The sequence below is a fragment of the Myxine glutinosa genome, chromosome 12 (genome assembly GCF_964187855.1).
Source record: "Myxine glutinosa chromosome 12, kmMyxGlut1.1, whole genome shotgun sequence".
NCBI classification, from domain to species: domain Eukaryota; kingdom Metazoa; phylum Chordata; class Myxini; order Myxiniformes; family Myxinidae; genus Myxine; species Myxine glutinosa.
In genome coordinates this window covers 16606714-16895071 of record NC_136272.1, presented here as the reverse complement: position 1 = coordinate 16895071, position 288358 = coordinate 16606714, and the positions used below count along the sequence as shown (strand labels likewise).

Below are 288358 nucleotides of genomic sequence, written 5' to 3'. Positions count from 1 at the left end.
TGTTAGAGCAGCAAAGGGAGGACCAACTCCATATTAATGGCAATGATTTTGGAATAAGATGTTTGATGTTCAGGTGTCCACATACTTTTGATCATGTAATGTATGTACCGTCCTCTCAGGTGGACCTTAAACTGGGCGTCTTGGCTGCCGGTATTAGTTGGTGGACGTTAAAGATTATATGGTGTTCTTCGTTAACGCTGTTTAGTGGCACCACGAACAAATTACAATTTCCTGTGTTAACCTATAGGGGGCGTAGCATCAGCTGTACGACCACGCCCCCAGCTTATGATGCTATTCACAGCCATGAACGCTACAACTCTCTTTCTGTTAAAAGCTTGAGTTTTTCAAGCCTCACCCAGAATATCACTCATAACTGACAAAGTTGGAGCATCACTTATAACGGAAGGGCGTCACGGTGTCCGGGCTGGTTCTCTGGATTTTCTGTGATCGGTTGTTGTACAGCAATGGGTATCCATTTCCAGCAAGCTCTATACTATGATGTGCATTCTTGGATCCGAAAAAAACTACCCATCCCCAAGGATGGGAAAGGTTTTGAGTTACTCTGTTAATAAAAATTATTTCATGGACTTTAAAAAGGTTAATTTTGTTGAACTCTTGGTTTCACTCAGAGCCAAAGCTCTGAGCTACTTTTTCCACCCATCATGAAATGACAGTGCAACATCGGGCGGCAGAGGTTGAATTTCTCTAAAAAGAGGGCAAAATATAGCTATTTTAAAATGTTTGTTACTCCATGAATACCTGTATTGCTCTTGGAATCTATGTTAATCCAGATGTTCAAGTTGATTTTAAAACTTACTGCAAGGCCCAAAAAAGTGACTGACTATATTGCATCAAGAAAAGTGAATTGAAAATGCAAAATAACCATTCAGCAGCTCTTCAAACACTGCTCAAGAAGTGACCGCCATAAACGGGAGACAGACGAACGCACGGACAGGTATCACGGTTCGCAGTATATTGAAGACTAGTGGGGGCACCTGTGGGAAGCCCATGGACATGGACGTGTGTGACATTTACATCTTCATTTAGATGCTGCACATTCAGTTTTACAAAATGGTAACTGACAATTTATCAGATCCACACATGATGTAATCTACACAATATGTTTACTTCTGATAACATGTGAATGCATGTGCGTGCACATGGGAAATACAGTTTGCAATGTGTCATAACACCTAAAGTAAAATGAGACTTCAAGAGCTCAAAACCTCTCTGTCCCCGCCCCCATCGCGCACACTGCACAGGGGAGAGGATCACTCTCAGGGGAGTGGGTCAAACACAGGGGAGTGGGTCACACACAGGGGAGTGGGACACACACAGGGGAGTGGATCACACACAGGGGAGTGGATCACACACAGGGGAGTGGATCACACACAGGGGAGTGGGTCACTCACAGGGGAGTGGATCACACACAGGGGAGTGGGTCACAAACAGGGGAGTGGGTCACACACAGGGGAGTGGGTCACTCACAGGGGAGTGGGTCACACACAGGAAAGTGGGTCACACACAGGGAAGTGGGTCACACACAGGGGAGTGGATCACACACAGGGGAGTGGGTCACACACAGGGGAGTGGGTCACACACAGGGGAGTGGGTCACACACAGGGGAGTGGGTCACTCACAGGGGAGTGGGTCACACACAGGGAAGTGAGTCACACACAGGGAAGTGGGTCACACACAGGGGAGTGGGTCACACACAGGGGAGTGGATCACACACAGGAGAGTGGTATTTGAAATGAGGGCAAATATAATGGGAAAGCAATTACATCCAAATCAGAATCCATCACAAATGTCAAATCATCATTTAAACTTTTCGTTGAATATATGCTGCTGAATGTGCCATTCCTCACGTTTCTGAGTTAAGTATGATGACCTCCAGGAAGAAAAAGAAGCCTTACCACCAACTTCGACTGCTTCCTGAATTGTTTTATTATTTGTGTTCAAATGTCTGGTGATTGTTTTGTATTTATTTATGCGACTGTGTACTTGTATATAACTGTCATTAATCAAAAAGGCTTAGGCACTATAGAGCTGTTTTTTAAAAAATCCCAAAACACTAAAACAATGTTTTCAAAATAATTTTTTCCCCCTAAAACACCCCCAGGCAATCACTGATGAAACTCTGAAAGTTTGACGAAGATCCGTTCAGCCATCTCTGAGAAAAACGGTGACACACACACAGCCCAACGGCTCTCTTATATAGGAGATTACGGGAAGGGTTGTTAATAAGGAACAATCACCGTTCAGCAAAGAAAAAATTTGGATGTAAGAATGACTGAAGCGACTGATTGTAAGAGATAGTTATAGCTAATTATTTCCGGAATTACATGTGGAAGAGCTTAAAAGCTTTCTGAATTATGTACATGCGATGAGAATCTGTCCCAAAATGTTTTGAGGCCTGGTAGATTTCCATTCCATCTCCTGAAGCCTACCCACGAATGGGGGTGGCAGGCAACAACATCTTACATGCACACACATATACATGTATGTGATGATGTATATATCAACGCATGATGAGGCCAGTCAATAAGTAACCTTAAAATGCCGATATAAATTCGAGAATGTAAAGTGTGTAGTTGTAGACGACATGTGTTATATCTATGGGTAAGAGTGTCATGTTTTGCCTGTGTTAGATCTGGCAACATTGAGCGTATGACGTCAGTAGAGCAGTTCCAAGATGGCGGCTCCTTTAGAAGCATGCACCAGGGAGGAGCAACGTTCTGTCACCCGTTTCTTGGGAAGTGAGGGTCTGAATCCCAGTGAAATCCATTGCAGAATGAAGATGCAATATGGTGACAAATGTTTATCGCTGCAGCAGGTGTACGACTGGGACAGGAAGTTTAAAAGTGGAGTGTCCAGTGTGACAGACGCTGCTCGCTCGGGCCGGCCTCACACAGCCGACACACCAGAAATGGCTGCGGGAGTTGAGCGGGTGCTAAGGGAAAACCGTCGCATTACGCTGAATGAAATGGTCTCCGGATTGAACATTAGCCATGGTTCAGCATACCATATCATTCACAACGTGCGCAAAGTGTCTGCAAGGTGGGTGCCTAGACAACTCACACCCGACCAGAAAGAACGGCGAGTGGATGCATGTGAAGAACTTCTGTGACGTTACGAAACAGAAGGCGACACTTTAGTGACTGGGGATGAAAGCTGTGTCCACTACTTTCAGCCAGAAATGAAGAGGGCAAGCAAAGAGTGGCGCCATTCAACTTCACCAAAGCCCAAAAAATTCCGCACACAGCCGTCCACTGGAAAAGTGATGCTGACACTCTTCTGGGATAGCCGAGGCCCACTTGTAGAGCATTACATGCCCAGAGGGACCACAGTCACCATTGCATAATACTGCGACCTCCTTAAAAATCATCTGAAACCAGCAATCAGATCAAAACGTCAACAATCAAGGACCTGCATTTTGAGTGTCTTACTCTTCCACCCTACTCGCCAGGCCTCGCCCCTTCAGATTACCACATTTTTAGGCCACTTAAAGAGATGCTTGGTGGAACCACTTTCCGATCTGACAGAGGCCATTTGTTTTATACCTCTCCCTCCTGTCAATTATAACTGTCATTCAAAAATACTGCTTGTTTTTTTCTGTCCACTTTCTTTCAGAGCTATCATTCCAAATAAATGACCAGACCTACTCGCACATGCCTGGAAATCGCACATGCACACTACATCGCCTGGAAAGCCGTCATAACTGACATTCCAAAAAAGTGCTTGTTTTTTTTCGGGCCGCTTTCTTTCAGAGCTGTCAGTTATAACTATCATTTAAAAAACAGTTTGTTTTTTTCGGTCCACTTTCTTTCATAGCTGTACATTATAACTGCCATTCAAAAAAAACTGTTTTTTTTTCGGTCCACTTTCTTTCATAGCTGTCAGTTATAACTGTCATTCAAAAATACTGCTTGTTTTTTTCTCTCCACTTTCTTTCATAACTGTCATTGAAAAAAACTGCTTGTTTTTTTTCGGTCCATTTTCTTTCATAGCTGTCAGTTATAACTATCATTTTAAAAAACTGCCTGTTTTTTTTCAGTCCACTTTCTTTAAGAGCTGTCATTCCAAAAAAATGACCAGACATACTCGCCAACCGTCATAACTGTCATTCAAAAAAACTGCTTGTTTTTTTTTCGGTCCACTTTCTTTAAGAGCTGTCATTCCAAAAAAATGACCAGACCTACTCGCCAACCATCATAACTGTCATTCCAAAAAACTGCTTGTTTTTTTTCGGTCCACTTTCTTTCATGTCTGTCAGTTATAACTGTCATTCAAAAAACATCTTGGTTTTTTTCGGTCCACTTTCTTTCATGTCTGTCAGTTATAACTGTCATTCAAAAAAACTGCTTGTTTTTTTCTGTCCGCTTTCTTTCATACCACAGGTATGGTAATGACAATGATAGGCATACCACAGATAGTCTGTCTGGACGACGCTTTGAGACATGAAATACAAAGAAGTTCTCTGATATTGAGCCATCGCTTCTCTTTAACGGTTGTTTTGCGTTTCTTTAAAAACTTCTGAGCATTTTTTGAGGGCTCGAGTATTCCAAAACGCGCTCCTTTCGGATTTTTCATCCTGTAGACATATGTCTCTCCCTTTTGAAATGATGCATTCATTCTTCTTGGATCCTCACGTAGAACATTTGAGACAAATTACACCAACTTCCTCTTATCAATTTGGTTTCCTTTGCTTTCATCTTCAGGCTTTGATCTGGGTCTATCTGGGTTCAATGACACCGTAGGATCTTCAGCATCTCTCAGCAACTCATTTCCTCCCCCATCCTTTCCATGTGGCCGAACCATCTCAACCTACCCCTACACATAACCTCACTAAGTCTCTCTGTACCTAACCTATCTCTCAAATCCACATTTGGTTTCCTCTCCTTCAGGATCACATTGCACATCCATCTCACAATTCTCATTTCGTTTCGTTCACACCGCCATTCGTCCTCCTTTTTGATCGCCCCTGCCATACAGCATCAGTTTTCCCATCAGAAGCTGCATAAAGTTTTCCCTTTAGTTGGAAAGAGATCCCCCTCGGCACCACTATTTATTGAAACAGGGTCGGCCCAAAAAGCCAAGCAGTAAGAGTTGGGCTGGATCTCGGAGAGGCTACTCGAGAAGCTGACCATAAAGGGTACTACTTTCCAAGGGTGATCATGCTCTCATTACTCAAGCCTGCCCCAGTCATTCCTCTCCATTTGGAACACCAAATTATATGCAGGAGACAATTTACCCACTTATCCCTGTCCCTTATCCACACCCTCTTAACTCAATAACTAACCCCATTCTTACCATTAACTTAATCTAACTTAGCATTCACATCCATTTTATATTTATTTAACATCTCCATCGCATTGAGGGCACTGACCCACAATGACCTACTCTTTTCATGGAGCTCACCCTTTACAAGGGATATACATGAGGTGGGGGCTGAAAGATACCATAGGATCTTCAATGTCTGTGACGTAAATCTAGATGTGACCGCCAGCTTTACGTGGCCATACAATAGATGTGCAGCACCGTTTGTAGACACTGCACCAGAATGAGAGGGGGTTGTTGTTGTTTTTTTGGCGGATATGACTCCACAGGAGAAGGAAATTTCAAAGGCGAGCCACTTCCCGATGTGTCTGCTACCAACTGAGCGATCCTGCTGTCTCTAGATAATCCTCCTCTCTTCTAACGGCAGCACTGCCATCCTTCCTCAACTATGCTCCAAACTAAGCGAGCAAAACCGGAAAGCCTGACTTAAAGGCCTAACGTTTAGCAGAAGATCTTTATTAGCTACAAGCAAGTGCAGGCACAAAGGATAGCTGGCTTCGTGTGACATGACAGAAACCCCTGTTTTATTTGTACCCTACCCGGATGGGACTATAGGTTTGTTCTCTGTCTGTCTGTCCGTTTATTTTGCACATTTTTTTTTTTTTTGTTGTATACAAGAACGAGGCTCGTGTAGGAGCTAACATCATTCACAAAAAACAACAACGAACAGACACAAAACATACAAAAAAGGGAGCGGGAGACAAGATGGGGAGAGAGAGGGAAGCACACAAGTACAACAGCAGAGAACAGGGAACATCGGGAGATCTGTGGGAGGGAGAGGGCTTGGGGGGAGGGGGCATGGGAAAGGGGCGGAGGGGAAAGCATAAAACACATGGACACTGCTGGAACTTCCAGGGAAAAAAAGTCGGTATTTCAAAAAAACCAAAAGGATCTGGGGTGAATTACCGGGGGTAGAAAAGATCAAGGTTTTGGATGTGGGAAGATAAGAGATGGTGGTGAACAGCTGTTTTAAAGACCTGGAGGAAGGAGTGGGATTGAAGGGAGTGTGGGAGTTTGTTCCAGAGGCGGGAGAAAAGAGGAATGAAAGAGTGAAGGTGAGCAGAGAGCCGAGATTTCGGCAGTTTAACCATCAGAGGGTTGCTGGCAGATCTTGTGCGACCTGTAGGAATATTTGGGGGACAGAGCACAGACAGAGCTGGGGGGGCAAGGCCGGATAGGAGTCTGAAGAATTTTTATAGCCGAATTGTTTCTATACCCTTCAACATATTCAACTGAAACTTGGTAAATTGCTTCATTATGATAAGTTGCATTACAAGTTTGAGTTTTGGAGCGTTTTGGCAATTTTCCATCCAGTTATGCCATTTTTGAACTTGGAAAATATGCATATTATACTTGGGTCAGTTGCCCTGCCTCCATCCCACTTCTTTACACTCATTGGCTGGACAGTTGCCCTGCCTCCATCCCACTTCTTTACACTCATTGGCTGGACAGCTGGCATGACTCCACCCCACTGCTTTACACTCATTGGCTGGACAGCTGGCCTGACTCCACCCCACTTATTTACACTCATTGGCTGGACAGCTGGCCTGACTCCACCCCACTTCTTTACACTCATTGGCTGGACAGCTGGCCTGACTCCACCCCACTTCTTTACACGCATTGGCTGGACAGCTGGCCTGACTCCACCCCAATGCTTTACACCTGGCTGGACAGCTGCCCGACTCCACCCCAGATGAAGCAGCAGCAGATGGGCAGGCTGTAGGCCTGGGTGTTAGTCCATCGCCCTGTGACATTGGAATTATCTCAGGTATATAAGCATAATATATTATATATGTTCAAAAGCCATACGTATATGTTTTTGCTTCATTTATGTACATCAGGTTTTGTTATTATGTTATCAAATCAGCCTGTGTCATGCCTCAGGCCTAGGTGTTAGTCCATGGCCCAGTGCAACTGCAATGATCCCAGGGCCAGGTGTATAACAACGATACATGCACATAAGCTGTATGCATGTTTTTCTTCATGTGTGTACATTGGGTTATTTTTATTACTTTCAGCACTGAACAGGGCATTATTCACCACCCAAATAAAGGGATGTGTTTACTGGTGCGAAATTTCCCAGACTTTTCCCCCTTACCCTTGAACACATTGAACTGAAACTTGATAGGGGACATGTATTGGAAAGCAATTCTCCTTCTTGTTTATTTTATTCCCTCTCCCTGCCTCCCTCTGCCATCTCTTGGCTCTGCCCTTCCTATATTTGTGTATGACGCACACGGTCTGCCAGTAACCATCTTGTTAAACTCCCAAAACATTGGTCACGAGCGAATATTGATTTCCCCGGGAAAGGGATTCCTGTTATAGAGTCGTTATCGCTGTGACAGATAAGCCTGCGTGACGGGTTTTGTGGTTCCGAAGTGAATCGTTGTTGGAGAGCAGGTATGCCTCCATTACAGGCCCGTCCGCCATTTCACCTCGCTCCAGCCATTTCACCATGCCCCAGCCGTTAGCCTGGTCCGCGTGTGTGTCTTGGATTTCGATTGGGAATTCGCGGTTTTCCGCTTGGGAGCCACTGCTCGTTCATATCAGCGTCCTTGTCTGGTGAACTGAAGGTGTGAATTCCCAGTCGCCTTTTGGGTGAACTTTTGCCTGACCGACGTCGGCCCGACACCCACCCAGCGGCTCTTCGGCAGCGTCGACTGGCAGCCGTCCGGGGTTCTGGTCTCGATACGACCTTTTTCTTGTGATCACCGGAGCGTGGATCGACTTTGGCTTGGTGCCGGGACAGTGACTTTGGGGGTGTTACATTTCGCTCACGTGGAGCACGGTGAGTTATCGAGTTAAGAAACTGGTGGTACCATCATAGGAATTATATGGTATTTTGTTGTGCAATTGAAGTATATTGTACTTGTGCTGTTATTATTGTGCGATACTAATACAATACTTGGTTTTTGGGAACAACTGATTGGTGTGGTTTCACCATTGGTCATTGGCACACATAATAGCACATCGTTCTGCCGTGACTCCTTTCGGGGCTCAGAGGTACACCGCGACCGGGGTTTGGGGAGGAGCACGCAACAATATGTGCAGCGTCTGTCTTGTCTCGTCTTGTCAATGAACTACTCCCTCAAACTTTTGTGAAGTCGAACCAAACTTCTGATGTGCATCTATCTCTCCCGTGTGTACGTCATAAGGGTATGTTTTATGTTTTTAGGAAAAATTTAAAATAAAATGTTTTTTCAACTTAAATTGTTTATAAAATGTAATATCAGTGTATCACGTATATTACAAATACATTTGTAATAACCCCCCCCCCCCCTTCCGTATGTATGTGCTGAGGGGTTCTTTTTTTATATTTTTTTTCAACCTAAATCTTCAACCTAAATTGCCTATTAAAATGTAATATCACAAACACGACAAATAAATTTGTGGAAAATAATTGCTTGTATTGTAGCGGTTACCGCTGGATGCACACAATCGCCTTGCACCGGCCAGAACACGGCCAGACGCGCCTCTCCCGGGCATGCCCGGACTCACTGTTCCCGGGCACGCCCGAACTTCCCGGGCACGCCCGGTCTCGTCTTTCCCGGGCATGCCCGCTCTCGCCTTTCCAGGGCTCGCCCAGAGCGTCCGGGCATGCCCGCTATCGCCTTTCCAGGGCTCGCCCAGAGCGTCCGGGCATGCCCGCTATCGCCTTTCCAGGGCTCGCCCAGAGCGTCCGGGCACGCCCAGCCTCGACTTGCCAGGCCGCAGCCAAACACGCCCAGGCAGGTCCAGACTCGCCTTTCCAAGGCTCGCCCTTGATACCCGGGCATGCCCGGTATAGCTTTTGCCGGGCAAACTTCCCGACATAAATGTGTATATATATTGCTGCCCGATAAACGGGCTTTTCAGAGTACCCGAGTGTGATACATTTATTAAACCTACTCGGACGAATTTCCATCTTTGGTCGCGTCAATTCTTTCAACTCGCGTTGGAGCTCAGCTCCTTCATTGGTGACCTACCGACATGGACACGGCAGTGAGTCTTAAACTGCCTACCTTCTAGGAGGCTCACGCGGCTGTTTGGTTCGCCCAGGCGGACTCCCAGTTCGCCCTGCGAGGCATCACCGCGGACGACACCCGCTTCCACCATGTTGTGGCGGCGCTCGGTTCCGCCACCGCGGCCCGCGCCTTGAGCCTCCTCGAGCACCCGCCGGCTGCTGACAAATACGACGCGCTGAAGACACTCCTCCTCGATGCTTTCGCCCTCTCACCGGCAGCACGCGCACGGCGCCTGCTTGACCTGCCCGAGCTCGGCGACACGTGCCCGTCCGAGCGCATGGACTATATGCTCTCGTTGCTCGGTGAGCACTCTCCGGATTTTCTGTTCCGCGAGCTGTTCCTTCGCCAGCTGCCTCACCCGGTACGCCTCGCCCTGGCTGGCACGTTGATCACGGATTCCCGCGCCCTCGCCAGGGAAGCCGATAAGATCTCCTCGGTGGGCCAGCACATCGGCGCTGTTACCTGGAGCCCGCCGCCATCCGAGGCGACGCCCACGACGCCCGAGCGCCCTGCGCGGTTGGAGGCCGAACTGCCGGTGCAACTGGCGGCCGCCACGCCGCACCGCCCGCTTCCGACACGACGGCCGGGGCCTCCACCTGACCGGGCGTTGTGTTATTACCATGCCAGGTTCGGACACAAGGCTCGGACGTGCCGGCCCCCGTGCACTTTCGGCAGGTCGGGAAAAGGCCGGGCCGGCATTCATTCCCAGCCATGAGCGCCGGCCACTCGGGCAACTTGCTGTTTATTCGGGACAAAGTGTCTGGGCGGCATTTCCTGTGCGACACCGGCGCCCAACTGAGCGTCATACCCGCCTCCGAGCAGGACAGGCGGGACGCAGTTTGCGGCCCCTCTTTGGTCGCTGCTAATGGCTCGGCCATACGCACTTTCGGCCCACGCGTCGTCACCCTCTGCTTCGGCAGCCAGCGCTTTCAATGGACTTTTGTTACCGCCAGCGTCCCCGTGGCTTTGCTGGGCGCCGACTTCCTCTGCGCGCACGGGCTGCTGGTCGACGTCAAACGACGTCGCCTTGTCCACGCCGAGACCTTCAGCTCCCTGGCGTGCACAATGAGCAGCTCCGCGCCGACCAAACTGGCGTGCGCCCTCCCGGCAACGAACGAGTTCGCTCGCCTGCTCGTGGAATTCCCGGCCCTCACACGGCCGACGTTTTCGGCCGTCGCGGTGCGGCACGGTATCGAGCACGACATACCCACTACGGGCCCGCCGGTCTACGCCAGGGCCCGCCGCCTCGACCCGGCCAAGCTCGCCATGGCGAAAGCCGAATTCGACGAGTTGGAGCACCTCGGCATCGTGCGGCGCTCCGATAGCGCGTGGGCCTCGCCACTGCACATCGTGCCAAAGCCGGGGGGTGGATGGCGCCCGTGTGGCGACTACCGCCGTCTCAATGACGCTACCACCCCCGACAGGTACCCGATCCCGCATATTCAGGACTTTTCCACCCGTTTGGCGGGACGGGTCATCTTTTCGAAAATTGACCTGATACGGGGCTACCACCAGGTACCTGTCCGGGCGGCCGACGTCCCGAAGATGGCCGTCATCACGCCGTTCGGCCTGTTCGAATTTTTGCGGATGCCGTTTGGCCTCAAGAACGCGGCCCAGGCGTTCCAGCGCTTGATGGACGGCATGCTGCGCGACCTGCCGTTTCTTTTCGTCTATCTGGACGACATCCTCGTCGCCAGCACGTCCCGCGCCGAGCACCTCCTCCACCTCCGAACACTGTTCGGTCGCCTCAGCGAGCACGGCTTAATTGTCAACCCAGTCAAATGCCACTTCGGCGCGACGACCGTTGACTTTTTGGGCCACCGCATCACCAAGACCAGGGCCGTGCCGCTGCCGACCAAGGTCGAGGCCATCACCACGTTTCCGCGTCCCCGTTCCATCAAGGCCCTCCAAGAGTTCCTCGGCATGGTGAATTTTTATCACCGATTCGTGCCCCGCGCTGCTCAGCTCATGCGGCCCCTTTACGAGGCCCTCCGGGGCAAGCCGGCCAACCATGACATTGTTTGGTCCGCGGCCATGGACGCGGCCTTCGCCAGCACCAAACGGGCCCTCGCCGATGCATCGCTGCTGGCTCACCCGGTGCTCAACGCGCCCATCGCCCTCACTACGGACGCCTCCAATTACGCGGTGGGCACCGTCCATGAGCAATGGGTGGACGGGGTTTGGCAGCCACTCGCGTTTTTCAGCCGGCAACTCCGGCCGAACGAGTTAAACTACAGCACGTTTGACCGCGAGCTGCTCGGGCTATTCCTGGCCGTTCGCCATTTCCGACACCTCCTGGAGGGCTGCCCGTTCACGGCTTTCGTCGACCACAAGCCGTTGGTCTACGCAATGGCTAAGGTCACGGAGCCGTGGTCGGCCCGCCAGCAGCGCCACCTCTCCGCCGTGTCGGAGTTCACCACGGACATCCAGCATGTCGCCGGCAAAGACAACGCCGTGGCCGACTGCCTTTCGCGGGCCAGCCCGAACGCGGTCCACCTCGGGGTGGACTTCGCGCTCATGGCGGCCGACCAGACCACCGACGCCTCGGTGCAGGCACTCCGTGCGGCGGACACGGGCCTCCGCCTGGCCGACATCCCCTTCGCGGGCACCGTCCTGCTCTGCGACGTCTCCCAGGGCCAGCCTCGCCCCATCGTGCCCGTTTCCTGGCAGCGCCGCATCTTCGCCTCCATCCACGGCCTTTCTCACCCGGGCCGGAAAGCTTCTCAGAAGCTGGTGTCGGCGCGTTTCGTCTGGCACGGCCTTCGACGAAACATCCGCGACTGGGCCAACGCCTGCACGGCCTGCCAGCGGGCCAAGGTCCACCGCCACACCCAGGCCCCGCTGGCACCTTTCGCCGTGCCTGAACGGCGTTTCGACCACATCCACGTGGACCTGGTGGGTCCCCTGCCCCCCTCGCGGGGGTTCACCCACCTGCTCACCATGGTGGACAGGACCACCAGGTGGCCGGAGGCCGTGCCCCTCACCTCCACCACCACCGCCGACGTGGCGCAGGCGTTCATCGCCACCTGGGTCGCGCGCTTCGGCGCACCAGCGGACATCTCGTCCGACCGCGGCCCACAGTTCACGTCTGAGCTTTGGGGCACGGTCGCCCGTTCGTTGGGGGTCACGCTGCACCGCACCACGGCCTACCACCCCCAAGCCAATGGGTTGTGCGAGCGGTTTCACCGCTCCATGAAGGCCGCACTCATGGCCGGCCTTCAGGACGATGGTTGGGCCGACCGGCTGCCGTGGGTCCTTTTGGGCCTTCGCACGGCCCCCAAGGAAGACCTCCAGGCGTCCGCCGCCGAGCTCTTCTACGGCCAGCCGCTCCGCGTCCCGGGCGAATTCGTGCCCGACGCTACCAGTCCCTGGTCCGCCGCTCGCCAGCGCTCGGACCTCCAGGAGGCCGCCCGACGATTTGCCCCCGTGCCGATGTCCTGCCACAGTGGCCCCCAGTCCTACGTCCCCCCGGCGCTTCGCACAGCGGAGTACGTCTTTGTGCGTCATGACGCGCACCGGGGGCCACTCCGGCCGCCGTACGACGGGCCCTTCCGGGTCCTGCGATGGGGCAACAAGTCTTTCATCGTCGACTTCGGCGGCCGGCCGGACCGGATTTCTGTGGACCGCCTCAAACCGGCGCACATGGACGTCGACCGACCACCACGGTTGGCCCTTCCTCCGCGGCGAGGCCGCCCCCCGTCCACAGTTCCCCCCGCTCGACCACCCACCACCACGTCGGACCCCTCCCCACGACCCTCCAGGGGTCGCTTCGGCCGGGTCATCCGGACCCCCCTTAAATTGACCCTGCCGGTGCAGGTCGATTCTGGAGGGGCGTGTGTAGCGGTTACCGCTGGATGCACACAATCGCCTTGCACCGGCCAGAACACGGCCAGACGCGCCTCTCCCGGGCATGCCCGGACTCACTGTTCCCGGGCACGCCCGAACCTCCCGGGCACGCCCGGTCTCGTCTTTCCCGGGCATGCCCGCTCTCGCCTTTCGAGGGCTCGCCCAGAGCGTCCGGGCATGCCCGCTATCGCCTTTCCAGGGCTCACCCAGAGCATCCGGGCATGCCCGCTATCGCCTTTCCAGGGCTCGCCCAGAGCGTCCGGGCATGCCCGCTCTCGCCTTTCCAGTGCTCGTCCAGAGCGCCCGGGCACGCCCAGCCTCGACTTGCCAGGCCGCAGCCAAACACGCCCGGGCAGGTCCAGACTCGCCTTTCCAAGGCTCGCCCTTGATACCCGGGCATGCCCGGTATAGCTTTTGCCGGGCAAACTTCCCGACATAAATGTGTATATATATTGCTGCCCGATAAACGGGCTTTTCAGAGTACCCGAGTGTGATACATTTATTAAACCTACTCGGACGAATTTCCATCTTTGGTCGCGTCAATTCTTTCAACTCGCGTTGGAGCTCAGCTCCTTCAGTATTATGATTGGTGTAAATCATGACAACACAGCAACTCAGGCACAGTCATTATCCTCAGGTAAAACAAGCCCGTTCCACAGTAACGACGCTTTTTGAGCAAAGCTAGTATATATATTTATTTGTCCATCTGTGTTTCTTGTCCACGTGTACTCGTGCAGTTCGTCTCAGGCTCCCAATGTCCCATTGTGATCCAGCATAGCCGATGTGTCTGTTTCTCATTTCCATAAGTGTGTTGCCCTCTCCCCTCCACCTCCACAACTCTTATCACAGTTTAAGTTCTACCTTGAACCAAAGGTGTAAGAATGAAAAAGGTAGAGTCCTGTGTTGATAAGCAGACATGTTAGCCATTCCAGTTTGCACTCTTCTCGTACCATACAGATACAGTGTAGTAATAACACAAGCGCAGCAGGAAATGACAAAGGGTGGAGGAAAACCTTTTGATCTTTAGCGGAAGCTGTCACATCCCCAAGTCTGCTATGCCAGGTAACTGATTTTTGCGACTCAGGTTATAATCGTCTCTCTCCCTCTTTTTTTTTCTCTCTCAAGAATGTGTTGCAAAATATGAAGATACGTTTGGTTCTCTCGTCGTGTTTCAGTATTTTTTTTTTACGAAGTCTGGTGTTGCCTTACCGGTTAACGTGGCTGGCCTAAGATCTCGGGGTCCTGAGTTGTAGCCCCTGCTGTGCTGTTAGATAACACCAGGTGGGTTGACTCCTCAGACTGTCATCCTTGCGAGGTCAGAAAAATGAGTACCAGCTTACTGTGAACAGGGGGGCACTGCATCAGCAGCACGGATGTACTCCCAGCATTACAATATTCCTTCATTGATGGAGAATTTCATTTGGTGGAGAATTTTCCCTTTTAAATGTTGGAGAACGGACTTCTTTTATCAAAGGTATTCGATCTGACTGAAACTTCCGTCTGGTTCATTCCAAATATAGGGGCTTCTAGCATGGCACATTAAGTCGGCTATCCTCTGTGCCACCAGATTCATTGGCATAACAGTTATAGAGTTGGCATCCGTTCCGAGTCTGGGCGGTCGGTGTTCCAAACCCCGTCTGAGTCATAGAAAGACTTAAAACAAAAACGAGAGAGTTCATAGAACACTGTACCCCACACCATCTTGAGAACAAGAGCATGGCATGGTCTGCGAGTAGCACATTTGATTGGTCATCGGGCCGTGAAATGCCCAAAAAAGTCCAAGTACTGCTAAACGGAAAGGTTTTGGCAGTTCTACAATGCTCAAGTATATAAATCAAAAAAAAATTTTTTTTTTTTTTTTAAATACAAGATCGAGGCTCGTGTAAGAGTTAACATTAATGCCAAAAAAACAAACGGATACATAAGACAAAATAAATGGAGCGGGAGACAAGATGGGGAGAGGGGGGGAAGCACAAATGTACAACATTTGAGAGCAGGGACATCGGGAGATCTGTGGGAGGGAGAGGGCTTGGGGGAAGGAGGCGTGGGAAGGGGGGAGGGGGTGGTCGGAGAGGTAAAAAAACAAAAACACATGGACACTGCTAGGACTTCCAGGAAAGAAGTCGGTATTTCAGAAAAGTGGATCTGGGGTGAATTAATGGGGGTAGAAAAGATGAAGGTTTTGGATGGGGAAAGATAAGAGATCGTGTTGAACAGCTGTTTTGAAGACCTGAAGGGAGGAGTGGGATTGAAGAGAGTGAGGGACTTTGTTCCAGAGGCGGGAGAAACGAGGAATGAAAGAGTGAAGACGATTTTAAATAATATATAAATTTTAAATATAATTTAAATAAAATAAAGATTTAAAAGTTTGTAGAAAAATTTTTTGGGGGGAAGTTTACCGCCATTGATGCAGCGTCTTTTACACCACCTTATTTAACATGTTACATTAGCTGTTCATGCCTGTTGTTTGTGTCCTTTATGACATCCTAAACAACAGTAAGTTTCCTGTTTGGAATGATTTTCTATTTTGTTTGACTTCCAGACAGACAGAAATTATCTCATACCTGTACACATGCCCGGTCAGGACGAATTCAGAGCCAAAGCACTGCTAAACTACAGGTTCGTTTTCCGATTCATGTTCCGATTCGTGTTTAAAATTAACATTCAATTGAAATTAAATTGTTCTTCAATCATAAACTGACCTTTGTAGACAGACAGACAGACAGACAGACAGACAGACAAAAGTGAACCCATTGCTTAACCATGCTTTTTGCTTTGCGTACCTGGGGTAAAAATGCTACGTGCTGCCTGGCACTAAACATTTAAAGGAGTATATAGTGTTGTAGTCATCAGACTTGTCCTAGTTGCCAGGTCTGAGTACAACAAACCGTGTCAAAGGAGTCGCACCAGCCAACTGATTTCGGCATTCCGAGTCGGGATTACAGGCCTGTTTGCCACGTCACCATGCTCCAGTGGAACGCCTGAGGCAATCAGGCGACGCAGTATTAGGTGCCGTACACAAGATTGCCCTAATTAGCGATCCAAGTGGAGATCGCCAGATGTAGACATGGTCTTGTACTGGGTGCTAATCATCCGAACCCAATCTGTCCTTTAATGGACGTTTATTACTCATAACTGGCGATCAGAGACCACGCGGATTTGTAATATGTTTTAAACCCCTAAAAGCGCAGGAATACAAAAATAAACATTACATTCTGGATAATAATAAAACCCTGTGCCCCCAAGTAAACAAATAATCGGCAGAGTCTTTTAATTACATAGTCACTTAATGGGTTGCGATCACACCACAGGAGAAAAGACCAGAATAAATTGACAAGACTGAAAATACTATAGGCTGTGCCCTTTGAGACACAGCTTTGTCCCTCATGGTGATACGGCCTTGTGGGAAACAGTTCATGGTATAAGCACGGAGTTGTCACGAGGCAGAGATGGGCGCATGTTGCGGTGGGGATGTGTTGGGAAGCTTCAGTCCGTGCGTGCCTTATCACGGTGAAAACCCCTGAATTTCCCATGCAGGCTTCTCAGCTAGGTCTCCGTGCATCTCACCCAGCACAGATCACACCCAGCCTTTATAGACTCTGCCCCCACCCACAACTGTGACATCACAAGCAGCACACCGCTTGGCTAACATTGGCTGGTATCCTAGCCCGTGGGCGGGACAGCCCTCCCCGATGTTTCACCCCCTTTATATGGTTTGCTTTCTCCATCATTGCAGCATATTCCCACCTTCCCTAGTGCTAATGGCCTGTAGGGCTACTATAAGGAACATAAAGGATATATTACAAAGGGATAAAACATTAAAAAGGTGTGAAGGGGTATTGGTTTTAGACACACATGCGGGAAGGGAAGATGACAGCTTCGTATACATATAATGACGAATATCCCTATATCACAATTAAATAACCTCACCCTTATTCTAATACATGCACTATGGGAAATAACTATCACTATATTATGCAAAGTTATCCTCTAGAAGGCAATCCCACAATATATTGTTGTGATCACACAGTCAGTCGTCCCAGTTGCCTCGTTCGAATCATTTACATTGGTGTTTCCATTTTTTTTTTGTCCACTACATGTATATAGTTTATATGAAATGGTATTTAGTTTTAGTTTAGTTTTTGAACTCTAACTTTGTCATAAAGAGAAATATTTTTAAGGCCCATTCAATAGCTTTGTACTTATACAGCCACCCTTTTGTGACATGCAAAAGAGGCTTGATTTTGACCCCATTTGCCTACATACACACATACACACCTTTCACCCACCCCCCTTCCCCGTTCCCCCTTATTCCTATTATTGACAAGACTGGGGTATGAATGAATGAATGATCGTTTTAAGGCCATTTTCCCCGCTGGAGCGGGGGTTAGCCTTGCGGTCCCCATGAGCTCATGGTTCCCTGTTTTGAGGCAATGTTTTTATGGCCGGATGCCCTTCCTGACGCCAACCCTTAGTCGCCTCTTACGATGTGCAGGGATACAGTGTACCTATTCTAAACCGTTGACAAAAAAACCACTACCCCTTATCATTAATAGACCAATCTGTTTTCCGTTCTCTTCCGACTCCTCCAAAACTCACTGAACGTATTCTGCCTCTTCAACCCTAACCCCCTCCCCCATCCCCATCCTCTCCCGTTTTCTTTGTTTTCTTAAATCACATCCTGGAGTTGCTGAGGATCTTCAGAGAGCAGAGAGAGCAGAGGGAGTTAACCTGGAGGAGAAGCCAATGTGAAAGCAACAGGCTTTGTACTTAATTAAACCTCTGTGGGAAATGCCAATAATGCTGAGAGCTTTAGATTCCCCAAATTCCAGGAGAGACGGATGGGATGCTGGGGCACCAGCCCATAGGGAAGAGCAGTTGTTCGGCTTTTTCAAGGAATGTCTGGAAATGATGGAGGATGCCCAGTCTGTCACTGATTTTGGAGGCCAGCTTTGCGATATGGTCAGCCCAAGAGAGGTCATGGCCGATGGCGAGGCCCAGATGTTGAAAAGACTAAACCACTTCACGTAGCTGACAATGATATTCGACAGGTGGGTTCATTTGACGATCCTTCCCGAGCAACAGAGTGAGATTTTTCCAGGATTAAAAAACATGTTCCATTTACCAGACGAACATCTAATCAATTCCAGATCAGCAGAGAGTGAGAGATGCAGCTGCCGTCTGCCTGGCAGTGGGATGGGGGTACTCAATGGAAAGATATACAATCATCTGCAAAAATATGGAAAATTTGGGGAAACAATCAAAGTTTGGATGGAGATCGGAGAAAAGAAGGAAAGGGAAGTGATATAGAGCATCCGGTGGGAAGGAGGTGGTGAGGGAGGGGGGTTGTTGTTCAAAAATTTGTGTACGTAGTTAATAGATGGCCGCATTTCTTTGGCATATATGTTGATATATGATGTTGTGATCAGCAAGTAAGTCCCTTTGCTCGTTTCATGTGTGGAGGCTTTGTTCGCTCGCTCCAAAGTATTATTTTTTCACAAAGTGGATACAGGCCAGCTGGGAGGTTCATGAAGACAAATGCATACTCATACCTTGGCCGATGACGCACAGTGCAGCCTTTTATTTGGAAGTTACAAAAAAAAAAAATTTCATCGATTGTTGCATGAAACAGGAACAGAATACGAACTTTTCAACGGAATTGAATTTGACTGTATATGATGTTGTGAAAACCTGGAGTGGGCGCCACACTTTATGGATAAACCTATTTTGCACTTCGGAATCAAATAACAAGCTTACCTGTCCATCCTTTGATACTGATACATCGCTGTATGGGAGTGGAAACCGATTACCTGGTTGTGCCAAAAATAAATAGCAGTTTGAAGGTTTATTTCATGTTACAAACCTAGAAGATTCATAGGAGCTTATTACTGACAGGTATCTTCATCTTTTTTTTTTACATCACTCCAAGGTTCATGGAAGAACAGGGTGTTCCAAAAAGACATGGACAACTCAGGAGGATACAGTGACCTCAACAATTTACATGATGGAAGGATTTGCCTTCCTACACATTGAACATCTGCAACCCGATATCATTTTTCAACAGGACGACGCTCCCCCTCATTGGGCCTTAGTCGTTCGAGCCGTCCTTGATGAACATTTTCCAGATTGCTGGATTGGCCGAGACGGACCAACTGCCTGGGCCCCACGATCACCAGACAAGATTCTTCTTCTCTCAACAGTTGCTTCAACTATATAAAGGATTGATTCGTCCTTGTGTAGAGTGCTGCTCTCTCATCTGGGGAGGTTCTAGCTCCACACACTTGAATGAATGAATGAATGATCGTTTTAAGGCCATTTCCCCGCTAGAGCAGGGGTTAGCCTTGCGGGCCCCATGACAATCATGGTTCCCTGTTTGAGGCAATGTTGTTATGGCCGGATGCCCTTCCTGACGTCAACCCTTGGTCGCCTCTTACGATGCGCAGGGATACGGTGTACCTATTCTAAATCGGGGTACACACCGTGATCATTCATCCCAGCAAGCTGGTACTCAATTTGCTGACCTCGGAAGGATTACAGGCTGAGTCAACCCCCCTGGCGTTAATTCAGCGATCGACCGGGATTCGAACCCAGGATCCTCGGATCCCAAGCCGGCACCCTAACCGCTAAGCCAACACCAGGCTGGCTCCACATATTTACTGGACAGAATTGAATCCAAAGCAATCCGACTTATCAACTCTCCCAATCTTATCTCAAAACTCGACCCACTCGAATTACTCCGCAAAGTTGGCCCTCTTTCTCTCTTTTTTTTTTCTACAGATATTACTTCGGTTTCTGCTCCCAAGAACTTGCTGTCTGTATACCTCCGCCATTAGAGAGACCACGGAATACTCAACAAGCCACTACATCTCGTGATTATTGTGTGGCCATTGACAACTCAAGGGTGGGCCGTTATGATGTTTGTTTCTTCCCCACCGCTGCCAAACTCTGGAACTCTTCGCCTTCTCATGTCTTTCCAAACACTTATGATCTTCCCCTTTTCCAAAAGCAGATTTTTTTTACTTCCTCAAAAACTCGTCGACTATTTTCTCTTTCTTCACTTTTCTATCAATGCAGGCAGCTCTTTTATTGAAGGCCTCGCCTCGGTGAGGACTAGATATTCCGTGACTGGAGCCTTCCATGAAAGATAAGCCCCCCTTGATTTTTTTTCTGTGGGGGTTTTTCAAAGATGTTGTCTACAACACTAAGATGGTAAAACTGTAGGATCTTCGTTCTCGGATCACAGCTGTATGCGCAATGGTGGACGCAAACATGCTGAGCCGAACATGGCAAGAACTCGTGTACGGCCTTGATGTCCTGTGTGCGGCAAACAGAGCTCACATTGAAGTGTATCGATGGTGTGCACACAACGTTATGAGCTTCTGTATCATATAAACCAAAAGGTATCGTTGCATCATTTGTGGTTGTAACTATATAAACAACCAAAGTTGTCGGAGGCTTTTAGAAACACCCTGTACAGTATTACTCACAGACAGGACAAAGACCTAGTAGATATCAATGCACTTTACTATTAAATACGAGAGAATTAGCAAATGATGGATAAGCACATCTGTTATATTGGATTTAGACCTGGATTTTCCTAAATCATGAGTCAAAGGTTCAGATTTGGTCAACATTTACATTGCACCATCCATTGTCCCTTCTATCCTGACAAGCTTGCCACTCCCGGCTGATGAAAGGCAGCTCCATAACATGATGCTGCCACCACCATGCTTGACAGTAGGGATTGTGCTGATTGCGTGATGTGCAGCGTTTTGTTTGTACCAGACCTAATGCTTTGAATTTAAACCAAAAACGTCAATTTTTGTCGCATCTGCCCACAAAACTTTTCTCCTCATGCCGGCAGCATCATTAAAATGCTTTTTCACAAACTTCATACAAGCTTTTAGATGCATCTTTTTCAGTAATGGTTTTTTCTTGCCACCTGTCTATAGAGGCCAGCTTTGTGAAGTGAACGGTATATTGTTGACTGATGAACACTGAACCCCATCTCAGACATAGGGCCTTTCACACTTTCAAAGCCATCGTTGGATTTACAATGACATCCCGACACAGATTCCTGCTTGCACGGCTGCTGAGTTTGTATGGACAACCTGGTCTGGATAGAGTCTGGGTGGTATGATACCTCTTCTGCTTCTTAATGATGGACATCACCATACTCAAAGGGATAATGAGTGATGTTGAAATTTTCTTATAACCCTCTCCTGAATGGAGCTTCTCCACCACTTTATGTCTGACTTCTTTGGAGAGCTCCTTCGTCTTCATGTTTGCCTTGTTGGTTGACAAAGTGAGTTGCACCTTAAAGCTCCTTCGATAACTGGGGGAGATGAATTTTTAAAATTAAACCACTGATTACATGCAGGTGAAACCTATCACACTTATTTTGTAACCTTTCAAATAAATAATTTGCTCCTGAAGTGATTTGGGGTTCATTGGAAAAGGGTTTCAATACTTATGCAACTGAGAATCATCTGATATTCTCTGTTAATTATAACTTATTCACAGTTTTCTGGCATTTTTCACTTTATCAGTTTGGAGTAGTTTGTGAAGACTCGATGTGTTAAGTTTGATTTGAAAGCATCATGAAATAAATTCAGGTGGCATCAAAATGTGAAAACATTGGAGGGGGATGAATACTTTTGTAGGCCACTGTATCACTGAAGTCGAGCAGTCTTTGAATGCCTATGGAAAAGTCTTTTTAAAAGAATATATATATACTAGACGACCCATGACCCGTTGGGTCAATGTTATTATATATAATTAAGGGGTTACCATGGTTACAGTGGGGGTCAAAGGTCAACCTATGGCGAAGATATATAATTTTCTCACACTTTCTAATAGAGAGGCAAAATGCCATATAAAACTAAATTTACTGGTTCTAATTGCTTTTATTTATCAATCCTCACATAGAAGAGCAGTTTTTAGTAATGAGCAGTGAGGAGAAGACCCCTCAGCCAATGATGCCACCCCGCAGCCAATGATGTGACCCCTCAGCCAATGATGCTACCCCTCAGCCAATGATGTGACCCCTCAGCCAATGATGCTACACCTCAGCCAATGATGTCGCCCCTCAGCCAATGATGTCGCCCCTCAGCCAATGATGCTGCCCCTCAGCCAATGATGTCGCCCCTCAGCCAATGATGTCACCCCTCGGCCAATGATGTCGCCCCTCGGCCAATGATGTCGCCCCTCGGCCAATGATGTCGCCCCTCGGCCAATGATGTCGCCCCTCGGCCAATGATGCCACCCCGCATCCAATGATGCCGCCCCTCAGCCAATGATGTCGCCCCTCAGCCAATGATGTCGACCCTCAGCCAATGATGACACCCCTCAGCCAATGCCCCTCAGTCAGCTCGCCTCGGCCTTGATTGGTCGCAAGGGCTACCGATCCCGCCCCTCTTGATGACGCGTTGGCAAAGCCACGCCTTGTTCCTCGCGCTTGGCTGACTCCTCCCCCCCCGATGATTAGGTGAAGACACGCCTTTCTTCTCCGTTGGTTACCTCGTGCGTAATGGAGTCAAATGCAGCAAACAGTGGATGAAATGCAGCAAAGTGGCTAAAGAGTCAATTGCAGCAAACCTGGCAAACCTGGCACTTGGAAGCTGCCATGGGGTGTCGGAGGGGCCTACTCTTATTTAATTCGGTGCAATGAAGAGTTCGGTGCAAGCTTTATTACCCCTCAGCCAATGATGCTACCCCTCAGCCAATGATGATGATGATGCTACCCCTAGACGACCCATGACCCGTTGGGTCAATGTCAGTTTGAATAGATATGAGAATAGAACTAAAGCGAACGCTGGACATCATCAGGGAGATTATTTGGGCCAGCAAGCCATAAGGCTCACCTCTCCAGCGTTCTAAATCACTTACCTGTGACACGTGATTTCGGCCCTTATCTCCGATCACGTTGACGGAAATCACCACAGCATATCGTCAAGATCCCTCCAAAAGGCTCGTCTTTGTCACATACATCACGCAACGTGCGATCCACAGCCTCGAAACTCTCTCTCCTGATCATAGGACACTCATCCCACACGATGAGTTTTGTACTTCGAAAGAGGTCTGCGATAGTGGAATTTTTATCGATGTTGCATACGCCATCTTCCCTCGGTGTCAGAGGGATTTGGAACCTTGAGTGCGCTGTTCTTCCACCAGGCATGAGGGTAGCAGCTATGCCAGATGAGGCCACCGCAGGGGGCAACTTCTCCACTCGCTCTCACTTTAGAGAGAATCAGGTTAATAAGAAACGTCTTCCCTGTGCCTCCAGGCGCGTCAATGAAAATCATTGATGACTGATTCGTGCGGATGTTGCTATTCGCGTCCATAGACGTGAGGTGTGATTCGTTGTCCGCGTCCGTAGCGCCGTCGGAGGGTTGATACGACATTCTTCCTGCAAATAGTATTGTGTTTGTGCTATCGTTTTGCCGATCATAAAATGACAAATAAATTACATTGTGAAAATTAAAGATTTCAAATAAACCTATTTAAAGTGTATGCGCATATAAATAATTTTAAAAATCGAAGAAATATCTCTCGGTAATTTCCTGAAACATATTTTACTTCCGGGTAATAATGTTGAATGAAATGATGAAGATATATACTGTATGCCTGTTATTTTAGGCGGTGTATTTTCGTATATCAACGTGGCGCGATTTTTAAAATATATCTCTGCAATTTCCCGTGTGTGCGTGAATGTTCTCAATTATTTCTTTTACCGAGTCTAAAACCATCGATAAAAATGAAATCAGATGGCGACTTAGATTGAAGATAAAGGCGTGAAACAGACTCAATGGCCTTGAAGATACAAGCCTTTCAGAATTCATTTCGTTCTATAAACGGAAACTTCCATCGGATTTTGTTCCCGTTTTTTTTCAACCGAGTCTAAAACTATGTTAGCGACTGTGAAAAATGAAATGATATATCGAATTTGATTTGAAATAAAACTGAGAGAGAGAGCAAGACACCATGGGCCTACAAAACAGGCCTCAAAGCTATGCGAGTTAATAAAATGGTGGATATTACTACTCTCTCAAAAGGGTAAGCCACGCCCCCGGACCGATCGAATGTTACATACAAACACGCAAGATTTCAATTTTATAATTATATAGATAGATATAGATAGATATATATATAGATAGATATATATACACACACACACACACACGTGTATATATTTTTGCTAAACATACGTATAATGATTCTGATGCTACAGAACGCCAGTGCTGCTGAAGCAGTTTCTTGTCTATGATGAAACAGAAAGCCAAATACTGCATTGGAGTCATCAGGAGGAACCTGGATAGGATTTGGGTTTCAGCTGCTACTCCTCTACCCTCCAACCCATCCAAGCACAGCCAAGTGAGCCTTCCAGTGAAAAATATTCTGCAAGAATTCACTTCTCCGAAGTCAGGTAGATAAAGAATGAGTGAAATAAAGAAGAATCACGAATTAAAATGAATAAAGAGAAATATTAAAAAGTTAAAACTTTTTTAATTTAATTAAAAAGTTCTAGCTCTAGCTCCTTCCCTTAACTCTTAGCCCTATCTCCTAGCCCGAACTCCAACCCCCAACTTCCAGCTCTTAGCCCTAGAAAGATGTTGGGAAGAACCCAGATAGATATATTTCAGCATTACCTCCTCAGCAAAAACGCAGCAACAGTTACAAGCTACCAGCGGTCCATCAGCGGGGAAGCAGAATCCACACAGCATCAAGACATAGTACAATTATAATGAAACAGAAAACCAAATACTGCATTGGAGTCCTCAGAAGGAACCAAAAAACAAGTAAATGAAAAAACATGTTTTAGGGCTACACACTTTTATTTATTTTTAAAAAGAGTTTTAAACCTATTTTTTTTAATTAAAAAAAAAATTTAAATTAAATTTTGATAGACGGAAATGTACCAGAAAAGAGGACCGTGGGCCAAATTAGAGCTCTCTGGGCTGTATGGAACCTAGCAAACGAACGGCTCAAATATTTGAAACGGGACAAACAAACAAAGTTCAGATGAAGTTAAATAAAAGTTTGTAAAAATTGGAAGAATGCGACTGACTGTGTCACCAATATGCCTCCACATAGTCCCACAATGGGTAGATTCCCTCGTTCACTGTCATAAAAATAAACAAGTTTGATTTAAATCCCTTCAGCTGTTTTCAAGTATCACATTTTCACCAGCCATGACAGGTTTCACATCGATTTGTGCAGTGGTTTCAAAGAAGGGATTTTAAAAATATATTTGCTTTCTATCTAATATGGCTGCCATACCACATGGCATATGACCTTTAAAAATGTACATTCTGCATATGTATGGGTAGGGGATCACGTTTGTGAAGTTTCGTGTTGATCGGATAGGTTAGTTTTTCTATCCAAGATGGCTGCCAAACCATGTGACCTATGACATCATCATTTTCAAACTATATGCAGCAATGGTGCTAGATGATATGTGGAAAGATTCGCATCGATAGGGTAAGCAGTTTCAGAGATAGAATTATTTAATATTTTCCTTCAATCCAATATGGCTGCCACACCATGTGACCAATGATGTTTTCTTGATAATCTTTTAATCGCCATGCTTAGTCAATGACGCATGTAATGTTTCGAGTCAATCAATTTGGTGGTTTGGGAGAAGATGCTTTTTGAGGTTATAGGTTAAATCCAATATGGCTGCCAAACCATGTGACCTATGATGTCATATATTTAATATTTCAATACAAATTGGTCATAGAATATGTGCATGCAATTTCTGATTTTTTGGACTAGAGAAATACCCGTGCTATGCACGGGTGGGAGGCCAGAGGCAAACAGGCAATGCAGATACGGTGAATGCTAAAGTATGAAATCAATAAATTCCACATTCCTTTAGCACCTTCAGTCACACATCAGACATGGACAGCAAGTTCGTGAAGGACTTCCATGAAAAACGTACCTGTTCGCAAACAAACGGGTACGTTCATGTAGAGAAACGTCGATCGTGGGTCCGTGGCGAATCTGCATATGGTGATACACTATGATCGTGATGATCGTGATCGTGAATCGTGATCGATAATCGTGTTCACAATCGCGATGTCGTATGTACTCCCGATACGTGTACCAAATTCCCGATACGTATAACTGTACCAAATCAACAGTTAAAAGGATTTTGAGCCGATACATGTTACGGCCTTGGCAAGATCGATGGAGACAGCGATCTGTTAGATCTGATCCTCCTTCATGCCACATCCGATCAATGCAGCTGTGCAGCGATCGGTGCAGTCGTTTGTGCGGCACACGGTGCAGCGATCGGTGCAAACGTGGACTCCCACACTGCCACATCTTGCTGATACTTGCTCCCGCATGACGTTATTTTAAATCGTTTAAATCGTTTTAATCGTTCTAAATCGTTTAAAAGAAAAAAAGGCTTCAATTTCCGATGTTTAGCCTTTTCATTTGGGCCTCCCAATTAAAGCCCCGCCCATAGGTCGGGTACCGTTGCTCGACATAAGAAGACGTCACAATGAACGTCATGCGAATGCAAATGTTATGCGGAGTCCAAACCTGAGAATGCTGGAGACTAAAGCTGAAATTGGGAAAACTAAATAGCCTATTTTACTCCTGGGGATCCCAGGATTACCCACCGAAAATATATTTGCGATCGGTTCAGCAGTTTTTACGGTACCTTCGAACGGACAGACAGACGGACATTTGGTGAATTATAGTAAGATAAGGAATTATATTAAAACATTTTTGACTGGTATACCACTTCACCTATGATGTCATCATTATCGTGCTTTTGTGCCCTATTGGGAGTACTTAAATGTGCCAAGTTTAAAATTTTTCCATTCAGCGGTTTCTGAGAAATAATTTTTTAATTATTTGCGTTTAGTCCAAGATGGCTGCCATACCACGTGACATAAGACGTCACAATTATCATAAAAACATCCTGCATGGGTGTGACTTCTACCCTGAAAGTTTTGTCTCAATTGGACATGTGATTGCTGAGAAAAACGAGGTTTAGCCCGTAAGGACGGACGGAGACGGACAACCCGAAAACATAATGCCTCCAGCCACTTTCAGGTGCGGAGGCATAAAAAGGTAAAGGGCAAAGATGGAGTGATCAGGAGGAACCTGGATAGGATTCGGGGTTTCAGCCGCTACTGAAAAATGGGTCAAAGACAGATGATTTACACTGGGTGGTTTGCCATTGCCTTCCCAGCAGTATTTCCGACAGGAATTAGTCATTTGCTCATGATGTTTGCGATCGCTCGCCGACTCTTCACAAAGGATCATCCACTGTGTGCATAAACGGTTCACAAATCAAAAAGGAAGTTGAAAATATACCGGTAAAGGTAATTTGGCCTACGTCACCTGTGTCCCATTACCAGCTCAGCACTTCGTTTAACCTAGGTCAGGCCCCTTGAAAACAAACAGTGGCCAGAAAATAAATGCAGATAAACAAGTGCAAATAACCAAAGACAAACACACATGAATCACAACTCAGAAGATCGATAACAGCCTGGGTCCTGATCTGAGCTATCGCATGAGAATCTCGTGACTATGTTTTCTAATGGAACTGAGGATAACTAGTGGAAAACAGAACAGGACTGTTAACGTGAGGATAAATAGGAGAAAGCAGGATTATCAATCAGGAGTTGTACAAACTGTGACTAATGAGACAGTGTGGATTTAAAAGGCAAACACTTCCACGTAGTCTTGGAGCATAATCGAAGAACTCCTGATCACCAAAAGTCTTCATCTTTGTGGGGGAGAACAACCTGGAAATTCCCAATGCTGGACCATATATAGCTTCCTTTATGGGTTAGGTGTAATATGATCAGATACGTGGGCAGTACCCAATGTATGTATGGCTTCAAATGTCATTAACTGAGATTGAAATCGATAGGTTGATGTACAGGAAGTCAGTGATGTGGTTTCAGGATTGGAGGGAAGTGATGGAATTTCAGAACCTGAACCATCCAGCCTGGCTATACTTGCTGTTTTATACATGAGTTGCAAAGATTTGAGAGAAGAAGCAGGAAAACCTGCCAGCAGGAAATGGCAATAGTCCCAATGTGATGCCATGGGAGCGTGAACCAAAGATCCAGTAGAGCTTCTGATTCAGGCATGAGCGCTTTCGGCCAACATTGTGCAAATGTCGGGGGGAAATGACTGCTACTACCACCATCCCAATTTTTCCCACTTTATTCTGGGGTCGGAGAAAGATTTGAGGCTAAAATATTTCACGAACCGCCTGTATAGACCTGACGTTCGATTGAAGGTGAGAGAAATTTGTTCATGGTGGCGCAACAACTCACCTACTCTTCATGAAAGACAACATGGGATGTTTACCCTCCACCAGCTAATGCTAGCAGATGGCATACCCAGCTTAACATCCATCTGGTACCGACACGACTATAAACCAGCAGGCTGATGTTTCACAGGCAAGGCATTGCAGCGATGAGTGTGCCATACCTTAGATGGACGTTCAGCTGGGATAAAATTCTGCCAGCATTGATTCCTGGTGAATGTTAAAGACCCAATGGTGTCTTTCGCTAAAGATCAGATGAGGTATCGCCAGGACCATGAACAAATTTCAAGTTCCTTCCCTAACCCTAACCATAACCCTAACCCTAACCCTAACCCTAACCCTAACCCTAACCCTAACCCTAACCCTAACTAGTACCCATCAAATATTCAGATCTTGCCTGGCCTTGGCCAGGGTTAAACTGCAAGGTGCTTTGCCATTGCCTTCCCAGCAGTAATTAGGACAGGAATTTGGAATTTACTCATGGTGCCGTCGAAATTTGCAACTTCAAGTTCCAATATATATACATATTCACGGTCGTTATCTTGGATAACTCAGAATAGCCGACGGTTACATAAGAAGACAACGGACGCGTCTACACAACACTCACCTTTGATCAGATCTTTGCACCCAGTGTCGGTTTACCGTACCTGTAAGATGATTGAAGCAGATGGGGAACATCGCGGGAAGCAGCGCAACAGATGACAATTGGCTGAGCAAACCAACGTTACGCGTCACACCGCCACTTGGGCTAATTACTCTCAGGAGCACTATATCTGACCAAACCCGAACAGGATAAGCCAATACACATTTCTTTATAGCACATGGGGTTTAATCAGCAAGCAAGGAGAGAAATGGTGGGAAAACGCAAACAATTGTAATTCAAACAAGCAATGGTGGGAAAACACAGCAATGGAAATTCAAACACTCATCCTAAAATGTGGACGCAATTTGGTGTCTGTCTGTCTGTCTGTATGATGATTTTTGACCGGGATACAATCCGATACATTCTGTCATTACTTATCCAATGTCAATCAAAGCTGACAGGGAGACTAAGGGTCACAGGATGGAGGTTGCGGTGATTTAATAACAAATGTAACAATAACACTAATTATAATAGCATAAAGATGTTATTACAAAACAATATCAACACTAATAATATTCCGTCTACCCAAGGGGTTTTCCCTCCTTGAACAAACGCTGTGACAACGTGTATAAACAGCTCATCGTGCCGTTTTGATGGGAGCACCCCCTACCAGAAGTAAAAATATTATAAACCATAAACACGTTTAATTACCCGTTTAAACAGTCGCTACTACTGTTTAACACTAAACTGAAAGGGAAAAAACCCGGGGTGTGTTCAGTTACAAAGCAGCTAGCTAACGCTTGCCAAGCCTGGCGTTCCTTATCAACGGTTTTGAATGGAGTGCTTGCTCGAATGCTTAAACCACTTGGCGAGCTCTCTACGATAAACTTGGTGAATGAACACACCGCCGATGTTCTTGAGGGAATGACATTTCCTGACGCTCCCGTAGGGAATGGGTGTACTAGTATGCACTAATTTACAGGCACGTATACATTTCCCCTTCTCCCCTACACATCATTCACACCATTAGATGCCAAATTCTCCACTTGGAGAGGATGGAAGGAAGAGCACAAAGTATAGATTCAAGGAAATCGATGCAATGCAAGTGCAAATGTTATTAATGTTGACCAAAAACAATGTCATTCCCAGTTCAATGCTTTGGGGGTCACCAGTAGATTATGTCAAGGGGGAAGGATACTGCTATCCAAAGCAGCATGCTATACCAGTGTAAGTGGAGAAAAATTGTCACTGAATTGGCAGGATAGTCTGGAGTTACGCACACTCGCCTCCGATCTGTTTGGCTGGGTTCAAATCCCAACCCAGCTGGTGTTTCACAGGATGATGCATACAAAATGATAATTGACCTGTCAGCCATAGAGAGAGAGAGGGAGAGAGAGGAGAGAGGAGAGAGAGGGAGGGAGATAGAGAGAGGAGGGAGATAGAGAGAGGAGGGAGATAGAGAGAGGAGGGAGATAGAGAGAGGAGGGAGATAGAGAGAGGAGGGAGATAGAGAGGAGAGAGAAAGATAGAGAAAGATAGAGCGAGAGAGGAGATGGGGTGAGGGAGAGGAGAGAGAGGAGAGAGAAAGTTAGAGCGAGAGAGGAGAGGGAGAGAGAATAAGAAAATGCCATTGGCAGACAAATTAGAGAGCAGCATTAGTTTCCAGACAGTATTGGAATCTTTGGCGATAACACGTGAAACTGCCTTTGATGGGCCTCCATGCATTGCTGAAAAAGCATAAGGATGTTTGGGAGAAAAGAGAGAGGTCCTAGCGATGCATGCCAGCCTGATGCTGGATTGCCAAAGCTCAGTACTGTAATCCAATGTTAGCGTGCCTTGGAAAGCGGCTGTAATCTGTACGTCTTGTGAACTATTTAAATGAAACCAACATTCCCTGGATGTCATCCTGATATTTGCCAGTCGTATATGGATTTTCAGCTGGGTGCATGGCTTTGGTGTATACAGTACAGCATAATGAACATGCTGATATGCTTGTGCCTTAAATGTATAAATAGGATGCAGCCTGGAAGGAGAAAGTAATAAAAGGAAGGAATAAATAAATAACGAACGAAATCACTATTTTCAGCAGTTGCTTGGTTCAACATCCAAACATGAAATTGCTGACCAGTTGCAAAATGGAGTCTTTCTGTGTTTCACTTTGCCATGCTGAGAAAAACGATGCCTGCGTTTAAGCTATTGATCATTTCAGGTAATTAAAGTTTAGCCGTAATGGATAGCTTATCTAAAATGTCATATAGAATCAGGAACGGTACACCCACAACATGCATGTGCTTACAAGGAGACATTCAAAATGTTCTTGGAACGAGATGTTTTCAATTGTACAAGACGCCGCAACCTTTGGTTGTTACCTCGGTCAACGAAGGTGCAGTGAGTTCAATAAATGTTAAAGGTTTGCCCCCCCCATAGATAGTCACACAAGCAACATGTAGCCTCATTTGTAGTATAGTTATTTCTTAGTATGTGTGAGAATAAGCCATTTCCTGTATTTCCTATTTCTGGAGGTTATGTTCTCACCCCTGTCTGTTTGTCTGTTTGTTTATCTGTGGACAGGATATCTCAAAAAGATGTGGACAGATTCAGACGAAACTTGGTGGACTGCTTGGGTGTGTGACCAGACCGAATCAATTCGATTTTGGTAAAGATCCAAATCCAGATGTAGATACGAGAATTATTTATTTTTTAAAGTGATTCTTCACCATTGAGAGATAGGGCCAAAAACTATATACAGCAGTATATCACAAAAAAGTTGTGGATGACTTATGACAAAACTTAGTGCATGAGTTGGGGAGGTGACAAGAACACGCTGATTAGATTTTGGTTCAAGTCTGGAACCAAATCTGACCTACCAATGAAATCTGACCTATCAAATTTCCCCTCTGTCACACTCCTCCCTCCAGGTCTTTAAAACAGCTGTTCACCACCATCTCTTATCTTCCCCCATCCAAAACCTTGATCTTTTCTACCCCTGTTAATTCACCCCAGATCCACTTTTCTGAAATACCAACTTCTTTCCTGCAAGTCCGAGCAGTGTCCATGTGTTTTTTACCTGTCCCACCCCCCCCTCCCCCCACCCCTCCCCACGCCTCCTTCCCCCAAGCCCTCTCCCTCCCACAGATCTCCCGATGTCTCTGCTCTAAAATGTTGTACTTGTGTGCTTCCCCCTCTCTCCCCATCTTGTCTCTCACTCCCTTTATTTCGTCTTATGTGTCCGTTTGTTTTTTTTGTCATTAATGTGAGCTCTTACACGAGCCTCGATCTTGTATATAACAACAACAAAAAAAAAAAAAAAAACGTAAACTGTTCAGTCTGGCGCAGGTATGCTCTCTACCGAGTACCATTATGGTTTGCTTTTGCTCCATTTATCCTGCAAACTGTCTTCGCCAAAAAAAATGGAAGTTGTCAGATTGCTCCTTCAGCCATGTCTTGGTGGCTTTCCATCAGTTGCTCGTTGTCATCACATTGTTGGCTACAAAGATTGGGTTGGCAAGCGAGGTTGTATCAAAGGTCGATGACCAGGTGTACGTTGGACTTCAAACGTCAAAACATCTAATAGCCACTGGGGACCAGGAATGGCCGGCATTCGTCCTTGATCGCCTTTTCCAATTCTTGCACAAGTATGGTGAAATATTTCCTTGTAATTGTAGTTTCATGACGTACATTGTCAATCATCAGGATTCCCCAGTTATTTCAGGAAATGGAGGCCTTGATATTTCCGGCTGAGGGTTTGGTGCTAAGTTAATTGGGTGCCAGTGATCACCTGTGCATCCATTGCATGGAATCCAATTTGGTTTAACCCTTGGATGCAGTGATTGGGCCTCGGAGGCCCACAAGGTTTTTTTTGTTGCAAAAACTATGCTGTACAATTTTTTTTATTTTTAGAATGAGCCTCATTTTCACCGACTCATGTTGTTACACAAAATTGAGTGACATAAATAAATAAAATTTCATTCAGGCTCGTGGGAAAATCTTCATTCTTCACTTATAACCCGAAAATCCGACACGAATGCAGGCCTGGGGCCTTCGAGGCCCTGCATAAATGTTGTTGTACTACTATGTTATATCATTATTTTCTTGATATGAGCCTCATTATATGCTCTTATAACTTGGTTACAAATAATTCAGTGACAAAAATATGAAAAGTAAAAAACGTTACACGAATACATTCATGGGGCCTCCGAGGCCCAATGGCTGCATCGGTGTAGGATTTTTGACAGTTGTGGACATATACACTCTAAATAAAAGGATTAGTGAATCATATTTTTTGAGCAAATACTCCTCCATGAGCCTCAACCTTTTAGAGAAAAAAAAGTTGAAAAACCAAGAACAAAAAAAAATCTTTGCAAAAAAAAGAAAAAAGATTCATTACTTGTATGGGATTCTTCCAACTAATGGGATCAATAATTCACATATTTTGAGCAAACACACATCCATGAGCATCGACTTGGATTGATAAAGGATATGAAAGAAAAAGATTCTATTAAAAATAAAATAAAAATAAAAATAACATTGCATGAATACATCCGTTGGGCCTCCGAGGCCCAATAGCTGCGTTTATGTAGGATTTTTTACACCTGCATCTATGAGTTAAGGATCCCAGTGATTAAGCCACGGTTCATCATCATTTACCTGGTGAGTGATGGCGTTGCCTGGATCTCCGTTGCACAGTTCCAGAAGCTTTACGACAACATTCCAGCCGTTGCTATCGATCGTGAGTGCCAAACTCTTATTATTAGTAATCCATGTAGCTGAGATCTTCGATATGCCCAAGTGATGGTGAAAATGCTGTCTTGAGAAATTCCAAATTCTCTGGTCAAATCTGCTGCCCAACCTTACCTTGGGGTTCATCTAAAAAAAACATCCACTTCCGGACCTTAAAATGACCTACCTAACTGACGACTGTTGAACACGAGGGCGCACCTTTGAACAATGCTGCAGTATTGATGCAATAAAACAGTGAGGGTCCTGACATTATACCGCCATGTCTATAAGGAATTACCCTTGAAGGAAAACGACTTGGAATATCTGCAGCAACCATCCCAGAGGCCTTACTTGAATATACAATTGGACTACCCACGGGGGTTTCAGAATGCTTCCCGAGGGTCGAAGTCTTCAGATTAGAATCCAACACCAACATCCTATGAGAAATCGAATGACGCTTCATATTTTTAATTATTTACTGTTGGCAATGCACTGAGGAGGAAGGAATGCCAGATTTTGACAGAAGTGTTTCTGGGGAAATTCCCATTGGCATAGCAAGAGGAAGAGCTCTGAACTATATTCATCAATCGGACATCGCGGAGCCTATAGAATGTCGGGTTCTCATGGAAATTGCATTGATAAATTTAAGTTTCATTCGGATTTTGCTCACCTCCACAAAAGAATCACCGTCTCGTGAAAGCAAGTGTTGAACCGATTTATCAAGTCAAATTGGTGTGCCAGCACAGGCAGTGTGGCAACAGGAACAGGTTAACACCCCAGTGTATCCTGTTTCCATTCTGAACGCACTGTGTGAAATGAGTTACATGAGGAAGGCTGGCAAAATGACTAAAAAGGACGCAGGTGATGATGCCACGTACCATGATGCCCGGAAGTTAGACATCACCCCAAAGTCAAGACCTGTTTTTGTCTGGTGAATGGTGTGTGATTAGGTATCTATACCTGGCTTCCTGAGCTTTTAGTTTGCCAAAGGTTGCGTGTGCCAAGGAGCAAAATTACTCCGTAGCAGAGTCAGAACACGGATTGCGATAGCCATGCCGTAGTGCTGCTCAATCAAGCCAAAGCTTTGGTATGTTTCACGATGCAAGCAGAGTGCTGGATTCAAGATACATTTGTTGGATTTGCATTTGAAGCTTTTTAGTAAAAAAAAAAAAAAAAAAATTAAATTAATGCTAGATTTTTTTATTTAAATGCCCAGAAACTAAATATTGTACGTACAATATATATACATATATATTATATATGGGGAGAGGCCTTCTCGGACTCTTCCCGACCTCCGAGCTGAGGCCACCAACCATGGATAGCTCTGCGGTCCGGCGGGTTGAGAGGCAACTGCGAACACCGACTAACGCAAGCAAACCGAGCAGGATCCTCGCTCCTTAACTACCACGCTACCTTAACCATGATTTCAAGCCGTGTTGGCTTATCGGTTAAGCTGTGCCGTTGAATTAACACCAGGCGGGTTGACTGAGCCTATCATCCTTCCAAGGTCTGCAAAATGAGTACCAGCTTACTGGTAGCAGGGGGCATTACATCAGCAGCACCCCCCTGGAAGTGATGCAGCATACCAACCATGATCCCACCGGTGGTTTGGTGGCACCAATTGGGGAACGGCACCCTCAACGTTCGCCCATTTATTTAATACGTACGTATGGCTGAGGGAACCGCGGGTGAACGTTGGCTAATGGTATGAGCTTGTCTCATCTATCTATTTGTACACACTACATCGAGCTAATGTAGGAAATGAGACACTCAAGCAGGTTTTCAGGAATTTACGAATGCTTCCCGAAAAGCACGTACCTACAGCAAACATAAGAATCAATCGACACCAAAGGCAATCAAAGCAATCAGATACAAAAGGACCAGTCATCATATTCAATAGCACTTATATAAACCCTTTACCCAGTCTTAATTTAGTCGATACACAGGACTGGCGCATCATCAGAAGCATTCTGGGAAAATATAGAGGAATAAGAGAGGAGAGCAGCAGAGCGAGGTATGGTGACGACCTCTGACTCACCCCGGTGCGCACAGGTGGGTGAATGCCAATCCAAAGTGGGGGGTGGGGAGGGGGGGGAGGAAAAGTCAAGGCATTGAAGGAATGGAGTGTGTGGATGCCCAATTTAATCGAGGTCCAAAATACGTCAAATCGAGGTTGTACATTCTATCGAGGTTCAATCATTGAACTTACTACACTGTTAAGGTTTCTCGGTGAAGTAAATCGATGGAAAGGCAATTATACGTTGACAGAATTGACTGGATCATTTGTGGTTTTTTTTTTTTTTTTACTTCTAGTATACGTATGTGCAAACCAACGACTGAGTATATACGCGACATCATAGGTGAAGTGGTATACCAGCCGAAAATGTTTTAATCGTCCTTCTCCCGAACTTATCATCTTCTCTCAAACAACCGAATCGATTGACTCGAAACTTTACATGCGTTATTGACGAGGCATGACGATTAAAAGATGATCATGAAAACATCATTGGTCACATGGTGTGGCAGCTATATTGGATTGAAGGAAAATATTAAATAATTATATCCCTGAAACCGCTTACCCTATCCATGCGAAATTTTACAAATATCATCAAACACCACTGTTGCATATAAATTGAAAATGATGATGTTGTAGGTCACGCGGTTTGGCAGCCATCTTGGATATAAAAACGAACCGTATCCGATCAACACGAAACTTCACAAACGTGATCCCCGACCCATACATATGCATAGTGTACATTTTTAAAAGTCATATGCCATGTGGTATGGCAGCCATATTAGCTTGAAAGCCGATATTTTAAAAAAATTCTTAGCTGAAACTGCTTCACCGATCGATGTGAAACCTGTCATGGTTGGTGAAAATGTGAAACTTGAAAACAACTGAAGGGATTTAAATCAAACATGTTTATTTTTAGGACAGTGAATGATGGCATCTACCCGTTGTGGGACTATGCGGAGGCATATTCGTGACACAGTCACATTGTTGTCGTTTTTTTTTTTAACTTCCAGTATATGTGCAAACCAACGACTCTGAGTATATACACCACATGTGCAACAAAAATGAATATAGCTCGAGATTGCACAAATAATAATAAGTTTAAACCTCTTCATGCACCGTCTGGACCCAATAGCTCTTAAATGAGGTATCATTCAGCCTTGTACGTGTTGTCGTTACTACGTTCACCCCGATCAGACACAATCAGGCAACTTGCATATATATGTAGAGTAGAAGAGAGAGAAGATATATTTGGATCTTATGTACACATATGCAAGAATTGATCAGTAAGTCCGTAGCTTTTCATTGAGTACAAAATAAAATATGGGTGATTGATCTGTTAAAGAGATTAAGTTGTTGCAAAATAACTATATTGAAAAGGAACAAGACCCTAGACTCGTAGACGTATGCCCAAGCATGATGACGTGCACACTCACTTTGAGCTGTCCATCCTGAGTTTGAATATAGACCCAGCTATAAATTGTCACGTTGTTGTCTCACACACAGGTTCGATGCATCAATATTGGTGCCGTCCATCAGATGAACGATAAGCAGGAGGAACCATCTGCCAGAAATGGTCGTTGTGGAGGTTATCGATCCCAAGGTGTCTTTCGCAAAGTGTAAGCGAGTTATCGCCGTAGAAAAGTACATTTACAATGATCTCTGCCTTGATTGACTGATGGGAAGGCAATGCCAGTACAATGTTTACCCACAGATTGCTTCAGCAGCACCGACACTCCATCTAGAGAATGGTACATTTGATCGATTGGATTTGACGCTCACGGAAGAACATATAACCCCTCTTAGGCATAAAAACTAATGCTATGTATACAAAAACATCACAAGAACAAACTTACACTTATAAATGCCTTCTCTTACTCACACTTATAAACTCACACTTATAAAACTCATACTTATAAATGCCCTGTCTTACTCACACTTATAAACTCACACTTTTAAAACTCACACTTATAAACTCACACTTTTAAAACTCACACTTATAAATGCCTTGTCTTACTCACACTTATAAACTCACACTTATAAACTCACACTTATAAACTCACACTTATAAACTCACACTTATAAAACTCACACTTATAAATGCCTTGTCTTACTCACACTTATAAACTCACACTTTTAAAACTCACACTTATAAATGCCTTGTCTTACTCACACTTATAAACTCACACTTTTAAAACTCACACTTATAAACTCACACTTTTAAAACTCACACTTATAAACTCACACTTTTAAAACTCACACTTATAAATGCCTTGTCTTACTCACACTTATAAACTCACACTTTTAAAACTCACACTTATAAATGCCCTGTCTTACTCACACTTATAAACTCACACTTTTAAAACTCACACTTATAAATGCCTTGTCTTACTCACACTTATAAACTCACACTTTTAAAACTCATGCTTATAAATTCCTTGTCTTACTCACACTTATAAACTCACACTTTTAAAACTCACGCTTATAAATTCCTTGACTTATAAATGTCAATGCTTATAATAAATGCCTTCCCATGCCTCCTCCCCCCAAGCCCTCTCCCTACCACAGATCTCCCGATGTCCCTGCTCTCCATCTTTTCTCCCGCTCCCTTTATCATATGTTTTATGCTTTATGTGTCAGTTTGTCTTTTTGTGATCAATGTTAGAATATTGTTAGCTCTTACACGAGCCTCGATCTTGTATACAATATATATATATATATATATATGGAGGAAAAGTAGCAGGAGAATGTATGCAATGCAAGGTTGTGTTTAAACTTCAAAAAACATAGGTATGTAGCTGTGATAGAAAGATAGGTATAAAACAAATCATATATTGCCTCGACCAACATTATCTTGAAGGACTCCATAAATCAAGACTGTCTGCCCACATTCCCACTTTGTCACAATTTTATTCCTTCAGCTGGAATCTTCTTTCTATCATCTGCACAACTCAACTCGTCATCCCCTTATTACCTCTTCTGTTCTCTCAAGCTCTATGTGTCTATATCACTCCCACATCTTGTTCTTGTCTTCCTACCGTCAGTCGGTACGCCTGCAGTGAGCTGGATGTATGTGACATGCTCAGGGAGATGCAATCGTGCACCTCTGGGAAAGGTGTCCCAAATGATGGTCCCCAATGTCCCACTCAATGCAAAGCGAACGCAAGAACAGCCAAACGGATTATCCCTTGCTATCGGAATTTTATGTGGACAACTTTGTACTATAGATGGACACAGAAAAATGCATGGAGCAATGCACATGTTACAATCTCAGTAAGAAACGAGAACGGCACTCAGTAGAGAACATACCTCCGCCTTTTGGCCACATCACTCAATGGTGAAGAATCACTTTAAAAATTCTACTAGCCGGATCCGGATCCGGATGTTCACCAAAATGGAATCGATTAGTCCTTGTCACACGCACAACATGTCCAACAAGTTTCGTCCAAATCCATTCATAACTTTTTGAGATATCCTGCTATGTATCGTTTTTGGTCCGATCTCCCAATGGTGAGAAATCACTTAAAATATTATACTATCCGGATCCGAATCCGAATCTTCACCAAAATCTAATCATTTCGTCCTTGTCGCATACACTACATCTCTGCCAAATTTCGTCCGAATCCGTCCACAACGTTTTGAGATATACTGTTCACAAACAAACGGACAGACAAACAGACAAACAGACAGGGGTTTCTTGCTTTCAACACTTTTTTTTTTTGTTTGTTTTTTTTGTATACTGAGTCGAGGCTCGTGAAAGAGCTAACATTTACTTCACAAACAAATCAACCAGACAAACAAAATATATAAAAAGAGGGAGCGGAAAAACAAGATGGGGAGAGAAGGGGAAGCACACAAACACAACATTTGAGAGCAGGGAGATGTGTGGGAGAGAGAGGGCTTGGGGGGAGGAGACGTGGGAAGAGGGGTGGGGGGGGGGGGGTGGAGGGAGAAGTATAAAACACAAGGACACCAAGGACTTCCAGGACAGAAGTTGGTGGAGGGAGGAATGAAACCCAAATCAAAAGTCAAATACAAAATCATAAACTTAGGGAAGTTGTATGTATATCCATTACTTCAGAATCACGCAAGTTGTTTGTCAATCCTATAAACCACAATAGCATCCATAACATTTCAATGTCTTGTATTTATTTATGTATTTTTATACGAACGAAGGCTCACCCGTAGTGGAGCTGCCACACACATACGTCAAACACATGGGCATACAGAGGGATACAAGAGACGAAATAGGACTGTCAGAGGAGAAAAACCCAGCCACTGAGCTTGAAGGAAGTTCCGTCACTTCCTGGGGGACTCTGGGTACCAGCGACGCCACAACAATGGCGCCGCCTTTCTCACCACACTCAGCGGAGCATTTCCTGAGGAGGAATTTTATCCTCCCCATGGATGCCAACCTATGGGTATTGTCCGTGCTCTATCTTTTCAAAATGCTGAGCATCACGTAAGGAAGCAGAACGAACCGTTTTTAAAGTCTTTGGTATGACTTGGCCGGGGTTTGAAACGCCGACCTCTCAGCCTCGACGTAGCAGACAATCCAACAATTACACTTCAATCGCAAATTTAGGGAATAGTTTTGCACTGAGGTTTCCAAACACAAACCACAAAAGACATGGACAACACAAAAAGGAGATGCACCTTTGGAGTTTCGATATTTTCCGTAGCTATTATAGTCCCAACATGCAGGTTTTAGTTATGGTCTGAATGCTGGATAATGAGAGAGGGAATAGGAAAAGTTTGGCTCATGGTCTCTCTGGCATGATGGGTTCCAGGTAATAGCAGGCACAGGTGGGTCCCCGGGAGCACGGGTCTGCAGTTGTCTGCATGGCGGTAGGTCCTCAAAAAGAAAGCTCCTCTCAATATCAGCCTCAACATCATCTCAGCTTTCTCATGCCCTTAACATGACATGGCTGCCGTGAGTCTCTTCCAGACTGGGCTTCTCCTGGTATTTCTGTCCCACTGCTCCTGGTCTTATTTTTGGGAATTGATCCCTTAAGTTAACTTCCCCAGTGCTAGTCAAGCCGTGGTCCAGTATGGGGTCCTTCACTGGTGTTTTTTTTTCTTTTTTGTCCTCATTCTCCAGTGTTAACAAGCTTGTTCTTACACTAACACACACACACACACACACACACACACACACACACACACACACACACACACAGACACACACACACACACACACACACACACACACACACATATACAGTCACGTGAAAAAGTAAGTACACCCCATGTAAAGTTTTCACTTTTTCAACATATTCCAACATACAGCTATTTGATCTTCATTTCAACAATATTGATAGATAAAGGTGATACAATATAACAAATATCATGAAACATTTACATTTTGTAGTCCATTGTATAATTTAAATAAACATAAATGCAAATTTCGCATGTGGAAAAAGTAAGTACACCCCTACATTTATCACTACTTCAAATACCTAAAATTAGAATCAGGTGCACCAGCTCAGGTGCAAATGATTAGAACATCGTCAGAGAAGATCTTGGAGGAACCTGTCTTATTTAAACCTCAGACATTTAGTTTGGTTTGCTCTTTGTTGTTGAAGTGTGTGGCGTCACCATGCCGAGATCAAAAGAGCTCTCTGAGGCCTTCAGAAAGAAGGTTATAGATGCCGACGAGTCTGGGAATGGATTTAAAAAGATCTTCAAACAATTTGAAATCACTCATTCAACTGTTCGGAAGATCATCTACAAGTGGAGAAGACTCCAAACAACTGCCAACTTGTTCAGGCCAGGCTGCCCCAGCAAGTTCAGCCCGAGAGCAGACCTCAAGATGCTGAAAGAAGTCTCTAAGAACCCCAGAATATCATCACGGGACCTACAGGTAACTCTTGCCACTGTTGATGTCAAAGTGCACGAGTCTACCATTAGAAAGAGGCTGCACAAATTTGATCTACATGGGAGGTGTGCCAGGAGGAAACCTTTGCTGTCCAGAAAGAACATCAGGGCAAGACTAATGTTTGCCAATGAACACCGAGGCAAAGACCAGCACTTCTGGAACAATGTGCTCTGGACAGGTGAGTCAAATGTAGAGCTATTTGGCCAAAGTACCAGAAGACATGTTTGGCGAAAACCAAAGACAGCATTTGACCACAAGAACCTGATACCAACTGTAAAGCATGGTGGTGGAAATATTATGGTTTGGGGCAGCTTTGCTGCATCAGGGCCTGGGCAGCTCACCATCATAGAATCCACTATGAAATCTTCATTGTACCAGAGGGTGCTTCAGGATAATGTGAGGCCATCTGTCGGAAAGTTGAAGCTCAACCGAAGGTGGACCTTGCAACATGACAATGACCCTAAACATACCAGCAAATCCACCAAGGAATGGCTGAAAAGAAAGAAATGGAGGGTTCTGGAATGGCCAAGTCAAAGCCCGGATCTAAATCCCATCGAGATGTTGTAGGGGGATTTGAAACGAGCTGTGCATGCAAGAAACCCCTGAAACATCGCACAGCTGAAAGAATTCTGCATGGAGGAGTGGGCAAAAATTTCTCCCAGTCGATGTCAGTGACTGGTAGACAGTTATAAGAAACGCCTACTTGAGGTTGTTTTTGCCAAAGGGGGCAATACCACCTATTCGAGCCAAGGGTGTACTTACAGTCACGTGAAAAAGTAAGTACACCCCATGTAAAGTTTTGACTTTTTCAACATATTTCAACATACAGCTATTTGATCTTCATCTATCTATAATTCCAGTAATCTCTGTGTGTATGTGTGTGTGTCTGTGTGTGTGTGTGTGTGTGTGTGTGTGTGTGTGTGTGTGTGTGTTTGTCTGTGACCGCTGTTTCTCGACAACCACGGGTCCGATATACTTGAAACTTGCCAGGTATATTGCTGGGGACCCGAGGATGTGCCTTTTCAAGGTTTGAAATTAATCGGACAAGTGGTTCCCAAGGTATGGTCACCGTACTCGCAAGCCGTTCGCTTTGGCTTTGCGAATGGACCAAACCATTTCATGTAAATAGAGGGGGGGTGGGGGGTTCTACCGTACTCGCAAGCAGTTCGCTTTGGCTTTGCGAATGGACCAAACCATTTCATGTAAATAGAGGGGGGGGGGTTCTGTGGTCGTTACTGCCACGTGGTTTCAAAGTTTTTTTTTGTTGTTGTTGTTTGCACGCATGTTTTTTTGCACCCACGTACGGGCACGCCCTAGTTTCAACATAGTCTGGAGGCATATCCCCAAAAGTGGCCTAGAAAAGGTGGTAGGGGTACACTCATGTTACAAGCTGGCAACAATGTTTTTCTGAAAGCCCAGACCTCTAGGAACCCAAAAAGTCTTGTTGCCAGCTTGGGAAATGGTTTGGACCAGATTTGTGGCCATTTTTCAAAATGGCCGCCTACATTTTTGGTGTTTTCTAATATTTGAGCTCTAGAACTTATATCTGGCTGTCTTAAAGGTCTCTAGGGTTATGACCTTATAACATATAGTCATACAACAATCCTCACCCAAATTGGGGTGCATGGCATATCTATAAGTGGTTTTATTGAAGCAAAAAGGCAAAAATATGCCTGAAAAACGCCTTCATTTTGATTTTTCCAAATCACTAAATTGCATACTGTGAAGTTGTTCTTTGGTCAATTTCTTTCAAAATAGTTTTAAAATTTGCCCAGATCCCTCCTCTTCATTAGCAAATCTTCAGGAATATACCCAAGTTCTCAGAAAATATGTTTTATGCATGATCAGCTACCCCTACCCCCTAAATCACAAAACGTGCCAATTTTCAATATTTCCAGATTCCAACCAATATCATTGTTGTATGACTTTTTCTCATCATGATAGGTCCAAATTAACTTACTCTATGTGATTAGGTGTTAATAAAAATTGAATTTCACACTTTAGTGAAAATCCAAGATGGCTGCCAAATGGCCATAGAATATTTGGTGGCGCGAGACCATAAGACTGCAATTTCATTCAGAGGCACTTCTAAAATGTTCCATTTATACTAAATATATGAGGCACTACTATTCTATAGGTCACATGTATGTGAAAGAGTCTTGATGAGTTGAAGATGTATTATTTTAGAGGGGGACTTTATGTAAAATTTATGTTTTATAACATTTGAATTTCAGGAAAGTAGTGTGGATTTGGAAGTGCTTTGTTTGCGGAGTATATTAGTTCCAACATAGCTGACAAACAAGGCACTTACATAAATGAAGACATAGAAGATTGTAAAATATAAGCTATATTATTTAATGTAAAACAAAAATAAACATACATAACTTGTATACATAATGCAAACATTATTATGTTACACTGATCCAAACAATACAAACGTCAATGCAATGCTTGCACCTTTAAACTAAACAAATATTTGGCACTGAATTAACAAAGTCATACCCAACAAGCTAATCTGGCTATTCATACATAAGTGACAGAATGTGGGATACAGTCATATCATAGACTAGTAATACATTGGTGGAACAGAGCTGAAGCAAGACTAGTTACATTACGTCAAATACAGCCAGCATAGTAACAATATGACATTATGGAATATACTCAAGTTTCCATGCATGTCGTCTAATCACTATCGGAGTCATTGAGGGGGTTCCTGCATAAGTCTGCACATTTGCATGCCAATGTGCACCGCAATCCATTTTTCCTACAGTTGCACCTGCCAGTTAGACATGGACGGGCCTTTGAGGTACATGCACACGTCGCAATTTTGACACATTCTGCTGTGAGCCCTTCCTTGGTCATGAGACGGGGCATCAGCTGGTTGTCCTCAAGGTACCAGCCGGATGTTGTTGGATTGGGGATTCCTGGATTTGGCACATTGGCATTTCGCCACACAAGGGCTTGATGATGTGCCCTTAAAATGTTTGCCCTAGTGCAGCAGTCATCCTTTGGCAGTTTTGAATCACTGTCCAGATGGTGTCAAACTCATGTGCAGGCTCATTGATTATCGGCATAGGCCCTACTGTAGTCTTTGCTGGATTCACATCAGACACACGCTGGTTAAATGCTGTCCAGCCTGGAACATGCTGGTCCTCGGTGTGAGACTGACGTGCAAGGAGCCATGACACATCTATGGCCATAGCCTCAGAGATAACCTGGGCATCCGATTCCATATACCAATCAGCTTTCACAGCTACTGGAAATGTTGCTTCGGGTTTCTGGGTGCCCATGCCTGAAGGTTGAATCTCATTGAAATGCTCTGGCACAGTTACAGATCTGCTACTGCTTGACTTGACATCAGGTGCAATGGTCTTTTCGCCAGGTATGCTTCTTCGAAAGGCAGCAGACTGTGAGGCATGAAAGGAGCCTTGACCGTCAAGGGTCTCCTCTATGATGTCAATGTTATCATTAGCATATCTGATGTATCCTTGGTAGGTAGCTTGTGCAAAATTCAGGGGTATTATTGTGTTGTTTTGCTCAACATATCTGGCCAAGACAGAGTTTGCAAGGGCAGTGTCAGCTCTTCTTACAGTTTCATAACTAACACCATGTCCTGCAGCATGCATTAGTTGCACCAAGTCCTTGGACCTTGTTGCTTGGTGAACAGTGAGAGCTAGCCCTAGTTGCTTTGGTGTCTGCTTTCTGCCACCAGATGCCAAACATACTATGTCCTGTGCTATGCTCAAAATCCTTTTGCTTTCTCCATCATCATCACCTTCGGAGGTCCCTTCAGAATCTTCAAATATGCTGTCACAATCACACAGCAGGCGTAGGAAAATGTAAAGGCTTTCAGGAACCACCTTCTGTGCACTTTCAGTATTGATGTCTCCAATATCTGAGTGTCCTGGCATTGTCTTGATGTCATTTCTCATTTTGACTGCCACTCTGTAAAGCCAACTCAAGAGTTCCTTGTCCTTTGTTTCGGCTGAGAAAGATAGAATGTGCTGGGAGGTTTCATCAGAATCTTGTATCTCACTTTGTTCTAGCTCATCTGCCATCTCTGCTAAGTTCTGAACAACAATACCTGTTTGAATTAGTGGGAAGACTAGAAGTGAATCCTGTTGATTCATGGACTGTACAAAATCTGCCCTATCTCCTAATACCCTTTTGACTTTGTTCTTGAATGCTTTGTAACTCTGTCGGTCACATTGCTCCACACAGACACTGAAGTCTCTTCTCATCATGTAACAGTATTGGTGCCAGATGGTTTTCATGGTATAGATGTCTCCTCCAGACAGCCCAGCATCCACCTCCTCGATCATTTTGTTGAAACAAACATCTGGTGGATATTCTGGGCCTTCTTCTACCACAGTTGACTCAGACTTCCTCCTGAAGGTTACATAACAAGGAAGGTGGTACTTCCCTTCAGCAGCTATTAGGTCACTTATTCCTGCCAACCGGCATCTCATAATCTTGTTCTTTTGAGCATCATTTAGTATTCTGTCTGAGGTCTCTAAAGTGGCTACATTCCTCAATTGCTTTCCTGCCTTATCCTCCTGACAGAAAATACATTTGTCCCAGGACACTGAAGCAACTGATGCTCTAGAAGAGGGGCGAATGCATGTAGATGGTTGGTCACACGAGTCCTTTGCTTCCTTTTCATGCCGATTTTTCAGTCTCTCAATATGGTTGGCATGTGTAAACTTTGAATAACAGCCCCTGTGCCATACTATGTGTTCTTTTTCATCATCAAGGTCAATACTCTGTATTCTGTCAAGTGTTGAGATGTACTCATGGTCATGGTATTTCTGTCTCGTAATCACACAGTCTTTAAAGCGTTCGAGACCAACATCTGTGGGCTTGGTTGTCTTTTCATTTTTTCTGTTGCCTTGGCAAATGAAGCATGTGCTCCAGTCGATGTCCAGTGCAACTGATTCTCTCTTCCGTCTCCCGCCTATCACAGCTACAGGTTCCATCTTCATTCATATCTGGAAAGAGACAAAGACTATGTCTACCACAACACTGAAAGCTATTTACAGCACATGCAACAAGCAATATGTTATAGTACATTGTTAACACAACAATTATGTTAAAATGATGATTCGGGCAGGACCTGAGGAAGGATACAAAGGAAAGCATCATTATTGCAATATATTATGTCTCAAAAATGTGTTGGTATCAAATGGTAGACTGCATTACCTTAACTTAACGTCATAATGTGAAATATTATATTTTATTGGCCATTTGGCAGCCATCTTGGATTTTCACTAAAGTGTGAAATTCAATTTTTATTAACACCTAATCACATAGAGTAAGTTAATTTGGACCTATCATGATGAGAAAAAGTCATACAACAATGATATTGGTTGGAATCTGGAAATATTGAAAATTGGCACGTTTTGTGATTTAGGGGGTAGGGGTAGCTGATCATGCATAAAACATATTTTCTGAGAACTTGGGTATATTCCTGAAGATTTGCTAATGAAGAGGAGGGATCTGGGCAAATTTTAAAACTATTTTGAAAGAAATTGACCAAAGAACAACTTCACAGTATGCAATTTAGTGATTTGGAAAAATCAAAATGAAGGCGTTTTTCAGGCATATTTTTGCCTTTTTGCTTCAATAAAACCACTTATAGATATGCCATGCACCCCAATTTGGGTGAGGATTGTTGTATGACTATATGTTATAAGGTCATAACCCTAGAGACCTTTAAGACAGCCAGATATAAGTTCTAGAGCTCAAATAGTAGAAAACACCAAAAATGTAGGCGGCCATTTTGAAAAATGGCCACAAATCTGGTCCAAACCATTTCCCAAGCTGGCAACAAGACTTTTTGGGTTCCTAGAGGTCTGGGCTTTCAGAAAAACATTGTTGCCAGCTTGTAACATGAGTGTACCCCTACTGTCACATTTCCTGGAAGTGCCTCCAGACTATATTGATAGATAAAGGTGATATAATATAACAAATATCATGAAACATTTACATTTTGTAGTCCATTGTATAATTTACATAAACATAAATGCAAATTTAGCATGTGGAAAAAGTAAGTACACCCTTGGCTCTAATAGGTGGTAATGCCCATATATATATGTTGTAAAGTGTAGCCTAATGACTGCATAGAGGATGATCATGATGATGATGATGAATAATGAAGAAAAGATGTAGGTTACATGCAACACATCATCCTTCAATTCAGCCAGTAATCTTGCTTGGATTACTAAATGAGTTTCATGAGCCTGCTGCTCTTGCTGTGATTGCGACCGTTGGCGCAATTTCATTGTGAGCTCCACGTAAATAAATTACTGACCGTCTGTGTAATTTGGCAAGTACTGCCCAGGCGGGACAGGCCTTCGAACAGTTTGTGTCGCAAATCTTTTTATACCAACAACCGAGTCAACTGGGCATAAACATGGCATCGTGCATGACCTGCAGGTGCATGGCATGAGCAACACCACCTTTGTGGGATTTTGATGCACCTTTGCGTTTATGCAAATACATGATGACGTTATATAATGTCATTTCATGGTTGTTGTTTTTTGACAATTTTTTCAGTTGATCAATTTCTGCACACCAATGCAATGCAAAACTAGAACGGCACTCTTTGACGTCACGACGTCGACTGATATGTCTCCGCCCACATTATTACATCATTACAATACTTGTACCAAATTGATGAATCGCTCTGCCTGTGAATCACCCTAACATCACCGAATCGTCCTTTCCATGAATCGCCCTAACATTGATGAATCGCCCTGCCTGTGAATCTCCCTAACATTGATGAATTGCCCTAACATTGATGAATCGCTCTGCCTGCGAATCACCCTAACATTGATGAATCGCCCTGCCTGTGAATCACCCTAACATTGATGAATCGCCCTGCCTGTGAATCACCCTAACATTGATGAATCGCCCTGCCTGTGAATCGCCCTAACATTGATGAATCACCCTGCCTGCGAATCACCCTAACATCGATGAATCGCCCTAACATTGATGAATCACCCTGCCTGTGAATCTCCCTAACATTGATGAATCACCCTAACATTGATGAATCACCCTAACATTGATGAATCACCCTGCCTGTGAATCACCCTAACATTGATGAATTTCCCTAACATTGATGAATTGCCCTAACATTGATGAATCACCCTAACATTGATGAATCACTCTGCCTGTGAATCACCCTAACATTGATGAATCGCCCTAACATTGATGAATCACCCTAACATTTATGAATCACCCTAACATTGATGAATCGCCATAACATTGATGAATCGCCCTAACATTGATGAATCGCCCTAACATTGATGAATCGCCCTAACATTGATGAATCGCCCTGCCTGTGAAACACCGGGATGACTGACAATTTATCAGGATTCGAACCCACGATAGACAGCTCAGAGGCGAATTTTTGTACATCTATTGTCTAGGCAATCCTGCCAGTCCGAGTATGCAATACCGAGTGCAAAATTACCCACTGCTGAACATTTTTTGTCATTTGCGCAACTATTGCACATCTATAGCTTCCAATGACATGTCCAAGTGACCCATGAAGCATGAGCTCCATTTCCATACACATTAATATTTTCTGGTGTGGTTGTGGTTGTGGTGTGGTGTGGTTCCTAAGAACACAAGGGTAGTACAGCATGCCCACGAGATTTCTAGAATGTCCCTTATTTTCTATCGTTTGGCATTTTCCACAATGAGGAATGTCCCTTCTTTTCTATACTTTGCCACATGGCAACCATATAAAGGGGACTTTTCTATGCCCCTGACATTTTCCACAAGAATAAACACATACCTCCTGATGCTTGACATCACGTGACTGAATTGTACCTATGTTATAACAAGATCCACCCCCTTCCCCCCTTGTAATACAAGGAACTTCAATGCAGGAGGAACACAATCCCCGGCTCATAAAGCTTTCAAAAAACAAAATTTGAATATTATCTTTCACATAGCTACAAACGAGTAACAAACTCCCCCACTCCCTTCAATCCCACTCCTCCCTCCAGGTCTTTAAAACAGCTGTTCACCACCATCTCTTAAGCCCCAGTCATACCGGATTTGAGTGGCCACGAATCGCCCCGATCTGGCGATTCCCCGCACCAACACGACTTTTCGGCAAGATCGGGTTTAAATTTTCCCACAGTCATACCAAAACACCCCTGCCACGACTCCCGTACGATCGCGCCGTGACCGCCGCGCTGACAAAGCCCGATCCGCCAAGTGCGCGGCAAGATCTCCACAAGTCCTAGCCCGTGCCCACACGTCTTCGCCCCGATCTGCCCCGATCCGCCCCGATCCCACTACAACCGCACTACGACGGCACTACGACCTCACTACGACCGCAGTACGCACGCGTACGTGCCCACCCGTCCGAGCCCGACTGCGCGGCGGCCGTCTAAGAACGGCCAAGAATCGCGCCGACCTAACTACGATCTTAAAATTCAGACGACGCTAATTCACGTTATTTTTGTATGTCGTTTATATAAATCATCAACTCCAAGCCTTCCAATGATGCCGCCAGCCAGGAAGAGGGGGAGGGGATCCAGGAAGACGTGCACAATCACGCGGCCGCCGTGACCAGCTTGGATGTGATCGATGTGACCAGCTTGGAATCAGGAGATGAAATGATTTCGCCGCCGGGGATCGCCTATATATACCCGGTCTTGTGACAGGTCGTACTGGCGCCTACTGGTGCTTACTGCATGCTTACGGCAGTCTTGGTGGAGTCTTGTTAATTCGTGAGAGATCGGCAATGATCGTGAGTCGTCGTACTGCTGCGCGAACGTGGTCGGGACGGATCGGGGCAATTCTTGGAAGATCGTGATGGCAGTCGTACGGCGTCCATGTGAGGACGTACGGCGGTCGTATCAGTGCTTGCTGGATGCGGAGCGAATCGTGGCAGCCAAGTTTCCCGACCGCCGCAAGACACTCCACGACCATTTTCCCGATGCCCACACGTGCCCGTACGACACCCTCCAGACAGCAGCAAGAGTTTGAAAAACGCCACGAATCGCCACGATAATTTTGAACAGTTCAAAATTGTCCGGGCGGCTTCCCGTCTCGACCCGAACTGCCAAGTACACCCCCGATCATCCAGGAATCGCCAAGACCCCAATACGATCTGGCCAAGAATGTCGCCCCGATCTTAGGTCGTGGCGATTCGTGGCCTGAAAATGGCCGGTATGACTGGGGCGTTATCTTCCCCCATCCAAAACCTTGATCTTTTCTACCCCCGCGAATTCACCCCAGATACACTTTTTCGAAATTCCAACTTCTTTCCTGGAAGTCCTTGCAGTATCCATATGTTTTATACCTCTCCCACCTCCCCCCAAGTCCTCTCCCTCCCACAGATCTCTCGATGTCCCTGCTCTCAAACGTTGTGTTTGTGTCCTTCCCCCTCTCTCCCATCTTGTCTACCGCTCCCCTTATTTTGTGTTTTATGTGTCGGTTTGTGTCAGTTTGACTTTTTGTGTGATTAATGTTAGCTCTTTCACGAGCCTCGATCTTGTATACCAAACGTCCAGGTGCTATATAGAGCGATAAAAAAAAAATACAATTTTGTTTTCTAGATATGAAAAATTATTTTTACCTAAAACACTCATCGACACTCACTGATGAATCTGAAAGTTTAACGAAGATCTGTTTGGTTATCTCTGAGAAAAATGGCGACAGACCATTTTATTGTACGTAGTATATAGATTTCACAACCTACCGCGCACAACACTGCGCTGTCTCTCCTGCATCACAGATCATTACGCGTGACGTCACACGCACTTGGTGTGAGATTCAAACCATTTCGATAGCCTGTGGTCCATGTCACTCATTTGGATGGTCAAAGCAAACCGAAACGTCGTGTGTGAGTAGACAGGACGGCCAGCATGAGGGACGCCGACCTGGTGTGTGTGTTCGTGAGTTACAAAGCAGCTTGCCGAGCTAGCCGTTCCTTATCAACGGTTTCGAATGAGGTGCTTAAACCACTAGACGAGGCAGATGAGGAAAGAGCGAAAAGACAAGAAGGACGACGATAATGCAATAGCGAAAATGAGACAGCACAGAGATTACGAAGAAGAGGAGGTTAGCGGAAGAGGGTGTGGCTAGTGACTGGGGCCGGGTAGCGGTGTGAGGCCGGGCGGTGCCGCCACTTTGCGGGTACGGAGTACGGACTACGGAGGACTGTGGTGAGACGTTGTTGAGCTTGGTAAAGAGTGAGACGGCCGATACGATCTGTGCTGTGGTCGGTCCATGGTGCAGGATAGCAAGGACTAAGGTCTAAGGAGGACGAGAGCTTCAGATATTTGGGTGAGCGCCTCTTCTCTGTCTGCTCTTCCGACTTCTTTCTCATCTGTCCCTCACGAAGCTTTAGCTTCTTCATCTTCACACCAAACGCTTCCTCTTTGTTGATGTAATTCTTTCTAAAAATTCCTCCATAATTGCGCCTCCTGCTCCCCGACTTTTTTTGTCTGATCGAGACCAGACGCCCTCCCCCCCTATTTCCTTTTGCAACTACCTCCCCCCTATATTTTCCCTCCGCCCGACGGCCCCCCTACTTTACTCCGCCCCATATTTTCCTCTGCCCCCATTTTTTCATCTGTCTCCCGCCCCCCATTTCACCTCCCCCCCTGTTTTTCCCTGCACATCCCCCCACACCGTTTGTCGCGGCACCCCCACCCTCGGTTGGCATCGGCACCCACCCCCGTTTTTCTCTTCACCCCCCCCCCGTTTTTCTCTGCATAACCTCCCCCCCCGTTTTTCTCTGCATACCCTCCCCCCCGTTTTTCCCTGCACATCCCCCCACACCGTTTGTCGTGGCACCCCCCCTCGTTTGTCTTGGCACCCCCACCGTTTTTCTCTGCACCCTCCCGTTTTTCTCCACCCCCCTTTCACCTTCCCCCCGCCGTTTTTCGCTGCACCCCCCCTGTCTTTCTCCACCCCACTTTCACCTTTGCCCCTCCCCCGTTTTTCTCTGCACACATCCCCCCCCTACTGTTTGTCTTGGCACCTCCTGTTTTTCTCTGCACCCCCCGTTTTTCTCGGCACCCCCCCTTTTTCTCTGCACCCTCTTGTATTTCCCCCTCTCCCATTTTTGGTTTGACACCCTTTTTTTTGTTTCCACCCCCCCTCCCCATATTTTTGCTTCCACCTGTCCCCATAACTGCCACCGCCTGTCCCCCATATCTGCCCCCACCTGTCCCCCATATCTGCCCCCGCCTGTCCCCCATATCTGCCTCCGCCTGTCCCCCATCTTTGGCTCCGCGTGTCCCCCATCTTTGCCTCCGCCTGTCCCCCATCTTTGCCTCTGCCTGTCCCCCATCTTTGCCTCCGCCTGTCCCCCATCTTTGCCTCCGCCTGTCCCCCATCTTTGCCTCCGCCTGTCCCCCATCTTTGCCTCCGCCTGTCCCCCATCTTTGCCTCCGCCTGTCCCCCATCTTTGCCTCCGCCTGTCCCCCATCCTTGCCTCCGCCTGTCCCCATCTTTGCTTCCGCCTGTCCCCATCTTTGCTTCCGCCTGTCCCCCATCTTTGCCTCCGCCTGTCCCCCGGCTTTCCACTCGACCTGCCCCCCGGTTTTTCCCTTCACCTGCCCCGTTTTTTCCACCTTCACGTGCTCCGTTTTTTCCCACTCCATATGTCCCGTTTTTTCTTCTCCACCGCACCCATTTATCCTCGAACCTTCTCTCCTCACATTTTTCCCACCATCATCTCCCAGGCGTTTTTTTTTCGAATTTGCGTCCTCATCTAAAATCAAAAAATGGTGAAACTACCACCCCGAGCGGTATCAAATATTTATGGTGTATAACCAGGCAAGATAACTTGACACTTGTGTTAACACATTTGCAAAACCCGAGGTGTATCTGCAATGAAGTGGGTGTGGCAGTGGGTATGTTACTTTTTTGTCTGTCCCCACCTATTTTTTTCCCAGTCGTGATATTTTATATAAATCATCTAAACCTTGATGTAAAAAAAACAAAAAACTTTTGTCATGAATGTTTTTGGGATTGATAGTGTATGGGCATCCAATTGTTTTGAGGATGTGTACTTCCCTTGAGTAACCCTAACCCCAACTTTTCCCCCTGCCAATCTCCCATGCCACTACCCACTCTGGATCTGTACCTCCTCCTTGAGTAACCCTAATCCCAACTCCCCCGACCCCCTCTTCCATGACACGACCGTCGCTGGATGTGTACTTCCCCCAATGAGTAACCCTAACCCCAAATCCTCCTCCCCCGCTCCCACACCACTACCCACTCTGGATGTGTACTTCCCCCAATGAGTAACCCTAACCCCAAATCCTCCTCCCCCTCTCCCACACCACTACCCACTCTAGATGTGTACTTCCCCCAATGAGTAACCCTAACCCCAAATCCCCCTTCCCCTCTCCCATACCATTACCCACTCTGGATGTGTACTTCCCCCAATGAGTAACCCTAACCCCAAATCCTCCTCCCCCGCTCCCACACCACTACCCACTCTGGATGTGTACTTCCCCCAATGAGTAACCCTAACCCCAAATCCTCCTCCCCCTCTCCCATACCATTACCCACTCTGGATGTGTACTTCCCCCAATGAGTAACCCTAACCCCAAATCCTCCTCCCCCTCTCCCACACCACTACCCACTCTGGATGTGTACTTCCCCCAATGAGTAACCCTAACCCCAAATCCTCCTCCCCCTTCTCCCATACCATTACCCACTCTGGATGTGTACTTCCCCCAATGAGTAACCCTAACCCCAAATCCTCCTCCCCCTCTCCCACACCACTACCCACTCTGGATGTGTACTTCCCCCAATGAGTAACCCTAACCCCAAATCCTCCTCCCCCTCTCCCACACCACTACCCACTCTGGATGTGTACTTCCCCCAATGAGTAACCCTAACCCCAAATCCTCCTCCCCCTCTCCCACACCACTACCCACTCTGGATGTGTACTTCCCCCAATGAGTAACCCTAACCCCAAATCCTCCTCCCCCTCTCCCACACCACTACCCACTCTGGATGTGTACTTCCCCCAATGAGTAACCCTAACCCCAAATCCTCCTCCCCCTCTCCCATACCATTACCCACTCTGGATGTGTACTTCCCCCAATGAGTAACCCTAACCCCAAATCCTCCTCCCCCTCTCCCACACCACTACCCACTCTGGATGTGTACTTCCCCCAATGAGTAACCCTAACCCCAAATCCCCCTCCCCCTCTCCCTCTCCCACACCATTACCCACTCTGGATGTGTACTTCCCCCAATGAGTAACCCTAACCCCAAATCCCCCTCCCCCTCTCCCATACCATTACCCACTCTGGATGTGTACTTCCCCCAATGAGTAACCCTAACCCCAAATCCCCCTCCCCCACACCACTACCCACACTGTTCCTTTTTCCTAAAGCTGATCCACCCCAATAACTGGTCATTACGAAGGTCCCTTGTGAATTAAAGAAGGACGTTTGATTATATTACCGTAGTGCTTTTCCCATCCCATCCCAATAAGGCAAAACAATGAATGGCCGTCATTGTCCCAGTTGTCGTATTGACCAATTGTTTTGTCCCAATCCATTCCTTTGTTTAATTGTAAGCCCAGCTGGCCGGAGGGAATGTAAGGAGCAGGGAGGTGTTTGGTGGAGAGGACGTTGCGTGGTGCGGCATGAAAGGAGGGCAATGACTTCGTCAATAATGTAGGACTAGGCCTTGGACCCTGCATTATTTACAATAACTATTACCGTTGTATATTCAATCAAATTGTCGGGGCGTTGACGTTCTTTCTGAGTGCGATGCTCGAACGCAGTGCAGACGATGCGCGATGGGTGCAAACGCTGATGTTATAGTCCGCCGCAGGTAATATTGTTGGTTCGGATGTTGCCAAAGTGACCGGATCTGCACGACCATTTGATGGGTGAGCGATCGTCGAAGGCCGGAAGAGACCTCGGCCCGCAGGTTGCATCGTCGCCGAGGCACGGCCTGCCATAAGCAATGGCAGACAATATCTGATGGATATTGTCTGCCTCATATCTTGAGGCTATCGGGACAATTTTGTACAAATGGGTTCGCCCGTGTGTTTCGATCAAGCGATTGTGGAATGCTGATTTAGACACTCTCCCTAATTAAGTATAAACCATTCCGCAGGTATTGCAGGCTTAAAGGTATGCACACTCACCTTTGATGTCGATCATGGGTTCAAAATCTCGACCCAGGTATAAACTGTCGTCCTGGTGTTTTTTTTGCGAGTGCCGTCCCTCGGATGGACGCCGAGCTGGAGGACCCGTCTGCCAACACCGGTCTCGGTGATCTTCACATACCCCATGGCGTCTCTCGTGAGGAGTGGGCAAGTTCTCGCCGGCACTCTGAACCGATTAGGAATTCCTGCCACGTTCGGTCGAACGTCGGTTTTAACGAGCCGGTTCGTGAAAGGCTTGGTCCAAAACGGGTCATCGGCCGACCCCACAAGAGGGTGGGATTAATTGGAGTCATTAGCAGTCGTAATTGAAAACTTTAATTACATAGTTAAGTAGTTATCCCTTACTCGGCGTGCGCCCTGGAAATGTGACGCATTTGCGAAACGCCAATCGACCATCTTGGTGGGCGTGGCAGTGTGGTTGTGGCATTTCAAACAAAAATATCCCCTTGGACTACAACACGTGTACACGCGTAGTGAGGACCAAGGACCTTGTGAAACGTGCAAAAGTTCAAACGACTCTGGGTTACCGTGTGGTCGTGAAGAAGAACCTGAAGTGTGGTGACGTCGACAGTCAAAGGTTGCAACTGTTCGCAGGTGAAACAATTTATTACCTTCAGTGTGTGGAAGTTGAACTAGATTTAGAACATCAAGACTTGCAACAACAAATACGTAGATTACGTTTACGGAGTAGGGAGTAAATTTAAACATTTTCCCTCTCTTGTGACACTTTAAACGAGAACGACACCTGGTAGGCGGAGCGCGTACCTCTGCCAGGCTGAACAGTTTACGTTTTGTGTTCACTGATGGGTCGGATCCGGATTTGCACCTGAACCGAAATCTAATCGGCTTGTTCTTGTTTCCCAACCGACTCGTCCACCAAGTTTTTTGTGATATCCTGCTCCCAGACAGACAAACACACAAAGGTGAAAAAACAACCTCCACCCACCTTACCTGCCGGAGGTAATAAGCTAACATTTTGGAAGAAATTGAAGTCGGATTAATTTCCTTTTCCTTAATAAGTTTCATTTGAACTTCAATAAAAATCGATGTGCGATGCAAAACACGATATACAGAACGTCGGTGCCGCCGAACTGGTCTCGTCCGCAATATCCAGGTACACTGGGTCGTTTGCCTTTGCCTTCCGGGTAGTGAGTCAGGGTAGGAAGTTGTGATTCGTTCAAGGTGCCAGCGATAACTCACCTACTGGTCGTGAAAGAGGCCATGATGTCTTTGACGTCCACTAAATAATGCCGCCATCCGAGACACCCAGCTTAACGTCCGTCCGATAGACGGCACACACGTTCGTGGATAGCCCTGCTTGAGGAAGACCAAGATGGCGGCTTGTACCTGGGTCAAGGTTCAAACTCAAGATCGACAGGTCGGAGGTGAGTGTGCGTACCTGGAGCTTGTGCTGTCAGCTCATGTGAACTTCTGATGGGGGAAAAAAACTAGAGGAGAACAAAAAACCATCCAGTAATTTATACAAACACGCCCGAGTTTATTTAGTCTTCGCAAACAAAAACAAAGTTGCTTTAAAAACTTTTTATTGACCTTTGAAAAACTGGTGCTCTAATTATAGTCCAAACTCGAAGGTATTCCTCAGCTTTGGAGAAACCCTTTTCCCATCGGTGTGTACGTCTTCGTCACATGCAAGTGGCCAGAAGCGGATCTCGTTCGTAATCGCTTTGTTCTTCAAAAACCTTTTGCTCTCCCCCACCCCCCAAGTTGTTCTCATGAGGAAGTCCCTGACCGGAAGTGCATGACCAGAAGATTTCCGCAATCTTGATTTTCAGCATGTATTAAAGCAGGAAGCACATAATTATCAGTAATGATCGCCAACATGACAGAGCGAATCTCTCAAATGACTAATCTAAATTTATACTACTTTGCTTTGTGTCAACAAAAATCCAGGACAAGTTTTGAGGACCCTCTTGTTTTGATCGTCTTATTTGCCCTTCATATCTGAAGAAGACCCCTTTTTTTTTTTTTTGGTATACATAATCGAGGCTCGTGAAAGAGCGAACATTTATCACACAAACAAATCAAACAGACAAACAAACAAAGTGTATAAAAAGGGGAGCGGAAGACAAGATGGGGAGAGAAGGGGAAGCACATAAACACAACATTTGTGAGGGACATCGGGAATGTGTGGGAGGGAGAGGGCTTGGGGGGAGGAGGCGTGGGAAGGGGGGGGGTGGGGGGGGGTGGGAGAAGTATAAACACAAGGACACCAAGGACTTCCAGGAAAGAAGTTGGTATTTCAAAAAAGTGGATTTGGGGTGAAATTAGCGGGGGTAGAAAAGATCAAGGTTTTGGATGGGGGAGATAAGCGATGGTGGTGAACAGCTGTTTTAAAGACCTGGAGGGAGGACTGGGATTGGAGAGAGTGAGGGAGTTTGTTCCAGAGGCGGGAGGAAAGAGGAATGAAGGAGTGAAGGTGAGCAGAGAGTCTTGATTTTGGCAGTTTAACCATAAGAGGGTTGCAGGCAGATCTTGTGCGACCTGTAGGAATATTTGCATGAAAACTGAAAAAAACCTGGGCAATTTGTGCTGAAACTGTTGCTTTGGTTGTACGACTTATGCGCTATGTTTGACAGCTTTTTGTCTGCATTCCAGGCAGGCCTTGTTTTGGTCATGGATTCTGACTGATGCCTGTTCGTGCTTCGAGCAAAGTGTGATGCCACCTGGGCACCAAATCGACCAAAAGAGCACAAGATGTACGGGAGCTCCCGTTCCGTCGGTGGAGAGCGCGCCTCGGACTTTGGAGCCGGCCGATCGCCTCGGTTGCCCCGGTCGCCTCGCCTTGGCCACCGGCGCACGAACAGCAGTGGAGGGGGGAAAACGATGTCCATGGAAAATATCCAGTCTCTGAACGCGGCTTATACGGCGTGTGGGCCCTTGTACTTGGAAGAGCAGGAAAGCGCCAGTCCAAACCCGGGTAAGACTCGACGGCGCTCGCCTTTGGAATGCTGGCGGATTAGGATCTCCAGTCGGAGGGAGTGTTGACAGCTCTGCAAACCCTCTTGGCTTGCTTCCCATTCAGAGTAATTTCGAGAATTAAATTATCATTTGGGAGCATGATCCAAGGGATTATTTATTTTAATTATTTATTTTTTTCCCCGATAAAATGTTCGTGCCAAAAATGTACCAAAACCGTTTCTCCTTTGCACCGCAAATCATCACTTCAAGGTGATCCTGAGTTAGAGGTCCGTTTGGAGATGGCCTGCAGCTCGTGCGCATCGAAGACTACAGCTTTAGTGCGACAGATGTGTAAAGTCTTGTTTTTTGTTTCGAAGTGAAGCTGCCATCTTCCATTGGCCTGCACGAGGTAACCCACGTGCTTGGAAGGCCCTGTTGTTGCGGTAAATACCCTCGTAAAAAGGCCTTTTTTATGGCCTTGGGGTTTGTATGGCGGCTTTTGTTCAAAAACCTTATAATACATGTTCCCTTCCAAGCAACTTTAATGCAGAAGGAGACCACTAGGCCTGCCAAAGCCTGCATTCTGATTACGAAGCTATGGTTGTTTTGTCCGTGCTTTATCCTTTTAAATACTGAGAGTTTTACCCAAGGAAGCAGCACGTACCATATTTGTCAAGCCTTTGGTATGACTCAGCCAGGGTTCAAACAGTCGACCTCCCAGAATCACAGCGGACGCTCCGACCATTACGCCACCATGGCCGGTTAATCTGCCTCGTGAGTTATCTGCCTCTGAAATGCCGACTTTGCTTTTGATGCTTCTCTCGGTGCAGAAGCAGCTTTGGTGTGACCCGAGGTGCCGATCCATAAGAATTTGTGTTGTTGTTGTTAGGAATTTGTGTAAGGGGTTGTGGGTTTTCAAAGAAGTAACGGCATAGTCGGACAGATGTGTGCTGTCCTTTTTTTTGCTGCTGCACCACAAAAGCGTTGCCACCTTTCACCACTGCAGCAGCGAAGCTGCGCTCGCCAGAAGTGGGGACTCGAAAGGCTTTAAACGGGCACGATGTTTATTCCTGCACACTTCCGTCTTTCCCATGCCTGAACTGTGCCACGTTTGTGTCGAGTTGGCAAGCTCCGCGAATCTCCACTGGGAAAATCTTGAGAAGTACAAGGCTTTGCACACTTTGTATATGGAAAGTTTGCGACGTCATGAGAGGTTTTGTAATAATAATTTTGATGTCGAGCTTCGAATCGTCTTGCATGCTCAACTACACACAGACACACACGACACATGTCACACGGACACATATTTGTCCTGATGGATATTGTCTGCCATTGCTTGATTCTGGTAATCGGTGAATGTTTAAAAGGACATTGTTTAATGAATGTTGACGAAAATAATTGCATGTGAAAAACTTACTCGGTTTGTCGGTGAGTGCCACTGTTTCCTCCTTCTTACTGAAGGCATTTTTATACTCATGGAAACGACAGGAAATGGGGAAGAGAAGACTAGTACAAAGACAGCTCTACTAGTACTAGTGTATCGCATCCACAAGAGAGGCAGAAGGGTAGCAAGTCTGGAAAAATCAGTGGTTTGTGTCTGACCCTGGCCAAGTCGTAGCAAAGACTTTAAAAACGGTACGTGCTGCTTCCTTGTTTAACGCTTAGCATTAAGAGGATAGAGCAGGGATAAACCCCATGGACATCCCATGGTGGGGGAGAGATTTATTCTTGCCCTACTGACTGCAGAGAGAACTAGATGGTATTCATAGAATACTTACCCTGTGCAGTCAACTTGTTGTGAGCCAACTCTTCTGTTTTTGAACATTGTTTTTCTTTGATCCAATATGGCTGCCAGACCACGTGAGTGATGACATCATAAATTTATGTTCTCTAATATAATTGTTTCATAGATCACGCTCAATACATTTCAAACCGATCAGACTAAGCGTTGTCCCTGTCGAATTATGACGTCATAATTATGGCACCAATGACGTCATCGTTAACAACATCTATTCCCCATATGGACTTCTTTACAATGAGCCATGGTTCAATTTTTTCCAAGCAGTGGTTTTGGAGATGTAGAGATGCAACATTTTTCGGCTTTTCCAAGATAGCACCTGTAACACATGACCTATGACGTCATGATTATCATTAATATTCTAAAGGAGGAGCCACTCCTATGGTGAAAATTTCGTTTCCATCAGACGAACAGTTGTTGAAAAAAAATTCATAATGATCGGATGGATAAGTTGTATTTGTCTAATTATGACGTCATAACGAAGGCACCGATGACATCATCGTTAACATATCTTATTCCCCAAGGGGAGTGCTTGACAATGAGCCATGTTTCACATTTTTTCCATGGAGCGGTTTCGGAGATATAGAGGTGCAGCGTTTTTCGATTTTTTTTTCCAAAATGGCGTCTGTACCACGTGACCTGTGACGTTATAATTATCATTAAAAAAAAGGAGGAGCTGCACATATTCTGAAAATTTTGTGTCCATCAGTCTAACAGTTGCAGAGGAATTTTTGTTTTATTCATACTGATCACATCAAGCGTTGTACTTGTCGAATTATGACGCCATAATTAAGGCACTGATGACATCACCATTAACATATCTTATTCCCCACGGTGAGTACTTGACAATGAGCCATGTTTCAATTTTGTCCATTGAGTGGTTTGAGAGATGGAGGTGTAACGTTTTTCCAAGATGGCGTCCGTACCACGTGACCTATGACGTCATAATTGTGAATAAAAAAATTCTCCAGGTTGTGTCAATCGGAGCAACGGTTGCCGAGAAGAAGAATTTTTAAAATGCAGTCACGTACGGCACACGACACACGTAGGCACCTGAATGCTTAACCCTGCTTTTCGCTTCGCGAGCGCAGGGTAACTAGAACGGCACTCGGTAGAGCGCATACCTCTGCCAGGCTGAACAGTTTGTGTTTCGTATCCCATTGATAGGCCGGATCTGGATTCGGACCTGAATCAAAATCTAATCGGCTTGTTCTTGTCACCTAACCAACTCGTCCACCAAGTTTAGTCATAACTCATCCACAACTTATTAAAATATCGTGTTATCTATCGCTTTCGCCCGATCCCTCAATTGTGAAGAATCACTTAAAATTAAATAACTCTCGTATCCAAATCCATATTCAGATCTTCACCAAAATTGAATCGATTCTTCCTGGTCATACACACAACCTGTCCACCATGTTTCGGCCAAATCCATCCACAACTTTTTGAGATATCCTGCTATATATCGGGTTTGTCCCCATCTTCCAATGGTGAAGAAGCACTTAAAAATTTTTGCTAGCCGGATCCGAATCTGGATCGTCACAAAAATCTAATCATTTTGTCCATGTCAATCAATGCACTACCTCGCTGCCAATTTTCGTCCAAATCGGTCTACAACTTTGAGATATCTTGTTCACACACAGACAAACAAACAAGAAATATGTTGTGCATAGCATGATACTTGCGAAATCCCTAAAAAAGGTTGTTGGCCTATTAGTCAGGTTGACTATGTTTTTTCGTTCAAAATCATGGTAGATTAGCAAACCGATACATTTTTGGAAACGTTATTACATGGAAAATCTGAAAATCAATGTTTACATTTGCCAATTCCGACCAATTCGATTCGACCAATTCGACCAATCGACCAATTCCCTTCGACCAATTCGACCATTCGACCAATCGCTTCGATCGACCAATTCGATCGATTCGATTCGATTCGATTCATCGAATTCGATTCGATCGACCATTCGACCAATTCGATTTGCCAATCAATTTGACCGACCTTTGCTTGTGTGGAACGGACTGTGAAAACGATGCGGACTATATTGTCGGATACGACACACAGGACAGTGATGACGAACTCTAAATGGCATATTCTGTAATCGTGTATGTTTGATGCCATTGACTGCCTGTGTATATTTTGTCATTGACTGCCTGTGTAGATGTGAAGTTATACTGACTGCGTGTGTATATATGATTTTGCTGACTGCCTGTGTATGTTTGGTGATATGAATTATTGTGACACATTTTGATGTTATTAACTGCCTGTACAAAATGATAACATGTATTTGATTATGCAACTTATCGCGAATATAAAGACTATTTTGCTATTCAAAACCTTTGATTCGTGTCTTACCATTCCCCATAGCACTAATTTGATACTTTCATTGGATTCCTTGTCCCTGAAAATATAGGTTTAGTATATTTTTAAAAGTTTTTAGGGTAATTAGAGGCAGAAATAGAACAAAATATGTATTTTACAGTGGCCATTTTGAAAATCCAAAATGGCCGCCATACAGGTATCTCTCCAAATGTAAACATTGATTTTTAGTTTCCTTATGCTATAACCTTTCCAAAAATGTATAGGTTTGCTAATCTACCATGATTTTGAACGAAATATAATTTATTGACATAGTGAACCTGACTATATGATGACCTCAAAAATAATTGGTGGTTGAATTCAGTGACCTGGTATGCAAATCCTCTTAAAATTTCAAATCAATCAGATGAAAATTGAGGATTTTAGAAATGTGGCCTATGTTTACCTTTGGCCTATCGTGACCTCAAAAATAGTTGGTGGTTGAATTCAGTGACCTGGTATGCAAATCCTCTTAAAATTTCAAATCAATCAGATGAAAATTGAGGATTTTAGAAATGTGGCCTATGTTTACCTTTGGCCTATCGTGACCTCAAAAATAGTTGGTGGTTGAATTCAGTGACCCGGTATGCAAATCCTCTTAAAATTTCAAGTCAATCAGATGAAAATTGAGGATTTTAGAAATGTGGCCTATGTTGACCTTTGGCCTATCGTGACCTCAAAAATAGTTGATGGTTGAATTCAGTGACCTGGTATGCAAATCCTCTTAAAATTTCAAGTCGATCGAATGAAAATTGAGGATTTTAGAAATGTGACAAAGTTAGTGACCTTTGGCCTATATTGACCTTTTGACCCCCAAAACAATAGGCTTCTTGCTTATGACCAACTCTACCGTTTGGTGAAGTTTTGTGAACATCGGTTGAAAATTGTGACCTATATGTGACAGACAGACAGAGAATAACGCACAAGACCAACCACTATCCTTGAAAAATCTTCTATTTTCGCAAGTAACAAACAAACAAACAGACAGGAAATGCCTTTAGAGGCCATTTTTCCCCACAGAGCGGGGGTTGGCCTTTTTGGGGCACCTTGGTCCCCTTTTTTTTGTAGCAATATTTTATGGCTGGATGCCCTTCCTGCCGCCAACCCTGTTAGTCGCCTTTTGCGACACATAGGGAATTACCAGTGAACTGTTACTCAATTTGCCGACCTCGGAAGGATGACAAACTGAGTCACCTCCCCCCCCCCCCCCCCCCCCCGGTGTTAATTCAGCAATCGACTGGGATTCGAACCCAGGATCCTGGGATCCCAAGCCGGCACCCTAACCGCTAAGCCAACACCAGGCAGACAGGGGGGGTGAACATAACCTCCATCTACCTTCGGTGGCGGAGTTAATAATGACAGAGTGCTCCAGGAAGTTACGTCACTTCCTCCACCCCAAGGGCATGCGTGCATATGTATTATGTGTTTGTCCATGCAAGTTGCTGTTGTGGACTGTTGACTGAGAGTAGGGGTCACGGGGAAGGGGGGGGGGGGGGGGTTAATGTTTGATGGACGTCACATTGAAAGAGTTTGCCTTGGTGTGTATCAGGACTTGCAAATTAAATATATTTCGATGAAAATGTGGAAAATAATGGAATAGCGCCCCAAGTCGTTATGTGTGCCTGATGTGATGTGGCATGATGTTTTGTATTTCTGGTGCCATTGAGATTAAATTATTGTGGAATACTGTGGAATAATATTATAATAATAATTTTTATATTTCTTGTTTGTTAGAAAATGGTTGTGCGAGTACGTATTATTATTATTTAATAATTATAATTGCAATACGATTTCCCTTACAAGGAATGTAGGAGGAGGCCATTAGGCCCATCAACCCTGTGCTATGGTTGCCAACCTACAGCTGTTTACCTGTGCCCTGTCCTTTTTAAGTGCCGAGCATAAAACGAGGAAGTGGCACGCACTGTTATGAAGTTTTTGCTATGACTCGGCCAGAGTTGGGTTTGAACCGTAGACCTCCCAGACTCAGAGTGGATGCTCTAATCATTACGCCACCGAGTCTGGTTGATTAAACTTTATTGTTTAATACAACTTAGTGTGTCACCAATTTGTTAAACATTTGTTGCATAAACTTTCTTGGCTCCTAAAGTAATGTTTCTATTTTATTTATCTTTGGGTGGCGTTCTCAAGAGTTTGCCTCTGACTGCTGAAACGTTGGCTTCTGTTGACCCGGTGTTTAAATGTCTAACAGGAAAGTTGTTTCCCACCACGCGTGTAGCGCAAAACGGTGTTGATGAATTGGACCACTCGGCCTGCATGTTTGGCTGTCTGCAGAATACAGATCTCGGCCATTGATCGAGGAACAACTCGATTCCGATTGAATTTTATATTTTGAAAACTGAAGAACATGAATCGGAACACGAACTCGCACTTCATTAGTACTTTGGCCCTGAATTTGTCAAATTGTATACAATCGTGTCCCGATCGTGCACCCAAACAGAGGAGTAAGTTAATTTTTTTTACTGTCTGCCCTTGTAAAAGTCAAACAAAATTTAAAAAAATCATTCCAAACAGGAAACCTGCTGATTTTAAGGATGTCATAACGGACACAAACAGGCACGAAGAGTTTTTTTTAAAATTTTTGTGTCTGTGGAAGAGAGGTTGGGGGAATACACAATACAAAACAAATGGACACTACTTGGATTTTCAGGAAAGAAGTCGGAATTTGAAAAAGGTGGATTTGGGGTGCATTAACGGGGGTAGAAAAGATCAAGGTTTTGGATGGGGGAAGATAAGAGATGATGAACAGCTGTTTTAATGACCTGGAGGGAGGAGTGGGATTGAAGAGAGCGAGGGAGTTTGTTCCAGTGGTGGGAAAAAGAGGAATGAAGGAGTGAAGGTGAGCAGAGAGTCTGGATTGATGGAGTTTCACCAGAAGGTTGCTGGCGGATCTTGTGCATCCTGAATAAATATTTGGGGGACAGAGCATAGACAGAGCTGGGGGAGCTAGGTTGGAGAGGAGTCTGTAGAAGACAGAAAGACCACCAACCTGCCTGCGGTAAGAGTAAATTCATTGGCTCATTTAACGTCTTAAATGAGGTGGTGTAAAAAACCACCTTTAGAGGCCATTTTTCCCCGCAAGCGGGGGTTGGCCTTTTTCGGGAACTGTGGTTGTTGTTGTTTTTCGGTCCCCTTTTTGAAGCAATGTTTTACGGCCGGATGCCCTTCCTGACGCCAACCCTTTTTGCCGCCTTTTAACGACAAGCAGGGAATTACCAGTGAATTGGTACTCAATTTGCCGACCTCGGAAGGATGACAGGCTGAGTCAACCCCCCTGGCGTTAATTCAGCGATTGACCGGGATTCGAACCCAGGATCCTAGGATCCTAAGCCGGCACCCTAGCCGCTAGCCCAACACCAGGGACTTAAATGAGGTGGTGTAATCGACGGTAAACTTCTGAATCAATGGTGGTGAACTCTTGAGGAAAAACGTTTTTTTTTATTTTTTTTAAAAATTCCTACAGCCGATAAAAGCTTTATTTTATTTAAATTGAATTATATATTTAACATTATAGAACACAAATCACCTTTTTGGCACTTCCAAAAACCTCCAGTTTATCAGTACGAGGACAAAATGTTACACCATCTCGACCAATCAAATTCTCTGCTAACGCTCTCAGCATTGGGGAATATCGAGATTCAGACAAAATGGTGGCTCGTCGGAAATCGAGATCGTGCTGAAACGCAAAGCACGAGTTTAGAAGGTCCGCCTCATGTCCTTTTTCGCAAGACTGCACGGGGGAAGGTGTTCCATGAACTCTCTGGTTTGTTTATACTCTTCTTCTTTTCCTTTTATACTGTAGATGTTTAAGGAAGAAATTGGAGCGACAGATATGGACCCCGAGGTTTGAAGAGCATTCTCCTGACTTCCATTGGCAGCCTTTCTGCACTCTTTATATAATAAATCAACATGTTTCTGTCAACCGTGGATTCCATGCCGCAGGGAAGAGGGAACAGCCGTTAGCCACTACCAAGCCCTAATCGTGCATGATTTATGACTTTCACGTTGTTTAAGTAGCTTCTTTTGGCCTGTATGGCTCGTGCCATGCTCGGTGATTGGGGCCTGCGCCTGCTATTACGGCACTGATAAATACTCTCTGGGTGTTGTTGTATTTGTCAATTTAAGGCTCTTTGTGAATATTGTTTGTGTTTAATTTGAGTTTTGCTTCGTGAATTTTCAAATATTCACCAATAAAATAGGAAAGTATGTCAGCCATTTTGGCAAAACTTTCCTTGTATCTAGTTAGCCTCACCCATTCCCAAAAACCGAGATGGTTCAAGGTGTGTGTACACGCATGCATACAGATCTATTTTCATGTAAATTGTCCATTCTCATTGTTGCCTCCAACCACCAAACGTGGACGAAGGTTATATTTTCACCCCTGTTTGTCTGTCTGTCTGTCTGTCTGTCTGTCTGTGTGTGTCTATGAGTAGGATATCTCAACGCTATGGATGGAATGGACTGAAACTTGGTGGACAAATTGGGTGTATGACATGGATGAATCGATTTGATTTTGGTGATCTGTATACGAGATAGCAAAGGAAGATTGTGAAGATTGATGTGTGATTGTGATTGTGATTTAGATTGTGATTTAGAGCCTGTGATTGATGCTGTGAAGAGGAACAGGTTGAGATGGTTTGGTCATGTGTTGAGGAAGGATGAAAGTGACTGGTTGAGAAGAGTGATGGAAATGAATGTAGAAGGAAGTAGAGGACGGGGAAGACCGAGAAAGACTTGGCTAAAGATGGTGGAAGAAGAAATGCGGGCAAGGGGGTTAACAAGGAGAGATGCAGAAAATAGGGCAAAATGGAGAAGATTGTCATGGGGACCGCAAGGCTAACCCCCGCTCTAGTAGGGAAAATAGCCTTTAAAATGCATGTTGTTGTTGTTGATCTGTATACGAGATTTAAATATTTTTTAAAGTCTTATTTGTTCGTATGCAGCACAAGGCTGTGGGGTAGCATCATTGGCTGAGGACGTGGCTGTACCACTGAAGAATACCCTTTATTGCTTAGGGCAGGAATTTGTAATTTGTTCATGTTTCTGGCAATAGCTTGCCTTCTCTTTGTGAAGGACACCATGGGTTGTTTAACATCCACCAATGAATGCTGGCAGACTGGATGCCCAGTTTAACGGCCATCCGAGGGACGGCACACTTAGAGGCGAGTGTGCATACCTTTCGGCCATCCTGTCAGTCTTGATTACCTCCGCCACCGAAGGTGGATGGAGGTTATGTTTTCACCCCTGTCTGTCTGTTTGTCTGTCTGTCTGTTTGTTTGTCTGTTTGTTTGTGAACAAGATATCTCAAAAAGTCGTGGACCGATTTGGACGAAACTTGGACAGGTTTGGTGTGTGACAAGGACGAATCGATTTGATTTTGGTGAAGATGTGAATATGGATTCGGATGTCAGAATTATTTAATTTTGTAAGTGCTTTTTCACACCTTTGAGAGGTCGGGCAAAAAGCGATATATAACTTGGTTAAATAAGTTGTGGATGGGTTATGACAAAACTTGGTGTATGAGCTGGTTAGGTGACACGAATAAAGCCGATTAGATTTTCGTTCAGGTCCGAATCCAGATTCTGCCTATTAGTGGGATTGAAACCATAAACTGCTCAGCCAGGTGGAGGTATGCGCTCTACCGAGTGCCGTTCTAGTGTTGAAATGGATTCTCCACCATTGAGAGATGGGGCCAAAAACAATAGATAGCATGATATCCCAAAACATGATGGCCAAATTCAGGGTAAACTTAGCAGATGATTTGTGTAGGTGACAAGATCAAGCCGATTACATTTTGGTTAGGGTCCTGATGCAGGTCCGGCTTATTGGTGGGATACAAATCGTAAACTATTCAGCCTGGCGGAGGTATGCGCTCTACCGAGTGCCCTTCAAGTTTGAAGCTGAGCTGTGTTCTTCATTTCAAGTGGTTCTTCTGCATGGATTTGTGACATGCATTGCACTTGTTCTGATCGCCTCCCAACTTATTTTCACTTTTCCTGCTCCTCAGTGATGACGGCACTATTGTATTTGAAGGAAGATGAAATTGTGTTGGTAAAAGTTTTTTTTTAGTTTTTTTTTTAAGGTAGCATTGTGGTGGATACCCTGCTCAAATCACGACTACAGTGTAAAATGCTTTTCGTTACTGACGCTGTGCACAAATCCTGTGTCTTGGCCAATGAGTCCATAATAGTAGGTCCAAGTCATATTGATGGATGGACAGTCTTTCCACATTTTTTCACAGGTGTCATGACTCCTGTTGAAAGAAACACAATCTTGATAACCATTGATGCTTAATTGCACACTCGCTCTCTCTCTCTCCCTCCCACCCCCAGCTCCGGGTCATCCAAAGTCCACAATGACGCTGGGCCGTCCCATGATGGGCTGTGTGCCCGTGACCACTCGTCGTACACCGTACAGCTTGCGTAGCTCGGCCACAGGGAGCAGTCCGAACATCACCTCCATCGGGCTCCCTGGGGGTGACGCCATTGCCTTTGGAGAGATGGATGCCGTATTTTCACCTGTGTGCGGCTTGCAGGTAGGGGCAAGCTGAAGTCCCCTCCCTTTTATTTTCATTTGCGTTCGTAGGTGGGACTATTCGTCCGTAGGTGGGAATCATCTGCGAAGTGGGTGGGGATAAAGGTTTCAATTCTTAAATTTGTCAAGGCCTGCTGTGTCAAATTTCAACACCTTGGTCATACCTTTACAGTAGCCTAGTTATGTTATTATTGGAAAACCTTTGAAGTCATTGGAGTTGTTAAGTAAAGGTTTTAAATATATATAATACAAAGGAAACGTATCCTGGAAACTGTGAAGCATGGCTGCCAACTATGAATTCGCTGATTTTGTTTAGAATCTTATCCTGCCGATCAATGCAATAACTTATCCAGACGTACACGGTACGAAACACCACGCACTGTTTGTGTGTGTTCATGAATACAATTGGTAACTAGAACGGCACTCAGTAGAAGAGCATACATACCTCGTCCTGGTTGGCCATATCGCTTAATGGTGGAGAATCACTTAAAAAATTATACGAGCTGGATCCGGATCCAGATCTTCACCAAAATTGAATCGCTTCTTCCTTGTCACGCACACATCCTGTCCAAAAAGCTTCGTCCAAATCCATCCATAACTTTTTGAGATATCCTGCTATGTATCGTTTTTGGCCCTATCTCCCAATTGTGAGGAATCACTTAAAAAAATTAAATAATTCTCATATCCGAATCCATATTCAGATCTTCACCAAAATCAAATCGAATCGTCCTTGTCACATCCAACCGGTCCACCAAGTTTCGTCCAAATCCGTCCACAACTTTTTGAGATATCCTGCTATGTATAGTTTTTGTCCCGATCTCCCAATGGTGAAGAATCACTTTAAAAATTCAAATAGCCGGAACCGAATCCGGATCTTCACCAAAATCGAATCATTTCATCCTTGTCACATACGCTACATCTCGGCCCAAATTTCATCCGAATCCGTCCACAACTTTTTGAGATACTTTGTTTACAAATGGACAGACAGACAGGGTTGAAAACATAACCTAAGGATTTGAGATGCTCTGCCCTTTAGTCCAATAATTTATGAACCGAATGCCAATTTGAATATTTTAATGATTTATGAAATCACGGTAGGATATGTTTAAAATATTGAGGTTTTTCCAATTTGAATCAAATTGCTTTTGGAAGGCAAGCATTGATGTTTTATGATGGCTGACAGTTTGTTGGTAAATTGTTGAGCCTTCAGGGTGGCAGTAAATAGAGAAATGGAGCTTTGTTCTAAATCTGTGTGAAGTCAAATTTGCGAGAATAAAGGCCGTTTGTTTCGTTTGCGAGAATAAAGACGTCTCTGGAGATGGCCCTGATCTCATGTCTGACATTGAGGGCCTCCATCCATTGTTCGGAGAGTGGAAGCAGCATGTCCAATGTAGAGTGACCCGGTCTGAATCCAAATTGGTGATCATTGGACATCACATTGGCGAAATCTGGGTCAGAAAGTTCACCGATTGCTTGAGGCCCATGGAGTCACAGAAGTCCTTTGCTGCAATGCCATGGCTGGTTGAAAGAGGTGTCAACACCCAACCAATTGGTATGGTAACAGTTGACATCACCACATAATGAGTAAGAGAGTTGGTATGGGTGGTTATTAGATGGCCCATGTTGGCAGAGAGGGAACTGGGGAAGCGGAGAAGGAGTGAGGAAAGGGGGTGAGGTGGGGGTGCCAGTGGAGGGGAGGTGAAGGGTCGGTGGGAGATAGTCCCCACAACTTGCAATAAGAAGCCATTTTGTTTCCATCGAGCGTGGCATATACCGTACCTGTTTCCATTGTGTGTGAAGCGTAATGTCTGTTTTCTAATCACACTGTCTTTCTCTGCACCTAAAAGGGAGATTATATTACCGAATTATTTGTTTTCGTTCTTCCAACGCATCCGAGATCAATCCTGTCTGATAAAACTACAATCGGACAGGATTGGTTTATAACCGTGAAACATATCACAGAAACTGTGCAAACGAAGAGTAATACGCTGGTAAAGGTTTACACTGATAAATGGCTAATTGGAGGTGCACAGGGCGAGTGAGTCGAAGAAACACATCGGCAGTGACACAATACAGACATTTGATGGAAGTGGAAAAATAAATGGAGGCACACCATTCAAGCAAGGTGCGCACACCATCAGGAGACGAGAGAATTAGAAAAGATAGCAATCGTGAATGAAAAAATAAAAAGAGCTTGAGAAGATTGATTGATTGAGTGCTTGAGTGCTCTGCTTGAAGGCAGGTCGTTGGCTGCTTGCCGAGTGTGATGCTAGGTGGTTTGCCATTGCCTTCCAGCAGTTAGTCGGGGCAGGAATTTGTAATATGTTCAGGATGCCGGTGATAACTCGCCGACTCTTAGCGAAGGACACCGTGGGATCTTCAACATCCACCAACTAATGATAGCAGACGGGACACCTCGCTAAACGTATCCGAGGGACGGCACACATTGATGAATCGTCCTGCCTGCGAAACACCTGCGTGATAGTACCTGTGTCTTTCTTTCCTTTCCTAGTGCAGTGCGGCTTGCACAGCGACATGTCTGTTATTCCGGCCCAGTGTGCATGTGATTAGCACTGTGGCTCTTGCACTTTATCAAACTTTCCCTGAATCCAAGATGACGATTAGATGATTTATTTTAGTTCATGATTCTGTTAATGCAACATAATCTGTGTCCAACAAGTAAATTTAGAGGTAGCGAGAGGAAAAAAAAAAAAAAAAAATGGTGGGCAGAGAAATGCAACGAGTAAATAAGGTGGAGAGATGAAAGTCAAAAGTGATGAAAATACAGATAGAAAAAGATACAGTGAACACGAGGAACTAGTGAAGGAAATAAATAATTATAAGGAGAAAAATAATAACAATGAGATGGAGCGAAAGCTGCATTTCAATTGGATTTGGCGATAAAGAAAACGTCTTTCTCCCATGCTGATGCTTTTGTCATATTTTGCCACAAAAACACCAGGTAGTTGTGTAATTTTCATTATTTTCTCACAGAATGGAACCGACCGATGAATGGAAACAAAATGGCATAGATGCCCACATGACCAGAATTTTCCGGACACACCATGTCGGGACTCTCTATATACAGGGACTCCAGACTGCCAGCGGAAGGGAAGGCGTGGAGATGGGCGGGGTCGGTGGGACACCAGTGGATAGATGGGCGTGGTTGGCGGCATGCTGAGGGAGGGATGGGTGTGGTCAGTGGTACACTGGGGGCAGGACGGGGAGAGGAGGGAATAGGAGAGGGGCGGGACACTGTGGGAGAGGTGAGAGGAGGCCGGGTCGTATGGGATGAGGCGGCCGGGTCGTATGGGATGAGGCGGCCGGGTCGTATGGGATGAGGCGGCCGGGTCATGTGGGATGAGGCGGCCGGGTCGTATGGGATGAGGTGGCCGGGTCGCATGGGATGAGGAGGCCCGGGACGTATGAGATGAGGCCGGGACATATGGGGAGAGGAGAGGGGGCCAGGACTTGTGGGGAGAGGAGAGGAGGCCGGGACTTGTGGGGAGAGGAGAGGGGGCCGGGACTTGTGGGGAGAGGAAAGGGGCCCGGGACTTGTGAGGAGAGGAGGCCGGGACTTGTGGGGAGAGGAGAGGGGGCCGGGGCATATGGGGAGAGGGGAGGAGAGGAGAGGGGGCCCGTGCAGGAGAGGAGAGGAGAGGGGGCCGGGGCGTATGGGGAGAGGAGAGGAGGCCGAGGCATATGGGGAGAGGAGAGGGGCCAAGGCGTATGGGGAGAGGAGGCCGGGACGTGTGAGGAGAAGATTGAGGGCCAGGACGTATGGTGAGAGAAGAGAAGAGAAGAGAAGAGGAGGCGAGGCCGGGACGTATGGGTAGAGTAGAGTAGAGTAGAGTAGAGTGACAGGAGAGGAGAGGTGAGGGGACTGGGATGCAGGGGGAGGGGAGGGGAGAGGAGAGTTGGCCTGGCTGGGACACGGGGCAGGGGAAGAGAGGAGAGAGGGAGGAGAGCAGAGAGGAGCGGGATGCAGGGGGAGGGGAGGAAAGTTTGCCTGGCCAGGACACGGGAGAGGGGAAGAGAGAGGACAAAGATGGGAGATGGTAGAGGAGAGGGGGCAGAGAAAAGGAAAGGAAAGGGAGGAGGAGGGAGGGGAGAGAGGATGGTGGTGGTGGGGTGGCGGTAAAGGAGAGGGATCTTGATCTAGTTTTAGTCGGCTGCTTTATTATATATTTTTAGGTAAATATATGTATTCCCATTAGAAATGTCTTTCTTCATTTGATTGAGATTCTGAATTCCTGACCTTGTTGTAATGTTATTTATTCGATGTTTCAGGTTGTAAGATTATTTTGCTATTTCTGTTGTGGTATCACTTAAATACAGCAGTATCATTAGTTTGCAGATGTCCTGTTAAAAATATGTATTTGATTGTGAGGGTTATGTTGATGCAGTCATTATCATACAGTGTCAATATCGTAGCTGCATTGTACGAACGTTATCATTATCGTACAGCCGTTGTCATATCGTACCTTATATGCAGTTGATGCAACCGTCTCTTCTTGTTGGACACTGTGTGCGTCACGCAGCTGGGTGCATCTCACGATGCCGGACTCGACGTACACGTTCAGCTTCAGGAAATGCATCGTGTCAACGAGCTTCTCCGGCGTGAGCTCGAGATGAAGGACAGCAAGCTGAGCTCGTCCATGGGCAGCATTAAGAGCTTTTGGAGTCCTGAGCTCAAGAAGGAGAGGTCTCTGCGGAAGGAAGAAGTTGCACGCAATGCAGTCACAAAGCAGCAGACGCAGGTGTTGCAAGAGGAAAACCAGGTTTGCAATGATTTCTGAAGATTGTTTGGGGGGGTGGGGGGGGGGGTGGATGAAGAAGGGTATAAAATGTACGAAAATGGTAAATGCGACACCCCATGATTGATGAGAAAGTGGGCACGAGATGTGTGACACACCTGAGCTGCAAGCACAAATCCGCACGGGCCTTGGCTCGTATCGGCAGGAATTCAGAAAATGCGGACACGCAGTCACGTCACTAGCACATGTAAATGATCCAATATCACAGAACACATTTTCTGCTTCGTATTCTTAAAACTCCAGTAAATTATGACATAAAAAATAGCAGTGGTAATGAATCTACTTCTCTATTTCCATCATTAGGCACAGGAAGGTGCATTCTTTTGAACTTCTAGGCCTCACCATCAGTCATGACCTCTCTTGGGCTGACAATAATCGCAAAGCTGCCCTCCAAAGCCAAAACTGGGCATCCTCCATCATTCATATCTAACCTTGAAAATTTTGAGCAAATCACAGGTGTAAGGCCTTCATCTATAGCTTAATTGAGAATCGTTCTCCATGATGGACTGTAGCCCAGCATCACTTGTTTATACTGGATTACGTGCAATCTAAAGCTTGCAACGTCATTGGCATTTACAACAATGAGGCCAAATATTACAATACCTGTTCCTCTTACATCACCAACATGGCGGTGCCCTCTGTTTTTATTTATTTATCTTTACTGCCTCTCCTCCGAACTAGCTCCCTCTGCTCTCTGTCCTTCAACCCTACTCAGCTCCTGCAGGAGGTACATATTCTTCCACTAATACCCCCCCCCCCCCCCCCCTCCTGCTTAAACTTCCAAAATCCAGACTTGCTGCACGCCTTCAAAGGTGGATGGAGGTTATGTTTTCACCCTTGTCTGTCTGTTTGTCTGTCCGCTTGTGAACAAGATATCTCAAAAAGTTGAGGACGGATTTGGATGAAACTTGGTGGAGAGGTTTGGTGTGTGACAAGGACGAATCGATTCAATTTTGGTGAAGATCCAAATCCGGATCCGGCTAGTAGAATTTTTTAAGTGATTCTTCACCATTGGGAGATATGGCCAAACACGGTACAAAGCAGGATATCTCAAAAAAGTTGTGGACTGATGATTTCGATTAAATTTGATTCTGTATTGTGATTTTTCTGGTCTACTCTGGGATACAAAACGTAAACTGTTCACCTGGTGGAGGTATGCTCTCCACTGAGTGCAGTTATATTTTGTTCCTTTTTTTTTTGTCTGTTTTTGTGGAGCTGACTTCCTGAGGCCATATAATCCCACTCTTCTCTCCAGGACTTCAAGCAGGTAGTCCACCACCCTCTTGCGTCACCCCTAAAATTATATGGAAGAGATTATGGAGCTGGTTACCTCCGCCACCAAAGGTGGATGGAGGTTATGTTTTCACCCCTGTCCAGTAGTCTGTCTACCTGTCCAGTGGAGGTTATGTCTGTCTGTTTGTCTGCCGCTTGTGAACAAAATATCTCAAAACGTTGTGGATGGATTCAGACGAAATTTGGAAGAGATGTAGCATATGTGACAAGGACGAAATGATTAGATTTTGGTGAAGATCCGGTTTCGGATCCGGTTACTAGAATTTTTAAAGTGATTCTTCACCATTGGGAGATAGGGCCAAGAAGCAGGATATCTCAAAAAGTTGTGGATGGATTTGGAAGAATCTTAGTGGTGAAGTTGGGTGTTTGACAAGGACGATTCGATTGGATTTTGGTGAAGATCTGAAAATGGATTCGGATATGAGAATTTTTTTTTCTTTTTTAAGTGATTCTTCACCATTGAGTAATATGGCCAACCAGGCGGAGGTACGCTCTCTACTGAGTGCCGTTCTAGTTTTAACTGAGTTCAGTTGTTATTCTAACAAGCATGGTCATTCAATACATGCGTGGAAAGTCAGAGATGTCTAAAAAGTCCCCATGATAACCTCGAATTACTGCACAGGCTTATGAATCATGGAATCCCCAAAATGTAAAGGAAACCGCATCTGCTCATGTAAAAAGATGGAATTTATTATGATACATGGAATTGCCATGCTGTTAGAAATACCTGGAACAAAAGCACATGCCTGAATAAGGGGAATGTTATGGCTGTACGTTATACATCCAAGGCAAACATTGCAGCTATGAGTATCCTGGGCTCGGTTGGCGGAATTCCCCGAAGGCATGGCTGTAAAGAATCCTCAGATGAAACATCAATCGGCATCTACGGCGCATCTATAGAAGCGAAATCGATGGCCAAAAGAGGAACGAAGCGCCACCTCAAAGTACAACGTAGCACGTGGCAAGTCGGGCGTGCTGATCGGAGCAAAGGCGGGTGAATAATTGCAGACTGTACAGCTGGGACTAAGTCAACACATTCAAGGAAGGTTTTTGGCACACCGTGGGGAATCCCTCTAAAAGGAATGCTCAACACGCCAATTGCAAATGGTATAGCTGCGACTCCAGTGCGAGGCAACCAGCGACGAGGAAAGTTGATCAAACTAATGAAATCTGTCACCTGACACTCCATTGGCATGCTTGTCATCACCGTTTCTATCAATTTGGTTTGTTTGGATCCCATTTTTTCCCTTTATTTATATATTTATTCTATAAATCAATCAAGCAAAATGAACAGAACCCCATAATAGCTGTTCGATAAACTTTAAAATCAATTTTTGTCAGTTTTCCGATTTTTCAGTATTCAAATTTTCTCATCGGGCATCATTTCTAATCCTATTGAATCGGCTCTGCTTTCGGATAGTTCTGAAATTCCAATAAACTAATACGTGCTTTGGAATTTTTTCTTCCCCACCTCTTGTATTGTAAACGATGCCATGATTCAGCTTTTTAACCGTTTGTACAACTCTGAGCAAAACATGCATCTGTTTGGATTTTGTTTTCGGTTTGCGTTTAAATCCACCCGCATCTACATGATGTATCTCTATATGAAGGCGAAAAAGTATGTGTGACATTTGTATGTTTCGTCTACTCCTCTGAGAAGATTTGACCTAGGAAGCTGAAATTTTCAGGGATTAATGAGGGCACTTTGAAGTTGTGCACGTGCAAGTTTTGTTTGATTCCATCAAGTTTTGAAAAAATAAATAATTTTTGCCCATCTTGGTATTTTCGACCTTGGGGTGGAGGGGCTTTGTTTGCAGTTAGTTATCCGAGCTGCATAATAACGATGTATTATATATGCACATAAGCAGAATACATGTTTTCCCTCGTACATAACCAGGGTGTTGTAAGAAATCAAGATATACAACATTGTCCCAATAGTAGGTTTAATTGTCCCCCGTCGCACCGCGGAGCGAAAGGGGGACTATGGTTTTCCCGTCCGTCCGTGCGTGTGTGCGTGCGTGCGGGCGTGCGTGCATGCGTAAGTGAAGGACCGCATTCGAATTTGGTGTGTGGGTGCAACCCACGTCAAAATCCAAGATGGCCGCCGCCATGTATGTCTGATGCCATGTATGTCTGAACCTTGTGAGCTGAATATCTTGAAAAATAAGCGGAGTACCAACTTCTAATCTGGTGTGTGGGTGTGCCTAGGCACAAGGAAGAACGCTGTTTAAAATTGGGTCGCCACGTCAAAATCCAAGATGGCCACCGCCATGTATGTCTGAACCTTGTGAGAAGAATATCTTGAAAAATAAGCGAAGTACCAACTTCTAATTTGGTGTGTGGGTGTACCTCGGCATAAGGGAGAACGCTATTGAAAATTGGGTCGCCACGTCAAAATCCAAGATGGCCGCCACCATATATATGTCTGAACCTTGTGAGCGAAATATCTTGAAAAATAAGCGAAGTACCAACTTCTAATCTGGTGTGTGGTTGTATCTAGGCACAAGGAAGAACGCTATTGAAAATTGGGTCGCCACGTCAAAATCCAAGATGGCCGCCGCCATGTATGTCTGAGCCTTGTGAGATGAATATCTTGAAAAATAAGCGAAGTACCAACTTCTAATTTGGTGTGTGGGTGTATCTCGGCATAAGGAAGAACGCTATTGACAATTGGGTCGCCACGTCAAAATCCAAGATGGCCGCCACCATATATATGTCTGAACCTTGTGAGCGAAATATCTGGAAAAATAAGCGAAGTACCAACTTATAATCTGGTGTGTGGGTGTATCTACGCATAAGGGAGAACGCTATTGAAAATTGGGTCGCCACGTCAAAATCTAAGATGGCCGCCTTGCGTCTTCCACTTTGTCAACTCGCATCACTTCACTGACGGGGGACCTAGGCGTAACGCTTGTTCAGTTTCGATCTCTGCCAACACCTGTAACAAATCATCAAGCATTGTATCAGTATTTCATAATCATGTGAGTAGCAATCAATTAGCAATTAGTGCAAGCAATCCTGGATCACCTAGATATACGCACCATTCGAGTATACACTATCACACAGAATAAATGCCACAGGAATGTCTCGGAGCGATGTTCGTCCGAGTTCTTATTGAAGCCTCTCAGTGGTTGGAGACAGCATAACACCTGGGTTCAACTTAGACACAATTTCATTACATTCTCCCCGCCGTTAAAACTACACTTCCGCTAAGGCAGAAATCAAGCTAGCAGCACATAGTAGCAGAGTAATATCAGTGAGCAGCAGTTGCCAGTCCATGTCAGTCAGACCCAACCATAGCGGTCGGGGCAGTGAATCTCTCTCCCGGCGCGGGTCCGGTAACTACCGGGTACTACATCCCCAAGACCAGAGTCCCCCGCGTCAGAGTAGCCGCCTAAGTCGGGTGACGGCGGTGGCTCCACAGGGCTAGCCGGATCGGGTGCATGTAGCGGTGAGGAAGCCGGCAGATACTCCATGGGCTGGTCAACGGGCGGATCAACGGAATCGTAAGCTGGTTCGTCAACTTTCCCGAATGGAGCCAGGTGGTGTACTGAGACCGTCGACTCCCGTCCATTGGGCAACAACACACAAGCATGCTCGGGGTTAGCTTGGAGAACCTGCACGTTATCCACCAGCGGGTCATATTTACTCATGCGAACTGCCTGTTTGAGAAAAGCCGGTCCCGGCTCAGCAAGCCAACCCGGTAAAGGTCGGGCACTACCCAAATACCTCGGGTAACGAAACATCCGTTCATGGGGAGTTTGATTGGTAGCAGTACACAATAAAGTCCTGATCGAGTTTAATGCCCCGGGTAGTGACCAAGCCCATTTGTCTAGTCCTCGGCCGCGGGACTTAAGACTCAGAGTAACGGCCCTCCATATAATGCCATTAAAGCGTTCGACCTGTCCATTCGCCTGTGGCCTATACGGAGTAGTATAGCTAGAAGCGACATTATGCTGGAGCAAGAAGTTCCTCACATCCTGGGACAAGAACACCGCTCCTCGATCGGTATGCACATAGGCCGGATTCCCAAACATAGAAAACAAGTTCTGCAGGCACCGGATAACCGTAGCCGCCGACATATCTCCGCACGGGAAAGCAAAAGGGAATCTAGAGAACTCATCCACGATCGTGAGTAGATAACGAGAATTACTCGAAGCCGGTGACGCCGGCAGTGGTCCTTTGAAATCCATCGCCAATCTCTCCCACGGCCTAGTGGCTTGGACTAGCGTGCCCATAGGAGGGTTGTATAAGTGAGGTTTGAGTTCAGCGCATACGGAACAAGTGCGACAGAGCTGACGAATATCCTCAACGGAATAGGGCAAGTTACGACTGCGCACGTAATGAGCGAAACGCGTCACGCCGGGATGGCACAAGGTGTCATGAAGAACGCGCAGGTCCTCAAAAGAGGTGAGGCTCACACACATTGCCGGCCGCGATAAAGCATCGGCAACAAGGTTATCTCGCCCTGGGCGATAATGGATTGTGTAGCAGAAATCAGCGAGCTCGATCCGCCAGCGAGTGATTTTCTCATTCTTAATGCGTTGAGCATGCTGCGTGTTGTACATACAGTCACGTGAAAAGGTAAGTACACCCCATGTAAAGTTTTGACTTTATCAACATGTTTCAAAATACAGCTATTTGATCTTCATTTCAACAATAACGATAGAGAAAGGTGATATAATATAACAAATATCATGAAACATTTACATTTTGTAGTCCATTGTGTAATTTAAATAAACATAAATGCAAATTTCGCATGTGGAAAAAGTAAGTACACCCTTGGCTCTAATAGGTGGTATTGCCCCCTTTGGCAGAAACAACCTCAAGTAGGCGTTTGTTATAACTGTCTACCAGTCTCTGACATCGACTGGGAGAAATTTTTGCCCACTCCTCCATGCAGAATTCTTTCAGCTGTGCGATGTTTGAGGGGTTTCTTGCATGCACAGCTCGTTTCAAATCCCCCCACAACATCTCGATGGGATTTAGATCCGGGCTTTGACTTGGCCATTCCAGAACCCTCCATTTCTTTCTTTTCAGCCATTCCTTGGTGGATTTACTGGTATGTTTAGGGTCATTGTCATGTGCAAGGTCCACCTTCGGTTGAGCTTCAACTTTCCGACAGATGGCCTCACATTATCCTCAAGTACCCTCTGGTACAATGAAGAATTCATAGTGGAATCTATGATGGTGAGCTGCCCAGGCCCTGATGCAGTAAAGCTGCCCCAAACCATAATATTTCCACCACCATCCTTTATAGTTGGTATCAGGTTCTTGTGGTCAAATGCTGTCTTTGGTTTTCACCAAACATGTCTTCTGATACTGTGGCCAAATAGCTCTCCCTTTGACTCATCTGTCCAGAGCACATTGTTCCAGAAGTGCTGGTCTTTGCCTCGGTGTTCATTGGCAAACTTTAGTCTTGCCCTGATGTTCTTTCTGGACAGCAAAGGTTTCCTCCTGGCACACCTCCCAAGGAGATCAAATTTGTGCAGCCTCTTTCTAATGGTAGACTCGTGCACTTTGACATCAACAGTGGCAAGAGCTACCTGTAGGTCCCGTGATGACATTCTGGGGTTCTTCGAGACTTCTTTCAGCATCTTGTGGTCTGCTCTCGGGCTGAACCTGATGGGGCAGCCTGGCCTGAACAAGTTGGCAGTTGTTTGGAAATCTTCTCCACTTGTAGATGATCTTCCGGACAGTTAAATGATTGATTTCAAAATGTTTGGAGACCTTTTTAAATCCCTTCCCAGACTCGTAGGCATCTATAACCTTCTTTCTGAAGGCCTCAGAGAGCTCTTTTGATGTAGGCATGGTGATGCCGCACACTTCAACAACAAAGAGCAAACCAAACTAAATGTCTGAGGTTTAAATCAGACAGGTTCCTTCAAGATCTTCTCCAACGATGTTCTAATCATTTGCACCTGAGCTGGTGCACCTGATTCTAATTTTACGTATTTGAAGTAGTGATAAATCTAGGGGTGTACTTACTTTTTCCACATGCGAAATTTGCATTTATGTTTATTTAAATTATACAATGGACTACAAAATGTAAATGTTTCATGATATTTGTTATATTATATCACCTTTATCTGTCAATATTGTTGAAATGAAGATCAAATGGCTGTATGTTGAAATATGTTGAAAAAGTCAAAACTTTACACTGGGGTGTACTTACTTTTTCACGTGACTGTAAATGCAACGCTCTGTTGATCTGTGATAATTTGGAAATATCGTCCAAGCAAATAGGGACGCCAACGCCTGATGGACTCGACGATGGCATACGCCTCCTTTTCGACTGACGAATGCCGCCGTTCCGCGGAGGAGAGAGTCCTTGAAAAGAAGGCCACAGGGCGCCCCCCCCCTGAGAGAGTGTCGCAGCTTTCGCATGATCCGACGCATCGCTTTCCAAAACAAAGGATTTATTTTCATCATTCGTCGATACAGCGGCGCCAGCGATGTCGGCGCCAGCTTAAGGCCATGAAAAGCGGCCTTGGCAGCGAGACTCATGGGGAACATATAGCAATCCACAAGTGGGCGGAGCTTCACGGAAAAATTTTGAACCCACTTAGAATAATGAGCAAACAGGCCGAGAGCACGCTTCAATGAAGCACGATCGCGGGGCGGGGCCATGTCGAGCAAGGGTCGCAGACGCGCCTTATCCGGAGCAACAGAGCCGTGGGTCACGGTGTACCCCAGGAGATCTATCGTGCGAGCAGAGTCGCAACATTTAGCCTCATTCATAGTCGAGCGATACCTGTGCGCGACCTCGAGGAAGCGCTTCAGATTAGCATCATGATGTTCTTTGTCATACCCGCAAACCGTGAGATTATCCAGATAAACAAAGACATCGGTTAAGTTCTCCTTAGCGATGAGGTCGTCCATAGCCCTTTGAAAACATGAAACCCCATTCGTGACCCCGAAAGGTAACCGGGTGAACTGGTACAACCTCTGGCCTGATTCGAATGCAGTATAGATGCGATCCGCCGCGGAGATGGGGATCTGATGATACGCACTACGGAGATCGAGAGTGCTATAGACCGAGTACTGTGCCACCTGTCGTACCAGGGAGTCCATTCCTGGGAGTGGGTAGGCATCCAATTGGGTAAACCGATTAATCGTCTGCGAATAGTCGATTACCATGCGTTTGCGATGTGATTCGGTCCGTACCACCAGAACGTGGGCCCGCCAAGGCGACCGACTAGGTTCTATGATACCTTCCTTTAGTAGCTGCGCAGTCTCTTCCGCAATGAATTGCGTGTCAGCTCGTGAGTAGCGTCGCGATTTAACCGCAACAGGTGTACAGTCTGTGGTCATATTGGGAAACAGCGACAGTGGCTAAATTTCCATCCCTGCAAGAGCACACACAGCAAGAGTATCAGTACCACCAAATTCCATTTCCAAGCGCCCATGTCACTGGAGAAAATCATGTCCTAACAAAACTTCTGCACATAATGCTGGTAAGACCATTAAATGCACATCCGGAAACATTCGACCCTTAATGACAAGCTTCAGACGACATTCCCCTTTTGTGCTAAGCTATAGCCCCTGAGAAGCCATGAAGATTCTGCGTCTTGTCCCAATAATCGGCCATCCATGTCTCTGTACAAGTCGAAAATCAACATAATTATCAGTGGATCCCGTGTCAATTAAAGCATTTGCAAAAATTCCTTCAATCATGCGTGGGATAATCGCACGTGACAGGCCAGGTGGCCCTGTAGATGTCGAATCGTCAAGAGGAGGCGCTAGAGCCTCGCGTGTGGATCCGACGCCAGCTAATGTCTTTCGTGCCATTGAATTTGCTTGTAGGCCAGTCGTGCCACCTCCAGAGGGCGCTCATGCCACGCGCGAAGATCCCAGCTTTCATGCAGTCAAAGTAACTTGTAGGTCGATCGTGCCGCCTCCGGAGGGCGCTCGTGCCATGCGCGGAGTTTCGAAGCCAGCGTTCACCAATCGGGTGGCCGATCCCGGAAGTTGGCTGGGCGTTAAAAGAATTCCTGTCAAGGATGGTCGTGCCGCGTACTGAAGTGATTGAGCGAATTGTTTAGTCGGCGCGGTGAGTCTCATCAAGGTCGAGCTCTCAGCTCGGGGCCCACGGAGAGGGGCGATCCCACTCAAGGTCGGGCGAGGCACGCCGTGCGCCGTTCGTACCGCGGGCGCGGAGATAAGCACATTCAACGTCGAGCAAGCTCGCCGGCCTCGCGAAGCTCGACAAACTTATAATTAACTTATAATCTGGTGTGTGGGTGTATCTACGCATAAGGGAGAACGCTATTGAAAATTGGGTCGCCACGTCAAAATCCAAGATGGCCGCCTTGCATCTTCCACTTTGTCAACTCGCATCACTTCACTGACGGGGGACCTAGGCGTAATGCTTGTTCAGTTTCGATCTCTGGCAACACCTGTAACAAATCATCAAGCATTGTATCAGTATTTCATAATCATGTGAGTAGCAATCAATTAGCAATTAGTGCAAGCAAGCCTGGATCATCTAGATATACGCACCATTCGAGTATACACTATCACACAGAATAAATGCCACAGGAATGTCTCGGAGCGTTGTTCGTCCGAGTTCTTATAGAAGCCTCTCAGTGGTTGGAGACAGAATAACATCTGGGTTCAACTTAGACACAATTTTATTACACAGGGTTATTATTTTCTTCGGGAGCGATCCAGGCAGCAGTCTGTTGTCGTCTATACACGACCGGTCAAAAGTTTTAGAACACCTCAATTTTTCCAGTTTTTTTATTTTATTTACACAGTTTAATGTCTCAATGTACTCTGAAATTAAGCATAGAACAAACAAAACAATTGGAGATAAAAAAATAAATCATAGAATCATTTTGTTTAACAAAGTTTAATTTTAATTTTTGACTCAGCAAAGACGCCATCTTTTGCAGATATAACCGCTGAACACACTCGTGGCATTCTTTCTACAATGGAAATCAAATATTGTTCGGGAAGTTCTTCCCAACACTGTTGCAGAAGTTCCCACAAATGTGTTGCACTTGTAGGTTGCTTTGCTTTCACCCTTCTGTCCAGTTCATCCCAAACCAGCTCGATGGGGTTTAAGTCTGGAGACTGTGCTGGCCATTCCATGATTTGAAGCCTACCAGCTTGTTCTTTTCCTCGAAGGTAGTTTTGACATTGCCTGGAGGTGTGTTTAGGGTCATTATCTTGCTGTAGGATGAACCCCTGACCAACTAGGCATATACCAGAGGGTATTAGCCTGGAGGTGTGTTTTGGGCCAGTATCTTGCTGTAGGATGAACCCCTGACCAACTAGGTGTATACCAGAGGGTATTGCATGGCCCCGCAAAATGCTGTGGTAGCCCTTTTGGTTCAGGGTTCGAGTCACTCTGTGCAAGTCGCCGACTCTTTGGATCCAGCAAAAGAGCCCCAGACCATCACACTTCCTCCTCCATGTTTGACAGTTGGTGTCGCACACTGAGGAACCATCCTTTCGCCTACTCAATGGCATACAAAAACCCTGCGTTTATGAACCAAAGATTTCAAATTTTGATTCATCGGTCCATAAGACCTTCCAGTCTTCAGTAGTCCCCTGGCAGTGCTTCATGGCCCAGGCAAGCCTCTTTTTCTTATTTTACCATCTTGGCAATGGATTTATTACTGCCACTCGACTTGTCAAACCTGCAGCTCGAAGTCTTCTCTTCACAGTTGAAACTGAGACTTACTTACTTCGACCAGTGTTAAGCTGTGCTTGAAGCTGTTGTCCTGTGAGCCGCCTATCACGCAAGCTGTTGACTCTCAGAAACTTGTCTTCTGATTCTGTTGTGGCTTTGGGTCTGCCAGACCTCTTCCTCTCAGAGTTTCCTCCAGTTTCCAATGTACTACTTCCTGCAGTGCAATATTGTCCAAATAATGCTTCAGAGGGTGTAATAACAGTCTGTTCCAATACTGCTTTTATACAGACAGGGGGTTGTAATCAGTAGAGGTTGGGACACCTGTAGGAATTGTTTGCATCAACTTTCAAGGCTTAATTTACTTACATTGCTGCAGAACAGCTGTAAGTTGTTCACCCATTACTTGTTCCCTGAAGAAGGCCTTTTTTTTTTTACAATATAAGTGTGCAATTTACATTATTTTCCCGTTTTTGCTGACCTAAACTTTTTTTAGCCGCGTCGCAAGACGCTGGTCATAGAGTGCCCTCTGCTGTTGTTGTTGTTCTTCTTCTTGTTCTTCTTGTTCTTGCAGAGAAGACAAAACCTCAAAGCTCCACCCATTCTGGGAACCATAGCTCCACCCATTGTGGGAGAGGCTTCATATAAACAAATATCCACCATTTTATTAACTCGCATAGCTTTGAGGCCTGTTTTGTAGGCCCGTGGTGTCTTCCTGTCTCACACAGTTTTATTTTAACTTCGAGCAGTTTACTGCTTACCTTTGTACCATTTCAGGTTATTCACTGGACTTGAATTGCTGAAATTTCAATAAAAACTGGAAAAATTGAGGTGTTCTAAAACTTTTGACCGGTAGTGTACATCACTCAATAAAAGGATGTCAGAAGAAGAACGTGTTAAATGCTTGGAGCTATATTGCTCGTAGGGCAGGTACTCTGACTCTGCTATGGTATTACTTATCATAAACAACACAGACTCCTTGGCCACTCCCGTAGGGGTGCTTCTCATATGTATAATGAAATGTGTAAATTTATACCCTGTTACCCCTTCCATTTTCTGAGCCATTTCGCTTGTCTTTTATCCTTCCATTTCTTACTTCTTTTCATGATGCGTCATCCCAAAAATCTATAGCATTTGTCCTTTCAATATTTAATTATTTTTTTTACTTCTTCCTTTTGGTCATTACCAGTTTTTCAGGACTAATACTCATGCGTGGGCACATTTGTACTCCAATTCTTGGTGATTTGTCGTACAATTCTGACATTTAATTAGCTGATAAAAATGCATTAATTGGCTTGTAAGTATCACGAGATATTTTATGGCAATTGTTTGATTCAATTGATTCCTGCCCATGTTTAAATTGTCACTGACTGAGTCGTCAATGATAGTGTAACGCGTGGTGATCGTGGGCCTTTAAATCTTATTTGGCCTCTTTAAATAATAAAATGAAACAGACTACGCGTGCACATATACGTCGTCATTTCTACGTCGTCCCCCATTTCCTGCACGTTGACTTGCCTTACACTGATACACATTCGCTGATATTATTTGGGCGAGATGCCATTTTAATAGTTTCCAGCATTCTTGATTTGTCGCTTTCAGAAGGTGGATATAAAAGCTCATGGAAGAGCTTAAATTGAGAATGTTGGAATAACATTGCAAGAGTATAAGGGAACAAATTGATATACAGGGGTTTAGTGTCAGCTTGCTGATAGACGGTTAAGTTATGAGTGTTAAGTTCAGGTGTGATGTGGGTGATAGGTCAATCCAGTTCACGCCCACTGCTTGTAATTAGGAAGGCCTAAAAGTAACTAGAACTGCCACTTTATAACTGCTGGCAGTGATGACCGGTTTCATCCGCCTTACTGCTTTCATACAACCCCGCTTTCATCGGACACGCTTGGATACAACCCCGCTTTCACATTATTATTTTTTCTCACACACACACACACACACACACACACACACACACACACACACACACACACACACACACACACACACACACACACACACACACACACACACACACACACACACACACACACACACACACACACGGGTTCTCCATATAAAATGCGATAGTGTCATATTTTCATCAAAAATAGTCGGAACTTTGCCAAATCTGTTTTGGTCGAGTGTGAATATACCCGAGTGACTGCCAAATCAAAATTTAATTTGAGGTTGAAATGACCCCGTGAGGTCGCTCTGTACACAGCCTGCACGTCGTGTACAGTGTGATAATTAATTAATTCCCCACTCTCGATGACCTGAGAAGTGTTGTGTTTCTTCTTCACACAACAACTTCTAGCGTCCAGACCGTACATCCAATAATCTTGAAATATTGCACACTTGTTCCACTTCATGACTTCTGCTTTATTATAAAGTTTCACGTCGATCAATGAAGCGGTTCAAGAGATATAATTATTTTAATATTTTCGTTCAATTATAATCGCTGCCATTCCATGTGAGCTATCGCAAAGTCCAAAAGGGCATTTAGGCAGACTGATATGGTGAAGATGTCGGTGAAGTTTCCACTCGATAGGATCAAAAATGAGGGAGGAGCTAGGGTTTAAAGGTTTATGCTTCAAAACGTCACAGCTTCTAAACCATGTGTCTTATGACGTCATGTTCGCTTAATGTTTTGTTCGTCATGGGTATGCGATTATGCATGCCAAGTTTGGGCTCGGTCTGTTCAGCCGTTGCAGAGAAAAAGGGTTTTTGTTTTTCACAAAAAACAATATGGCGGCCGAACCATGTGACGTATGACGGCCAAAGATTTTGCATTCTGAGGTTTTTTTAACGAAGGTTATGTAAAAAAAATTATCATATTCGTGGGAGCAAGGGATCTATTTGTCAAATTCTAACCTCGTAATGTTAGCACTTTTAATATCCTAAATAAACGTGCTTTTTGGTCCCATTGCGGAGTTCTTTAGAATGAGCCATGACTCAATTTTTTCCATCGAGCTGTTTCGGAGATATAGAGGGGCAAATTTGAAGGCGTTTTCCAAGATGGCGCCCATACCACATGACCTATGACGTCATAATTAGCGGTAAAAAAAATTGTACGTGCCCAGCTGATCACTTGATGAAATTTTTTTGTTAATCGGACCAACGGTTGCTGAGAACATTAATTTTAAAGTTTCCAGAGGTGAAAAATAGGGTGTAAGAATAAGAAAAATATAAACTCTTGGAAAAACAAAAGGTATTCCTCTACAATGTAATTGTAGAGGAAACCTAATTAGCCTCACCTATTCCCGAAGGGATTGGAAATGTATTTTAATCGGTCTGTGTGTAAGTGTGCGAGTATCTGAGTCCACATGCAGATCTACTTTGAATATACACCATTCGTTCTCAGATCTAATGTAATCTACATACCACATGAGGATCTGACAGGTAAAACTGGATGAGTGAACCAGCACTGATTCTCAGATCTAATGTAATCTATATACCACATGAGGGTCTGACAGGTAAAACTGAATGAGTGAACTAGCACTGATTCTCAGATCTAATGTAATCTATATACCACATGAGGGTCTGACAGGTAAAACTGAATGAGTGAACCAGCAATGATTCTCAGATCTAATGTAATCTATATACCACATGAGGGTCTGACAGGTAAAACTGAATGAGTGAACCAGCAATGATTCTCAGATCTAATGTAATCTATATACCACATGAGGGTCTGACAGGTAAAACTGAATGAGTGAACCAGCAATGATTCTCAGATCTAATGTAATCTATATACCACATGAGGGTCTGACAGGTAAAACTGAATGAGTGAACCAGCAATGATTCTCAGATCTAATGTAATCTATATACCACATGAGGGTCTGACAGGTAAAACTGAATGAGTGAACTAGCACTGATTCTCAGATCTAATGTAATCTATATACCACATGAGGGTCTGACAGGTAAAACTGAATGAGTGAACCAGCAATGATTCTCAGATCTAATGTAATCTATATACCACATGAGGGTCTGACAGGTAAAATTGAATGAGTGAACGAGCGCCGGTTCTCAGATCTAAATCTATATATTAAAGTAGCCGGATTTCTCCGTCCATCCCTATGCATCCAACACTCAACCCATCCCTTCGCTGACGGCAGTTGAACACCATAACCCATATACCTCATGCCAGATGCTGGGCGTCGGGATGAGAGATTTAGTAAGGTGGCGATGCGGTAAGCCATCGTTAATTCTAGGATGTCATTATGGAGTTACGTCTAGAGCTAGGTTAAGCCTTTACGGAGGTTTATGACTCCATGAGAATTGCATTTTGTAACTTGGGGAGAGGGAAAGGGGGAGGTTTAGTGTTAAGCCTCACCTTGTGCAGTCCGAGTGAGGTATGATGGTTGGTCATCATGGTGGTCATGGTGGTTGCGAGTTGATCTGCTTACACGAAAAGGTTGTAAAATATATTGTGCTGTAAATTCAGTGGTGATGCATTAGAATCAAAGCGTATGGTAAATAATACATGGAAACTTTTCCAATTAGCATCATGTGAGACATCACTCGATGCACGACGCCCCCTGCCATTCCCTGATGCATCGTAGCGTACATCGTGCTCGAGGACTGCTTTCCTGTGCAGTGTGTGTGCAATACTTCCTGCACAGTTTGCACTATTCTGTATTCTAAGTGGGCTGACTCTGCTGTCACCAGTTGCCCAGATTGGCTGACGGAATCTTCTTTGTATGCATACCTCCTTTGACGTGGGTGCCCTTTGTACCCGTTAAGATCATTCTGCACCAAAACCATAAATACAGCAAGGAGCCTCCACCCGGAACTTGCAGCTTTTGAGGCCGGTCGTTGCACCGATCTGAAATGGCAGCACACCCAAATTCCCAAAGTGTTTTGCCCCTGCACAAATCACCATTTGCTCGCTCGGAACGGGCTCTGCATGTAATATTGTAATAATGAGCCGATGCTTTGCAGCACGTGTTTAATTCCTCATCTCTTGGGTGTCAAAAGCAATTTGTATGTTTTGTGGCTTTTGAAAGACTGGGTTCTTATGGGACTGCAAAAACCTGTGTGCCATGAAGCATAGACTTACTTATTTTGAAAAAATATTCCGAAGTATATTTGGGTCGTTTCGGCTCACTTTCCTGCCCTCCTTTCATCTCCCTCGTGGCTGCAGTGGTTGCCCATCTCCTTTGGAATCCTTGGCTTACAACGTGGTATCCTCGGGATTGGAAAGGTTTCCTTTATACTGTAAATGCCACTTTGTTGCTGTTCAATCATAAGTTGCATAGAAGTGACTGAACACTATAATGCCGCACCTGTCATAATTCGGACACCGCATGCGTGCAGAAAATGAGTCTGCAGAAGTCAACTATGCCGGGTAGGGTTGAAGGAAGAAGAGGAAGCGGTAGACCTTGCATGTGTTTGATTGGGAGGGGGAGCTAAACGCTGCAACCAAGCTGTCTCTGCCAGAGTTTCAGAACGCTGTGCAGTATTTTTTTTTTTTTTGTGTGTACAACATTGAGGCTCGTGTAAGAGCTCAAAGTTGTTAGGGTTAGGGATAGGGATGTTTCGAGAAATTTGGAGAAAGAGGGATGTTTGGAGAAATCTGATCATGAATGTCAACAGAAGTCGGATACGACTTGATGGAACTTGATAACTGGTTATAACAAGAGAGTTTCCAGAACACGATACCCTGCGCAGTGTTCAGGTTTATACCGTACTTCAATTTTAACAAAACGATGATTTTAAAAATCGTTAAAAAATTCTGGAAGTTTAGCACTATTGGACCGGTCTTGTACACCACCCTTATACACCACCCTTGGACACCACCCTTGGACACCACCCTTGTACACCACCCTTGTACACCACCCTTGTACACCACCCTTGTACACCACCCTTGTACACCACCCTTGTGCACCACCCTTGTGCACCACCCTTGTGCACCACCCTTGTGCACCACCCTTGTACACCACCCTTGTACACCACCCTTGTACACCACCCTTGTACACCACCCTTGTACACCACCCTTGTACACCACCCTTGCACACCACCCTTGCACACCACCCTTGCACACCACCCTTGCACACCACCCTTGCACACCACCCTTGCACACCACCCTTGCACACCACCCTTGCACACCACCCTTGCACAGCACCCTTGCACACCACCCTTGCACACCACCCTTGCACAGCACCCTTGCACAGCACCCTTGCACAACACCCTTGCACACCACCCTTGCACAGCACCCTTGCACAGCACCCTTGCACAGCACCCTTGCACAACACCCTTGCACAACACCCTTGCACAACACCCTTGCACAACATCCTTGCACATCACCCTTGCACATCACCCTTGCACATCACCCTTGCACAACACCCTTGCACAACACCCTTGCACAACACCCTTGCACAACACCCTTGCACAACACCCTTGCACAACACCCTTGCACAACACCCTTGCACAACACCCTTGCACAACACCCTTGCACAACACCCTTGCACAACACCCTTGCACAACACCCTTGCACAACACCCTTGCACAACACCCTTGCACAACACCCTTGCACAACACCCTTGCACAACACCCTTGCACATCACCCTTGCACATCACCCTTGCACATCACCCTTGCACATCACCCTTGCACATCACCCTTGCACATCACCCTTGCACATCACCCTTGCACATCACCCTTGCACAACACCCTTGCACAACACCCTTGCACAACACCCTTGCACAACACCCTTGCACAACACCCTTGCACAACACCCTTGCACAACACCCTTGCACAACACCCTTGCACAACACCCTTGCACAACACCCTTGCACAACACCCTTGCACAACACCCTGGCACAACACCCTTGCACAACACCCTTGCACAACACCCTTGCACAACACCCTTGCACAACACCCTTGCACAACACCCTTATACAGCACCCTATTAACATGTCCAAGTTCTGCTAAGCTAAACAGAAGGGGACGATCGAAGGATCCAAGACGGCTCGGATCCATTAGTCTGTGGTGGACACAATAAGCAAGCATAGAATGCCTCAAGGATGTTGGGTTTCCTCAGTTTTTTTCAGTTTAGTGTTAACCAACAGTAGCAACTATTTTTAAAGGTAATCATACATTGTGTAGAATTGACTGCATACTGTAGTTTATGGTTTTAATAATTTTTACTTCTGGTAGATGTGCCCCACAGAATACCATGATAAGCTATTTATATGTACCTTAACGGAAAGCCCCTTGGGAAGGGGGACAAATGAAGGAGCAACAACTTCCGTCGTGTGACATTTAGTTTCCCTGGCAAGTTTGGTTGATATTGGATAATTAACGACCAAATGTATCGCAAATTGATTATTTTAGTATGACGTACATCGACGTCTACGTACATACTTTGTGAATGGACATGTGTGCAAAGTCAAATGGATAATACGGTAGGAGGCCACATGCCTCACAGACCTGGCTTACCCTTCCTGGACTTTGCAGTTGGGCCCGTGGAAGTGCCCAAGGAGTCCTCGAGAACTTCCTGGGTGGACCACGACATGACGCATGAGTTATCTTCTTATTACCTTAAATCAAAGTAACACTACACTTTTTTTCACACAATGTAATGTTAAAGCTGCTCCCTGTTTGTTGTAACCTTGAAATTTATTAATTAATTTATTTCCAATCAATCATTTGGGTAGTTGACATTATGCTATCCTTTCTCTGTGCTGATAATTTTATAAGCCAGGTGTTGGCTTCACGGTTAAGGTGGCTGGCTTAAGGTCTTCTTGGCTTGAGCTTGAGCCCCTGTCGTGCTGAAGAAAGGACACCAGGTCGTTTGATGGTCATCCATCCGCGGTCGGCAAAGTAAGTACCGGTTTATTGGTAACGGGCGCAGCCGCATCAGTGACGCAGCCGTGCTTCTCGGAAAATGATGCAACCAGAAGCCACAGGCTACATACAAAACAACATTATCGATTTTGTTATTTCGAGCTCATCTTCTATGCTATGGATTTCTCCTACAACTACCTCGTGTAATGCTAACTCGATGCAACGCTACATTGTTTGACGTAGCAGAGCTAATGTGTTGTGGTTTTTACTGTGAATTAACAATTGGTTGTGAAGCCAAGTTGTAACTCGATGTCGTCTGATGCACAATTATTTTGCTGAAAATGAACATTTGTAATCTCTCTTCCCATGTTACCCTTTTGGATCTCGAGGGCGGGCCACATGATTTGATGGTAATCAGGTTAACAGCTGTTCTGTCTTGTTACCTTACCCTTACAAAAACGTGGAAAGGGATCAGACTGGCACCAGGGTTAACATTACCCATCGTGGTTTGGATTTTGTATGAAAAGAGTTCGCCTTTGAATCGATACCATAAAACTAGCAATAGATTTATATATTTTTCTCTATTAAATGTCCTTGTGATGTAAGAAAGCACGAGCACTGGAGCCAGTTTGGTTGCTAATGTCCTTAATGCCATATACACGCCTCAGCGCTCCCACGCAGTAATTAATATTTGCTCAGGGCACCAGTACACGTTGGCCTTCTTTACTTTTTGTTTGTTTCAATACCTCAATGCAGATGAACATTTAGGAGAGGATAGAATGAACATTCAAAGCAACCAAGTGATTTATTGGCATGTTGTCCCCTTTGGCATTCAAAATGTGTCCTCTTCTGTGTTATGGGCCAATGGGTCCTGGTATGACTGTGTTTAAGCATATACAGTGCCTTAAGAAAGTATTGACACCCCTTGACTTTTTAAAGCATTTTGTCGTGTTACAGCCTGAATTTAAAATGGATCGACTATAGCTTTGAGTCTTTTTGGGTATGTACTGTATGTCTGCATCAGCTTTGCACATCTGGATTTGGGGAGTTTCTCCCATTCTTCCTTGCTAATTTGCTCGAGCTCTGTCAAGTTGTATGGGGAGCATCGGTGAACAGCAATCTTCAAGTCTTTCCACAGATTCTCAGTGGGATTCCAGTCTTGCTTTGCCTGTATGCTTGGAGTCATTGTTCTATTGGAAGGTAAATCTTCGCCGCAGTCTAAGGTATTTTGCACTCCGAAGCAGGTTCTCAAGGATTTGCCTGTATTTGGCAACATTCATTGTTCCCTCTATCCATACAAGTGTCTGAGTCCCTGGTGCTGAAAAGCATCCCCATAGCATGATTCTGCCACCACCATGCTTCATGGTCGGGATGGTGTTAGATGGGTGATGAGCTGTGCTCGGTTTCCACTTTTCATTCAGGCCACAGAGTTCAATTTTCGTCTCATCTGGCAACATAACCTTTTGCCTCATGCTCTGATCCTTGATGAGTCCTCGTGCTCTGAACACGTGCTTTTTTTTGCAAACTCCAGGCGTGCTGTCATGTGCTTTTTTCGAAGGAGTGGCTTCCATCTGGCCACTCTCCCATGAAGCCTAGATTTGTGAAGGACACAAATCTGTTGTCCTTCCAGCAGGTTCTCCCATCTCGGCCATGGACCACTGTAGTTCTATGAGAGTGGTCATTGGGTTCTTGGTCACCTCCCTGACCAAGGATCTTCTTGCCCGGTTGCTCAGTTTGGTAAGATGGCCAGCTCTAGGTAGAGTCTGGGTAGTTCCGTATTCTTTCCATTTCCTAATGATGGAACTCACTGTGCTCTTGGGAACTTTCAGCACTCCAGAATTTGTTTTATACCCTTCCCCAGATCTATGCCTCCTCACAATTTTATCTCGGAGTTCTAGAGACAGTTCCTTGGACTTCATGGTAGAGTTTCTGCTCTGGCATGCACTGTCAACTCTGGGACCTTCTATAGAAAGGTGTATTTATTTCTTAATCATTTCACAGGTGGACTTAAATGAAGTTGTCGAGACATCTCAAGGATGATCAAAATAAATTGGATGCACCTAAGCTCAATTTGGAGCATCACAGCAAATGGGTTGAATGAATACTTATTGACTTGAGCCATTTCAGCTTTTCATTTTTGATTAATTTGTAATGATATTTCTAAAAAATCCTCTGACATTATGGGGTATTTATTATGTGTAGTAGATCAGTGACAAAAGAAAATCTCATTTTAATCCATTTTAAATTCAAGCTGTAACACCACAAAATGAGAAAAAACTCAAGGGGTGTGAATACTTTCTGAGGCACTGTAAATTGGTACTATATTCTTATTCTCAGAACCGTTTAGCAATCTTTGATTGGAAATTTAGCATTTTCGGAGGGGAAACCCAAAACGACAATCGGTGCAACACGGTCTGCAGCACAGGTCACTTGTATACGGAAGACGAAACGCTTTTTGCATCATATAGAACAGAAGCCGAATCATGTATCCATTAATACTCCACACATCTGAAGTATAATTAAATCGATTGTGTGGGGTTTTTATTTTTTTCCTAACCACTCAGACAGCCTTACAAAGTTTTGAAAAATACATTAAGTTCTTCCTTTTTAAAATGTATCACAATTGCTCTTTGTTACTCCCGCCAGGGAGTAATGCATTCGATCGTGTCCGTCCGTGTGTGTTCGTGTGTTTGTGAACAAGATATCTGGAAAAGTTCTCAACGGATTTGGATGAAAGTTCGTGGGATGATTGCCCTTGGGATAAGGAAGAATTGATTAGTTTTTGGTGAAGCTCAGGATATTATTCCGGATGCAGGAATTTTTTGAAGGATGTTTTACCATTGGAAGATAGGGCTCAGCAGCGGCCACCCACGGCGGGAGTATGCGCTCCACTGAGTGGCGATCCAGATCTTTCTTTTTTCTACTGTTTGGTGTATGTGAAAGAAATGCTGATGCTATGTCGGTGGAATAGCCTCCTGGAATGCCATTCCTCTCCGTTTCTACTCTATTACGTGATTTCAAATAGCTAAGTGTCCTCATTTTTTTTTTTTTTTTTTTTTACATTCTACAAAAAACTTCTTAATTCCACAATTTGAATTTGAGCCCTGAAGAGTCATCGGTGCTCCATTAGCCTCATGTTGCCGATCAACGCATGGCGTCTTTTATGGGATTATTAAATTGAGTGTTCCTTCTGTTTGCATTCACCGGTGGATTTTAAGGATCCCTTGGTTCTTTTAAATATCATCATTTTTAATCGGTACTGTGGGGGGAAAAAAGCGTACAAGCTTGTCATAAATTACCATAAAGGGTTGGGTAGAGGCAGTGGGGAGCGAGGTACAATCGTGTTCTGCATCAGAGGTTTAGCCTCGCCATACTGATGGTTTAATTATGTCTGCCCTTCTGCAGGGATGGGAGACGTATTGTTTTTACCCAGTGTGCAAAGCGAAAGGCATGGTTAAGCATTTGGTTCACTTTTTCTGTCTGTCTACAAACACCAGTTTATGATCCAGGAACAGGTTAATTTAAATGTAATGTTATATTTTGCACACGAATCAGAACATTATTCTGAAAATGAACCTGTAGTTTAGCACTGCTTTAGCTCTGAATTAGTCACAATCGCACATGCGCACATTGTGAATTTTTTTTTGTCTGTCGGCTTGTCTGGCAGTCAAATATGTATATGAATGATCGTTTTAAGGCCATTTTTCCCGCTAAAGCGGGGGTTAGCCTTGCGGGCCCCATGACAATCATGGTTCCCTGTTTGAGGCAATGTTTTTATGGCCGGATGCCCTTCCTGACGCCAACCCTTGGTCACGCTTTTACGATGCGCAGGGATACGGTGTACCTAATTCTGAATCCGGGTACACACAGTGATCATTCATCCCAGCAAGCTGGTACTCAATTTGCCGACCTCGGAAGGATGACGGGCTGAGTCAACCCCCCTGGCGTTAATTCAGCGATCGACCGGGATTCGAACCCAGGATCCTAGGATCCCAAGCCGGCACCCTAACCGCTAAGCCAACAGTCAAAGACAATTGAAAATCATTCCGAACAGAATAACTTGGTTTTTAAAGACGTCATAAAGGACACAAACAGCATGCACTGAGAACTAACGCAATGTTCGATAAGGCGGTGTAAAAGATGCTGCGTCAACGGTGGTAAACTTCTGAAAAAATAAATAAATTATACAACCTTTAAAATCTTTATTTTATTTCGTTTTAATTATATGCTTGAAAACTGTAGTACACAAATCATGTTATTGGCACTTTCAAAACCCTTCCGTTTAGCAGTACTTGGACAAAATATTACAGCATTTGACATTTGGACCAGTCAAATTTGTTGCTCGTCGACCTCAAGATTGCAATGGGATAAGGTATTCTATGAACTCTCTAGTTTTTCCTTGTTTTCTTTCTTTCCAACAAATTACAATTTCACAGCATTTCTTCATTTATGAGCCAATGATTTCCATTTGGACCCAATTTTATTTATTTGGGGGTAAGAGGGGATCAACACTATATATCACACATTTTGCATTGCCCTTCCCTTTTGTTTGAGTCGATGAGAGATTAAGGTTGGTACAGAGGTGGTTTGAAACGGTTTTTACGTATTTTGAAGATCCCTCGGTCCCTTTTGGAAATGCCCTCTTCATGCATAGAGAAATCTTGGATTGGAGTGCTTCTCAGGATTTTAGAGGTAAAAGGTCAAACTTGGTCACAAACATTATGTTTTTTGGCATCGTAAGTCTTTTTATGCCTCTGCCCATTTATGCTAAGGTGGCTGGAGGCATTATGTTTTCGGGTTGTCTGTCCCTCCGTCCTTACGGGCTAAACCTCGTTTTCTCAGCAACCACATGTCCGATTGAGACGAAACTTTCAGCGTAGGAGTGACACCTATGCAGAATGTTTTTATGATTGTGACGTCATACGTCATAGGTCCCGTGGTATGACAGCCATCTTGGATTAAACGCAAATAATTTAAGAATTATTTCTCGGAAACCGCTGAATGGAAAAATTTGAAACTAGGCACATTGTCAAGTACTCCAAATGGGGAACAAAGCATGATAATGATATCATAGGTGAAGTGGTATACCAGCCAAAAATGTTTTAATCGAATTCCTTATCCTAAAAATCTGAAATTGCATGCACATCATATATGACACATTTGTACTGAAATATTAAATTTATGACATCACAGGTCACATGGTTTGGCTTTAACCTAAAACCTTAAAAAAACATCTTCTCCCAAATCCACCAAACCAAACCTCCCAAACTTGTAGGGAAAATGGCCTTAAAATGCCTGTTGTTGTTGTACAGCCAGTGTCAAGTTATTACCCTGAGCTCGTGAAGTTGTTGTTTGTTGTATTTGTTGCAATTCCCATGCGAGTTTTGATATTTGATATTTGATATGATATTTGATATTTGATACGAGACGTATTTATGGAAAAAGTCCATGTATAAGCTTCTAGGTGCATTTTGGGGTAAAAGTTGTAAAGTTAAAGTAAAACTGCTGCATGTATATACATGATATATAAATGCTTGTTCAAAAAATTGTCCAAAAATGGCAATTTGGCGGCCACTTTGTTTATGCTAATTATAAGGTCAAAAACTCAAAATTCGGCTTGGGAACCGGGTTAATCGAATTCAGCATACCCTAATTATGTTAAAAAGTGAGGTTCCCAACTTTTACCCAAAAATGCACCTAACATTCACATTTCTCAGAAATCCGTCTGGTCTACCTATCATTGAGCTACAAAATATAAATTGTTCAGCCTGGCAGAGATTTGCGCTCTACTAAGTACCGTTCTAGTTAAATGATGGTATCATATGCTTCACTGCAACTCTTTAGAGGCTTCATGATGTCCTAATGACTTGATGACCATTTAACCAGACTACATAGTGTAAAGGTTAGAGTGCTGGTGTCAAAGTTAGAGCGTCGGCTCGAGTCTGGGGGGTCGGCGATTCAAATGCTGGCCGGATCTTACCAAAGACTTTAAAAATCCCTCACTCTCTTCAATCCCACTCCACCCTCCAGGTCTTTAAAACAGCTGTTCACCACCATCTCTTATCCTCCCTCATCCAAAACCTTGATCTTTTCTACCCCCGCTAATTTCGGTCCCCATGTGATTTATACCTCTGCCCCCCCCCCCCCCCTGCCTTTCCCACGCATCCTCCCCCCAAGCCCTCTCCCTCACACACTTCTCGCCTGCTCTCAAATGTTGTGGTTGTGTGCTTCCCCTTCTCTCCCCATCTTGTCTTCCGCTCCCTCTTTTTGTATATTTTGTTTGTCTGGTTGTTTTGTTTGTGAAATAAATGTTAGCTCTTTCACGAGCCTCGATTCAGTATACAAAAAAAAAGAAGAAAAAAATGCTGATGATTTCGTTTTTAATTCTGAGAATGAAGAAGAAGAAGTAAAAGATGTTTCAAAAATGGAAAAGTGCAATAAAAGCGAGAGGCTTATGCATCAATATTAATATATGAAGGCTTTTTGTGAGTGGCCTAGAAGGTGAAAGGAAAGAAAGTAGATAATGGCCTTAAAGGAGTTGGACAGAATTCAATTCAACGTCGGCAGTGGTGGTGGTGTTGTTGTTGTTGTTGTTGTTGTTGTTGTTTAGCCTCGGACAAAAAAAAAAGAAGCCTGTGGCATAGAGACAGCCGATCAATCTCCCAGCAGCGACCCAGATATCCCCCACGTCCAGGACGGTGTACCCCTGCCTTCATAAAGTCAGGGCCACAACAGAGTTAGTGAGTGTGAGAGTTGGAGTGGAAAGAGAGTGGCAGATATACTGATCGGCTCTCTGACCTTGACCGGGTTGTCCTGATGAATCCGGGGAGCAGGGAAGATTTGGACCCGACTTGCATTGGAGGGGTGGGGAGTGGGGGGGGAGGGGAGGGGGTTTAAGGTAGAACCACCACAAAGAGGCATCCCCAATAGTTGTTGGTATTGATGTCTCAAGAGGTGCAGTGGTGTCATGAGGAATTTGGTAACAGCTGAGATTTTCGTATGTAAAATATATGATGATCAATAATTTAAAGAAAAAGATGAAAAATGAAGAGAAACCCTCCAGAGCTCAGAATTCAATTTAGAAAAGGTCAAAAGTTTGTTACCTCGCAGACATGCTCGGGGCATCAGGAGGAGCCGAATTAGCGAATTAGATCAACAAGAGTCGGCCTTAAATGGAGACAAGTCGGTGCTATTATGAGGCACGTAAACATTTCATTATCCATATAAGTTAGTGAGTTCATAAAGCGTGTATCAGAGTAGTATTGATGTGGGCAAGTGAAACGTGGGCAATGCGGATCGAAGATGTAAAAAAAATGGGAAAAAAAGATGGAATTATCTGATGGATCAGCGCATCGTCTGGAAGAAGAAATCCAGAACAAATGAAGAAAGCAATGGTTATACAAGTGAAGAAGAAGTTGGGAAGGGAACACTTGCTTGGTGTGGTCATGTCCAACGAAGGTTGGAAGATGAAGCCGTGGATAAAGTAACAAAGCTCGTGGTGGAAGGAATAAAGCCGAGAGGACTTCCTAAACATATATGGATCAAAACGGTCAAAAGAGATGGAATTATTGGGTTTTCACGGACCTAACGCTATGGATGGGATCTGTATGGCGGAGAAATGCCATCATTAGACCATCACCCTCAAAGAAAGTACCATGATCATGATCACAAAACTGGTTGTTGTTGTCGTCGGAGTCGTTTGGTGGGATTTGCACGTCATCTTTTGGCTTGTATTGTAATCTTTGATGATCTCCATCAATGTAATCTTGTCGGAGTCACCCGAACCTCCGTTTTTGTTTTGTCACAATTCCAAATGCCTTGATAGGGTGGAACAGATGATGGATGTGGCAACTGGTGCTTCAGGCCTTGCTCGGCATCGAAACTTTTATCTTTATCTCGATTTTTACTTTTCCCTGACATCCTGATCGTCGGTCCAACGTTGACAATTACCGGCGCTTCTTGTTGAAGTACAAACAATGGAGCGTCGAGTTCTGCCACACCGCAGCATTCACGCACCCCGTGGCCCACAGAGGGCAGCAGCCGAGCGATGCCATTGTGCACGCTCCCTTGCTGACGGATCAGACTGTGGCCTTGAAAAGGCCTAGCTTGAGCACGATGGTTCCTTTCATTACGCGGGTGTAAAGCACCGTTGATACACCGGCTTGATGCGCAAAACCCCTCCTGTTGACTTTTGGCTTTCAAGATCATTTCGAAGATGCCTTCTGTCGTTGGTTGCGCCGGAAGGTTCGACTCACGGAGCTGCCTGAACACATTGTTTTAATTTTGCTGCACTTTGAGATGATTCACAAAGAGCATCGAAGAAACACACAAATGCCATTTTTGAAAACCTTACTGCCATAAAATTGCTGATATATATATATATATATAGAATGATCGTTTTTAAGGCCATTTTCCCCGCTACAGCGGGATTTGGCCTTGCGGGCCCCATGACAATCATGGTTCCCTGTTTGAGGCAATGTTTTTATGGCCGGATGCCCTTCCTGACGCCAACCCTTGGTCGCCTCTTACGATGCGCAGGGATACGGTGTACCTATTCTAAAATCGGGGTGCACACCATGATCATTCATCCCAGCAAGCTGGTACTCAATTTGCCGACCTCGGAAGGATGACAGGCTGAGTCAACCCCACTGGCGTTAATTCAGCGATCGACCGGGATTCGAACCCAGGATCCTAGGATCCCAAGCCAGCACCCTAAATGCTAAGCCAACACCAGGCTACTTTGTTGACATGAGCAAGGCTCATAGAAGAGTGAGGCTCATGTAACTGACAATGAGAGAAACGACAAGGGAATGAACAAACAGGAAAATATCAAGGGGACAACGGGAGGAAACACTGAAATTAGCAAGTCTTCTTCTTCTTCGTTGGTATGCAGCACCAAGCTGCGGGGTAACATCATTGGCTGAGGGCGAGGCTGCCTGATGCAGTGCTCTCTAAGTCAGGGCAGGAATTTGTAACTTGTTCATTGTGCCGGTGATAGCTCGCCTACTCTTTGTGAAGGACACAGCGGGATCTTTAAATTACACAAACTAATGCCGGCAGACAGGACACCCAGTTTCACGTCCATCCTCGGGACGGCGCAGGACAGGCATTGGTGAACCACCAGCCTTTGAAACACCGGGATGACGGTTTATAGCCGGGTCAGGATTCGAGCCCAGGCTGCACAGCTTCGGGGAGAGTGTGTGTTCCTCTCCGCCATCTTGTCAGCCCATTAAACTCGGAAATAAGATGTTTGGGTTCGAAAAGGTTAATGGGGGTAACCTTTTCTAACCTGTCATGAGGCCAAAAATGATATATACAGTGCAGCATGATTGAAAAAGTTATGGATGGATTATGACTTAACTAGGTGGAGGAGCTGGTTAGGTGCCAAGAACAAGCCGATTCGATTTTGGTTCAGGTCCGAATCCAGATCCAGCCGATCACTGGGATACAAAACGAACTGTTCAGCCTGGCGGAGGTGTGCGCTCCACCGAGTGCTGTTCTAGTTTTTTTCTGTTCTTACTCCTTAATTTTTTTGGAAAGCATACAAAATACAGTTTCCCTCTCTCCCTCCCGGTATGCCCCCCCCCTCCCCCCCAAAGAAATTCCCAGAAAATGTAGCCGAAGTGTTGATAAAGTGCCAATAATTCCAGGCGGACCCCTCAGCAGACCCCATGCCGTATTGGTTTCACTCTGTGCTCGCATGTCCCATTCCCCCTCTCCCGCTCACCACCTCCTTCCCTCACAATTTTCAACGGTGATCGACGTCCGAGCAAGATCACACATCTTCTTTTTTTTTTTTCTTCTTTTTTTGTATACTGAATCGAGGCTCGTGAAAGAGCTAACATTAACTTCACAAACAAATCAACCAGACAAACAAAATATATAAAAAGAGGGAGCGGAAAACAAGATGGGGAGAGAAGGGGAAGCACACAAACACAACATTTGAGAGCAGGGAGATGTGTGGAAGGGAGAGGGCTTGGGGGGAGGAGGCGTGGGAAGGGGGGGGGGGGTGGGAGAAGTAGAAAACACAAGGACACCAAGGACTTCCAGGACAGAAGTTGGTATTTCAAAAAAGTGGAATTGGGGTGAAATTAGTGGGGGTAGAAAAGATCAAGGTTTTGGATGGGGGAGGATAAGAGATGGTGGTGAACACCTGTTTTAAAGACCTGGAGGGTGGAGTGGGATTGAAGAGAGTGAGGGAGTTTGTTCCAGAGGCGGGAGAAAAGAGGAATGAAGGAGTGAAGGTGAGCAGAGAGTCTTGATTTTGGCAGTTTAACCATAAGAGGGTTGCAGGCAGATCTTGTGCGACCTGTAGGAATATTTGTGGGACAGAGCACAGAGAGGGCTGGGGGGGCAAGGCCAGAGAGGAGTCGGTAGAAGACGGAAAGACCACCAACCTGCCTGCGGTGAGTGAGTGAGAGGCCCTTGGAGTTAGCTTCATCGCGGGAGATTCCAATTATTCTGATTTGATTCCGGCATTATGAGCCTGGGGACAAGGAAAGGAGGAAACCTAAATGCAATCATCGCAAGGAAAGTGAAAGTGATGTGCTTGATGGTGATAACGTTTCTGACTGGTGTCCCTGCGTCCCCGAACCAGCACCTGCAGCTCACCATCCAGGCGATGCAGGAAGAACTGCGGACCCAGCGCGACCTCGATGAGCTTCTGCAGGGACACGAGGGGCTTTTGGGAAGCACTGCTGGCCTTGCTGACGAGTGCTTTGCCTCAGCAGAAGAGGATAACAATGCCGAACGGAGTCCGGAGGCCTTCCGGCGGCTTCGTGCTCAGCACGAGCGCCAGGCCAAGGAGCTGTTTCTGCTGCGGCGGTAAGTCGCCTCAGCAAGAACGTTCGACGTGCATTGCTTCAGGCGTTTTTCCCCATTCATGCTTGCGTGCTGTTAATCAAATTGTTTCGAGTTGCGATGTAATGCTCCTCATGTCTCTGTCGATGATGTAGGACGCTGGAAGAGATGGAGCTGCGTATCGACGTGCAGAAACAGACTCTCTGTGCACGGGACGAGTCCATCCGGAAGCTGATGGAGATGCTTCAGGGGAAGGGTATGCGTTTGGTGCATTCTGGCTCCGAGGATGAAAGGTTGACCGAAGCCGAAGCCCAGTTGGCCCAGCTACAGTCGGTGTTGGATGGGCGTGAGCGAGAGAACCTGCAGCTCAGAGAGGTACTCCATTGAACACTTACTGATCGATTACCGATTCTCTTTTGTTCCCTCCACCATAAATTGATCACAATTGTGGTATTTTTTTTTTATCGACGTTTTTTCAGCAAATAATGTGTCAGGTTCAGCTTTGGCTTTTGTTTCATTCCCTATTCTCATCAAATCAGTTTGTCGTGAAGATCCCAGTGGGTTTTTATCTCGCCAGGCCCATTCAGCAGAATTAAAAACGAAATGGACCCCACCCTGACCTCGACCCCATCCTGACCTCGACCCCACCCTGACCTCGACCCCATCCTGACCTCGACCCCACCCTGACCTCGACCCCACCCTGACCTCGACCCCACCCTGACCTCGACCCCACCCTGACCTCGACCCCACCCTGACCTCGACCCCACCCTGACCTCGACCCCACCCTGACCTCGACCCCACCCTGACCTCGACCCCACCCTGACCTCGACCCCACCCTGACCTCGACCCCACCCTGACCTCGACCCCACCCTGACCTCGACCCCACCCTGACCTCGACCCCATCCTGACCTCGACCCCACCCTGACCTCGACCCCACCCTGACCTCGACCCCACCCTGACCTCGACCCCACCCTGACCTCGACCCCATTTTAAGTGGTCCAAAATAATGTGAAGTTGGTCTCGTTTTTATTTCATTGTTCTCAGGTATCGTCACAACTTCCGTTTTCTATCTCAGCGTGGTCCTAACAAATGAATTGATTGTGATGTAAAACCTTTCTTTTCACAACGAACCCGTCGTCATGTTCACATTAACTTTTGCTGCTGCTCTCCAAAAGTCTGAGAAGAACACTGCATTTTCTGCTTCTAAAGTATAAACAGTATTGCTGCTTAACAAGTGATGCAGCCAGGTATTCATGCTGTGTGTATTCAGCCAGGTATTCATGCTGTGTGTATTCAGCCAGGTATTCATGCTACGTGTATTCAGCCAGGTATTCATGTTGTGTGTATTCAGCCAGGTATTCATGCTGCGTGTATTCAGCCAGGTATTCATGCTGTGTGTATTCAGCCAGGTATTCATGCTGTGTGTATTCAGCCAGGTATTCATGCTGTGTGTATTCAGCCAAGTATTCATGCTGTGTGTATTCAGCCAGGTATTCATGCTGTGTGTATTCAGCCAGGTATTCATGCTGTGTGTATTTAGCCAGTATTTGTGCTGCATGTATTCAGCCAGGTATTCATGCTGTGTGTATTCAGCCAGGTATTCATGCTGTGTATTTAGCCAGTATTTGTGCTGCATGTATTCAGCCAGGTATTCATGCTGTGTGTATTCAGCCAGGTATTCATGCTGTGTGTATTTAGCCAGTATTTGTGCTGCATGTATTCAGCCAGGTATTCATGCTGTGTGTATTCAGCCAGGTATTCATGCTGTGTGTATTCAGCCAGGTATTCATGCTGTGTGTATTCAGCCAGGTATTCATGCTGTGTATTTAGCCAGTATTTGTGCTGCATGTATTCAGCCAGGTATTCATGCTGTGTGTATTTAGTCAGGTATTCATGCTGTGTGTATTCAGCCAGGTATTCATGCTTTGTATTTAGCCAGTATTTGTGCTGCATGTATTCAGCCAGGTATTCATGCTCTGTGTATTCAGCCAGGTATTCATGCTGTGTATTTAGCCAGTATTTGTGCTGCATGTATTCAGCCAGGTATTCATGCTGTGTGTATTCAGCCAGGTATTCATGCTGTGTGTATTTAGCCAGTATTTGTGCTGCATGTATTCAGCCAGGTGTTCATGCTACATGTATTCAGCCAGGTATTCATGCTGCGTGTATTCAGCCAGGTATTCATGCTGTGTGTATTCAGCCAGGTATTCATGTTGTGTGTATTTAGCCAGTATTTTTGCTGCATGTATTCAGCCAGGTGTTCATGCTGTGTGTATTCAGCCAGGTATTCATGCTGCGTGCATTTAGCCAGTATTTTTGCTGCATGTATTCAGCCAGGTATTCCTGCTGCATGTATTCAGCCAGGTATTCATACTGTGTGTATTCAGCCAGGTATTCATGCTGTGTGTATTCAGCCAGGTATTCATGCTGTGTATTTAGCCAGTATTTGTGCTGCATGTATTCAGCCAGGTATTCATGCTCTGTTTATTCAGCCAGGTATTCATACTGTGTGTATTTAGCCAGTATTTGTGCTGCATGTATTCAGCCAGGTATTCATGCTGTGTGTATTCAGCCAGGTATTCATGCTGTGTGTATTTAGCCAGTATTTGTGCTGCATGTATTCAGCCAGGTATTCATGCTGTGTGTATTCAGCCAAGTATTCATGCTGTGTATTTAGCCAGTATTTGTGCTGCATGTATTCAGCCAGGTATTCATGCTCTGTGAATTCAGCCAGGTATTCATGCTGTGTGTATTTAGCCAGTATTTGTGCTGCATGTATTCAGCCAGGTATTCATGCTGTGTGTATTCAGCCAGGTATTCATGCTGTGTATTTAGCCAGTATTTGTGCTGCATGTATTCAGCCAGTTATTCATGCTCTGTGTATTCAGCCAGGTATTCATGCTGTGTGTATTTAGCCAGTATTTGTGCTGCATGTATTCAGCCAGGTATTCATGCTGTGTGTATTCAGCCAGGTATTCATGCTGTGTATTTAGCCAGTATTTGTGCTGCATGTATTCAGCCAGGTATTTATGCTGTGTGTATTCAGCCAGGTATTCATGCTGTGTGTATTCAGCCAGGTATTCATGCTGTGTGAATTCAGCCAGGTATTCATGCTGTGTGTATTCAGCCAGGTATTCACTATTCATGCTGTGTGTATTTAGCCAGTATTTGTGCTGCATGTATTCAGCCAGGTATTCATGCTGTGTGTATTCAGCCAGGTATTCATGCTGTGTGTATTTAGCCAGTATTTGTGCTGCATGTATTCAGCCAGGTATTCATGCTGTGTGTATTCAGCCAGGTATTCATGCTGTGTATTTAGCCAGTATTTGTGCTGCATGTATTCAGCCGGGTATTCATGCTCTGTGTATTCAGCCAGGTATTCATGCTGTGTGTATTTAGCCAGTATTTGTGCTGCATGTATTCAGCCAGGTATTCATGCTGTGTGTATTCAGCCAGGTATTCATGCTGTGTATTTAGCCAGTATTTGTGCTGCATGTATTCAGCCAGGTATTCATGCTCTGTGTATTCAGCCAGGTATTCATGCTGTGTGTATTTAGCCAGTATTTGTGCTGCATGTATTCAGCCAGGTATTCATGCTGTGTGTATTCAGCCAGGTATTCATGCTGTGTATTTAGCCAGTATTTGTGCTGCATGTATTCAGCCAGGTATTCATGCTGTGTGTATTCAGCCAGGTATTCATGCTTTGTATTTAGCCAGTATTTGTGCTGCATGTATTCAGCCAGGTATTCATGCTCTGTGTATTCAGCCAGGTATTCATGCTGTGTATTTAGCCAGTATTTGTGCTGCATGTATTCAGCCAGGTATTCATGCTGTGTGTATTCAGCCAGGTATTCATGCTGTGTGTATTTAGCCAGTATTTGTGCTGCATGTATTCAGCCAGGTGTGCATGCTACATGTATTCAGCCAGGTATTCATGCTGCGTGTATTCAGCCAGGTATTCATGCTGTGTGTATTCAGCCAGGTATTCATGTTGTGTGTATTTAGCCAGTATTTTTGCTGCATGTATTCAGCCAGGTGTTCATGCTGTGTGTATTCAGCCAGGTATTCATGCTGCGTGCATTTAGCCAGTATTTTTGCTGCATGTATTCAGCCAGGTATTCCTGCTGCATGTATTCAGCCAGGTATTCATACTGTGTGTATTCAGCCAGGTATTCATGCTGTGTGTATTCAGCCAGGTATTCATGCTGTGTATTTAGCCAGTATTTGTGCTGCATGTATTCAGCCAGGTATTCATGCTCTGTTTATTCAGCCAGGTATTCATACTGTGTGTATGTAGCCAGTATTTGTGCTGCATGTATTCAGCCAGGTATTCATGCTGTGTGTATTCAGCCAGGTATTCATGCTGTGTGTATTTAGCCAGTATTTGTGCTGCATGTATTCAGCCAGGTATTCATGCTGTGTGTATTCAGCCAGGTATTCATGCTGTGTATTTAGCCAGTATTTGTGCTGCATGTATTCAGCCGGGTATTCATGCTCTGTGTATTCAGCCAGGTATTCATGCTGTGTGTATTTAGCCAGTATTTGTGCTGCATGTATTCAGCCAGGTATTCATGCTGTGTGTATTCAGCCAGGTATTCATGCTGTGTATTTAGCCAGTATTTGTGCTGCATGTATTCAGCCAGGTATTCATGCTCTGTGTATTCAGCCAGGTATTCATGCTGTGTGTATTTAGCCAGTATTTGTGCTGCATGTATTCAGCCAGGTATTCATGCTGTGTGTATTCAGCCAGGTATTCATGCTGTGTATTTAGCCAGTATTTGTGCTGCATGTATTCAGCCAGGTATTCATGCTGTGTGTATTCAGCCAGGTATTCATGCTGTGTGTATTCAGCCAGGTATTCATGCTGTGTGTATTCAGCCAGGTATTCATGCTGTGTGTATTCAGCCAGGTATTCACTATTCATGCTGTGTGTATTTAGCCAGTATTTGTGCTGCATGTATTCAGCCAGGTATTCATGCTGTGTGTATTCAGCCAGGTATTCATGCTGTGTGTATTTAGCCAGTATTTGTGCTGCATGTATTCAGCCAGGTATTCATGCTGCATGTATTCAGCCAGGTATTCATGCTGTGTGTATTCAGCCAGGTATTCATGCTGTGTATTTAGCCAGTATTTTTGCTGCATGTATTCAGCCAGATATTCATGCTGTGTGTATTCAGCCAGGTATTCATGCTGCGTGTATTCAGCCAGGTATTCATGCTGTGTGTATTTAGCCAGGTATTCTTGCTGTGTGTATTCAGCCAAGTATTCATGCTGTGTGTATTTAGCCAGGTATTCATGCTGTGTGTATTCAGCCAGGTATTCATGCTGTGTGTATTTAGCCAGGTATTCATGCTGTGTGTATTCAGCCAGGTATTCATGCTGTGTGTATTCAGCCAGGTATTCATGCTGTGTGTATTCAGCCAGGTATTCATGCTGTGTGTATTTAGCCAGTATTTGTGCTGCATGTATTCAGCCAGGTATTCATGCTGTGTGTATTCAGCCAGGTATTCATGTTGTGTGTATTTAGCCAGTATTTTTGCTGCATGTATTCAGCCAGGTGTTCATGCTGTGTGTATTCAGCCAGGTATTCATGCTGCGTGCATTTAGCCAGTATTTTTGATGCATGTATTCAGCCAGGTATTCCTGCTGCATGTATTCAGCCAGGTATTCATGCTGTGTGTATTCAGCCAGGTATTCATGCTGTGCGTATTCAGCCAGGTATTCATGCTGTGTATCTAGCCAGCATTTGTGCTGCATGTATTCAGCCAGGTATTCATGCTCTGTGTATTCAGCCAGGTATTCATGCTGTGTGTATTTAGCCAGTATTTGTGCTGCATGTATTCAGCCAGGTATTCATGCTGTGTGTATTCAGCCACGTATTCATGCTGTGTATTTAGCCAGTATTTGTGCTGCATGTATTCAGCCAGGTATTCATGCTGTGTGTATTCAGCCAGGTATTCATGCTGTGTGTATTCAGCCAGGTATTCATGCTGTGTGTATTCAGCCAGGTATTCATGCTGTGTATTTAGCCAGTATTTGTGCTGCATGTATTCAGCCAGGTATTCATGCTGTGTGTATTTAGCCAGGTATTCATGCTGTGTGTATTCAGCCAGGTATTCATGCTGTGTATTTAGCCAGTATTTGTGCTGCATGTATTCAGCCAGGTATTCATGCTGTGTGTATTCAGCCAGGTATTCATGCTCTGTGTATTTAGCCAGTATTTGTGCTGCATGTATTCAGCCAGGTATTCATGCTGCATGTATTCAGCCAGGTATTCATGCTGCATGTATTCAGCCAGGTATTCATGCTGTGTGTATTCAGCCAGGTATTCATGATGTGTGTATTTAGCCAGTATTTTTGCTGCATGTATTCAGCCAGGTGTTCATGCTGTGTGTATTCAGCCAGGTATTCATGCTGCGTGCATTTAGCCAGTATTTTTGCTGCATGTATTCAGCCAGGTATTCCTGCTGCATGTATTCAGCCAGGTATTCATACTGTGTGTATTCAGCCAGGTATTCATGCTGTGTGTATTCAGCCAGGTATTCATGCTGTGTATTTAGCCAGTATTTGTGCTGCATGTATTCAGCCAGGTATTCATGCTCTGTTTATTCAGCCAGGTATTCATACTGTGTGTATTTAGCCAGTATTTGTGCTGCATGTATTCAGCCAGGTATTCATGCTGTGTGTATTCAGCCAGGTATTCATGCTGTGTGTAATTAGCCAGTATTTGTGCTGCATGTATTCAGCCAGGTATTCATGCTGTGTGTATTCAGCCAGGTATTCATGCTGTGTATTTAGCCAGTATTTGTGCTGCATGTATTCAGCCAGGTATTCATGCTCTGTGTATTCAGCCAGGTATTCATGCTGTGTGTAATTAGCCAGTATTTGTGCTGCATGTATTCAGCCAGGTATTCATGCTCTGTGTATTCAGCCAGGTATTCATGCTGTGTGTATTTAGCCAGTATTTGTGCTGCATGTATTCAGCCAGTATTTGTGCTGCATGTATTCAGCCAGGTATTCATGCTGTGTGTATTCAGCCAGGTATTCATGCTGTGTATTTAGCCAGTATTTGTGCTGCATGTATTCAGCCAGGTATTCATGCTCTGTGTATTCAGCCAGGTATTCATGCTGTGTATTCAGCCAGGTATTCATGCTGTGTGTATTCAGCCAGGTATTCATGCTGTGTGTATTCAGCCAGGTATTCACTATTCATGCTGTGTGTATTTAGCCAGTATTTGTGCTGCATGTATTCAGCCAGGTATTCATGCTGTGTGTATTCAGCCAGGTATTCATGCTGTGTGTATTTAGCCAGTATTTGTGCTGCATGTATTCAGCCAGGTATTCATGCTGCATGTATTCAGCCAGGTATTCATGCTGTGTGTATTCAGCCAGGTATTCATGCTGTGTATTCAGCCAGGTATTCATGCTGTGTGTATTCAGCCAGGTATTCATGCTGTGTGTATTCATCCAGGTATTCACTATTCATGCTGTGTGTATTTAGCCAGTATTTGTGCTGCATGTATTCAGCCATGTATTCATGCTGTGTGTATTCAGCCAGGTATTCATGCTGTGTGTATTTAGCCAGTATTTGTGCTGCATGTATTCAGCCAGGTATTCATGCTGCATGTATTCAGCCAGGTATTCATGCTGTGTGTATTCAGCCAGGTATTCATGCTGTGTGTATTCAGCCAGGTATTCATGCTGTGTGCAATTAGCCAGTATTTGTGGTGCATGTATTCAGCCAGTATTCCTGCTGCATGTATTCAGCCAGATATTCATGCTTGGTGTATTCAGCCAGGTATTCATGCTGTGTGTATTTAGCCAGTATTTGTGCTGCATGTATTCAGCCAGTATTTGTGCTGCATGTATTCAGCCAGGTATTCATGCTGTGTGTATTCAGCCAGGTATTCATGCTGTGTATTTAGCCAGTATTTGTGCTGCATGTATTCAGCCAGGTATTCATGCTCTGTGTATTCAGCCAGATATTCATGCTGTGTGTATTCAGCCAGGTATTCATGCTGTGTGTATTTAGCCAGTATTTGTGCTGCATGTATTCAGCCAGGTATTCATGCTGCATGTATTCAGCCAGGTATTCATGCTGTGTGTATTCAGCCAGGTATTCATGCTGTGTGTATTCAGCCAGGTATTCATGCTGTGTGTATTTAGCCAGTATTTGTGCTGCATGTATTCAGCCAGGTATTCATGCTGCATGTATTCAGCCAGGTATTCATGCTGTGTGTATTCAGCCAGGTATTCATGCTGTGTGTATTCAGCCAGGTATTCATGCTGTGTGCAATTAGCCAGTATCTGTGGTGCATGTATTCAGCCAGTATTCCTGCTGCATGTATTCAGCCAGATATTCATGCTTGGTGTATTCAGCCAGGTATTCATGCTGTGTGTAATTAGCCAGTATTTGTGGTGCATGTATTCAGCCAGATATTCATGCTTGGTGTATTCAGCCAGGTATTCATGCTTTGTGTATTCAGCCAGGTATTCATGCTGTGTGCATTTAGCCAGGTATTATGTGACAATGTTTTTTGTTTGTTGGCCCCGAGTCCATGCCCTCGGGGTGTCGCCTTGCAGTCACGAGGGTCAAACAGAAACAGAAAATGGTTTTTAACTCTAAATTTGATATTGGGTCATTCCTGGTTTAACTTTTTTCTGTTTTTCAACTTTACTTCGGGTGGGAAGTGTGGGGATTTGTACACCATCGATTTCGCTCTAGTTTTGTTGTTGTTGTTGTTATTGTTGTTGTTTTATTGTCATTGGAAATTAGAAGAGGTGGTGTTCATATTGCTGGCTCTCGCAATGTTTAAGTGTTATAATAATGACAGTTGTAAATTGTGTTTTTTTAAGTTGGCTTGGCAATAATGAAAAAGAACAGTTGCTATTATAGCAAGGTGTGCTATTTTTGCTTCCACCTATGCTGACTCGATATTCACAGTCGTATAAATAGCTTTCTTTTGTGCAACCATAATATCAATGCATTTGGTGAGCGTCTTTCGTATTCGACTGCTTCAAGCAACCACTTTTTAGTAGCAAATTGTATGGAAGTGTGGGGATGTTGCTTTGGTGTCCTGTGATGTTCCAAATGGGAAACGTCGTCGTCTTGTTGGACGAATTGACGAGAGGTTATTCGTGGTCCGTGAGCTCCGCGTAGCTTTTCTATGCATTGAAAGTTTGGTTTTATTACCGCAGCTATTGTTTCCGGCGTCCCACCACGACCCTCCTCCACCTTCCCAGCCATGCGGTCTGCGACTATCCACGAGTTCGCCTTCGCCTCGGCCCCATAGTTGCAAGGCTAGGTCGCAAGGCTTAAACCATGAGCTTGGGCTGCAACAGTTGCCAAGCAACAGGCGTGTGGGGTGTTGTCTAGCTGGTGGGCAGAATGGGTAAACGAGGTAGGAGCCAGGCTTGCTCACACACCAGAAGCTTCTGTTCCTATTGGTTCTAAGGACTGTATGCTGGATGTTTTTAATGTCGCAATTTATCGCGAGCATTTGGATAACCAGGTGCTGGAGCGTATGTGTTGGTGGAGACGTGAGCCAGGTGTGGTGATGCAGCAGCATTTGTGTATACGCCATTTGTTGCCACAGGAGATCCAGCGAAGAGCTGAGGCTACATCAGATACTGCAAAGAGCAAGGCCTTGCAGACGGTTGTTGAAATGAAGGTGAGCCACCATCCGAAGACCCGGTTGCTTGTGCAACACTTGCTTTGAACCGGCACTCTGCTGTCTCACATACATGATTGTTGTTGCTGTCAGGAACTTTCTCATTGTTTTTATGTCTCCGCAGCCAAGGTCCGGAGGAATTATGTTTTCGGGTTGTCCGTCTGTCCGTCCGATATAGTTTTTTTTTTGTTAACAAAGGGATTTCGAAGAAGTATGGAATATATTACAAATATGAACTGACTAGGTTTTGGGTTCAAAAGTACAAAGGTCTATGGTCATGTGACCTTTAATTGAAAATCGTTGTTACCATAACTTGTGAACCCACTGAAGATACTTTAACCAAACTTGGCCCAAGTATGGAATGTCATACAAAGATGAACTGATTAATTTTAGGTTCAACAGGCCAAAAGTCAAGTGCCCTTTTAAAAATCATTTTGCAGATCATAGCTCGAGTTGCAAACACCTGATGATGTCTCTCTTCCACGTATCCCTTTTCTCTTTCTTGTGACCTTTAATATAGATCAAACCTAGCAGTGGGTTGACCTCTAATGCAGGTGGATGCATGTGTCCATCGATGCATTCGCGTTAAATTATATTTTATAGTTGTTTGAAAAAATCGTTGATTATATTGTTACAAGCTGGAAGGTGTGAAAACATTTTGCTACCTCGGAGACATGCTGAATGGAGAAGGTGGATCAGACTCGGCAACGGTTGCTAGAGTGAGATGTGCATGGAAGAAGTTTCGGGAACTGAGTGGCGTGCTGACGAGGAGGGGAGTGTCGTTGAAGCTGAAGGGAATTTATGGGAGCGAGACATGGGTCATGAATGTAGAGCAGCAACGAAGGTTGGAAAGGGTGGAAATGTGAATGGTTCGGTGGATGTGCGGAGTATCGTTGAGAGAGAGAGGAAGACAAATGATGAATTGCGAAACATGATGGGAATAGAGCCTGTGGTTGATGCTGTGAAGAGGAACAGGTTGAGATGGTTTGGTCATGTGTTGAGGAAGGATGAAAGTGACTGGTTGAGAAGAGTGATGGAAATGAATGTAGAAGGAAGTAGAGGACGGGGAAGACCGAGAAAGACTTGGCTAAAGATGGTGGAAGAAGAAATGCGGGCAAGGGGGTTAACAAGGGGAGATGCAGAAAATAGGGCAAGATGGAGAAGATTGTCATGGGGACCGCAAGGCTAACCCCTGCTCTAGCAGGGAAAATGGCCTTAAAATGCATGTTGTTGTTGTGTTGTGTTTGAAAAAATATTTTTGACATTTCCTTTTGGTTTTCAATTTATCAGCTGTACTTTTCTGAAAGCTGCATTTGCTGCAACTTATTAAAAAAATTATTGCAATTTATCAGGTGCAGTCAAAGGTGTCATTGGTGCTACTTGATGACCGCAAAAAGCCAATTAATCAAATTCTCACACTGAAATTTTCAAAACGTGGATGGGTAAGCTGTTCCGATGTGTCTTTCCCTGACTGATGCACTTGTGACGTTTTTTGTCTGCAGGATACCAAAATCACCTGTTTGGAGCAAAACTTGCGAGAACTCGAGGATGAGATCCAGATGCTCAAAACGAATGGGGCGCTTAGTGTTGAAGAGAGAGAAGAGGAGATGAAGCAGATGGAGGTTTACAAGAGCCATTCGAAGTTTATGAAGACCAAGGCAGGTGGAATGGTCATCGTTTGTCGTGCCTGTTGTTACCCGTTACCGGAAGGTGGATGGAGGTTGTTTTTTCACCCCATCTTCGTTTCTCTGTCTCTAAACAGGATATCTCAAAAAGTAATGGATGGATTCAGACCAAACTTGGTGGACAGGTTGGGTGCGTGACGAGGACAAATTAGTTTGATTTCCGTGAAACTACGGATCTGGATCCAGATATATTGTTTTAATTATCAAGTGATTCTTCACCATTGAGTGATAGGGCCATAAACTATATCTATAGCACGATATCTCAAAGGTTGTGGATGGATTATAACAAAACTCGGTGGATTAGTTTGATAGGTGAAAAAAAAACAAGCTGATTAGATTTTGGTTGAGGCCCGGATGCAGATTCGGCCTATCGGTGGGATATAATATATATAATAACCACCTTTAGAGGCCATTCGGCCACGGTGGGATACAAAACGTAAACCGTTCAACCTGGCAAAGGTATGCATTCTACCAAGTGCAGTTGTAGTTGTTGTTTTATTTCTGTCAGGGATTTTTTTTTTGCATATCTTTATCCTCCCTGACATATTTGAAGTTCATGAATTGAGTGTGGATTTGAAGTGTTTGTCAAGAATTGGTTTCCCATTGCTGCCGCCGCATGTATGTGCATGCACGTGCTGTGACATCATGGTCATGACATCAGACCTGCTGTAAGCAGTACTGTTAAAGATTTTAGTTTTGTAAGTGTCTCAAAATATATATAGTCTCAGGATAATTGCCATGGCACGAGAACATTGTTAGTATTAAAATACCCAGGTGGCTCACTGATGGCCTTCAGGGAAGGGGGAAATGCACCTGGTCTGACCCACAGGTGATGTTGCCCCACACTATGCGATAACCTTTCAATTAACTCTTAAATTATATTTTCGTTTAAAGTCGACATTTTGTCTACAATGCATTGTGGTGTTAAGGTGTAGCTTTTTGTTACTTGCAAAATCGAAATTTTTAAAAGTATATTGTTTGGTTGCGGTGGGATGATGAAGTTGGAAAGAAGATTGACGAGAAGAGGAAGAAGTTCAAGGAGTGGCAGAAGGCGAAAGGTACGGGGGCAGAAAAGGCAGAGCATGAAAGTTATAAGGCAGCCAGGAAGGCTGCAAAGAAAGAGGTAGCAAAGGCACAGGAGGCATGTAGGAAAATGTTCGGAGAACGCTTGGATTCGGAAGAGGGTCAGAAAGCGGTATTCAGGATTGCAAAGCAGATAGCGAAAGAGAGGTGTGATGTGATGGGGGTGAGTTGCTTGAACGATCAAGTGGGACAAATCGTTGTGGACCCAGATGGAATTAAAGGAAGATGGAAGAGATATATGGAAATACTGTTGAATGCAGAGAATGAATGGGATGGCAACATAGAGAGTAACCCAGTTTTAGGACCGGCAGAGAAGATAACTGAGAAGGAAGTTGAGGAAGCGATAAAAGCAATGAAGAGTAGAAAAGCGGGAGGGCCGACGGGAGTTGTGGGAGATATGTTGAAGGCAGCGGGAAATTGGGGTGTGAAGAGAATGACAGAGATCTGCAATCTGGTGGTGAAAGAAGGCCGCATTCCAGTGGATTGGCACCTGAGTACCCTCGTCCCTCTATACAAGGGGAAAGGTGACCCTCTGGACTGTGGCTCGTATCGAGCGATAAAGTTATTGGAGCATGGAATGAAGGTATTGGAAAGGGTGTTGGAGAGGAGGATAAGGAAGAAAGTGAAGATTGACAAAATGCAGTTTGGATTTATGCCAGGAAGACGAACGACAGACGCGCTTTTTATTGTGAGGCAGTTGCAGGAGAAGTATATGGAGAAGAGGAAGAAGTTGTTTCTTGGGTTTGTTGATCTGGAGAAAGCATTCGATAGGGTTCCACGTGAAGTAGTGACATGGGCATTGAGGAAGTTAGGAGTGGAGGAATGGTTGATCAGAGTAGTGATGGCAATGTACAAAAGAGCGCGCACAGCTGTAAGGACGAAGGACGGGAACAGTGGTGAGTTTGAGGTGAAGGTGGGAGTGCATCAGGGTCGGTACTAAGTCCACTACTATTTGTAGCTGTGATGGAGGTCCTGGCTCAGAACCTAAAGGAGGGTTTACCGTGGGAGTTGTTGTATGCAGATGATCTGGTGTTGATTGCAGAAAGTATGCATGGACTGAAGGAGAAGATGAACAAGTGGAAGGAATGTATGGAGACAAAAGGTCTGAAGGTGAATATCGGAAAAACGAAGGTGATGGCAAGTGGTAAAGCATGTGGTGAGGTGGAAAGAACTGGGAAGTGGCCGTGTGCTGTGTGCATGAAGGGTGTCGGAGTGAACTCCATTCAATGTACAATGTGCGCTGAGTGGGTTCATCAAAAATGTAGTGGTTTGAGAGGGTCATTAACCAGTGTGGCAACTACATTCAAGTGTAAGGTGTGCACAGAGGGAGCTGCAGATGGAGGAAATGTTGAGTTGGATCTTGGAGATGGCGTGAAGCTAGAAGGTGTGAAAACATTTTGTTACCTTGGAGACATGCTGAATGGAGAAGGTGGATCAGACTCAGCAACGGTTGCTCGAGTGAGATGTGCATGGAAGAAGTTTCGGGAACTGAGTGGCGTGCTGACGAGGGGGGGAGTGTCATTGAAGCTGAAGGGAAAGGTGTATGCTGCATGTGTGAGAAGTGTTATGATTTATGGGAGTGAGACATGGGTAATGAACGTAGAGCAGCAACGAAGCCTGGAAAGGGTGGAAATGCGAATGGTTCGGTGGATGTGTGGAGTATCGTTGAGAGAGAGGAAGACAAATGATGAATTGCGAAAGATGATGGGAATAGAGCCTGTGATGGATGCTGTGAAGAGAAACAGGTTGAGATGGTTTGGTCATGTGTTGAGGAAGGATGAAGGTGACTGGTTGAAAAGAGTGATGGAAATGAATGTAGAAGGAAGTAGAGGACGGGGAAGACCGAGAAAGACTTGGCCAAACATGGTCGAAGAAGAAATGCGGGCAAGGGGGTTAACAAGGAGAGATGCAGAAAATAGGGCAAAATGGAGAAGATTGTCATGGGGACCGCAAGGCTAACCCCCGCTCTTGCAGGGAAAATGGCCTTAAAATGCCTGTTGTTGTTGTTGTTGTTGTTGTTGTTGTTGTTGTTGTTGTTTGGTTGCGTTTGTTATTGTCTGTTTGTCTGTCTGTTTGTCACTCGCCTACAGGTCACAATTCTAAACCGATCGTCATGAAACTTCCCCAAGTTGTGGAAGTCGTCACAATTATTGAGAAGCTTATTGATTTTGGGGTCAGAGGTCATCTGCAGGACAAATTTCTAAAATCGCCATTTTTCATACAATTGATTTGATAATTATAATAATAATAATAATTCATTTATTTTGTATAGCGCTTTTCATGAAGCCCAAAGGCGCTTTGACAGAGTGCAAAACATAATGCATAACAAAACATGAAAACAACAATTGCAAAAAGACAAGAATCAATAGGGAAATATTTAAAGCAAAAGGAGGGAGAAGGAGAAGTGATAGTCAGGTGTTAAGTGCTGTGGGTTGAATGTTGAATGCAGTGCTGAACAGGTGGGTCTTGAGTGATGTTTTGAATGTGGTGAGTGAGGAGGAGTCTCTGATGGTGTGAGGTAGTGAGTTCCAGAGGGTGGGAGCAGCGATGGAGAAGGCCCTGTCCCCCCAGGATCTGAATTTGGTCCGGATGGGGGGGGGGGGGGTCAGGAGGTTGGTACCAGCAGAGCGGAGGTTTTGGGTGGGAGTGTGTCTGGAGAGGAGGTCAGCCAGGTAGGATGGGGCCAGGTTATGGAGGGCTTTGTAGGTCAAGAGGAGGATTTTGTACTGGATTCTCTGGGAGATGGGGAGCCAGTGAAGCTTGTAAAGGACGGGGGTGATGTGGTCACGGGTCCGGGAATGGGTGAGTAGACGGGCAGCGGAGTTCTGAATGTATTGGAGTTTATTGGTGATTGTTGAGGGTGAACCATAGAGGAGGCTATTGCAGTAGTCCAGACGGGAGGTGATGAAGGCGTGGAGGAGGGTTTCTGCAGCCGTGGAGGAGAGGGATGAGCGGAGACGGGCGATGTTTTTCAGGTGAAAGAAGGCTGTCTTTGTGATCTGTTTAGTGTATTTGTCGAAGGAGAGGGTTTGGTCAAAGATGACGCCAAGATTCCGGATGTGAGGGGAGGTGGATACTGGGATACCGTCGATGTTGAGGGCAAAGTTATGGGTGGATTTTGTGAGCGTTTTTGGGCCAATGATGATTATTTCAGATTTATCACAGCTAAGTTTGAGGAAGTTGATTTGAAGCCAGGATTTTATTTCAGAGATGCAGTTTGTCAAGATAGAGTGGGTGTCGGTGGAGACGGACTTGGTGGAGATGAAAAGCTGGATGTCATCGGCGAAGCAGTGGAATTGGAGACCATGACGGCGGATTAAGTGACCGAGGGGGGACAGGTAGAGGATGAAGAGGAGGGGGCCAAGAACTGAACCTTGGGGGACACCTTGGGCCTTGGGGGAGGGGAGCAGTGGGGGATTTGCAGTTATTGATGGAGATGAACTGGCGTCTGTCAGAGAGGTATGATTTAATCCAAGAGAGGGCAGTGCCGGTAACGTTAAAGGTGGATTCAAGTCGGGTGAGGACGATGGTGTGATCGATGGTGTCAAAGGCAGCGCTGAGGTCGAGGAGGACGAGAATGTTGAGGTTGCCAGCGTCAGAGGAGAGGAGAGGAGAAGGTCGTTGGTGATTTTGAGGAGAGCAGTTTCAGTACTGTGGTTGGAGCGGAATCCGGATTGGAATGTTTCATACAGGTTATTGGCAGAGAGGTGATGTTTGAGTTGAGCGGCTACAGCGCGTTCCAAAACTTTTGACAGAAAGGGTAGGTTGGAGATGGGTCTGAAGTTATTTAGGGTGTCAGGGTTTAGACCAGGTTTTTTTAGAATGGGGGTAACAGCAGCAATTTTGAGGGATGGTGGGATGATGCCTGTAGACAGGGAGGAGTTTATTGTTGCAATGATAAGTGGAGAGAGAGCAGGGAGGGAGGCCTTGACACAGCTGGAGGGGATGGGGTCAAGAGTGCAGGTGGCAGTTTTCATTCCTATGAGGAGTTCAGAGAGGTCAGTAGGGGAGACCGGGGAGAATTGAGACAGGGGAAGGCAGGATAAGGGGGGGCAGGTGGTTGGAGGGGGAGCGGGTGCGGCGGTGGTCAAGCTGTTGTAGATGTTGTCAATTTTGCGTTGGAAGAAAGAAAGGAAGGAGATGCAGTTGTCTACTGTGAATGACTGGGTGGTGGTGTCCAGGGGGCGGAGGAGTTTGTTTATTGTCGAGAAGAGTGCTTTTGGGTTTCCGGAGCCAGAGTGGATAATTTGAGAGTAGTAGGCGGAGCGGGCGTGGGAGAGGGCATCTTTGTAGTGTTGTAGGTGGTCCTTGTAGGCTTGGGAGTGAACTGTGAGACCTGTTTTATTGCGGAGTCTTTCAAGTTGGCGAGCACGAGTTTTCATCAGGCGGAGTTCAGGGGTAAACCAGGGAGCAGAATGGGTGAAAGAAACTGTTTTGGTTTTTACAGGCGCAAGCTGGTCAAGGCAGGAGGAGAGAGTGTGGTTGTAGTCGTCAGTGAGGTCGGAAGGGGTGTGGAGGTCAATGAAGGGAGAAGTGGACATTTTTTCAGAGAGGGTGGATGAGAATGAGGTAGGTGAAAGAGCGTTTAGCTTACGGAAGTTGGTAGTGCGATAATGTCTTGGTGTTGGGGTGGGGATGTTGATGGTCATAGTGATGGCTAAGTGGTCAGAGAGGGAGGTCGGAGCCAGAGAGATGGTGCAAAATTAATCCAGTGGACCAGACAAGGTCCAAAATGTGACCACGGATATGCGTAGGAAAGTTGACATGTTGAGTGAGGTTAAAGCAAGTGAGTAAATCAGTGAAGTCAGTGGTTATTGTGGAGTCGGTGGAGTCCATGTGGATATTGAAATCACCAAGGAGGAGGATTGAGGGGGAGAGGGAACATAGCTGGGTCAGAAAGTAGGAGAAGTCAGACAGGAATAATGGGTGTGGTTTGGGAGGGCGGTAGACGACAGCCATGACTGACTGCGTGCGACCAGAGAGTTTAAAAGCCAGGTGTTCAAAGGATGAGGATGAGGCGATGGGGATGAGGCTGGTCCTGATGTCTTGACGGTGGATAACGGCAATTCTACCACCTCGGCCCTCCGAGCGTGGTTTATTGACGTAGGAATATCCATTGGGTGTGGTGAGGTTGAGCGTGTAGTAGTCCAGTGGTTGTTGCCAGGTTTCGGTGAGACAGAGAAAGTCCAGTTTGTTATCCAGGATGTAGTCGTTGAGGATGAGGCATTTGTTGTTGAGGGACCGGGTGTTGAACAGGGTGAGCTTGATGTTGTTTTGAACAGCGGGGATGAATTCAGGTGATTTAGCCAGGGTTCGCAGGCAGGAGGTGCGATTTTGTGCGTTGCCGTGATTAGGTGCGCTGGGACGATGAGTGGGAGTGCGCTGAGCCGACCAGAGGACGGGGATGGAGTGACCTGATTGTACATATACAAACTTACGACCGGAGCCACGGTGAATGTACCTGGGTCGTCGGAGTCCATTTGATTTGATGGCAGAGATGCATGATGGGGTGGAGCAGGTATTGAGCAGAAGGAGCCTTGCGGCGGTGTACCGCAGAGCCATGCCAGGCAGGAGCGGAGAGGCGAGCACGAGGCCAAGGTTGAGGAGGTGAAACAATGGTCCCAACCCACGGGAGCAGGCCCAAGGAAACGAAGGAGACGAAGGAGACGAAGGAGCCAGGTAGGTGAAGCCAGGAGCAGAGTCGGGACCAAGCAGAGGGCAGACAGGAGCAAAGAGACGATCACGAGGCCAAGGTTGATCACGGCAAAGCGGGAAATGCAGCGGCAATCAACCGCCGCCGCTACAAATCAAGATCACGGCGGGAAAACCGCCGCCACACCGCTGCGAAGGACACAACCCACGAGAGCGTGCCCGAGGAAACAGCGAGCAGGCGAAGGAGCCGGGTAGGCGAAGCAGGGAGCAGAGCCGGGACTATGCGGAGGGCAGACTCAATGGCCAAAAAATCTGCACGACCACCAAAAAAGCAAGCCACAGACAGTGGCCCAGTCGAAGAAGCGGCGAGCATGTGACGCCTGCGTCCTCTTCAGACCGGGTCTTCTTCAGACCTTCAGATAATTGAACAGCTTTTGCATATTGAGTCACTAAATTGGGAAACCAACTATTTTTGAGGTCAAAAGGTCAAAGGTTAACTCTAGGTCAAACTTCTAAAATCATCAATTTTCATCTTTAAAATCATCAATTTTTCATCAGATTGACTTGAAAATAAAGCAGCATTTACATAGCGCATCACTGAATTGGGAAACCAACCAACTCTAGGTCAAACTCTAAAATCATCAATTTTCATCTGAAAAATCGTCACTTTTCATCGTTTGGACCTGAGCTTTGATCAAGATTGTCAATTTTAATTTTGATGAAATGGATAATTTGATGGGGGGAGAGGTGGATTTTGCAAGTATCCTGCTCTGCATGACGTCGTCTTGTTTATTTATGTATTTCTAAAAATGATGTCATCTTGCGAAATGGTTTATCATTCAAAGAACCTACAAGTTTGTTTTTATACAACTCCGCAGCCAAAGGCCACAGTCATTACGTTTTCAGGTTGTCCATCCTTTCGTGTGCCCGTAATCGGTTTCCATGTTACCACAATAACTTGAGAGGCACTGAAAATATTTCAGTCAAACTTGACCCAGGTATGGACTGCAACACAAAGATGAACTGATGAGATTGTAGGATCAGCAACCTCAAAGGTCAATGTTCATGTGACCTTTAATGGAATTATGACACACTGAAGGGATTTCAAGCAAAGTTGGTGCATGTATTAGCTTTAATAGAAAGATGAACTGATTACATTTTTGGGTCATGTGCCACATGAGAGTCATTTTGCAGATCATAACTTGAGTTAGAAACATCTGATGTTCTCTCTTCTGCTTATCTCTCCTTTCTCCCTCGTGCTTTATATCGTGTGACCTTTAATCGAGATCAAACGTAACAGTGGGTTGACATCTAATGCGAGCCGAGGCATATCCATCCACTCGTTTGCGTCAAGTTATATTTCCTCGTTAATTCTGCTCACCCATTCCCTTTCGCCCACTCTGAGCCTCTTGCTTCTTCGTAAAACGTGTCCTTTTATATCTCCGAGTTGATGAGCAAGGTGGAAGCACAGAGCAGAGTTAATTTTTACGACTTTTCGAATCGCCACTGTGGCCCCAATATAAATCATTTACCCTGACCTCCTGAACTCCTATCAATTTTGCATTCCTGCACCGAGTGTTGCCATTATCCCTTTCCTTTCAAATGCAGCACATGGCTGCTGGCTGCATAATTTGCCGGAGGTGTGGCTGTGCTGCTGATACCGTGCCCCCTGTAGTTTAGAGTAAGAATTTGAAATTTGTTCATGGTGCTGGCAATAGCTCGCCTACTCTTTGCGAAGGACACCGTGGGATCTTTAACATCAGCAAACTAATGCCGCTGGACGGTACACCCGTAGTTTAACATCCATCCGCGCAACAGCAAACATTGTTGAATTGCTCTGCCTGCAAAATACCAGGATGGCAGTTTATAGCTGGGTCAACATTCGTACCCAGGGCTACACCGTTTATTCGGGCGTGCACATCCCTAAGCATCTCTCCTGCCCATTGCCATTATCATTTTGGAGCACAGTTATTTAATTTTAGTGCAATCCACTGCAAGATTAGGATAAGAGGATTTCTGTTATTTGGATTTGCGTGTGGGGTGCAGGGGGAAGTTTTTTTAATCATTATTTAACATGCAACCTGTGGCTGCTGGTTGCATCATTACTTCGTGGCTCTGCCAGTGATGCAATGCCCCCCTGTTTCCGCTAAGCCGGTACTCTTTTTGCTGACCTCGGAAGGATCACAGGCTGAGTCACCTCACCTGGTGTTACTTTAATGGCACGACCGGGGCTCAAACTCAAAACCCCAAGATCTTAAAGCAGGCACCTCAACAGCCAAGCCGGCACCAGTATAGAGTCAAATTACTTCAATATACACATCAAGATAGAAAGGATTAAGGTTTGAACAATCTTTTGGGGGGATGGGGGGAGGAGGTTGGTGGGTGGGTGGGGGGTGGGTAGGAGGAGGATGTGGGTAAGAGGAGGATGTGCTTTTGTGCTCCATGTGGCAGAATATCACGATGCAATATCTCACCTTTCAGATGGTGTGTAAAAACCGCCCGTGAAATTATTTTGCACAAATGGATTTGGAGAGTTGTGTGGAATCCCTTGAGAAGATGTTTTCTTGCACTTTGCCCCCTCTGCACGTGCTTACGCTGCTCAAAGTGTTCCGCCTTTCGGGAGGCTTTGTGCCAAAATCGAGTCCAGCAGTCAATTTTGCATCAACGTGCTGTCTTTGCACAAAGATAATACAATTTTGTATCGCCCTTGAGGAATACAATTTTGTATCGCCCTTGAGGAATACAATTTTGTATCGCCCTTGAGGAATACAATTTTGCAATTAGTTGCATGGATGTGGAGTTTTCCATTCTGTTGAATATGAATCGGATTTACCTGCTGAATTCATTGCCTTTTGTACGTCACCTCGATTTGCACGAATCTGACATTTTTCAAAGTCTTCACTCTTGCAATTTTTCTCTGCTATCGTTATTGTTACCTCCGCCAGCAAACGGGGGCGGAGGTTGTGTGTGTGTGTGTGTGTGTGTGTGTGTGTGTGTGTGTGTGTGTGTGTGTGTGTGTGTGTGTGTGTGTGTGTGTGTGTGTGTGTGTGTGTGTAAAATGTTGTGTGTGTAAAATGTTGTGTGTGTAAAATGTTGTGTGTGTAAAATGTTGTGTGTGTAAAATGTTGTGTGTGTGTGTAAAATGTTGTGTGTGTGTGTGTGTAAAATGTTGTGTGTGTGTGTGTGTGTAAAATGTTGTGTGTGTGTGTGTGTGTGTAAAATGTTGTGTGTGTGTGTGTGTGTGTGTAAAATGTTGTGTGTGTGTGTGTGTGTAAAATGTTGTGTGTGTGTGTGTGTGTGTAAAATGTTGTGTGTGTGTGTGTGTGTGTGTGTGTAAAATGTTGTGTGTGTGTGTGTGTGTAAAATGTTGTGTGTGTGTGTGTGTGTGTGTGTAAAATGTTGTGTGTGTGTGTGTGTAAAATGTTGTGTGTGTGTGTGTGTAAAATGTTGTGTGTGTGTGTGTGTGTGTAAAATGTTGTGTGTGTGTGTGTGTGTAAAATGTTGTGTGTGTGTGTGTGTGTGTGTGTGTGTGTGTGTGTGTGTGTGTGTGTGTGTGTGTGTGTGTGTGTGTGTGTGTGTGTGTGTAAAATGTTGTGTGTGTGTGTAAAATGTTGTGTGTGTGTGTGTGTGTGTGTGTAAAATGTTGTGTGTGTGTGTGTGTGTAAAATGTTGTGTGTGTGTGTGTGTAAAATGTTGTGTGTGTGTGTGTGTGTGTGTGTGTGTGTGGGGGGGGGGGGGGGGGTTGTGTTGTGTGTAAAATGTTGTGTGTGTGTGTAAAATGTTGTGTGTGTGTAAAATGTTGTGTGTGTGTGTAAAATGTTGTGTGTGTGTGTGTAAAATGTTGTGTGTGTGTGTGTGTAAAATGTTGTGTGTGTGTGTGTAAAGTGTGTGTGTGTGTGTGTGTGTAAAATGTTGTGTGTGTGTGTGTGTAAAATGTTGTGTGTGTGTGTGTGTGTGTAAAATGTTGTGTATGTGTAAAATGTTGTGTATGTGTAAAATGTTGTGTATGTGTAAAATGTTGTGTATGTATGTGTAAAATGTTGTGTATGTGTAAAATGTTGTGTATGTGTAAAATGTTGTGTATGTATAAAATGTTGTGTATGTGTAAAATGTTGTGTATGTGTAAAATGTTGTGTTTGTGTAAAATTGTTGTGTATGTGTAAAATGTTGTGTATGTGTAAAATGTTGTGTATGTGTAAAATTGTTGTGTATGTGTAAAATGTTGTGTATGTGTAAAATGTTGTGTATGTGTAAAATGTTGTGTATGTGTAAAATGTTGTGTATGTGTAAAATGTTGTGTATGTGTAAAATGTTGTGTGTGTGTGTGTGTAAAATGTTGTGTATGTGTAAAATGTTGTGTATGTGTAAAATGTTGTGTATGTGTAAAATGTTGTGTATGTGTAAAATGTTGTGTATGTGTAAAATTGTTGTGTATGTGTAAAATGTTGTGTATGTGTAAAATGTTGTGTATGTGTAAAATTGTTGTGTATGTGTAAAATGTTGTGTATGTGTAAAATGTTGTGTATGTGTAAAATGTTGTGTATGTGTAAAATTGTTGTGTATGTGTAAAATGTTGTGTATGTGTAAAATGTTGTGTATGTGTAAAATGTTGTGTATGTGTAAAATGTTGTGTATGTGTAAAATGTTGTGTATGTGTAAAATGTTGTGTGTGTGTGTGTGTAAAATGTTGTGTATGTGTAAAATGTTGTGTATGTGTAAAATGTTGTGTATGTGTAAAATGTTGTGTATGTGTAAAATGTTGTGTATGTGTAAAATGTTGTGTATGTGTAAAATGTTGTGTATGTGTAAAATTGTTGTGTATGTGTAAAATGTTGTGTAAAATGTTGTGTAAAATGTCGACGGATTCAGAGGAAATCTGGTAGACAGGTTAGGTGTGTGGCAAGGATGAATTGTTTCAATTTTGGTCATCTGGATCCGAATCTTGATACTATACTATTTTATGTGATTCCTCACCATTGAGAGATAGGGCCAAAAATGATACTTAGCTTGATATCTCAAATTTTGGATAAGGTCTGGATGCCAATCCAACCCATCAGCGGGATTCAAAACATAAACCAATTTAGCCTGACTGGGGGTATGCGCTCCACCGTTCTAGTTTTGAAATTGTAATCCAAAAAAACAGGATCAAGTTGTTTATTTCCAGCTTGTTCACAATGTCTGCCAGGCCTTGCAGGCATATTGTGCTTGAATTTTCTCATTCTCTATTTGGAATGCGAACAGAACGTTTTCTTGCCCTTCAACAAATCGTGCAAAGCAGTCTCATAAGCCCATCCTGAAAGCGCTGGAGAAAACCATTTTTGATAAAATATTTAATGGTTTCCCAATACGAGGTCACCTTAATTTTATTTTATTTTCACCTTGTTGACACTATTGACTTTGACGATGATGGAAGACTCCTTCTGGGAATTTTGTGGATCTGGTTGGCCATTGGTGGTCGTCCTTTTTTGTGTTTAGCCAATGACTGTTCTGCTTGCTTTCCCCTTATCATTCCCCCCCCATACTTTATTCTCCATGTCCTCTGGCCTTCCCATCATGACTTTTCTGTGTCCTCACTGTAGGTGGACCAAGTAAGGCAGGAGCTCTCACGCAAAGAGTCAGAACTTCTGGCTCTGCAGACAAAGCTTGACACACTGACGAATCAGAATTCGGATTGCAAACAGCACATTGAGGTTCTGAAGGAATCGCTCACGGCAAAGGAGCAGCGCGCAATTATCCTGCAGACCGAGGTGCAGCATTTGTGTCCCACTGCCTTTGTTTCTGGGCTCTTGTTAAGTAAAATGGATGATGTGCAACCTGTGGGGTTCAACACCACTGGCAGGCAGAGAAGGGAAGCAGAGATGCTTCCGTTGGTGGTGTTGGACCTGTTAGATAAAGGTACGGTGTTCTGCGTTGTTGGCAGGTTGATGCACTGCGGCAAAGGCTCGAGGAGAAGGAAGCTTTGCTGAACAAGAAGAGCAAGCAGCTGCAAGAACTGGCTGAAGAGAAAGGCACTTTGGGTAGTGAGATCGGTGACCTCAAGGACATGCTTGATGTCAAAGAGCGCAAAATTAACATACTACAGAAGAAGGTTGTTGCAAGATTCTTTCATCATTTTAACCTTTTTAAACCTTTTCTTTGTTCTCTTAAGCATTATGCTCTGTATGCACTTGGTGTCGTACCATAAGTACCTCGTTAAAACTTTTCCTTTGTATTGTTTGACATGAGTGAGTTGTATTTTTTTTATGTACGACTTTTGAATGTAACTTCTCAGCTGATCTGCTGATTTTCTGGCAGATTGAAAACCTTCAAGAGCAGGTGAAGGATAAGGAGAAACAGGTGGGCAGCCTAAAAGACCGCATCAAGTCCCTGCAAGCCGACTCGAGTAACACTGACACCGCTCTGGCCACTCTTGAAGAAGCCTTGACTGAAAAGGTTTGGTTCCATTTGCTTTATCTCACTGCACTTCCTCGACCTGCTTTTGACCTGACTCGGCTTGCATGCCCCCACCCCTCCCTCCCCTCCAGCTTTTTCACCAAAACCACTTGTTTGGTTCTAATGGGATAGCTCAGACTTGGCATATACCCATCTTTGAGCTGCATATTCTACGGTATAAACAACTGTGGTGCTTCGCAGGAAGGGTGTTGCATCAATAGGCTCGTTTGTACCACGTATTTGAGGGCACTTGAGACAAAAATTGTAACATGGCTCATTGTAAAGAACTCTGCATGGGGAATAAGTGTTGTTAACCATGACATCATCGGTAAGTCCATCATGACGTCATAATTTGTTCGACAAGTACAATGCTTAATCAGATCAGCTTGAAATTTCTTGAGCGTGACCGATGCACCAATTATATTGGAGCATGCAAATGTATGATGTCATAGGTCACATTGTTCAGCAACCATATTGGATTGAACATAAAAACCTTCAAAACCCTCCTCCTTTGAAACGGCTGAACAGATCGAAGTGAAACTTTACAGGCATGATTGCCTATCCAAGACGAACAATGGAGTCCGGGGCATGATGTCATAGGTCATGTGGTTTGGCAACTTTGATTTTTGGAAGACTTAACCTTTAAAAATCAACTCCTCCAGAATGGTTGGACAGATCAAGTGGAAACCTCACACACATGCTCCCCAATCCTTGGGGATACCAGGGTGTTTTCAAATAAATCGGAGGTCACATGGTCTGGCAGCCATATTGGATTGAACGAAAACCAATCAATGGCTTGATCTTGGATCATCAATTTGGATTCAGACCAGGTCATTCTACGCTGGACATGCTGTTTCTGCTGTCTCAACAATGGATGGAGGTCCTCAATGCCAAATAGGAAATCAGAGCTGTTTCCCTTGACATATCACATGCCTTCAATACGGTCTGCCAACCCGCCCTGCTCGCCAAACTCTCCTCTTAAGGCATCCATTGAAACCTCCATGCATGGCGTGCGGACTTCCTATCTGGTCATAGTCAACGTGTGGCCCCGAATGGTTTTCTCTCATCTCCCCTTCCTGTTCAGGCTGGAGTTCCCCAAGGCAGTATTCTGGGCCCTGTGCTTTTTCTTGTCTTCATCAATGATCTCTCCGACTCTCTGGAAAATCCTCTCTATCTCTTTGCTGATGACTCCACTCTCTGCCGCTCCATACCTCATCCCTCAGATCGACAGCCTGCAGCCTCCTCACTCTCTGCAGACCTGGACAATATCACAAACTGGTCAAACAAAGGAACATGTCTTTCAATCCTGACAAATCTCACACTCTCACTTTGTCTGTCCGAAAAGACCGACTGGACAACCCTCCCATCTACTTTCTGAACAATCCTTTTGAAGTTCTGTCACTCAAGCTTTTGGGTCTCACTATCTGCCATGATTTTTGCTGGGAAAACCAAATTTCCAAGCTGGCATCCAAAGCCAGTCGCCGACTGGGCATCCTCCATCATGCGAAGTCCTTCTGGGTACTTCTGAGCTCCTCACCACATACAAAGCTTTCATTCACAGCTCGATGGAATACTGCTCTCCCCTCTGGGCTGGTGCTCCTGCCTCACACCTAGCTCGGCTTCACGTGGTTGAAAGCAAAGTATTCAGAATCATTGGAATCTCCCGCGATGAAGCTGATTCTGAGGGCATTTCTCTCTCTCTCTCACCGCAGGTAGGTAGGTGGTCTTTTTGTCTTCTACCGACTCCTCTCCGGCCTTGCTCCCTGTTCTGCTCTGTTTGTGTCTGTCCCCCAAATATTCCTGCAGGATGCACAAGATCTGCCAGCAACCATCTTTTAGTGAAACTGCCAAAATCAAGACTCTCTGCTCACCTTCACTCTTCCATTCCTCTTTTCTCCCGCCTCTGGAACAAAATCGCACACTCTCTTCAATCCCTCTCCTCCCTCCAGGTCTTTGAAACAGCTGTTCACCACCATCTCTTGTTCACCACCATCCCCCATCCAAAACCTTTATCTTTTCTACCCCCGTTGAAACACCCCCAATCCGTCTTTCAATCCCCAACTTCTTTCCTGAAATTCCTTGTAGTGAAAGTCCTGGTAGTGTTAATTTGCCCTCTCCAGCCCTCCCCCTTCCACAGATCTACCGACGTCCTTGTTCTCTACTGTTGTTGTGCTTGTGTGCTTCCCTAACCCTCCCCCTCTTGTCTCCCGCTCCCTTCATTGTATGTTTTATGTGGCTGTGCATGTTTTCATGTTCAATGTGTTAGCTCTTACACGAGCTTCGATTCTGTATACCAAAAAAAAAAAAGTAACCTTAAAAAAATTTTTTTTCGCTTCAACCGCTCAATCCATTGATGTGAAACTTTTACATTTTCTACTAGTCCTCAAAGGGAATACTTGTTTATCATTTAAACCTGATCGTTCGCATGGCCTGGCAGCCAGAATTTTTTATTCTGTGAATAAGAAACTACAAATTTATCTTCTCCAGCCGTGTGACTTTTCAGTATATTTAATAATTACATACTGTTTGAACTCGGTGGCATCCTGTCTATTAATTACGTTGTATATTAATTACGTACTATCGGGATGTACCTTTCGACCCTTTGGACTGCGGAGACCCCTTGCGCCTTTGAAGACCCAAAACAGTGTGTGGCAGTTCCAGAGAAGTCCCAAAGCCTTCTTGCTCTCCTTGTCGTCCTTATCTCTCTCCTTCTGTTCTAAAACTGTCATTGCCTCTTTGCTCCTCTTGTTCTTCTTGTTGTTGTTGTTGTTGTGACTTTGGAGGAAACTTGACAGCAAATGTAACTCTTTCCAAGCACAATTAAATGAATATACTGCTCTGTAACAATATACAGTCGTGGCCAAAAATATTGGCACCTTTGCACTTTTTTCAAATAATGCACCATTTCTTCCAGAAAATTGTTTAAATTTAAAAATTATTTTGGTGTCCATATGTGTATTTCTTTGGTTTGCAGTGGAACAAAACAAAAAAGGCTGAAAAAATTACTAAATCTTACTTATTCCACATGGAAATCCTAAAATGGCCCTGACAATATTATTGGCACCTTTTAGAAGTTGTTAGAAATAATTAGATTTCAAGCAGGTGATTCTCCTTTACTTTGGAATCGAACTCACCTGTGGTGAGTTGCAGGTGCCTGCAATATATAAATATCACTCATTCAACCCGTTTGAGTGGAGAAAAGGAGTCCTTCTGCTGTTTTGTGTCTCTGTGTGTACCTCAATGAGCATGGAGAAAAGAAAGAAAACCAGAGAATTGTCTGAGGAGGTCAGACACAAGATTGTAGCCAAGCTTGGACAATCCCAAGGCTACAATTCCATCTCCAGAGACCTTGATGTTTTGGGCCGCGTGCGCCTTTGTGCCGTTTTGGGCGGCGTGTCTGTGCCTGTCCTATGAACGAGATTCTGGTTTCGATTCGACATCGTTCTGTTGATCACTGGAGGGGACCAACTCTGAGCTCGAAGACGGGAATATAGAGACACGGGAAGGTTATTTTCCACTCACGTGGAGCACAGTGAGTTACCTCATGCATGTTAACGGATGGTATCATCATAGGAGCTATTGATTGTACTCTGGATTCCTATTATTGTTGTTCTGTTATTTTTGTGTGATTTTTAATACAATATTTGTTTGTATAATTGGTGTTTGTATTATTTGCAATTGGTGTGGTTTCACCATTGATTTTTGACCCAGGATAACATATTTTTCTGCTGTGGCTCCTCTACGGGTTCGGAGGTATACCAAGACCAGGAGATCGTAGAGGAACCCGTAACACAGGCATGGACAATCTCAAGGCTACAAGTCCATCCCCAGAGACCTTGATGTTCCTGTGTCCACCGTACGCAATGTTATCAGGAAGTTTAAGGCCCATGGCACTGTAGCTAACCTCCCTGGACATGGCTGCGAGAGAAAAGTTGATCGAAGATTGCAGCAAAGGATTGTTCAAATGGTGGACATCATCTCTATGTTTACAGAAAACAAAATGAAGCCTTCAAAGAAAAGAACACCTTCCCTACAGTCAAACATTGAGGAGGTCCAGTGATGTTTTGGGGTTGCTGTGCTGCCTCTGGCACTGGGTGCCTTGAATGTGTGCATGTCATCATTAAATCAGGAGATTACCAAGGCATTTTGGAGCGCAATGTTCAACCTAGTGTCAAAAAGCTGAGTCTCTGTCGAAGGTCATGGGTCTTTCAGCAGCACAATGACCCCAAACACACTTCAAAAAGCACCCTGGAATGGTTCAAGACACCCAGGAATAGACTTCTGAAGTGGCTAGCAATGAGTCAAGATCTAAATCCCATTGAACACCTGAGGGGAGATCTGAAAACAGCAGTTGGGAGAAGGCACCCTTCACTTCTGGGAGAACTGGAGCACTTTGCACAAGAAGAGTGGGCCAAACTGCCAGTAGAGAGGTGTAGGAAGCTCATTCATGGCTCTAGGAAGCACTTGGCTGCAGTTATTTTGTCCAAAGGCTGTGCTACCAAATATTAATTCTAGGGTGTCAATAATTTGGCCAATGCCATTTCTTTTTATTTTCTGATTTAAAAGGATATATTAAGTTCTGAATCAAGAACAAATGTTCTGTAATATTGACAGTGAAATAAAGAATTGTGGAGAGCAAATACTTTTGTCAATTTCAACTTATTTTTCGAGAAAATTGTGTTATTTTTTAAAATTGTAAGTGTGCCAATATTTTTGTCCACGACTGTATATAGATTATATGATTGTCCTGTCTCAGCATCCTTTGCTCGTGTCATGTTAGGGGGTTGTTAAGGTTTGTTATGTCAAAGGCCTTTGAGTAAATGAAGGGAGTAAAGCAACAATATTGTTATGTCGGTGGGGTAGAGGAATATATAGAGTCAGATAAATCTGAATAGGTAACATGCTTCGTCTGCCGCGATAAGGAATCTGCCCTGCAATAAGTTCTGTGTGTTTAGTCTGGTTTGTCGGTTAAGGAGTATGCCTGTGAACATACCAGGATGTTCGTGTGCTAGGTAGTTATAGGGATTAAATATAACAGCCCTTGTGTGTCACACCTGGTAATCAAACCTTTGCCCCTTATGGCAACGCACACCTGTAAACACTTAGATAGGCCCTTTAGCGCACACAGTAATTAAATTCCCTTCCCTTACAACGACTTTGGAAGAAGACAGGCAGAAAGTCAGATCGGGGCACCGCCGCATGGGCCGCAGCCGGCTACACCTCCAGCTGGCCTGGAACGGCCTCGTGGCAAGGCCGGGGGCCACGCGCGGGAGGACGGTTGGCTGGGCAGGGAGGGGGTCGAGCAGTACCTGTGCGGGAAGCACTCGACCTATCAGAGGGCGCGCCGAGACCGACGTCACAGGCCAGGCCATAAAAGGGCACGCTGCATGACATTTTGAGCAGCTCTCTTGGGTTTTCATAGCGTGCAGTCGCAATTGCTCTCCTTTGGCCCTCACTCCCCTTTTGCCGTTCTTCTTCGCTGGTCTATTGGCGCTGTACGACATCTGTTGGTCCCTGCGCTTCTCTTCATCGGGCTGACGGTTCGCTCGTGGTGCTTGGAGCGGTGCTCGTTGCTTCTGGAGCTTAGAGTGGTGTACGGGATCTCATGTGCGAACGGAGAGGGCGTTGGCTCGGGGCCTAGTGAAGCGTGCGAGGCGGACGGAGGATTTCTCCGCACCGGAGTTTGGAGCACCATTGGACGATACACTGCAAGACGACGGACAGATAAGACCGCACCCTACATTCACAATTACACTACGGTTTCTTTTCCTTCATTCATCCCTGTGTCCTGTTGTTGAGTCTGGTGTGTGGGATCCCAATTTAGGAATTAGATTTATCGTCGTGTTTCCCTGTCCCGATCCTTATTACAATAAACCCTTTTATTGTTTCTCATTCCCTTCCACTCTGGTGTCCGTTTGAGTTCGTTCCCCTTCCACAGTTACGTGCTCCCGCTTCTTCCTCTTCCCTTCTTCTCTTCCCGCGTTTGATAGCACAATCTGTATTGATCGTCGCCTCCGTTAAAGCCGTTCTGGTCTTCTGCGGTCCCTGGTATTAACCGGAAGGGTCCGCGTGACAATATCATCTTTATATCCTTCCCTATACATTTTCTTTCTAGCAATGGTAAATTGAGAAAAATGAATGATATCAAGTTGTTGCGATGAAATGCTCCTCCACGCTCTTCATTTGCCATTTATAGGAGCACATCATCGAGCGGCTGAAGGAGCAGAGGGACAGGGATGACCGTGATCGGCAGGAAGAGGGAGACACCTACAAAAAGGAGAACAAAGAACTGAAGGAAAAGATCAAAGTGCTGCAGAATGAATTGACTGACAAGGAGGTATGGAGCTTACTCTGTTATTTATTGTTGTGGATCTGCCGCCGGCCTTCTCCCCTTACCAAGGGGGGATTAGTCCCCTTGTCTTTGACTGACCTGGCGCGACCCGGGACCTATTGCGTCCCTTCCGGACAGCGCTAAATAGGGTTGCAGGACCAAATTCGCTGTTACCTAAGTACTAGCGCTGCCCTGCAAGCGAGGAAATAAGCCCCGCACGAACCACGTGTGATGATGATATGCCGAGCGGTTTGCGTACACGTGATTCGTGCTATTATTAATTACTAGACCCCGATTCAAGCGGTTCTTATTCGTACCATGCTTAGTCAATGGCGAAATCACAAAGACGATCGAATTGGAAGGAAGAACAGAATTTATTTACACTATACAATGGTAGAAGAAAAGGGGACACAGAGCAGCTTATACAGTTTTATTCTTAATACCCAGGACAAACGGGCCGTCTCACACACACTCACACGGGGATTGCTGGGGGGCAGGTTGATGTTCACCAGCGCGTCCAGGGATGGCTCTCGTACAGCTCTCTTGGTCCACGGCACGTCCCTTGGAGATGGAAGTAGGTGAAAGCAGGAGCTCGCCGCGTGTCGTCTGAACGGAGCGGGTTATCACGGGGCGAATGGTATGGAGCGGACTTTGGCGCGGCTGGCGGTTATTCACTTGCGGCTATTGCCGCGCTTACTCGCGTGGCTGGAAAATGCGCTATATGCGTTACCGGCGCGTCTGGCTGCGCCCGCGTACTTGTACGGTTCAACCTCTTCTCTCTGCGCAAGTCCTCAAACAAATCCTTTTCGAGCAGGTCCTTTTGCCACTGCCGTGTGCACGCGAGTCTTTCAAGTCCTTCAACCAAGTCCTTTAGCGCTCTCCACTTGCAAGTCCTGCTTGTAAGTCCTTTGACCAAAATCCTTCTCAATCAAGTGTTCCCGCGCTAGTCCTTCCCAACAAGTCCTTTCGAGGGCTTTTCGCATGGGCTTATATAGACCCGCCCCGCAAACCCTCTGGAACTCACCAGACGCGCTTCACCACACCCTCACGCCATGCCGCTCGAGCTCTGATTGGCTGGTGGCTCTTACCGTCATCGCCTCGCCGCCCCCACCTTTTTAGGCCTACCTCGTGTTACTCGACTAGTGGTCAGCCAAATGGGGCGCGGGATGGATTACGCCCATAGATGTAGAATTGGAGGGTGGACGCAAAATGAATGGGGCCTACTCTCCTGTCTTTACACAACACAGGTACTAAGAGGGGACATGGCCTATTCTTACACATACTCAGACATAACTATACTACAAATGGGCCTAGATGTTGCTCGTGTGACTAACTATGGGGGGCAAACCTTTAACCTTTAATGACTTCAATGTGCCAATCTCAAAACCGCAGCACTGTGTATATATATATATATATATATATATATATATATATATATATATATATATATATATATATATATATATATATTGTTATGGAACCCAACGTCGGCCTCTGTTCCCCTTATCGAGGGGGGATTAATCCCCTCGTCTATAACTGACCGACGTGGTCCCTGACGCTGCACAGCTACCCCCGAAGAGGCAGGTGCACAACCTCGTTCATACCGCGGACAGATGTTAATTGCCGAGCGGTTTTAGCAACCGCGGCACGAACTATTAACAGAACTAGACCCGATCCTTAAACGTTGGCCAAAATCGCGCCACATATACTCAATGGGGAAACCTCTAAAGCGACCGAATGTGAAGAAGAAGACAAAGGTAGTAAGAACAGGATTTATTATTATTTACACACCACCAAAGCAGGGAAGAAAAGAAATGTAATTTACAGGGAAATGGAAGGATCAGAAGGACACAGAGCAATTTCTAACTTATCTATACAGGCTTAACTTATACCCAGGGACAAGACACACAGAACAAACTCACGTCCACGAATGGGGAAATTGCAGAGTGGATTGGCTGGAGGGATCAGAAGGTTCAGGTGGGACCACAAAGCCTGGAAGGTTGAGCAGGGCGCACAGCAAGCAGGTCCTCTCCGGGCTAGGAGCGAGCAGGGCGGCGGCAGCACACGTATCTCGTCCTTCCTCGACACACCTCGGGCTCTTTTGTCATCTGCTCCGGTCCTCTCTCAATCGTCTGACGCGTCTCTCTCCCTCCAATCCTCCTTTGGCACCACCTTCTTTGTCTCTCTTGCTGTCTCTCTCTTGCGCGATTGTCGCACCTTGTCTCATACCTTCAGCGCGGGTGTGACACGCCCTCGTCGGTTTCGGTCCCGCCCTCCCCCGTGCTCTGTTTCATGACCTTACATGGCAATGCCCCAGGCTTGTCTCCTTATTTGGGCATGGCGCCGAACGGCGCGCCCCTCGTGGCGAGCCACGGGCTTGTTTCCTTATTTGGGCATGGGGCTGAACAGCCCCGCCCCTCGTGGCGCGCCCTGGGCTTGCCTCTTCCCGGCGACCCCGCCCCTCCTGTTCAAACAGAGCACGGAGCACATATTCGCTATAGCAGCGAAATGAGAGGGCGCGCACCCCACGCTTGTGAAACTGCTTTACCCAGAGATGGAGAGTTTGGCTGGGAAATGTAATTATTGAAGGGGAGCTATTCTTATTTGATTCGGTGCAATGGAGTGTCAACTAATGGAAGACACAGCCTTTAACTAACAGAGAATAAGGGAATAACTATTTAGAGGTTCTAAAATTTGCTAGGTGTATGCGATGAATTAACTAAGGGGACGACCATTGATCTTGGTTCTTAAAGGAGGTATTTACAACAATCATGACACTTACACAGGGTGATATTTTACAACAATTCTCAAATCCACAACAATATATTTGTGCAGCGTCTGTCCTGTCCTGTGTTGTCACTGAACTAATTTCTCAAACTTTGTGAAATCGTACCAAACTTCTGGTATGCACATATCTCTCCCGTCGGTATGTCCTACGGGTATTTAAAAAAAAAAAAAAATTGCAATTTTTTTTTTTTGGGGGGGGGAATTTTTTATTTTTTTTCAACTTCAATTGTTTATAAAATGCGATATCACGTATATTACAAATACATTTGTGCAAAATAATTGTTTGAATTATGATTGGTTTAAACCATGACAAAACGGCAACTCGGGTACAGTCATTTATCTATACTAGGGCATGCCCGTACTATATCTATATCTAAAATTATATCCCCCCCCTCTATTTACATGAAATGGTTTGGTCCAAAGCGAACGGCTTGCGAGTACGGTGACAATCCCCCCCCCCCCCCCCCTCTATTTACATGAAATGGTTTGGTCCAAAGCGAACGGCTTGCGAGTACGGTGACAATCCCCCCCCTCTATTTACATGAAATGGTTTGGTCCAAAGCGAACGGCTTGCGAGTACGGTGACAATCCCCCCCCTCTATTTACATGAAATGGTTTGGTCCAAAGCGAACGGCTTGCGGAGTTTGGTAAAGAAATCGCCATAGCATGCACAAACGCGCAGGAAAGCGAAAGAATCGCAAATTAGTTTTAATTAGTTTTAAAACATAGTTTAACGCCAACATAGCGGCAACATAGTTTGCCAACGTGAAATAAATGAATACGCTCTCAAATGTGCCGTCCGAGGCAGAGTCTGTTCGCCACGTTCGGCACACGTGATAGCTCGCTGCTCTCTGATTGGTTGAATCGTTTTTTGGACATAGCTCGGTAACTACTTGTCCGATTAATATGAAACCTTGAAAAGGCACATCCTCGGGTCCCCAGCAATATACCTGGCAAGTTTAAAGTATATCGGACCCGTGGTTGTCGAGAAACAGCGGTCACAGACATACATACATACATACATACATACATACATACATACATACACACAGAGATTACTGGAATTATAGATAGATTTATCTATATATCGACACATCTGGGCAGTGTCTGTGTTGTCACTTAACGACTCCCTCAAACTTTTGTTTCCGTGGTTGTGAAGTGTTTTTAATAACGTTGTGGTGGTTTTGAATCACGTGGTGGTGATGTATTTTGAATTATGTGGTGGTGAGGTGTTTTTAAATGATGTGGTGGTGAGGTGTTTTAATATCACATGGTGGTGAGGTGTTTTTAAATCACATGGTGGTGAGGTGTTTTGAATTACGTGGTGGTGAGGTATTTATAATTACGTGGTGGTGAGGTGTTTTAATTAGTTGGTGGTGAGGTGTTTTGAATTAGTTGATGGTGAGGTGTTTTGAATTAGTTGGTGATGAGGTGTTTTGAATTATGTGGTGGTGAGGTGTTTTGAATTACTTGGTGGTGAGGTATTTATAATTACGTGGTGGTGAGGTGTTTTAATTAGGTGGTGGTGAGGTGTTTTGAATTAGTTGGTGATGAGGTGTTTTGAATTATGTGGTGGTGAGGTGTTTTGAATTACTTGGTGGTGAGGTGTTTTTAAATGACGTGGTGGTGAGGTGTTTTAATTATGTGGCTGTGAGGTGTTTTTATTACGTGTTTTATGTCTGTGAGGTGTTTTTATTACGTGTTTTATGTCTGAGGTGTTTTTATTACGTGTTTTATGGCTGTGAGGTGTTTTTATTACGTGTTTTATGGCTGTGAGGTGTTTTTAATTTTGTGGTGGTGAGGTGTTTTTATTACATGTTTTATGGCTGTGTGGTGTTTTTATTACGTGTTTTATGGCTGTGAAGTGTTTTTAATTTCGTGGTGGTGAGGTATTTTTATTACGTGTTTTATGGCTGTGAGGTGTTTTATTACGTGTTTTTTGGCTGTGAGGACGTGTGAGGTGTTTTTAATTTTGTGGTGGTGAGGTGTTTTTATTACGTGTTTTATGGCTGTGATGTGTTTTTATTTTCGTGGTGGTGAGGTGTTTTTATTACGTGTTTTATGGCTGTGAGGTGTTTTTATTACGTGTTTTATGGCTGTGAGGTGTTTTTAATTTCATTGTGGTGAGGTGTTTTTATTACTTGTTTTATGGCTGTGAGGTGTTTTTAATTTCGTTGTGGTGAGGTGTTTTTATTACGTGCTTGATGGCTGTGAGGTGTTTTTAATTTCGTTGTGGTGAGGTGTTTTTATTACGTGCTTGATGGCTGTGAGGTGTTTTTAATTTCGTGGTGGTGAGGTGTTTTTATTACGTGTTTTATGGTGGTGAGGTGTTTTTAATTACTTGGTGGTGAGGTATTTTGAATTACGTGATGGTGAGGTGTTTTGAATGACACGGTGGTGCGGTGTTTTGAATTACTTGGTGGTGAGGTGTTTTGAATTACGTGGTGGTGAGGTGTAATCGTCCCAAACTTCCAGTCTGCACCTACCCCTCCCCTACGTATGTACTGAGGGGTTCTTTCTTGAAAAAAAAACATTCAACCTAAATCTTCAACCTAAATTGCCTATAAAAATGTAATATCACAAACACAACAAATACATTTGTGCAAAGTAATTGTTTGTATTATGATTGGTGAAAATCATGACAACACAGCAACTCAGGTACAGTCATTAGTCTCAGCTAAAATAAGCCTGTTCCTCAGTATCGACGCTTGGTGAGGCGAGCGTAGCGAGCCGAGCCAAGCTAGTATATATAAATATATATATATATATATGTATATATATATATATATATGTATATATATATATATATATATATATGTATATTTATATATATATATATATATATATATATATATATATATAGTATATATATATATATATGTATATATATATATATATATATATATATATATATATGTATATATATATGTGTATATATATATATATATATATATGTATATATATATATATATATATATATGTATATATATATATATATATATATATATATATGTATATATATATATATATATATATATGTATATATATATATATATATATATATATATATGTATATATATATATATATATATATATATATGTATATATATATATATATATATGTATATATATATATATATATATGTATATATATATATATATATATATGTATATTTATATATATATATATGTATATATATATATATATATATGTATATATATATATATATATATATATATATATATATATATATATATATATACATATATATATATACATATATATATATATATATATATACATATATATATATATATATATATACATATACATATATATATATATATATATATATATATATATATATTGTTACGGATCGCGGATTAAGATGTTATTTACCGAGCGGTGGTATTGCCGCGACCTAACAGTTATTCCCCGACGTTGACCAAATCGCGCTATGCTAAATCAATGAAGGAAAGGACACAACGGCTGGGATAAATGAAACGACACAAGGGGTACAGTTCTCAAGACCTCCGGAGGAGGATATAATTAGTGGTGGAAAAGAAGGGTAGATTACAAGGTAATGAGGCAAAGACACAGAAAAGATGGGCACTTAGTCACAGTCTTATCTTATCCCCGACAGACCACAGACAAACGGGACAAGACTGACTTACACAGGGATTGATGGCAGGGAAGGACAGGTCGGTTGATAGCACAAGGTGCGGTGCACCTTGGCTCAGGGACAGGATACAGCTCGGTCCAAAAGATGCAGGGAGGTGTCACAGCGCTCGGAGGTGGCGTCCTTCTCGCTTCAAGTTCAGCGCGCATCTGACGTCACCTCCCTCTTCCTGCGCATGCTCAGCGGGGAGTGACACGCCCTCGGCTCGTTAGCTCCGCCCCAGATGGGATCGGTCCGCCGCTTCTATTGGGTGCGGGGGGTTACCGGGCTCCGCCCTTGACGAGGAGCTGACAGCGAGCCCCTACGTGGTAACCCCGTCGAGCACATGCTCAATGGCGGCTAACCAAGCCGGAGTGAGGACGCGCACTCCCCGCGCCGCCACCGTTGTTGTTGCTGTTGTTGTTGTTGTTGCTGAACCGTGAGGAAGAGCTGCGGGGAGGTATTGGGAGGTCCTAAACTTCCTAACGGTGCCATACAATCACATTCTGGTGCAACGAAGAGTCAGAATTAATGGAAACGAGTCCTTAACTGACATAGACTAAGAATAACTAGCAATATGTCCTATAGTTGTCTACGTGAGATGCGGTGGACCTGGATGCGACATTTAATGGGGGAAATAGGGGAAGGTCGGGTCTACAGAATGTTGTTTACAGAAAATGGGACTAGGGAATGGGGGATTGGGGATAGTTGGGAAGTATGGAGGAAATAGGGGAATATTTACAAGCGGATATGGATGGAGGCCAATCTCATATCCGCAACAATATATATATATATATATATATATATATATGTTTCATATGAGGTCGACTCCATATGATGAGTGGATACCAAAGATAACGTCACCGCGTGGCAGGCGGTGCGTATCGCTCCCAGCAAGGTGCAGCAGCAGCTGTATGGGACACCTTGCTGGCGGTTCTCTACTGATGATATGGTCGCATAGTGACTGATATATATATATATATATATATATATATATATATACATATATATATATATATATACATACATACATACATACATACATACATACACACACACACACACACACACACACACACACACATACACACACATACACACACATACACACACATACACACACATACACACACATACACTCACACATACACACACACATACACACACACATACACATACACACACACATACACACATACACACACATACACACATATACACATACATACATACACACACATACACACACATACACACACACATACACACACATACACACACATACACACATACACACATACACACATACATACATATACACATACATACATACATACATACATACACATACACATAAAAAAAAATAAAAAAACCACCGTTTAGAGGCCATTTTTCCCCGCAAAGCGGGGGTTGGCCTTTTTCGGGGACCGTGGTAGTTGGTGTTTTTTGGTCCCCTTTTTGAAGCAATGTTTTACGGCCGGATGCCCTTCCTGACGCCAACCCTTTTTGCCGCCTTCAACGACAAACAGGGAATTACCAGTGAACTGGTACTCAATTAGCCGACCTCGGAAGGATGACAGGCTGAGTCAACCCCCCTGGCATTAATTCGGCGATCGACCGAGATTCGAACCCAGGATCCTAGGATCCTAAGCCGGCACCCTAGCCGCTAGCCCAACACCAGGGATCATACATACACATACACATACACATATGCATATATATTTAGTTTTCCTCCATCGCCTTCCCCTCTCGGCACCTTACCACATCCCTCCTTATTGCAGTGTGGACACACTTCGACTCATTTCAGTCCCACAGCATGGATGTGATTATGATCGGGGATTGCAGCACAATGTGATAGAGATACTCTGAGCTGTAATCCTAGCCATACTACTGAGAAAACATTTTATCATTATTGCAACACAAGTTTGGAAAAATAATTTGGTGTAGAGTTGAACTTGTCAATTTTATAAAAGCATTCTTTCTCTTTTTTCGCGCTGAAATAAAAGCTCTGGGGGGAGTTTATAAGTGTTTTATTTTTATTCCTCTGCCGACGAAGTCTCCAGAGGCATTATCTTTTTGCCTTGTCCGTCTGTCCGTGCATCCATGAAAGGTTATCGGTACCCGTGATAACTTAAAAATGGCTGAAGGGATCCAAGTCAAACTTGGTACAGTTATGGATAATGATGTAAAGATGACCTGATTAGATTTTGGGGTCGAGGTCAGAGGTCCAGTTAGGTAGAAATTCTGTTACCGAGCTAACTTGTGAACCAGTGATGGGATTTTACCAAACTTATTATGAGTACATGTTGTGATGTAAAAACTGAAGAACTGATTATATTTCAGCATCAAAGGTCAGAGGTCATGTCGTGTACAAATGTGATACTTGAGAACAGCTGGAGGGATTTAAATCAAACTTTGTACAAGTATGTATAATGATGCAATAATGTGGGTGGAGGCATGTCAGTTGACGTCACAACGTCGAAGAGTGCCATTATTGTTATTTTAAAAATGCAAAAGTCATTTTTGCTTGCTCTGTACGTGACTTTCAAAGTGACTTTCAAAATGACGTATGAATGCTCAACAAGGCCTTTCACATGTGCTGTGTGTGTGCGTTTTCAATGGCTTTGTTCTGCTCGCCAGGCGCTTTTAACCTGCCACGGTAGGCTTAAATGTTAAACATTATTTTCAGCATTTAGCTGAAATTTCAACGGAAATTTAAAAAAATTTAAATGGAAATTTCAAAATGGTTAACCATAATTGTATTCGTGAATGCAAATCAGACTCACTGAATTTGGAGGAAATACCTCAAATATCTGTGGCTATAATATAAGAGGTGTTGATTTCCTATAAATTTCCTTTTGATACAGCCTAGCTGCCGTACTGGATATAAAATCACACAATCGCACAATCACACAAACACACTTCAGCTTTTAGCAATAGATGCAAAAATCGAGTATAATCTCTTGTGGCCCTGGAAGCCAACAAACAATATATTTATAACAGTGCTCACAGCTCCCACTCCTCCCCCACATGTTAAATAATAAATATCATCATTTTAAACTTAACCTGCACATTCACAAGCCCCAGATATCTCCTTCCCATTGATGTTCAGAAACACCTAATCGAGATACACAGTCCATTTACTGGTAGCGATCCTTCAGGGCGTTTGTGTAGCACACGCCTGTCCACTCGGGCCTTGCACCGACCCACATGGTCGGGAGTTTGCAGGACGAGCAATTGTCCATTCGGCAAGTGGAGAAAGTTCTCCAAGTCTTTCGTTGTGTCGAGGCACAGCCCTTTCTCTCAGGTTATTTTTCAGCTTCTTTTAGAAGCTTTCTTTGCCATTTTCGGTAACATTCCTTATCTCCCACACTCGGTATACTTAATGATGGCCTGAACGCTGCAGTTTCTGGGGTTGCTGCACATGTGTGCTGAGTTTGAGCATTCTGGTGTGGATTACAACATTTGAAAAGTGCCGTATTAGCCAAGGTATATTTTCTCTCTCTGGGAAAAAAAACGCCAAGTTCTCCAACATGGTGCCTTATTCTTTCTGAATGAGAGAAGCTTACTGGTGGTTGGAGGGAGCTGACCTCCAATCCCCCCAAAAATATTTTGTTTCAAAAATATTTCTGCTTTTTACTGTTATTTCTTTATACCTTTCAGACCATTCTGATCATATCAGTAATGACATGCTGAGCTGTATACAAGTTTGACCAATTTTCTCTTGTGCTTCCTTCGCACCCTCCAGAGTTCACTACTGGATATAAAAGAGCATGCTTCATCGCTTGCCTCATCTGGCTTGAAGAAGGACTCCAAGCTCAAGACGATGGAAATTACTCTTGAGCACAAGACCGAGGAATGCAGCAAACTCGAGTCTCACCTTCGAAAGGTATAGGGAGATGTTGGAGCCTGCTTTTCTAGAGGTGGAAGAGCAGTAATGTCGTAAAACTTGAAACCTTGTTTATTGTGCAGTCGCAGGAGGCAGAAGAAGTGGCCCGCAGCAGCCCAGAGCTGGGGGAGCGAGTGCGCGAACTAGAGTGTGAGTTGACACTGGCAAGACAGGAAGTGGCTCGCTCGCAGGCAGAAGTAGACCGCCTTCTGGACATCCTGCGAGAGGTTGAGAATGAGAAACACGACAAAGATAAGAAGATTGCTGAACTGGAGGGGTGAGTCTACCTCATTTGCAAAGCCTGGGGTAGTTTCCCAAGGCTGCCACCTTTCCTGAATTTAATTATTTGTATGGTAATCCCTGATTATTATTTTTACTAGCATTATTGAGCTTTAATTTGGACATTCCCAGAGAGTCGTGTTCTTGTTCGTGCTTTTTACATTGACATGAGCTCGTAAAGCACGAGAGAAGAAATTGTTGATGAGTTATTGCGTGTGTAGATTGAGGGAAACTGGACCCAACTTCAAAAACGTACAGTTACAAGATCAGAGCACGATACAATGTTGGTTGGGAGGGGAGTTGAGGGACTAGGTAGAGGGAGAATTGGACAAATAAGGTATGTGGGGAAGGATGAGAGCAAGTGGAGGACGCATGGGGTGAACAAGATGGACACCGCCGCAAACTCTCAATTGCAGAAGTGGAAGGAAAGACTGGAAACTTGGAAAGAGGTGTGTTTGAAGTGGGTTAATGGGGTAGAAAAGATAATGGTGAAAGTTTTATGAAAACATTGTCTGTGCATGCTGGCCTTGAGATGTACATATTAATTCACTTTTACATCTGCTAACACTCTATGGATGCAGCTAACAGAACCTTTGTGTGTGCTCTTGCTTTCCGTGCTTTTCGCATCTTCCCAGTTCGTCTCCCAGGTCAGTAGAAGTAGAGCATTCCTTTGCTTTTCCCACTGATTTAATTAATCCTTCATCTCTGGTTTCTTTCTGGGTCACAGTAAGTGCCGTTTGGTCGTGCAAACACAGCTTGCAACCATTTTGCATTTCTATTTTATTTTTTTGGGCACTTATATCTCTCATCTGCTTTTAAAATTGCACAATTTGTTTTGCTTCCATCGCTTAAACTCGCCTTCGACTAGACTCAGTGGCGTAATGATTAGCGCGTCCACTCTGAGTCTGGGAGACGGCGGTTTGAACCCTGGCCGAGTCATACAAAGGACTTTAAAAATGGTACGTGCTGCTTCCTTGCTCAACGCTTGGCATTTAAAAACGACAGAGCACGGACACACAACATTAGGTTGATATCCATTATGTAGGCTTGATGGGCCTTATGGCCTCCTCCTGCAATCAAGTTCCTTGGCCTGGTGTCTCATAGGTTGGCCATTGCCTCAGAATTTTCAATTCCAGATGGCGCAAGGGACTTTTTTCCCAGGAAGTCATCAATGCATGAATTTTACGAGCCGGCACCAAAGAAGAACTACTATCTGTGAACATTTATATACCTTACCAATTGTATATCTCGCTGCCTTGTGAGGAAGCATCTAGCTTATAGAATAAAATTGCCAACATGTGGGTTGGTCGCGGCTTTCTTAAGAAGTGACCAAATAACGTAGATATTCATTCCACTATTTCAGAAAACTGTATGCCGTACTTGATTTTGGATTCACCTCTCTCCTAGTTTCATTCCTCGTGGAATTGCTTCCAGCTACAATGGCCGTTTGGTGCGGTTCCAGCAGGTGGAACAATTGCACCTTTGCTTCACATGAGACTCTAAGATAGCTGTTCCATTTGCATGGCTTCTTCCTCTATCCATAGGCCTTTGTTCCAGTCCAATCAGCACATAACCAATGGATGCAGATATGTTTCAAGTAAAAAGTGTATCGTAAACCAACAGGTATGTAGTGTTATCAGAAGGCTTCAAAAACAAAGCGTTCTTGTATTTAACGAAACGAGCTTTTTCACTCTTTGCCAAAACAAACGTGCATTTGGAGGTCAAAATAAAGTTGACTTGTTTGGACGGAGATGGAACCACCTTCCAGAGGCTGTTCTCTCTCTCTCTCGCTTTTCCATCCAGAGCTTCAAGTAAGCCGTGCACCGCCATCTCTTGTCATCGCCAATTCTGCTCCATGATCTTTATTACCCCCATTAACCCTTCCTAACCCAACCATCCTACTTGCTAGTTTCAGTGTTTCCTCCCTTTCCACCCTGTCTCTCTCCCTTTTCCTGTTCATTCATTCCATTGATGTTTATCCCCCTATCGGTTTTACCTTGTTCTTCCATGAGCCTCGCTCCTGTCATGGAAAGAAAAAACATCGCCATACTGTATTTCCTGCCAAACTGTAAACAAGACTTGGAGTTAAACTCGCTGAACGTTTATCATGTTTTGATGAAAAGCCCACAGGAATCCGCAGGATCCCCTTCCCACGCCTCCTCCCCCCAAGCCCTCTCCCTCCCACACATCTCCCTGCCCTCAAATGTTATGTTTGTGTGCTTCCCCTTCTCTCCCCATCTTGTCTTCCACTCCCTCTTTTTATATATCTTGTTTGTCTGTTTGATTTGTTTGTGAAATAAATGTTAGCTCTTTCACGAGCCTCGATTCAGTATACAAAAAAAAAAAAAAAGTAAATTTTGGGACAGGAGTTCGGGATGAGTTGTTGATGTAAGATGTGCCGTGATTGAATATTGTTTGTGTGTAACGTGTGATTATGGGTTGGTCTGTGCAGACATCAGAAAGATAACAGCAAGAAGATGGCTAACCTGAAACACAAGGAACACGTGGAAAAGAAAAAGAGTGCACAGATGCTTGAGGAAGCACGGAAGCGTGAAGATAACCTGTCTGACGGTTCCCAGGCGCTCCAGGTGTGTTACTTTGGTAATTACGGTTTGGAGGACAGTTTGTACACTGGATGTACGAGTCGTATGTATTCTTTCCGGCTTCCCTTTGCGTTTGCAATCCATTCTCCACATGTTTTCCTTGGCATGCCCTGCAGGATTCCTTGCGCCAGCGCGACGAGCGGATTGAGGAGCTTGAGGACGCGCTGCGTGAGAGCGTGCAAATAACGGCTGACCGTGAAATGGTTCTGGCCCAACAGGAGGCCAACCATGCAACCTTGCAGAAACAGGTGCACCTGCCTGGCCTCCAAGCTGCCTTTCTTTCTGTCGTTTTTTTTTTTTTTACTTCCTTGGCTAATCAATCGCACCTTTGCTATGGCTAGCTAGTTGATCTGAGAAAAGCATTAAGGGACATGTCTCACAGCTCACGGAGACAACCAACATGCTTGAGAAGACCCGGCAGGAGGTGGAGATGGCACAAGTTAAGCTGAGCTCAATGCAGCAGTCTTTGGCAGAGAAGGAGGCACACTTGACAAACCTTCGTGCAGAGCGCCGGCGTCAGCTGGAGGAGGTGCTGGAGATGAAGTGAGCACAAGTTTGTTTACTGCGTGTGAGACACTGTTGATGTATCAGGTTATTGGATTGGTTACTTGCAGCAGTTGTCCGGGTTTTTTTGGTAGTTTGTTTCCAAATAATTCCTTAATGATGCTTCTTCAAAATTGCTCTAACCCCCATTTTGCATTACCCCTTTTTTGGATACCCTCCTTCCTGAGACTGTTTGATCCCACTCTTCCCTCCTTGTCTTCAAACAAGCAATGCACCACCCTTTCATGTGACCCTTTCCCCTTCTCCCTCCCCAAACCCCTCTCCGCCCTGTCCTCAAATACCCGATCACTTTATGCCCCATTAACCCTACCTTCTTACTTGCAGGTAACTGTCCTTCCTTCTCTTTCCTTCTCTTCCCTTTCTTTCCCTTCTCTTTCTGTCATATTTTCTTGGTCATTCAACCCCTTGCTTGTGTCCAACTGTAGTCCCACTGCCCCACAAATACTTAAGACGCTCGAAAATGGTTAAAATCTAACCTTTAAAAGAAAAACGTGCTTAATGATGTTTTTCACATCACACATTGGGACACAACGTGTTTTGGTCATCATAACACCGTATTTGTTATATTTTCGTTTATTTAGTGTTGTGTTGAGATCCAAAAGCAGCTTTGGTAGATGGCGCAAAATTGTATGGAGATTCTCATCCACCCTCTCCTCCCCCCCCCCCCCCCCCCGCTACCCCCTACCCTCCTGAACCTCTTCACTCCTTCCCCCCCGACACCCCTGTGCGGCCCCCTTTAGGATGAATAGTGTGCATGCAAACATCTAGTACAAAAGTAACGACAAGGTGTTCAGTTTTGCTAACCCTTCGTGCATTTGAATCCGATAACATGGCACATTGGTAGCGCACCTACTTTTTAGCTATCTCGCCTATATTTGATTCCCGACGTGATGAAAAGCCGGTGTATCAGTGCATCGCAGGCAGAGTGGTACATCACAAAATGTACCGTCCCTCAGATGGACGTGAACCTGGGTGTCCTGTATTCTTGCAATAGTTGTTGGATGTTAAAGATCCCACCGTGTCTTTCGCAAAGAGTGGTAGGCGAGTTATCAGTCAGACTCTGGCCAAAATTCCAAATTTCTTCTGTGACTACCTTTGCAAAGACCACAAAGGAGTTGGTGAAAGATAGAGTGCTCACAAGCCTGTCTGCAATGCATGAGTAACAGGCCCAGAGATTCGGCTTTATTGTTGGAGGTGCCAATGATTTTGAAGGCCTTGATCTCAAGGGCATCAAGGTGTGGGGCAGGGTAGCGAGCTCAAAGGTTCGAGCTGGAGATGAAGGCATTGTAGATTTTTTTTTTTTTTACTGCGTAGCCCATCGGGCAAAGCCGTCTGGAACAGTGTCAGTCTGTATGTATGTCTGTCCCCTCAAACGTATACCAATCAGAGCTGAGAATCTGGTCACATGACAGGCTGATGTGATTACGTCTGATGTCATTATTACGGCAGTACAGTGGCTGACTCTCCACACTCCGCCATTTTGATTTATGTGCCGTTCATGCCAAACATATAATCGAACCTGTCATATATCACAATCGCCATGCTCTACCTTTATGTTTTTCATTCAATGTGAAACACAAACAAACCGATTGTTAAAATGATCATCAAATATCGAAAGCATCGGCGTTACGGCTCTTCCAACAATACGGTACATATAGGGCTATAGGCCTTAGGCGTTATGACTCGCCTTCCGCTTCAGACAAATTAAGCCCAGGTTTCTTAATACAGTAGTGTATCGTTTGCAGTGGTATCATTTTCGTAATAATAATATTAATAATAATAGAGTAAATATGAACACAACACTTCAATCCCAATGTCATGAATACAAACTTCATGGATTGAAGCGGTGTATGGTTCATGAATCGGTGATAAGCTGTGTTCGGCACTAATATTAATAATCGCAGAAGTAAGGAATTAGCCTCGGCTTTTTAATGGTAATATCATTTTCGAAATATAACGTTTCTTGTTTTTTCTTCTTTTTTTCTTCTTTTTTTGTATACAAGATCGAGGCTCGTGTAAGAGCTAACATTAATGACAAAAAAAGCAGACGTACACAAAAGACATAATAAAGGGAGCGGGAGACAAGATGGGGAGAGAGGGGGAAGCACACAAGTACAACATTTGAGAGCAGGGACATCGGGAGATCTGTGGGAGGGAGAGGGCTTGGGGGGAGGAGGCGTGGGAAGAGGGTTGGGGGTGGGAGAGGTAAAAACCACATGGACACAGCTAGGACTTCCAGGAAAGGAGTCGGTATTTCAGAAAAGTGGATCTTGGGTGAATTAGCGGGGGTAGAAAAGATCGAGGTTTTGGATGGGGGAAGATAAGAGATGGTGGTGAACAGCTGTTTTAAAGACCTGGAGAGAGGAGTGGGATTGAAGAGAGTGAGGGAGTTTGTTCCAGAGGCGGGAGAAAAGAGGAATGAAAGAGTGGAGGTGAGCAGAGAGTCTTGATTTTGACAGTTTCACCAGAAGAAGGTTGCTGGCACATCTTCTGTGTCCTGTAGGAGTATTTGGGGGCAGAGCACAGACAGGGCTGGGGGGACAAGGCCATAGAGGAGTTGGTAGAAGACAGAAAGACCACCAACCTGCCTGCGGTGAGTGAGTGAAAGGCCCTTGGAGTTAGCTTCGTCGCGGGAGATTCCAATGATTCTGAAAGCTTTGGTTTCAACAGCGTGAAGCCGAGCGAGGTGTGAGGCAGGAGCACCAGCCCAGAGGGGAGAGCAGTATTCCATTGAGCTATGGATGAAAGCCTTGTATGTGGTGAGGAGCTCAGGTGTGTCAAGGAAGGACTTCGCACGACGGACCAGTCGGCGACTGGCTTTGGAGTCCAGCTTGGAAATGTGGTTTTCCCAGGAAAGATCATGGCAGATAGTGAGACCCAAAAGCTTGAGTGACAGAACTTCTTGGAGAGGATTATTCAGAAAGTGGATGGGAGGGTTGTCCAGTCGGTCTTTTCGAAGAGACATCGTGAGAGTGTGAGATTTGTTCGGATTGAAAGACATGTTCCACTTGTTTGACCAGTCAGACTTTTGGTTTTATTTTAATGATATGTCGCCTGCCACAAAGCCTTTAAGGCCACTTGAGGTGGGGGCTACACAAAGGAAAGTGTAGATATTGGACAGAAAGGAGGAATCCATTGACAATCCTCTTGAATTGAGGTCGGTTGGGATAGAGTGGAAAGCAGGATGCAGGTAAACTGTTCAAGAGTGATGCAGGGTGGGGGAGGGGGGGGGACCTAGAAGAATACCTCATAGTCTTCCTCCTCGGGACAGATCGCTGGATTCACGTCGCTGCATTCTGTCAAGAAGAGATAGGCCGTAGTACCAGCCCAAATACAGCAATGACACTCCATGACATGATGTTTAGTGACCTTGTGTAGATGGAGCATAGCAGCTTGAGAAAGGTATCGCCGAGCATGAAATAAGCAGCCAAAGTGCTGGGAGGCTCTATTAGCAATACCAGATATGTACTTTTCGCAGCTGATGTTTGAGCTGATATCCAATCCAAGCAGATGTATAACCGGAAGTTCCTGCAAAGGTGATGAATCCATAGACAGGGTTGGAAAACAAGGTGATCTTGAACTAGGCCAAAACAAGTGGGTTTTTTTGGTTGAAAGTACCAAGCCAGTCTTTTCTCCATTTTATCACATTCTCTAAGTCCTGATTGAGAGTGGTACTGGCATGGTCACGGGTATGAGACAAGGTTCCTGGGTAGGTTGTATACAGTGCTGAGTCATCTGTGTAAATGCATAACTGAGAAAGAATCCAATCAGGAAGATCATCGATTATATAAGTATAACAATATTGTACCCAACACAGGCCCCTGTGGGACACCAGCATTAGTATTATGGCCAGGGGATGACTGTCCCTCATGTACCACACAGATTTTGCGATATGCAAGGGAGTCAGAGATTGTATCAAACTTTATCTAGAAATGCCATATGATTTTAGCTCATGGATGAGGCCCTTGTGCCACACTTTGTCAAAAGCCTTGGAGATGTCGAGAGCAACAACCCTGACTTGTCCACAATTATCCAAGGCCCGATTGACATGTTCCGTGATTAGGGATAAAACATCACCAGTAGGCCTTGACTGTCTAAATTCATACTGGACATCAGTTAGGAGGTTGTGGGGTTTCCAGATAAGTCATGAGTTGTCGTTTTATCAAGGATTCAAACACTTTGCTTACAATGGGTAGAAGGCCAACAGGTCGATAGTTAGAAGGATCAGATTTCTCACCGGAGCCTTTAAAGACGAGACTACAGAGGCCTGCTTCCACCTAAGTAGAAACACAGACTTTAAGAGAAACAAGCAATACAGTTTTGAGAGAACAGATGACAGTTCAGGTGAACACATCTTCAGGTTGTTAGAAGTTTGGACTTGCCAAGGAAAGACTTGGCAAGATGGAGGATGCCCAGTCGGTGTCCGGCTTTCCAAGCCAATTCCGGTATGCGGTTTGCCCTAGGAGATCGTGGCTGATCTGAGGCACCCAAGTTTGAGGGACTGAACTTGTTCATGTGGTTTGTCAAGGAAGTAGATGGGAGGGTTTGTCAGACCGTACAGTCGGAGAGCGAGTGTGAAGTTTATCAAGATTGAAGCACATATTCCAAGCCTTGGACAAACTCCTGCTTCCGTTGTTTGTAGAGAGGGAAGAGGCACTGCCTGCCTGTCCAAAGGATGAGGGATGCTTTGACAGAGGGTGGAGTCGTTGGCTGGAATGATGGTTTCCATACAATCAGAAAGGTCATTGATGAAGATGAGCCACAGGACTAGTCAGAAACACTGCCCAAGATGCCAGCCCCGATTGGCTGAGGATATCAGAGTATCCCGTTGATAGCTACGTGCTCACTGCGAGAGTTGAGTAAGTCATCAAGCATGTCCAGGGTATTCACGTGATCTAGATCTGAATGGATGGTCTGAGGTCAGGTCGGTGAAGAAAAGGAAAAATTTGATGTCAAACTCTATGATTGGTTCCATGACTTTTCTGAAAGCTAATGGACCTGTAATTTAGAGGCTCCGTTTTGTGCCTTTTTATTGTGTACTTCAAGCTGTCTGCATTGACCGCAGACTGTGGTTTGAGCTTTGAATCTTCAAGTTGGTCCATTTGTGACATTTTGAGTTGCAATCATATCTCTCACAAAACATGATTGGCATACTTTTCTTCCTCTTCCTCTTCTTCTTCTTCTTCTTCTTCTTCTTCTTCATTAATTGCACAAGGCCGTGGTGGAATGGTTGGAGTGACTACTCTGAGTCTGGGAGGTTGGCGGTACGAACCCTGGCAGATTCATACAAAAGACGTTTAGTCAGGGCCCTTAGGGATATTTTGGGGCCGTTTGGTTCAAATTCTTCCAAAAGCACCAAATTTGGCCCAGATGTTGCCCATGCCATACTCTTTCGATTTTTGACGGTGCCTACGCTAACCCGCCGGCCCAAGAGGAATGTTTATTTCATCAAATCGCTATCCTGCAGAACCTTTCACAGCAGGATGTCCTGCATTGTCTGTCATCTCCGTTAACTAATGTTGCATGAATGGTCGATGGATACACGATAGAGGAAGGCCTCTGCAAACCAGGCTAAACTATTGTTACGGATCGCGGTTAGATGTTATTTCGACCGAGCGGTGGTGTATTACCGCGACCTAACAGTTATTCCCCGACTCTTCCCCAACTCACCCGATTCCACCCGAACGTTGGCCAAATCGCGCTACGCTAAATCAATGATTGGAAAGGACACAACGACTGGGATAAATGAAACGACGCAAGGGGTACAGTTCTCAAGACCTCCGGAGGAGGGTATAATTAGTGGTGGAGAAAAGGGGTAGATTACAAGGTAGAGTGAGGTAAAAGACACAGAAGAGATGGGCACTTAAATACAATCTTATCTTATCCCAGACAGACCACAGACAAACGGAACAAGGCTGACTTACACAGGGATTGATGGCAGGAAGGGACAGGCAGTCGATAGCACAAGGTGCACCTTGGCTCAGGGACAGGATAAAGCACGGTCCAGTCCAGAGATGCGGGGAGGTGTCACAGCGCTCGGAAGGGACGTCTCTCTTGCTTCAAGCTCAGCGCGCATCTGACGTCACCTCCCTCTTCCTGCGCATGCTCAGCGGGGAGTGACACGCCCTCGGCTGGTTGGCTCCGCCCCAGATGGGACCGGTCCGCCGCTTCCATTGGGTGCGGGGGTTACCGGGCTCCGCCCTTGACGAGGAGCTGACAGGGAGCCCCTATTTGGTAACCCCGTCGAGCACATGTTCGATGGCGGCTCGCTGGGAAGGCCTCATGCCCTCCCAACACCCCCTACCAACCAAGCCGGAGTGAGGACGCGCACTCCCTGTGCACGCCGCCGCCGTTGCTGTTGTTGTTGTTGTTGTTGTTGCTGAACCGTGAGGAAGAGCTGCGGGGAGGTATTGGGAGGTCCTAAACTTCCTAACGGTGCCATACAATCACATTCTGGTGCAACGAAGGGTCAGAATTAATGGAAACGAGTCCTTAACTGACATAGACTAAGAATAACTAGCAAGATGTCCTATAGTTGTCTTACATGAGATGCGGTGAACCTGGGCACGACATTTAATGGGGGAAATAGGGGGAGGTCGGGTCTACAGAGTGTTGTTTACAGAAAATGGGACTAGGGAATGGGGGATTGGGGATAGTTGGGAAGTATTGAGGAAATAGGGGAATATTTACAAGCGGATATGGATGGATGCAAATCCCATATCCGCAACATTGCACCCTTCTCTACCTCGGGGCGTCCCGACCCGATAAATTTTTACCTACGTTAGTGTGGCACTCAGATGTAGTTCTCTCTACTATTAACTCAACCCTGAGTGCGACAGTTTTACAGATGTTCACAAATGAGTAAATATGTCCCCCTGTGACGTTGCACCCTTCTCCTAACAGAAACACACCCACAGGATAACTGAATCGCGGAAAGCATCCTCAAACTAAACATACAGCCGGTAGGGAGCATCATTTATACAAGACTGATATTTACACTACGATCCAGGACCTGTTCTTTGAGGAACACATGCAGATGTTATGCATAGAGAGAGAGAGCACGCATGCCAGCATCGATACACCAACCCACGAGTGCCCTGTGGCCCTATGGCCTTTAATAATGTGCAGAGCACCCCGTCCAAGCACCAAAAGCACCACCCCATTATGCACAGTCAGCACCATCCGGTGCACCAATAAAGTGTTCAATAATAAATGCACAATCAAGTGTCCATGGTCACCGGTGGTGTCGCAGCCGGCCGATGTTCTGCCGCTGGTCTTGCCTTCATGGAGTGCACTTGGCCTTCTGGCTTCTTTAGAAATAAAGAAAGGCGCCAACCGCGTCCATTTCTAAATTGTGGCCGTCAGGGGGGCCAACTAAAAGTGGTTCACCTGTATGGCATAGGTGCCACGTTGACCCAGAGGTCCATCCACGGGTGGTGCTTGACCGCAAAAGAACTGCGGTCCATTGTGGGCGGCCACAAAAATTGCGGTCCATATGGTGTATCGATCCAGGCAGCAAGCAGCGGAAGTACAGGCCCACAACTGCGGAGCCAGCACCTCTCTCTCCTCTCTCTCTGCCCCAAAGCCAGATCCTCGGAGGTGGGAGACAAAAGAAGACAAGTGAGTAAGGTGGTAAGGGCGCAAAAGTGCATGCAATGTAAGGTAATGCACACTGGGGGCACATGGGAACCAGATGAGACAGGTACGTTCCTACCGTACGCCCCCCCCCCCCCACCAGGTAACCAACATTGCCCGTCCCTTACCCCTTACTGTATCCACAAAACACAACACTACCCATAAACATCTACTTTACACATCACCAACGTCCCTACTGTCTTCCCCGTTCCTCCCATAAACCAAATTCGTCTTCTCTCCCTCCTAACCAATCAAATTTGCCATTTCCAACTCTCATCAAAATTTGCCATCTCCAACTCAACATCAAAATTTGCCATCACCAATTCATCATCAGTCCCTCCTAAGGAGGGAGAGATGGAATCACCCCAATGTCTCATCCACGTCGTGATGCGTCTCACAAATCCACACAGCAATTCTCATTTCCTGCAACACAAAACAAAGAAAACACAGGTGTGGAGTCATCATCATCACCTCAGGTAAGTGGCTGCGTATGGTGCGACAGGTTCGTCAATCCTAACTATTTCCTAAATGACTTTATCAACTTTACATTACCCGGGGTCTTTCCCTGCCAATCCATTGGCCAACTTACACTATGGGTTCTAAAAACCAATTCCCATTGACCAAACTGTGGTGCTTCTCAAGTTGGGGTCTCACTCCCCCGATTCATCACTCGGTGCCCCCGCACAATTTCGGTGGCTGGGTCGTGTGACGCTCCCAGCTGGTCCGCCCACCTGCACACCTCCACCACTGTTGTTGCCTACCGAGCTCACCTGCTCCTCACCCTAACCTAACTAACTGGGGAAGGCCCTCTCGCACTCTCACCCCCTCAGTGCCCTCTCTGGCACGGCCTGCCCGATCCACACCCGGGATCCTCAGGCACCCACTGACACTAACGGCTCCCAGAGCCCACCTGCGGCCTCACCTGGCCGACATCTAACAGTGGCGGAGTGCCCAACCATTCACACTCATACTAACAGGCCACACGACCCGCCAATTTCACCACACCAATGCACCCATCCACAATACCATTCTGCATCCGCACCACAAATGCCAATATCCAACCACAATTTACCTATACCTTCTAACTATTCTTTAAACTACCCTCCCCGGGTACTCGTGAAAAGGGGTCCACTCTTCCCCCATCCACACCTTCGCACCATGCACACCACTCCGTACCACTTACTCCAACTCTCTCCACACCACTCATTCTCTGCTCCATATATTCCACACACCTGCACTTGCACACCTGTGCTCTCATACTTGGTGCCGCCTGCACCCTTCTCTCCCCCAAGCGCATTCGCGCTGATCCACAACACTCACTACTCATACACTGCTCCACACACCTGTCCAGTTCTCACACAGCATCATCTCATCTAACTACTCCCCTCTGAAACTTGCGCTTCCCAGTCGTCCCTTTAAACTATTGCGCTCCCTCGTCATTATCATCCACTCTAATCTACCTGCGTCCCCTCTACAGGTATCCTTGTCACTAACTAACCTTAACGTTACCTAATGTCATCTTCGCTAGATCCCTACACACAATATCCTAACCCACCCGGGCTAGTTTTCACTGCCATACACCCCATAATCTATAGCGCATCTGCCCCCCTCATGGGAAGGGTGGCAGGGATGCCACCCTTACCCACCGTCATACGGCGCGAGTGGGACCTTGTGGGACCACCTCGTATGCGAGTCGTTGCCCGCCTGCCGGACCCCGTGCGTCGCCCCTTGCGGGGTCAGCGCGGGGCCGAACCGGCCGGGCCCCCACAGTACATTACCCCCAAGGGGCTCCCGTGCCTCCCCTGTCCCTCTAAAAACTACCCCTGTTGGTGTCGATGCATGGGTCACACTTCCGCAACCTGCTACCCATTCCATACCACCACAACCTTGCTCACTCACACCTCGCACCTCTCCCATCACCGGACCCTCTCGCTCGCACCCTCGTTCCATACCCTCCGGACCAGCCATACACCTCACTCTTGGCCTCTCACGAACATCCGGGTCCATCTCGACCCCCAAGCTTATTAAATCACCTGGCGCATCATACGCACGACCATATTGGTCACCACTTACACCGGGTCCTCTTTCTCTTCGCTTCTCCTCCATCACCTGCGAATCCCTCATCCGGTTAATGAGCACATCATCACGATCCGAACACAGACTTTGGACCAATTCTTTTACTTCCTCCTTTATCTCTTTCTTATCCTCTCTCCGTCGCTTCTTAATTTCGCTCACCCCTTCTTCCACTTCTTCTAATTTCTGCTTCACCTCCTTCATCTCCTCGTGCGCCCCCTTAAGTTCTTCCTCTAACTCCACCTTATTTTTTTCTATATGCTCCCGCACCTCCCGCTCTTTAACCTCCATCACCTCTACCACCTTGTTCATTTTCCTCGTCAGGTCCTCATGTACCGTCTGACACTCTTTTTTAATTACCCCTACGTCCTTTTTCATCTCCTTCTGTGTCGATTTTAAACCCTCTATTACCGCTGTGTTCTTCTTTACCTGGTCCCCCAACTCCTTTTGTCCCACTGTCAGTTGTTCTACTCCCAGCGTCAACTCCTCTATACCACCTTGCAATTTTACAGTCCCCTTTCTCACCTCCTTCTCCATGCGCTCCTTACAGTGCCTCACCTCCTCGCGCACTCCTCCGACCTCCTCACTCACACCTCTTCTGATCTCCTCTCCCATCACTTGCATCTCCTGCCCAGATGCCACCCTCATCTGCTCCATTTCCTCCCTGTGAGCATCCAATTTAGTTTCTACCCCCATTCTGACCCCCTCTATCTGCTGCCCCATTTTTTTAACTTCCCTTTCCACTTGGTCCCTCATGTCCCTCAATTTGCCTTCCATACTGTTTTCTAACCCCTCTAACCCCTTTTTCATCCCTTCCATTTGATTCTCTTGAGCGGCCATTCTGTTTTCTACCCCCGTTAACCCATCCTGTATTTCCCCTAATCTATTGTCTAATCCCTCTATTCTACTCCCTAACCCTCCGATCTGGGCCCCCATCCTTTGTTCTAACCGTTCCCCCATTTCTCCCATTTTGCCCCCCATTCTGCCCCCCAATCGCTCACTATCAGCCCTCATTTGCTCACTATCAGCCCTCATTTGCTCACTATCAGCCCTCATTTGGCCCTCCAATCGCTCGCCCTGAGCATCCATTTTTGCCATCATTTGAATCATAAAGACTCGCATGTACTCTGGCATCTCTGGCTCGGCTGCCGCGACCACGGGCGCAGCGCAATTTGGTACTGCTACGGTCACGGGCGCGGCAAAATTTGGTGCCGCTACACCCACGTGCGCGAGGACGCCATCTTGTGCGCCCGAAACCTCGTGCGCGAGGACGCCATTTTGCGAACCTGCCGCCCTCACTGCTTCGCTCTCCTCTTGTCCCTCAATTTGGTCCTGGATCGACCCTGCCTCACTCTCCTCTACCGGAACCCAGCCGTCTTGATCTGCCATAGCGCGACTTTCAAAATTCGGGTTTTTTGTAAAACAAAACAATTTCCAACTGCTTGTAATTTTGAGCGCTTTAAGCGCGCTTCGGGCCTCGGATCTCACTCCTCGACACCAATTGTTACCGATCGCGGTTAGATGTTATTTCGACCGAGCGGTGGTGTATTACCGTGACCTAACAGTTATTCCCCGACTCTTCCCCAACTCACCCGATTCCACCCGAACGTTGGCCAAATCGCGCTACGCTAAATCAATGATTGGAAAGGACACAACGACTGGGATAAATGAAACGACGCAAGGGGTACAGTTCTCAAGACCTCCGGAGGAGGGTATAATTAGTGGTGGAGAAAAGGGGTAGATTACAAGGTAGAGTGAGGTAAAAGACACAGAAGAGATGGGCACTTAAATACAATCTTATCTTATCCCAGACAGACCACAGACAAACGGAACAAGGCTGACTTACACAGGGATTGATGGCAGGAAGGGACAGGCAGTCGATAGCACAAGGTGCACCTTGGCTCAGGGACAGGATAAAACACGGTCCAGTCCAGAGATGCGGGGAGGTGTCACAGCGCTCGGAAGGGACGTCTCTCTTGCTTCAAGCTCAGCGCGCATCTGACGTCACCTCCCTCTTCCTGCACATGCTCAGCGGGGAGTGACACGCCCTCGGCTGGTTGGCTCCGCCCCAGATGGGACCGGTCTGCCGCTTCCATTGGGTGCGGGGGTTACCGGGCTCCGCCCTTGACGAGGAGCTGACAGGGAGCCCCTATTTGGTAACCCCGTCGAGCACATGTTCGATGGCGGCTCGCTGGGAAGGCCTCATGCCCTCCCAACACCCCCTACCAACCAAGCCGGAGTGAGGACGCGCACTCCCTGTGCACGCCGCCGCCGTTGCTGTTGTTGTTGTTGTTGTTGCTGAACCGTGAGGAAGAGCTGCGGGGAGGTATTGGGAGGTCCTAAACTTCCTAACGGTGCCATACAATCACATTCTGGTGCAACGAAGGGTCAGAATTAATGGAAACGAGTCCTTAACTGACATAGACTAAGAATAACTAGCAAGATGTCCTATAGTTGTCTTACATGAGATGCGGTGAACCTGGGCACGACATTTAATGGGGGAAATAGGGGGAGGTCGGGTCTACAGAGTGTTGTTTACAGAAAATGGGACTAGGGAATGGGGGATTGGGGATAGTTGGGAAGTATTGAGGAAATAGGGGAATATTTACAAGCGGATATGGATGGATGCAAATCCCATATCCGCAACACTATTTTCGTTTTAAATGCCTCGTTGAGATGACTTATCTCCACCCAGCTATGGCTTTGAGTCGCCACGATTGCAGCTGTTTCGTAAAGTGATGATGCAGATGAAAGGGAGAGCCATGTTTCCCGCAGTACCGTAACCCTTCATTGGATGTAATGATTCGTATTTACCATGAATCATTGGCAATGCTAAATTATCCCTCATGAACGGCACAGGGCGACCTGGGAAATGTACACATCGACGGCGCGCTTTCCTGTTGGATCTTTGATGTGTACCTGGTGCGAGTCGATAATTCAGAATTTGCTTTTTGTATTTTTGCTGCTTATTACCCTCGCCTGAGGAGAGGGTATTGCATTTGAGTCCGTTTATGTCTGTCTGTCTGTCTGTCTGTTTGTCCGCACAGAATAAATATGATTTTCTCTGCAACCGTTGGTCCGATTGACAGGAAATTTTCACCATCGGTGCAACTCTACCTGTAGAATTTTAAAATGATAATTATGACGTCATAGGTCACGTGGTTCGGCCGCCATCTTGGAAAAACCCCAAAACTTTGCACCTCTATATCTCAGAAAGCGCTGAATAGAAAAAATTTAGAAATGGCTTTGTGAAGATCTCTCCATGGGAAATAAAATATGTTAATGATGATGTCATAGGTCCCTCCATTATGACGTCATAATTCGACCAGTACAAAATTTCATCCGATCAAGATGAAATTTCTTGAGCGTCATGTCGGCATAAATTGGTGGAGAAAAAAATAATAATGGTGACGTCATCGGTCACGTGGTTCGGCCGCCATATTTGTTTTAACACAAAAGCCTTTAAAAACACTGAAAATACATCCTGGCAAGGGTTAGCAATCTCTGATTGCTCTTTTTCTTGTTAGATTTGTTACGCAGTCCTTGTTTTTTTTTAATGATGTATAACCACCTTAATCATTTATCTTGTGTTCTCTAAACGACTGGGGAAACAGACAGGAAGCTCTGTTGGCCGCCATCAGTGAGAAGGATGCAAACATCGCTTTGCTGGAGCTCTCATCCTCCAAGAAGAAGAAAACACAGGAAGAAGTGGCTGCCCTGAAGCGCGAGAAGGACCGACTGGTGCAGCAGCTCAAGCAGCAGGTGACTGTCATGCATGTTCACTTGTAACCCAGTACCACTGTTCATGGTAGACAGGAGGATTTGATCGTTCTTTGTGCTCCTCTGCCACTTTTTCTGTCTTCCTGCCTCCACTCATTCACCTGCCAGTGGTTTAATGAGCCAAATCACTACTCTTGTCAAGAAAGCACTTTCCCTTTCTGATGAAATAGTAGTTGGATCATTAACTCTGAGCACCTCGCAACAGCATTTTAACACTGGTGCCTCTGGAGCCGGATTTGTGCAAGGCAGGGCAGTACGCTCGTCTGAATGAAAACTTGCCACACTTCTTGCTGCAGTAGGCCAGCTTTAAGCAAAGTACACCTTCAGATTTTTTTTTTTGTGTGTGTATGTGTACAAAGTCGAGACTCGTGGAAGAGCTTGAATACAGGACAGAACAGAAGAGCTATAGTAACTCCAGCATCAGTGGCGGAATGGTTAAGAGCGTCTGTTCCGGGTCTGGGAGGTCGGCAGTTCGAACCACACTTCGAACTGCCGACCTCCCAGTTCCACTGGCCGAGTCATACCCACTACTCTTCTATAAATGGTACATGTTGCTTCCTTGTAGGGTAGGTACAGAGATGGAGTGGTTTGGAACCTTGTAATAAGCATTTTAAATGATAGAGCACAGACCAACAACCATAGGTTGGTAATAATAGCACAGGCTTTGGTGGGGCTAATGGCCTCCTGCATCTAAGTTTGCCAGCCAGTCCTTTTTCTGAGAGAGAGTGAGAGTGTTAGATTTGTCAGGATTGAAAGATATATACCAAGTGTTTGACTATCGTGATCTTATCAAGGTCTGAAGAGAGGGATGAGGCTGCTGCCTGCCTATCTGAAGGATGAGGGATGTCATGGCTGAGGGTAGAGTCATCAGCAAATATATAAAAAGGATTTACCAGTCAGAGAGATCGTCGATGAAGATTAGGTTAAGGCCTGGGAATTGCCCAGAAAACTGCCTTGTGGCACCCCGTGGTGGCACTTCAGCCTTGGCATGGATGGCAATAGCCTAGCCAAGACTTTCAAAGCAAAAGATGAAAGGATGTGGTATGCCCAGGAAACATTGTCACAAGTGAGTGTCACACATTGGCTAGGAGTGTGGAGGAAGTCAGTAAGCCATTTGTGGAGTTGGCCTTGGATGCCATAGGCAGACAGTTTGGAGAGCGAGGCAGGATGCCACACTGTATCAAAAGCACAAGATATGTCCAGTGAGACTGATCTGGGATGAGGTTGTAGGAGAAAAGGAAGGAATTTATGTCGACTGTGATGAAGGATTCCATGACCTTGCTGGTGATTGGAAGTGAGCTGATCCAGGATTGATTGGGTATGGCTGGGTAGGGTTGGTACAGAGAAGAAGTGGTTCGGGAGCTCGTGTAACACAGTAGAGGGCATGGAGCTCACCAAGATGTTTTTTTTTTCATGATTGTGACTTTACAAAGATACTTTATCATGATTATCATGCGACTTTATCATGATTGTGACTCATTCATTACTTGAAAAAATCCAAGATTTGGGCCAACAAGGCCCAAAAGGCCAACCAATATACTTGAAAAATCCAAGATTTGGGCCAACAAGGCCCAAAAGGCCAACCAATATACTTGAAAAATCCAAGATTTGGGCCAACAAGGCCCAAAAGGCCAACCAATATACTTGAAAAATCCAAGATTTGGGCCAACAAGGCCCAAAAGGCCAACCAATATACTTGAAAAATCCAAGATTTGGGCCAACAAGGCCCAAAAGGCCAACCAATATACTTGAAAAATCCAAGATTTGGGCCAACAAGGCCCAAAAGGCCAACCAATATACTTGAAAAATCCAAGATTTTTCAAGTATATTGGTTGGCCTTGTGTGTTACTCTGTTTGTTCGTTTGTCTGCATGTCCGTCAATTTGCCCACAGGTCATAATTTTAAACGATCTTCACCAAACTTCACCAGATGGTAGAGTTGGTCATTAGGAAGAAGCTTATTGATTCTGAGGTGAAAAGTGATCTTGAGGTCAAATTTCTAAAATTGTCATTTTTCATCCGATTGACTTGAAAATTGAACAGCATTTGCATATTGAATCACTAAATTGGGAAACCAACTATTTTTGAGGTCAAAGGTCAACTCAAGGTCAAACTTCTAAAATCAATTTTCACCTGGAAAATCGTCACTTTTCATCCTATTAACTTGGAGATTAAATAGCAATTACCTAGTGCATCATTGAATTGGGCAACCAACTATTTTTGAGGTCAAAAGGTCAACTCAAGTTCAAACTTCTAAAATCATCAATTTTCACCTGGAAAATCGTCACTTTTCATCCTATTAACTTGGAGATTAAAAAGCAATTACCTAGTGCATCATTGAATTGGGCAACCAACTATTTTTGAGGTCAAAAGGTCAACTCAAGTTCAAACTTCTAAAATCATCAATTTTCACCTGGAAAATCGTCACTTTTCATCCTATTAACTTGGAGATTAAAAAGCAATTACCTAGTGCATCATTGAATTGGGCAACCAACTATTTTTGAGGTCAAAAGGTCAACTCAAGTTCAAACTTATATCAATTTTCATCTGTAATATCATCAATTTGAGTCCGATTGACCCGAGCTTTGATTATTATCGTCAATTTTAATCTTAATAAAATAGACAATTTGATGTGTCCATGGTAACCTTTTGGGGGGGGCGGGGGGGGGTGTATTTTGCAAGTATCGTGCTCTGCATGACATCTTCTTCTTTATTTATTTATTTGAAGCATAGTGCCAACCATTTTGCTCGCTCCTTACCTTATACCTCCGATTCCAAACTTCCTTTCCCATCTTGCACTCTTTTTATTCAATCAGTCCTTCACACCCTAACTGCTTATGGCCCACCGGCTCCATGTTGTTGCCCATCCAGATGGAAGAGAGTGCTCTGCTTATCAGCTTGGTTTTTGCTGATGTCTTCGATCATGTGGTAATGACTGCTTGGCCAGTTTGGGGATGTGCTTGCAAAAAACCGTTTACGACCCATCAAACTCAGCAAATCCTGAAGTGCCTCCAACAATAATGTTTATGATCAGATGGAGTGAGGATGGGCTGGCTGCTTTTCCTGCCTTTTTGATTTTGCTATCGGAGGGTGGGGTGAGGGGGTTCTTTAATCCTATCCTAATGGCTCGGCTTTGAACAAATTTGTTTTTGACAATGTCAGGATCTGCTCTCAGCGTATCCTTGCCTTTGATTCCGTCATATGTTCCCAGACTGCTCAACCTTGTTACTGATGTGATCTTAGTTGTCGTATTTTCCTTTACACTGTAGGTTGTGGAAGCAGGAATTTTTCCCCAAAATCATTCCGTAACTGATGGATCTGCAGAAAGGTCTTTCAGATTAATCCATCGATTTCTCCTGTCTTGCCTAATCCCTGCAGATCGAATTGCATTTGCTCAGCTTGTAGTGTTTACAACTTTGTTTCTACTAAAGCACCTTCTTCTTCTTCTTCTTCTTCTTATCCTACTTCCTCCTCTTCTTCCTCTTATTCTTTATCTGCAGACACAGAATCGGATGAAATTGATGGCAGATAGCTACGAAGATGATCGTGGAAATCCAAATAGCTGTTCAGCTAAAGGAAGCCAGCAGCCATCACCTGACCAGGTATGCTTAAACAGAGAGATCTCTCTATTGATTTGCTAAAGAAGACCATCACTAAGGGGAGATTGTCAAGCCTTGATGTCAGATTTGCTGTACAGTATCTTAATTGTAATTGCTGAATTTTTCTGCCATGCAACAACCACATGAATCTGCCACTGTTTGCTTTCACAACATGTTTTTCAGCAGCACAATTCTGTTTTGGCACATATACTTGTAATCATAACAATCTTTTTGCCCTATGTAAAGAATTTCGATTGGCGATTGGCATAATGCCAAGCCTAAAACCACCCGACTTAGGGCCAGCCTGTCTTCAAAGGTCAGCGTTCTTCCGGTACATAAAGCACGCTGAATGTTCGAGTCGCTGCCAATCGCCAAAAGCGAAGAAGAGTTGATGTTTTGCCCATCCCTGTCCCTTTTCCTACCCTCTTCCCTTACCCTTGCTGCCTGCCGGACTAGGATGATGAGGAAGGGATTTGGGCTTAGCCCACACTGTATGGAGTCAAAACGCACCTGTTTTGTTCGCAGGGGTGAGCTGGCTGTTGCCTGCTTCTGTATCGGTGGTCATCTGTCCTGTTTGCCTCATTGTGTTTTCATGTTTTTTTTCTTTCTTTCTTTATTTTCTTGTAAAAGCCCCATCAAGCTTTGCATGTTTGGAATCTTGCCAATGCTTGTTAAGATTGTGCAAGGCCTGTGAGCAATAGGATGAAACAGAAATGTTGCCTTGTAATTGCAGTGTGTAATGATCATCTGCATGACCGAAACGTGTGTGTGTGTGTGTGTGTGCGTGTGCGCGTGCGCGCGCGCGCGCATAAGCAGTACACGTTTTTGCTTCTTGTAATTAATCCTGTTTTTTTTTTTCGGGACCGATTGAGGCAGCGGTCTGCTGCCTATAAACTGCCCATATAAAGGGATGTGTGAGACGAACGTGTTGCATGCTTGAAAAAAGTTCGCCCGTATGGCGGGTACTCTCCTAGTCCACATTATTATTTAGTATGTAGCCTGTGGCTGCTGGTTGCGTCATTGCTGGAGCACTGCTGTGTCGCTGATACCATGCCCGTTATCAATAAGCTGGTTCTCATTTTGCCAACCTCTGAAGAAAGACAGGCTGAGTCAACCCACCTGGTGTTCGTTCACAGCAGGATAGAGGCTCAAACTGAAGACTGAAATCTTAAGCCAGCCACCTTAACTGTTAGGCCAACACCATGCTTATGCTAGTCCATATAATACCATTTTGATTTGTGTATTGTCCGATTTTGTTGTTATACGAGTGCCACCTTGTCTGAGCCACACGGATAACTTGTGTTGAAGTCTACATGAACCACTCAACATCCATTAAAGTAATTGTAGCGTAAGGAGGTCATGACTTATCATGCGGGTCAACACAATGGACGATCGGCACATTGGCGAAAGAGGCACTGTGTTCTTGATAGTGGAGTGTTGAATGTGACTTGTGTGCGGACATATTCCTTAAAGGAACAAATATTGGTGAATTTATTTTGATATGACCCACAAGATCCAAGATGAGCAGTTGAGATAGGGCGAAGCTGGTTCAAAGTGCAGAACCCAACATGAAGGTTGAGCGAATGGGGGTGAAGTGATCTTTTGGCGACGACGTACGAATAAGAGACCATGGCAAGGATAAGCTAACTGTATTGCTGGAGTTACTGGATGCTGGATGTATGCTGGATGTATGCTGGATGTATTGCTGGATGTATGCAAGTTACATGTCTGTAATGCCTTTAAAGATTGCCGTTATCAATTCCAGCTGATACTGTTTTTGGCCTGCAACGTTCATCGGCATTTTTCATATAATAGCTGCCAATGCTGCAGGTTAAGGGATCTTTTTCTTTTGATTGACTATTTGTGTACATTCCTATTGACTATAGAAATGGTTGATCAGAGTAGTGATGGCAATGTACAAAAGAGCACGCACAGCTGTAAGGATGAAGGACGGGAACAGTGGTGAGTTTGAGGTGAAGGTGGGAGTGCATCGGGGTCGGTACTAAGTCCACTACTATTTGTAGCTGTGATGGAGGTGCTGGCTCAGAACGTAAAGGAGGGTTTACCGTGGGAGTTGTTGTATGCAGATGATCTGGTGTTGATTGCGGAAAGTATGGATGGACTGAAGGAAAAGATGAACAAGTGGAAGGAATGTATGGAGATAAAAGGTCTGAAGGTGAATATCGGAAAGACGAAGGTGATGGCAAGTGGTAAAGCATGTGGTGAGGTGGAAAGAACTGGGAAGTGGCCATGTGCTGTGTGCAGGAAGGGTGTCGGAGTGAACTCCATTCAATGTACAATGTGCGCTGAGTGGGTTCATCAAAAATGTAGTGGTCTGAGAGGGTCATTAACCAGTGTGGCAGCTACATTCAAATGTAAGGTGTGCACAGAGGGAGCTGCAGATGGAGGAAATGTTGAGTTGGATCTTGGAGACGGCGTGAAGCTGGAAGGTGTGAAAACATTTTGCTACCTCGGAGACATGCTGAATGGAGAAGGTGGATCAGACTCGGCAACGGTTGCTCGAGTGAGATGTGCATGGAAGAAGTTTCGGGAACTGAGTGGCGTGCTGATGAGGAGGGGAGTGTCGTTGAAGCTGAAGGGAAAGATGTATGCTGCATGTGTGAGAAGTGTTATGATTTATGGGAGCGAGACATGGGTAATGAACGTAGAGCAGCAACGAAGGTTGGAAAGGGTGGAAATGTGAATGGTTCGATGGATGTGCGGAGTATCGTTGAGAGAGAGGAAGACAAATTATGAATTGCGAAAAATGATGGGAATACAGCCTGTGATTGATGCTGTGAAGAGGAACAGGTTGAGATGGTTTGTTCATGTGTTGAGGAAGGATGAAAGTGACTGGTTGAGAAGAGTGATGGAAATGAATGTAGAAGGAAGTAGAGGACGGGGAAGACCGAGAAAGACTTGGCTAAAGATGGTGGAAGAAGAAATGCGGGCAAGGGGGTTAACAAGGAGAGATGCAGAAAATAGGGCAAGATGGAGAAGATTGTCATGGGGACCGCAAGGCTAACCCCCGCTCTAGCAGGGAAAATGGCCTTAAAATGCATGTTGTTGTTGTTGTGTTGACTATTTGTGTACAGCTTCCTGTTCAGAACGGGCCCATCTACTGTACCACTTATCCTGGCAGATTGCCATCTGCATGCCAGCACGTGCGTTCTCACTTTGTTTCGGGGACGAGTGAATTGTGGAGACTGTGGATTATGATTGTTCACACCTTGGATGTGCTTGACCTTCTGGCTTTTAGTGGCACGTGGTACTAAAGTGCCACCTTTCACTCCTTTTGTTTTTATCCCCCTTCAAGGCAAAACGGGAGCTGCTGGAGGTGCACCATAACCGTGCCCGCCTGCGTCTTTACGTTGCCCACTTGACCAACCTATGCCATGAGCATGGCCCCGACATCCTACACGACTGCCCAGGAATAACGTCCGGCGACATGGGAAGTATTGGAGTAGATGACAAACGGAATCATGAGAATGAGGAGGAGGAGGATTTAGAATGGGAAAACCGTGTGCGCAACCTCTCACCAGCACAGGTAAACGTGTCAGTCCGTCATAACTCTGCCAGTAAATCTGACTTTTTTGGTACATACCTTCTTTCCTACCTTCCATCCTTCCTTTTCGATGGGTTCATTTTTATGCAAAACAGTGGTGGCTGATCCAATCACATGATCAGTTGTGCAAATGTCATTAAAATAAGAGAGGTTTGAAAACACCCCCACTGGAATTTACATTAAATCTTATCACATGACCAATTAACTGACGCTTTAATTCGCATAAAGCAGGTCACTGCTCAAACTGCTAACTGTTGGCACAATCTTCTTGCCAGTGTGTTGAGATTTATCCACGGTAAAACATTCCTGAGATTTAACAACAAAGATCTTTTTCCACCCATTCGCTCTACTTTGCATACGTAATACTTCGATGATCCTGTAGGCAGGCATAACAATGCGGTGCATGAACCAATGAAAAAAATCCTCTGCACTTGCTCGGATTATGATATGGTGAGAATCGCAGGAATGATACATATTACTCATTCGATGGATTTTGATCTGCCAGTCAGGACGTTGTATTAGGCCTGGGTTCGGTGTTGGCGGGGCTTGCCAGTCACCTAAGCTCAAGCCAAATTGGAGCATGACCATCTCTCGACCCTTATCCAGTCCGGCAGGTCTGACTCTCAGTGAAAATGTGCACATCATCAATCTGAAAATTATACAAGTGGAGGTTAGGAAATTGATATCCAATGACTACAACACATCCTTAGTTGGGGCTAAACTGATAATGGTAATGGGTTATACGAAGACCGACAGACTGGCACAAAGATACCTGTCTGCCAGCTGATGCCGATGGATGTTAAAGATTCCACGGTGCTTTTCCGCAAGGAGTAGGCGATTATCTTGGCACCCTGGCCTAAATCCAAATTCCTGGTTTTAACGATAAGCTCTTTAAAGGATTTTATCAACTGAAAGCCGAGAAGGGTATGTTGACCACCATCATCCCGTATGCACAGACAGGGCGCATATGCAACAGCACAAATATTCCCCCATCCCTCCCTCTGCCCTTCCATCCCAAAGTGTGCAGACGATCGCCGGCCATAGAATTACTGGCTGATGAATTGTCCTGGATTAACTGGATCTAATTGCACATCAATCCAATCCTCTCCAAGTACTGCTAACCAGTTGGCATCCTCTCTCTCCTGACTTGTTTCGGGTTGTATCTATATATACACAAAGAATTAAGTTAAGCACCCCCCCCCGTTTTTTTACAACCTCGCACATTACAAGTTTGTTGTCGTCAAAACAGTGTAATATACCCATGATATTGCTATATTTTCTGGAGAAGTGATATTATGGTCACATAAAAACATAACAATCATGCCGTTTTCAATATTTTATTCTGAATAATTTAAGGTGAAATTTTTTGGGAATTTTAGGCATATTTTCACCTCAATTTAAGTATGGAGCTATAGGTCCATCACGGACAGTGTGGATGACGTTTATGTTTTCTAACGTACAGTCATTGTTCTGAGAAGACCTCTAGCGATCTTTGCGTCAATAACGTGTGTAGGACCCACGTGATCGGATCACTGACTCAACCAATCACTTTTTTTCACTTTGATCACTCAATTTCATCAATGGATAATTGCTAATGTCATACCAATCATTATTTGATCTCACATACCTTAGAATATATGCCAATGTATACATATACACAAAGAATATATATTAGGGGGTGCTTACCTTAATTCGTTGTGTAGGGGTGCTTAACTTAATTCTTTGTGTATATGTGCCGCACACCTAAGCTGCGGAATCAGGGATATTTGGAGACTGTATAGAGACGGACAAGGTGCGTGCACTGCCATTTTGAATGGGGAAAATAATTGCTTTCGGTCGAGCATATACGGGCAGGAAAAGGCACATTCTGATGAAACCCGTTTTGATTTGGGTTGTATAATATGGCCTCTGGGAGAAGGCATTCGGTGCATTTATGTGCACTATCCTGGTGCCGTGCAGGTGGCTGAGGAGCTGGCTCGGGAGGAGCGTGCTGCCGAAGAAATGCAAAGTCGCGCCGACGCTTTGCTGCAGTGCATCTCAGATCAACGCCCAGACCTCTTGGAACTTGTGGTGAATGCCCTGGAAGAGGTCGCCGTTTGATGTGTTGCAGAACTGCGATGCAAAGTTCTTCATCCTTCTCCTCCTCCTTCTCCTGCTCCTCGTCATCTACTCGACTCCGGGACTCCCCAGCTTTCCAAACTGGGCAACTACGCAGGTTTGGATTGGAACGGGCAGTTTTGTCCATTGACAAAAGGTTCTGAGTTCGCGGTCGTTGTTCCCACACATTTTGGACCATTTGAACCATTATGCCGAGATGGTTTCTCTTGGTCGACGGTCAACGTCCGGATACGCCTCTACGTTGACTCCGGTCGGTGGTGCCCTGAAGACCGGACGAAAGCGCCCGAGTCCACAGCCATTGGTCCGGTGCGGATGCAACTTTACCGCAAGGTCTCTCGCTGAATCGCAACGGCACGTGCAAGGTTGTCGTGGGTTTATACCTCTGCTGATAAGCATTTTAAAATAGCAACTTTTCCTCCAGTGAGTGATTAAAAAAAAAAAAAAATTTGCCGCACACATTTCTGTGTGTACCCATAATCAATCGCGTGTGGTTGAATAATCACACAGATGAATCTGAATTAATCTGGCCACGGTTTTATAGCACTTGGTTGTGCATTTACGCCTCGCTGCTACTTAAAAATAATCATCATCTGATGCCTTTTTAGTTTTTAAATCGACTTCCTGCAGATTTACAAAAGCCACGAACTACATGAACCGTCAACGTAGCAAATGTTTTATACAAATCTTTACTCCGTCCCTTCTGCGTCATACTTCCTCATTGATGAAGGCACTTTGAATCTTTGAAACGTGCACAAAACTTGCCTGGTGGTGGAATTCCTCCTAACCAGCCCTTCCTGAGATCACATGATCTCTGTATGTGCAGATAGCTCACACACCATTGTGTACAAATGGGGCTTATTTACAGTGTTTTAACTGCTATATCATGGTGACTCATGAACGACACGGAAGGCAACTCGGGTAGGGGATCTGGAGCCGGGGGTTCAGTGGCGATCCGTCCCAAAACCGCTGATTGGTACAATATTCTGAACCCTATTGCTTGCGAATTGCGTTGTCCGAGTGGGTTGACGTGATGCACCCACGAGCGTTTTATCTCCTCCATGTCAAAGCACCAAGTGAAACGGGAAGGGGATTTGGTGTTTCAGAAAGCACAAAACAGTGTGAAGTTGTCGCCTGGCTGCCCCTCCTCGGGGCGGGGGGAACGTGGCCGTTGTCAATTTACTTTCTCAAACGAATTATGTATAAGCCCATTTCAGCATTCCCAATCGACCATTACGCATCAAATGTAATAAAGCTCAGCATTTTCGGGAATGCGCTCGTTGCAGCATTCTCGGTGAATGTGTCGTGTTTACCTGGCTGTTCAAACATGCTGCACCATTCAAACATCCGGCTGAGAAGATGACTGTGTGACAAAGCTGACCCCCCCTCCCACCTACCCACCGCTCACCCCTAAACCCCAGTCATTGGAAATTGGCCCAAATGCACAAGCACAGATTATTGCACAAACTTGAATAGCACACTTAGATTGCCCTTCACTGAGGATTGGATATTGCAACAACTTGGTGTTTGTGTGGCAGGCAACAACCGGCATCCTTTAGCAATATCTAAAAATGCATTAGCAAAACGTTAAACGTTTGTGTCCAAATTCTTCTTCCTTAAAAAAAAAAATTGGGGGGGGGGGGGTTTTTACAATTTTTTTTTTTTTTACTAACCCTGTTTGTTGGGTTCAGTACAATGTTTATTACAACAGGGTGTTTGTTTTCAAATATCAGGCAAATGATGCATGCAAGTTGTTTGAGCAGTAATCCTAAGGCTGAATCCCGTTTCCAGTCTCGGTGCATTGTTGTCGGAAACCCCGACGGGTCGGTTGAATGTCGAAGTGTGAGAGCGGTACATCTTTTCGCCAAAAGAACAAATTTTAAGGAATGCAGTCTCTCATGAGGTCGGTGGGGCAAAGAGTGTCACTTTGGATGTCCACACCAATTTTTTTTTTTCTTGTGCTCAGGCAATTATGAAGGTTGTGCTGAGTGTATTCCATATTTTTTTTTATTATGCCGACAAAAGGCTAGGCTTGTTCGGTCTTGTATGATGAATGTTTAGTGTAACATGAACACGTCATTTTGATGTACAGGTTTACAACTGTATAGTATATGTGAAATTCCAAGTATGGTGGAATTTTGTTATAACGAACAATGCGTTCCGTGGACTGGTTTTTGTATAGCGTAGAAGACTCCCGACCCCCACGTCCCCCACAAAAGACTCTCGTAGGCCGCACTACTATTCCAGAAATGTTGGTGCAGCGAACCGCCTTGACAGGGCAAAAAACAAGAAGACATCATGCGTAGCGCGATACTTGCAAAATCCGCCTCCCCCCTCCCCCCCCCCCCCCCCCCCAAAAAAGTTTTCCATTGATACAGCAAATTGTCCATTTCATGAAGATTAAAATTTACAATCTTGATCAAAGCTCGGGTCAACAGGATGAAAAGTGACGATTTTTCAGATGAAAATTGATGATTTTGGAAGTTTGACCTTGAGTTGACATTTGACCTTTTGACCTCAAATAGTATGTTTCCAAATTTAGTGACGCGATATGCAAATGCTGTTCAATTTTCAAGTCGATCGGTTGAGAATTGACGGCTTTTTGGATGAAAATTGATGACTTTTAAAATTTGACCTCGAGTTGACCTTTGACCTTTTGACCTCAAATCGTTTATTTCCCAATTTGTTGACTCAATATACAAATGTTATTCAATTTTCAAGTCAATCGGATTTAAAATGGCGATTTTAGAAATTTGACCTCCAGATTACCTTTGACCTCTGACCTCAAAATCAATAGGCTTCTCAATTGGGACGACCTAGACAACTTGGTGAATTTTCGTGACGATCGGTTTAGAATTGTGACCTGTAGGCCGGTGACAAACAGACAGACAGAACCACAAACGCAACCGACCAATATACTTGAAAAATCTTCGATTTTGCAAGTAATAAATTCACCTTAGTTGCGTTCCCGAAAGACCTTGTCATTGTGATTGGATCTCTAAAAATTAGCTGAGTGATCATTGATTCACTTTGCGTAAGTTGGCATGAACACCATGGATGTACAGAGACAAAACCATGTGCACGGAAAAAACTATGGATGTGCCTGGGAAAAACTATGGATGTGCCTGGGAAAAAACAGCCAACGTGTTCACAGAAATGAACCGATTTAACGACTGCGCAAATGTTTGCAATCACAACTAGAACGGCACTCGGTAGAGCGCAAACCTCCGCCAGGCTGAACCGTTTAGTTTTGTATCCTCCTGATAGGCCGGATCTGGATCTGGACCAAAACCAAAATCGAATCGGCTTGTCATTCGCAACTAACCAACTCATCCACCTAGTTTTGTCATCATCCACCCATAACGTTTTGAGACATCATGCCATATATCATTCAACCATCTCTCAATGGTAAAGAATCACTTTGAAAATTAAAAAAAATCCTCGGATCACGATTCAGATCTTCACCGAAATCGAATCGATTCACCCCTGCCACACATCCAACCTGTCCAACCAGGTTTTGTCTGAATCAATCCATAAGTTTTTGAAGTATCGTGCTCCATATCGTTTTTAGCCTCGTCTCTCTGGTGAAGAATCACTTAAAATGTTCGTATCCGGACACACACGCAACCACAAATATCCACAACATTTTGAGATATTCTGCTCACAGACAGACAGACAAACAGACAGTCACACGGACAGCGGTGAAAACATAACCTCTGTCCCCCTACGGTAGTGGCGGTAATTATTGTGTAATGTTGTAGTTTGTGGAGCTTTGCAATAGCTTCGGTAAGCTGAGGTAGCGAGAGGAGGGGTGAGACGGTTCATAGATTTTCCGGTGAATTGTAGAAAAGTTATCGGGAGTCGGACTTTCCGAGTACATCTACGTGATGAGAAAAACTGTACCCAGGACACTGCCTCGTGCAGACCGCTTCTCCCGGAGAGTCCACTCGGCTGAGTTAAACACTGATATTCCCCGACTTTTGTCTAAATGCACTTATATCTAGCTTCAACTACAGTGGCTGCCAACTTCACCTTGAGTACATTCCAAGCGTACGCGCACACACGCACACAAGCACACATATTGCCAATTGCCATGCTAATAGCAAAACATCCGAGATGGGCTCTTTTAGCGCCAACCGATCCAAAGGAGCAACCTGTCTACCTGGACGTGGTTACTTTGTGCTGTTCTCTCTCAACCTTCGAAACCATCGCTGCTTTTTCTACCTCCACCTCGCGTCATTTTCCTGACTTGCAGCATCATTTCATTGTCCCAGATGGGGAGAACCGTCAGGGTCTTTGTTTTTTTTTTCAATGTGCTCTTCTCGAGGATCTTTACACAGCGAACACTTCTCGAGGTTCCCCCTGTTAACATTGCCCAATGACCAAAGGCCTTCATCGAGATTTTACCCAACTTCCCCGCAACACGTTGACGGACACCCCCAAATAAAGAAAAAAAACAAAATGGAAATCTGTTTTACATTTCTCTGTTCATTACATTGATTTTTAACTTCTTTTGCTAAGATTGAATCGTCCACCCAAAGTGTGCCGTTCGTTATAACAAAATTTCTTTATAATGAGTGTTCCTTATAACAGGACTCTAATGTATCCCAAATATATATTTTTTCTTTGTATATCCACAGTTTGTTGTGTCATGAGACATAATCGTCCTGGTGCCTGGATTGTCTGAAAGCAGTGATTGCACTACATGTTGTATCACAACATTATTTTCTCTTGCTCTTTCCCAAGTGTTCTTTGTCAGGATCCAGTGGGGTGTGCCACCACCCTGTCTGCGGAGTGGTTGTGCTCCGGCCTCACTTTCCCTGAACCTTCAGAGCTTGATGCACTGATATCAGTTTCTACCCCTTGATCCCCCTATCAATGCCCTTATCTACACATCCCCAAACCCAACCACCTCATCCCTTCCTCATCTTCTTCCTAAACCGAGACTTGCACCACACCCTACCAGCCTCAATTCCCTGAAAGCATCGTCTGATTACCTAAGTCCATTGATAGAAACTCCTTCCTCATCATGCTGGCTGTGTACCCGTGATGTGTACCGCGAGTGTTATTTCTGCTTGTAATGGAGACGTGACTTCTTTCCTATTGAGATCATTTCAAACTGTTAACGGTTTTTTTGGGGGGGAGGGGGGGGCAGGGGGCTTTGTATGAGCAGGTGTAATCTAAAAATGCTAGAACTGGCAAAGTTTTGTTTCACTTTTAAAAATTATTTATACCACGAATCCGAACTTTTTGGTTAATGGTGAATGTAATAAATGTTTTTGCTTTTTTTTGCTTACTCGCACTGTCTTTCTTTGAAGAACTGTGGGGTGTGGGAGTGGAGGTGGGTTTGATCGGTGAATTGATGGATGCAATTGTTGGTACAAATAAGCAATCAATACTTTCCTTTATTGTTTCATCTCCACATCGTACGAAAATCCACAATTTGCTGTCTGTCTGTGGTTGATGCATTCGGTCGTTACTTGTACAATCAGAACCAAACTTGGCAGTGGGGGCTATGGGTCATAAGACAAAGGTTGGAGCTACTTGGTTTCCTCAATCCCAGGGGTTCTGAAGGTAAATTCATCCAAAATCCCGACGTAAATTCTCCATGTAAGTGTATACCGTGTAATGCCTCTTCTCCACCTGGTGGTAGGAGACGGTACTACAATTGATGCTTCCGAACACGTAGTTGTATCACGAGTAAGAGGCCTTCACCTTATTTTCGCACTTGCTTGGATAATGTTTACAGAAAGGATATTTATGGCAAATTGTGGGAAACAACTTGATCATCATGATTTGTGGAGAACAGACCCTCATTGCACCCTAGTTGAATCATTAAGACGATTATAATGGAAATAATTTCTCTGGGTTCCCATTACCCTAGTTGAGTATGATGATGAAAGCAATTTTCATTATGCATTACCAAAGGAAAATAAATGTTTTGAGCACTGGCAGCAGTTGTTTTCCAACATGGCGTTTCATGCAACAGTTGCATGCAACGGGCCTCGTATTCTTTCTTGATGGGTGGGCGGTGTGACCTCAGAAAAATGGGATGCACATTAAATCCAATAAGGGTCCATTATCTTTCCAGGCAATCGGTCGGAGCAACAAGTCACACTCCAATACGCGACTTTCAAAATGACGTAATCTGCTCCAGAATGCTCAGCGTACATGCGCATAAATCTCAAGGAATAACGGGGCATATATCAAAAGATTGTTACCTAAAATGGCTCGCAAAGCTTATAAAAGAAGCGGAAAATACTTGGAAACGTACCTGTGAGAAAAGGATGTGCCTCTGCACAACTAAAGATTTGAAGAACTTTCTCGTTGACTTGTCCGAAAAGTTGGTCTTGCAGCTGGTACTGAAACAACTCCCGATGACGTGGGCCCGTGCAAGACCTGTGGACCTCCTCGATAATCTACCTGAGTTCTACCCGACTTTCTCTAATCCCTTCGTGTGAACATGGCAGACTTGGTGATTTATATAATGGAGTTTGCAATTGGAAAGACTTCCTTCATTCTCAACATTCACGTAGACTTCACAGAGGGAGACACCATATCTAGTGTAGTTGCTTTGATGGAGCGAGATCTCGGGTAGGTCGAGGTAGAGCTTGGTTTGAAGTGGAAGTAGGGCTTGGGTTGGTGGAGGTAGAGTGTGGGTTGTTAGAGGTAGTGTTTGGGTTGGTGGAGGTTGGGCTGGGGTTGGTGGAGGTAGGGCTCGGGTTGGTGGAGGTGGAGCTTGGGTTGGTGGAGGTAGGGCTTGGGTTGGTGGAGGTAGGGTTTAGGTTGGTAGAGATCGGGGTTAGGTTGGTGGATGATGTTGAACTGGGGTTGGTGGAGGTAAGGCTCGGGTTAGTGGAGGTAGCGCTTTGGTTGGTGGAGGTAGAGCTTTGATTGGTGGAGGTAGAGCTTTGGTTGGTGGTGGTGGAGCTTTGGTTGGTGGAGGTAGGGCTTTGGTTGGTGGAGGTAGGGCTTTGGTTGGTGGAGGTAGGCTTGGGTTGGTGGAGGTAGCGCTTGGGTTGGTGGAGGTAGCGCTTGGGTTGGTGGAGGTAGCGCTTGGGTTGGTGGAGGTAGCGCTTGGGTTGGTGGAGGTAGCGCTTTGGTTGGTGGAGGTAGAGCTTTGGTTGGTGGAGGTAGAGCTTTGGTTGGTGGAGGTAGAGCTTTGGTTGGTGGAGGTAGAGCTTTGGTTGGTGGAGGTATTGGGTTGGTGGAGGTAGGGTTTAGGTTGGTGGAGGTAGGGTTTGGGTTGGTAGAGGTAGGGTTTAGGTTGGTGGAGGTAGAGCTTTGGTTGGTGGAGGTAGGGCTTTGGTTGGTGGAGGTGGAGCTTTGGTTGGTGGAGGTAGAGCTTGCGTTGGTGGAGGTAGGGTTTAGGTTGGTGGAGGTAGGGTTTGGGTTGGTGGATGTTGGGCTGGGGTTGGTGGAGGTAGGGCTTGGGTTGGTGGAGGTAGAGGTATATGGTAAAATCTGCCAATAATGTCACCCCAGTGAACTTGTTTGTATTTCAATAAGCGGAGTCGCCATTACGTGTGTAGTTAGTTGTGAGACGCATTTCTGGTGTTGATCCATATTCCATACACCCAACCACTTTCGTGTTCTCCCAATCACGTCCCTTTGGTCCAACTTTCCTTCCATATCTTTTTCTCGATGATGTGATCTCTTTCCCTTACAACTAAACTCTTTTTTTACCTCCACCACCAAAGATGGGCGGAGGCTGTTTTCACACCTGTCTGTCTGTCTGTCTGTGATCAGGATATCTCAAAAACATATGGACGGATTCAGACTAAACTTGGTGGACAGATTGGTTAGGTGGGAAGAACAAGCCGATTAGATTTTCGTTCAGGCCTGAATCCGAATCTGACCGATCAGTGGGATGCAAAAGGTAAACGGTTCAGTCTGGTGGAGGTGTGTTCTCCACCAGGTGCTGTTCTAGGTACCCTCGCCAGAGGAGAGGGTATTGCATTTGGGTCCGTTTGTTTGTCTGTCTTTGTCAGCACAGAATAAATATGATTTCCTCTGCAACCGTTGGTCTGATTGACAGGAAATTTTCACCATCAGATGCACCTCCACCTGTATAATTTTTTTTTAATGATAATTATGACGTCATAGGCGCCATCTTGGAAAAACCAAAAAACTTTGCACCTCTATCTCCGAAAGTGCTGCATAGAAAAAATTGAGACATGGCTCATTGTAAAGAACTCTCCATGGGGAATAACAAATGTTTATGATGTCATAGGTACCTCCATTATGACGTCATAATTCGACAAGTACAAGACTTCATCCGATCAAGATGAAGTTTATTGAGCGTCATTTTGGGATAAATTGGTGGAGGGGAAAAAAAATTATGGCGTCATCGGTCACGTGGGTCGGCCGCCATATTTGTTCAACGCAAAAGCCTTAAAAACCTCGAAAACACGTCCTGGCGAGGGTCTGCAATCTGATTGCTCATTCTTTTTACCTCTGTATTACACATTGGAATACAGGATGGCTCGTTTGGTTCCACTTACTCGGCTCTCTCTCTCTCTTTCTGAAGTTTACCTGACGGAGTCCTTACAATAAACTTATAAATATTGCTTTCTTATTGGTTTAATGTAAACTTTCTAAAAATTGTATTTTTATGACTAAATATCCAAAAAACATTTACCTGGACCAGACGGCATCAGCCCACGGGTCCTAAAATCCTGCTCTGCCGCTCTTTCACTCCCTCTCTCTGTTCTCTTCACCCTCTCTTTTGCTCAAGGTCATCTGCCATCAGCTTGGAAATCTGCCAACATCACCGCTTTCCACAAAAAAGGTGCAAAAACAAATCGTTGCAACTGCAGATCAATCAGCCTTCTCCCAATTATCAGCAAAGTCATGGAATCCATCATTGTTTCTGATATCAAACCTCTCCTCTTCTCCAATGGCTTGATCTCTGATCATCAATTTGGTTTCAGACCAGGTCACTCTACTCTGGACATGCTGCTTCTGCTGTCTCAACAATGGATGGATGTTCTCAATGCCAAACAGAAAATTAGAGCTGTCTCCCTTGACATATCACGTGCCTTCGATACGGTCTGGCACCCAGCTCTGCTCACCCAACTCTCCTCCGATGGTATCCATGGAAATCTCCACGCATGGCTTGCGGACTTCCTCTCTAGTCATAGTCAACGTGTGGCCCTGAATGGGTTTCTCTCATCTCCCCTTCCTGTTCAGGCTGGAATTCCCAAAGGCAGTGTTCTGGGCCCTGTGCTTTTTCTGGTATTCATCAATGTTCTCTCTGACTCTCTTGAAAATCCTCTCTATCTCTTTGCTGATGACTCCACTATCTGCCGCTCCATTCCTCATCCCTCAGATCGGCAATCTGCAGCCTCCTCACTGTCTGCAGACCTGGACAAAATCAGACTGGTCAAACAAGTGGAACATGTCTTTCAATCCTGACAAATCTCACACTCTTACTATGCCTCTCCGAAAAGACGAACTGGACAACCCTCCCATCTACTTTCTGAACAATTCTCTCCAAGAAGTTCTGTCACTCAAGCTTTTGGGTCTCACTATTTGCCATGATATTTCCTGGGAAAACCACATTTCCAATCTGGCCTCCAAAGCCAGTCGCCCACTGGGCATCCTCCGTCATGCGAAGTCCTTCCTTGGCACACCTGGGCTCCTCACCACATACAAGGCTTTCATCCGCAGCTCAATGGAATACTGATCTCCCCTCTGGGCCGGTGCTCCTGCCTCACACCTAGCTCGTCTTCACGCTGTTGAAACCAACGCTTTCAGAATCATTGGAATCTCCTGCGATGAAGCTAACTCCGAGGGCCTTTCAATCGCTCACTGCAGGCAGGTAGGTGGTCTTTCTGTCTTCTACCGACTCCTATCTGGCCTAGCTCCCCAGCTCTATCTGTGTTCTGTCCCCCAAATATTCCTACAGGTCGCACAAGATGTGCTAGTAACCCTCTTTTGGTGAAATTGCCAAATTCAAGACTCTCTGCTCACCTTCACTCATGCAACCCTCTTTTCTCCCGCCTCTGGAACAAAATCCCTCACTCTCTTCAATCCCACTCCTCTTTCCAGGTCTTTAAAACAGCTGTTCACCACCATCTCTTGTCTTCCCCCATCCAAAACCTTGATCTCTTCTACCCCCGTTAATGCACCCCAGATCCACTTTTTTAATTTTTGAAATCCTGACTTCTTTCTTTCCTGGAAGTTCTAGCAGTGTCCATGTGTTTTATACTTTTCCCACCGGCCTTCCCATGCCTCCTCCCCCCCAAGCCCTCTTCCCCCCACGTATCTTCCGTTGTCCCTATTCTCTGCTGTTGTACTTGTGTGCTTCCCCCTCTCTCCCCATCTTGTCTCCCGCTCCCTTTATTGTCCCCCGTCGCACAGCGTAGCGAAAGGGGGACTATGGCTTTCCCCTCTGTCCGTGTGTCCGTCCGTGCGTGCGTAAGCGAAGGACCGCATTCAAATTTGGTGTGTGGGTGCAACCCACGTCAAAATACAAGATGGCCGCCGCCATGTATGTCTGATGCCATGTATGTCTGAACCTTGTGAGCTGAATATCTTGAAAAATAAGCGAAGTACCAACTTCTAATCTGGTGTGTGGGTGTATCTAGGCACAAGGAAGGACGCTATTGAAAATTGGGTCGCCACATCAAAATCCAAGATGGCCGCCACCATATATATGTCTGAACCTTGTGAGCGAAATATCTCGAAAAATAAGCGAAGTACCAACTTCTAATCTGGTGTGTGGCTGTATCTAGGCACAAGGAAGAAGGCTGTTTAAAATTGGGTCGCCACGTCAAAATCCAAGATGGCCGCCGCCATGTATGTCTGAACCTTGTGAGATGAATATCTTGAAAAATAAGCGAAGTACCAACTTCTAATTTGGTGTGGGTGTATCTCGGCATAAGGAAGAACGCTATTGAAAATGGGGTCGCCACGTCAAAATCCAAGATGGCCGCCACCATATATATGTCTGAACATTGTGAGTGAAATATCTTGAAAAATAAGCAAAGTACCAACTTCTAATCTGGTGTTTGGGTGTATCTAGGCACAAGGAAGAACCCTATTGAAAATTGGGTCGCCACGTCAAAATCCAAGATAGCCACCGCCATGTATGTCTGAACCTTGTGAGCGGAATATCTTGAAAAATAAGCGAAGTACCAACTTCTAATCTGGTGTGTGGGTTTATCTAGGCATAAGGAAGAACGCCATTGAAAATTGGGTCGCCACGTCAAAATCCAAGATGGCCGCCGCCATGTATGTCTGAACCTTGTGAGCAAAATATCATATCATAGCATGTTTTCTGCGTCTTCCACTTTGTCAACTCACATCACTTCACCGACGGGGGACCTAGGCGTAACGCTTGTTGTATTGTCGTGTGGACGGCTCTCAGTTAAGACAGAGCGTCCACGGATGGAATCGAGCTTAACGAGGAGACGATCAATTCAATGGCGGATCATACACGAGAAGGGGAGTTTGTGGGAGAATGCCGCTTACCTTCACGGTCCGACGATGTCTTCTCCCTGTGGAAATTACTTCAACCCAAGACGGTGTAAAATGTACAAACAGAAAGAATATTTATTACGGAACCCGAGAACAATGAAACGCGCCAACAAATAACGATGGTTCCTAAACCGGGGTCCCACACACCTCACCTCAACAACAGCACAGGGGAAGGAATTAAATAAAAGAATCGTCGTGTTGTGTTCTCTGGTGCGTCTTATCTGGCAGGATGTGTGATGTCGGTCAGCCTCCGTCCGGCTCGGATGTTGGCGCGAAGCAGGCCTCCGTCCGCCTCGTTCGCGCTTTGCTCGGCCCCGAGCCACCCGCTTGCTCACCGGTCGCACGCGAGGTCCTGTTTGCTCGTACCACCAAGCCTCGCTCATACGCTCGCACCAGGAGAGGATGATCGTCGGCGCCCCCAACGTCTCTCCAACGTCCACCACGCGAACATCCAAATGGGAACGAGAAGCAAGGGCAGAAAGGAGGTCCAAACGGGGAGGAAGCCAAAACGAGAAGGGCAAACGCAAAGGGGCAGTCCAACGCAAGACGGCAAAGGGAAGAGAGAAAATGCCGGCGAGTGAGAGGTTTTACTCTCCGTCACGTGACGTCAGCCCTCCTCTGCTCCAACCAGCGCAGTGCCCCTCGACTTCTCGAATCTTCTCATCGCGTTGGTGTCCTCTCATTGGCCGAGCGCTTTTTGCCCTTCGTGTCATGCCATCCGGGGATAGTCAATAAGACTGCTGCTTCCTTCCACCAATCAGTGGCCAGCTTCTTACCCCATGGTATGATCTTCCCATCAACACTTTTTGACCAATCACGTGTGAAGTGGGCGTGGTGTCAGTCTGCCTTGCACAATATGTGTTGCTATGCCAGCTGGTGATGTGGCTGGCTGCGGCCACATCGGCGGTGCCCCGATCTGGCTTCCTGCCTGTTCTTCCTGTAAGTATTATTGTGTCGGAGGGGAATTAATTAATGTGTGCACTAATGGATCTATCTAATGTATATGAGTGCATTGCCATAAGGGACACCAGAATGTTCACAGGGGTTTCACATACAATGGAGTCTTATCCTTATTCCCGAGAACTATTTATCATGCCCCATGCCTCATAATGGGGACGAAGACACAAGCTTAATCCGACATTCGGGCTACACAGAACTTATTACAGGTGAGATTCTCTAGCATGACAGACGAAGCATGATACCTATGCAGATCTACCTGGATCTAGATATGCCCTACCCAACCGACATAACTATGTTTTGTGTGTCCTTTTGTCTTTTTGTGATTGATGTTAGGAGGTTGGGGAGAACTTCAAGTCTACAGGGAGGGGTTAGGAGGTTGGGGAGGGCTCGAGTCTGCAGGGAGGGGTGAGGAGGTTGGGGAGGAGCTCGAGTCTGCAGGGAGGGGTTAGGAGGTTGGGGAGGGGCTTGAGTCTGCAGGGAGGGGTTAGGAGGTTGGGGAGGAGCTCGAGTCTGGGAGTGGTTAGGAGGTTGGGAGGCGCTCGAGTCTGCAGGGAGGCACGGAGAGGTGACGTGATTCACAATCACAACCCTAAATAACCTAATCCAGATACTCAGACCATTCACTGGTAGCGATCCGTCGAGGGTTTGTGTCCGTCCACATGGTTGGGAGTTTGTAGTACGGTGTGGGTGGGGTCAAGCAACACATGTGGGTGTGGTCTGGCAGCTGTCCGACCAATGGGTGCACATTTCAAACATGGACCCCCAACAACAACAGCAACGTGAAAGTCTTGTGGACCTGTGACATGTCACAGGTTAAAAAAAAAAAATCATCCCGAGGTCTAATTCTCTCTCTCCTCTCTCCTCTCTCTCTTCTCTCTTCTCTCTTCTCTCTCTCTACGTTGGTGTGGCAATCATGGTGGCTGTGTGTGTTGAGCTGTGAGTACTGTGTTGTGTTGGTGGTCTTTCCGATCCCCCTTTCACTCCCTTTGTGTCCTTGTACGTGTTTGTGAAGTTTTCTCTGTGTTGAGACAAGAGAGGGAGAGAGAGGCAGCACGGTAACGGTTAGCCACCTGTATTTATAACGTGGGTTATTTATATCGTGCCGATTATTTCTTTAATTAATTTTCATTTCTTTAACCTTATATAAATATTGTTACTGTTTTAACAGTTTTAACAGTAACATTAATTTTAATTGTTACTAATTTAACTGTCGTCTCACGAATTATCACGGTCCCTCTGCTCTCTGAATAACTCTGTGTTGCGTTAACCGATTTACTTGTAATTTGCAGCACTTATAGACAAATGTTCCCCATTTATTATGTGAAAATTTCATTAAAAAATAATTGATACAAATTTAGTTATGGGTCTCGATATGGCGCTGCTTGTATTCGAGCATGGTTTTCTGCCGCATTTCATCAGTGATCTCCCAGAAGGAATCATGAACATCGCCCCTTTCCATCAGATTTGTGTGCCATCGCAGAATTGATGCATTGCTTGGCAGCACCCAGCTTCGACCAAACTCTGTTTGAAGACGTCGTTTCACTTCGATTAAGCTTTTTGTGGCCTCATACCAGGTTTTTTTTTGTTTTTTGGATACAGAATCCAGGCTCGTGAAAGAGCTAACATTTATCACAAAAATAAATCAAAGAGACAAACAAACAAAGTATATAAAAAGGGGAGCGGTAGACAAGATGGGGAGAGAAGGGGAAGCACATAAGCACAACATTTGAGAGCAGGGACATCGGGAATGTGTGGGATGGAGAGGGATTGGGGGGAGGAGGCATGGGAAGGGGGGGGAGTGGGAGAAGTATAAACACAAGGACACCAAGGACTTCCAGGAAAGAAGTTGGTATTTCAAAAAAGTGGATTTTGGGTGAAATTAGCGGGGGTAGAAAAGATCAAGGTTTTGGATGGGGGAAGATAAGAGATGGTGGTGAACAGCTGTTTTAAAGACCTGGAGGGAGGAGTGGGATTGAAGAGAGTGAGGGAGTTTGTTCCAGAGGCGGGAGAAAAGAGGAATGAAGGAGTGAAGGTGAGCAGAGTCTTGATTTTGGCAGTTTAACCATAAGAGGGTTGCAGGCAGATCTTGTGCGATCTGTAGGAATATTTAGGGGACAGAGCCCAGAGAGAGCTGGAGGAGCAAGGCCGGAGAGGAGTCGGTAGAAGACAGAAAGACCACCAATCTGCCTGCGGTGAGTTAGTGAAAGGCCCTCGGAGGTAGCTTCATCGCGGGAGATTCCAATGATTCTGAACGCTTTGGTTTCAACAGTGAAGTGAAGGTGAGCAGAATGTGGCCCTGAATGGATTTCTCTCATCTCCCCTTCCCGTTCAGGCTGGAGTTCCCCAAGGCAGTGTGCTGGGCCCTGTGCTTTTTCTGGTCTTTATCAATGATCTCTCCGACTCTCTGGAAAATCCTCTGTATCTCTTTGCTGATGACTCCACTCTCTGCCGCTCCATTCCTCTTCCCTCAGATCGGCAGTCTGCAGCCTCCTCACTCTCTGAAGACCTGGACAAAATCACAGACTGGTCAAACATGTGGAACATGTCTTTCAATCCTGACAAATCTCACACTCTTACTATGTCTCTCCGAAAAGATCGACTGGACAACCCTCCCATCTACTTTCTCAACAATCCTCTCCAAGAAGTTCTGTCGCTCAAGCTTTTGGGTCTCACCATCTGCCATGATCTTTCTTGGGAAAACCACATTTCCAAGCTGGCCTGCAAAGCCAGTCGCCGACTGGGCATCCTCCGTCGTGCGAAGTCCTTCCTAGGCACACCTGAGCTCCTCACCACATACAAGGCTTTCATCCGCAGCTCAATGGAATACTGTTCTCCCCTATGGGCTGGTGCTCCTGCCTCACACCTGGCTCTGCTTCACGCTGTTGAATCCAAAGCTTTCAGAATCATTGGAATCTCCCGCGATGAAGCTATCTCTGAGGGCCTTTCACTCACTCACCGCAGGCAGGTAGGTGGTCTTTCTGTCTTCTACCGACTCCTCTCCAGCCTTGCTCCCCCAGCTCTCTCTGTGCTCTGTCCCCCAAATATTCCTACAGGTCGCACAAGATCTGCCAGCCACCCTCTGATGGTTAAACTGCCGAAATCTCGGCTCTCTACTCACCTTCACTCTTTCATTCCTCTTTTCTCCCGCCTCTGGAACAAACTCCCACACTCACTTCAATCACACTCCTCCCTCCAGGTCTTCAAAACAGCTGTTCACCACCATCTATCTTCCCCCATCCAAAACCTTGATCTTTTCTACCCCCACTAATTCACCCCAGATCCACCTTGTTTGAAATTCCAACTTCTTTCCTGGATGTCTTGGCAGTGTCCATATGTTTTATACCTCTCCCACCCCCCCCCCCCTTCCCATGCCTCCCCCCCAAAGCCCTCTCCCTCCCACAGTTCTCTCGATGTCTCCATGTCTCTCGGTCCCTGCTCTCAAATGTTGTGTTTGTGTCCTTCCCCCTCTCTCCCCATCTTGTCTACCGCTCCCGATGTTATTTGTTTTGTGTGTTTGTTTGTCTTTCTGTGTGATTAATGTTCGCTCTTTCACGAGCCTCGATCTTGTATACAAAAAAAAAAAAAACAGCGTGAAGACGAGCGAGGTGTGAGACAGGAGCACCAGCCCAGAGGGGGGAACAGTATTCCATTGAGCTGCGGATGAAAGCCTTATATGTGGTGAGGAGCTCAGGTGTGCCAAGGAAGGACTTTGCACGACGGAGGCCAGATTCGCAGTCGGCGACTGGCTTTGGAGGCCAGATTTGAAATGTGGTTTTCCCAGGAAAGATCATGGCAGATAGTGAGACCCAAAATCTTGAGTGACAGAACTTCTTGGAGAGGATTATTCAGAAAATGGATGTCTCGGGTTGTCCAGTAGGTCTTTTCGGACAGACATCGTAAGAGTGTGAGATTTGTCAGGATTGAAAGACATGTTCCACTTGTTTGCCCAGTCTGTGATTTTGTCCAGGTCTGCTGAGAGTGAGGAGGCTGCAGACTGCCGATCTGAGGGATGAGGAATGGAGCGACAGAGAGTAGAGTCATCAGCAAAGAGATAGAGAGGATTTTCAAGAGAGTCGGAGAGATCATTGATGAAGACCAGAAAAAGCACAGGGCCCAGAACACTGCCTTGGTGAACTCCAGCCTGAACAGGAAGAGGAGATGAGAGAAACCCATTCAGGGCCACACGTTGACTACGACTAGAGAGGAGGTCCGCAAGCCATGTGTGGGAAGATTTCCATGGATACCAAAGGAGGAGAGTTTGGTGAGCAGAGCGGGGTGCCAGACGGTATCGAAGGCACGTGATATGTCAAGGGAGACAGCTCTAATTTCCTGTTTGGCATTGAGGACCTCCATCCATTGTTGAGACAGCAGAAGCAGCATGTCCAGAGTAGAGTGGCCAGGTCTGAAACCAAATTGATGATCAGAGATCAAGCCATTGGAGAAGAGGAAAGATTTCATATCTGAAGCAATGATGGATTCCATGACTTTGCTGATAATTCGGAGAAGGCTGCACGTTGCAGCTTTTGCACGCTCCTGACTGTTGTAACTTGCCAATCTTGCTGATTATTTCTTTGCATTATGCTGCTAAAAAGTCTAAAGCTGACTAAGACCGGTTCCATAATTATCAACGTTTAAGAGCAATTTAATCGACATGTCATGTCATGGCAAGAGGTCAGGCTGTTTCCCATCATCAAAAATGACAGCCGCCATATCGAGACCAATAACTAAATTTGTATCGATTGTTTTTTAATGAAATTTTCACATAATAAATGGGGAACATTTGTCTATAAGTGCTGCAAATTACAAGTAAATCGGTTCACGCAACACAGTGTTATTCAAAAACAAAATAGTACGTCGTATGTGAATTACCCTGTACATGTGGGGAATACGGACACACTCGGCAGTATTGTGCTGATGTGAGGAAGAGTTACGCCACAGCAGCTGGGGCACCTCCCTCTGTAAATGGCTTGAACGACCCTGTAGATGAGCCAGGTGTAGAAAAAAGGTCAACGCCGGAATACCAGGGTGCGGGTAATAATGGTGCTGGTGGCGAGGCCCATACGGTAGTGGAGCAACCAGATGTGGAGGAGAGGCTGCAACCTCAAGAACAAAGGGACTATGAGGAGGTTCAGCTGATGGAGACCGAGTCCAGGAGAAACTTGAAACGCTCTTTTGCGAGTGATGACAATGGAGGAAAAGGAAACAAAATGTTTCTTGTGCAGGCAGATGGTAATACAGACCAACCTGATGACCTTGACCAAAATGGTAATGCAATAGGTAGAGATGGGAATCTGCCCATTTCACAGGATGAAGAGAATCGAAGCATTATCGAGTGTGTCACCGTGTGTGATGGTGGACACCCTGCACCATGCGACGAGCAGTTAAGGATGACGAGTGGTAACAGTGATTGTGACTCGGCCCTCGTCACAATGGAAGATGATGAGAAAGAGATTGATAAGTCTGTGGTAGACAACAACGGTGGGGTAGTTGTTGCCATGCAGATGCAACAAAAAGACCATGGTGACAATGACGTAGATGAGGTGCCACTACCTGACACACTACTAGGCGAGAGTAGGGTCGAGGCTGATGAGGAAGGATGTAGTTTTGCTGCTCTGAGTGAGTCTCAGAAGGAGCAGGTGAGGCAAGCTAAGGTGACAAAAGGGAAGGTCATTGATTTCTTAAACGAAACGTTTAGACAACGTCATGTTGTAATTAGAGATCATTTCCCTGATGTTAAAGCTTCCATTAAGGCTACAAAACCTCTTTTACAAAAAAATGACCCCATGATCTCGGAGACTCAATTTCAGCGTCTTCGAAAAGCAGTAACAAAGGCGAATAAGGAATTGCAGGCGGACGGTGAGCTACCACCTTAGAATGACAATGCGAGAAATACATATTGCCTCCCTGAACATCAATGGGGGATGTGCCCCCTTACGAAAATTTCAAGCAATCCAGGCAATGGAGAGAGTAAAAGCAGATGTCAAAGTTCTATTGCAAGAGACCCATGCCACAAACAATTTGGCAGCTGAATGGTGTAAACTTTCTAAAGGGCAATGGTGGCTGAGTGGGGTTTCCACAGCCAAAGCTGGTGTTGCCATCGCCTGAAGTCCCAGGTTTCCCACTCAGTGTTGTTTATAGGGAGGTCTATAAAGCACATTTGATAGCGGTGGAGTTCTACTGCAATACACAAAATATTATTACAGTAAATGTGTATGCATCAAGTGAACCTATAGAAAGAAGAATATTCTTTTCCACATTGCGGGACTTTGTAGAGGGACTGGATCCAGCTGCTCTCACCTGTATCGCAGGGGACTTTAACTGTACAATTGATCCTTCAGTGGACAGGAATGGACATGAACCCCACGGCACTTCTGCGAAGGTGTTAGAGAGCCTCATCAAGAACTATTGTTTTGAGGATGTGTGGAGGTTGCAGCATCCAACTTCACGGGCCTACACATGGTGCAGATGCCACGATGGCGTCATATCAATGGCAAGGCTGGACAGGATCTATATCAATAAGCCAATGCTGAATGTGGTGTCCACTAGCCAAATACTCCCAACAGGGTTTATAGATCATAATTTAGTCTCGATGTCCTTTAAATTACCCCTGACATCAGGTGGTAGCACGTACTGGTCACTCAATACTCGTCTGTTAAGTGATAAGAAATTTAATGATGCCTTCCGAACCATGTGAGGGAAAATTCGGTCCTCCAAGCTTGAGCATGCCAACCTTCGCATTTGGTGGGACCTTGCAAAGTGTCAAGTTAAATCGTTTTGTCAACAGTATAGTCTGTATACTACTAAAATGCAAAGTCTCTCAATTGACTCATTAAAGGTTGAAATTGCAGCATTGGAACAGAATCGTAATGGGGCTGGAAAAGACTTTCGATATGATCGGTTACTCTGGACAAAAAGGTCGTTACTGACCGAAATGGTGAGGCAGCAGGCAATGGGTACCTTGGTGCGTATGAGGATGAGTTACTTGACTTCGGATATGCCAAATAAGGACTTCTTTAGCTTGGAGAATTCGGTCAAAAAATCTCAGCAAATTCATAAGCTCTTTACTGCTAATGGGTCAACGGTTACCTCCCAACTGAAGATTAAGGCGGCCTTGAAAGTGCTTCACTCTGACTTGTACTCTGCCCAGGGTATCAGCAGTGAGGCGATACAGGAGCCGATTGTCGGGCTCCCAGAAGTCGAAGACAAGCAACACACACTGGAATCGTTCATTTCGCCTGATGAACTTGAAGCAGCCATGCGAGGCTTGAAAGATGGTAAAGCCTCAGGGATTGACGGGTTACCTGGATAGTTTTATAAGACATTTTGGAATCTTGTGGGACCCGATCTGCTTGAAGTCCTTGATGAAAGCCTTCGTGTTGGAGAACTTCCTCTGTCCTGGAGAAGGGCGGTCGTATGCCTTTTGCCGAAGGCTCGGAACATTCAACTCATTGAGAACTGGCGACCTGTTTCCTTACTGTGTACTGACTACAAGATATTGTCTAAAGTGTTAGCAAACCAGATCAAAACAAAAGGTCATACAGCCAGATCAGACCTACTGTGTTCCTGGATGGTTATGCATGATAATCTGTTTCTGGTAAGATATATTATTTCCTGTAAAAAGTACGTGCCTGCCAGTTTTGGGTTATTGTTTCTGGATCAAACAAAGGCTTTTGATCGTGTTGATCATGCATCCTTGTTTTCGGGTTCTTAAGGGGATGGGTTGTATGCTCCCAGTAAGAATGCTGAAAGGCACAACTTCTTTCTAAAGCTAGACGATTTTCTGAGTACAATGGACTTAAATTGCTCTTTTATAATGAGTGGCGACTTCAACTGCACTCTTGACCCTGTTTTAAACAGAAACAGTGTGGAGCCACATCCTAGATCTGCCAAACCCTTGGAGAAAATCATTAAGACGACGGGATTAATAGATGTCTGGCGTATCCAGCACCCTATGCACCGGCAGTTTACTTGGTCTAGATGTACGTCTCAGATACACACTCTAGCCAGGTTAGACATAATTTATGTCAATACTGTAATGCTTGACAAGATATTGAAATCTGATATCGTGCCTGCTCTTTTTCTGATCATCTGGCTGTAACTTTGTCCTTTAAGCTTGCTCTGCAGCAACATGGCAGTCCATATTGGAAGTTCAATGTCATGTTGCTGGAAAATGCTGCTTTTTGTGAAGCTTTCAAAGTGTTTTGGATTAGCCTCAAAGAAAGAAAGAATAACTTTGATAACCCGATATTATGTTGGGACTACGCAAAGGCACAGATCGCTGTCTTCTGCCAACAGTTTAATTACTTCTCTTCTTTCAGTGTAAAAAGGGAGAGGTTCGCACTAGAATAGGAAATAATGAAGCTGCAATCTGATGTGGCAAATAGCCCCCAATAGAACAAATAATCATTTGCTTATGGAAAAGAAGACTCTACTAAACAACCTAGTCGAATACCAAGCAAAAGGTGCAATGGTCCGTCTACGGATGGATCAGCTATATAATTTAAATGCACCGACCAAATTTTTTTGCCATTTTGATAAAAAGACTACCAATCAAAGGCAAATTGAAACCTTAAAGCTCCCAACTGGTAACACTGTGACGTCACAAGATAATATAAAGAGGGGGGTTTATAACTTCTTTTCAGGCTTGTTTATTGCAAATGATGTTGACGATGGCTCAATAAGTTATTTCACATCTGATTTACCCATGCTAAGTGCTGCTCAAAGGGATCAGCCTGGCTCCTTACTTTCCTTGGAAGAGCTTACACTTTCCCTTGCTTCTTTACCTACTGGTAAATGTCCTGGATTGGACGGCCTCCCAATAGAGTTTTATAAATCCTTTTGGCCCTTATTAAGCCCAGAACTATTGGAGGTCTTTAATATACACAAAGAATTAAGTTAAGCACCCCCCCCCCGTTTTTTTACAACCTCGCACATTACAAGTTTGTTGTCGTCAAAACAGTGTAATATACCCATGATATTGCTATATTTTCTGGAGAAGTGATATTATGGTCACATAAAAACATAACAATCATGCCGTTATCAATATTTTATTCTGAATAATTTAAGGTGAAATTTTTTGGGAATTTTAGGCATATTTTCACCTCAATTTAAGTATGGAGCTATAGGTCCATCACGGACAGTGTGGATGACGTTTATGTTTTCTAACGTACAGTCATTGTTCTGAGAAGACCTCTAGCGATCTTTGCGTCAATAACGTGTGTAGGACCCACGTGATCGGATCACTGACTCAACCAATCACTTTTTTTCACTTTGATCACTCAATTTCATCAATGGATAATTGCTAATGTCATACCAATCATTATTTGATCTCACATACCTTAGAATATATGCCAATGTATACATATACACAAAGAATATATATTAGGGGGTGCTTACCTTAATTCGTTGTGTAGGGGTGCTTAACTTAATTCTTTGTGTATAGTTCATTACGTTGTGGTGACTTGCCGATGAGCTGCCGGAGAGCAGTAATTAGTCGATTACCGACGAAATGAGACCCTCAGCTCATTGATAAATTGGCGTCCAATCTCTCTTCTAACTTCAGATTATAAAATATTTTCTAAAGTTTTAGCTCGACGCATCGCCCCACTTCTAGAATCGTTGATTCAAAGTGATCAGTCTTTTTGTATCCCTAACCGACAGATACACGATAACATATTTTTATTAAGAGATCTTTGGGATGTGTGCAAAATAAAAAATGACAATCTTGGTTTGATTGTGCTTGACCAAGAGAAGGCTTTTGACCGTGTAAGTCATGTATATCTTTTCAAGGTCCTAGAGTGTTTTGGACTTAGTCCTGTTTTTCTTTCCATGGTAAAACTGCTCTATAATGGCATTTCCTCAATACTCAGAGTAAACTCTGAACTGACTTCACCTGTAAAGGTTGGAAGGGGTATCCGTCAGGGATGTCCTTTATCCGGTATTCTGTACTCTTTAACCATTGAGCTTCTTTTAATCAAAGTCCGCAGCATCTTAACCGGATGCAGAAATTTGCTCACAAGGCCTGTGAAAGTCTCTGCCTATGCTGACGATATTTGCGTCATCGTACATAATAGCGATGAGATCAAGAAACTGGGGGACTGCTTGGAATATTATGGTTCAGCTTCTTCAGCTTTGGTAAACTGGAACAAGTGCCAGGCGATGTGGATGGGCCCATGCCAGCTGCCTATGCCTGTCCTTCCGAAACACCTCACCTGGTCCCTCAACGGAATGAAGTACCTTGGTGTTTTCATCGGTGATGCAACAACACAAACGAAAAATTGGGAGGGTCTCGCTGACTCTCTCGAACAAAAGCTGCGGAAATGGAAAGTGTTGCTGGCTTTGCTTTCACACCGGGGACGAGTCCTGGTCATCAACAATCTAGCAGCATCTATAATGTGGCACAGAATCAAAGCCATTCCACCTCCTGAACACTTTCTGCTGAATATACAGAAGACAATAATAAACTTCTTCTGGAGTGGAAAACATTGGCTTCGTCCAGAGATCCTGAATATTCCCTTAGAGGAAGGTGGGCATGGTCTTGTGGACATCGTATGCAGGGCAATGGCATTTGGCATCGCCTCAATCTGGCGGCTTCTCTATGGTCCATCAGACCTAGCCTGGAGGTCCACTGCTCTCCTCCTCCGTCAAGCCGGCATGCTCGACTATTCATCTGGTCTATTCCTAATGAACATGAAATGTATTGATCTGTCCTTGCTTCCACCATTTTACAATATAATTTTGAATGCTTGGCGTGTTTTCATGGTCGACCGTGATTATGTTTCCTACACCCAAGAGATGTTTTTCAGAGAGCCTCTTTTCGACAACTCTCTTTTCAAAAGAATAAGAATGGAACGCTCCTTTGTTGATTTTTTTTGTTCAGAATGGTGTCCATAGCGTTGCTGATCTAATGATTGACAACAAGAGATGGTTAAGTGCTGCAGCACTTGCGAATAAAGTTGGCATGCGGTCCAACCGCATAATATCTGCTGTGCTATGTGAAATACTTAACGTATACCGCAGAGTTAAGGTGCACTGGGAGCAATCTCCTCGCACTGGTGATGGCCCAATTGTTTGTGAGCCAAGCCTCTGTTTCCCAAATTTAGAACTCACCCCCACTGTAATGAATTCTGGTACAGTAATAAAATATTTACCAAAAATACATTTTGGATCTGCAGGTCTGGAAAATCGCGTAATGTACCAGGCCTGCGTCAAAGCAATCCGGCACCTTCACCTCTGATGGACGTTAAACTGGCATCAAATCTGCCGCCATTTGGTGGATGTTAAAGATCCCCAGGTGTCCTTCACGAGGAGTAGACGAGCAATCACCGGCACCATGGATTGGCCAAATTTCAAATCCCTGCTCTAACTATTTCGTCAAACGTCAGGCCTGGCCAGATGGATCGTGGAAGACTGGGTCTTTGGAAAACCCCACAACCCACAAGTATGGAGGAATAATAATTGTGGTCGTTAAAGAAGAAGTAGAATGACATTGAGATAACTTTGATGGTACACGATATGTATGATTAGCAGAAGTACCCGGCATTGCCGGGCAGGGGAGGGGAGGGGGACAGGGAGGGGGAAGGGGAGGGGGAAGGGGAGGGGAGGGGGGAGGGGAGGAAGAGGGGGAGGGGGGAAGGGGAGGGGAGGAAGGGGAGGGCCAGTCAACAATGACGTTGCAGTTCTCATGGGAGGAGAGCAGCACAACAATCGCGACATCATCCTGCATCTTCGCAACAACAGCACGAAGTGGATTTTGGAGACACACCGATCCTGTGACGCCCTCCAGTACCGGCGTTGCCGGGCGGGGGAAGGGAGACCCGTACATTCCCAACCCGTACATTCGCCCTCTCGACTCAAGCTCGCTCGGACAAAAGCCTCGCACAAATTACACCGTGAAGGCCCAATGGCCATGTCTATGCCACAAATCAAGTACGTGAGTGAGTCTGGCGCACTGTATTGAAAATATATGGAACGCTCATACTCCGTGAAAAGTGTAGCCGCCGTGTCGCCATCTTAGTTAGCATGACTCGACCAACTCGCTTCGCTGATCTCGTTTGTTTTGAACGTGTCCCAGATTTTAAAAGCCAGACAACTGTTAAAATGCCATTTTGTGCGGCAATAAACTGCTTCAATCGGTTAAGGAAGGGTTGTGGAAAGACGTTTCACAGCTGTTTCAAAGACGTTTAATTCATATCGCACAAAATCGACAAAAATCGACACAAAACACGATCGCACAAAAGGTGAAAAAACGCAATCGCTTTTCGCTCTGAATTACGTGCAAACGTGTGACGGAAATCACCATCGCCCAGCATCGAGTGCCAACCAAGATGGTGCCCGGTAGCTGCATCTCCACCTATGTGGTGTGAATGGCAATGGTCATTCTATATATTTTCCGTTCAGTGGTCTGGCAGCGAGGATGGAACATCACGTGATCGCTCTGAGCGAATCAGCGAGCTGCTCTGGCACCGGCTGAGATTCCGTGTATAATGTTCCTCGCTGAAATGCACTGAGGTAAATATGAATAAAAAATATGGATCTCGTCAAATATTTTTAGGTAGGCCATGTCCTTCCCAGGCTCAATGGCCATGTCTATGCCAAATATCAAGCACGTGAGCCTCTCCGTTTAGGAGTCTATCGGTAACACACACACACACACACACAAACGGTGTTTTATTTATATAGATGTGCTCATGTTGTGGTAATGTTACCACATATGAGGAAATGCAGTGTTGCGTTTTGGGAGAGACTGGAGTGATCATGATATGAAATGCCTGAACCCACTGTGTTGCACTTCCATTGTGTTATACCTTTAATTGGCCTTTCAGTGGGACTTCAGGTGAATTATTTAAGACAACGATGTGTCTATCACTTCCTCCGAGACACCAAACACGTCCGTGGACCGGTTGCTAAAGTATTGTGAACAAAGCAAGATATCTGGCACATGAGGGAACCTGATATTCCTTGTCCACTTTACCAGGTATCAATATCCTTAAAAACCTGCTCCAAGGCACCTGCTGCTTTACCTTTTACCTTTACGCCTGCACTGCCTTCTCGTAGGCTATTCGACGATTCTTGTAACGTGTGGAATATCTTTCATTTATCTCTACTCACTTCCTTATTCATACATTTATAACATCTCCAGATGTCTTCTTCAATTCATCAGTGATAATCAATGTGATTTTTTACATGCAAAATCCAACATCTTTCAAGTATGTATATTGGTTGGTCTTGTGCATTATTCTGTCTGTCTCTGTCTGTCTGTCAATCGCCTACAGCTCACAATGTTAAACCGATCTTCACGACACTTCACCAGATGGTAGAGTTGGTCATAGTGATGAGGCCTAGTGATTTTGAGGTCAAAGGTCATCTTGAGGTCAAATTTCTAAAATTGTCATTATTCATCGGATTGACTTGAAAATTGAACAGCATTTTCATATTGAGTCACTAAATTGGGAAACCAACTATTTTTGAGGTCAAAAGGTCAAATGTCAACTCAAGGTCAAACTTCCAAAATCATTTATTTTCATCTGAAAAATCATCAATTTTCATCCCATAGACTTGAAGATTAAACAGCAATTGCAAAGTGCCTCACTGAATTGGAAAATCAACTATTTTAAATGTCAAAAGGTCAAAGGTCAACTCAAGGTCAAACTTCTAAAATCATCAATTTTCATCTGAAAAATCGTCACTTTTCATCCGATTAACTTGGATATTAAACAGCAACTAGAACGCCACTCAGTAGAGCGCATACTCCCGCCGTGGGTCAAGTTGGAATAGTACGATTTCACAAAAGTTTGAGGGAGTAGTTCAGTGACAACACAAGACAGACACTGCACAGATATATTATATATATAGAATATATAGAAGATAATGTAAAAAAAAAACAAGGCAATTTCACTTACATTTTCGGATTCAGCGTTCACTCCTATATAAGTGAGTGTATTTTGAGGCATGTGTGACTTCAAATAAAATTGTAAGCCAGGAAAAACGTTCGTTTCATTCCTTGGGGATACAACATGTAAAACTGGCCCAAACGTGAAAACAAAACTCGCTCATTTTAAGTCGTACAAGCTAATGCGGCCACTCATTCTTCTGGGAAGAATCCCGTGCACATGCTTGTCACACTTATAAGTCACCTAAGTCTTTATAAGTTCATCAGATACTGACACTGCAATTGACATTCCCTGAGGTAAATGTTGATATCTCTTCTAAGGTAAAAAAAAAAAAACTGTTTTAAAGCATTATACGTATCAAACGATACATTTGATGAAACGGGGAAACCTAATACACACTTTGGTGTTTTTAAAATGACAGAATATGTTTTTATTATTTAAAAAATGAACATTGAAGATGATGCTGCTAAACAATACACCGCTCTAACGCATAACCACGAGTTTAAACTACATTTACAACAAATATGAAAACTATTTTCATATCACAATGTTAAATATAGAATATATAGAAGATAATGTTTTTTTTAAATGAGCCCTGTCTTCCAATGGTAAAAAATTCCCAAAGAAAATTCTTGTATCCAGAATAATATCCTGAGCTTCACCAAAAACTAATCAATTCTTCCTTATCCCAAGGGCAATCATACCACCAACTTTCATCCAAATCCGTTCAGAACTTTTCCAGATATCTTGTTCACAAACACACGAACACACACACACACACACCCGGACGGACACGATTGAATGCATTACTCCCTGGCGGGAGCAATAACAAAGTGCATTACTGAATTGGGAAATCAACTATTTTCGAGGTCAAAGGTCATCTCAAGGTGAAACTTCTAATATCGGCAATTTTCATCTGAAAAATCATCAATTTTAATCCGATTGACTCGAGCTTTGATTAAGATCGTCAATTCTAATCCTAATGAAATGGACAATTTGATGTATCCATGGAAACTTTTTATTTTGGGGAGAGGTGGATTTTGCAAGTATCTTGCTTTGCATATGATGCCTTTCTTGTTTTTGAATCGATGGGCTCATTTCAGCGGCGACAGTTTATATCAAGTCTCAATGAGGCTTGTGAAGAGGCTATGCATGCAGGGCATGGACATTAGAAGACATCATTGCACTTTTGCATCAATTGCAAGGACATAAGTACACTTAGAACGGCCCTCGGTAGAGCGCACACCTCTGCCAGTCTGAACAGCTTACATTTTGTATCCCATCGACGGGCCAGATACACACCCGGACCTTAACCAGAATCTAATGGGCTTGTTCTTGTCACCTACTCAACTCATCCACCAAGTTTTGTCGTACTCCATCCCCAACTTGTTTTTAAATATCGTGCGATATATCCTTTTTTGCCCCATCTGCCAATTGCGAAGAATCACTTTGAAACTTCTAGTATCCGGATCCAGATTTTCACCAAAATCGAATCGATTCGTCTTTGTCATACACCCAACCTGTCCACCAAGTTCCATTTGAATCGGTCGACACCATTTTGAGATATGTTCACAGACAGACAGAGGTGGAAACACAACCTCCACCCACCTCAGTTGGCAACGGTACAAACGGTCCGGGAAAGGTTTGAAGAGTGTTATGGCTCCTCTGAAGTCATTGAGAGGGCTCTTTTAAAGAAGAGTGTGCACTTCCTGGAAATTACGAACAAATATCACCAAAACGATGACTCCCCTTCTTCAGTTCAGTAATGACGCCCGTTCTTCAGTTCCATTTCTCATGTTTGTTGTTCAACTATCCTCATGTTCAACTATCACATGTTCACCTGCCAGTCACCAAAACATCATCTTTTAAGTGCTTTCTGTACTGAAGAATATTTTAAAATGACCTTATTCACTTAGATGGAGTAAATATCGCGAATATTTGAAGACGTGAGTAGGAATGGCAGGTGCTTGCCAGTATGCGTCGAAGTCGAGTACAGTGACATTCCTGCCGAAGCAGGTTTTCATGCTACCTGACGTCGGCATTTTCTTAATAAGCGTTGAATGTTCTTGCGTTGAAATGTTCAATAATAAACGTTGAACTGGCAGATAAATTGGGCCAATTAGATATTCTTGTCACAGCTGATATGGCAATCTACTCCCAAGGCACAAGAGATTTTGTGGGCGCAACCTCTGACCTTGGCAGGAATGGTGATTACGCGAATAGGAGGTATGCACCTTACTATGGCCTTCATAGCTTGTCTTGGTACTTTGTATTGTGATGGAGGACTGTTGTCCCTACTCACTGACTGAAGTGTATGCTGATGACACAGCTCGAAGATTGCTTCAAGGGAAGCGGTATTCAAGAGGTGTCCGTGGCCTCAAACTTGTACATGAACCTCTTTTCCGTATGTTCTAATCAGCCAATGGAGTCCTGGATCATATCTCGAGGGATAAGTTTGGAGTTGCACGAGCGAGACCAGAAGGTTCAAATATTAAGGGATGCATTAATGTCAAAGGATGCAAAGTCTGCTGCCCGTCTCGCAAATTAAATTGAGAATGAACATCCAAACACAATAATACAAGCCATTGATGACTTCAGGAGAGTTGGACGACAGCAATCTGAAACCTTTTGCTTTTTGGGACACCTTCTTGGATGGGGGAGATATACTACTACATGTGCTGAGACCTGAGTATGAGGCTAACTTCGAACTTCACCTGAATGCAACCTGCGAGATAATACCTTGGCTATGTTCGGATGGCAGACATGCCTAATGCAAAATTTGTACCAACATATGTGGCAGACATGAAATCCTTCAAACAAGATCACCCTACAGGCTAGAGGCACATGCATGATGGTGGATTTGTTGTTCGAAAGTCAACAAATCAATCATTCAGCTGTGTGGCAACTGACCAAGACCTTGAACAAATTGTGATTAGAAAAGGCAAAAACAAGGGAGGTGTGATTGGCCTGACTCTTCGCAAAGGTGTTCTTTCACGGTGGCTAATGACCAGACATGTGACTGCAGGATATCACAAAGTATTCAAGTCTCTACGTGATGCGAGTATCAAAACAGAGAAATGTGACGAAGAACTCCATGAAGCCAGGCTGGGCAAAGTGGAGCCTGACATTTGCCAGATCATGGATGCAGCTTTGCAGTACCAGAATCCATTTCACCTCAAAACAGTTCCTTCACAATTGATCAATATCACAACGGGACAGGTGGTTTCTGCTGGGGTGTGCAAAAGCCTGAACATCTTCCTGGACAATGGTCATAAGAAGCACCATGACATTTTTAGCCAAGCGACTGATGGAAACCACCAAGCCAAAGAGTTTCTGGGACCCAGAATCCCACACAAAAGTTGTTACTTTTGCAGACATGTAGAAGTCATTGACAACCGCGAACAAAGAAAAGTTTCTGGTGGATTCAGAAGTGCTTTTCATGGACTTTTGGTGGTTTCTAAACAGATGTAAGTTTGGAAACAGTGCTTGAGCATGAGCTGGCCACTGTACTTCCTGCTGTTTCATGATGATAATAACATGAGAAACGCTGCCAAATCTGATCTAGCAAAGGAAACTGAAGCTTCATGTGAAGAAGTACCCAGTTTGGCCACTGGAACAACTACTGCATATGTTATCGACGGCACTCGTGCGAAGCGTGAAAGATACTCTCTTCACCACCTTTGATGACTTGGCCATAGGAAGTCGGGTTATGCAGAACATCCAAGTCATCATTGGAAGGTAATCTTGGAGTTATGGCCATTGCAGTTGTCTTTGACAGATATGACCACCAGCAATCCATCAAACAAAATTGAAAGAGAAACACGTGCTGAGGATACAGGATCCACGGATGTCATCAAAGGAAGTCGCAAAGTGCCCAACTACAAGAAATTTATACAAAATTCTGCCAACAAAGCTGGTCTAGCTGCTTTCACTTTTGGATACATCATGGCCACAAGTCCGGCGATCCTTGTTGATGATCAACACATCACCACACACTGGTGGCTTCCTGTCGTAAAGCTCGTTACAAACTCTGATGTGTCTAACCTGCCAGATCTCTTTAGTTCTCATGGGGAGGCAGATACCAAGCAAGGTGCTTCATGCAATAAATTTGTCTTCTATTTTTGAGCGGATTGTAGTTCCGAGTGATGACATTGGTGTCTTAGTACTCTTGCTGTATTAGGCGAGCAAGGGAAAGTTGGGTTCATCAGTTTACATGCATGCAGGACACATCAACTAAGTCACTGATCCAAGAAGGTACATCCCCATCAGCACTATTGTGGATAAGGTTGGCAAAGATCATTGTGAGAAATTGCCTGCAGCACATACCTTGACTGGGTGCGACATGACAAGCAGCTTCTTCAAAATTGGAAAACGCACAACGTACGCCAAACTTGTGGAACATGTTATGTCCATACCTAATGCATTGAAAATGTTTTGACTTTCAGGTGGCATCCCTAATGACGTCACTGCAGCACGTGCATATATACTCGCTGTGTATGCATATAGAAATATACTATGCCCAAATCTGGACAAGTTAAGGTAAGTGTTAGCTGCAACAACAGATAAGTCAGCTGCTTAGCTTCCACCAACCGAAGATGCCTTCACCGAGCATGCCTTGCGAGCCAGGTACCAGGTAACAATTTGGTGCCATGTTGCTAATCCTGTACTGTGGGGTCAAGTTGGCAGTGGTTGGAAATTACCAGAGAACAATCGTCTTCTGACAGTTACGTACACAAAGGAAGTTGCTCCCATTCAAGGGCGAGATCGTACACACCTCGACTGCACAGATCATGATTGTAATGTTGACAGAAAATGTCAGTGTCTGCAAACATGACTAAAATGCACAGGATTTTGCAGGGAGTCAGAGTGATGAAGCTGATGATTGATTACTGACCCACGTAGTAATCAAATAACTGACCAATGCAGCAATGGAGTATCAGGAGGAATGCAAAATTACAAAGATGGAGTCATCAGGAGGCACCTGGATAGCATTCAAGTTTAAATGCAACTCCTCTACCCTCAAACTCATTGAACTACCCTCAAACCCAGGCTCAGTCAGGTGAACCCCACAAAAACTATTTGCAAGATTCACCCCTCCATAGACAGAAAACGAGAAGGAAAGAAAAGAGAGATGGAGGACAAATGAACAAATAAATCATGCATACCACACCTAACCAAACCTAACCACCCACCTAACCTAACCTAGCCTGACCTGACCTGACCTGACCTACCATAAACTAACCACAGAATGTACACAGCAATTAACGGGTACACAAATAAATACATCGGCCCTCTATTTATAATGAAATTCCCCTTCCTGTAAACACTATTGACACACTTCCGGTTTAATTAATTAATTTTAAAAAGGCTAATGAAAAATGTGAAAGAGAAAGAAACACACATCAAAGACAAAGAAAAACAACACAGGACCTAGCCTTCAGCAGTTACTCCACAAATCTGAAACGCTGCAACAGGTAAAAGCTACCAGGGGTCCGTCAGCAGAGAAGCATAGTCCACGCAGCATCAGGATATAGCACAAACATAATGAAACAAGCGTTACTAGGTCCCCCGTCGGTGAAGTGATGTGAGTTGACAAAATGGAAGACGCAAGGCCGCCATCTTGGATTTTGACGTGGCGACCCAATTTTCAATAGCGTTCTTCCTTATGCCTAGATACACCCACACACCAGATTAGAAGTTGGTACTTCGCTTATTTTTCAAGATATTCCGCTCACAAGGTTCAGACATACATGGCGTCAGACATACATGGCGGCGGCCATCTTGGATTTTGACGTGGTTGCACCCACACACCAAATTAGAATTCGGTCCTTCGCTTACGCACTCACGCACGCACGCCGGCACGCACGGACGCACACACGGACGGAGGGGAAAACCATAGTCCCCCTTTCGCTCCGCGGTGCGACGGGGGACAATAACTGACCAAATACAGCACTGGGTTATCAGAAGGAATGGAAAACAAGACAAAGATGGAGTCACCAGGAGGAACCTGAATCTGATTCAGTACCTGTACTGTGTAACTGCTGTACATTAGTACCTGTATCCTGGACATGGGATAAAACAGATAGAGTACATGTACATGTTTCCAATCACTTACTAATCAATAAATCTCATCTTATTATGAACTTTTATGGATACATGTACGATGTACTTTTCCATGTACAATAAAGGCACAACCTGTCCTTTTTTTGTTATGGGACTGTATGTCCTACCAAGGCACCATCACTGTAACTTCATACCTTAAATATTCATTGAGATTTATGATCAACTTAACATTTGTCAATAATTATATGTCAACAAAACAAGTCATTTCATCATTCATCATCATTACCTGCGCTTGAGAAGCGAAAAGCAGGGGTAGGCAGTTGGTTGCGTACATGTGGCGTACGTGTGGCGTACGTGTGCCGTGTCTGCATTAAAAAAAAAAAAATTCTCGGCAACCGTTGGTCCGACTGACACAAACATTTTAGCATAGGAGTGCCTCCGCCTGTACAATTAATTTTATTCATAATTATGACGTCATAGGTCACGTGGTACAGGCGCCATCTTGGAAAAACCGAAAAACGTTGCACCTCCCTCACCCCAGCATGCTCTCACCACATGTCCCCCACCACATGCTCCTCACCACATGCCCCTCACCACACGCCCCTCACCACACGCCCCTCACCACACGCCTCCTCACCACAAGCCCTTCACCACACGCCCCTCCCCACACGCCCCTCACCACACGCCCCTCCCCACACGCCCTCTCCCCACACGCCCCTCACCACACGTCCCCTCCCCACACGCCCCTCCCCACACGCCCTCCACCTCTCTCCAAACCACCTCTCCCCACCCCTACAAGGCTTTCATCTGCAGCTCAATGGAATACTGCTCTCCCCTCTGGGCTGGTGCTCCTGCCTCACACCTAGCTCGTCTTCACGCTGTTGAAACCAAAGCGTTCAGAATCATTGGAATCTCCCGCGATGAAGCTAACTCCAAGGGCCTTTCACTCACTCACCGCAGGCAGGTTGGTGGTCTTTCCGTCTTCTACCGACTCCTCTCCGGCCTTGCCCGCCCAGCCCTGTCTGTGCTCTGTCCCTCAAATATTCCTACAGGTCGCACAAGATCTGCCAGCAACCCTCTTATGGTCAAACTGCCAAAATCAAGACTCTCTGCTCACCTTCACTCCTTCATTCCTCTTTTCTCCCACCTCTGGAACAAACTCCCTCACTCTCTTCAATCCCACTCCACCCTCCAGGTCTTTAAAACAGCTGTTCACCACCATCTCTTATCTTCCCCCATCCAAAACCTTGATCTTTTCTACCCCCGCTAATTTCACCCCAATTCCACTTTTTTGAAATACCAACTTCTGTCCAGGAAGTCCTTGGTGTCCTTGTGTTTTATACTTCTCTCTCCCCCCCCCCCCTTCCCACGTCTCCTCCCCCCAAGCCCTCTCCCTCCCACACATCTCCCTGCTCTCAAATGTTGTGTTTGTGTGCTTCCCCTTCTCTCCCCATCTTGTCTTCCGCTCCCTCTTTTTATATATTTTGTTTGTCTGGTTGATTTGTTTGTGAAGTAAATGTTAGCTCTTTCACGAGCCTCGATTCTGTATACAAAAAAAAACAAAAACCTCCAAATCTCCAAAACCGCTCCATGGAAAATTATGAAAGGTAGCTCGTTGTAAAGTACTCACCGTGGGCAATAACATATGTTAATGATGATGCCTTATAATTAATTATAGGTGCGTTCATTATGACGTCATAAATAGACAAGTAGAAGGCTTGATCAGATCAGTATGAAATTTCTTGAGCTTGGGATAAATTGGTCAGGAAAGAAAGTCTGATGACGTCATTGGTCACGTGGTTCGGCAGCTTTATTTTTGACGTCGCTTTTAACTCCTTGTGACGTTTACATACATTTGCAGAAATTAATTTTTTAACCACAGTCAGTGTTGGATGCAGATCTGCGATCTGTGCAAAGCGTGACCGTAATACAACTTCGGGTTTGCTACTTGTCCCGTTGACAGACACCAATGGATGGACAATAACTTGTGATCAACGACACGGGCGTTTAACTTGCAATAGCTCAAGGGAAAACTGTATCAGCGGACAATGGGTTTTGAAATGTGCTCATTGTGACGTCATATGCTCACGGCTTCGTTCCGCCGTTGCTTCCCCATCTTGCATTCGTATTGTCTTGCGTGAAGAAGAACCGGGAAATTGTTCATTGAACGTGGACCTGAGGGGTCGTAGCTCCGCCCCTCGTCTTTCTCCTCGCCCACACCCATTGGCCAGACAGCGTGGTGAGATGCGCTTTCCGATTGGCTGAGAGACGGTCACGTGAGGCACAATGTCGCGCTGGGCCTGAAGAGATTGGTGTCGTTGGCGGTTTGTGGAGATTTCGGGTTCCTTGTTTTCATTTGTCAGTGTTCGGTTCATTTTGTGAGTGAAAGCAAATCGCTCGTTACTCTCCGGACTTGAACGGCTGCACTCGTAACGGCGACGCGACGGAGGAAGTCTGCGGAGCGTAAGTGGACGCCGTGTCGTCGCTGCTCGATGAGTTTCGGACTTTTTTTTTTTTTTTTTTTTTCCTGTAATACGTTGTTTGGTTATTTCCGTGTTTTCTCACAAATGTTCTTTCCTTCACGAATGATTTATTTCCCCGAAGTCTCTCATTCCTCGCTACCTGTTACCTTTTCACCTGTTTCACTCGTATCCCCAATAAAAGAACACTATCAATCTGGTTGATGGTAGCGTGATAGACTAAGGAGTCGTCTATTTATTACGTATCCCTCCTCTGCACCTCTCTGTTTCCTTTCAAGGTTAATGCAACCATTCCTCCCCCTTACCACTTACTCAGGTTAACACAACAAGTTGTTAATGTGGTACTAAATTCGGTTTGATGTTATCTCTTTCCACACCCCTTTTCCACACCCCTTTTCCACACCCCTTCTCCACACCCCCTTACGCACACCTCTCCAAACCACCTCTCAACCACACCCACAACATCCACTCACCACATCCCTCCCTCCAGCATCCTCTCACCACATGCCCCCCACCACATGCGCCTCCCCACACACCCTCCCCCACACGCCCCTCACCACACGCCCTCTCCCCACACGCCCTCTCCCCACACGCGCTCTCCCCACACGCCCTCTCCCCACACGCCTCCTCACCACAGGTTCCTCACCACAGGCCCCTCACCACACGCCTCCTCCCCACACGCTCCTCACCACACGCTCCTCACCACACGCCCCTCACCACACGCCTCCTCCCCACACGCCCTTCCCCACTCACCCTCTCCCCATTCACCCTCTCGCCACACGTCCTCTCGCCACCCACCCTCTCACCACAGGCCCTCTTCCCACACGGCCTCTCCACATCCTCTACTCACCCTCCTCTCCTCACCCTCCTCCCTACACCTCCTCCCTAAACTCCCCTCTCTAAACCCGCCTCTCTAAACCCCCCTCTCTAAACCCCCCTCTCTAAACCCCCCTCTCTAAACCCTCCTCTCTAAACCCTCCTCTAAACCCCCCTCCCTAAACCCCTCTCCTGAAACCCCCTCCCAACAGCTCCTCCCCACAGCTACATCCCCCTCCCCACATCCCCCTCCCCACATCCTCCTCCCCACATCCCCCTCCCCACATCCCCCTCCCCACATCCCCCTCCCCACATCCCCTCCCCACATCCCCCTCCCCACATCCTCCTCCCCACATCCTCCTCCCCACATCCTCCTCCCTACATCCTCCTCCCTACATCCTTCTCCCCACATCCTCCTCCCCACATCCCCCTCCCCACATCTCCCTCCCCACATCTCCCTCCCCCTCCCCCTCCCCCCACCCCACATCCTCCTCTGCACATCCTCCTCTGCACATCCTCCTCCCTACATCCTTCTCCCCACATCCTCCTCCCCACATCCCCCTCCCCACATCTCCCTCCCCCTCCCCCTCCCCCTCCCCACATCCTCCTCCCCACATCCTCCTCCCCACATCCTCCTCCTTACATCCTTCTCCCCACATCCTCCTCCCCACATCCCCCTCCCCACATCTCCCTCCCCCTCCCCCTCCCCCGCCCCACATCCTCCTCTGCACATCCCCCTCCCCACATCCCCCCCTCTCCCTCCCCACATCCTCCTCCCCACATCCCTCTCCCCACATCCCTCTCCCCACATCCCCTCCCCACATCCCCTCCCCACATCCCCTCCCCACATCCCCTCCCCACATCCCCTCCCCACATCTCCTCCCCCTCTCCCTCCCCACATCCCCTCCCCACATCCCCTCCCCACATCCCCTCCCCACATCCCCTCCCCACATTCCCCTCCCCACATACCCCTCCCCACATACCCCTCCCCACATACCCCTCCCCACATACCCCTCCCCACATACCCCTCCCCACATACCCCTCCCCACATACCCCTCCCCACATACCCCTCCCCACATACCCCTCCCCACATACCCTTCCCCACATACCCCTCCCCACAACCCCTTCCCCACAACCCCCTCCCCTCTCACACCCCCATCCTCACACCCCCATCCTCACACCCCCATCCCCACACCCCCATCCACACACCCCCATCCCCACACCCCCATCCCTATACTCGCATCCCCACACCCCCATCCCCACACCCCCATCCCTATACTCGCATCCACACCCCCAACCCCACACCCCCATCCCTATATTTGCATCCCCACATCCCCACACCCCCATCCCCACACCCCCATCCCTATACTCGCATCCCCACACCCCCATCCCCACACCCCCATCCCCACACCCCCATCCCCACACCCCCCATCCCTATACTCGCATCCCCACACCCCCATCCCCACACCCCCATCCCCACACCCCCATCCCCACACCCCCATCCCTATACTCGCATCCCCACACCCCCATCCCCACAACCCCATCCCCACAACCCCATCCCCACACCCCCATCCCTTTACTTGCATCCCCACACCCCCATCCCCACACCCCCATCCCCACACCCCCATCCCTATACTCGCATCCCCACACCCCCAACCCCACACTCCCATCCCCACACCCCCATCCCTTTACTCGCATCTCCACACCCCCATCCCCACACCCCCATCCCTATACTCGCATCCCCACACCCCCATCCCCACAACCCCATCCCCACAACCCCATCCCCACACCCCCATCCCTATACTTGCATCCCCACACCCCCATCCCCACACCCCCATCCCCACACCCCCATCCCTATACTCGCATCCCCACACCCCCAACCCCACACTCCCATCCCCACACCCCCATCCCTATACTCGCATCTCCACACCCCCATCCCCACAACCCCATCCCCACAACCCCATCCCCACAACCCCATCCCCACAACCCCATCCCCACACCCCCATCCCCACAACCCCATCCCCACACCCCCATCCCCACACCCCCATCCCCACACCCCCATCCCCACACCCCCATCCCTATACTCGCATCCCCACACCCCCATCCCCACACCCCCATCCCTATACTCGCATCCCCACACCCCCATCCCCACACCCCCATCCCCACACCCCCAACCCCACACTCCCATCCCCACACCCCCATCCCTATACTCGCATCCCCACACCCCCATCCCCACAACCCCATCCCCACAACCCCATCCCCACACCCCCATCCCCACACCCCCATCCCCACACCCCCATCCCTATACTCGCATCCCCACACCCCCATCCCTATACTCGCATCCCCACACCCCCAACCCCACGCACTCCTCCGAAAAATCCTCCTCTTCAAACTCCTCCTCCCCACACCCCATCTCACCACATCCCTCCCCCTAGCTCCCCTTCCCCCACACCCTCTCTCATCACACCCACACCCCCTCTTACCCCATTCCTTCTCCCTACCCTCTCTCCACACTTCCTCACCTCTCCCTGTCACCCCATTTTTCTTGGATCATCCGTAGTGGAATTGTTTGTTTTGTTTTTAATATTTGACTAAAGCTTGTGTAAGGACTTGATAGTCAAATAGAACGATGACCTTAAATTATGGATGTCACAAAGCACATCGAAAGAGGAGGTTGGGTAACGTTCTTGTACTTTGGTTATCATGAGAATGAGTTTATAACTTCAACTTATCAGATTCATCCTGCACTTGTCAGGTTGCGTTCAAGTGACTTTGGTTCGTGAATATTAAATCTATTGTGAACTGGGTGCACTCATCGTACAGGGTCTTCCACAAATCCCTTTAGGCCCAAACCTTTTCCTTAGTTGTGAGAATAAATCAAAGAGATTGACTTGTTCATCTAGTTTTGTGCACGCACGCACACATACATACATACACGCACACATACACGCACACATACACGCACACATACACGTACACATACACGCACACGCACACATACATATATACTTGCGCACATACATATTACAGTTAAATATCTAGACATTCTAGAGGATCCATGTGAGAACCATTGTTCACCTGAAACAATAAAACTCCTCTTGACATGGGGTAAAGGGACTTGTGGACCAGGTATGCATGTTGACAAACACGTGTTCCATTTTGCGGGATTTAAGTCATTGACAGTGGCTGTTGTAGTTTGGCATGAACGTTTTCTTTTCCGTGATGTTAGGACGAATGTAACTCGTAGTCTGTCTGTGAATGCCATGCACACCTTGTCACATTTCTCCTGAGTGCCGTCCTACGTTATTCCTGTAGACTATAGGTTCTCAAAGTGGTCCCTACCGCCCCCCAGTGGGCGCTGGGAACTTTCAGGGGGGCGCTCGAGAGTGCACGGGTGGTAGGGGGGCGCTGGCAATGATTTGGGGGGCACTGGCGATTTAGAGGAGCAGCGGCGATTTGGAGCGCTCATTGGGCTTCCTGCAGTCTGAACAGGTTACCCGGCGCCATTCGGCAAATTGGCCATCCAATCAACGACCACATTCTTTCCCCCTTCGCATGGTTTTTATGATCACATATTCGCTGATGTCGTGTAGGTATTTTCTTGTCCATACATGCTCATGCAACAAACATGATAGTGTATGACACCAGCGAAATACTATTGGCATTGGCGGCCAATAGTACAACACTAATTTTTGTCACGTGGTGCCATTTCAACCAATCGGCTTGCAAGAATCTTTTTATGCGGGATATAATACACTCTATTCGTGCTGGACTATTCAACGTGCCTGGTTCAACTTTACAGCCTGGCCTTGCCAGCACAGACATTGGGCAAGGTATGAACAGTCAGTGTTAGCGCTGGTATTAGTCGTTCGACATTTTGGCGTGTTAATTTCGTTATTCAAAAAAGCTTCACGTGCGGTCGGCTTCAAGATGTCGGCCTCAAAGAAAAAGTGTCAGTTTTCCGTTGAATACATCAAGTATGGATTCATTCCAATTCATTCCATCTCCGACGAACAAACAGTTACCGATGTGTTTGTTGTGTGGTATCACGCTGTCCAATGAAGCAATGAAACCATCTCGACTGAGCGAGCACCTGAGTAAAAAGCACAGTGATAAGGCTCGCGCAGAGGTCAGCTATTTCCAATCGCTGAAAGAGAAATTTGAGAAGCGATCCACGGTAACGACGATGTTCAAAGCCAGCCAAAAGCTCGTGGATAAAGGACTGGAAGCATCGTATAAGCTGTCATTGCTCATCGCCAGATCTGGAAAACCGTATTCAATCGGCGAACAGTTGATCAAACCAGCTGTTGGGGAAGTGATAAAAACCGTTATGGGCCAGGATCCGAATCCAGTTCTCTTGTCGATTGCGCTCAGCAATGATTCCGTGGCCAGGCGGATTGATGAAATGTCATCAGATGTAGAAGATAAGCTGTGTAGTGAGCTGAGAAGCACACACTTCGCCATCCAGCTGGATGAGTCCACTTTGCGTGACAGTGAAGCTCTGTTACTCTGCTACGTTCACTTCATCCGTGATCAGGAAATGGTGGAAGAAATGTTGTTTGCCCGCTCTCTCCAGACCGATACGAAGGGTTCTTCCATCTTCCAAACGTTGGAGAAGTACTTTACTGATAACATACCGATGGAGAACATTCTCGCTTGCGCGACGGACGGGGCACCAGCGATGGTTCGTCGCCAGCGTGGTTTTATTACGCTTCTGAAGAACCAAGTACCGTCCGTGTTCGCCATTCACTGTGTTGTGTACCGCCAGCATCTTGTAGCAAAAGCTCTCAGCACCAGACTTCATACATCACTCCAAACAGTAATCAAAGCAGTGAATAAAATCAAGGTGTCTCTTCATGATCGGCTGTTTCGTCAGCTTTGCCAGGAGAACGATGAGGCATTCGAGCGGCTCCTGTTGCACACCGAAGTTCGATGGTTGTCCAAAGGCGCTTGTTTGACCTGTTTCCTCAACAGTGGTCGGGTTTCTGTCGGAAATTGATACGGAGCTATCGGAGAAAGTGAATGCGATTGAGCATGATGTGGCTTACCTCACGGACATATTCAGTACACTGAATTATGTCAACAAACAACTCCAGGGTGACCATATGACGCTGATTAAAGCAAAGAAAGTGATCGGCCCGTTCGTAACCAAGGCGACTCTGCACAGGGAAACCCTCGGCCGCAGAGATATGTACCACTTTCCACAGTTGGCAAAGGAAACTGCTGTTTCTGATGAAGAGCTGCTCGTTTATTGCAATCACCGTGAGAAGATTCGTGGAGATATGGAACAGCGTTTCAGAGACATGCTAGAACTGTCGGTGCCAGCATGGGTGATCAACCCATTCAAATGTGACATTCAAGATGTGAAGCGCGAATTACAGGACGAAATTATCAACCTCCACAATGATGATGAGGCGAAGGCAAGATTCTCGCAGCATGAATACGGCAAATTCTGGATTCTGGAGCGGGGCGAATACCCCGCAATGTGTACAGAGGCAGAACTGCTGCTGATGGCGTTCCCCACATCATACCTAGTTGAAAGGGGGTTCAGCGCCGTGGTGGTGCTGCTGACCAAGTATCGAAACCGCCTTGACATTACCAAGAGGGGCGATCTGCGTCTCTACCTCACTGAGATGGAGCCAAACGTTCGTAATCTCGCACCGAGTCACCAGGCCCACCCTTCACACTAACGGTATTTGGGCCTGTGATAACAGATTCCCAGTTTGCCTCACCTGGGCCTGTTCTGCTGAAACATTGTAGGTCGTGCAAAATAAAATAAAAAGTAAAGTAAAATATTATTCAGAAAATATTTGGCTTCTGTTATTTTTGCTTCCTATCTACATAAGTTCTGGGTGTCCGACCACGAACGATAGGACAAGGGGGGCATTGGGCCGGTCCAAGAGGGCAGAAGGGGGTGGTAGTCCAAAAAAGTTTGAGAACCACTGCTGTAGACCCAGGATTCTAACATCATGTCTGGTTTGCTGAGACTTTTGAGGGATTATTGACCCAAGGAATCCAAACTCGCACAACATTATTGTGTTGGGAATAATGCACCGTCAGATTCCGGAATGTTTTTCCCCCTTTCCCATTCAAATCGCCCTGCTCGTTCCTGTTTTTCCTGTTCCCTTCCTGCCCGGTGCAAAATCCCATTTGCGACGATCTATCGTGAAGGGACTGAACCCGATCCCGTCTGCTCCTGCCTCTTCATCCCCAGCCCTGCCGATGCCCTCCAAATCTGCTCCTGCCCTCCATCCCACCACCCCTCCCACTAACCCAGCTATGCAACACCCAACGTTTTCCATTTGATCCACAAGGCACCCGAGACGTCGTTGGATTTTCTCTTGATCTTCCTGACAGCTTGCCACCCCATTCCCAGATGCCCTCTGTCTAACAAACGTTTCCTTCATACGACACCCTGGGCAGAGTTGCCCTCCCTAGACCGAGTTATTCCTTGTACAGCTGTCATTTACATCGGTAGCCCCCCTTTCCTCTTTCCAATCCCCCACCTCACCATTTCAACCACCCCCAATGGAATTCAATATATAAATCTTTCTCTATTCTGTCCTCGTCACAAGTGACACGGCACGACGATGCAGACAATTAAACAGCATTCCAACAACATCCGCAAAGACCGGATGCTTTTCAGAACTCCATTGCATTTATTGAAAAAAACAATGTAGTTACAGGTGGCAGGGAACAACGTTGTTATTCCTTGGTTACTTGGTGTGAAACTATTATGCATTTTAGGGCTACAATGTGAGCAGATGAAACTGGAGTAATAAGAGAACACAACAAAGTGCTTCTTCTTCTTCTTTACAGCAATTGACATGTCTGTGAACCACGAGCATTATTGGTCACATGACCACACAGCTCCTGGACAAGGCAGTGAAAAACAAATTTGAATTACATTGAACTCTAATGACCCCGAGAGGGCGTTTCAACGTAATAAATAAGATGCATACTTGTAAATATAGAATACGCCACACCTGGCATCTATCAGATGGCACTTTATCTGCGACAAGTTTACGTTTTGTATCGCACTGATAGGCCCAATCCGGATTCAGACCTGAACCAAAAGTCTAATTCGCTTGTTCTTGTTGCCTAACCAACTCGTTCACCTACTTTTGTTATAACTCGTCGACAACTTTGAGATATCGTGTTTTATATCGGTTTTTTTTTGCCCCATCTCTCAATGGTGAAGATTCACTTAAAAAATTCTCGGATCCTGATCCCGATCTTCACCAAATGTAATCATTTCAACCTTGTCACACACCCAACCTCTCCACCAAATTTTGTCTGAACCCACCCACAACTTTTTGAGATATCCTGCTCGAAAACATTAATTACCTCCGCCACCGAAGGTGGATGGAGGTTATGTTTTCACCCCTGTCTGTCTGTCTGTCTGTCTGTTTCTCCGTTTGTGAAAGAAATATCACAAAAAGTTGTGGACGGATTCGGACGAAATTTGGCAGAGATGTAGCGTATGTGACAAGGACGAAATTATTCCATTTTGGTGAAGATCCGGATTCGGATTCTGATATAAGAATTATTTAATTTTTAAAGTGATTCTTCACCATTGGGAGATAGGGCCAAAAACGATACACAGCAGGATATCTCAAAAAGTTATGGATGGATTTGGACGAAACTTGTTGGACAGGTTGTGTGTGTGACGAGGAAGAATCCTATTCAATTTTGGTGAAGATCCGGATCTGGATCCGGCTAGTCAAATTTTTTAAGTGATTCTTCACCATTGAGTGATATGGCCAACCAGGTGGAGGTATGCTCTCTACTGAGTGACGTTCTAGTTAAGTGTGAAGTGATTGACAAGGTGACGAGATTAACTTGATCTGAGAAAACGCACAAACAAAAACAAACAAACAAAAAAAAAAACACACAAGTCAAATGAAAGGAGGATGAGGAAATATTTTTAGCAATGAATGAGAAAGAAAGCCTGTTGAACATGTGGAAGGCCTAACTAGTCAAGAGATGCACAAAATCAAATAGCCAAACAGGCCTGCAAAGACATGGCAATGAGTACACAATACGAAACGGAGAGAGGACGGCAAAAAGACAAATGCGGAACTGTTTACTTGACTTTGGAAGCAGGTCACTGAGATGAGTGAAGAAGCTTCCAAACCAGGAAACGAAGTCCTTAAAACGTATATTGACATTGGAGTTCTCGGTTCGTGCAATTGGTGGAAATAAAATATTGCAAAGCCAACCTTGCGTATATTAATTTATAGATCATTAATAAGCAAGTCGTAAAAGTAAACCCTATTCTTGGTCCCCTGACTGGGTTACTGTACTACAATATGATCCGATGTGTGTATCAATGCTGCTTTGGCTTTGGCTTTTGCATTGGATTTACAATTGGACATTTTCAAGAATTCCCGAAGTTAATTAAGCCAGTGTGTTAAATAGATTTTTCCAAACAGTTGACAAAGCGCAAATTTACCACCATTGGAAACGTGGTGAGGTTGATGCTCTGCTGCTCTTCTCCCGGCCAGATATACTCTAATCAGTAATCAGATACTCTGCTCCCGGCCTTCATAGTGATAGTGGCCTGTGTATCCTTGCAATGTGCACGAAGAGAAAAAAGAAAAAGAGGGACAGGGCCACTTCACGCACAACTACTCCAACTAGTCTGAGCAATTGATTCAAACTCGGGGCAACATTTTCAAGGTTAATTCCCCGACTACGGATCCTGCAAAGTCCCACATGCAAGCAACTGCTAATGTGTTTATTACCTCCGTCGCCAAAGGTGGATGGAGGTTGTTTTCACCCTATTTGTTTATTTGCGAGAAGGATATCTAGAATGGTTATGAACCGGTTTCAACAAACTTGGTGGACAGGCTTGGTGTGTGACCAGGACAAATTGCTTAGATTTTGATGAAGATCTGGATCCGGATCCAAGAATTTAAAGTGATTCTTCACAATTGAGAGACAGGGGCCAAAACTACAGCGCCTTCAGAAAGTATTCATGCCCCTTCACTTTTTCACATTTTGTTGTTGCAGCCTGAATTTAAAATGGGTTTAATTAAGATTTTATTTTTTTTGTCAATGACCGACACATAATACCCCATAATGTCAAAGTGGAATTTATTTTTGGAAATTTTAATGAAATCATTAAAAATGAAATACAGAAATATCTAACTTACGTAAGTATTCAACCCCCCGATTGAATATTTCATAGACGCGCCTTTGGCAGTGATCACAGCTTTGAGTCTTCTTGGAAATGTCTATCGGCTTTGCACATCTAGATGCAAATTTCATTCTCAAAGGAATTCAAGGGCTGGGCCACTCAAGGACTTTCACGTTCTTGTTCTGAAGCCATTCCAGTGTTGCTCTGGCTGTATACTTGGGGTCATTGTCTTGTTGGAACGTAAACCTTTGCCGCAGTCTAAGGTCTTTTGCACTCTGAAACAGGTTCTCCTCATGGATTTGCCTGTATTGGCTCCATTCATTGTTCCCCATATCCTTACAAGTCTTCCAGTCCCTGCCGTTGAAAAGCATCCCCATAGCATAATGATGCCACCACCATGTTTTACGGTGGGGATGTTGTTAGGTGGGTGCGCTGTGCACTGTTTCCGCCAGATGTAGAGCTTTGCATTCAGGCCAGAGTTCAATTTTCATCCAATCAGACCACAAAATCCTTTGCCTCATGCTGTATTTGACTCTTTTTTTCTTTTTTGCAAACTCCAGGAGTGCTGTCATGTCCCTTTTTCTCGGGAGTGGCTTACATCTGGCCACTCTCCCATAAGTCGAAGATTTGTGAAGTGCTGCAGAAACTGTTGTCCTTCCGGCAAGTTCTCACATCTCAGCCAAGGAACTCTATAGTTCCGTCTGAGTGGCCATTGGGTTCTTGGTCACCTTCCTGACCAAGGTCCTTCTTGCCCGGTTCCTTAGTTTGGTCGAATGGCCATATTCCTTTGAGTCTGGGTAGTTACATATTCTTTCCATTTCCTAATGATGGAGCTCACTGTGTTTTTGGGAACTTTCAACACTCTAGAAATTGTTTTATACCCTTCACCAGATCTATGCCTCCTCACAATTCCATCTCAGAGTTCTACAAACAGGTCCTTGGACTACATGGAAGAGTTTCTACTCTGACATTCACTGCCAACTGTGGGCCTTGTATATATAGAAAGGTGTGTTTCTTTCTAAATCATGTCCAGTCAATTGATTGGGCCACAGGTGGACTCCAATCGAGTTGAAGAGACATTTCAAGGATGATAGGTAATTGGATGCACCTAAGCTCAATTTGGAGTGTCACAGCAAAGGTGTTGAATAATTAATTGACTCACAACATTTCAGCTTTTCATTTTTAATTATTTTGGAAAAATAAAAAAATTAATTCCACTTTGACATTATGTGTAGATCAGAGACAAAATATCAATTTAATCCATTTTCAATTCAGGATGTAACACAACAAAATGTGAAAAAGTCAAAGGGTGTGAATACTTTCTGAAGGCATTGTATATGTATATATAACATGATATTTTAAAAAGTTGCGGACGAGTTATGACTAAAATTGGGGGGGGGGGGGGGGGGTGAGATGATTAGGTGAAAGAGCAAGCCAGTTATATTTTGTTTCAGGTCCAAATCCAGATCCTGCGTATCGGTGGGATACACAACATAAACTGTTCACCCTGGCGGAGGTATGCACTCTATCGAGTGGTGCCGTTATAGTTGTATGTTAAAAAGCACATTCCCAGAGTAAGATTGTAAAACATGTCCCATTTTAATATGCTACAACTCCATAGCTCGTAACACATAAACACAATCCAGTTACAGAAATGATTTGAACTCTAACCAGGTGAACTGTAGTTATATAAACAGCCCCTCACATCACGTTCTTTATTTATTTATTTGTTTTTAGTTGCTCGAAGTGTGAGGTGACCTCACCTCCTTTTTCAGGTTCTGATAACCAGGTTTCATGAATGTGATGATATGATGGAATTGTCATTGATCAACATTCATTGTACAGTTTTATTTTTTTATTTTTTATCAGCCATTAACTTTTATCTGGAGAACTTTGCATTTTAACTTCATCCCAAGCTGCTTATCTATTGTTGTTTGAGGAATGTCTTCATGAGATGGTGCAAAGGTCATGCACTTACCCTTCAACTGTCTCGTTTGGGATTGATTCCTTACCTGACTACAAACTGTCGGATTGGTGCGTCGCAGACAGGGTGTTGCATCACAACACAAACTGTCGGATCCCTGAGATCGATGTTACGTTGGTGTCTGGTGGTGGTGGTTCCACGCCAGTAATCAAGCCAGTCACCTTAACCGTTAAGATAACGCCAGGCTCTCGTCTTATCTGCTATGATTATTTCGTTTACGTTAAAAATCCCTCTACAAACTTACAAGTTTGACAGTGCCTTTGGACAAAGCCTAGCTGAATTATTACATTTACGGGGTACTGCATCAGCCCCCCCTGCCCCCTCCATTCTCAGAAATTATGCTATACCTGCGGGCCGAACTTGTAATCAACTCCTGGACCAATATGTATCTATTTTACCTGTGAATGGACCAATATGCATCTGATTTACCTGTGATCCTTTTCCATCCCCATTAACTCTCCCTAAATGGACTCTCTTCCTTGCATGTTCTTGTTTCCTCCTTGCCTCTTTCCTCATTTCCTGTTTGTTCGTTCATATGCTTCCTCAGTGTCAAATTGTGACTCCGCTGCCCCACTGTCACTACATTGCCTTTTATCCATTTAGATCGGAGCCATCTCTCTGGACATATCTCGTCCCTTTGATACAATCTGGCATCCTGCCTTACTCTCCACCTCTGCCTATGGCATCCAAGGCCACTCCACACATGACTTCCTGACTTCCTGTACTCTCGTAGCCAACTTGTGGCTCCTTTCATCTCCGTTAAGAGATGCATCTTTGCATCTCGCCCCCCTGTTAAGGCTGGAGTGGCCCAAGGCAGTGTTCTAGGCCCTGTCCTTTTCCTGATCTTCATAAATTATCTCTCTGACTCTCTGGAAAATCCCGTTTATCTATTTGCTGATGACTCTATCACTGCCGTGACATCCCTCATCCTTCAGACAGGCGGGCTGTGGCCTCCTCCCTCTGTTCAGACCTTTAAAAAAATCACAAGCTGGTCAAACACTTGGAATATGTCTTTAAATCCTGACAAATTTCACACTCTCACGATCTCTCTCAAAAAGAAGTCTGGCAAACCCTCCGATCTACTTTCTTAACAATCCTCTTGAGGAAGTTCAGTCATTCGTACTCCTGGGTCTCTTTATCAGCCATGACCTTTCTTGGGAAAACCACATTTCAAAGTTGACTTCCAAAGCCAGCTGCTGACTTGGCATCCTCCATTCCTCCATCCTACAAAGTCCTTCCACAGCCCACCTGAACTCCTGTCCTCCTACAAGGCCTTCATCCACAGCTTGATCAAGTACTGCTCTGGGCTGGCTCCCCTGCCTCACACCTTGCTCAGCTTGATGCCGTGGAAGTCAAGGCCTTCAAGATCATTGGAATCTCCTGTGCTGAAGATGAGTCCATGGGTCTATCACTTCACCATCACAGACAAGTCGCTGGTGTCTGTCTTCTATCGCCCCCTTTCTGGTCTTGCATCCTCTGCACTTTCCGTGCTTTGTCCCCGCCCTTTCTCTCCAGGTCTTCAAGACAGTTTTTCACCACCATCTCAGATTGTCCCCAATCCAAAACCATGATCCTTTCTACCCTTGTTAACGCCACCCAAATTAACTAATTCAAAATAAAATGGTGAACGAGAATCAAATAAATTTTACAAAAAGAATCATTTTATTCCCCCTCCATTCGGAAGCACGAGTGCCGCATGCAGCGATTAACAAACGCTTACGTAGCAAAATATAACAATGCATCATTTATAATGACGTGTTCATTTTAACAATAATACAAGTTGCCTGTAAGCAATTCCTGAATGAAGAACCATTCGCTTTCTAATCACTCACTTTTCGCTCAGCATTACAATTCAATGAGCAATTTTACAATTACAATTACAAAATTACAATTCGCAATTCGCTCAGCATTACAATTTCTTTCTGAAGGCTGTCTTCATTTCCATTGGCCTTTTTCACCTTATCTTCCATTTTTTTTTTTTTTTTGTAATACAAAGACCTCTCCAAGAGCAATTGCTCTTTCTGTATCAGAAGAACCTCCCTTTGAAGATCTTGGATCAACGTCTTCTGCACATTTGGAGTCTGATCGCAGGATGCATCGGCGGAATAGAGGTTCACCTCCAATGTCTGGCTATCAGCTGTGTGGTTGGTGACGGAAATGTCCGGCAATGACTCTGTGGTTGTTATTGACCAGTCCACAGGCTCTTCTGAATGACTGCATTCTGGTTTGTGAGAAACCCCGCTTTTCTCAGGCCTGAAAATGAAAAATATTTATAAAGCTGAGGAGCGTTGGGATGAGAGATCTGATCGTTGAATTTGGGTAAAACACTGACGTGTAAAGTACAATCCATGCAAGCTGAATGCATGTATGATAATTACGACAATCACAATGATTCAAATGTACGATAATCATCATCATCTGCAGTGTCACAGCTGCCAATGATCCCGACAATAGTTGGTGAGTCATATCCAAAAATGTCCCACATCTTCAGAGCGAGGGGGACAAAGGAGGTGGAGGAGGTCCGCCATCTTGAATACAAAGAAAGGACAATAAAAGGACCTGTTAGTGAATTAGGAACGTGTGTGTGTGTGTGTGTGTGTGTGTGTGTGTGTGTGTGTGTGTGTGTGTGTGTGTGTGTGTGTGTGTGTGTGTGTGTGTGTGTGTGTGTGTGTGTGTGTGTGTGTGTGTTAGTTATATAGAATTTTGAGGAACAGAAATGAAAAAATGAGGTGTGTGTGTGAATTACCATAATGTGGCCTACATTACCATGACTTGTCGTTATTTTAGAAGTACATTGGCACGATGTTTGATTTAGAAAATGATGGTACACCTACCGGTTTTGCAGCTTTGTTTCGTCCATTGTACGATATTTTGTCGTGTGGTGGTCGAGACGTTGTCCCATCTCTTCTTTCTTCAGACATGGTCCATCCGGGGTAACCAACGGCATTGACCGATTTAGTCGAGTCTTTCCAGGCTTGTGCCATCTCCTCTGGGGTTTTACAAGGCATCATCTTCCTCTTTAGGATGCTCTTATGCTTGACAAAAGGCTCTACCAGTGGTTCTGTCATTTCCTGAAGATCGCTTTGCCTCCATCTTGCTTTTGGCCAACTCTTCCTATCTCAAATCTAATTGAAGACCATAGAATTATAACCAGGCTAAGTCACTTTTTTTTTTCCCCACGTTTTTCACGTTTTCCAAAATATTTTTCACGTTTTTCTCGAAATAACTAAAATGTAACTTAGCCTGGTTATAATTCTATGGTCTTCAATTGGTTGCCTAGCATAGCAACGGCTCCTAAGGATTTCCTCAGCCATAAGGATATCCTTACTTGGGCATTTCCTAAGGGTTGTTTATGCAACAGCCCTTAAGGAAATCCTTCGCTTCGGAATCTCAGTGTACATTAAGGTAAATTCTTCATTAAGGATAAAGGAATTTTATGCAACCGGTCTTAGGTCCTATAATAAACCCGCCTGGGTGTGGGGGAAAAAGTTGATCCCATAATGAGTTAATCTGGCTTGAGCACACGGCCAGAAGTAACTTGACACAACATAGTTGATTACCCTGATATTTACCCTGTTATCGGGCACAGTGAATATGCGTGGCGTGGGAGGACGAAGTCCTATTGCAAAATAAAAGTAATTAAATCTGTCTATCTGTCTGGTTGAATGATATTGGGTGTATTCAGGGTGATGGCCTGTCGAATGTTGGCAAGAAATGGTTGTATAATGTCATGCTTTGCGGATTGATACAATGTCTAGATTTATGGAATAGCAAGGACGCGTAACAGATCAGGAGACGCATAACAGATCAGGAGACGCGTAACACATCAGGAGACGCCTAACGGATCAGGAGACGCCTAACGGATCAGGAGACGCCTAACGGATCGGGAGACGCCTAACGGATCGGGAGACGCCTAACGGATCGGGAGACGCCTAACGGATCGGGAGACGCCTAACGGATCGGGAGACGCCTAACGGATCGGGAGACGCCTAACGGATCGGGAGACGCCTAACGGATCGGGAGACGCCTAACGGATCAGGAGACGCCTAACGCATCAGGAGACGCCTAACGCATCAGGAGACGCCTAACGGATCAGGAGACGCCTAACGGATCAGGAGACGCCTAACGGATCAGGAGACGCCTAACGGATCAGGAGACGCCTAACGGATCAGGAGACGCCTAACGGATCGGGAGACGCCTAACGGATCAGGACACAACGTAGAAAAGGGAGCAGCAGGAGAAAAGTGAAACGCCAACAGCAGGTCAGAGGGAGAAAGTCTACGGAGACGGACAACCAGGGGATGCAGGTAACGATGAGGAGAAAGTAAGGGATGAACAAGATGGATACGTAAGCAAAGTTTTGGGAGGGGTGTAGGTGGTTTAACGTTTAACAGGTGTAGAAAAGGCCATGGTTTTGTACAGAGGATGACTTGAGATGGTGGTGAACAGCTGTCTTGAAAAACCGGAGGGAAGAATTGGATTGAAAAAAGTGTGGAAGGCGGTACCACAGGCAGGATACAAGAAGGGGAAGGGGAACAGAGCACGGAGAGGGCAAGGCGTGCTAAACTAACTTGTGACAAACACAAAATGTGGCACACCTGTATTGTGCTGTACAAGTTGTTCTCACAAGTGTCGCGTGGTCATGTTGAATTTTTTTTTTTAACGAGGGTTTTGGAAAATGCTCTCTTTATCCTTATTCTTATTTGCAATTGGTTTAGTTTTTTTTTCTTTCACAAAGCCATCGTATTTTTGAATTTGTTACCTTTTGGGGGGAGGAGGAGAACGTTAATCTTGACACATTGGCCATGGGATGTTGTGACATTGCTTATTAAGAGGTGTATACTGTATACCTTTGCCACCTCACAAGGTACAAGGGTGTATATGCCTGCTGGTTTACTCCGTGGCACCCTCTCATCCTTTGTCGTTCTTGCTCTTCCATGAGCCTCGACTTTGTTGTGCAAAAACAATGGGACTCTCCAAATCGACCACACAAAAAACTTCTAACTTTTGAACCTAACCAGGGTTCTGATTTCCATTGATCGTCTCCAGCTGTAGTTCAGCACAGAGTCATTGCTACATCCTAACCTAGTTTACTTATTTGCACAGCTTGATGAGTAAGTCTGTGGCCTAGTAAGGTTGAGTGTTGATTTGTGACATTTTGAGCAGCCCCTCATAACTGTGGTAGAATGTGTTGTGCCTGCAGGGTGTACGCAGCACAGGCCGATCGAAGACGATGCGTGCAGTGTGTTCCAAACTCGGTATGGAAACGTTGAAATACTTGGCCCAGCGAAGCCTGTACAATGGTTGCCAACCTATGGTTGATTTTTCCGTTCTCTATCCTTTTTAAATGCTAAACGTTAAGCAAGGAAGCAGCACATTCCATTTTTAACGGCTTTACTGTATTTTACATCTTTCCTAGGGGGGATGGGGGGCGGGGGGTGGGAAGGCGGATCTTTTATGGAAGAAGATCCTGTCATGTGTTTTGAAGTCTCCATTTGTCATGGTGATGCAACGAATGGAGCTCGATGCCAATTGCTGTAGTTTTGTTTGGAATGAGTAGAATGTCATGTCTATTTATTTAAAACAGTTAATTGAATTTGGTGAAGCCTTGAATTGTGTGTTTGTCAATGACTTTGCATTGTTGACGTAATCATGATATTGCAAGCAGTTTCAACATTGATTAAAAAAAAAAAACAAGACCAAAAGTCTAACCGCAGTGTAGCCAGGCTTGTAAAATATTATAAACCACAAACACATTATTAGCTTTTTAAACAGTCGCTAATGCTGCTTATAACATTAAACAAAGACATTTGGAGGAATTAGAAGATAACTAATTAGAAGATAAGAGAGAAGATAACTGAGAACCATCCATGAGGTAAGTTTTACTTACAGAACTGAGCAAAGATCTACTGTAATCTATATTATACCCCACAAGGGTTGGAGGTGTGCTCATTTACCAAGCAGCTAGCTAGCGCTTGCCAAGCCAGCCGTTCCTTAACGGTTTTGAATGGCGTGCTTGCTCGAATGCTTAAACCACTTGGCGATCTCTCCACAAGAACCTATGTAAATGAACACACACCCAATGTTCTTGAGACCCGACCATAGATCGACTGTAATCTATATACCGCAAAGAGGAATGACCTTTCCTGCTGCTCCCGAAGGTGTTTACGCCATAATGACATCATATTTGTAATAACGTAACATGACGGCCAGACACAAAACTGCCGCTACTTTACTATATATATATATATATATATATATATATATATATATATATATATATATATATATATATACACATACACACACACACACACACATACATACATACAGATATATTGTTGCGGTTTTGTGTTTTTATAATAAAGGTTAATTTCCCCTCCGAGTTTAGTTACACTACAACACGTAGCCTCGTTTAAAGCTCAGTTATTTCATAGTAAATGTAAGCGTAGACCTTAACTGTGTTAGTTTTGCATTGAGTAGAATCATGAGAATTAGGTCCTTTACGATGCCTCCATGCTTTTGGTTTTGGCGGGAAATACCACGGGGCCGGCCTGAACAAGTCGATCAAGGCCGAAGGAAGATTTGTAATACTCGGTTTCAGAAAGGGGATAATAAGCTTGTTACATACACGTCAGGTGGGTCGACGACAACCGTTGACTACCTGATGGTGCGTAGTCGAGATAGGGGGCACCTCCGGGACACAAAGGTGATCCCGGGGGAGGAGGCTGTTTCACAGCACCACTTCATTGTCTGCGACATAAGGGTGAAAGGTGAGAGGAGAGCTCGGCGGGTGAAGTACCAACCGAGAATGAAGGTGTGGAGGTTGAAAGAGGTGACAGTAAGGGAGGCATTAAAAGAGAGGCTGAGTAGGGCAGAGGATGATATGGTTGAGCTTGAACGTGGTTGGATGTCAATGAAAGATAGTCTGTTGGGAGCCGTTGGTGAGGTATGTGGATGGACAAAAGGACCACCGAGGCACTCAGAAACATGGTGGTGGGATGATGAAGTTGGAAAGAAGATTGACGAGAAGAGGGAGAAGTTCAAGGAGTGGCAGAAGGCGAAGGGTACGGGAGCAGAAAAAGCAGAGCATGAAAGTTATAAGGCAGCCAAGAAGGCTGCAAAGAAAGAGGTAGCAAAGGCGCAGGAGGCATGTAGGGAAATGTTCGGAGAACGCTTGGATTCGGAAGAGGGTCAGAGAGCGGTATTCAGGATTGTAAAGCAGATAGCGAAAGAGAGGTGTGATGTGATGGGGGTGAGTTGCTTGAAGGATGAAGTGGGACAAATCGTTGTGGACCCACATGGAATTAAAGGAAGATGGAAAAGATATATGGAAATGCTGTTGAATACAGAGAATGAATGGGATGGCAACATCGAGAGTAACCCAGTTTTAGGACCGGCAGAGAAGATAACTGAGAAGGAAGTTGATGAAGCGATAAAAGCAATGAAGAGTAGAAAAGTGGGAGGGCCGACGGGAGTTGTGGGAGATATGTTGAAGGCAGCAGGAAGTTGGGGTGTGAAGAGAATGACAGAGATCTGTAATCTGATGGTGAAAGAAGGCCGCATTCCAGTGGATTGGGAACTGAGTACCCTCATCCCTCTATACAAGGGGAAAGGTGACCCTCTGGAGTGTGGCTCGTACCGAGCGATAAAGTTATTGGAGCATGGGAATGAAGGTATTGGAAAGGGTGTTGGAGAGCAGGATAAGGAAGAAGGTGAAGATCGACGAAATGCAGTTTGGATTTATGCCAGGAAGAGGAACGACAGACGTGCTCTTTATTGTGAGGCAGTTGCAGGAGAAGTACATGGAGAAGAGGAAGAAGTTGTTTCTTGATCTGGAGAAAGCATTCGATAGGGTTCCACGCGAAGTATTGACATGGGCAATGAGGAAGTTAGGAGTGGAGGAATGGTTGATCAGAGTAGTGATGGCAATGTACAAAAGAGCGCGCACAGCTATAAGGACGAAGGACGGGAACAGTGGTGAGTTTGAGGTGAAAGTGGGAGTGCATCAGGGGTCCGTACCAAGTCCACTACTATTTGTAGCTGTGATGGAGGTGCTGGCTCAGAACGTAAAGGAGGGTTTACGTGGGAGTTGCATGGAGATGATCTGGTGTTGATTGCGGAAAGTATGGATGGACTGAAGGAAAAGATGAACAAGTGGAAGGAATGTATGGAGACAAAAGGTCTGAAGGTGAACATAGGAAAGACGAAGGTTATGGCAAGTGGTAAAGCATGTGGTGAGGTGGAAAGAACTGGGAAGTGGCCATGTGCTGTGTGCAGGAAGGGTGTCGGAGTGAACTCCATTCAATGTACAATGTGCGCTGAGTGGGTTCATCAAAAATGTAGTGGTCTGAGAGGGTCATTAACCAGTGTGGCAGCTACATTCAAATGTAAGGTGTGCACAGAGGGAGCTGCAGATGGAGGAAATGTTGAGTTGGATATTGGAGACGGCGTGAAGCTGGAAGGTGTGAAAACATTTTGCTACGTCGGAGACATGCTGAATGGAGAAGGTGGATCAGACTCGGCAACGGTTGCTCGAGTGAGATGTGCATGGAAGAAGTTTCGGGAACTGAGTGGCGTGCTGATGAGGGGAGTGTCGTTGAAGCTGAAGGGAAAGGTGTATGCTGCATGTGTGAGAAGTGTTATGATTTATGGGAGCGAGACATGGGTCTTGAATGTAGAGCAGCAACGAAAGTTGGAAAGGGTGGAAATGCGAATGGTTCGACGGATGTGCGGAGTATCGTTGAGAGAGAGGAAGACAAATGATGAATTGCGAAAGATGATGGGAATAGAGCCTGTGATTGATGCTGTGAAGAGGAACAGGTTGAGATGGTTTGGTCACGTGTTGAGGAAAGATGAAAGTGACTGGTTGAGAAGAGTGATGGAAATGAATGTAGAAGGAAGTAGAGGACGGGGAAGACCGAGAAAGACTTGGCTAAAGATGGTGGAAGAAGAAATGCGGGCAAGGGGGTTAACAAGGAGAGATGCAGAAAATAGGGCAAGATGGAGAAGATTGTCATGGGGACCGCAAGGCTAACCCCCGCTCTAGCAGGGAAAATGGCCTTAAAATGCATGTTGTTGTTGTTGTTGTTGTGCAACATCAATTCATGCATTTAATTTTGTTTTATTCTCTGAACTTGCATTTATCCCATTTCATTTCTGCACACGGTGGCATTCCATCAGATTCACAGATGGAATTTGGGGCCTTTGTATTTGCCAAATTGTCTACTGTTGATATTTTCTAGTCTGATTCTGCTGGTCACCATCAGACTCAGGATTGGGTGGCTCAAAGACGAAAGGCTTTGACGGAGCTCGCCTGCCAGTTTGTGTCATGTCTTTCTCATTGGTTGTATCATGACACACATTTGTATCACCTCCTGAAGATCTCCGCACATTGGTGCTCTCTGCTGTGGAGTACACATTCTACCTCAGCATCCTTGGCAATGAGCTTATTGTACTTGACTCACGTGTACAGTGATCGTTTCCTGCAACTGTGCATATGCAATGCAATGTGGTTCCTGCAATGTGGTTTCGTGGCTTCCGCCTTTCACAAAAGAATGCATGTATGTTTAACCTTCAGGTGACCAATGAGGTCCAGATATACCCCAAATCACATTTAAACCTCTCTTGACGGTCGTCAGAAATTTAAGAAGAGCATGTGTGGTGTGCATTGTTTATGCATTTTGTGCACTTAATTTTTTTTTTTCATGAAAAAAACTTTATTCAAAACTCACTTTTTTTATTTCTTTCTTTCTTTGTTTTACTCACCTGCTCCCCCCCCCCCCCCCCCCACCCCATCATAGCTTCTGGGCTTCGCATGAAGCGAGTTTGGAAGAAAACGACTGAGCAGTGTGCAATGAGCTCACACACACTTCCGGACTTTAATGCCAGTTTGAGAAAAGAACTCACCTGCAACGAAGAGGAGGGTGAAAATTACCACGATCGCGCCGAGAAGGGACCACTGCTGGAGCTAATTCGAAGGGCAATTGCAACTGTGAGTATTACTGTAATTACCTTTGATAGAAACACCCGTTCCTTGCGGGAGCGGGAAATGTCGGGTTGGGTGGGCAACTTTATTTTATGTTGTACAACTTCGGCGAATTGTATTTGTTTGTGTCTTTTAGTGGCAACATCCAGCTTTCACGTTATAGTTTCCTACGTGCTTACGCAGGTGTGCATTAATAGGTGTGATATTTTCACTAAATTGTTATGATAATTGCCCACTTTTTAACATAAAAATATAAATCCAAGTTGGAGGTGGCCATCTGAGCTTGGTAGAACGTTCCCATGCACACCCAGAGTACAACCACAACTTTTCAACTTGTTTCGTCCAGCAGGTTTGGGTGTGGATAAAATATGGAGCACGTATGTAAATTGGCCGTGGTTTTCGATGCAATATGGTTTTCATACAGAGATATTGTACTGTAAACCACTGGGACTTGTAATACACACTCTGACGGGGAGCTGTGCTACACTATACACGTTCACATAGAGAACTTGCATCATCCTCTGTGACATTGCGACTATTAATTTTTTTTTTTAAATGCCTAAAACCCTCTCGGGCACACCCCAAATACAACCAGCAAATTTAAACTTGTCCTCCCTGCTCGACTCAGCTATGAATACGTTCAGTGGTTTCGTTGTACATACAAGTCAAAACACAAACGTGCAAAAAATTGTCAAACAAGCACAAACACACCAAAAAAAAATAGCCAAATTTAGTGGGGGAATTTTGGACAGAGGTTCGAGTGACTTGGTGGGCAAAACTTTTCTGAAACTCTGGCAGCAACATTGTCACATAAACTGCTCATCACACGCTCCACTAGACACAGCACCCACCCTAGTCACATCCTGGCAAAGTGTGATGTTTCCTAATTTTATGAAACTCATTGCATAACTACTTGAGAGTCAAGATGTCTTGTTTGGAAGTTTGTGTCAACTGTAGCAGCCAGTTGTGTGTGTGTGTGTGTGTGTGTGTGTGTGTGTGTGTGTGTGTGTGTGTGTGTGTGTGTGTGTGTGTGTGTGTGTGTGTGTGGTGTGTGTGTGTGTGTTTTGTTAGTGTGTGTGTGTTTTGTTAGTGTGTGTGTGTTTTGTTAGTGTGTTTGTTAGTTAGTTAGTCGCGTGAAAAAGTAAGTACACCCCATGTAAAGTTTTGACTTTTTCAACATATTTCAACGTACAGCTATTTGATCTTCATTTCAACAATATTGATAGATAAACGTGATATAATATAACAAATATCATGAAACATTTACATTTTGTTGTCCATTGTATAATTTAAATAAACATAAATGCAAATTTCACATGTGGAAAAAGTAAGTACAAGCCTACATTTATCACTACTTCAAATACCTAAAATTAGAATCAGGTGCACCAGCTCACGTGCAAATGATTAGAACATCGTTGTAGAGGATCTTGGAGGAACCTGTCTTATTTAAACCTCAGACATTTAGTTTGGTTTGCTCTTTGTTGTTGAAGTGTGCGGCATCACCATGCGTAGATCAAAAGAGCTCTCTGAGGCCTTCAGAAAGAAGGTTATAGATGCCTACGAGTCTGGGAAGGGATTTTAAAAGATCTCCAAACAATTTGAAATCAATCATTCAACTGTCCGGAAGATCATCTACAAGTGGAGAAGATTCCAAACAACTGCCAACTTGTTCAGGCCAGGCCGCCCCAGCAAGTTAGGCCCAAGAGCAGACCGCAAGATGCTGAAAGAAGTCTCTAAGAACCCCAGAATGTCATCACGGGACCTACAGGTAGCTCTTGCCACTGTTGATGTCAAAGTGCACGAGTCTATCGTTAGAAAGAGGCTGCACAAATTTGATCAACATGGGAGGTGTGCCAGGAGGAAACCTTTGCTGTCCAGAAAGAACATCAGGGCAAGACTAAAGTTTGCCAATGAACACCTCGGCAAAGACCAGCACTTCTGGAACAATGTGCTCTGGACAGATGAGTCAAAGGTAGAGCTATTTGGCCACAGTACCAGAAGACATGTTTGGCGAAAACCAAAGACAGCATTTGACCACAAGAACCTGATACCAACTGTAAAGCATGGTGGTGGAAATATTATGGTTTGGGGCAGCTTTGCTGCATCAGGGCCTGGGCAGCTCACCATCATATAATCCACCATCATATAATCTTCATTGTACCAGAGGGTGCTTGAGGATAATGTGAGGCCATCTGTCAGAAAGTTGAAGCTCAACCTAAGGTGGACCTTGCAACATGACAATGACCCTAAACATACCAGTAAATCCACCAAGGAATGGCTGAAAAGAAAGAAATGGAGGGTTCTAGAATGGCCAAGTCAAAGCCCGGATCTAAATCCCATCGAGATGTTGTGGGGGGATTTGAAACGAGCTGTGCATGCAAGAAACCCCTCAAACATCGCACAGCTGAAAGAATTCTGCATGGAGGAGTGGGCAAAAATTTCTCGCAGTCGATGTCAGAGACTGGTAGACAGTTATAAGAAACGCCTACTTGATGTTGTTTCTGCCAAAGGGGGCAATACCACCAATTGGAGCCAAGGGTGTACTTACTTTTTCCACATGGGAAATTTGCATTTATGTTTGTTTAAATTATACAATGGACTACAAAATGTAAATGTTTCATGATATTTGTTATATTATATCACCTTTATCAATTAATATTGTTGAAATGAAGATCAAATAGCTGTATGTTGAAATATGTTGAAAAAGTCAAAACTTTATATGGGGTGTACTTACTTTTTCACGTGACTGTATACATACAGGTTTTTCTACCCCTGTTGATCCACCCCAACTCACCTCTTCAAATTCCCTCTTTTCTTTCCTGAAAGCCCCTATAGTGTCCAGGTACCCCACCCCAGCCCCCTCTTCCACAGATGTCCCTGTTCCCTATTGTTGTTTTACTTCCCTCTCGTCTCCCACTCCCCTTATTATATGTTCTTCGTGTTAGCTCTCATACGGACCTAGCCTAAGTATACAAAAAAAAATCAGTAACAACTCATTGATTCTTCATAAAAATCTCTTCCTTTACTCCGACAAGACATATTGCCCAAAATATTCTCACTCCCAAACGCTTAGTTCATCCAGCCTCCTCCTTCACATACAGCCAGATTTTCCTCCTTGCCTTCAACAAATAACATTCTCAACCACCACCCCACCCATTAAGTCTGTCGTAAGTTATTGCCGCCACCCCTCCTCCCCTCCTCCCCTCCCCACCCCCCATTTGCTCTCCCTCTCCATCCCCCTCACCCTCTACCCTGCTTCTTCGCTCTCAACCCCCCTTTCTTGCACTCAGGCTGCCCGTTCCTCGTTCTCCCATTGCCCGTACTTTGCCCCCCCCCCCCCACTCCCCACCCCACCTTTCTCACTCTCCCCACTTTAACTCGCTCTCCTCCCCCCTTTCTCTCTTTCAAAAATGTTGAAGTTGAAATATTGTTTATTTCAGTAATTGAAATGGCCATCTTTTGAATCTTTTTACACCCATCTTTTGTTTGACATTTGAAGATTTGTAAGTTTATCTGGAATTGGAATTCCAGATAAGGTAATCTCATCGTGCACCGACCGTCTCCTATTTCAACTGCTCTGGCCAAACTGGCTGAAATTTGGCAGCAAAATTCCACTCCTGACTGGTAATTGCAAAGTTTGTCCCGGTCACATGACTGTGTGTATGTCAAAATGGCAGACTTAATAAATTCCTTCAAAAATCTTCTTCTCCATGCCCACCTGTCAGAATGCTACCAAATTTGGGTTACAACATTAGGCCAGCGCCCAGATAATCTGCAGGTCCAGTGGTCTTTTTTTTTCTTTTCTTTTTTTTTCTTTTTTTTAAAAGTTGTACCTCTCTTTGGAGAGCAGTCTTGCTTTCAATTAGTATTTGGTGACCATGATGTCCAGATAAATTATTTGTCGGACTTTTCACATTGCTTGGTGACTATTTTCACCTGAGCTGTCCGCTGTTGAATTGATTCCATTCGCAAAGGGGTGACATTCAAAATTGTCATCTCATGAGCCATCAGCAGGCCACGCTGTCCGATGGAGCGTGCTGGACCATGCTGTCCGATGGAGGGGATGTTTCTGCTGACTATTGCATCGACATGATGGGACCCACATTACTTTATCAAGTCTTTTTTTTTGTGTATTACCCAAGCCAAGTTCTCTCTCTCCGTTGATTTGTTGATTAACTGGTTTCTCTAGGGTTCTTCCTGTTTGACAACCAATCTGATCATCACATGAAGGTTTATGTTTGTTGATTCAACGTGAGATAAAATAGAGCAATGCTAAGATTTTCTTCTCGTGCTATAAATTCTAACCTGTAATAAACTTGCACGTGACGTTTTTTTTTTGTTTTGTTTTTTTGAATACATAATCGAGGCTCGTGAAAGAGCTAACACTTATCACACAAACAAATCAAACAGACAAACAAAATATATAAAAAGGGGAGTGGTAGACAAGATGGGGAGAGAAGGAGAAGCACATAAACACAACATTTGAGACCAGGGACATTGGGAATGTGTGGGAGGGAGAGGTCTTGGGGGGACGTGGCGTGGGAAGGGGGGGGGGGGGGGTGGGAGAAGTATAAACACAAGGACACCAAGGACTTCCAGCAAAGAAGTTGGTATTTCAAAAAAGTGGATTTGGGGTGAAATTAGCGGGGGTAGAAAAGATCAAGGTTTTGGATGGGGGAAGATAAGAGATGGTGGTGAACAGCTGTTTTAAAGACCTGGATGGAGGAGTGGGATTGAAGAGAGTGAGGGAGTTTGTTCCATAGGCGGAAGAAAAGAGGAATGAAGGTGAGCAGAGAGTCTTGATTTTGGCAGTTTAACCATAAGGTTGCAGGCAGATCTTGTGCGACCTGCAGGAATATTTGGGGGACAGAGCCCAGAGAGAGCTGGAGGAGCAAGGCCGGAGAGGAGTCGGTAGAAGACAGAAAGACCACCAACCTGCCTGCGATGAGTAAATGAAAGGCCCTCGGAGGGAGCTTCATCATGGGAGATTCCAATGATTCTGAACGCTTTGGTTTCAACAGCGTGAAGACGAGCTAGGTGTGAGGCAGGAGCACCACCCCAGAGGGGAGAGCAGTATTCCATTGAGCTGCGGATGAAAGCCTTGTATGTGGTGAGGAGCTCAGGTGTGCCAAGGAAGGACTTCGCACGACGGAGGATGCCCAGTCGGCGACTGGCTTTGGAGGCCAGATTTGAAATGTGGTTTTCCCAGGAAAGATCATGGCAGATAGTGAGACCCAAAAGCTTGAGTGACAGAACTTCTTGGAGAGGATAATTCAGAAAGTGGATGGGAGGGTTGTCCAGTCGGTCTTTTCGGAGAGACATCGTAAGAGTGTGAGATTTGTCAGGATTGAAACACATGTTCCACTTGTTTGCCCAGTCAGTGATTTTGTCCAGGTCTGCAGAGAGTGAGGAGGCTGCAGACTGCCGATCTGAGTGATGAGGAATGGAGCGGCAGAGAGTGGAGTCATCAGCAAAGAGATAGAGAGGATTTTCAAGAGAGTCGGAGAGATCATTGATGAAGACCAGAAAAAGCACAGGGCCCAGAACACCGCCTTGGGGAACTCCAGCCTGAACAGGAAGAGGAGATGAGAGAAACCCATTCAGGGCCACACATTGACTACGACTAGAGAGGAAGTCCGCCAGCCATGCGTGGAGATTTCCATGGATACCAAAGGAGGAGAGTTTGGTGAGCAGAGCGGGGTGCCAGACCGTATCGAAGGCACGTGATATGTCGAGGGAGACAGCTCTAATTTCCTGTTTGGCATTGAGGACCTCCATCCATTGTTGAGACAGCAGAAGCAGCATGTCCAGAGTAGAGTGACCTGGTCTGAAACCAAATTGATGATCAGAGATCAAGCCATTGGAGAAGAGGACAGATACCGAGTCCAGGAGCAGCTGGGTACGGTGGTTACTGTTACGGATTCGTCACTTCCGTTGTGGTGGCTTTCATCCACTTGAGATATTTCTGGTTCCATGTATTATTAATTATTGTTGTTTGAGGGAAATAGCAATTATTATTGTCAAAGGTAAAAGGAATGTTTTAAAAATGAAACGGGATCGGGAACCGGAAGATGAAAAAAAGAAGAGAAAAAATGGCGGAGCGAATGAGTTGGACAAGAAATCCGAGTTGCTGATGGCGAGGCGAGGCGAGGTTCTGAAGAATGAATGGCGAGGCGAGTCACTAGCGAACTTTCGGGTTTCCGGGAAAGGAATTCATACGACGGAGTTGTCATCGCTGTGACCGATAAATCTGCATGTCAGGTTTTGCAATCGATTCAGGAGAGAATCATCGCCGTGCCGTGTGCCCCGCGACCGGGTCGTCGGCCATTTTGACTCGCGCAGGATTTGTGCTTCGCTCGCGGTTTCGTTTCTTTTTGACAATTCTCACTGCATTCAGACGTCGATCTGGGGCGTGTGTGTGACGCGGATTTTTGACGGCTAATTCGTCCATACCCGGGGGTGTGATCTCTCGGTCGCCTGAAGGGCGCCTTTGGATTTCCCCGTCGCCTTGAGGGCGCCTTTGTACAGCTTCGGCTGTGTGACGGCCCTGGCCATCCGCACGGGATTCTGGTCGTTTGGACATCATTCTAGCGATTGCTGGAGCGAATTAACTTCGTCTTGGAGCCGGGAATAAGAGACATTGGGGAATGTTCTTGTTGCACTCACTTGGAGCACAGAGTTATATATTGCAAAACTGATGGTACCATCATAGGACATATTGATTGTGGCTTCTCCATTGATCTTTGACACACAGAATAACACATTTTTCTGCCGTGACTCCTCTCGGGGCTCGGAGGTACACCGTGACCAGGGGGTCGGGGAGGAGCACGTAACAGTACAGAGAGGGATGGGTTTGGGACACAAGATTTAGAGGCAAACACAGAGTTGAGGCATTCAGCTTTTTCACGTGCGGAGTCAGCTGTGTAGCCGTTTGAGGTGAGGGAGGGGATGGAGGGGGAGCAAACACCAGAAACGGATTTGACCAGACGCCACCAGGATTTGGAAGAGGGAGACAGATAAGAGTTCGGTCTTGAGAACGGAGAGATATTGTTTCCTGGCTCTCCTGAGGGTGGACACACACTTGTTTCGGGCTTTGTGAAAGGAAAAGAGATTTCCTTCCATTGGATTTGCTTTCCAGGAGACGAAGGCAAGTTGTTTCTGGGCAACAGCCTCACCACAAGATTCCGTGTACCATGGATGGGAGGAAGGGTATGACAACTGAAGATGAGATGGGATAAATCTGTGCATGAGAGAGAGCAATTTACTTTGGAAGAATTCCTTGGATGAGTTTATGTCAGAGGTGGTAGAGATGGGAGACCAGTCCAGATGATTGATGGCTGCTTGAAGACCGTGCCAGTTGGCCTGAGTGAAATGCCAGAATCGCCGACGCTGAGGAGGCTCACTGAGAATGGTCAGAGAGATGTCCACTTTAACAAGCACATGATCAGATGAGCCGATTGGAGCAGAAGAAGAGCAGCAGACATTTTCAGGGAAGTTAGTCATAACCAAGTCCAGAAGAGAAGATACTCCATTGACTGAGATCCCAGTCGGGAAATTGACAGATTGTGTCAGTCCCAGTGAGTCACAGAAGTCCTTTGCTGAGGAGCCATGGCTGGTGAGAGAGGTACCCACACCCAGCCAACTGGAATGGTGACAATTGAAATCGCCACATATGAGGGAGAGCGAGTTGGGATGAGTAGATAGAAGTTGGTCCATATTATCAGACAGCGAGATGTAGATGGAGTCATCACTGTTTGGTGGATGGTACAACACACATATGAACAAGAGGTGGGAGCGAAGGGGAAGCCGTAGCCAGAGGTATTCCTGGGGGTGAGGTGGAGAGAGGGCAGTGCAGGGCGAGTGAGAAAGAGAGTTTTTGATAAAGATAGCAACCCCACCTCCAGGACGAGGCTCAGGTCTATCATACCGGAGGAGGGAGTAACCCGGGAGAGATACTAAGGAATCAGAGACATCATGAAGGAGGAAAGTTTCTGTTAAGCAGATCACGTCTGGTTTGTCAGAAGCAACCTGTATGGAGAGATCAGTTAAGTTTGAACGAAGGCCCCGGATGTTTGAGGTCCATACCGTTAATGAAGAGGAAGGAGGAGCATCGGATACAGAACAGGGGGGAGGAGGGGTTGGGTAAGATGTGGAAGAGGTAGGGAGAGCTGTTGAAGTTGTCAGAGATTTCAGAATAGCTCGGAGAAAGGGAAGGATGGGGTGGACAAAAGGTTTGATGGTGATTGGGTGAGGCACAATGAGGTGTTATTTGAGGAGGGGGAAGAGCGAGGCAGAAGGCTGGGGGAGATGGAGGTGAGAGTTGGAAGGGGGAAGAAGCAGGGAGGACGCTTTGAGGAGGAGGGGGGAAATGGAGAAGAAATGAGGGTGGGGAGATTTGACGGGGAGGGGCGAGGGGTTATGGGTGAGTTTTTAGGAGGGAAGGGACAAGGGGAGGGATTTGAAAGGGATGGGAGATGGGGGAGACTTGGAGGGGAGGGGTGGGGGGGAGTCTAGGAGGGGAGGGGTGTGGGGGGAGTTTAGGAGGGAAGGGGCAAGGGGGGAGATTTGAAAGGGATGGGTGATGGGGAGGATTTGGAGGGGAGGAGCAAGGGGGAAGATTTGAAAGGGATGGGTGATGTGGAAGATTTGGAGGGGAGGGGTGATGGGGAAGTTTTGGAGGGGAGGGGTTATGGAGAAGATTTTGGAGGGGAGGGGTGAGATTGGATTTTGGAAAGTGTACGATTAATGGGAAATGAGCATTTATTGCAAAATTAGTTTCTTGTGACCTTCGAGTTAAAAATACGTTTTAAGGACGCTGGAGGGAGGGGGGGGGGGGGTGTGTAGTGCAGGAGAGTTTAGGGAATGTATGAAAGAGGCACTGTAAGAGATGGAATTTTTTTTTGGGATGAATAGATTTGGTGAGCAAGTCGTAAGCAACCTTTTAAAGAAGAAGAAAAAGGTGTTATAATATATGACAGAATACAGTACTTCAGGGGAAAGTTTAAACATTTTAAAGTTTAACAGTGAAAACTATCTGGGGAAATGGGGGAGAAACACGTGGTTGAAGAACGAATTAACGAATGAGAACAGAGAAGGAAATTTTTTTTTTTCTTTTTTTTTTGAGTTGAGATTCTAAACAAGAAAGTAGGCTATGGGGTGAAAAGACTGGGAAAAACAGAGAACGAAAGTAATTGTTGCACAAACGACGGACCGCTGAGGGAAAAACAAAGCCTCAAGGTAGGACACGGTACAAGGCCTCTAAAGACACGACACGAATTAACACGATTTTCTATACAGGTATGAAAGATTTATACTGAGAATTTTCCTCGGGACCCACTGTAGGTACACACACCCTAAAATAAATACAGTTTTGACGAAAATACAAATGGGAACAATTACTTAACTTCGATAGCGTGGAGAGCATGGACAGCTGCAAAAAAACGTAACCTCGCCGGCAAGACCGGAAGCGGGAGTATTACCTGGCCTCTGTAGTCTTTTGTCTCAAGTTAGTTTTGCCATGATTTTGCATATGAGGTGACATCGGCATTTTATCCAGAATTTCCTTTTTTAAGGGCGTCACTTCAAGCAAGGATGACGTGGACGATACAATGGAAGAAGACTATGATGATGGATGTGAAAAGGAGGGCATTGATGAAGATAAAGAAGAATATGATGACGATTATTTGGAAGGGGAGTCTGTGCGTGTCCTGACTCTGCCCCTGCAAGCACATCATGCAATGGAGAAAATGGAAGAGTTTGTCCAAAAGGTGAGCTTTACGAGGTATTTATTGTCAGACAAGCAGATTTATTTTCTTTTCTTTTTTTACCCCACACGCACTAAGAGAAAAGCGGGGTTAAGAAATTGGTTCCGTTCTGCCTGCCTGTCTGTCTTGTCTGTCTGTTTATAAACGTGAGTTTATAGACAGACAGACAAGACATTTGGTGATTTTATGCTGATGCAGTAGAAGGCCGGAGGCATTGTTTTTGGGTTGTCTGTTATGGTTTTATTTTTAGCTCACCTGGAGCATTGTTCTGGGGAGCTTATGCGATGGCGTGTCGTCAGTCCATAAACAATTGCAAACTCTCCGAAATAGCTGATGGGTTTGTGACCAACTTTGGCCCAAATTGTATTTGGTATGTTGCAACTCAAGTTTGTTCATGGCATTTAAAAAAATCGGGTTGTAAGGAGGTCTACATGGGGAGGGTGGAGGTGCTGCTCCCTGAAATAGGTATTTTTGTTTGTTTGTTTAAAGTCTTATGATTATATTAGTATGATTCTACATGCTGCCCTGTGTCCTAGCAACCATTGAAATTGGTTTAAAATACTGTGATACTGTTTAAAATACTTTTAGTCTGTGTAGTATACTGCTTTATTCTACCAGATGAGCACCTCGGGTTATTGCCCCTATTATTTTTTTTTATGCCTCCACTGCCAAAGTTATGATTTGACAACTGGAGAAGTGTTATGATTTATGGGAGCGAGACATGGGTAATGAACGTAGAGCAGCAACGAAGGCTGGAAAGGGTGAAAATGCGAATGGTTCGGTGGATGTGTGGAGTATCGTTGAGAGAGAGAGGAAGACAAATGATGAATTGCGAAAAATGATGGGAATAGAGCCTGTGATTGATGCTGTGAAGAGGAACAGGTTGAGATGGTTTGGTCATGTGTTGAGGATGGATGAAAGTGACTGGTTGAGAAGAGTGATGGAAATGAATGTAGAAGGAAGTAGAGGAAGTGGAAGACCGAGAAAGACTTGGCTGAAGGTGGTGGAAGAAGAAATGCGGGCAAGGAGGTTAACAAGGGGGAGATGCAGAAAATAGGGCAAAATGGAGAAGATTGTCTTGGGCCCGCAAGGCTAACCCCCGCTCTAGCAAGGAAAATGGCCTTAAAATGCCTGTTGTTGTTGTTGTTGTTGTTGTACTGCCAACGTTGCCGGAGGCATTATGTTTTAGGGCTGTCCGTGCGTCCGTGATAGATTTTCGTTAAGCAATGGGACAGAAGCAATGTACACATTGATACTCTTTGTAGTGTGCTTTCTCCGTCCATATTCCCCCCTGAGGAGCCATGTGACTGTATTGATTACGGAAATAAAGATGTATGCTTGGGAATGTTTTATGAGGATGCGTTTGTTTGTCTGAAACAAAGTTGTTGCTTCTTCGCACAGCGGATGCTGCAGACAATTCTCCAGACTTCCTTCTTTATGAGGTTTTAGCAGTTTGAAACTTCTGCTTCATTTGGTGTCATATCCTGTATGAATCTAATTCTATTGTAACCATTTCCATGTTTGTTTGTTTCTCTCTGCTGCCCCTGCCACTCCCACGCCTCTTCCAACCGTTTGTGTGTGTTTGTTTCCTTGATTAATGCATTTGTTGTGCTTAACTATTGTGTCTTCCACAATCGATTGTATTTTGGGATGTTGGACATGCCGCAGACTGGAAAGTAGTTATTTGGCGGAGAATCAAGTTATCGACATATTTATATGTATACAGTCACGTGAAAAAGTAAGTACACCCCATGTGAAGTTTTGACTTTTTCAACATATTTCAACATATAGCTATATGATCTTCATTTCAACAATATTGATAGATAAAGGTGATATAATATAACAAATATCATGAAACATTTACATTTTGTAGTCCATTGTATAAATTAAATAAACATAAATGCAAATTTCGCATGTGGAAAAAGTAAGTACACCCCTACATTTATCACTACTTCAAATACCTAAAATTAGAATCAGGTGCACCACCTCAGGTGCAAATGATTAGAACATTGTTGGAGAGGATCTTGGAGGAACCTGTCTTATTTAAACCTCAGACTTTTAGTTTGGTTTGCTCTTTGTTGTTGAAGTGTGCGGCGTCACCATGCCTAGATCAAAAGAGCTCTCTGAGGCCTTCAGAAAGAAGGTTAGAGATGCCTACGAGTCTGGGAAGGGATTTAAAAAGATCTCCAAACAATTTGAAATCAATCATTCGACTGTCCGGAAGATCATCTACAAGAGGAGAAGATTCCAAACAACTGCCAACTTGTTCAGGCCCGGCCGTCCCAGCAAGTTCAGCCCGAGAGCAGACCGCAAGATGCTGAAAGAAGTCTCTAAGAACCCCAGAATGTCATCACGGGACCTACAGATAGCTCTTGCCACTGTTGATGTCAAAGTGCACCAGTCTACCATTAGAAAGAGGCTGCACAAATTTGATCTACATGGGGGGTGTTCCAGGAGGAAACCTTTGCTGTCCAGAAAGAACATCAGGGCAAGACTAAAGTTTGCCAATGAACACCTAGGCAAAGACCAGCACTTCTGGAACAATGTGCTCTGGACAGATGACTCAAATGTAGAGCTATTTGGCCACAGTACCAGAAGACATGTTTGGCGAAAACCAAAGACAGCATTTGACCACAAGAACCTGATACCAACTGTAAAGCATGGTGGTGGAAATATTATGGTTTGGGGCAGCTTTGCTGCCTCAGGGCCTGGGTAGCTCACCATCATATAATCCACGATGAATTCTTCATTGTACCAGAGGGTGCTTGAGGATAATGTGAGGCCATCTGTTGGAAAGTTGAAGCTCAACCGAAGGTGGACCTTGCAACATGACAATGACCCTAAACATACCAGTAAATCCACCAAGGAATGGCTGAAAAGAAAGAAATGGAGGGTTCTGGAATGGCCAAGACAAAGCCCTGATCTAAATCACATCGAGATGTTGTGGGGGGATTTGAAATGAGCTGTGCATGCAAGAAACCCCTCAATCATTGCACAGCTGAAAGAATTCTGCATGGAGGAGTGGGCAAAAATTTCTCCCATTCGATGTCAGAGACTGGTAGACAGTTATAAGAAATGCCTACTTGACGTTGTTTCTGCCAAAGGGGGCAATATCACCTATAGGCAAGTGTGTACTTACTTTTAACACATGCGAAATTTGCATTTATGTTTATTTAAATTATACAATGGACTACAAAATGTAAATGTTTCATGATATTTGTTATATTATATCACCTTTATCTATCAATATTGTTGAAATGAAGATCAAATAGCTGTATGTTGAAATATGTTGAAAAAGTCAAAACTTTACATGGGGTGTACTTACTTTTTCACATGACTGTATAAAGTGGTTGAATCTGTGAAGGCCCACTTTTTTGTAATTCCCTGTACATGGTTCCTACATGGTCCCCTTCCTCCTCCTCCATCATGATTTCACCTCCTCTGACCTAGTTTATTGTACGTAGATTGCCTCTATGTTTGGAAAGTTAAAATCAGATGATTTTTTGCGGATCATTTTTTCTGCTTTCCCTTTCCCAATGCAGTCTTTCTTTGTTTTGTGTTCTCTGACACTGTAACGTTCTGTTTGTGGAAATCACATAGATCACATGGCATACAACACACCCAAGCAACTCCGTGCATGCTATGGCATGCATGAACAAAGGTATTTTGTGACCTTTGAGTGCTGCAATTATCATTAACATCTGATGAAACAATTGCAATTCCCCCTTTTAAAAACTCCAATCATCAAAATGGCTTGACAGTAAATATGCGTGTTGTTTGGACTCGTTTTGTAGGAGATGGGATACAGTGGGACAATTATTCCGCCTCGATATTTGAGCTGCTATTATTTGCGCAATGCCTCTGAAACATTTGCTGTTTCCATTCCGTGTGTGCGTGCGTTTTATTGCAATCTTCTTCTTCTATAACTGCTACAATTATTCCCACATTCTTGTGGGGTTGGTCCGGGTGAGGTTTTGGCCAAAGTCTTTCACGAACGGGCTGGCCAGGCCTGACGTTCGACTAAGGTTAGGGCAGGAATTTGTAATTTTTCATGGTGCCGGCAATATCTCTCCGCGAAGGGCACCATGGGATCTTTAACCTCCACCAACTAATGCCGGAAGACAGGGCACTCAGTTTTACACCCATCTGAAGGACAGCACACACATTGGTGAAACACCGGGATAACAGTTTATCGCTGGGTCGGGATTCAATCCCAGGCTAGACAGCTTAAGCCCCTGTCACACCTTGACGATTTAGCCAGCGTATGCCGACGTATCAAAATTGAGTGCTGGTGTGAGTCATACGCTGGCATACGTCGACAAATTTTGTGCATGCACGAAATTTGTCGACTAGCTCGGCGTACTACGACGTATGCCAGCGTGCTTCAGCGTGCTCTTAACGTAGCCAAATTTTTCATATGTCGGCATACGCTGGCTAAAACGTCAAGGTGTGACAGCGGCTTTAGAGGTGAGTGTACGTACCTCCTAGGCCATCCAGTGAGCCCTACAACCATCGCACTGCATATTCAAAATTGGTTGCATCATCGCTAGTAGCTTGGCTGTGCCGCTGATGCAGTGACCGCTGTTCGTCTGAGGAGGAGTTTATAATTATTTTTGGGCTGCCGGTGATAAAACACTGACCTCGCGAAAGGCATCCTGGGTTCCTAAAAGTTCAACAAGCGTTACGCCTAGGTCCCCCGTCGTTGAGGTGATGTGAGTTGACAAAGTGGAAGACGCAAGGCGGCCATCTTGGATTTTGACGTGGCGACCCAATTTTCAATAGCGTTCTTCTTTATGCCTAGATACACCCACACACCAGATTAGAAGTTGGTACTTCGCTTATTTTTCAAGATATTTCGCTCACAAGGTTCAGACATATATATGGTGGCGGCCATCTTGGATTTTGACATGGCGACCCAATTTTCAATATCGTTCTTCCTTATGCCTAGATACGCCCACACACCAGATTAGACGTTGGTACTTTGCTTATTTTTCAAGATATTCCGCTCACAAGGTTCAGACATGCATGGCGGCGGCCATCTTGGATTTTGACGTGGCGACCCAATTTTCAATAGCGTTCTTCCTTATGCCTAGATACACCCACACACCAGATTAGAAGTTGGTACTTCGCTTATTTTTCAAGATATTCCATTTGCAAGGTTCAGACGTACATGGCATCAGACATACATGGCGGCGGCCATCTTGGATTTTGACGTGGGTTAGCCCACACACCAAATTCGAATGCGGTCCTTCGCTTACGCACGCACGCACGCACGCACGCACGGACGGACGGACGGACGGACGGGAGGGACAACAATAATTAATTCACGATTGCTTTTGAGAGGAAGTAGTTACCCTGCGCTCGCGAAGTGAAAAGCGGGGTTAAGCATTCATGTACGTATGTACGTGTGCCGTGTCTGCATTTAAAAAAATCATTTTCTCGACAGCCGTCGATCCGATTGACACAAAAGTTTACCATAGAAGCACCTCCGCCTGTAGAATTTTTTTATTCATAATTATGACGTCATAGGTCATGTGGTACGGACGCCATTTTGGAAAAACGTTACACCTCTATATTTCCCAAACCGCTCAATGGAAAAAATGGAAACATGGCTCATTGTCAAGTACACCTCATGGGGAATAAGGTATGATGATGTCATCGTTGCCTTAATTATGACGTCATAATTCGACAAGTACAACGCTTGATCTGATCAGTATGACAAAACAAATATTCCTCTGCAACTGTAAGTCCGATTGGCATGAAATTTTCAGAATATGAGAGGCTCCTGTGGAATTTTTAAAATGATAATTATGACGTTGTAGATCACGTGGTACAGGCGCCATCTTTGAAAAATCGAAAAAAGTTTCACCTCTATATCTCTGAAACTGCTCCATGGAAAAAAATTGAAACGTGGCTTATTGTCAAGTACTCCGCTTGGGGAATAAGATATGTTAATGATGATGTCATTGGTGCCTTCGTTATGACGTCATAATTCGACGAATACAACACTGATCCATCCAATCATTTTTTTTTTCAGCAACTGTTGGTCTGATGGACACTAAATTTTCACCATAGGAGCGCCTCCTCCTTTAGAATATTTTAATGATAATCATGACGTCATCGGTCATGTGTTACAGGCGCCATCTTGGAAAAACCGAAAAACGTTACACCTCTATATCTCCAAAACCGCTCTATGGAAAAAATTTAAACGTGGCTCAATGTAAATAACTCAATGTGGGGAATAGGTGTTGTTAACGATGACGTCATTGGTGCCATAATTATGATGTCATAATTCGACAGGGACAACGCTTAGCCTGATCAGTTTGAAATTTATTGAGCATGATCTATGCAACAATTATATTAGAGAATAGAAATTTATGTCATCACTCACGTGGTCTGGCAGCCATATTGGATCAAAAAAAAAAGAAACGTTCAAAAACAGAAGAGTTTGCTCACACCAAGTTGACTGCGCAGGGTAAGTATTCTATGAATACCATCTAGTTATATTATATATCTGACGCATTTCAATAGGTTTTCTAAAATGCAAATATCATCTGTAAAGGTATTTAATTTGAAGCTTCTCGTTTTGTGCTGTGTGTGTGTGTGTGTAGGTTTGGGAGGGCAGGTGGCGGGTCATTCCTCACGACGTGCTCCCAGACTGGCTGAAGGACAATGATTTCCTGCTGCACGGACACAGGCCGCCCATGCCATCGTTCCGTGCATGCTTTGGTAGCATCTTCCGCTTGCATACCGAGACAGGAAACATATGGACACACCTTATAGGTATCCTCCAACCCGACCCACCCCTCAACACAAGGGTGCCAGTATCAATCCTGACCATACATTTACAAGAGTTAGAATACATGAAGCTGTTTTTACCAGAGTTGGTGGCATCATGGTTTGAGCATCTGCTCGGAGTCTGGGAGATCGGCGGTTTGAACCCCGACCGACCGAGTTATATAAAGACTTTTAAAAGTGGTGTGTGTTGCTCCTTTGCTTGATGTTCAGCATTTAAAAAGGATCGAGCACAGCCAAATAAACATAGGTTGGCAACCATTGCCCAGGCTTTATAGGCCTAATGGCCTGCTGCATTGAAGTTCCTTGTTAGGAAAGTCATATTTTAAAGTAAGTTATTTCGTTGCACTTTTTTAGGGTGAAGGCCATATTGGTGCAATACATTCCCTTAAAAAAAACGACTCCAAAAATTGACTCCTCCCCCAGGGTTCTTCTTCTTCCTCGTTTTGGCTCTGGTTTACCTCTTCCGGCCGAACATCAAGTTTGTGTCGCCCATCCAAGAGAAGGTTGTGTTTGGAGTGTACTTCTTGGGTGCCATCCTTTGCCTGTGCTTCTCATGGTTGTTCCACACAGTGTACTGTCATTCGGAAAAGGTTTCACGTACATTCTCCAAGTAAGCCCTCTTTCTCTTTCTGTTGCCACAAGAAACCCCTTTATGAAATCGATCTAAGCTACATCATTTTGTGACAAAATAGATCATCATTAAGGCATGGGGATGGCAGGAAAGCCTAGAGGTATGTGCACTCACCTTTCTGCTGTTTAGCTTTGTCTGGATTTTTTTTTTTTTTTTTTTGTATACAAGATCGAGGCTCGTGAAAGAGCTAACATTAATCATGCAAAAAGTCAAACGGACACATAAAACATAAAAAATAAGGGGAGCGGCAGACAAGATGGGGAGAGGGGGAAGGACACAAACACAACATTTGAGAGCAGGGACATCAGGAGAAATGTGGGAGGGGGAGGGCTTGGGGGAGGTGGGAGAGGTTAAAACATATGAACACTGCAAGGACTTCCAGGAAAGAAGTTGGAATTTCAAAAAAAGTGTATCTGGGGTGAATTAGCGGGGGTAGAAAAGATCAAGGTTATGGATGGGGGAAGATAAGAGATGGTGGTGAACAGCTGTTTTAATTTGGCAGTTTAACCATAAGAGGGTTGCAGGCAGATCTTGTGCGACCTGAAGGAATATTTGGGGTACAGAGCACAGAGAGAGCTGGGGGAGCAAGGCCGGAGAGGAGTCGGTAGAAGACAGAAAGACCACCTACTGACTGCAGTGAGCGATTGAAAGGCCCTCAGAGTTAGCTTCACCGCAGGAGATACCAATGATTCTGAAAGCTTTGGTTTCAACAGCGTGAAGCCGAGCTCGGTGTGAGGCAGGAGCACCGGCCCAGAGGGGGGAACAGTATTCCATTGAGCTGCGGATGAAAGCCTTGTATGTGGTGAGGAGCTCAGGTGTGCCGAGGAAGGACTTCGCACGACGGAGGATGCCCAGTCGGCGACTGGCTTTGGAGGCCAGCTTGGAAATGTGGTTTTCCCAGGAAAGATCATGGCAGATAGTGAGACCCAAAAGCTTGAGCGACAGAACTTCTTGGAGAGGATTGTTGAGAAAGTAGATGGGAGGGTTTTCCAGTCGGTCTTTTCGGAGAGACATATTAAGAGTTTGAGATTTGTCAGGATTGAAAGACATGTTCCACTTGTTTGACCATCTGTGATTTTGTCCAGGTCTGCAGAGAGTGAGGAGGCTGCAGACTGCCGATCTGAGGGATGAGGAATGGAGCGGCAGATAGTGGAGTCATCAGCAAAGAGATAGAGAGGATTTTCCAGAGAGTCGGAGAGATCATTGATGAAGACCAGAAATAGCACAGGGCCCAGAACACTGCCTTGGGGAACTCCAGCCTGAACAGGAAGGGGAGATGAGAGAAATCCATTCAGGGCCACACGTTGCCTACGACCAGAGAGGAAGTCCACAAGCCATGAGTGGAGATTTCCATGGATACCATAGGAGGAGAGTTGGTGAGCAGAGCTCGGTGCCAGACCATATCGATGGCACGTGATATGTCAGGTGAGACAGCTCTGATTTCATGTTTGGCATTGAGGACCTCCATCCAATGTTGAGACAGCAGAAGCAACATGTCCAGAGTAGAATGACCTGGTCTGAATCCACATTGATGATCAGAGATCAAGCCATTGGAGAAGAGGAAGGATTTGATATCCGAAGCAATGATGGATTCCATGACTTTGCTGATAATTGGAAGCGGATTTTAATCCTGATCCAGCTATAATCTGTCATATTGGTGTTTTTGTATGCAGGGCGATTCATCAGTGTGTGCCACCCCTCGGATGGACGTTAAACTGGGCATCCCGTTTGCCAGTATGAGTTGGTGGACATTGAACCTCCCACGGTGTCCCTCGTTTAGTTGGTGGACATTAAACCTCACACGCTGTCCCTCGGACGAATAAGCGAGCAAACTCCAGCACCCTTGAAAAAATTCCAAATTTAGCCTTTAATCTACACAGGGCACTCCGTGAGTGGTACAGCTGTGCCCCCAGCAAATTATCCTACACACAGCCATGTGAGACATACGAAAGAAGAGGATCGTTCGGGTAGGAAATAACGAAAGTATTTCCCTCCACCCCTCATGTTTAAGGCCTATGATGTAAAGGCATGCATGCCTATGTGCATGAAACTTCCGCTTTAGTTGCAGTCTGTCAAAAACGAAAGGCCGTGTCAGTTGTTTCCCACAGTGACGGTGAGCTTGATTTGTGGCTGTTCCTTTGGATAGCAACCTTTCATACGCAGTAGACAAATAATATTGTCACCTTCCCTGCAAAGCACACCTTCCATTGACTCTTTCACATCCCTACTTGTGAAGCCAGAGTTGTTGAGGAAGAGAGTTGGAGAATCCAGCTCTGCAGAATGCTGTTTTAAACCATGTGCTGGCATCAGAGACCCTGTGTGAGAATGTGTCAACATCTTGTATAACTTAGACTTCCAATTCTTAAACTCTGTGTGCTATGTTGCACTTCAGGTATTCGATCGTGACTGTGAGGTCACCCATCAGCTTTTCATTTCATTTGATTATACAAGGTGCAAGTCAGTTAAAAATAATAATAATAATAATAATAATATATGACCCCATAACTTCCAAGAAAATTGTGCACACTACTTTGGCCACAATATTGAAGTGTTATTACCTCCGCCACCAAAGGTGGATGGAGGTTATGTTTTCACCCCTGTCTGTCTGTCTGACCCTTTGTGGACAAAATATCTCAAAAGGTTGTGGAGATTCAGACGAAATTTGGCAGAGATGTAGCATATGTGACAAGGACAAAATGATTAGATTTTGGTGAAAATCCGGATTCGGATCCGGCTACTAGAATTTTTAAGTGATTCTTCACTATTGGGAGATAGGGCCAAAAACGATACATGGCAGGATATCTCAAAAAGTTATGGATGGATTTGGCCGAAACATGGTGGACAGGTTGTGTGTATGACCAGGAAGAATCGATTCAATTTTGGTGAAGATCTGGATCTGGATCCGGCTCGTAGAATGTTGTGATTCTTCACCTTTGGGCGATAGGGCCAAACACGATACAAAGCAGAATATCTTAAAAAGTTGTGGACGTTTGATTTTGATTAAATGTGATTCTGTATTGTGATTTTCTGGTCTACTCTAGGATACAAAACGTAAACTGTTCACCTGGCGGAGGTATGCTCTCTACTGAGTGCCGTTCTAGTATTGTACCTGTTTTCATGCCATTGGCAACCCCACATCCCCCCTCTCCCGCAGGCTGGATTACTCGGGCATCGCACTCCTCATTATGGGTAGTTTTGTCCCTTGGCTCTATTACTCGTTTTACTGCAACCCCCAGCCACGCCTCATCTACCTGATCGTAATCTGCGTCCTCGGCATCTCGGCCATCATCGTGTCTCAGTGGGACCGCTTTGCCACTCCGCAGTACCGCATTATGCGTGCCGGTAGGCAGCACACCATGCGCTGTGATTCTCACATGCACATGTAGTTTGTCTAATAAACCCGTCCCCATCGCCACGGCGTCGTGTTTGAGTCCCGTATTATTTCCGTGCGCATGCGTGCAGTTGTGTTTTTAGCGCTTGGCTTCAGTGGCATCGTACCCACGGTGCACTTTACGGTGGTCGAGGGCTTCATTAAAGCGGCGACGGTGGGCCAAGTTGGCTGGTTGGTCTTGATGGCGGCATTGTACAGCACCGGTGCAGCTCTTTACGCCGCACGCATCCCTGAGAGATTCTTCCCTGGGAAATGCGACATCTGGGTACGATCTGAGGTTTAGCTCTGAGAGAAAAAGTCCGTGATCGTACGTGGCAAGATTTATTGTTTTTTTGTTTTGTAAGTATGCTTTCAATTTTGAAATATTCTTTCATTCATCTACCCTTTCCACCTTTAGTTCCAGTCCCACCAGATCTTCCACGTGCTGGTTGTGGCGGCGGCCTTTGTGCACTTTCACGGAGTTTCCAAGCTGCAAGCGTTCCGCTACACCATGGGCGGGAGCTGCACGGCGGACACCTTGCTCTGAGCGGCCGCTCCGGTGGATTGGCACCCGGAATGCAGGACTCAAGTGTGGTTTGAGCGAAACCACCAGCACAATTTGGCGCCATGGTCATTTTTGATACGCTGAATGTAGCCTTGATTGGCCCGGTGCTGCTTGGGCCACTTTGTTGGTCGAATGGAGGTTTTGACGGTTCACCTGTCACCAAGTTATAGTTTTTCTATCGGGCTTGTTTCGTTACGAGGCACTTTGTAGTGATAGGAGGTGGTAGAAGACCATATATTGAATTAAAATTAATTTGGATCTCTCTCCCCTTGCTTAAAAAAAGTTTTTCGATATGTCATCTTTTCAAATAATCAAGTCGTTGCAGCCTCTTTGGTGGTGGTTTGGCCTTGGCTTGTGAAGCTTCGGCCAGATGACCTGAGGATTATCATTCTTTGCAGAGGTTTAGTGCATTCTGGGCCTTTAAAAATTTTTTTTTTTTTTTTTTGTTGAGAGGGTTGATAAAAAGGCACATTTAGATTTGAGCTTGAAGCTCCCTCTGAGGGGGAAACAAAAGGCTGTGATTGCCGAGGTGATGCAACACACCACACGTTCTCATTGCCGAGACTGCTCCCCGGTGATCCGTGGAGCAGGACCCGATAACAGCAGTCGTCGTACGGCAAAATTGTAAATTTGTTTCCATTTCCGGGCTTTATCTTGCTTTTTGCTGCTCAGAATTCCAATTGTTAACAGTACAAAGCATTTTTGATGTACCAAAGAACAATTATAATTTTTTAATTTCTTTCCATCGCAGACGCCGCAACTTGTGGGAGGGGAGGAGGGTGGGAAGAATCGCATTCGTTGAAAGTGCTTCATAGATTTCTCACTTGAACTTATTGGCAAACTCATGAAACTGTTCACCTTTGTGCCTATTTTTGAGTAAAATGTTCTGTTTTGACTTTTTTTCTTTTTTAATCAAACACAGCCATGGAAAGCGACGTCCGATTCTCGATCATGGCCGAAGCGAAGCCATTTGTAATAGCTGCGTAGGTGTAGGATAGCCATTCATGCCCAGTTTGTGGAATTTTGGGTGGGGGGTTTTTTTTTTAATGCAAATATTGTCAAACAACCTTGTGTAAAAGACCAGGCAGCATTTTTAATTATTTTTTTAATGGCTCATTTGACATCTCCACGTTCGGTATAATAACTTTCGCCCAAAAATTATCATCGCCCCGTAACAATCACCAGCAAGTGGAACGCTACCGATTAATTTTAAAATCCCAATGCTGCTTTATCTTTATTATTATTTCCTTCTGCCCTCCCGGCTCTTTTATTTTATTTTCTTTGGAAAAACGAGTACGTTTTGGACCTGTGACTCGATGATGTCACTGAGTGTGATATCTCGATTTACAGAAACGAAATTCCAAGCATTTGCCTTTCCATCATTAAACCAGACACCAATGCAAGCTACTTGCCTTAGCTTTCAATGTGGAAATCGTGTCGAAATGGCTTGCATTTGACTTGCACTTAAAAGGTTAGTAATATGTGATTGCGTCAATTTTGCTGTTTTTGTTTTTTGTTCCTGGAGTATTTTTGGAGCTGGTTGGGGGCATTTCCTTTGCAAGCATGACACGCAAAGCACAATTGCTCTGTCTGCTACGCCTGGAAATAAACTTTAACTGATATTTTATGAACTTTTGAGCATCGGTCTTTCCGGTTGCGAATTGGTCACACGAGCTCGACAGCTTCGAGTGCAGAATGAAGAACGGACTACGTTACCAGTAAAGACTAAAGCAAATGCGGTGTGAAGGAAGTCTTACAGAAGTACAAGAATCAAAATAAAGACCAATTACTGTACTGTAGTTGCAAGAAGGAAGCCGGACATTAACAATACATACACATACACATATACATATACATATATTATCCATAGGCGATTCTGTGATACGTCTGTCTGGGGGAGTGACTACACCCGGTTTGGGAGGGGCTTCAAAAACAAATATCCACCATTTTCTTTCCTCGCAAAGCTTTGAAGACTCTTTTGTTAGGCCCGTGGTGTCTTGCTCTCTCTCAGTTTTATTTCAACTCTAATTTGACATCTCATTTCATTTTTCACAGTCGCTAACATGGTTTTAGACTCGGTTGAAAAAAAACGGGAATAAAATTCAATGAAAGCTACCATTTATAGAACGAAGTGCATTTTCAAAGGCCTGTAACATAAAGTTAATTGAGTCTCCCTCGCGGCTTTATCTCGACTAATTTACCATCAGTCGCTGAAGTCTCAGTTTCAGCTGAAGTTGAGAAAATCGGCGACGTATTCCAACAGCCGTTTTGAATGTGTCGACTGTAATGTGGGCACGGGGAAGGAGAGAGGGGGAGAGGAGAAAACCTTCCCAGGACTCAGTTATTTATATTATTACTTAGTAAAAATACAGCGACTGAATACTGAAGTTCAGGATCGAACCGAAGTCTAATTATATTTTTCCATATCCCTGGGGTGTATATACAGAGTTTGTTTAAAGCGAGTCAACTCTTTTCCAACCATGGAATTAAACAATACAGTACTTCAAAAATGTACATAATAATGTGAACTATTGAATACAATATTTATTAATAACGTTTGGTTTTAATCTATTTTTACTTTGTAAAGCGAAAAGTTATCGATACATTCAAGTTTTAAAATGAAGAAGAGTCAGTCATGGGCTCTATAGGCTTACGATTGGCCTCCTTATGTCTGTATGATCGGATGTGCATTTTAAGATTCAATCAACACGTCTTTGATCATGAATTACTTTTTGAACAACTCAAGCAAAGGAAACGAGGTAATGCCCGTTTCGTTCGGAGCGATTATGCACCGCCCAAAGAAAATGCGTTAAGTAGCTACAGCTGTGTGTGTGTGGTCCACTCCCCCCACCCGTGTGTGTGTGTGTGTGTGTGTGTGTGTGTGTGTGTGTGTGTGTGTGTGTGTGTGTGTGTGTGTGTGTGTGTGTGTGTGTGTGTGTGTGTGTGTGTGTGTGTGTGTGTGTGTGTGTGTGTGTGTGTGTGTGAGAGACACACTCCCCCATCCGTGTGCAAGTGTGTGTGTGACCCACTCCCGTGTGTGTGGCCCATCCCCCCCCCCCCTTCCCCTCCCTGTGTGTGTGAGAACCACCCCCATCCCCCCCTCCCTAGTGTAGGTGTGTGTGTGTATGGGTGATCCACCCCCCCGTGCAGTGTGCGTGATGTGGGAGGGATGGGGTGGGGGGAGGGGGGAGAGGATTTGGGCTCTTGAAGTCACATTTTACATGAGATGTAATCACACATTTCAAACTATTTCCCATGTGCAACAACAACACAACAACATGCATTTTAAGGCCATTTTCCCTGCTAGAGCGGGGGTTAGCCTTGCGGTCCCCATGACAATCTTCTCTATTTTGCCCTATTTTCTGCATCTCTCCTTGTTAACCCCCTTGCCCGCATTTCTTCTTCCACCATCTTTAGCCAAGTCTTTCTCGGTCTTCCCCGTCCTCTACTTCCTTCTACATTAATTTCCATCACTCTTCTCAACCAGTCACTTTCATCCTTCCTCAACACATGACCAAACCATCTCAACCTGTTCCTCTTCACAGCATCAATCACAGGCAATATTCCCATCATCTTTCGCAATTCATCATTTGTCTTCCTCTCTCTCAACGATACTCCGCACATCCATCGAAGCATTCGCATTTCCACCCTTTCCAGCCTTCGTTGCTGCTCTACGTTCATTACCCATGTCTCGCTCCCATAAATCATAACACTTCTCACACATGCAGCATGCACCTTTCCCTTCAGCTTCAGCGACACTCTCCTCCTCATCAGCATGCCACTCAGTTCCCGAAACTTCTTCCATGCACATCTCGCTCGAGCAACCGTTGCCGAGTCTGATCCACCTTCTCCATTCAGCATGTCTCCGAGGTAGCAAAATATTTTCACACCTTCCAGCTTCACGCCGTCTCCAAGATCTAACTCAACATTTCCTCCATCTGCAGCTCCCTCTGTGCACACCTTACATTTGAATGTAGCTGCCACACTGGTTAATGACCCTCTCAGACCACTACATTTTGATGAACCCACTCAGCGCACATTGTACATTGAATGGAGTTCACTCCGACACCCTTCCTGCACACAGCACATGGCCACTTCCCAGTTCTTCCCACCTCACCACATGCTTTATCACTTGCCATCACCTTCGTCTTTCCGATATTCACCTTCAGAACTTTTGTCTCCATACATTTCTTCCACTTGTTCATCTTTTCCTTCAGTCCATCCATACTTTCCGCAATCAACACCAGATCATCTGCATACAACAACTCCCACAGTAAACCCTCCTTTATAGACAGGTCCATGCCAGGCAGAAATGGCGCCGTTTTCCAGTCAAGGTTTTCTCAGTGGATTTATATACTTTTGATCATACTCTGTCGAATAAGCTTGTGGGCCACCCTGAAATTTGCCTCAAATCCAAGATGGCGGCCAAAAATCCAAAATGGCCACCAGAATAGCTAAAATAGTATTTCTGAGAGTTGCTTTTACCCATAGATGATTTTTTTTCAACTGATTGTGGCCTATTATGATAAAGAAAGATAACTCAGTCATAACTCAGCCATAAAAATTAACAATCGGTACTTTATTAACAAAATGGCCGCCGGGCAACTTCCGTATTACGGAAACTGCTATAACTTCAGTTCCGAGTGTGATATGATTATAATTTTGGTGTCCAGTCATATGTTTTTGGGGTCAAGGAATCCATATTTGTACTTTTTATTTCAGTGAAATCATTGGTTCATAAAGAAATCTAAGATGGCTGCCAATACTGGCCACCGATGTGGCAGATTCAGTCATGTCTTGTGCTCCATAATATATATTACAATACATTTTGATTCAATTTCTTGGTTTCCAAAGTCTGGTTATCCATTTAGTTGGTTTATCATGACACTAGCTCAATAGATCATCCCCTAAATCATGGATGAACAATAAATCCAAGATGGCTGCCGCTGAACGGCTCCTAGTCAGTTTTGCTTCGTCTACCAAACTACACAGGTTTATAAAATGTATCTGAATTCCCATTCAATATGATCCCCGGCTTTGGTTATGCTTTGGGAAAAATATGTTGTTCAAAAGGCACATAATCCTCAGTTACTAAGATCAAGATCAAGATCACTCTCTTCACTCTAAGTCTGAATAAAGTCCACAGGTATCCGAAGAAAGTTGTTCCATGGTGCTCTCCGAATTTTCCCCATCTCCTTGGTACTCTTCATCAACTTCAGATTCTTCTGCTCTTTCTTCTGCCCCACCGATACCTATAAAAAATGTGAATGGATATAGTCGGGATTCAAAACAGTAAATCATATAAAAATAACAAAATTACGATTGCATTTTGGACTTATCTACCTTGCTTTTCTCTTTCTCTACAGTGAACTTCACTGTCTTGTACATGTTTTCTGCTTGTATTCCTGTGTCTCTTCTTCCTTGAAGGCTGGCTTCTCTCTTCTACTGCATCTTCTAAATCTGCATCATACTCCGCGAGACCTGTAAGTGGAAGGTTACACATATTTAATCTGGATGAATGCACTGCCAGTGGGAATACATTGGAGGAACTTTATGACAGGAACGAAAAGCAATGATCAAAGTAATGATATATTTTTAGTATACTTACTTTGAATTTGTCTTTTCTTGCTCTTTTTCTTGGAGAGGCTTGGAGGGAGTTGCGGGCAGGTAAACCATATTGGCCTGATACCATCATCTGTATTTTCCCATCCTCTGTCAGTGATAGAAGGATACTCAATGTTTTGCTTGAGACACTGGTACCACACCCATGCCTGAAGGTCACTCCTCTTGAGGTGTTCATTGGTGCTACTCTCGTCTGGAAGGATGCTGGAACTAGATTTCACCTTTTGAGTGTTGTACGTTCGGATCCTTGTTTCAACAAAGCTTTCTTGTTCACTTCCAGAATACATGCAGGTTCTGAAGAAGCATTTAGCACTGGTAGCATCTTGAAAAGATTGATTTGATCTGCCCAGCTGAGAGAGTAGATGGGATTTCTCTTGTTTCAACATCTTCTTCAATGGCTTGATTTTGCCGATGCGAAATGGGAATGATGTCGTGTCACATCCAGTAATGCTATGATATGCTGGGAGAGTTTGACACACTTCATCTCCAAAATGAGTCGTTAGTTTCTTGACACTGACGTACCGATGGTCAATCTTCATGAACCAGTCTTGTGGTGGTTTGCAGACAGAATAGGCATAGCTCAAGAGGATCAGTACATCTGTATCTGAAGCCTTAATCACAACCGGACCTTCGCACTTGCTTGCATGAAGAACAAGCCTGGTGTCAGCCTCATGATGGTTGCAGGATTCAAGTTGTTCAAACTTAGTTTGCGTGATCAACCATGTATTCTGTTCCTCTGTCACGGTGAGTGGAATTCTGAGTTTCGATCTGACTGAATCACTTTTGAAGTAAGTGACCATAAATTTAATCAGCTCAGTCTTGTTTTCAGCATTATGCAGAAATGCGTCCCAATCTTTGCCTCTGGGCATACTCTGCTCGGGGCTTGTGATGTGGGTTCTTCTACCAGAGATCCCTCGGCGTCGTTGGGTTAACTCCTTTGTAGTGGACGTACAGTAGGAATCAAATATGATCCCAAGCTGTTTTGGGTTTGACTGGCTTGGTGGCATGCAGAATTTCAATAGGGCATCAGTGTATTCTCCCCAAGTCTGTTGAGCCGGGATTGACTTTACAGCTGCCATTCCGTCAATCAGCCAGTTGCTTCTATTTGGCGGTTCCTCTGTAGTTGATGAAGATTCCTCAATAAGGTAGTTCCTCAGCGCTGCTTTAGAACCTTGTCGAATGTCTCGTTCTGGTGTGGCAAGGGCAAGTGGAATAGTTGTCAGGGGGTGTGAATGTGCCTCTTCAGGGGTAGTTGCCTTTCCTACCAACACACCAAATGCTTGTCGATCCTCCTTGAGAACGTTCACTGCCTTTGGATTTTTCTTGACCTTCTCCATGCCCGTTTTGATCTTGAGATTCACAATCCTGTCAAAAATGTTCATTCTGCCTTCTCCAGTAGCCTTGAGTCTAAGGTTAACAAAGTCTTGGAATTGTTTCTCTCCTGCTTCGGTTGATGACAACAATCCACTGACAATACCTTGGTTAATTTCCACTCCAGTTTTCATGTGACGCGCAGAACCAATCAGAAAAGGGTCAAAGTACTTATCCAATTGGATGACTAGGTTGCGAACCATGTTGTCATGCTGCCTCCGTGCCCCTATTGTTGTTTCCTTGTGAGTTGAAGAGGTCAGGATATGCAACCTTTCCTTCAATCTTCCTCTGAGCTTTGCCATTAAGTGACTCGTTTTTATGAACGCATCTGTTGTCTGCTTGCTGGTACTGTAACCGCCTTGCATTGGACCACCCCGGACTTTAACCTCTCTGTTGATTGTGGTCTCAGTGATCAAGTCCCCATGGATCGTAGAAAAGGGCTCGCCAGTCATCGACCCTCCGAATCCATTTTGCAACAGATCATCCCAGGCATCTTTGTGATTCACCTTCAGATTTTGGAGATTGACGTGTTGGAATGTCAGGTACCTAGCATAGTTGATGTGCCCGAAAGCAAAGCACTTTGGAAGAAGCGTTCTCTCTGCTGCCAGGTGTGTTTCAATGCTCTTCTCCCTTACAGCTGCTATGAGGCACAACATTGCTGATACGTCCTTAAGATATTCTGCTATCATTTTGGCCTGAGTTCCTGCTGATTGCATCAGTGAGGTACAGATGTCCTTGAAAATAGGTAACTGCAGAACTGATTCAAGACTTGTCTTATTTGGATTGAACCTGAGGTTGGCGACCACTTCTCTCGTATACTCGTCCAATATGGAAGCAACATCTTGTGATTTCATCCTGTGCCTCAGTAGGGCCTCAAATGACTGTTTGTGTAGACGAATGCTTCTTGCGTAGTGACGTCCTTCAAATGCTTGAGCAACAGAACCATCGGCAATAGCTCCGGCATCTACCCACCAGTCCTTCAAACCAAGACATCCATACTTCTTGAAGAGAATCTTGAGGTTCACCAGAATGGTATGGAATCCTCCCATGAGTGGTATTATTTTGTCATACCTCTCCTGATGCTGATATAGCCATGAAATGATCAACATTTTGCTGTTGATTGCCTCATCTGCATGTGCAAAAATATAGTCCAGTTCAAGATCTTCAGCAATCTGTACTATCATGTCCATGTACCATTTAATCACATTGTCTCCCGGGGGCAATGGAACGACAGGAAGATACTCCAACTTGCACTTTGTAGTGGAGCAATCAGTCACAGTTTTCATGAATGAAGTCCAAGAACCTACAGGTCCCAGCACGTCTTTATCAATCTCAGGAAAGTATTCTTCTAGGCAGTCGTCACCAACAGTACCAACGAGAACCCAAGCAATATTCCGTTCCAGAGCATCGTGTAACACTTGTGAATCTCTGTAGTCATCATTGAAGTCGGGAAAGGATGGAGGGGGTGCTCTTTTCTTAGGGATTTTGGATGCTCCATAGTCAGGCTCCTCTTGCTCAATGATATTGGACTGTTTAAGTTTTGAAGTGTTGCCAGCGGCGGTATCATCAGCATGTACAGCCTGGAATATTGTACCAGTTGTGTGATGAGTAGTTTGGGCTCCCATCAGCGTCTGCTGTTTACCATCTGAGTTATCAAATGTTATATGTACACTTCGACCCTTGACGAAACCTGGAGGTAGCATCTTCTTGTGCTCCATGCTGATGGACTTTGCCCAATTATTGTTCAAGTCACGGACATCTGTGTATGGTATTCCAACGCCACATCGATTCAAGAGAGTAGTTGCCTCTTTGCTACCAGTGATTCTATGTATGGTCAAACTCAAAGCAGTTCCTAATGGTGATCGCTCACCTTTGACCATTTTTTCCCAGCTCTGAGTTATAGCTGAAATTTTCTCCGCTTCAGCGTTGCTTGTAGCCGTAGCATACCCAAATGCGTTTGTAGATCTCCTGGGATTGATTGACCAAGAAATGGCATTGAAGATACAGTGAAGAGGTCTGTGACTATCGAGTAGATCAAACAGCTCATCTGGTTCAAGGGGCCATTTGATATCATACCTCTGTGAAAGTTTACGACGAATCAGCTTTGAAAATGCTATTGTCAAATCAGATTCACGTAGACCATTTCCTTCAATTGTAGCCGCAGAATACGATATCGGATTGACCGCAGTGGAATGGACAACTAGCCGGTTCCCAAACAAGTGGAAGTCGATGGCGTCACCAAATTTCTCAGTCAGTCGTTTTTTCAACATGCAGGTTTTTGAAATCGGAGGGTCCTCAAGTTCATTGTCTTCACTGATCTCCTTTATGTCCTCAATCAATTCTCTCAGGAAATACGCCTTTTGATCCTTGACTACCATGCGGTGAAACAGTTTGAAAAAGCTGTCCATAACCTCGGTAGCTAATCTATCCTTCTCTGCTGCATCCGCTGACAGCAACTTTCTATCATATGCATAGGTAAAATTGTCATAACAACTTTTATGATAGTACACATCAACTGCAAACATGTCATATGATGCTCCACTCAGAATAACATCGAGTCGCTTCGCTGCATCATGGAACTTATCTCCTTCATCTTTGATTTTCATGTCCTTTGAACGTTCTACTTTACTGACAGCATTCTTCTCGGAGCATCTACCAAGACCACCACTATTGTACGGTTTACTGTCATCTTTCGTATCCACGTTGCACACGAAACAGATTTGCTTTTTCTCAAGTGACCCCCTGCGTATCCTATACGCGGGAGCAGCAACTGGTTCATTCGACTCATGAATATTCTCTGAACTGGAAACGGGAAGTTTGCGAGACTGGGCTTCCTTTCGGGCAATTCTGTTCCGAAATGTGATTCTACAGTTCTCATGAATCTTGACATCATGGCCTGCACTAGATAGTCTCACAGCGGCTGATTGAAATTCAGCATATGGTGCCTGAGTACACAGACTCTTGTCAACTTTAACCCATCTTCCCGCTAATTCTTGAATAGACTGCAATCCCTCCTCAGTCATATTATAAGCTGACTCAACGTCCTTAATAGTTTCATTACAGAGGCAGCACAACGGTTTGTCGCCCCTTGCTAAACTCAAAATCGGCGTGGATGCCATTGTGCAACCCTTTTCTCCTGTGCCAAAAAAGTTTTGTCTTTATGTAGTAATTTTATGAGGATTCACTGTATCTGCTAAGCCAGGATTCATGGAATCATTTCTTTGCGTCCGCATTCATGGAATCATTTCTTTGCATCCGGATTCAAGGAATCTGAAATGGAAACCAAGAAATTGAATCAAAATGTATTGTAATATATATTTCACTGAAATAAAAAGTACAAATATGGATTCCTTGACCCCAAAAACATATGACTGGACACCAAAATTATAATCATATCACACTCGGAACTGAAGTTATAGCAGTTTCCGTAATACGGAAGTTGCCCGGCGGCCATTTTGTTAATAAAGTACCGATTGTTAATTTTTATGGCTGAGTTATGACTGAGTTATCTTTCTTTATCATAATAGGCCACAATCAGTTGAAAAAAAATCATCTATGGGTAAAAGCAACTCTCAGAAATACTATTTTAGCTATTCTGGTGGCCATTTTGGATTTTTGGCCGCCATCTTGGATTTGAGGCAAATTTCAGGGTGGCCCACAAGCTTATTCGACAGAGTATGATCAAAAGTATATAAATCCACTGAGAAAACCTTGACTGGAAAACGGCGCCATTTCTGCCTGGCATGGACCTGTCTATTACGTTCTGAGCCAGCACCTCCATCACAGCTACAAATAGTAGTGGACTTAGTACCGACCCCTGATGCCCTCCTACCTTCACCTCAAACTCACCACTGTTCCCGTCCTTCGTCCTTACAGCTGTGCAGTGTGCACGCTCTTTTGTACATTGCCATCACTACTCTGATCAACCATTCCTCCACTCCTAACTTCCTCAATGCCCATGTCAATACTTTGCATGGAACCCTATCGAATGCTTTCTCCAGATCAACAAACCCAAAAAACAACTTCTTCCTCTTCTCCATGTACTTCTCCTGCAACTGCCTCACAATGAAAAGCGCGTCTGTCATTCCTCTTCCTGGCATAAATCCAAACTGCATTTCATCGATCTTCACTTTCTTCCTTATCCTCTTCTCCAACACCCTTTCCAATACCTTCATTCCATGCTCCAATAACTTTATCGCTCGGTACGAGCCACACTCCAGAGGGTCACCTTTCCCCTTGTATAGAGGGACGAGGGTACTCAGTTCCCAATCCACTGGAATGCGGCCTTCTTTCACCACCAGATTACAGATCTCTGTCATTCTCTTCACACCCCAACTTCCTGCTGCCTTCAACATATCTCCCACAACTCCCGTCGGCCCTCCCGCTTTTGCACTCTTCATTGCTTTTATCGCTTCCTCAACTTTCTTCTCAGTTATCTTCTCTGCCGGTCCTAAAACTGGGTTACTCTCTATGTTGCCATCCCATTCATTCTCTGTATTCAACAGCATTTCCCATGTGCACGCACACGCATAAGCTATTTATAAACGTTAACACAGTGTTTGTTTAAGGAGGAAAAACCCTTGGGGAGAAGGGATATATTATTAGTATCAATATTGTTTTTATGCCTGCACCAACAAAGTCGCTGGAGGCATTGTTTTAAGGCTGGCCGTCCGTCCATCCGTCCTTCCTTCCGAGGTTTTTGTTTGTGATAACTTGAGATCGGCTGAAGGAATCTTCGTCAAACTTTGTGCAGGTATGTATAATGAGGTAAAGATGAACTGATTAGATTTTGAGGTCAAAGGTCAGGTCATTTTAGGTAAAAATCCTGTTACCATGATAACTTGTGAACCAGTGCTGGCATTCTGACCAAATTTGGTACAGTTATGTAGAATGATGGAACGATTAACTGATTAAACTTTGGGGTCAAGAGGTCAAAGTCTAATATGTCTAAGTTGAGAACGGCCAAAGTGATCTAATTCATACTTGGTGCAGGTATGTATCATGTAAACATGAACTGATTAAATTTTGGGGTCATGAGGTCAGAGGTTATGTCAGGTAAAAACGTGATAACTTGAGAACAGCTGAATGGATTTAAATCAAACTTGGTGCAAGTACTCTAATGATGTAATAATGTGGGCAGAGGCATATCGGTCGACATCGTGACATCGAAGTGTCGTTCTAGTTTAGTCTTTAGTTAATTTTGTTTGACTGTCAGACAGGCACAAGCAATTGCTTCACCGCAACATCACATGTGCAATCGCGATGAGATTTCATAAGAGTTTGTAAAAATCAAAGTACTGTGAAACTGCAGGTACGTGTTCCGATAGATGTTCCGCAATATTCGAAATGTAAAATTAAATTGAAATCAAGTAGTTCCTCGATCATACACCGACATCTGGACAGTGAACCAATTTGTTAACGACACATTGCGCTACATGTGGGGTAATGAGATTCGGGCTCCAACAGAACCGAGGCAAAGACGCAACAAACAGAACAAAATGGTAAATCCAATCCCGTTAAGGTGAATTTGCCGTGTGGATAACATTGTGGAGCCTCAATCAGAATAACTCGTACACCATGGGTTCAGGGGCTACAATTTGTTCTTGAAAAATCTTTAATGGTGCAGGAAAAAAAAAATGTACAACTTTAATATAACCTTCAAACAGTTAATCAAGAATTCGTGGCAATTTTTTAATACAATTAAATGCTAAACTCAAATTGGTTTCTTGCTTCTTTACAATGTTTGCAATTCCTAATACATTATATATTAGCGCAATTATGCCAGTGGGGATAGAACCATTACAGTTTCAGTGCAGCTGCGTCCCCCGAGGGCTTTAACAACTGGACATCATTGGTGCTTTAAGCAGCACAAAGTAACGTCTCCGCTTCCACGGGCTCTCGTGTGCTGCGGACAGCACAGAACGCTTATCTGGAAACAGGAGAAAAAGGTATGAATGGAAAAGAGCGAGACCGACAGTCCACCAGATGCAGTGCGTGTCTAGTGACGGCCACAAGCCACCGAGCATGTGACTTTCACGTCGGAGCGTTACGATGCAACTTGCTTTACAGTTGCTTCAAGTTGTAACCTGGCATTTTAAAATGTGTGGATTGGAGGGGCGTACCAGGTGAAATCTGCTAAATGTGAATGGATATGTGCCTTCAATAAGGTAACATCAAACTCTGACATGGGGGTGATGATGATGTCCAGACAAAAAAAGGGGAGAATTAAGCATTGATCAACATTTGATTTACTTTCCTTTAGTCAACGACTCGTGTTTGCTGGACAGAAGACTCGTTCAATTTCAGAAGAGTGTTCAGAGATATTTAAGTAATTAAAGTGATTACTGCGAAATGAGCGAAAACACCCACCGTCATCCACCTCCTGCTACGGGAGGAGGACCTGGACCACCGCCTGGGTTGATCCTGCCCATCCTGCGGAATGGTCCACCACCTGGAGGCGGCCTGCAATGGAGCACGGCTGTTAATGCTCATTAAAAGCAGCCACAAAGCGAACAACTCCACAAATACATCACATAACCAAAATGGCCGTCATAATGTGCACAACAGACTTTAAATGAACATGTCGATGCTCAGAGGAAATAAAATAAAAACACCACAATTGCAAATTCTTACCCGCCCCTGCCATCTCGAGATGTTCCATAGTTGGAGCTGTGACCTTTGCCTTTTCTGGTCAGGTCTGGCTGGAACATGGTCCGAAAGCTGAATGCACACGGCAAAGCCATTCTAGACACTTATTTAATTGTACATGCAACATTTTGCGAATTTGCAAATGGAAAGCCAAGGGCTTAAATGACACTACAAGGAATAGCTCGTGTAACCATATGGTGTTGACAGCTGTCACTCAGATCGAATGCTATGTTATCTGGTACGTGCAAGTCACAAGCGTTTTATTCATTTTTGAACAAAAATCTGTTAACGTATACATGTTCCGTCGCTCATCTATGCTACAAAAGGAACCAGCCTCTAAATCCAGCCGCCATATGTCCGTTCAGGGCAGGGCTTATGCCACCAGCCTATCAGATCAGTTCCTTCTAATGCGAGGTGGGACCTGCAAATATTTTGTTTATTGCCACCATGTTGTTTGCGGACTTTTTTTTTTCCATACACACATACGTATTGGTGGCTGCATTCATTAACCGTCGCTATTAAGTTACTCTGAATTGAATCAAACATTCATGCCTTTTAAATAGAGACTAAAGAAGGAACCACCTTTGGAGGCCATTTTTCCCCGCAGAGCAGGGGTTGGCCTTTTTCTGGCACCGTGGTCCCCTTTTTGTAGCAATGTTTTATGGCCGGATGCCCTTCCTGCCGCCAACCCTGTTAATCGCCTCTTGCGACACACAGGGAATTACCAGTGAACTGGTACTCAATTTTCCGACCTCGGAAGGATGACAGGCTGAATCAACCCCCCTGGTGTTAATTCAGCAATCGACAGGGATTCAAACCCAGGATCCTGGGATCCCAAGCCGGCACCCTAACCGCTAAGCCAACACCAGGCTATAAATAGAGACGAAAGGAAATATGAAATAAAATAAACAGCTGTGCCGGCAAAAGCACTGTATAAAATATATGTTCTCGTTAAGGTTTATTGACGGGTATATTTTAATGTTTATATGTGTACACGGTCAATGAACGGACCGTGTACACGTTTAGCAAAATGCACGGATATGCTCAGGCTCAAAACAGACTATCGTTACTTTGCGTGTGGCCCTGTTATGACAAAGTTTGGGCCGTATGTTTATTCCAAAGGCGAGTCCAAAAATATTAGTTAAAAAATAGAAACACTTACAAGAGAGCAACGAAGTTAACTACCGCCCAGAAGAGCTCGGGGATGATGGAGAGTCGCCATACAGATTGCCTGCCGTTCAGCACCTGGCCTGGAAGCAAATTTTATATTAGAATGACAAAGTTCAACAAAAAGTGTAGCAAACTTGTTAATCCCTCAAACTTTCCTGTTTTCCACTGTTTTGCTGCTCTGTTCTATATTCTAGCTCTTCCATGAGCCTTGACTTTGCATATTCAAAAGGGTAAAGAATTTCATCACTTCTATCATTTAACTCATGATACCAGCGACATGACCTTTTAAATAGATTGTAAAATTCAATACCTTCAAGATATTTATCATTAACAACATCATACTAAAATACACAAATTGGTGTCTGCCTGTCTGACCGCGATACATTCGGTCGTCACTTGGTCAATCTCAACCAAACTTGACAAGAGGACTAAAGGCCACACGATGGAGGTTGTAGTGACTTCATTTATGGTGGCAAGAAGGAAGCCATTACTCAAAAAAGTCCACCTTGAGTCATGTTTGAGATATGCAAAAAAACATTCCGGAGATTCTGAAGCCATGTGGCAAAACCGGTGTTGTGGCAAAACTGAGGGCCTTTCTCTATCTCTCACCGCAGGTAGGTTGGTGGTCTTTCTGTCTTCTACCGACTCCTCTCCAGCCTTGTTCCCTCTGCTCTGTCTGTGCTCTGTCCCCCAAATATTCCTGCAGGACCCACAAGATCTGCCTGCAACCCTCTTATGGTTAAACTGCCAAAATCAAGACTCTCTGCTCACCTTCACTCTTTTATTCCTCTTTTCTTTTCTCCCACCTCTGGAACAAACTCCCACACTTTCTTCAATCCCACTCCTCCCTCCAGGTCTTTAAAACAGCTGTTCAACACGATCTCTTATCTTCCCCCATCCAAAACCTTGATCTTTTCTACCCCAATTAAAACACCCCAAATCTGCCTCTTTGAATCCCCAACTTATTTCCTGGAAGTCCTGGCAGTGTCCATATGTTTTATACCTCTCCCACCCCCCCCCCCCTTCCCATGCCCCCTCCCCAAAGCCCTCGCCCTCTCTCAGATTTCTCCATGTCTCCATGTCTCTCGGTCCCTGCTCTCAAATGTTGTGTTTGTGTCCTTCCCCCTCTCTCCCCATCTTGTCTACCGCTCCCGATGTTATATGTTTTATGTGTCGGTTTGTCTTTCTGTGTGATTAATGTTCGCCCTTTCACGAGCCTCGATCTTGTATACAAAAAAAAAAAAAGGGACATTTTGAGCGTCTTCAATCTAGTCAAGGCCGCAGCATGCACAGGACACAGACAGCCTTGTTCGGACTCCCAAGGAGCGATATTTAGGTTAAAGGTTCAAACAAGCAGTTAAAAAAAAATCAAAACAACAAGAACTACTATCGTGAGAGAATCAAAAAACCGTCACCAAAGTGCAAAAGAACAACACATTTATCGATCCCCTACCGTTTGCCACGTAAACCATAGCTGGAGCAAAACCGTCGTCATCAATTAGATTACTTTTGTATGTTGTAACGGTTCTTAAATCTTACCGTGCTTGTCGAATATTCAATTACCGTCTGCATTTTACACCTTTTAATGACTTTCAGGATAATACATCTTTCCGAAACGGAGGAAAAGCAATTTTATAAACAACAAGGAAGAACCACATCCAGGCTGTCTCATATGCACACATACATCTCAGAAAGTAAATTTTGTTAATCAGATGTTTAACAAATGACAAAGAAATAAATTAATGGAATATTTCAACATTAACCTAATCATTATATGAGAAACTAAAAGGTTTGTGTTTTAACGTGTCAATCCGACAGCCCTAGAAGGATTATTTTACCAGATATATTCTTCTTCCTCTTCTGTTCGCTCTCGCTGACGCGAATGACGTCAGTGGATCGTTCGAGTGGGTTGTTCCCTCCGGCTCCGGCACCGACTTCGGTGGATTGAAGTTGTTTTCATTCTTTTTTTGTTTGTTTGAGCGGGATATCTCAAAGTTGTGGACGGATTCTGACCAAACTTAGTCGACAGGCTGGGTGTGTGACAAGGCCGGATTGATGAGGTTTTGGTGAAGATTCGAATCTGGATACTGGAATATATTCAGTGAATTTGTTGACAGACTCATTTGGCAGTTACCACCGATTGATCTGGATGGAGTATGAATACATTGGATTTGTTTAAAGGATTTACTATGATCATATACACTGCATAAGCTTTATTCCATAAACACGTCATAATGCAAACTCCCAAAATCCAGGCTCACTGCTCACCTTTGCCAGTCACCCTCTTCTTGTTAAACTCCCCAAATCCAGGCTCGCTGCTCACCTTTGCCAGTAACCCTCTTCTTGTTAAACACCCAAAATCCATGCTCACTGCTCACATTTGCCAGTCACCCTCTTCTTGTTAAACTCTCAAAATCCAGGCTCACTGCTCACCTTTGCCAGTAACCCTCTTCTTGTTAAACTCTCAAAATCCAGACTCGCTGCTCACATTTGCCAGTAACTCTCTTCTTGTTAAACACCCAAAATCCAGGCTCGCTGCTCACATTTGCCAGAACCCTCTTCTTGTTAAACTCCCAAAATCCAGGCTCACTGCTCACCTTTGCCAGTAACCCTCTTCTTGTTAAACTCCCCAAATCCAGGCTCGCTGCTCACCTTTGCCAGTAACCCTCTTCTTGTTAAACTCCCCAAATCCAGGCTCGCTGCTCACCTTTGCCGGTAACCCTCTTCTTGTTAAACTCCCCAAATCCAGGCTTGCTGCTCACCTTTGCCGGTAACCCTCTTCTTGTTAAACTCCCCAAATCCAGGCTCGCTGCTCACCTTTGCCAGTAACCCTCTTCTTGTTAAACTCCCAAAATCCAGGCTCGCTGCTCACCTTTGCCAGTAACCCTCTTCTTGTTAAACTCCCAAAATCCAGGCTCACTGCTCACCTTTGCCAGTAACCCTCTTCTTGTGAAACACCCAAAATCCATGCTCGCTGCTCACCTTTGCCAGTAACCCTCTTCTTGTTAAACTCCCAAAATCCAGGCTCGCTGCTCACCTTTGCCAGTAACCCTCTTCTTGTTAAACACCCAAAATCCAGGCTCACTGCTCACCTTTGCCAGTGACCCTCTTCTTGTTAAACTCCCAAAATCCAGGCTCGCTGCTCACCTTTGCCAGTAACCCTCTTCTTGTTAAACACCCAAAATCCAGGCTCGCTGCTCACCTTTGCCAGTAACCCTCTTCTTGTTAAACTCCCCAAATCCAGGCTCGCTGCTCACCTTTGCCAGTAACCCTCTTCTTGTTAAACTCCCAAAATCCAGGCTCGCTGCTCACCTTTGCCAGTAACCCTCTTCTTGTTAAACTCCCAAAATCCAGGCTCACTGCTCACCTTTGCCAGTAACCCTCTTCTTGTGAAACACCCAAAATCCATGCTCGCTGCTCACCTTTGCCAGTAACCCTCTTCTTGTTAAACTCCCAAAATCCAGGCTCGCTGCTCACCTTTGCCAGTAACCCTCTTCTTGTTAAACACCCAAAATCCAGGCTCGCTGCTCACCTTTGCCAGTAACCCTCTTCTTGTTAAACTCCCAAAATCCAGGCTCGCTGCTCACCTTTGCCAGTAACCCTCTTCTTGTTAAACACCCAAAATCCAGGCTCACTGCTCACCTTTGCCAGTCACCCTCTTCTTGTTAAACTCCCAAAATCCAGGCTCGCTGCTCACATTTGCCAGTCACCCTCTTCTTGTTAAACTCTCAAAATCCAGACTCGCTGCTCACATTTGCCAGTAACTCTCTTCTTGTTAAACTCCCAAAATCCAGGCTCGCTGCTCACATTTGCCAGAACCCTCTTCTTGTTAAACTCCCAAAATCCAGGCTCACTGCTCACCTTTGCCAGTAACCCTCTTCTTGTTAAACTCCCCAAATCCAGGCTCGCTGCTCACCTTTGCCAGTAACCCTCTTCTTGTTAAACTCCCCAAATCCAGGCTCGCTGCTCACCTTTGCCGGTAACCCTCTTCTTGTTAAACTCCCCAAATCCAGGCTTGCTGCTCACCTTTGCCGGTAACCCTCTTCTTGTTAAACTCCCCAAATCCAGGCTCGCTGCTCACCTTTGCCAGTAACCCTCTTCTTGTTAAACTCCCAAAATCCAGGCTCGCTGCTCACCTTTGCCAGTAACCCTCTTCTTGTTAAACTCCCAAAATCCAGGCTCACTGCTCACCTTTGCCAGTAACCCTCTTCTTGTGAAACACCCAAAATCCATGCTCGCTGCTCACCTTTGCCAGTAACCCTCTTCTTGTTAAACTCCCAAAATCCAGGCTCGCTGCTCACCTTTGCCAGTAACCCTCTTCTTGTTAAACACCCAAAATCCAGGCTCACTGCTCACCTTTGCCAGTGACCCTCTTCTTGTTAAACTCCCAAAATCCAGGCTCGCTGCTCACCTTTGCCAGTAACCCTCTTCTTGTTAAACACCCAAAATCCAGGCTCGCTGCTCACCTTTGCCAGTAACCCTCTTCTTGTTAAACTCCCCAAATCCAGGCTCGCTGCTCACCTTTGCCAGTAACCCTCTTCTTGTTAAACTCCCAAAATCCAGGCTCGCTGCTCACCTTTGCCAGTAACCCTCTTCTTGTTAAACTCCCAAAATCCAGGCTCACTGCTCACCTTTGCCAGTAACCCTCTTCTTGTGAAACACCCAAAATCCATGCTCGCTGCTCACCTTTGCCAGTAACCCTCTTCTTGTTAAACTCCCAAAATCCAGGCTCGCTGCTCACCTTTGCCAGTAACCCTCTTCTTGTTAAACACCCAAAATCCAGGCTCGCTGCTCACCTTTGCCAGTAACCCTCTTCTTGTTAAACTCCCAAAATCCAGGCTCGCTGCTCACCTTTGCCAGTAACCCTCTTCTTGTTAAACACCCAAAATCCAGGCTCACTGCTCACCTTTGCCAGTCACCCTCTTCTTGTGAAACACCCAAAATTAGGCTGGGCCAAATCGGAGGTGATTTTCCTAATTCAATGTAATTTACCTAAAAGTTGTGAGTGAGTATCAGGAACAAAATCATGAAAAAAAAATTCAAAAATATTGACGTTTTACGGTCAGACAGCCCGTTACCATAGCAACAGTTACAGACGACTCAAAAAATGCCTAAATTGACGATTTCTCAAGCTGTGTTTGACCCCCAGAGTTGATTCTGGTACCAAAAGATGCAGAATTGAAAGCCAAGGATGATTGGATAGCTTAACAATGTCTGTGACACAATTCAATACCACTTTTATCCAAAAAACTGATTTTTGTCTGAAATTTCAAGCATATTTATGGGAAAAAATTGAAAATTTTGCTTTTTAATCATAGGATAACCATTAATCAGATTAAATTTACTTTAAATTGTCTTTTACAACCTTGTATTGTCCAGTTTTTATAACTGTTATAACGTTGTTTAAATTTGGCCATCTTCATTTCAATAAAAAAAAGTTAACAAAAGCAGCTTACAATCATTAATTTTAATGCCTGCTTTCGGTTGTTACTGTAACCATTCATCAGGGCGTTCAAGGCGCTCTTGCACACATCAAGGATAGGCGCTCTTGTCTTCGATACAACGGCAGTGAACTCTGGGGTCAAGAGTGGAGTCGTAGTAAGACTGGAGACTGAGTTTGGCAGGAGTCTTCTGCAACTGGCGGGTCGGCACCACATCCACGAATTGGTTGGAGGGGCGTCTTGCTCAATAGTGTATGGCCCCACCACAGGACCTAATGAACAGCTGTTCAAGCGACTGCTCAACACTCGGAGTGAATTGGACCAGGGCAACTACACATTGGTCGAGGTGTCTGCTCAACAGAGAGAGCTGGCTGGCCATGTACATGCCACCATCACCTTCCTTCAGACATGGATGGACAATAGCACAAAGGAGACTCTTCGACACGACTACCTGGAGCTGGCACACCTCACACTGCTGTTTCTTGGAGGGACTGTCCCTGATGGTATGAGGACCATCACTATCAAAGCTCCTGGGGCATTCCACCACGCCCGTTGGATGAGCAAGACTTTATACACTATAAAGGTGGCACTCTTCCGTTGGCAGCTGGGAGATATCTACACACCCGAAGAGCTGGAAGACATAACCAGTCTCGCTGCATTCATGTCAGTCTTCTACACTAAAGCGTGGTTGACATGTACCAGTGCTGCAGATGCACCATCTAACGACATGTACCTGATGAAGAACCTCCTCAAGGCTGAGGCCAGTATCGCAAAGAATCCAACAAAGTGGCCTGCCAAATTTCTGTCCTTTGTGACTGTGGCCCGAGAGAAGCTACAAAACCATTTGTGGTACCTCTCAGAGAGATTGGTCTCTTTGGCACTCTTCTCGGACAGAACGTCATCTGACAAGCAGACTATGAGAAGGGCTATGCTCAGGTACAGTGGGACTGCACATAACATGATACAGGAGATGCCAGCCTCACAGCAATTGGGGAGTAAAGCCCTCAAAGACTTTGTTGGTTACGACTCTTGGAGCATGTTTGAACTCTTGGGTATTGACTCCAGTTTTGTCAAGCTCCCCGTTGCACAGTGGCCCACCGCAGACAGCTATCGTCATGGCAAGGAAGTTGTGGCCAAACTCCCAGTTGTCAATGACGCAGCAGAGCGGACACTTGGACTCGCCACAGATTTGAACACTAACAAGGCCCCCACATCTGAGGCGCAGCTCCAGGCTCTATACAGGGTTGTGAAGGGCGTCAGGGAGAAGCTGCATGGACTGGCAACATCCACTGAGGTTGTGACTAAGAAGTCATTGGCCTCCATTGATTACAATTGGGACTAGGTTTTTTATTTTGTTATCAATGTTCAATGTCAGACCTTAAATTTGAGACAAAAAAGCTTAATCAATGACGAAAGTTAATTTAAAGTACATTTAATTTGACTATAGCTCTGATTAATGATTTTCCTATGATTAAAAAGCAAAATTTTCATTTTTTTTTCAAACAAATGCCTTAAATTTGAGATAAAAATGAGTTTTTGGGATAAAAGTTGTATTGAATTGTGTCACAGACATTGTTAAGCTATCCAATCATCCTTGGCTTTCAATTCTGAATCTTTTGGTACCAGAATCAACTCTGGGGGTCACACACAGCCTGAGAAATCATCGATTTAAAGAATTTTTTGAGTCGTCTGTAACGGTTGCTATGGTAACGGGCTGTTTTACCGTAAGACGTCAATATGTTTGAAAAAAAATTTCATGGTTTTGTTTCTGTTACCCAGCCACAACTTTTAGGTAAATTACAACCTTGTAGTATGAAAAATTGAAAATCACCCCTGATTTGGCCCAGCCTACCCAAAATCCAGGCTCGCTGCTCACCTTTGCCAGTCACCCTCTTCTTGTTAGACTCCCAAAATCCAGGCTCGCTGCTCAGATTTTGCCAGTAACCCTCTTCTTGTTAAACTCCCAAATCCAGGCTCATTGCTCACCTTTGCCAGTACCCTCTTTTTGTTAAACTCCCAAAATCCAGGCTCGCTGCTCACATTTGCCAGTCACCCTCTTCTTGTTAGACTCCCAAAATCCAGGCTCGCTGCTCACATTTTGCCAGTCACCCTCTTCTTGTTAGACTCCCAAAATCCAGGCTCGCTGCTCACATTTGCCAGTAACCCTCTTCTTGTTAAACTCCCAAATCCAGGCTCATTGCTCACTTTTGCCAGTAACCCTCTTTTTGTTAAACTCCCAAAATCCAGGCTCGCTGCTCACCTTTGCAAGTAACCCTCTTCTTGTTAAACTCCCCAAATCCAGGCTCACTGCTCACCTTTGCCGGTAACCCTCTTCTTGTTAAACTCCCAAAATCCAGGCTCATTGCTCACCTTTGCCAGTAACCCTCTTCTTGTTAAACTCCCAAAATCCAGGCTCGCTGCTCACCTTTGCCAGTAACCCTCTTCTTGTTAAACTCCCAAACTCCATGCTCGCTGCTCACCTTTGCCAGTAACCCTCTTCTTGTGAAACACCCAAACTCCATGCTCGCTGCTCACCTTTGCCAGTAACCCTCTTCTTGTTAAACTCCCAAATCCAGGCTCATAGCTCACCTTTGCCAGCAACCCTCTTTTTGTTAAACTCTCAAAATCCAGGCTCGCTGCTCACCTTTGCAAGTAACCCTCTTCTTGTTAAACTCCCTAAATCCAGGCTCACTGCTCACCTTTGCCGGTAACCCTCTTCTTGTTAAACTCCCAAAATCCAGGCTCATTGCTCACCTTTGCCAGTAAACCTCTTCTTGTTAAACACCCAAAATCCAGGCTCATTGCTCACCTTTTCCGGTAACCCTCTTCTTGTTAAACTCCAAAAATCCAGGCTCACTGCTCACCTTTGCCAGTAACCCTCTTCTTGTTAAACTCCCAAAATCCAGGCTCATTGCTCACCGTCTGCCAGTAACCCTCTTCTTGTTAAACACCCAAAATCCAGGCTCACTGCTCACCTTTGCCAGTAACCCTCTTCTTATTAAACTCCCAAAATCCAGGCTCACTGCTCACCTTTGCGAGTAACCCTCTTCTTGTTAAACACCCAAAATCCAGACTCGCTGCTCACCTTGGCCAGTAACCCTCTTCTTGTTAAACTCCGAAAAGGTTTATCCACCGAAAATATCTTTGCGATCGGTTCAGCACTTTTTACGGTACCTTCGAACGGACAGACAGACGGACATTTGGTGAATTATAGTAAGATAACCGTGATGGCGGGGAGGGGGTTGGCATTCTCTCAAGTAGGGATTCAACCCATGTCCTTATAAAAGGTCTTTGTCCGAGGTCACCGAGTCCGATCGGTGCAGCGATCAGTGCCGCCGTTTGTGCGGCACCCGGGAAAATAACGTCATGCGGGAGTCCAAACCTGAAATTTGCAAAACAATATATCCTATATTACTCAAGGGGATCCCAGGATTACCCACCCAAAATATCGTTGCGATAGGTTCAGCCGTTTTTTGCGGTGCCTTCGGACGGACAGACAGACATTTGGTGAATTATAGTTGTATTTCAACCTGTGGACACAGGGTCGTGTTGAAAGATTTCCCATTAAACCCCCTAATCAAATGCCTGCAAAAGCACTACTCAAAGCCTTTAAAACCTACCCTTGTGAAGGGGGACAGATACACAAATACACACACACAGTGTTTTATATGGTCGATAAAAGACACAACTACACACAACAAAAGACCCTTTATCAAAGCTGAAGAGTTCAAGGGGTCATTATCTCGGCCTCGGTGTGTTACAGGCGACACAGTTCCCTCAGCCCTTGCGTTGCTTTGCTCTCTGTGGAGACTTCATCTTCAGCTGGGAGTGCTGCAAGTTCCCCGAAGGTGAGCACTCATGGGAACATGCTGGAACTGTGCCTGGGATCATTGTGATCCTTTGGTATGATGCCAGAGCCCCGTTAGCCGGCAGGTGATGATACACCGCCGTTCACCTAGTTACCACGCTGAGGAGGGGTTGGACTTGTAACCAGGATACACACACTCACACACACACACACACACACACACACACACACACACACACACACACACACACACACACACTCTCTCACACACACACACTCACACACACACACACACACACACACACACACACACACACACACACACACACATATACACATATACACACATATAAACACATATACACACACACACACATATACACACACACACACACACACACACACACATATACACACACACGGCTAATAAGAATGAAAAAGAAAATGGAGGATTTCTCCTCCCAGTAGGGACCGTTCGCAAGATCTTCAGGTTAAGTAGGGAAAAAGGTAAAGGGATGAAAGGTACAGGGAAGACAAGACAAGACAAAGGTTGGAAGATCCCTGAACGTTCACTCCGGCTGCTAATCTTGAACACTGATGTGAAAACGGAAATGTGAAGCTTTTAATAACTAAACGCGGACGTCGCCGGAAACACCGATCAGATTTACCATAAAGCATTTAATAACTAAACGCGGACGTCGTCGGAAACACCGATCAGATTTTCCGTTCCTTTGTGTTTTCTCTTGAACTTCTCCCGCCGTTGTTCGTGTCGTTTGACCCGCAGGATTTCAATAAATTGAAGTGAGTTTCCCTGAAACCTCCGGTGAGTAATCCCCAAACGATCTCTTGTTATTATCCTCCACGGATTTCAAAAACAACATTTACCTCAGCTGAGGCAGAAGATTCGAGAATTTCGCGCGATCCGCAGGTGCTTGGAATACAGACCACGCCCCTAAAGGTGAATTCTTGTGTTTTCGAGAAGTCTTCGTCCTGGTTTTAACAATGTTTTATTTATAATTCAGCCATTCTACAATCCATCTGCGGGAATATTCACATTTATTCTTTGACCAAGTTGAACTTTCACGCCTGATCCTCTGTCTGCCACTTCCGCCTCTTCGGTTGCCGAGCAACGGTGTTCTGAGGTAACGGAGGTCGCACGAAGGATTGATATAAGAAGGAATGGGGGAGAGGTGCGAAGGTTGAGGGAAGGAGGTGAGCAGCAGAGGTGTGTTACGTTGGCAAGCAGTTTGTTATCGGTGATAAGAGGTGTCGAGCACTCCGTTCCGTTACCTTGGAGTGCTTGCTTGAGCGTTTTGAATCAAGCGAGCCGCTTGGCGAGCGGTAAGCGAGCTGCTTGCTAACGGAACACGCTTGGTATTGCGGCCGACGTTGTCCGTGGGCCCGATAGGTGGCCGTGCACCCCCAGTACTCCACCTGGTTGGTATTTTTTTGTTTATTGGGATGTCCTGCGTGATTACGGTGCAGCCGTTTGTGCATCACCCGGGAACGGACGGACAAACAGACGGACATTTGGTGAATTATAGTACCATGTGGTAAGGTTCGGTAGGATGGCCTCGAGGTATGCACACTGACCTCCAAGCTGTCAGCCTGGGCCCACTGATTGACATTAACCTGGGTATCCAATCTGCTCGCATTATTTGTTTAGTTGGTTTATTGCTTGGAATTGACGAAACAAGATAAACCTTTGGGGCCTAATAAATATCTAACATACAATACAGTATATAACAGGCATGATGCTAACATACGATGCAGTATATAACATCATGCTTATCTGCGCTGCCAACATGAGTCAGTGTCATTGATGTATTGCAGGCCTACATTTGATCGTATAACATGATAGCCATTCTTCACAAGAACAGCGACATCACTAGTACACTTAGACTTCCACTAGTTGTAGCATCCAAACGACATCACTATTACACCTGGACTTCAACTAGTTGTAGCATCCAAACGACATCACTAGTACACCTGGACTTCAACTAGTTGTAGCATCCAAACGACATCACTAGTACACTTGGACTTCAACTAGTTGTAGCATCCAAGCGACATCACTATTACACCTGGACTTCAACTAGTTGTAGCATCCAAGCGACATCACTAGTACACCTGGACTTGAACTAGTTGTAGCATCCAAACGACATCACTAGTACACCTGGACTTCAACTAGTTGTAGCATCCAAACGACATCACTATTACACCTGGACTTCAACTAGTTGTAGCATCCAAGCGACATCACTAGTACACCTGGACTTCAACTAGTTGTAGCATCCAAACGACATCACTAGTACACCTGGACTTCAACTCGTTGTAGCATCCAAGCAACATCACTAGTACACCTGGACTTCAACTAGTTGTAGCATCAAAGCGACATCACTAGTACACCTGGACTTCAACTAGTTGTAGCATCCAAGCGACATCACTAGTACACCTGGACTTCAACTAGTTGTAGCATCCAAACGACATCACTAGTACACCTGGACTTCAACTCGTTGTAGCATCCAAGCGACATCACTAGTACACCTGGACTTCAACTAGTTGTAGCATCCAAACGACATCACTAGTACACCTGGACTTCAACTAGTTGTAGCATCCAAGCGACATCACTAGTACACCTGGACTTCAACTAGTTGTAGCATCCAAGCGACATCACTAGTACACCTGGACTTCAACTAGTTGTAGCATCCAAGCGACATCACTAGTACACCTGGACTTCAACTAGTTGTAGCATCCAAGCCGCATCACTAGTACACTTGGACTTCAACTAGTTGTAGCATTCAAACGACATCACTAGTACACCTGGACTTCAACTAGTTGTAGCATCCAAGCGACATCACTAGTACACCTGGACTTCAACTAGTTGTAGCATCCAAACGACATCACTAGTACACCTGGACTTCAACTAGTTGTAGCATCCAAACGACATCACTAGTACACTTGGACTTCAACTCGTTGTAGCATCCAAGCAACATCACTATTACACCTGGACTTCAACTAGTTGTAGCATCCAAGCGACATCACTAGTACACCTGGACTTGAACTAGTTGTAGCATCCAAACGACATCACTAGTACACCTGGACTTCAACTAGTTGTAGCATCCAAACGACATCACTATTACACCTGGACTTCAACTAGTTGTAGCATCCAAGCGACATCACTAGTACACCTGGACTTCAACTAGTTGTAGCATCCAAACGACATCACTAGTACACCTGGACTTCAACTCGTTGTAGCATCCAAGCAACATCACTAGTACACCTGGACTTCAACTAGTTGTAGCATCAAAGCGACATCACTAGTACACCTGGACTTCAACTAGTTGTAGCATCCAAGCGACATCACTAGTACACCTGGACTTCAACTAGTTGTAGCATCCAAACGACATCACTAGTACACCTGGACTTCAACTCGTTGTAGCATCCAAGCGACATCACTAGTACACCTGGACTTCAACTAGTTGTAGCATCCAAACGACATCACTAGTACACCTGGACTTCAACTAGTTGTAGCATCCAAGCGACATCACTAGTACACCTGGACTTCAACTAGTTGTAGCATCCAAGCGACATCACTAGTACACCTGGACTTCAACTAGTTGTAGCATCCAAGCCGCATCACTAGTACACTTGGACTTCAACTAGTTGTAGCATTCAAACGACATCACTAGTACACCTGGACTTCAACTAGTTGTAGCATCCAAGCGACATCACTAGTACACCTGGACTTCAACTAGTTGTAGCATCCAAACGACATCACTAGTACACCTGGACTTCAACTAGTTGTAGCATCCAAACGACATCACTAGTACACCTGGACTTCAACTAGTTGTAGCATCCAAACGACATCACTAGTACACCTGGACTTCAACTAGTTGTAGCATCCAAACGACATCACTAGTACACCTGGACTTCAACTAGTTGTAGCATCCAAGCGACATCACTAGTACACCTGGACTTCAACTAGTTGTAGCATCCAAGCCGCATCACTAGTACACTTGGACTTCAACTAGTTGTAGCATTCAAACGACATCACTAGTACACCTGGACTTCAACTAGTTGTAGCATCCAAGCGACATCACTAGTACACCTGGACTTCAACTAGTTGTAGCATCCAAGCCGCATCACTAGTACACTTGGACTTCAACTAGTTGTAGCATTCAAACGACATCACTAGTACACCTGGACTTCAACTAGTTGTAGCATCCAAACGACATCACTAGTACACCTGGACTTCAACTAGTTGTAGCATCCAAACGACATCACTAGTACACCTGGACTTCAACTAGTTGTAGCATCCAAACGACATCACTAGTACACCTGGACTTCAACTAGTTGTAGCATCCAAACGACATCACTAGTACACCTGGACTTCAACTAGTTGTAGCATCCAAACGACATCACTAGTACACCTGGACTTCAACTAGTTGTAGCCTCCAAACTTTTCCAGGGTGTAAACACTTTTTGTAAACATCAGATATACTAGGGCATGCCCGTACTATATCTATATCTAAAATTATATCCCCCCCCCTCTATTTACATGAAATGGTTTGGTCCAAAGCGAACGGCTTGCGAGTACGGTGACAATCCCCCCCCTCTATTTACATGAAATGGTTTGGTCCAAAGCGAACGGCTTGCGGAGTTTGGTAAAGAAATCGCCATAGCATGCACAAACGCGCAGGAAAGCGAAAGAATCGCAAATTAGTTTTAATTAGTTTTAAAACATCGTTTAACGCCAACATAGCGGCAACATAGTTTGCCAACGTGAAATAAATGAATACGCTCTCAAATGTGCCGTCCGAGGCAGAGTCTGTTCGCCACGTTCGGCACACGTGATAGCTCGCTGCTCTCTGATTGGTTGAATCGTTTTTTGGACATAGCTCCGTAACTACTTCTCCGATTAATATGAAACCTTGAAAAGGCACATCCTCGGGTCCCCAGCAATATACCTGGCAAGTTTCAAGTATATCGGACCCGTGGTTGTCGAGAAACAGCGGTCACAGACAAACATACATACATACATACATACATACATACATACATACATACATACATACATACACACAGAGATTACTGGAATTATAGATAGATAATTCATGAAATCTGGATAAAAAATGTTTGGAAAGTTTGTCTCGCTTCTGGACCATGTTGTATTCAGCAATTCATCCAGGTCTGTGTTACCTATAACCCTTTTTGTTATAATATCGCTCCCTGCACAAAGTGTCCAACGTATGGACATATCCAAGTGTGATCCCTATTATTTGGCCATGAGAGGACACAGTGCAACAACTCAACCGTTCGTGAACGTGGGTGTTTATTATTATGTATTTTAACTGTTTGCGGAGCTGAGTTCCATCTCCGATGGATTGACGTTCCGGAGCTCCGAACGCTCTGTCCGGCTGGACTACACCCCTGACTACGACTTGCGATTTTGTCTGATGTGTTTTGTCTGATATGGATACTCTCTAGCATGTGTGGATAATTAGAGCAAAAACATTTGTTGTTTGCAACTTTGCACCGACATTCTACAACATAATTATTAATCATAACCACAATGCATTTATCGAAGGTGCAAAGCGAAAAGCGGGGTTAAGCAATCGGGTGAGTCTGTGTGTCTCTCTGTCTGTTTGTTTGTCCACACATGTCAGTTTAACACATGTGAGTTTATAATCGAGGAACAACTTGATTTCAATTGAATGTTATATTTTCGACACGAATCTGCATTTAATAGTACTTTTGATCTGATTTTGTCTCTATCGCGCATGTGCAGAGAAGCGAGATAGTTTTAAACGGTGAGGCCGCTTCAATATTTCGCTTTGTCTTTTCGTTTGTTTCATCTGTCCGATAAAATGATGAAGAAGAACCCTTCGAACACACCGTGTTTAATTCTAAAGGGCAATTTTAAAGGGTTGTAAAGGGCATTTATAAAGGGTTGTAAAGGATAATTATAAAGGGTTCTAAATGTTAATTGTGGTGGGTTCCAAAGGGTAATTCTAAAGGGTTCTAAAGGGTAATTCTAAAGGGTTCTAAAGGGTAGTTCTAAAAGGTTCTAAAGGATAATTATAAAGGGTTCTAAAGGGTAGTTCTAAAAGGTTCTAAAGGATAATTATAAAGGGTTCTAAATGGTAATTGTGGTGGGTTCCAAAGGGTAATTCTAAAGGGTTCTAAAGGGTAATTCTAAAGGGTTCTAAAGGGTAGTTCTAAAAGGTTCTAAAGGATAATTATAAAGGGTTCTAAATGGTAATTCTAATGGGTTCTAAAGTGTAATTCTAGTAGGTTCTAAAGGGTTTTAAAAGGTTCTTAAAGGTAATTCTAAGGGGTAATTCTAAAGGGTTCTTGAGGGTAATTCTAAAGGGTTGTAAAGGGTAATTCTAAAGGGTTGTAAAGGGTAATTGTAGTGGGTTCTAAAGGGTAATTCTAAAGAGTTGTGAATGGTAATTCTAAGGGGCAATTCTAAAGGGTTCTAAAGTGTAATTCTAGTAGGTTCTAAAGGGTTTTAAAAGGTTCTAAATGGTTCTAAAGGGTAATTCTAAGGGATAATTCTAAAGGGTTCTTGAGGGTAATTCTAAAGGGTTGTAAAGGGTAATTCTAAACGGTTCTTAAGGGTAATTCTAAAGGGTTGTAAAGGGTAATTCTAAGGGGTTCTTCAGGGTAATTCTAGTGGGTTAAACATGATAATTCTAAATGGTCTCAAGGGTAATTCTAAAGGGTAATTTTATGGGGTAATTCTAAAGGGTAATTTTATGGGGTAATTCTAAAGGGTTCTAAAGGGTAATTCTAAAGGGTCCTGTCTTGTTTATTTATTTATTTTTTCCACTATAGGTTTATCCCTGGATGAGAGGTACCACTTCCTGACTCAGGGTTGGCATGATTCACCAGCTCCTGGTCGGTGTTTTGTTGTACAGTAAATAGAAAGTGTGTTGATTGTCTTGATTTGGTTCCTATAAATGGTTCATCAAGAGCAGGTACAGGTGTTTGTACGTCTGTCAAGGTGCTGCAATAAAAACGATATTTAATAATTCCGGTAGCCCAGTACAACAACCAAGCCATGATACCTTTTGTTGCAGGATACAAACCCTCAACCATCCCATGGACAACCACAAACCGGCCTACTTCCTTTACACCAGCTCCACCAAATCTATGGCTTTGGCTTTGCCCTCTCATTTTGATCACCTGCTTTATCCTGATACCTGCACTCATCTTTGGACTGCATTATAACAAGGGTAAGTTGTGCGTTCACCTGAACATGTGTCTGGATGATGCACTAATGAGATTTTCCCTTTGTTTTAATGGTGCATCGATTATGCTCAACACTTGTTTGCTGTAGATATAGAAAGGTGGTTGTGTTGTGAAATAGGTAATCAAAATGCTCTTCATTTTTCTATCCTGTCTTCTTCCAGGTGCAGCCAATGGTGGGCGAGACAACGACACGCCTGCCCAGACGGGCACAGGTCCCGCAGAACAGGAAGTTCCATTGAAGACCAGCAAACCAAGACGGGTTCTCATTTTGAAAAGGTCCCACTTTTCGCACTAGTGTTATTGTTGCAAAAACCACTTTCCACACTCGTACTGGCATTGGAAACAACTTATCGCACTTGTGTTAGTGTTGCAAAACCACCTTCACATTTGTTTTAGTGTTGCAAAACCACTTTTCGCACTTATGTAAGTGTTGCAAAACCACTTTTCGCACCTGTGTTAGTGTTGCAAAACCATTTTCCGCACTTGTGCTGGTGTTGAAAACCACTTTCCACACTTGAGCTAGTGTTGCAGAACTACTTTCAGCACTTGTGCTGGCATTGAAAACCACTTTCTGCACTTTAGCTAGTGTTGCAGAACCACTTTTCGCACTTGTGCTGGCATTGAAAACCACTTTTCACACATGTGCTCGTATTGCAAAACAACTTTCGGCACTTGTGCTAGTGTTGAAACCCTCTTTTCGCACTCCTTTTAGTGTTCAAAACCACTTTTTGCACTTGCGTTAGTGTTGCAAACCACTTTCCACACTCGTGCTACTGTTGTAAACCACTTTCCGCACTTGAGCTCGTGTTGCAGAACAACTTTCCGCACTTGTGTTAGTGTTGCAAAACCATTTTCCACACTTGCGCTGGTGTTGAGAACCACTTTCCGCACTTGAGCTGGTGTTGCAGAACTACTTTCCGCAATTGTACTGGCATTGGAAACTACTTTCTGCATTTGAGCTGGTGTTGCAGAGCCACTTTTCGCAATTGTGCTGGCATTGAAAACCACTTTTCGCACTTGTGTTAGTGTTGCAAAACCACTTTTCGCACTTGTGTGCTGCAAAACCATTTTCCACACTCATGCTAGCGTTGCAAACCATTATTCGCATTTGTGTTGGTGTTGCAAAAAAACAATTTCCACACATGCTGGCGTTGAAAACCACTTTCCGCACTCGTGCTAGTGTTGAAACGACTTTTCGCATTTGGGTTTGTGTTGCAAAACCACTTATGGCACTTGTGCTCGTGTTGAAAACCAATTCCCACACTCGTGCTCGTGTTGTAAACCATTATTCGCATTTGTGTTAGTGTTGCAAAGAACAATTTCCACACTTCTGCTGCCGTTGAAAACCACTTTCAGCACTCGTGCTGGTGTTGAAAACCACTTTTCGCATTTGGTTTAGTATTGCAAAAACCACTTTCCGCACTCGTACTGGCGTTGAAAACCACTTATCGCACTTGTGTTAGTGTTGCAAAACCACTTTCGCACTTGTGTTAGTGTTGCAACACCACTTTTGCACTTGCGTTAGTGTTGCAAAACCACTTTTCGCACTTGTGTTAGTGTTGCAAATCCACTTTTCGCACTTGTGTTAGTGTTGCAAATCCACTTTTCGCACTTGTGCTGGCATTGAAATCCACTCTCTGCACTCGTGCTGTTGTTGAGAACCACTTTTCGCAATTGGGTAAGTGTTGCAATACCACTTATCGCACTTGTGCTTATGTTGGAAACCACTTTCCATACTTGTGTTAGTGTTGCAAAACCACTCTTCTTACTTGTGTTAGTGTTGCAAAACCACTTTTCGCACTTGTGCTGGCGTTGAAAACCACTCTCCGCACTTGAGCTAGTGTTGCAAAACCACTTTCCACACTTGCGCTCGTGTTGAAAACCACGTTCTACACTTGTGCCAGTGTTGAAAACCATTTTCCGCACTTGTGCTGGTGTTGAATACCACTTTCCGCACTTGAGCTTGTGTTGCAGAACCACTTTCGCACTTGTGTTAGTGTTGCAAAACCACCTTTTGTACTTGCTCTTGTGTTGAAAACCACAACTCGCATTTGTCTTAGTGTTGCAAAACTAATTTCCACACGTGTGCTGGCATTGAAAACCACTTTCCGCACTTGTGCGAGTGTTGAGAACCACTTTTTCGCAATTGGGTTAGTGTTGCAATACCACTTATCGCACTTGTGCTTATATTGAAAACCACTTTCCATACTTGTGTTAGTGTTGCAAACCACTTTCCACACTCGTGATACTGTTGTAAACCACTTTTCGCACTTGTGTTAGTGTTGCAAAACCACTTTTCGAACTTGTGTTAGTGTTGCAAAACCATTTTCCGCACTTGTGCTGGTGTTGAGAACAACTTTCCGCACTTGAGCTAGTGTTGCAGATCTACTTTCTGCACTTGTGCTGGCATTGAAAACCACTTTCTGCACTTGAGCTAGTGTTGCAGAACCACTTTTCGCACTTGTGCTGCCATTGATAAGCACTTGTGCACTTGTGTTAGTGTTGCAAAACCACTTTCCACACTTGTGCTGGCATTTAAACCACTTTACACACATGTGCCAGTGTTGCAAAACCACTTTCCGCACTTGTACTGGCGTTGAAAACAAATTTTTGCACTTCTGCTAGTGTTGAAAACCACTTTTCGTGCTCCGGTTAGTGTTCAAAACCACTTTTTGCAGTTGTGTTAGTGTTGCAAATGCACTTTTCGCACTTGTTCTTGCGTTGAAAACCACTCTCCGCACTTGAGCTAGTGTTGCAAAACCACTTTCCACACTTGCGATCATGTTGAAAACAACGTTCTACACTTGTGCTTATGTTGGAAACCACTTTCCATACTTGTGTTAGTGTTGCAAACCACTTTCCGCACTCGTGATACTGTTGTAAACCACTTTTTGCAATTGTGTTCGTGTTGAAAACCACTTTTCACACTTGTGTCAGTGTTGCAAAACCACTTTTCGCACTTGCGCTGGTGTTGAAAACCACAATTCGCATTTGTCTTAATGTTGCAAAACCAATTTCCACACTTGTGCTGGCATTGAAAACCACTTTCCGCACACGTGCTAATGTTGAAAACCACTTTCCGTAATTGGGTTAGTGTTGCAAAAACCACATTCCGCGCTCGTGCTCATGTTGAAAACTACTTATCGCACTTGTGTTAGTGTTGCAAAACCACTTTTCGCACGAGTGTTATTGTTGCAAAAACCACTTTCCACACTCGTACTGGCATTGAAAACCACTTATCGCACTTGTGTTAGTGTTGCAAAACCACTGTCACATTTGTTTTAGTGTTGCAAACCCACTTTTCGCACTTGTGTTAGTGTTGCAAAACCACTTTTCGCACCTGTGTTAGTGTTGCAAAACCATTTTCCGCACTTGTGCTGGTGTTGAAACCACTTTCCACACTTGCACTAGTGTTGCAGAACCACTTTTCGCACTTGTGCTGGCATTGAAAACCACTTTTGGCACTTGTGTTAGTGTTGCAAAACCACTGTCCACATTTGTGCTGGCATTGAAAACCACTTTTCACACATGTGCTCGTATTGCAAAACAACTTTCGGCACTTGTGCCAGTGTTGAAACCCTCTTTTCGCACTCCTTTTAGTGTTCAAAACCAATTTTTGCACTTGCGTTAGTGTTGCAAAACCACTTGTCTCACTTGTGTTAGTGTTGCAAAACCACTTTCCACACTTGTGTTAGTGTTGCAAAATACTTTCCACACTCGTGCTACTGTTGTAAACCACTTTCTGCACTTGAGCTCGTGTTGCAGAACAATTTTCCGCACTTGTGTTAGTGTTGCAAAACCATTTTCCACACTTGCGCTGGTGTTGAGAACCACTTTCCGGACTTGAGCTAGTGTTGCAGAACTACTTTCCGCAATTGTACTGGCATTGAAAACTACTTTTCGCACTTGTGTTAGTGTTGCAAAACCACTTTTCGCACTTGTGTTAGTGCTGCAAAACCATTTTCCACACTCATGCTAGCGTTGCAAACCATTATTCGCATTTGTGTTGGTGTTGCAAAAAAACAATTTCCACACTTATGCTGGCGTTGAAAACCACTTTCCGCACTCATGCTAGTGTTGAAATGACTTTTCGCATTTGGGTTTGTGTTGCAAAACCACTTATGGCACTTGTGCTCGTGTTGAAAACCAATTTCCACACTTGTGTTAGTGTTCAAAACCACTTTTTGCACTTGCGTTAGTGTTGCAAACCACTTTCCACACTCGTGCTACTGTTGTAAACCACTTTCCGCACTTGAGCTCGTGTTGCAGAACAACTTTCCGCACTTGTGTTAGTGTTGCAAAACCATTTTCCACACTTGCGCTGGTGTTGAGAACCACTTTCCGCACTTGAGCTGGTGTTGCAGAACTACTTTCCGCAATTGTACTGGCATTGGAAACTACTTTCTGCATTTTAGCTGGTGTTGCAGAGCCACTTTTCGCAATTGTGCTGGCATTGAAAACCACTTTTCGCACTTGTGTTAGTGTTGCAAAACCACTTTTTGCACTTGTGTTAGTGCTGCAAAACCATTTTCCACACTCATGCTAGCGTTGCAAACCATTATTCGCATTTGTGTTGGTGTTGCAAAAAAACAATTTCCACACATGCTGGCGTTGAAAACCACTTTCCGCACTCGTGCTAGTGTTGAAACGACTTTTTGCATTTGTGTTTGTGTTGCAAAACCACTTATGGCACTTGTGCCCGTGTTGAAAACCAATTCCCACACTCGTGCTCGTGTTGTAAACCATTATTCGCATTTGTGTTAGTGTTGCAAAGAACAATTTCCACACTTCTGCTGCCGTTGAAAACCACTTTCAGCACTCGTGCTGGTGTTGAAAACAACTTTTCGCATTTGGTTTAGTATTGCAAAAACCACTTTCCGCACTCGTACTGGCGTTGAAAACCACTTATCGCACTTGTGTTAGTGTTGCAAAACCACTTTCGCACTTGTGTTAGTGTTGCAACACCACTTTTTCACTTGCGTTAGTGTTGCAAAACCACTTTTCGCACTTGTGTTAGTGTTGCAAATCCACTTTTCGCACTTGTGTTAGTGTTGCAAATCCACTTTTCGCACTTGTGCTGGCATTGAAATCCACTCTCTGCACTCGTGCTGTTGTTGAGAACCACTTTTCGCAATTGGGTAAGTGTTGCAATACCACTTATCGCACTTGTGCTTATGTTGGAAACCACTTTCCATACTTGTGTTAGTGTTGCAAACCACTTTCCGCACTCGTGATACTGTTGTAAACCACTTTTTGCAATTGTGTTCGTGTTCAAAACCACTTTTTGCACTTGTGTTAGTGTTGCAAAACCACTCTTCTTACTTGTGTTAGTGTTGCAAAACCACTTTTCGCACTTGTGCTGGCGTTGAAAACCACTCTCCGCACTTGAGCTAGTGTTGCAAAACCACTTTCCACACTTGCGCTCATGTTGAAAACCACGTTCTACACTTGTGCCAGTGTTGAAAACCATTTTCCGCACTTGTGCTGGTGTTGAATACCACTTTCCGCACTTGAGCTTGTGTTGCAGAACCACTTTCGCACTTGTGTTAGTGTTGCAAAACCACCTTTTGTACTTGCTCTTGTGTTGAAAACCACAACTCGCATTTGTCTTAGTGTTGCAAAACTAATTTCCACACGTGTGCTGGCATTGAAAACCACGTTCCGCACTTGTGCGAGTGTTGAGAACCACTTTTCGCAATTGGGTTAGTGTTGCAATACCACTTATCGCACTTGTGCTTATGTTGAAAACCACTTTCCATACTTGTGTTAGTGTTGCAAACCACTTTCCGCACTCGTGATACTGTTTTAAACCACTTTTCGCACTTGTGTTAGTGTTGCAAAACCACTTTTCGAACTTGTGTTAGTGTTGCAAAACCATTTTCCGCACTTGTGCTGGTGTTGAGAACAACTTTCCGCACTTGAGCTAGTGTTGCAGATCTACTTTCTGCACTTGTGCTGGCATTGAAAACCACTTTCTGCACTTGAGCTAGTGTTGCAGAACCACTTTTCGCACTTGTGCTGCCATTGAAAAGCACTTGTGCACTTGTGTTAGTGTTGCAAAACCACTTTCCACACTTGTGCTGGCATTTAAACCACTTTACACACATGTGCCAGTGTTGCAAAACCACTTTCCGCACTTGTACTGGCGTTGAAAACAAATTTTTGCACTTCTGCTAGTGTTGAAAACCACTTTTCGCGCTCCGGTTAGTGTTCAAAACCACTTTTTGCACTTGTGTTAGTGTTGCAAATGCACTTTTCGCACTTGTTCTTGCGTTGAAAACCACTCTCCGCACTTGAGCTAGTGTTGCAAAACCACTTTCCACACTTGCGATCATGTTGAAAACAACGTTCTACACTTGTGCTTATGTTGGAAACCACTTTCCATACTTGTGTTAGTGTTGCAAACCACTTTCCGCACTCGTGATACTGTTGTAAACCACTTTTTGCAATTGTGTTCGTGTTGAAAACCACTTTTCACACTTGTGTCAGTGTTGCAAAACCACTTTTCACACTTGCGCTAGTGTTGAAAACCACAATTCGCATTTGTCTTAATGTTGCAAAACCAATTTCCACACTTGTGCTGGCATTGAAAACCACTTTCCGCACACGTGCTAATGTTGAAAACCACTTTTCGTAATTGGGTTAGTGTTGCAAAAACCACATTCCGCGCTCGTGCTCGTGTTGAAAACCACTTATCGCACTTGTGTTAGTGTTGCAAAACCACTTTTCGCACGAGTGTTATTGTTGCAAAAACCACTTGCCACACTCGTACTGGCATTGAAAACCACTTATCGCACTTGTGTTAGTGTTGCAAAACCACTTTCACATTTGTTTTAGTGTTGCAAAACCACTTTTCGCACTTGTGTTAGTGTTGCAAAACCACTTTTCGCACCTATGTTAGTGTTGCAAAACCATTTTCCGCACTTGTGCTGGTATTGAAACCACTTTCCACACTTGCGCTAGTGTTGCAGAACCACTTTTCGCACTTGTGCTGGCATTGAAAACCACTTTTGGCACTTGTGTTAGTGTTGCAAAACCACTGTCCACATTTGTGCTGGCATTGAAAACCACTTTTCACACATGTGCTCGTATTCCAAAACAACTTTCGGCACTTGTGCTAGTGTTGAAACCCTCTTTTCGCACTCCTTTTAGTGTTCAAAACCAATTTTTGCACTTGCGTTAGTGTTGCAAAACCACTTGTCTCACTTGTGTTAGTGTTGCAAAACCACTTTCCACACTTGTGTTAGTGTTGCAAAATACTTTCCACACTCGTGCTACTGTTGTAAACCACTTTCTGCACTTGAGCTCGTGTTGCAGAACAACTTTCCGCACTTGTACTGGCATTGGAAACTACTTTCTGCATTTGAGCTGGTGTTGCAGAGCCACTTTTCGCAATTGTGCTGGCATTGAAAACCACTTTTCGCACTTGTGTTAGTGTTGCAAAACCACTTTTCGCACTTGTGTTAGTGCTGCAAAACCATTTTCCACACTCATGCTAGCGTTGCAAACCATTATTCGCATTTGTGTTGGTGTTGCAAAAAAACAATTTCCACACATGCTGGCGTTGAAAACCACTTTCCGCACTCGTGCTAGTGTTGAAACGACTTTTTGCATTTGTGTTTGTGTTGCAAAACCACTTATGGCACTTGTGCTCGTGTTGAAAACCAATTCCCACACTCGTGCTCGTGTTGTAAACCATTATTCGCATTTGTGTTAGTGTTGCAAAGAACAATTTCCACACTTCTGCTGCCGTTGAAAACCACTTTCAGCACTCGTGCTGGTGTTGAAAACCACTTTTCGCATTTGGTTTAGTATTGCAAAAACCACTTTCCGCACTCGTACTGGCGTTGAAAACCACTTATCGCACTTGTGTTAGTGTTGCAAAACCACTTTCGCACT

General features: G+C 45.0%; 5 protein-coding genes and 1 long non-coding RNA gene across 12 annotated transcripts; 4 read left to right on the top strand and 2 right to left on the bottom strand.

Moving 5' to 3' along the window:
- The first annotated feature begins 8055 nt into the window (after positions 1-8055).
- On the top strand, positions 8056-21625 carry LOC137437408 (uncharacterized). The gene is made up of 4 exons (XR_010986528.2): positions 8056-8128; positions 14148-14252; positions 15733-15809; positions 21143-21625. It is a non-coding gene; the product is annotated as an uncharacterized LOC137437408 (long non-coding RNA).
- Positions 21626-51768: 30143 nt separating this feature from the next.
- Positions 51769-171710, top strand: LOC137438165 (ELKS/Rab6-interacting/CAST family member 1). 3 transcript variants are annotated; one of them, XM_068133171.2, is made up of 22 exons: positions 51769-51990; positions 58469-58790; positions 69279-69481; positions 74022-74261; positions 103605-103831; positions 103963-104182; positions 113404-113478; positions 114981-115136; positions 127478-127645; positions 127819-127986; positions 128193-128330; positions 134527-134667; positions 144856-144996; positions 145080-145273; positions 147728-147863; positions 147995-148126; positions 148261-148421; positions 161765-161912; positions 164801-164857; positions 165430-165531; positions 168845-169075; positions 171053-171710. In XM_068133171.2, exons 2-22 carry the CDS (start codon positions 58568-58570, stop codon positions 171191-171193), a joined length of 3402 nt encoding a protein of 1133 aa, XP_067989272.1. In that variant the 5' UTR covers positions 51769-51990; positions 58469-58567; the 3' UTR covers positions 171194-171710. The 3 variants fall into 3 exon arrangements, with proteins under 3 accessions (XP_067989272.1, XP_067989274.1, XP_067989273.1); XM_068133172.2 differs by lacking the exon at positions 51769-51990 and adding an exon at positions 58095-58289; XM_068133173.2 differs by lacking the exon at positions 164801-164857.
- A 34113-nt stretch (positions 171711-205823) lies between these two features.
- On the top strand, positions 205824-250772 carry LOC137438166 (adiponectin receptor protein 1). 4 transcript variants are annotated; one of them, XM_078766519.1, is made up of 9 exons: positions 205875-206070; positions 223233-223287; positions 227833-228023; positions 237590-237784; positions 244393-244564; positions 245003-245189; positions 248365-248552; positions 248673-248866; positions 248999-250772. In XM_078766519.1, the coding sequence occupies exons 2-9, from the start codon at positions 223263-223265 to the stop codon at positions 249125-249127; spliced, it is 1281 nt and encodes a 426-aa protein (XP_078622645.1). In that variant the 5' UTR covers positions 205875-206070; positions 223233-223262; the 3' UTR covers positions 249128-250772. The 4 variants fall into 4 exon arrangements, with proteins under 4 accessions (XP_078622646.1, XP_078622645.1, XP_078622643.1 ...); XM_078766517.1 differs by lacking the exon at positions 205875-206070 and adding an exon at positions 221693-222336 and having other exon boundaries at positions 223215-223287; XM_078766518.1 differs by lacking the exon at positions 205875-206070 and adding an exon at positions 221707-222336.
- LOC144888389 (protein FAM200C-like) lies at positions 209219-211902 on the top strand. Its single transcript, XM_078766249.1, has one exon. It carries the CDS (start codon positions 210883-210885, stop codon positions 211900-211902), a length of 1020 nt encoding a protein of 339 aa, XP_078622375.1. The 5' UTR covers positions 209219-210882.
- Positions 250773-253704: 2932 nt separating the features above from the next.
- LOC144888494 (uncharacterized) lies at positions 253705-259408 on the bottom strand. The gene is made up of 3 exons (XM_078766529.1): positions 254754-259408; positions 254489-254626; positions 253705-254397 (listed from the first exon to the last, which is right to left on the bottom strand). The coding sequence occupies exons 1-3, from the start codon at positions 259255-259257 to the stop codon at positions 254264-254266; spliced, it is 4776 nt and encodes a 1591-aa protein (XP_078622655.1). The 5' UTR covers positions 259258-259408; the 3' UTR covers positions 253705-254263.
- A 2312-nt stretch (positions 259409-261720) lies between these two features.
- Positions 261721-265616, bottom strand: SELENOK (selenoprotein K). 2 transcript variants are annotated; one of them, XR_010986665.2, is made up of 5 exons: positions 265496-265616; positions 263949-264036; positions 262772-262858; positions 262508-262600; positions 261721-262067 (listed from the first exon to the last, which is right to left on the bottom strand). XR_010986665.2 is itself a non-coding variant. In XM_068133176.2 (5 exons), exons 1-4 carry the CDS (start codon positions 265426-265428, stop codon positions 262510-262512), a joined length of 285 nt encoding a protein of 94 aa, XP_067989277.1. In that variant the 5' UTR covers positions 265429-265478; the 3' UTR covers positions 261721-262067; positions 262508-262509. The 2 variants fall into 2 exon arrangements, 1 of the variants encoding a protein (XP_067989277.1); XM_068133176.2 differs by lacking the exon at positions 265496-265616 and adding an exon at positions 265410-265478.
- Positions 265617-288358: the final 22742 nt, after the last annotated feature.

Bases quoted from the DNA above. Each gene is read 5' to 3' on its own strand.
- LOC137438166 (XM_078766517.1), top strand. The intron at 228,024-237,589 runs GTGAGTATTACT...TCCTTTTTTAAG, and splicing joins TTCGAAGGGCAATTGCAACT to GGCGTCACTTCAAGCAAGGA. The intron at 248,867-248,998 runs GTACGATCTGAG...TTCCACCTTTAG, and splicing joins CTGGGAAATGCGACATCTGG to TTCCAGTCCCACCAGATCTT.
- LOC144888389 (XM_078766249.1), top strand. From the start codon at position 210,883: ATGGATTCATTCCAATTCATTCCATCTCCGACGAACAAACAGTTACCG.
- SELENOK (XM_068133176.2), bottom strand. The intron at 262,859-263,948 runs GTAAGTGTTTCT...GTGTGCATTCAG, and splicing joins GTTAACTTCGTTGCTCTCTT to CTTTCGGACCATGTTCCAGC. The intron at 262,601-262,771 runs GTAAGAATTTGC...GCTCCATTGCAG, and splicing joins TCTCGAGATGGCAGGGGCGG to GCCGCCTCCAGGTGGTGGAC.
- LOC137438165 (XM_068133171.2), top strand. From the start codon at position 58,568: ATGTACGGGAGCTCCCGTTCCGTCGGTGGAGAGCGCGCCTCGGACTTT. The intron at 134,668-144,855 runs GTATGGAGCTTA...CGCACCCTCCAG, and splicing joins ATGAATTGACTGACAAGGAG to AGTTCACTACTGGATATAAA. The intron at 164,858-165,429 runs GTAATGACTGCT...CTTTATCTGCAG, and splicing joins CTGATGTCTTCGATCATGTG to ACACAGAATCGGATGAAATT.
- LOC144888494 (XM_078766529.1), bottom strand. From the start codon at position 259,257: ATGGCATCCACGCCGATTTTGAGTTTAGCAAGGGGCGACAAACCGTTG. The intron at 254,627-254,753 runs GTAAGTATACTA...TTCCACTTACAG, and splicing joins CAAGAAAAGACAAATTCAAA to GTCTCGCGGAGTATGATGCA. The intron at 254,398-254,488 runs GTAGATAAGTCC...CATTTTTTATAG, and splicing joins TAGAGAAAGAGAAAAGCAAG to GTATCGGTGGGGCAGAAGAA.